The following is a 286,868-nucleotide window of genomic DNA, read 5'->3' as shown; positions in this document are numbered from 1 at the left end:
TTTGTAGCGGTGCAGTAATGCCGGTCGCCATCTTGATGACGTCATTTGCGTTCCAGCGGTGCGTTCCAGTCATCAAGATGGCGCCCGGCTCACTACACTGCTACATAGGATTAGGTAAAGTATAAGATACAGACTGCACAGGCAGTCTGTATCTTTATAAGTAGACTTTATGGAGATACAGACTGCCTTTGCAGTCTGTATCTTATACTTTACCTAATCCTGTATAGCGGTGCAGTATTCCCGGGCACCGCCATCTTCATGACGTCAGTTGCGTTCCACTGCTGGAACGCACCGCTGGAACGCAAGTGACGTCATCAAGATGGCGGCGCCCAGCAATACTTACACCGCTATACAGGATTGGGTACAGTATAAGATACAGACTGTAAATGCAGTCTGTATCTTCAGGAATAGACTTAGGGAGAGAAAAACTTTTATTATAGGGACAGTTAATTTTAGGTGATTGGTTCTCTTTAAAGACACTTTAAACATTTATATAGTGCTGCCCTAATATAGAAAATATTTGTTTACCCAGACGCCCTATAACAACACCTCTGGAGAGGACCTCCCACCGCAGGACTGAAACCTGAGAAGATAAAAGCTTGACACACCTCTCCACACCTCAGTTTAGGTTTCCTGTCCTGCAAATAGGAGCCTCTGAAGAGCCCCATCCTAGGATGAAGATTTTTTTTTTTGTGCACATAGCTGCAGGTCCGCTGTTGGCTTGGCCTAGTAGGGCTTTATGAGGGCAGAAGCCTATCTTAGGACAGCAGCCCTACGGTCTACTTGGCCCTCCTGGCTTTGCAGCTTGTTCTGCTAGACGTGGGGTCCGGAGGGGCTGTGGATAGGTATCGGCCATGTTTGGTACCTCTGGCCTGCGTGTGGGCGCTCGCGCACGTATTGCATGCATTCTGACATCTCTGGGGCCTGGTGCTTAGAACCGGGATAAGTCTGGCCTGGGCCCCCAGATTGTGTTGCTAGCTGATGGCGTGTGCTCCTCCTCCTCATCCACCACACTCCTATCTAGGCGGCCTTGCAAGGGAGGTGGACGGATCTGGGGGCTGCAAACGGAACACAAGTCTCTTGTGCGTCTACAAATTTATAGGAAAGTTTCTCACGGCTGCTGTCTGGGTCTCCACACCCATGCACAGGACCTCTGTAGGCTGCACAGCCAGACCAAACATAAAAAAATGTCCAGCACCAGAGCAAGAGTTCCAATTTGCATTTGAACTCCTGCTCTGGTGCTGGACATTCGTTTTCTTCTCTTGCGCGTGTGACGTCATGCAGGGTAGATAATGACTGGAGATCCAAGCCTGCATCCAGGAGGCACTATTACTGATATAGTACAGCAGGGCGAGATGCCTCTTGATTCCTGGTGGCTAAAACTTAACTTTTATTGTACACATAATGTAACTTATGTGTACAATAAATGTGTAACTTATGTGTACAATAAAAGTTAAGTTTTAGCCACCAGGAATCAATAGGCGTATCGGGACATCTTGCCCTTCTGTACTATGACGTCATGCAGGGGTGCATCGCATCCGGTGTGGCGTAGAGCTTGGCATCAGCCCGTCATATTTAAAAGGCCAGGGGATCCCTCGACACCTTGCCGTGTCTCCAGGCATCCGGGAAAAAGGACTCCACCAGCCTCACCTCTGTTGTGACATTACCTGCAGACTAAAGGCCCTATTACACTAAAAGATTATCGGCCGTATTCCGCTTGTGTAATCTCCTTGTGTAATAGAAGACATGATCACCCAACATGAAGAATGTCGGCTGATTGTTGCAGTCGTATTTCTTTCAACATGTTGAAAGACAATCGACTAATATAGCAGCAAAATGCTGCCCTCGCTCTGTGGAACGAGAGTGGCGACAGCAGACCACTGCTAACTGCTATGGGCTGCCTTGACGATCTAGCGATCACCAGGGCAGCTCCCCCCCCCCTCCCCCTGTACTCACCTGCTCGCTGCTGACGTGTGTAATAGCGCCAGCAGCGAGTGGGGAACGAGGAGCAAGCGAGCGCTGACAGCTGTCACCCTGTGTAAAAGGGGCTTTATGCTAAGTCTGCAGCATGTCTGAGCCTTCAGATAAAAGGGATAAAGGGATGCCGTTAAAGGTCTTCTAAGACTTTCAGAGATGACAGCCCGGTACCTTATGGGGCCTAATAGCCTTAAAAAATCCAGTTATCTTTAAGGGACCTAGGAATTTTTAGATCCCATATTATCATTAAAGGTCCGTAACCATCTGATGTTTCTGTTGCAGTGTCCCAGAAAAGAGAAAGAAATGATCTTGAGGATGGGGAAGTCGAGATAATCTCTTTATCTGATGAGGAGCATGAGAATACTGCTAGTAGTAGAACCATGTTCCCAACAGAAGACACTGACAAGCTGATAAAAGCAATCAGAGCAATATGGATGATACTAAGGTACCTTTATCAGCAGAGGATGCGATGTATGAGGGTCTGGTGACAGACGATTTCAGCAGAACCATACATTACCTGTCCAGGCCGCAGGTCTTCTTCTCCCGATCCCGCGGGGCTGTCTGAACTGACAGACCGCTAAGCCAATCACTCGGGACCGGGAGAAGACCTGCGCCCGTACAGGTAATGTATGAATCAAGGGCTGCAAGGACATCGGTAACGATGTCCCTGCAGCCCTTGTTTCACGATCATCGGGGCCGTAGAATAGGCCCAGTAAACGAGCGCCGATCTAGCAGATCGGCACTCGTTTACGTCGTTGATGGGGTCCTGCTCGTCCGGTAGAATAGGACCCTAAGTAAGAGATAAGATAAGATAATCCTTCAATAGTCCAACCATGGGGAAATTCAGTGTGTTACAGCAGTATAGATATTACACATACAAAAAGCTAAAAAGGTAAGGTAAAGGCATTACGATTAAAGTAGACAGAGAAGAGGCAAAAAGGTAAAAAAGATACAATAAAAACATTAGACTATTTTAGTTCTTTTTGTGGAGTCATCTCTGCATAGGTCGGTGTTGGTTGTACAGCCTAACCGCTGCAGGAAGGAAGGACTTCCGATATTGCTCCTTCTCGCACTTTGGGTGAACTAAAAGGTCAATGATAGTACTGTCTAGTGCTATAACGGTCTCGTGCATTGGATGGGATTCATCCATCCCAGCTCTGGAGGATATCCCACTGAAGATCCCTGGACTGGATCCAAGGACCTTATTGCCTACCTTATTGCCTACAGACTGTGGGTTAGGAATAAATCTTGCGTTCTATGTTTGACTATAAGCCGTTTCGGTTTGGAAAGAAGGGAGAGCTGGCATGTAGAGTCTAAGAGTGTCCCCAGACAGATTCATTGTCTTCAAGGCACCTGATTTGATTTCTTTGCATTTATGTTCCATCCTAGTCTCTTAATGATATCTGATACTATTTGAAGATGAAGAAGAAGACTGTCCACTGGGTGCTCTACTAGACAGAAATCGTCTAGATAGAGGACTAGAAGTACATCCTGCTTTCTAATATGACGCCATATCCAACACGATCTTGGCGAATGCTCTGGGCGCCTGGGATACCCAAAATGAAAGAGCCCTGTATTGCAGATGGACCCAGCTGTTGGAAATAAAGAATGCAACTCTTAGGAACTTTTGGTGTGAATTATGTTTTGGGATATGATATTACGTGTCTTCCGAGTGTATAGATGCTATGATGCAGTTTGGGTATAAGAGATTTATGGTAGACTTTAGAGTTTCCATGCTAAACCTCTTGTACTGCAGAAATTTGTTTACCCCATTATATTTAGAATTACTCTGAAAGACTGGTGCAAACTGCCCACAGCTCCTCTTTCATTTTACCAGAGCAAAAAGCTGAGCTGTAATTGGTTGCTGTGGGCAGTTTGCACCAGTCTAAATTTTTTTTTCATATTTTCAATAAAATTCCAACATTGATTTTTCAAGGGACCAGTTAATTTTTTTTATAGATGGGTATACGCTAGAAAGTGCCATAAATCACTCCATTTTGAAAATTGTGCTTCAAATAATTTACAGCAGGATTTAGGAGCTTTGTGAACCCTTTAGGTGGGTTACAGAAATTAAATCAAAGTGAAGGTGTAATTTAAAATGTAATTTTTCTTGCACATTTTCCATTGTAATCTGTATTTTTCTTTAACACAGCAGATCTAGCCAAAAATATTCAACTCATTTTTTTAAGGGGTATTTTGCTCAAATTAATCTTTCAATATGATGCTGCCTTCGGGGAGAACATAATAAACAGCTTATTCCACACTCCCTCATCCTCTTCCCATGTCATCTACAGGTCCTGGCTCAACTATCCTGTCCCCACTTCTTAGATGGATTTGTCTTGGGTATGACAGCCCGTGTAGCTATAGTGTCCTATTCGTGACGCCAAGAAAAATTATCATGTCCCTTTGGTGGTATTATGGGAGTATGCTGAGGGTATTGTGTTGCTGGGTGGTGTAGTGCAACCTTAGGGCTCACCTTCTGAAACCTTCCTGTCACAGTGGGGTCCGAGGGTGCTGGGGTCCTTGTCTTCTTTAGCATACACGCAGGGACATATAATTTTTAATAAAAGTCTTCACACAATAGCAGTGAAAGTATATCAAGACTTTATTTGAAGGATAACTATATACAATCCGATACAGGGGCATCTGATGATGGCAAACTGTTGGCTTGATCAGAGTCCTTTGCTTCAGGGGGAGGGTTACCTTAGTTACTATATCTTAGACTTGGTGGATAAATAGGATTTCAAAGAGACAGACCTGTTCCAGAGACTTTATAGCTTTCCGCCTTTATAAGGAATGTGTGAATAAGTACTTGAAGTTACTGAAGAGACTTGACGCTCACTATCATGTAGGAGGAAGACGCATGGACACACTGACTTGGGAGCCAGGAAGATGTGGACGGTGAATGGGGGACCCTCTATCACTTCAGCAATCCGACAGCAGGCACTTGTAAATACAGAGGATGTCCTGCTGAGACTTTGAAGACACGTATTAGTCCTTATGTCTGACTGGAAACAGGTTAGGGGGTTGAAGATGGAGTCTGACAGGATTACTGAGGTGACGTAGGGAGGTTAGATGTGACTCTGGCAATGCCAGACTACCAACTGTCACTGAGGAGACCGCACAGACCCTCTGGGTAGGAGGTGGGCAGAACTAGCTATCCCCTGGCATATCACTGGAGTGTGATAGTTTGCAGGGGAGGCGCACTGATCAAGCTCAACACTTGTATTATTAGCAATTAATATATAACAACATATTAAATAAATACATAGCAGAAAACAATACCACTACAAGAGAGCTAAGGAAGAGCAGCAAATACATAGGCCCTAAAACAGACTGTCTAAGGTTGCCAATAGCAACAATACATTTCCAGACGCCTGACAATAAATACAGTTCTGGGCCATTACATACTCCCCCTCTAAGAATGAGCCATCCGGAGGGTTACTTTAATAATAAACCACATGTTTATGCATATATGACAAAACAAAGGAATAATAATAACAACATTTAGGTATAGAACAGGTTAGATTGCCACTAAGGTAGAGTCTCTGTACTGCAACGTATCCATTGTCCATGTAAGGCTCTGGTATAGGGCAAAGGCATATATGATATATACAGTCCAAACATTGCAAAAGACACCACACTAACTAACTAGCTAAGCTTTATATATGTATGAGAGAATAAAGAACATTTACTATAAGTATTTTAATCTTGATAGCGGGCAGGTAATGTTCCTTTGTTGGAACGCTCAGAACGCCTCAGCACTTAGATATCTTCTTCTTCCGGAGCTTGGTGATGAGACGCTTGTTCTGGCATAGGAGTTGAAGTAGGAGTTAAAGCAGGAACTGAGACTGGTGCTGGTACATGTAGAGGGGATGATACTGGCATAGGTACCCACTGGTAGCATCCAGGAATAAGGAAGGATGAGTTCCTGATAGCTTCTTCTACAGAAGGTCGACTTGGAGTAGTAGGCACAGGAACAATAGTATAGACTGAAGCAGGTGGAGTTGAAGGAGGGGCTAGAACTAGGAGATCCTCCTTAGTACAAGGTTTCATCCGATTCCTGTGGACGGTTTGTGGTGCCATTCCAGGTTTCTGGTCCTCATAAAAATCTGATTCTGGATATGGAACAGCAGTTATAGTGTATGGCTCTTGCTCCCACAATACGTCAAGTTTATCCGAACGATTATGCTTTTTCAGCCAAACTTTAGTTCCGACTTCCAGTGGTGTGGCATTAGCACGTTGATTATAGTGATGTTCTTGTCTCTGGTGTGCTTCACCCATCCGACAATCAACAATTTCTTTTGCTTCTTGGATGTGTCTTTGGTGCTCAGTTACCCAGTCAGCATTAAGCAATGGATTAATGGAGTCAGGGACTTGAATTCCAAGAGCTCTATCTTGGGGCAGTTGACCTTGTCGGCCAAACATGAGATAATAAGGTGAGTAACCTGTAGAACAGTGCGTAGTATTATTATAAATCCCTACTAATTCATCCAAGAGTTGTGGCCACTCTGCTTTCTTGGAAACTGAGGCAGTACGCAACATGTTTATGAAGACTTGGTTAATCTTCTCGCATAAGCCATTACCTTGCGGGTGGTACTCAGTCATATGCAGTTTCTTGCATTTGTGATAGTTACAAAGCTTTTGAAATAGCTGGAAACAGAAACACGGCACTTCCAAAACAGGTTTTTTCTGCTCGTGAAAGAATATTTATTCAAATGAAAAATCACAATCCAACCAGATCAAGGTACAAGAGAAGTGTAAGTAGGTAACGCTACTGGCTGGCGACGTTTCGGTTGTGCATCCGACCTTCCTCAGGCCAATGTAGCCATACTGTAGGTAAGCTGTGATATGGATAGATCTGGCTGGATCCCGGCGGCACTAACAACGTGGCCTAGGTAGTTCACCTATGGCTTAAGCAAATGGCATTTAGAGGGTTTTATTTTCAAGCCATGCTCAATGAGTACTTGGAATACTTCAGCAAAGTGACAGGGATGTTCCTCATAAGTATGAGCGTACACGATGACATCATCTAAGTATAAGAGAACACTTTGGAAGTTTACATGACCCAAGCATCTCTCCATAGGCCGTTGAAATGTGGCAGGAGCGTTGCATAATCCAAATGACATGCTGGTGAACTCGTATAAACCCATGGGAGTGGTGAATGCTGTTTTTTTCTTGATCCTCTGGAGCCATGGGGACTTGCCAATAACCACTAGTGAGGTCAAGCGTAGAGAAATAGGCAGCAGAGCCAAATGCAGCAATGGACTCTTCTATGCGTGGGAGAGGGTACGCATCTTTATGGGTGATGTTATTTAATTTCCGGTAGTCTACACAGAAGCGAATATTGCCATCTTTCTTCTTTACCAGAACGATAGGTGCGGCCCAAGGACTCTGACTCTCTTGAATTACACGGGTGTCTTTCATCTCCTGGATTAACTTCTTCACCTGTTGGTAGTTGGCAGGAGGGATTGGCCGATGTTTTTCTTTGATGGGAGGATGGTCACCAGTATTGATGCGGTGTTGGATTAAACTGGTCTTGTTGAAATCCAGGGAATGTTTACTGAAGGCCTGAGAATGACGTTTGCCAAGTTTACGGACACCATTGACATGCTCAAGAGGAGTATTAGCGTCTCTGATGTTAATCGATGTTGATTGATTTCTGGTAGGCAAGGGTTTCTTTGTCCAGAATGTCTTCAGGAGCCAACCTGGTTCCTGACGTCTGTCATAACATTTTAACCGTACCTCTGTAGGTGATTGGACCTCAAACTCCTTACATAGACGGTTGAGAATCTGCTGAACACTGGATATTTCAGTGGCTGGCCAGGAATGCACTTCTTCAGCAGCTGGACCTTCAAGCTGGCCTAGAAGCAGTTGAACCTGCTGAGTAGGAGAAAGTGAGACAAGTTCAAGGGTACAAAGTATTTTCTCCCTAAAGCTAGCAAAGGTGTGAGGCTCTTCCCTATAGTTGAGAAGACTGGAGGTTCCTATGAAGAATGGTAGACCAGTAGCAGCAACTGGAGCAGGAACACCATTGGCAGCAGCAGCCTGGGATGTAGGAACACTGTTAGATGATGAGGCAGGACTGCTGGAGACAGCTTGATCAATAGCTTGAGGATCAGACATATTTGCAGCAATTGGTACACTGACCCTTTAAAAAAAATTGTGTGCCTGTCTCTTTAAGAAGTTCAAAATTATGCAGCAGAACAGTCTCTTGAAAATCCTCCCCCTCTTTATCTTGAGTAACACAGTAGAAATGAAAATGGCACTTATCTGGAAGCTGATGAGACTGGTAATATAGATTGCAGGCAGCAGATGCAAGCTGGAGTGATGTAGCAGCGGTGGATGACAGATGCAGGCTGATTGGAGAAGAATAAAGGCACCCGAAGTGAAGAGCGGAGCATCGGTGACAATGCTGAGGTCGTTATGGTAACGCTGGGGCAGCGATGTATGGCAGCTATCTATTTCTGTAGTTGGGTGCAGCAGAGAAATCCTTCCTCCTTAAAGGACAAGTGCCATGAAAAACTTTTTCCCAGTAATTGAAGCACATTACAAAGTTATATAACTCTGTAATATGCTTCAATCACCTTTCTGCCTCCCTTCCCTGTCTTTTCCCCCCTCCACCCCCCACCAGGAAGTGTCCTGACTCACACAGACCTGATTACTGTCGTCACCGTCACCAAGCAGCTCCTTCTTGTGAGGATGAGTCATCAGCAGGAGGGCTGCTCTAGGTCCTGTTACACCAGCCTCCCCCTCCCCTCCTTGTCAGGTGACTCTGCTTGCTCAGCTTATCTTCTCTAGTGACATGACTCCTTCACTGAGTCCACGGCAGCAGGAGAGAGGGTATGAGGGGCGGGGGGAGCTGCCTATGTGCTGGAGTCAGTCTGAGGGAAGATAAGCAAGTGACATGTGACAAGTGATGGCTTGCAGTTGTTCAGCCAATCGGAGGTGAGCAAGCTGAGTCACCTGACAAGGCAGGGGAGGGGGGAGGCTAGTGTAACAGGAGAAGGAGCTGAGAGAAGAGCTTGGTGACGGTGACGACCGTAATCAGGTCTGTGTGAGTCAGGACACTTCCTGGTGGGGGGTGGAGGGGGGAAAAGACAGGGAAGGGAGGCAGATAGGTGATTGAAGCATATTACAGAGTTATATAACTTTGTAATGTGCTTCAATTACTGGGAAAAAGTTTTTCATGGCACTTGTCCTTTAAAGGGGTAGTGCGGCGGTAAAAAAATATTCACAGAATAACACACATTACAAAGTTATACAACTTTGTAATGTATGTTATGTCTGTGAATGGCCCCCTTCCCCGTGTCCCACCGTGACGTCATCAGCCGCTGAGCCGTGATTGGCCGAGCACAGTTATGCTCAGCCAATCGGGGCTGAGCAGCTGATGATGCGGCCGGCACTCGGGAAGATCGAAGGTGTTCGGGCCGGCCGGCCGAAGATGACGTTTGGCACAAGATGGCGGACGCGTGTCGGCACGGATCAGGTATGTATAAAGCACTACACTTCCGGGTACACGGGTGGGGGTGGTGGGAAACGGGGAAGGGGGCCATTCACAGACATAACATACATTACAAAGTTGTATAACTTTGTAATGTGTGTTATTCTGTGAATAATTTTTTACCGCCGCACTACCCCTTTAAGCTTAGCAGCAGTGCTGGAGGTTCCAGTGGCTGTGAGGCAGTTACTAGTTACAGAAGGCACTGCAGGTGGACGGGGCTTGAGCTCCTGGTGCGCACGGGCAGAGCTACAGTTTACAATTAAATTAACTCCTTGTTGCCTGCTCCAGCAGCAGAAACACAGAGAAAATGGCACCCAAAATGTAAAAACACAAGCAGTCACAGCAGAGTCCAAGCACAGCTCAATAAACAGAACTCCCCCTCTTTCAACACAGTACTTTTTTCTCATAAAATTCACAAGCAGGCTTTGGGTTATCAATCAGCACTGGGACTTGTAGTGCAGAATAGGCACAGAGATAAAATCCTGTTCGTAGGACGCCAAGAAAAATTATAGTGTCCTATGCGTGACGGCAAGAAAAATTATCATGTCCCTTTGGTGGTATTATGGTAATATGCTGAGGGTATTGTGTTGCTGGGTGGTGTAGTGCAACCTTAGGGCTCACCTTCTGAAACCTTCCTGTCACGGTGGGGTCCGAGGGTGCTGGGGCCCTTGTCTTCTTTAGCATACACGCAGGGACATATAATTTTTAATAAAAGTCTTCACACAATAGCGGTGAAGTATATCAAGACTTTACTTGAAGGATAACTATACACAATTCGATACAGGGGCATCTGATGATGGCAAACTGTTGGCTTGATCAGAGTCCTTTGCTTCAGGGGGAGGGTTACCTTAGTTACTATAGCTTAGACTTGGTGGATAAATAGGATTTCAAAGAGACAGACCTGTTCCAGAGACTTTATAGCTTTCCGCCTTTATAAGGAACATGTGAATAGGTACTTGAAGTTACTGAAGAGACTTGACGCTGTCCACGCTCACTATCATGTAGGAGGAAGACACATGGACACACTGACTTGGGAGCCAGGAAGATGTGGACGGTGAATGGGGGACCCTCTATCACTTCACCAATCCGACAGCAGGCACTAATTAATACAGAGGATGTCCTGCTGAGACTGAAGACACGTATTAGTCCTTATGGCTGACTGGAAACAGGTTAGGGGGTTGAAGATGGAGTCTGACAGGATTACTGAGGTGACGTAGGGAGGTTAGATGTGACTCTGGCAATGCCAGACTACCAACTGTCACTAAGGAGATCGCACAGCCCCTCTGGGTCGGAGGTGGGTGGAGCTAGCTTTCCCCTGGCCAATCACTGGAGTTTGATAGGTTGCAGGGGAGGAGCACTGATCAAGCTCAACACTTGTATTATTAGCAATTAATATATAACAACATATTAAATACATAGCAGAAAACAATACCACTACAAGAGAGCTAAGTAAGAGCAGCAAATACATAGGCCCTAATGCAGACTGTCTAAGATTGCCAATAGCAACAATACATTTCCAGACGCCTGACAATAAATACCGTTTTGGGCCATTACACAGCCAATTGCTGTGACTGTGATATCGGTAATATGTTGTGTTTTTAGAATCTTTGTCCTAACCCTAACCTTGCCTACATTATGCTGATGTCACTTCCACAGCGGTTATATAGGTGGGTGTTTGGGCTATAGTTATACCCTGAACAGTTACCCAAGGAAAAAGTTGTTTTGACTTCAAAACATTTTTTTTTTTTTTTTTGGGGGGGGGGGGGGGGGGTTGTGGATTTATCAAACATGGTGTAAAGTAAAACCGGCTCAGTTGCCCATAGCAACCAATCAGATTCCACCTTTCATTTTCCAAAGAGTCTGTGAGCAATGAAAAATGGAATCTGAGGGGGCTAAACACTCATTATAGGAGATCAGTTTCATTATAGTCTAAGGAGCCTGTCACATGTAACATGACTGATGGAATGAGGTTCTAGCCCCCAGAAGAGGTCTCAGCACTGACTCCCCAACTGATCAAAACATTTCACATGTTTGCATGATATGTTAAATGCTTTTTTTTTTTTTATGACAGCTCAGGCTCTTCCACACATGTATGCCTCCATAAATGCACCATCCAGGACAGCATGCTGCCCAAGTCTATGGAGCCCCGCTGCTATCTGGGCCATATAATAGCATGAACAATTATTTGGCGGTTGTGCTGATTACAGGAAACAAGCTTCATACAATGTAGTGGAGACTGCCATCTGTAATCAGCCGGACAGAGAGGGTCTCTGCACCAAGACCCAGACCAATCTAACCCTCTATAACTTAGAGATAAGCGAACTGGTTCGGATTTTTCCAAAAATCCGAGTCCGATCGGATTCGGATTTTTGGAAATCCGCTCAGATTTTTTATTTTTTTCTTGCTTTCTAAAATGGCAGCCACCATTCTAGAAAGCAGGAAGTGTTCCGGGCAGGAAAAGCACTTTCCCATGATGCCCGGAACACATCCAATCAGCAGGGATCTTGCACTAGCCCACCCTCTGTGTCACGTCGGTATTGCTTTAAGAGGAGCCGTCACATGACCGCACCACGCAGTCTGCACAGAGAGAGGAAGGATATTGTTACTGGCTGCAGTGCACACAGCTCCTGATTATCAAAACGCTTCTGGTGCTGCTGCTGCTGCTCTTGTGTACTACAGACTACTGAGAAGATATTGTAGGAGAGGAAAGGAAAGATTAGGAAAGCGGAGAGGAGGAACATCTAGTGATTGAGAGATAAATATAGAGAGGGCGAAAGAAAGATAGATTAGGCATAGAACAGCAAAGGGTGCACTGAACAAAAACGTGCTCTACAGATATACAAGTCCTATACTTCTGATAGTGTGTGTATATCACATCCGTCTTATCCTGAGAGACAAAAATACCTGGTGCAGGTGTATAGCATAAATGTCTAACTGGCATCCAGGTTGACTACCGGTGTGTCTGCCCTTGCCTCCATGTTGGCTACTGCTGGGCCTTAACTGGCATCCAGGTTGACTACTGGTGTGCCTGCCCTTGCCTCCATGTTGACTACTGCTGCTCCTGTACTGGCCTCCGTGTTGGCTACTGCTGCTTCTTCCTGGCCTCCATGTTGCTACTGCTACTCCTGCCTGGCCTCCATGTTGGCTACTTTTGCTCCTGCCTGGCCTCCATGTTGACTACTGTTGCTCCTGCCCTTGGCTCCATGTTGGCTACTGCTGGGCCTTAACTGGCATCCATATTGACTACTGCTGTGCCTGCCCTTACCTCCTTGTTGGCTACTGCTGGGCCTTAACTGGCATCCAGGTTGACTACTGGTGTGCCTGCCCTTGCCTCTATGTTGACTACTGCTGTGCCTGCCCTTACCTCCTTGTCGGCTACTGCTGGGCCTTAACTGGCCTCCGTGTTGGCTACTTGTGTTCCTGCCTGGCCTCCATGTTTACTATTGCTGCTCCTACCTGGCCTCCATGTTGGCTACTGCTGCTCCTGCCTGACCTCCATGTTGACTACTGTTGCTCCTGCCTGGCCTCCATGTTGGCTACTGCTGCTCCTACCTCGCCTCCATGTTGGCTACTTTTGCTCCTGCCTGGCCTCCATGTTTACTACTGTTGCTCCTGCCCTTGGCTCCATGTTGGCTACTGCTGGGCCTTAACTGGCATCCATATTGACTACTGCTGTGCCTGCCCTTACCTCCTTGTTGGCTACTGCTGGGCCTTAACTGGCATCCAGGTTGACTACTGGTGTGCCTGCCCTTGCCTCTATGTTGACTACTGCTGTGCCTGCCCTTACCTCCTTGTTGGCTACTGCTGGGCCTTAACTGGCCTCCGTGTTGGCTACTTGTGTTCCTGCCTGGCCTCCATGTTTACTATTGCTGCTCCTACCTGGCCTCCATGTTGGCTACTGCTGCTCCTGCCTGACCTCCATGTTGACTACTGTTGCTCCTGCCTGGCCTCCATGTTGGCTACTGCTGCTCCTGCCTGGCCTACATGTTGACTACTGTTACTGATGCCTGTCCTCCATGTTGGCTCCTGCTGCTCCTGCTTGGCCTCCATGTTGACTACTGTTGCTGATGCCTGTCCTCCATGTTGACTACTGCTGCTCCGATACTGGCCTCAAATGACTATTGCTGGACCTTCACTGGCCTCCAATGGCTACTGCTGCTCCTTCACTGCATTTGTGACATTTTTCCTGCATAGACCCAGTAATGGTGAATTTCCTGCATAGACCCTGTAATGGTGAATATTGAAGTCTTTCCAAATACACTACCCCCCTATCATATAGATGCTTTAAACTATGAAATCCGAAGAAATCCGAAATTCGGTCAAACCGAACTTTCCGAAAAAATCTGGAAGTCCGGTTTTGAAAAGTTCGCTCATCTCTACTTACCAGTCTTCCCTTCTCTTGGGTCAAGCATTGGTGAATGCCAGGACAGGATCATCTCTGATGCCTTTGAGGACAAAATCTCTCCTGTTCCCCAGAGCCGTAAGACTTGCAAAACCTTCATACTCCTTTGCCTGAAGGTCAGTCCTTCTCAATTAAGGGGGTAGGCTCCTCTTTAGGGAGGTCTGATTCATGTACAGTATGTGGCTAATGCCTGGGATTAGGAGGTGTTGTTTTCAGGATATAATATTGAGTTTACCTCTTTTCTTCCAGCTTCATTCTTTCCACCCCAGCCTTTGAAGTCTCCTTCTCAAGCTTTGGCATTTTTCCTGTGTGACTCTGTTCCAGTTTCTCATTCCAAGTGTTTTTTTAGGGTTCCTGGGTTAAAATGTTTTCACAATACATAAGAAGGATGGCTTGATGACCCTTCCTGGACCTTTAAGAGTCTTAATCACTTTGTTTGTGTCTGGAGGTTTCAGATGGAATCCTTTTTATCAGGCTCTGGAGTAAGGGGAATTTCTTGCATATATATTCGAGACACCTATCACCACATCCCTATTGCAAGGACTGGCCAGCGTGTTCTTTGTTTCACAGTGGGTTCTCAGCATTTGTTTGTTACCATGCCCTTCTGTTTTGACCCTCCTGCTGGAGGGCCGATCGCCTGCTATATATTTCTAGATGCAGGGCTTAGGCTGGATGCTTTCATCCTATGAAGCAGTTCTTTTTGCCCACTTTCACACTTGCCCCTCCAGGGGACTATTCTGGCTAGTTCAGGGGCGTAGCTAATGTCTCCTGGGCCCTGGTGCAAGAGGTCAACTTGGGCCCCCCCCCTTTCCAAGCGATGCTATTGATAGATAGATAGATAGATAAAATCTCAAGACTGATATTACCAATACCACCAGTATATAGGAAATATTATCACCACAAATATTGACGCCATACTGTTACTGACTAGATCGCCTGACTAGATCGTTACTGATCTCCTTGCAGCCCTTGCAACATACATTACCTGTCAGGTCTTCTCCTCCGCTCTGTCTTCCTCCCCGGGTCCCGCGCACTCTAGCTTCAGAATGGCCTGTCAGCTGACAGGCCACTCAGCCAATCACAGGCCGCATCGGTCCCAGCCTGTGATTGGCTGAGCGCTCCGTCAGCTGACAGGCCATTCTGACGCTAGAGCATGCGGGACCCGGGAGGAAGACAGAGCAGAGGAGAAGCCCTGCAGGTATGTATGCTGCGCTTCTCAAATTGTCGGTCGCCTGCCGCCCACCGCTATTCCACCGTAGCGATGCGCGGTGGGGGAACAATGATTTTAGATATGGCCTTAAATGAACGATCATAGGCTGATTGTTCTCTCTAGTCCACCAAGCGATAATTATAATAATTATCGTTCCTGTGGAATAGGGCCCTAACACCACCACATACTGACTAACACCGCAGCTGCTACTGAATAAAATCCACTGTACAAAGATCACTATCACATACATTCTCATACAGTCACATAGAGGGAGACCCAGCTCTACGCAGACTGTTTACACCATATACATTACAGTGCAGATAGATTTAGTGACTCACATGGGACGTCTTCTCTGATCGGAGTTCTTCCCTGTCCTCCCAGGTAATACCCCTTATAGATGCCCCCCAGGTTATACTCCTTATAGATGGCCCCCCCAGGTAATACCCCTTATAGATGGTCCCCCCAGGTAATACCCCTTATAGATGCCCCCCCAGGTAATACCCATTATAGATGCCCCCCAGGTAATACCCGTTATAGATGGCACCCCCAGGTAATAACCCTTATAGATGGCCCCCCCAGGTAATACCCCTTTTAGATGCCCCCCAGGTAAAACCCCTTATAGATGCCCCCCAGGTAAAACCCCTTATAGATGCCCCCCAAAGTAATACCCCTTATAGATGGTCCCCCCAGGTAATACCCTTTATAGATGGCCCCCCCAGGTAATACCCCTTATAGATGGTCCCCCCAGGTAATAACCCTTATAGATGGCCCCCCCAGGTAATAACCCTTATAGATGGCCCCCCCAGGTAATACACCTTATAGATGGCCCCCCAGTAATACCCCTTATAGATGGCCCCCCAGTAATACCCTTATAGATGCCCCCCAGGTATTACCCCTTATAGATGGCCCCCAGGTAATACCCCTTATAGATTACCCCCAGGTAATACCCCTTATAGATGGCCCCCCCAGGTAATACCCCTTATAGATGCCCCCCCCCAGTAATACCCCTTATAGATGACCACAGACCCCCGGTCTGTCCCGTCCCCGGCAGCACAAGCATCAGTGAGGTCAGTGTGTGCGCTGGGGATGTTACTTCCGGCATGAGGGCGCTTGTTATAGGTGCACCCTGCGCCGGAAGTACTTCCCTGGCGCACACTGACCTCACTGATACATGTGCTGCCAGGGACGGGACAGACCGGGGGAGCCGTGCGTTAGCCGGGGGGGCCCATCCCAGCCTCCTGCTTGCGGTCACAAGAGGGAATGGGAGGGGGCAGTGCGGTGGCAAGGGGGGGGCCTCGCGGGGCCCCCCCTTGGTAGTGGCTCGTCACGGCGGCAACCGCCGCGACCACGGTAGCTACGCCACTGGGCTAGTTGAGGCAAGAAGATCTGTTTTCCCTGCATGTGTTCTTCTGGTGCTTTAGTGGTGATTGGCAATTTCCCCCACTTGAATATGCATTTGTAAAGGCACTGCAAGCAAGCGCACTGATCTCTACTTGTGTGTCTGTACAGTAAAAGTAAAATTTTTACTCTCTTAGGGTCCTATTCCACGGGCTAATGGGGGCCCGATCAATAATGAATCTTCCTTCTTAACATCTTCACTTCTCAGAATTCCTTTGTGATGCTGCCTGATCATCGGCTGATCGATGTCTCTAGTCCACGGAGCGATAATCGGCCTAATCGGGCCGATTCGGGCGATTATCACTCTGTGGAATAGGCCCCTTACTCTGTGTTTTTCTTCCCCCTCCTTAGACTTAATCTGATCCTTGAGCTATCTACAAATCATACCCTGTAAACAAAAGCTGTTGCTATGCTTTTTTTGAGGGTGTAACCCCTACATGATCTCTGTGCTGGAAAATAGACAAACAACCAGAACCATATATTAATTTAAATCATTAACGCTAAAACCAAATGAATGTAGGGGAAGATGTTACTGTATGAAAATGGGCAAAATGCAGTAAAGTGCCTGGTGCAAATAACTGGAAATTAAAAGTAACATGTGTATATCAATAAAATATATATTGTCTAATAAAGTGCCAGGTAATAAGTGCAAATATACCAAGGTAGAACACTATAAGGTATAAGCTAAGCAACCCCATTTTAAGAGTAGAGTTTAACAAAGTTGAGAGAGGGAAGCATTTTTATATGATAAAATATATTACAAAGTTTCTTATATTCACTTGTATTTTTGATCTATGCAAATTAGCTTATAATGTCTTGTTGCCAAATACCACAGGACAACAGAGGTTTTGCAGGTGTCAATGTCTCAATGAGTCTGAGCTCTTTTGGTGTCATAGGGGACCTATGGTGGTTTTAACATTTTTGCTGATCGGTATATAACCTATTAAATGTAGTCTCATGGTTTTTTTTTATTTTCAAGTGGTTATGTTTATTTTAAGATCAACATATATAAGGCAACATATATAAAAGATGAGTAATACAAACAAAATGTTACTTGGATTAAGCATATTTCTTGGAGGAACATTCTTTTCGGCAATACCTTCTGACGCAGTCTCCTAATTATGCATTGTTAGGATATGACTCAGAAATAGATTGTGTTTGGTCTACGATCAATCTTTAGTATTGACTTTTATTTTATCCAAAAGCTTTTGATGTAAAAATATAAGATGATATAGACCTCAGCTGCTAAAGAGCCTACTCTGAGGAGCACAATAGAATCTTCCTATAACTGAAACAATGTTTCCAGCACTTGAATTTAAAGTCAAGAATTAGTAGAAAAGGTAAATGTGATGTTCCTGCAGTGATGCTTTCCCACGTATGTGCTCTCTGCCTTGCAAACCCTATAAATATTGAGGGTACATGTGCTCCTGAATAAACTCAGAATGTCCAAAGAAAAGTTCGCCTCTGTTTTCCAAAGGAAGAAACCGGCAAGAGGTCTCTTTAATCCTGTAATCACGCCAGAGAACATCCCACGATTTACGATTCCTTCACTTGCTATTCTGGAGAGCAGTCGTATCTTTCCAGCCAAGAAGTCCTTTGCATGGAGGTCTCACCAGTGGCACCAAAATGACAGAAACATCAACCAGAAGTCTAGGAGGTGCTCAGATCCTGTCTACAAAAACACCCATGAATTATCTTCTACCAGGATTGATGATCTTCCAGATCCTGTCACAAGGGCAGCAATGTCTCTACCCCATCTGCCAAAGATCTCTACTCCTTATGGGTTTTTATCTCTTGGGGAAAGCCCACATATTGCAACAAAGGAGTCAATCTTCTTTCAGATAAGAACATCAATAGGGATAGAGTCAACTGAAAAGGGTCACAGTCTACAGAATGCAGAGATTTCTGGAAAGTCTGGTTATATAGACATCATTCCAGGGGTTAAGAACATAAGCCATTATCCACAATATACAGATAACGCAGAAGAGACGTCGGTTGGAACTGCCATTCAGAAGAAGCTAACCGTTTCACAAAAAGTATTGTCTAGAAGAAGTACCATTCCAGTTTTCATTGATATGAACTATAAGGAGGTAAACAAAAGTGCGCGGGAAGCACCATTTCTTACTCAGAAAAGCAATTCATTGCCAAAGATCACCATCAGGAGATCCTCTCAAAATCCTTTCCAGTTTGTCCTCAAAAAGTCATCTTAGGCATCCTAGTAGAAAAACCAATGGTGAAATACAATTAATTTTGTCTGCATAATTTCAGTCGTGTAGTCTTGTGATAAACTGCTGCGGTTGTTATTAAGAACTGGTATTGTATGTGACGGAGGGTTAATACATGTATCAAAAGAATGACTTTTTATGCTCAATAAGATTTCTGTATCAATATGTATTTTAGGGAAAAAAATGAAGTTAATCGTAGTGCAAAGTAAACCGGCTGAGGGTCCATTTACACAGAAAGATTATCTGCCAAAGATTTGTAGCCAAAGCCAGGAATGGATTTGAAAAAATCTCAGTCTTTCCTTTATGATCTGATCTCTGTTTATAGTCTGTTTCTGGCTTTGGCTTCAAATCTTTGGCAGATAATCTGTCAGATAATCTTTCTGTGTAAATGGACCCTTAGGAGACCTGTTTTATTAAACTAGAAATATAGGATTAGGCTGGGTTCACACCTGCATCTGTCTCAATCATGAATGGCTCTGTCCATATGAAATGAATGGATAATCGCAAACTTATTGTAAAATTATCAATTTTTTTTTTTTATAACGGTCCACATTTTGGCTTTAAATAACTGACTTTTGTCCATCTGTTTGCTTCAGTCACCATCCGTTTGCATATCTGTTTACTTTCCTTCCTGGTTTCTCACATTCTGCATGTGCTCAGTGAAAAAAAAACTGATGAAGACATAACTTGTAGAGCTGAACGAATCTACAGAATCTTAGTGAAGCACTTCGCTATGCTCAGCGTTTGGCTTGTCAGCTGACTGCCTCTGAACTACGCTTTGCTCTGCCCCGGCTGCCTGGCAAAGCTGGATGCAATCCTGGGAGAAGTTTCCAAGGACTGCATCCAGCTTTTCCTGGCACCCTGAGCGGAGTTCAAAGGCAGCTGGCTGACAAGCTGACAGCCAGGTGTAGTGAATCCCTAAGCTTATAATGTAAATTCGGTCATTTCTAATAACTTGCAAACGGAAATACCTTCTGTTAAGTACGTCGTCATTGACTAAATTGTAAAAAAAAAAAAAAAAAAAAAAAAATGGCCATGCACTTTCTGTCCGTGTTCCTTTTTTTTTTTTTTTTGGACAGGCAAAAATTTTATTTGATGAAAACGGAGCAAAATAAAAACCCATTGAAATTAATGGGGGAGCTAGGTAATGTGAAGATCCCCTTGCACTAACTGTATTTTATCGGCCTTCACATGAAGTCGCCTATAATTCCTATTTGTAAAGCCACCAGATACAGCTCCACTCTGATTTACTTTTTATATACTTTCCCGTATTTTATTATTGAGAACTCTTTCAGGCTATGTTCACACATTGTATTTTGGTCAGTATTTCTATCAGTATTTGAAGCAAAATCAGGAGTGGAGCTGACGAGAAAATTATAATGGGAAGATTTGCTCAGTTTCTGTTTTTTTCAACCAGCTCCTGGTTTTGATTGAAAAAATACTGACCAAAAGACTGATGAAAAAACTATGTGTGAATATAGCCTCTGATTGAATATAATCGTTATTTTGCAATGCAAAGTTCAGTTTGTAAAGGGAATGCAATCTTGGGGAGCTGGTTAATAATTTTGTGTTTCCGATTGGGATTTAAAAAAAAAAAAAACACTTAAGGGAAGATCATCAAGAACTGTGTTAGGGTATGTTCACACATCATATATAACTGCCTAATAAAATCTGCAACAAATCTGAACCCTCATTTCCTCATTGTAAGTTCTTGGGAGCAAAGCCCTCACTCATGTTTGACTTGATGGTTACATGTGTATCTCTGCAATGTTTGATTTCATCTATAGACATAACCCCAGAATTGTAAAGTGCTGCAAAATGCTTGTGCTTTATAAAACTTTTCTTTTTCCTTTAAGAAAAACTGTCTATGTTGCCCAAAGCAAAGCTTTCATATTTTCAAGGTCAGAAAACAAAATGAAAGCTGTACTTTGACTGGTTACTTTGGGCAAAAGACATGTTTTCTTTCAGAAAGATTTTTAATTTCAAGAAAGATTTCAATTTAAAAATCATTAAACAGTTAATTTTTCTATATTAAATGCAGGTTAAAGGGATACTCTGATACAACTGGTGTTATAAAATTATATAGCTTTGTAATTTACTTCTATTTAAAATCTCCAGTCTTCTAGTACTTATCAGCTGTTGTCTGTCCTGTAGTACATGGTATATTCTTTTCAGTCTGACACAGTGCTCTCTGCTGCCACCTCTGTCCATGTCAGGAACTGTCCAGAGCAAGAGAAGTTTTCTTTTTTTTTTCCAGAGAATTTTATTTATTTATTTTCTTCAAATCAACTGGATTCAGAAAGTTATAAAGATTTGTAATTAACTTCTATTTAAACATGTCCATTCTTCCTGTATTTATCAACTGCTGTATGTCCTGCAGGAAGTGGTGTATTCTTTCCAGTCTGACACAGTGCTCTCTGCTGCCACCTCTGTCCATGTCAGGAACTGTCCAAAGCAGGAGAGTTTTTTTGGTTCAATGTTTTTATTAGGTTTTTTAAGAACATATTACAAAAGAGAATCATCATACTGTACACACACAAAATAAGCAGCTCACATATGGGCTTTGAGGACATTTACATTATATTATAATATATTATTTTTCTCTCTTTACCTTGTATATTATCTTTACTGATGAACCAGTATACTTTACACTAATTTGCTCAGGAGGTGCTACACCTAATGTAATTCTACCATGCTGAACGTATGTTACCACAATTTTATATCTATATAATATACCGAATGTTATTACTGTTGTTTCTATATTCTTTGTTAACCCATATGTTAGCTTGTTGTACAAACATGTTAACTTTACTGTTGGCACTAAAGTCAGTGCAAGAGAAGTTTTCTATGGGGCTTTGCTACTGCTTTGGACAGTTCCTGACATGGACAGAGGTGGCAGCAGAGCACTGTGTCAGACTGGAAAGAATACACCCACTTCCTGCAGGACATCCAGCAGCTTATTTTGCTGACAGTTTTTAGAATAAAAGGAGACAACCCTATTTTACCAGTATGTGTACAGCTTATTTTAAAGTCAGAGGAAATGCCCCTCAATCAATGTACACAAAACATAAAAGTACTGAGCACCCTTATTTTATATGTTACTGTTTGTATTTTAATGTCACCAAAAATTCTTAAAAAATATGTTCAACATAAAAAACATTATTTAGGGTATAAACCCACACACCGTATATGCAGCATATTTACTGCTGCGATACGCAGCAAACTCGCACCAAACTCGCAGCAAAATCGCAGCAGATTAGATCTAAATAACTGAACACAGCATCAAATCTGTACCAACAAATCTGCTGCGTATTTGTTGCATATCTGCTGCATATACGGTGTGTGGGTTTATACCCTTAAACAGTAAGTCATCTTCTGATGACACATTCCATTTAAAGGTCTGTGAGGTTGGACCTTTTTTTTTTTAAATACAGTAATACCTCAGTGTTTGAACACTTCGGTGACCTCCGGAGGTGTTATGGCTGGACACTTGCCAGATGGTAGAGTGTGATGCCACTCTTGTGGTGGTTGGCCGAGATGTAGCCGGACCCTAGTGTGTTGTGTCGTTTTGCCAGTGCCGGTTGGGCACACAGGTATGTTGGCACACCTTTCATTTTAGAGGGCCGATTACACCTTGTTTCCCTGTGGTCAGTAACCTGTCAGGCTGCTACGAGGTCCCTTGGGCTGTTATTACAGTGGGCTGGAGTGGTGTAGTGACCCTCCCGGACCGTTGACACTGCCACCCCCAGAAAGGGGAAATTTCCCAAGGAGTTTGTGTATACTGTGTTGGTGCGGGGCGAAGAATCACAGAGTCTCTTTACCATAAATAATCTCTTGTTTACTCTGAAAGTACTTGTGTGCAGCAGAACATACAACTTGAGAACACACTTGATAATACACTTGATAATACAGGATCCAAATCTGTGATAGGAGTATAGCGAGGAGTACATTCGTACTGACTGGGTTGCGTGTGGAGAAGTATACAGGAGAATCAGAGGAGCAGAGAGGAGGATGTTGTGAGAGCCCAACCCAAGTAGTACTGACGGGGTCGTGACTTCCGCCAAGGACAGGGGTCACTTTAATAGTGGTCAGTCACTTGCTCCAAATCATTCAGGCAGGTGTGCGCACACTAAGAAAGACTCTGACGCAAAATTCAACTTCAATCTCAGTCCCTGCAGTGTTAGCCCTTGGGATCATCACACGGCACTGAGGTTTTTATAGAGAAAGTAATAGTTTACACACAGTACAAAGAAAGGGCATGTTTAAAGCAGATAGTAAGCATATCTATCGTGTATCCGACTGTTTTGTCCCTCGCTGTACTCTGAAATGTTCTCTTTGTGATCACAGCAGTTCCTTTGTTATGCCTCACATCTTGTTACTATTGTATCAGCTCTTCAGGCATACTTGGCAAGATACAGGCACCATCTTAAATTGCATTAGCATTGACCTTGGTCAGAATGAACCACATGTTGCCCTACCAGTGTCAGGTGACCCGTCCAAGAGGGTGACACAAGCCCTAGAGCCTGTTACCTGGGATGAGCGGAATGCTGAGGATTTCCTGCAGACAACCTCGCTGCAAGATAGAGTTCATAGGCTTCTAGCAACTTTGCTCTATCTGGATCAGTTCCTAGATTTCTTTGGCTTTGGGGATACTGTCCTGCACTGTGACTCTCCTAGTCCACGGCATGGGTTAAGATAATCTCTGATGTGTCCTCTCCTGTGAGGGGTTTAACACTGTTAGGTTTTGTCTGAAGAGAAACTGTTAGGTGAGTCCTAGCTCTGCAGCGTCTCACACAAAAGACCTCATACGAAGTCTGGGGGACCTGGCAGAGGGCCAGGGCCTAAAGGGACCACTATAGGGAGCGTTCTAGCTTGCGTCCTTCCCCTACAACATCCAACACAAAAGACCTCTACACTTCCTCTACCCATGTTACTTCCTATCTCCAGCATATCTAAAATGTGCTGTGAGTGGGTGAGGAGTGCATAAAGAAGAAGTAAAGTAAGAGATGATAGGACAGAAGAAGATGATACTCCCATAGGTTCACAGATCCATTTAAAACATAAATAAACAATAACCCTTTCCGTACTTCAGCCGAGCAGCAACTAAGTACACATACCTACAATAGCGACATCTAGTGGTGAAACTTTATCACTACTACATCATCACTTACTTACAATAAGTACAGGCTTTTGCAAAGGTTGTAACCAGGGGCATAGCTAGGCCCCATAGCAAAAATGTTTAAGGCCCCTCCTACGCACAACACAAAGCACTGCGCATATATATATATATATATATATATATATATATATATATATATATATATATATATATGCTTTACTGCTGGTGCACTGATAACCCCTGACTGGGTTAAGTGTGGAGAAGTATACAGGAGAATCAGAGGAGCAGAGAGGAGGATGTTGTGAGAGCCCAACCCAAGTAGTACTATGCTCTGCCGGGATGTTGGAGGATGAGGTTGAGAGATAAGAATACTTGAGAGAACACTTGTGCCCATGCATTGACCTTGGTCAGAATGAACCACATGTTGCCCTACCAGTGTCAGGTGACCCGTCAAAGAGGGTGACACAAGCCCCAGAGCCTGTTACCTGAGATGAGCGGAATGCTGAGGATTTCCTGCAGACAACCTAGCTGCAAGATAGAGTTCATAGGCTTCTAGCAACTTTGCTCTATCCGGATCAGTTCCTAGATTTCTTTGGCTTTGGGGATACTGTCCTGCACTGTGACTCTCCTAGTCCACGGCGTGGGTTAAGATAATCTCTGATGTGTCCTCTCCTGTGAGGGGTTTAACACTGCATAGTGCTTAGCAAGTTTGTCTGAAGAGAAACTGTTAGGTGCGTCCTAGCTCTGCAGCATCTCACACAAAAGACCTCATACGAAGTCTGGGGAACCTGGCAGAGGGCCAGGGCCCAAAGGGACCACTGTAGGGAGCGTTCTAGTTTGCGTCCTTCCCCTACAACATCCAACACAAAAGACCTCTACACTTCCTCTACCCATGTTACTTCCTATCTCCAGCATATCTAAAATGTGCTGTGAGTGGGTGAGGAATGCATAAAGAAGAAGTAAAGTAAGAGATGATAGGACAGAAGATGATACTCCCATAGGTTCACAGATCCATGTAAAACAATAACTATCCAAATAAACAATAACCCTTTCCGTACTTCAGCCGTGCAGCAACTAAGTACACATACCTACAATAGCGACATCTAGTGGTGAAACTTTATTACTACTACATCATCACTTACTTACAATAAGTACAGGCTTTTGCAAAGGGTGTAACCAGGAGCATAGCTAGGCCCCATAGCAAAAATGTTTAAGGCCCCCCTATGCACAACACAAAGCACTGTGCATATATATATATATATATATATATATATATATATATATATGCTTTACTGCTGGTGCACTGATAACCCCTGACCTCTGCACGGAGCTCTGCACATTTTTCCTTTCCTACTTGGTTGCAAAGCTGGAGAACAGAGGTTATCAGTGCAGTGAAGGAGAGATCTATGTCTTCTGCTTGTTAACCCTCTTTTTGTGTTGCAGCATGTTAGTAAACACTTACTGCGTAACTGATAAGCTTCAGGTGTGGGGTGTCGGGATGCTGGGCCATAGCTGATGAGCTTCGGGGGTGTCGCGGTGCCGGGGCCAATGTGTTGGGAGGTGGGGCCATGACTAATGCACTGAAGGGGGGTTGTGGGATGCCGAGTCACGGCTGATGCACTGACAGGGGTTTCTGGATGCCAGAGCAGCAGCTGTTGTGCTCTGGGGGGCCGGGCGTGGCTGATGCACTAAAGGGACGGGTGTCGGGATGCCGGGTGCTGCGGCTTATATGCGCCGGGGAGGGGGGTGTCGCGATGCTGGGGCTGTGGCTGTGTGCTCCGGGGATGGGGGGGTTTGTGTCGTGATGCCGGGGCCATGGATGATGCTGTCTGGGGAGGAGGGGGGCGTTTGTTGAATGCCGGTACCAGATGCGGGTACGGGGCTTTGGGAGGTGTTGGGATACTGGGAGCCAGTGGCTGTTGACGAGAAATGCTTTACAGGCGATCGGCGGTATATACTATATACCGCTGATCGCCTGTTCCCAGTGCAGGGATGCACTTTTTATCCCCTGTCACCATGAATGATTGGTGACAGGGGATAAAAAGTTTCAGTGTCCGTCCCCCAAGTCGCCCCCCCCCAGTCGCCCCCCCCCAGTCACCCCCCCCTACCCCTTATACGTTACCTGATCCTGGAGCTCCTTCCTCTTCGGTGTCCAGGCTGGTTATGAAGTGCGCATGCTCTACATAACCAGCCAACTCTGAAAATTTAAAGTGAGACCAATTTGGTCTCTGTCAGTGAACTATGATTACTGTGATAGAAAATATCACAGTAATCATAGAAATACAGTGAACATGACTGTGTAAATGTACAAAAAGTGACAAACACAAAAAAAAATAAAACACACACTTTTTATAATAGTAATAATTGCAGTTTACTCCCAAATTACCCCTAACCCCCCCAGATTACCCGTAACCACCGCAGGTTGCCCGTAACCCCCCCAGGTTGTCCGTAATCACGTCAGATTGCACGTAACCCCCCAGATTACACGTTACCACCGCACATTGCCTGTAACCACCGCACGTTGCCCATAACCACCGCACGTTGCCCATAACCACCGCACGTTGCCCGTAACCACCGCACGTTGCCCGTGACCCCCTCCAGATTGTCCGTAATCACCCCAAATTACATGTACCCACCCCAGATTACCTATAAGCACTTCAGTTTATCCATAACAATGCCAGATTGTCTGTAACCCCCCAGGTTGCCCGTAACCACCGCAGGTTGCCGTAATCATGCCAGATTACATGTAACCCCCCAGATTGCACGCAACCACCGCAGGTCGCCTCTGACCACCGCACATTGCCTCTGACCACCGCACCATGCCACTGACCACCCCAAATTGCCAATGACCCCCTCCAGATTGCCCGTAACCACGCCAGATTACAGGTACCCACCTCAGATTACCTATGAGCACTTCAGTTTATCCGTAACCACCCCAGATTGCCCGTCACCACCCCACGTTGCCTGTAACCACCTCATGTTTACCGTAACCACAGCAGGTTGCCTGTAACCACCCTAGATTGCCTGTAACCACCCCAGGTTGGCTGTAACCACAGCAGGTTGTCCGTATCCACGCCACGTTGCCTGTAACCACCCCAGGTTGCATGTAACCACCCCAGGTTGCCCGTGACCACCTCATGTTGACCGTATCCACTCCAGATTACCCGTAACCACCCCAGGTTGTCTGTAACCACAGCAGGTTGTCCGTATCCACCCCACGTTGTCCGAAACCACCCCAGGTTGCCTGTGACCACCACATGTTGACCATATCCACCCCAGATTGTCTGTAACCACCCCAGATTCTCTGTAACCACAGCAGGTTGTCTGTAACCACAGCAGGTTGTCCGTATGCACCCCAGGTTGCCTGTGACCACCCCATGTTCACCGTAACCACCCCAGTTTGTCCGTATTCACCCCAGATTACCCGTAACCACCCCATGTTCACCGTAACCACCCAAGGTTGTCCATATCCACCCCAGATTACCCGGAACCACCCCAGGCTGTCCGTAACCACCTCCAGATTACCCGGAACCACCCCAGACTGTCCGAAACCACCTTACGTTACCTGTAATCTCATTTTCTTTATTGTATTTTAGTAACTGCGCTATTCTAATAACTATTACTAGCTGCGGTTTTGCTCCAGTAAATTGGCGCTCCTTCCCTTCTGAGCCCGGCTGTGTGCCCATACAGAGGTTTATGCCCACATATGGGGTACCGTTGTACTCAGGAGAAACTGCGTTACAGATTTTGGGGTACATTTTCTCTCCTGTTCTTCGTGAAATTTTGAAATTTCAAACTAAATGAACATATTATTGGAAAAATTTGAGTTTTTCATTTTTACTGGCCAATTTTGAATACTTTCCTCCAATACCTGTTGGGTCAAAATGGTCACCACACACCAAGATGAATTCTTTGAGGGGTGCACTTTCCAAAATGGGGTGTCTTATGGGGGGGGGGGTTCACTCCGCTGGCACTACAGGGGCTCTGCAAACGCACCTGGCTCTCAGAAACTTCTTCAGAAAAATCTGCACTGAAAATGCTAATTGGCTCTCCTTCCCTTCTGAGCCCTACTGTGTGCTCATACAGTGGTTTATGCCCACATTTGGGGTACTGTTCTACTCAGGAGAACCTGCGTTACAGATTTTGGGGTGAACTTTCTCTCCTGTTCCTCGTGAAATTGAGAAATTTCAAACTAAAGGAATATATTATTGGAAAAATTCACGTTTTTTATTTTTACTGTCTACTTTTGAATACTTTCGTCTAATACCTGTGGGGTCAAAATGGTCACCACACCCCAAAATGAATTATCTGAGGGGTGCACTTTCCAAAATGGGGTGATTTATGGGGAGATTTTACTCCGCTGGCACTACAGGGGCACTGCAAACACACCTGGCGCTCAGAAACTTCTTCAGCAAAATCTGCATTGCAAAAGCTAATTGGCGCTTCCTTCCTTCTGGGCCCTGCTGTGTGCCCATACAGTGGTTTATGCCCACATTTGGGGTACTGTTCTACTCAGGAGAACCTGCGTTACAGATTTTGGGGTGAACTTTCTCTACTGTTCCTCGTGAAATTGAGAAATTTCAAACTAAACGAACATATTATTGGAAAAATTCGAGTTTTTCATTTTTACTGTCTACTTTTGAATACTTTCCTCTAATACCTGTGGGGTCAAAATGGTCACCACACCCCAAGATAAATTCTCTGAGGGGTGCACTTTCCAAAATGGGGTGACTTATGGGGAGATTTTACTCCGCTGGCACTACAGGGGCTCTGCAAACGCATCTGGCGCTCAGAAACTTCTGCAGCAAAATCTGCATTGAAAAAGCTAATTGGCGCTCCTTCCCTTCTGAGCCCTGCTGTGTGCCCATACAGTGGTTTATGCCCACATATGAGGTACCGTTCTACTCAGGAGAACCTGCGTTACAAATTTTGGGGTGCTTTTTCTCTCATGTTCCTTTTTAAAATGAGAAACTTTAATCTAAACATATATATTATTGGAAAATTTTAATTTTCTATTTTTTTACGGCCTAATGGTGAATACTTTGCTCCAGCCCCTGTAGGGTTAAAATGCTCATTATACCCCAAGATTAATTCTTTAAGGTGTGTAGTTTCCAAAATGGGGTCACTTATGGGGGTTTCCAGTATACAAGCCTCCTAAATCAACTTAAAAAAAAAACTGGTCCCTAAAAAAATCAGTTTTGGAAACTTTCACGAAAATGTGGTAATTTGCTGATAAATTTCTAAGCCCCGTAACACCCTAAAAAAGTAAAATATGTTTATGAAATGAAGCCAGAATAAAGAGGACATATCGATAATGTGACTAAGTAACTAATTTATGTGCTACGACTTTCTTTTTTTAGAAGCAGAGAATTTCAAAGTTCATAAAATGCTAATTTTTAAAATTTTTCATGATATTTTGATGTTTTTCACAAAAAACACACAAAGTAGTGACCAAATTTTGCCACTAATATAAAGTGCCATATGTGACGAAAAAACAATCTCAGAATCGCTAGCATACGTTAAAGCATCACTGAGCTATGAGCGCATAAAGTGAGACAGGTCAGATTTTGAAAAATGAGCCTGGTCATTAAGGCCCAAATAGGCTTAGTCTTGAAGGGGTTAAAAACTGTTGTATGTCATGCAGGAAGTGTTGTTTATTTACATTCAGAAGCAATGCTCTCTGCTGACATCTCTGCCCGAGTCAGGAACTGTCCTGAGCAGGAGATGTTTTCTATGGGGATTTGCTTTTGTTCTGGACAGTTCCTGACTCGACAGAGATGTCAACAGAGAGCACTGGTTCTGAATATAAATAAACAACACTTTCTGCAGGACATACAACAGTTTATAAGTATGGCAAGACTTGAAATTTTTATATAGAAGTAAATTACAAATCTATCTAACTTTCTGACACAAGTTGATTTAAGTTATTATTGTTGTGTTTTGGGAAAAATCTAGTTTGCACGTGTGGGGGGATAATACAGTGCTGTGTGAGGCTGGACCAGCCAATACGTTTATGGACTTATATATATTGTATGCTACGATTAAGATCTGTATAGATCGAAACGCGTCAGCTACTGTCAAGCTACCGTCAGTTTTTATTGTTTTTTATGGATGTCACAATAAAGAATTTGCTACGGACTTTTCTGGTGCTGGAATTCTCCTTTTTGCTATATATATTGTATAGTTATGTTATTTCAAGTTAAAATCTATTCTGTAAATTTAGCTTCACAGCTTCTAAACTACTATACATGACAATATAAACAAATATACATACATAGGATTATGTGCACTCCTCTGCTGGTTAATAAGTATTTAATGTGGTATATAGTAAAAATCACTTTACATAGAAGTAATATAAAGTATGTAATACAATCAAGTTTAAAGAAGTTATACTGTAAAAATAAGAAAAAATGCTCAATTAAACATCTGCACAAGCATGGTGGTTTTAACACTTCTTATGTTGGTTTACTTATCATTTTATCCCTCAAGCTGTGGCTAAGCTTGACGTAAGTCAGAATAAAAAAAAGATCTACCTATTGCTACTTATTTCTGTTAGAAGGTGTGAAAAAAGAGGTTAAAATAAAAAATAATAATTAAAAAACAAAAAAATATATATGTTCCGCTGATGGTCTGCCACATGACTTAAAATAAACTGAGGAGTTACATGAGAATTTGAGAATTACCTTTTGCTACCAGAAATTTTAAAGTAAAAAATTGTATTTGGTTAAAACGTATTAAAATGTCAATTATAGCAAATAAAAAAGGCATTTTTGCATTTTCTGTATACTTTATTGTCAGATGTATTCTTTAATAAGGTGGACATCAGCTGTGGGTTGCGGTGGCTGTTATATACATTGTGCTTCAGCAGCCAAGATTGGCTTTATCTCTAATCCCAGCTGTTTAAACTTCTTTATAACAGAGAGGAGGCTTCTTTTCTTTTTAGGATTATGATGTCTATGGCAGTCGGGGGGCTGATAAAAGAATCCCGGTTTGTCAAAAGCACTTGCATATCAGATACAGTGGCGTAGCTACCATAGAGGCAGGGAAGGCGGTTGCTATGGGGCCCGAGGAGGGAGGGGGCCCAGGGAAGATAAGAGCCTCCTGTGTCCTTTTGCTTAACCCCTTATTTACTGCAGTGTATAAGTGACCCAGTCTTCTCTAACATGCTGCAACACAAAAAAGGGGTTAGTACAGAAGACAATTAGCTCTCTGCCTGACTACTCTGATAACCTTTGACCTCTGTTCTCTGAGTTCCTGCAGAGGTCAGGGGTTATCAGTGCAGGAGTAGCAGAGCTAATTGTCTTCTGTATTAACCCTTTTTTGTGTTGCAGCATGTTAGAGAACACTGGGTCACTTATACACTGCAGTAAATAAGGGGTTAAGCAAAAGGACACAGGAGGCTCTTATCTTCCCTAGACCCCCTCGCTCCACGGGCCCCATAACAAGTTAACTTATAGGGGATTGCTACTTACAAAAGAATGGCAGCATGAGGGGGTGGGGATTAACGTACAGAGGATTGCATGTATGGCTGTCAGGGGGTTAACTTACAGAAGAATACCTACATGTGGGTCAGGGGCAGAGGCGGTTCAGCTGCACAGGGGCCCAGGCCAATAGAGGTTCAGTCTCTAAAGTGTCAGCACAGCATGGCACATGCCTGTAGTGGGCCCCCTAGCATCTGGGAAGTATCAGCACCTGGGAGGGATCCTGGAGGGTTATGGCTGCCAGGCTTAGGGCTATGAAGAAGAACAACAGCAGAGTGATTATTGTCAGTGTGTCTGTCAGGCTGCTGGAAGTTGTAGGATAGAGGGTGGACTGCACAGAGCCCCCCACCCTGTGATGCTGATGTTTGATTGTAAGTTTCTGCCTTTTTTTGCCAATAACTGTGCCCCCTCCCCCCTGCAGCATGGTTCTGTAATATTTCCTCTCCCCCTAAGCAGCCACATACAGTACATGTCTCCCACCTGTGCAGCCACATACAGTTCGTGTACCCCACCTGTGCCCCCCTGCAGCATGGTTTTGTATTATTTACTCTCCCCCCCCCTAAGCAGCCACATACAGTACATGTATCCCACCTGTGCAGCCACATACAGTACATGTCCCCCTAAGCAGCCACATACAGTACATGTATCCCACCGGTGCAGCCACATACAGTACATGTCTCCCCCCTAAGCAGTCTCATACAGTACATGTATCCCACCTGTGCGCCAACAGTGATTAGGGGCCCATTTGTTTTATCTCCTTTTAGTGCTGCTCTGGGATAACTTCCACACTCTGAGCTATATACTCTCATCCCCCACAAAGCATCCAGTGTATAATGCACTCAGGACCCTCCAAGTACAACAGCTACAAACACTACAACTCCCAGCATTTACAGCAGTCTGCAGCCCTCAGGATATGCTAGGATTTGAGGTACAAATGAATAGACAACTCAAGGGGTTGTCCCCCAAGAGACTACAATTCCCAGCATTCTCTAAGAGCTTCATAAGTTTAAAGCATTCTGAGAGTTGTAGTTATTGTTATTCCAGGAGTTGTGGTCACAGATACATCAGTACAGGATGGGACAAGGTCTGCATGTGGCTTCTGATGGTTTCTTTATTTAGGTGGTCCCCATGATCAGTTTTATTGGTTGGCCACAGGTACCCCAGTCCCACACTGGGGCCTGTATAGACTGCAGTACAGTCCTCTAGTGCAGTGCTTCTCAATTCCAGTCCTCAGGCCTCACCAACGGGTCATGTTTTGTGGATTTACTTAGAATTTCACAGGTGATATAATTATACTCAGTGCATCAGGTATTATTACATATGTTCTTTGTATGGGGTATCCTCAAAACATGACCTGTTGGTGAGGCCTGAGGACTGGAATTGAGAAGCACTGCTCTAGTGGGCCCTGGCATCTGTGCCCTCCCGAGAAAGCAGGACACATGTACCCGGGCATATACATACCTCCCAACTTTTGCAAAGAGCAAAGAGGGACATGTGCGCCGCGGTTCCCATAGCCATGCCCCCATAGCGTCCTTCCATAGCCACGCCCCCATAGCAACCCTCCATAGCCACTCCCCTACAGTCACCACATGCTGCTGACTGAATAGTGCCCTATACAGTATCCAATCCCCCCAAAAATGCCCTATATAGTATCCAATCCCCCATTATAGTGCCCCACATAGTATCCAATCCCCCCAATAGTGCCACACATAGTATCCAATCCCCCACATAGTGCCACACATAGTATCCAATCCCCCACATAGTGCCCCACATAGTATCCAATGCCCCATATAGTGCCCCACATAGTAGCCAATCCCCCATATAGTGCCCCCCATAGTAGCCTATGCCCCCATATAGTGCCCCACATAGTAGCCAATCCCCATATAGTGCCCCACATAGTATCCAATCCCCCATATAGTGCCCCACATAGTAGCCAATCCCCATATAGTGCCCCACATAGTAGCCAATCCCCCATAGAGTGCCCCACATAGTAGCCAATCCCAAATAGAGTGCCACACATAGTATCCAATCCCCCATATAGTGCCCACATAGTATCCAATCCCCCTAATATAGTGCCCACATAGTAGCCAATGCCCCCATATATGCCCCACACAGTATCCAATCCCCCATATAGTGCCCCACATAGTAGCCAATGCCCCCATATAGTGCCCCACATAGTAGCCAATCCCCCATATAGTGCCCACATAGTAGCCAATGCCCCCATATAGTGGCCACATAGTAGCTAATGCCCTATATAGTGCCCCACATTTAAAAGCGACTTGGGTCCCGTCCCTTTAAGAGCGACTTGGGTCCCGTCCCTTTAAGAGCGACTTGGGTCTCGTCCCTTTAAGAGCGAAATGGGTCCCGTCCCTTTAAGAGCGACATGGGTCCCGTCCCTTTAAGAGCAACTTGGGTCCCATCCCTTTTAGAGCGACTTGGGTCCCATCCCTTTAGGAGCGACTTGGGTAGTATCCCTTTAGGAGCGACTTGGGTCCCATCCCTTTAGGAGCGACTTGGGTCCCGTCCCTTTAAGAGCGACTTGGGTAGTGTCCCTTTAAGAGCGACTTGGGTCCTGTCCCGTTAAGAGGGACTTGGGTCCCTTTAAGAGTGACCTTAAAGGGACCCATTTTGCTCTTAAAAGGACCCAGATTGCTCTTAAAGGGACCCAGGTCGCTCTTAAAGGGACCCAGGTTGCTTTTAAAGGGACCCAGGTCACTTTTAAAGGGACCCAGGTCTCTCTTAAAAGGGACCCAGATCGCTTTTAAAGGGACAGAGCTCGCTCTTAAAGGGACCCATTTTGCTCTTAAAAGGACCCAGATTGCTCTTAAAGGGACCCAGGTCGCTCTTAACCCTTAGACGACCCTGGACGTAGGGTTACGTCATGGAAGTCTGTCCCCAGACGACCCATGACGTAACCTTACGTCCTGGGTGTTTCTCCCGCTATGAAGCGTGCTCCGGAGCGGAGCGCGCTTCACAGCAGGTGGGGGCCGGCTGCAATCAGCAGCCGGGACCTCACCGGCAATGACACGCTGCAGCGATCGCGCTGCCGCGTGTCATTAACCCACGCCGCGATCACGGCGCGACCGCGGCGTTTAAGTGTAAGTGACAGGGGGAGTCCCCTGTCACTTACCGATCGGGACCCCCGCAGTGTGACTGCGGGGGTCCCGATCGTTGAAACGGACTGCCGGAGGTCTCTCACCTGCCTCCGTGCGGTCCGATCGGCGATCTGCTACACTGAGCCTGCACAGGCAGGCTCAATGAGCAGATCGCCGATAACACTGATCAATGCTATGCCTATGGCATAGCATTCATCAGTGTAGAAATCTAAGTATTGTATGTACAAGTCCCCCAAAGGGACTTCAAAAGTGTAAAAAAAAAAAGTTCAAAACACTAACACACTACCCCAAAGCCCCTCCCCCAATAAAAGTCTAAATCACCCTCCTTTCCCATTATATAAATAAAACATATAAAAATGAATAAATAGATAAACATATAATATACCGTAGCATGCGGAATTGTCCGATCTATTAAAATATAACAAGCGTCATTGTGACCGGTAAACGGCGTACACGAAAAGAGGGAAAAAAGTGCGCAGATTACCGATTTTATGTTACATTATATATTAAAAAAAATCAATAAAAAGTGATCAAAACGTCCGATCTTCACAAATATGGTATTAATAAAAACTAGAGATCATGGCGGAAAAAATGACACCACATACAGCCCCGTAGGTGAAAAAATAAAACCGTTATAAGCGTCACAATAAGCCCATTTTATTAATATTTAATTGGCAAAAAAAAGGATTTCATAAAAAAAAATATATATAACATTAGAGAATCTGTGTAACCTGCATATGGTTGTGTTCGGACTGACCTATAGAATAATAGTGTCATGTCGCTGTTACCATATAGTGCATTACGTAGACACAGGAACCCCCCAAACATTACCATATTGCATTCTTTTTTACGATTTCACCTATTTATATCTTCATAAATAATATATTTGGAATTCCATCATACATGTTATGGTAAAATGAATGACGCCATTACACAGTACAACTATTCCTGTAAAAAACAAGCACTTACATGGCTTGTAGATAGAAAACTGAGAGTGCTAGAGCTCTTAGAAGGGGAGGAGGGAAAAACGAAAACACTAAGATCAAAATTTGCGCGGTCCACTGGGTCATTTTGGTCCTGGTCCTCAAAGGGTTGAAGGGACCCAGGTTGCTTTTAAAGGGACCCAGGTCACTTTTAAAGGGACCCAGGTCTCTCTTTAAAGGGACCCAGATCGCTTTTAAAGGGACAGAGCTCGCTCTTAAAGGGACCCAGGTTGCTCTTAAAGGGACAGAGCTTGCTCTTAAAGGGACAGAGGTCACTCTTAAAGGGACCCAGGTCGCTCTTAATGGGACCCAGGTCGCTCTTAAAGGGACCTAGGTCGCTCTTAAAGGAACCTTAGTCGTTCTTAAAGGGACCCAGGTCGCTCTTAAAGGGACCCAGGTCGCTCTTAAAGGGACAGAGGTCGCTCTTAAAGGGACCCAGGTCGCTGTTTAAGAGCGACGGGTCTCTTTAAGAGTGACCCAGGTCCCTTTAAGAGCGACCCGGGTCCCTCTAAGAGCGACTTGGGTCCCGTCCCTTTAAGAGCAACATGGGTCCTTTTAAGAGCGACCTGGGTCCCTTTAAGAGCGACTTGGGTCCCTTTAAGAGTGACATGGGTCCCTTTAAGAGCGACCTGGGTTCCGTCCCTTTAAGAGCAACCTGGGTCCCTTTAAGAGCGACATGAGTCCCTTTAAGATCGACTTGGGTCCCGTCCCTTTAAGGGCGACTTGGTTCACTTTAAGAGCGCCTCTGCTACTTATAATGGTAAAGATCATTACTCGGTTACCATGACAATCTTGAGACAAAATCGTTAAGGACCTTCCATATATTACATCTTCTATTGGCCCATAGTGGACATGTGACTGAGTGGATGTTGTGATACATTGCCTGACAAGACCTTAGAATTTTTATTGGCTGCTATATTTCAACTATTTGCATATGTGCTGTGATTGGCTGTCAGCGTTTAGAGTGCGGCCATTATTTCCAATAAGCCATTATTTTCTATGGGAAATTAGGGGTCTTTAAACGTAAATTTCTTAAAAACGACAATTCCAATTGAAACCAAAAATAGATAGCACACCTCACACCGCCGAGGGCTTTGAAACGCAGTTTGAACAGAGTCTGTGCGCAAAGCGGTTCGGGCTGCATTACGCGCAGAAATTTGGCTGGAAGAAGAAACGGAAACGGGAGAAAAATACGGATTACAATATAGTGCTTTTTCAAACACTATAATAATGTCCCTTCCCCCTGTAATAATGTCCTCCTGTAGCCACTAATAAAACCCACTTTCACCATAAATCCATTATTAATAATACCCCCTTATCCTAGTAAAACTATTAATCCTACCTTCCCTCAACAATAATAATAACTAGATTTGCATTTCCAGGGAAATACATAGTGCTTGAAAAGAGCGCCCCTTTACCAGTGACTTCCATTTAACTTTAATCCTGGGTGCCGTCCCTTAAAGAGCGACTTGGGTCCCATCCCTTTAAGAGCAACTTGGCTCCCGTCCCTTTAAGAGCGACATGGGTCCCTTTAGGAGCGACCTGGGTCACTTTAAGAGCGATGTGGGTCCCTTCGCTCTTGAAGGGACCCAGGTCACTCTTAACGGAACCCAGGTCGCTCTTAAAGGGACCCAGGTCGCTCTTAAAGGTACCTAGATCACTCTTAAAGGGTCCCAGGTCGCTCTTAAAGGTACCCAGGTCGCTCTTAAAGGGACCCAGGTCTCTCTTAATGGAACCCATTTCGCTCTTAAAGGGACCCAGATCACTCTTAAAGGGACCAATTTCACTCTAAAAGGGCCCCAGGTCGCTCTTAAAAAGCCCCCGTTGCACTTAAAGGGACCCAGGTCGCTCTTAAAGGGACCCATTTCGCTCTTAAAGGGACAAATTTCGCTCTTAAAGGGACCAATTTCACGCTTAAAGGGACCCATTTCACTCTTAAAGGGACCCAGTTCGCTCTTAAAAGGACCCATTTTGCTCTTAAAGGGACATATTTCACTCTAAAAGGGACATATTTCACTCTAAAAGGGACATATTTCACTCTAAAAGGGACATATTTCGCTCTTAAAGGGACCCAGGTCGCTCTTAAAGTGACCCAGGTCGCTCTTAAAGGGACCCAGGTCGCTCTTAAAGGGACATATTTCGCTCTTAAAGGGACCCAGGTCGCTCTTAAAGGGACCCAGGTCGCTCTTAAAGGGACCCAGGTCGCTCTTAAAGGGACATATTTCGCTCTTAAAGGGACCCAGGTCGCTCTTAAAGGGACCAATTTCACTCTTAAAGGGACCAATTTAACGCTTAAAGGGACCAATTTCAGTCTTAAAGGGACCCAGATCGCTCTTAAAGGGACCCATGTTGCTCTTAAAGGGACATATTTTGCTCTTAAAGGGACATATTTAGCTCTTAAAGGGACATATTTTGCTCTTAAAGGGACCCAGGTCGCTCTTAAAGGGACCCAGGTCGCTCTTAAAGGGACCCATTTTGCTCTTAAAGGGACCCATTTTGCTCTTAAAGGGACCCATTTCTCTCTTAAAGGGACCCAGTTCGCTCTTAAAGGGACCCATTTCGCTCTTAAAGGGACCCAGGTCGCTCTTAAAGGGACCCATTTTGCTCTTAAAGGGACCCAGGTCGCTCTTAAAGGGACCAATTTCGCTCTTAAAGGGACCCATGTCGCTCTTAAAGGGACCCATTTTGCTCTTAAAGGGACATATTTCGCTCTTAAAGGGACATATTTTGCTCTTAAAGGGACATATTTTGCTCTTAAAGGGACCCAGATCGCTCTTAAAGGGACCCATTTCGCTCTTAAAGGGACCCAGATCGCTCTTAAAGGGACTCAGATCGCTCTTAAAGGGACCCAGATCGCTCTTAAAGGGACCCAGGTCGCTCTTAAAGAGACCCAGGTCGCTCTTAAAGGGACCCATTTTGCTCTTAAATGGACCCATTTCACTCTTAAAGGGACCCAGGTGTCTCTTAAAAGGACCCATGTTGCTCTTAAAGCGACATATTTCGCTCTTAAAGGGACCCAGGTCGCTCTTAAAGGGACCAATTTTCCTCTTAAAGGGACCAATTTCGCTCTTAAAGGGACCAATTTCACTCTTAAAGGGACCCAGGTCGCTCTTAAAAGGACATACTTTGCTCTTAAAGGGACATATTTCGCTCTTAAAGTGACCCAGGTCGCTCTTAAAGGGACCCAGATTGCTCTTAAAGGGACCCAGGTCGCTCTTAAAGGGACCCAGGTCGCTCTTAAAGGGACCCATTTTGCTCTTAAAGGGACCCAGGTCGCTCTTAAAGGGACCAATTTCACTCTTAAAGGGACCAATTTCACGCTTAAAGGGACCAATTTCACGCTTAAAGGGACCAATTTCGCTCTTAAAGGGACCCAGGTCGCTCTTAAAGGGACCCATTTTGCTCTTAAAGGGACATATTTTGCTCTTAAAGGGACATATTTTGCTCTTAAAGGGACCCAGGTCGCTCTTAAAGGGACCCATTTCGCTCTTAAAGGGACCCATTTCGCTCTTAAAGGGACCCATTTCACTCTTAAAGGGACCCAGGTCGCTCTTAAAGGGACCAATTTCACTCTTAAAGGGACCAATTTAACGCTTAAAAGGACCAATTTCAGTCTTAAAGGGACCCAGATCGCTCTTAAAGGGACCCATGTTGCTCTTAAAGGGACATATTTTGCTCTTAAAGGGACATATTTAGCTCTTAAAGGGACATATTTTGCTCTTAAAGGGACCCAGGTCGCTCTTAAAGGGACCCAGGTCGCTCTTAAAGGGACCCATTTTGCTCTTAAAGGGACCCATTTTGCTCTTAAAGGGACCCATTTCTCTCTTAAAGGGACCCAGATCGCTCTTAAAGGGACCCATTTCGCTCTTAAAGGGACCCAGGTCGCTCTTAAAGGGACCCATTTTGCTCTTAAAGGGACCCAGGTCGCTCTTAAAGGGACCAATTTCACGCTTAAAGGGACCAATTTCGCTCTTAAAGGGACCCATGTCGCTCTTAAAGGGACCCATTTTGCTCTTAAAGGGACATATTTCGCTCTTAAAGGGACATATTTTGCTCTTAAAGGGACATATTTTGCTCTTAAAGGGACCCAGATCGCTCTTAAAGGGACCCATTTCGCTCTTAAAGGGACCCAGATCGCTCTTAAAGGGACTCAGATCGCTCTTAAAGGGACCCAGATCGCTCTTAAAGGGACCCAGGTCGCTCTTAAAGAGACCCAGGTCGCTCTTAAAGGGACCCATTTTGCTCTTAAATGGACCCATTTCACTCTTAAAGGGACCCAGGTGTCTCTTAAAAGGACCCATGTTGCTCTTAAAGCGACATATTTCGCTCTTAAAGGGATCCAGGTCGCTCTTAAAGGGACCAATTTTCCTCTTAAAGGGACCAATTTCGCTCTTAAAGGGACCAATTTCACTCTTAAAGGGACCCAGGTCGCTCTTAAAAGGACATACTTTGCTCTTAAAGGGACATATTTCGCTCTTAAAGTGACCCAGGTCGCTCTTAAAGGGACCCAGATTGCTCTTAAAGGGACCCAGGTCGCTCTTAAAGGGACCCAGGTCGCTCTTAAAGGGACCCATTTTGCTCTTAAAGGGACCCAGGTCGCTCTTAAAGGGACCAATTTCACTCTTAAAGGGACCAATTTCACGCTTAAAGGGACCAATTTCACGCTTAAAGGGACCAATTTCGCTCTTAAAGGGACCCAGGTCGCTCTTAAAGGGACCCATTTTGCTCTTAAAGGGACATATTTTGCTCTTAAAGGGACATATTTTGCTCTTAAAGGGACCCAGGTCGCTCTTAAAGGGACCCATTTCGCTCTTAAAGGGACCCATTTCGCGCTTAAAGGGACCCATTTCACTCTTAAAGGGACCCAGGTCGCTCTTAAAGGGACCCATTTTGCTCTTAAAGGGACCCAGGTCGCTCCTAAAGGGACCAATTTTGCTCTTAAAGGGACATATTTTGCTCTTAAATGGACCCAGGTCGCTCTTAAAGGGACCCATTTTGCTCTTAAAGGGACCCATTTCGCTCTTAAAGGGACCCATTTTGCTCTTAAAGGGACCCAGATCGCTCTTAAAGGGACCCATTTTGCTCTTAAAGGGACCCATTTCACTCTTAAAGGGACCCAGGTTGCTCTTAAAAGGACCCATTTTGCTCTTAAAGCGACATATTTGCTCTTAAAGGGACCCCGGTCGCTCTTAAAGGGATATATTTCGCTCTTAAAGGGACATATTTCGCTCTTAAAGGGACCCAGGTCGCTCTTGAATGGACCAATTTCACTCTTAAAGGGACCAATTTCGCTCTTAAAGGGACCAATTTCGCTCTTAAAGGGACCCAGGTCGCTCCTAAAGGAACATATTTTGCTCTTAAAGGGACCCAGGTCGCTCTTAAAGGGACATATTTTGCTCTAGAAGGGACCCAGGTTGCTCTTAAAGGGACCAATTTCGCTCTTAAAGGGACCTTGGTCGCTCTTGAAGGGACATATTTCGCTCTTAAAAGGACCCATGTCGCTCTTAAAAGGGACCCGGGCCGCTCTTAAAGGGACCCAGGTCGCTCTAGCGACATGGGTCTCTTTAAGAGCGACATGGGTCCCATACCTTTTGGAGTGTCCCGTCCGTTTAAAAGCAACTTGGGTCCCGTCCCTTTAAGAGCGACTTGGAACCCTTTAAGAGCTACATGGGACCCTTTAAGAGCGACTTGGGTCCCGTCCCTTTAAGAGCGACTTGGGTCCTGCCACTTTAAGAGCGACTTGGGTACCTTTAAGAACGACTTGGGTCCCTTTAAGAGCGACATGGCTCCCGTCCCTTTAAGAGCAACTTGGGTCCCTTTAAGAGCGACATGGCTCCCGTCCCTTTAAGAGAGACTTGGGTCCCTTTAAGAGCGACTTGCGTTCCTTTAAGGGTGACCTGGGTCCCTTTAAGAGCGATCTGAGTACTTATAATGGTAAAGATCATTGCTCGGTTACCATGACAATCTTACTCATGTCGGGGAGACAAAATCGTTAAGGACCTTCCATATATTACATCTTCTATTGGCCAATAGTGGACATGTGACTGTGGATGGTGTGATACATTGCATAACGAGACCTTAGAGTTCCTATTGGCTGCTATATTTCAGCTATTTGCATATGTGCTGTGATTGGCTGTTAGCGGTTAGAGTGTGGCCATTATTTGCAATGGCCCATTATTTTCTATGGGAAATTTGGGGTCGTTTAACGTAAATTTCTTAAAAACGACAAATCCGATCGAAACGAAAAATAGATAGCACACCACACACCGCCGAGGGCTTCGAAACGCAGTTTGAACGGAGTGTGTGCACAAAGCGGTTCGGGCTGTATTACGCGCAGAAAAATGGCTGGAAGAAGAAGAAGAAGAATACGGATTACAATATAGTGCTTTTCAAGCACTATAATTATAAAGTAGCTATAAACCTGCTGATGACGCAGCTAGTTTTGATTTTTAAAAGCTATAACGCTTTTATTATTCCATTTACATACTGATAGGGCTTGTACTTTGTATAAAATAGGGGGAAATGTTTTTTGTTATTTTTTTTTTTTGAGGCCTTTGGTTTTAACAGAGTGATTGGTAAAAACCAAACATAGGGAGAGATTTATCAAACTGGTGTAAAGGTAGCTTTACACGTACTGTATCGCAGCTGATTTTCTGCTGCAGGATCGGGGCTCTTAGCGGGCACAGTTCGATTGCCGTGCCCACTTATCAAGTTTTCAGATGCAGCTGTCAAAGTTGACAGCTGCATCTGAAAACTTACTGCAGCCTCATCCCTGGTGTCCAGTGGGGTGGATCGCCCCAACCCCCCAGCCTCCCCCCCCCAACATAGTCATGGAGAGGCGATCCTTGCTTTCGGGACCGGCCAGGGTCTGCGGCATAATGGCGCTGATCCCGGCTCAGCACTCGATTGCTTTCGGCTGCAGCAGCTGAAAGCAATCGAGCGCCTATCTCATTGATCTGTGCAGTATAACTATACTGCATAGATCTCAATGAGAGATCAATGTGCATATACTTGAAGTCCCCCAGGGGGCTTCTAGTGTAAGTGTAAAAAAAAATAAATAAAGTGTTATTATTAATATAAAAAACCCTCCCCTAATAAAAGTTTGAATCACCCCCCTTTTCCCATGTTATAAATAAAAATAAATAAACATGTTTGGTATCGCCACGTGTGTAATCGCCTGAAGTATTAATTTATCATATACTTGATCTCGCATGGTAAACGGCGTAAGCGCCAAAAATCCCAAAGTACAAAACTGCGTATTTTTGGTTGCATCTAATCCAGAAAAATTGTAATAAAAAGCGATCAAAAAGTCCCATATGCGCAATCAAGACACCAATAGAAAGAACACATCATGGCGCAAAAAAATGACACCTCACATAGCATCATAGGCCAAAGGATAAACGCGCTATAAGCATGGGAATGGAGCGATTTTAAGGAACATATATTTTTTTTCCAATTTCACCACACATTGATTTTTTTTTTTGGGTTATGCAATGTACTTGATGCAAAAATTCAGCCTCTCATTGCAAAGTACAATTAGTATTAGGTGAAAAAATGCAAGTGCTATGGCCTTTTAAGCAAAAGGAGGAAAAAAACGGAAGTGCAAAAATTCTAATTGGCCTGGTCCTCTAAGGGTTAATTGAACATATATATATATAAAGAACATGGCAATAAAAAGGTTTTAAATTTGCCAGGTTGGAGAGAATAAATTGTTTATTAATTAGAGGTGGGTGGGGATAGACACACATGTTTGATATCCCTATATGAAGCATGAGGTCCATTGGGGTTTAGGCTGGGTTCACACTACGTATATTTCAGTCCTCATATTGCAACCAAAACCAGGAGTGGATTAAAAACACAGAAAGTCTCTGTCCACTCAATGTTGAAATTGAGTTGATGGCCGCCATATAACAGTAAATAACTGCCATTATTTCAATACAACAGCCGTTGTTTTAAAATAACAGCAAATATTTGCCATTATATGGCGGCCATCCACTCAATTTCACCAATGTGTGAACAGATCCTTTCTGTGTTTTCAATCCACTCCTGGTTTTGGTTGCAATATGAGGACCACAATACTGACTAAAATATACGTAGTGTGAACCCAGCCTTAGGCTGCGTTTACACTACGTATATTTCAGTCAGTATATGTATATTTCAGTCAGTATATTTCAGTCAGTATTGCAACCAAAACCAGGAGTGGATTAAAAACACAGAAAGGATTTGTTCACACAATGTTGAAATTGAGTGGATGGCTGCCATTTAATGGCAAATATTTGCTGTTATTTTAGAACAATGGCTGTTATATTAAAATAATGGCCGTTATTTACTGTTATATGGCGGCCATCGAAATCACAGATGCACCACCTCGTATGGCCGTGCAATAATCACGGTCCAAATTCGTGTAAATTATATTTAATTTCCCAGAATCACGTATAAAATCTAACTTTTATTAGATATGCATTAAAAGTAAAAAAATTATTAAAACGTGTTCTACACATATGAAATAGGCACTTCACAACAGATCTAGGGTGTTGACCCTCTGATAGACTGGTATACTTAGGGATAGATTAGCCCAGATGTATAGAGATGAAACCAGACTTCAGAAAAAATTGCGATAAACAAGTATCTCTGTCTCAATCCAAGTCTCTACACCCATCCTGGGCATGCTGGGGGTAGTGAGTAATCCCTGTGGGGATGAGTGCACCATATCTGCACTGTGACTTTTTATCATGATGGCTGTCTTGGCAAACACTGTCAGTATAGATGATTCATGCACTTGCCAGTTTCTGTGATTGTACCTGCTGTATGAGACTTTTTTCATCTTCCAGGATTGGATGTTCCTCTAGTACTTGGCAGACATAGCTAGTATATGCATGGTTGCCATAGATGATCATAGAGGTTATGCATGTTATCATATTTGCATCTGGCTTGTGACTTCATAGGATACTGGTATCTAACCTGAACCCCAAAGGACTGTCTCTGAGGGTCATTGCTATCCCTATTGGTCATACATACAGTTTCTGATGTGTAATACTGCAGCCATAAAAGTGTACTCCTGATTGTGTGTGGTTTGTCTGTGTCTTGGGGTTATCCTGACCTGTTGCTCCAAGTGCTTATCGGAGGCCGGGCCAGGGTGAACACCCGACGCCAGGGGCGGATTAACTTTACCATAGGCCCCGGGCTGCTCACCAAGCTTGGGCCCCCCACCCCACTGTAACTATGCGTGAGACAGTGCCATGTGATCCTATGTGGCAAGGCTGGAGACTGGTGCTATGGAGATGGAGCAGAAAGTGCCATTTCCTTATGCACAGCTAACCAAAGCAAAGTAATTAAAACCAGTCTGCCCTCTAGGTCACAGAAGTAGTAGGTAAGAATTAATACTTCACACCAAAACACCATTGTAATTACTGAAAACGTATCAATGTATTAAAATGAAAAAAAAAAATACAGAAATTATTTAAACGTATTAATGTATTAAAAAAATATATATACAGAAATTAAAAACTATATATATGAAAGTACAGAATGCATTGGCAAGAGAGCAAAGATCAACCTTTAGCAGCATCGGAGGAGTACAACTCCTATCATGGAAGTTGCTGTCAGCAAATGATGGGGAAGTAGTCCAGAATTAACAGTCCGATGTGCTGTTTGTTTGTTATAAACTTCACCAAACAAACAGCACATCGACTGTTTTAATTCTGTGTGCTGATACTACTGTGCACTGTCCATACTGAATTAGCTGATTCTGGACTACTTCCCCATCATTTGCTGACAGCAACTTCCATTAAAGGAGTTGTACTCCAATGCTGCTAAAGGGTGATCTTTGCTCTCTTGTTAATTCATATATATTGTTTTTAATTTCTGTATTGTTTTGATTTCAATACAGTAATTCGTTTTCAGTAATTACAATGGTGTTAATGGTACTTTGGTTTTAAGTTCCCCTCCCGCCTGCAATTACCTGACCCCCCCCCCCCACACACACACACAGGGCCGTATTTACAGCACCTGCTGCCCTAGGCACTAAACTTGAAGACGCCCCACTTTCACTGACCTAGTTTATGAACAATTATATTGATAATTGATCAGTTTAAGTCCTTATACCCACGTTCCAGGCACTGGCCATACATATGGTGTTTAAATATTCGAGGGATTATACTGACACTGATGCTGGGAGTTCTAATAATCTGTTCCACTGCAACACCGTCCATACATTCGTCAGGTGCACGGAACGTGGGTATAAGACCACCATACCAGACCTGCCATACTGTGACTGGATAACTGTGCCATACCAGACCTGATACCACCATATTGTGACTGGATAACACTGCCATGGCAAATGTGACCAATACCACCAATATTATTAGTTTATTATTATATTTTAGTCCTAGAGGAGCTGCAGAGTCACAGGGTAACTGTACACAGACAGTGCGGGACTACAACTCCCAGTGTGTTCTGTCTGTCTATGCAGCCTTTGTCCCATTCAACTTGAGGGAAAGGGGGCACAATCAGTAGCTAGACCACGTTGGGAGTTGTAGTCCGACATTGTCACAGCTCCTGTAGAACTACACCCCCCCCCCCCCCCCCACACACACACATTTATATACTTACATAACAAGCTGTCACTGAGGTCCCGGCAGCAGAGGGTCAGAGGTCATCATTCACAGCGAGCTGGTGTGGAGAGGCCAGATAACAGAGCGGCCCCTAGCTGCAGAGATGTCATCCAAATCCAATCACTGCTGACAGTGAGAGGTGAGAGAGAGGGAGAGCGCAGGTGCTGTATTTCCCGACCTTCTCTCTAGATACTTCTGTGCTCGCGTCTGTGACGACACCCCCCCCTCCTTGAAAAGATGCCATATTGACCGGCAAGTCTGAGAGGGAAGTGGAATGGTAGGGTGAAAAAAATAAAGAGTTTATTTTTCCTCCTGGTGCCGCCCCCTCAAGCTGCCCCCCTAGGCACCGGACCACAAGTGCCTAGGGGTAAATACAGCCCTGCACACACACACACACACACACACACACACACACACCTGACCCTTATCCCCCCACAAACACACCAGACCCTCACACCCCCCCCCCCCCCAACACATACACATGTTACCTCACTTGAGCATGATAGCCCTGAGGTGATGAAGTGCGGCGGGGCTGGAGCTTGCAGGGAGACTTCCAGGATCGAGGTGGGGCTGAGCAGGAGCTCATGCGTACAAGGCACGGGTGACGTCACTGACGCTGGGCCCTCAGGTACCGCTCACTAAAGGCGGCCAATGCATGTTGTGGGTCGGGCCAGGGGTCAGAGGCTGCGGCTGCTGCCAATCCGGCGCTGGCGGGTGACGGACGCAAATTACTGACAGGGGGGGGGGAGCGCGGACTCCTGGGACAGCACGCCACAGCAGCACATCACTCAGGGGCCCACTGGGCCCCCAAAGTGATGTCCTGCTGTGTAACCTCATGCAAAGTAATAATGTGGGCGGCATGGGCCCCCCCAGGGCCTCGGGCCCCGGGCGGCCGCCCAAACCGCCCACGTTATAATCCGCCACTGCCCGACGCACACACAGAGTACACACACTATATATATCCCCACTTGTCTCCGACCCTTTTCTATATTCATCTGATTTTTCTATTTATTTAAACACAACAATTCTATATAATCTCTAAACAGTAACCACTGTGTTTTGTGAAGGTCTCCTGATGATCCCAGGGACATATCTGGGTGAAACGCGTAGAGACTTGGATTGAGACAGAGATACTTGTTTATCACAATTTTTTCTGAAGTCTGGTTTCATCTCTATACATTTGGGCTAATCTATCCCTAAGTATACCAGTCTATCAGAGGGTCAACACCCTAGATCTGTTGTGAAGTGCCTATTTCATATGTGTAGAACACTTGTTTTAATACATTTTTTACTTTTAATGCATATCTAATAAAAGTTATATGGCAGCCATCCACTCAATTTCAACATTGTGTGAACAGATCCTTTCTGTGTTTTTAATCCACTCCTGGTTTTGGTTGCAATACTGACTGAAATATACTGACTGAAATATATACGTAGTGTGAACGCAGCCTTAGGCTATGTTTACACTGCGTATATGTCCGGCCGCATATTTTCGCGGCCGGACATATACGCGGTAAACTCCGGCCGGAGATTCACGCTACTTGCGGCCGGCTACGTACGGACTGCGAACTTACGCCCGTAGTCTACTTACGCTTCCCGAGCGCCCTACGTAGCGATCTGACAGCGTTCTTTTACTTGGAAATCTTCGGCTAGCCCCGGACACCCCACAGAACCTTTTGGATCAGCACAAAAAGCTGCAAAAATGAAGAAATCACCAGTACGTACGGGACTGCATGTAACGCTACGGGCGTAAGTTACGGCATTTTCGTCCTCAAACAATGTTCTGGTTCATTTTTTACGGCGCCGCGTACGATCCGGGCGTAAGTTCGTACTTAGTGTGAACTGTGCAGCCGTACATCGTATACTTTCCATTGTACGCAAACTACGTAAGTCTCCGGCCGCTTCTTCACGGAACGCGCTACGGCCGGAAACTTACGTAGTGTGAACATAGCCTTAGGCTGGATTCACACTACGTATATTTCAGTCAGTATTGTGGTCCTCATATTGCAACCAAAACCAGGAGTGGATTAAAAACACAGAAAGAATCTGTTCACACAATGTTGAAATTGAGTGGATGGCCGCCATTTAATGGCAAATATTTGCTGTTATTTTAAAACAATGTCTGTTGTATTGAAATAATGGCAGTTATTTACTGTTATATGGCGGCCATCTACTCAATTTCAACATTGTGTGAACAGATCCTTTCTGTGTTTTTAATCCACTCCTGGTTTTTGGTTGCAATATGAGGACCTCAATACTGACTGAAATATACGTAGTGTGAACCCAGCTTTAAAGCGTAACTGTCATTTAAATGTAATTTTTCAGACATCCATACATATTATTAGTACAAGTAATTTTAAGAAACTCTGTAATGGGGGTGGGGGGTAGGGTGAATTAGCACGGAGAGGAGAAAAGGCAGACCTACAAAACACTACATCCTGCAATCTTATCTCACCAGCTTCCCAGACTAGCAGTGGCCTTTCTTACCTCTGAATCAAGCGTTTTATGTGCCCAGACAGTCTCTAAACTACTGGGCTGCTTCTCTGCTCTCCCTGCTCACTCCTCCTACTCAACCCCTTCCCACAGCTTACAATTACCTAATAAAACCTATTACAGAGTTTCTTAAAATTGCTTGCACTATTTATTTCTGCAAAAAAAATAATATTAAATGACAGTTACGTTTTAACAAGACATATGAATACAATGTCTTCCTATAGTGTTTATAAATTCATTTTCATGTTCTGTTTGTTTTGTAATTAGAAACCCTTTGTGTCTACTCATAAACAAGCAAAGAGGCGTGACACAGCCGGATGAAGTGCTAAGGCATGAAACTGCTGATAGCACTCAAGCAATCCCTCTCTGACCTGTGTTGTTTTATCTTTCGATGAAATAAAGAACTATTGATATTTGGTAACCATAGGGTGAGTGCCTTATTTTTTCTTTTATGGATGATCTATTATGATGACTACTATCAAAATAGAGCACCACGCGCTTTTTTGTACGAGCGGTTCCTACCTCAGTCCATCTTCTCTAGTGTCAGACTTACTTTCAGTTTAATTAAATATGGTGGAGTTTTGGTTAGTAACTGTATAATGGTAATATGTATGGAGATAATATTTATTTCTTGTCTAGTATTATTGTCTGGTATTACTTGGTAATGAGCGCTCTGGAATTAAGGGTGCTTTATAAATAAATAAATAGTAATAATAATAATAATAATAATAATAATAATAATTGTGTGGCTATTATATAAAGGTATACAGTACACTTTGTTGGCACTGTATTATGCTGCTGGTTTTCTCCATGCAAACCTTTGTTAATTGATATTTATGTGTGTTTGGGGGGAGACATTGGAGTTTCGGCCTCAGGAAGTAAAAAAGCTAGAATCTGGTGATGCAGTGTGGTCTGTCAGCATTATGTTATAGAGCAGGAAGAACTGAATGTGCTAATGATGGTGGTAAATTAGCCTTTTCATGGCAACAGGATCCCTTTTAATGATATGTTTTTTCCCTTTTCTACCCCGTTATTATAGAACACCTACAAAATAAAAAGCTATAATCTCTTATATGAAAAAGATAAGAAGAAAAATAAATGCATAGCTGTTAAATAAAAATCTGCATTTAAAAATTTAGCCCTGGACATTAGGTTCCCTGCCATACCATTGCCGGTTATATTCCTGTCATATCTAGTTCTTTTCCAGCAACATTTCAGGGTAACCAATGCATCATTAAAGCATTACTGTCACTAAAAAAACCCTTTTGATACCCTTTTCACACCGTTTTTTATTGAATTCCGTCTTAGTGGTTGGTGCCCCAGCAATTGCTAGACAGAGGTGGGAGAAGCACATGTAAATCTATGGAGCCTACAATTAGGGCTGATGACTTCTGCAAAGAGGCTGATGGGGCAGTGAGTGGGAAGAAAATTGTTCAGCTGTTTGCTTCTCCTGGTTATATTTAGCGATCAGTGATAAATTCTCAGATCCCAACTAGAGATGAGCGAACCTCGAGCATGCTCGAGTCCATCCAAACCCGAACTTTTGGCATTTGATTAGCAGTGGCTGCTGAAGTGGGATAAAGCCCTAAGGCTATGTGGAAAACATGGATATAGTCCTTGGCTGTATCCATGTTTTCCAGACAACCTTAGGCTACGTTCACACAGAGCAAAAGGGGCAGATTACGCGAGGAAATATTTCTGCCTGAAATCAACTGACGCTGAATTTCCGAGCAGAATATAGCAGAATGTAAGCAGAATCCCTGCGTATTCCGCTAGGAAAGTGTTAATCTCGTAATCAGCTCTTGACAAATTCAGCGCGGAATACTCGAGGAATCCACGCTGAATCCGCATGCATTCAGCGCTGAAATTCAGCGAGCATTTGGTGAGTAAACTAGACTATACCAGAATATATACTAGAATCCTCCTCCCCCCTTTTTTTCCCATTTCCGCGCTGATTCAGCGCGTAATTTCCGCTTGTATTACGCTTGTATTCCGCGCTGAATGCGCGCGTATTCCGCGCTGAAACAGAAAATCAGAGCCCCATTGATTTGTATAGGCTTCCGCTAGCGGAAGAATGAACATGTTCATTCTTCTGGCGGAAAGCGGATTAGTTCAGTGCAGAAATTCCACCGTGTGAACTGCAGAGCAGAATTTCCATTCAACACAATGGAAATTAGCTCTGCACCTATTTTAACGGCTGAAATTTCAGCGCTGATTCAGCGCAGAAATTCAGCTGCTTTTGCTCAGTGTGAACGAGCCCTTAGAGCTTTATCCAAGTTCAGCAGCTGCCACTAATCAAATGCCGATCGTTCAGGTTTGGATGGACTCGAACCCGAACCCGGTTCGCTCATGTCTAATCCCGACCAATCAAAACTTTTAACATGCCTGTGTTAAATGTCTAAAGCTTTTTAAAGTAATCATAACTGTTTAAAGGAGAAGTCCAGTGAATTGAAACTTTCCCAACAGGCAGGGGCAGGGGGGAACTTAATAAACAAGCACTACTTACCTCTTCCTGTGCCCCCAAAGCATGACTCATTTTCCCCTGAGTTCCAATGTTGTCATGAAAATACCTGACACGGCTGATGTATCAGCCGCTTATCCAATCAGCGACTGCAGTAATGTCCTGCCCCAGTCATTGACTGGCTATGCGTGCAATCCTTCAGCTTGGTTGTGACATTACTGGAGGAGGAGGTCCAGGAGCCCAGCAGGAGTCCCAGAGCAGGAGGACAATGCTGCGGAGGCACGTGGACAGGTAAGTAGCACTTATTTATTATGTTCCCCCCTGCCCATACATGCTGGAAAAGTTTAAATTTGACCAGACTTTGAAGGGAATGTGTCACAAAGGTGTGTCAGTGCCCACCTCAGCATGCCCACTGTATCTTCAGGCCAGCCCCCAATGTCAATCATTCTGGAGGAGATCGGTGGTGGGCTAAAGATACACAGGAGAGCAGGGCTGACAACTATCCTACTGTCAGCCTGGAATAAAGAAGCTTTTCACTGTAGACAACAGATCACACCGCATTGCCAAAGGCATGTACTGTATGTAATGCTCCTGTGTCTGGAAACTGGAAGCTGTCAGTTTCCCTTTAAATTCATCTTATTCTTATGAACATGGTTGGATTAATTCAAACTAAAGCACGTGGCATTTGATTACCGCTGGCTGGAGAAGTTAAATGCAGCCCTAGGGAGTCCCAGAGAACAGGAATACAGCCATAGGCCATTATGCCGTATCCATGTTTTCCAAGCAGCCTTAGGGTACTGCTACACAAATCGATTATCGCTTGTACATGGCTGATTACCGGACGATAATTGTTTTGTCGGCTGATCGTTGACTTTCTGCATGAACCAAAATACTGATAGCGACAGTCTGCTGGCTGTCGCTCTGTTTAATAGGATCGGCGGCAGCAGAACGCCGCTATCTTCTATCCCTTCCAAACAAGGAGCAAGCGATCAGTGACATGAGAGGTCAGCGCTCACTGTCTCCTAAATATTGTGCCGTGTAATGTGGCCCTTAGGGCTGCATCCAATGAACCAGAGTGTGCTTAAGGTCTGTAGTCATCAGTCATTTAATTGCATCTAATAACAAAATTCTGGTATCAGGTAACAAAATTCTGGTATCAAGTACATTGTCTACTTAAAAGTTTTGCACTTGATTCTAAGCTTGTGGGGCAAGGCAAATACATTCTGATCTTCAGACATGTTTGCTGAACAAAAAGGCAAAGTCAAATGATGAATACTCGGGAGTTCCTGAGTTATGTTGCCACAGCTGCTTCTGTGATCCAAACAACTGGGAACTGAGGTGATGTGGATGTCATATACAGATGTACCATTGAGATTGCGGTTATATAATGTGGCTGGTACCTGGTTGGAAAGATTGAAATGATTAATTGTTTCCTTGCTACAGAAATGATCTTTATAATCTGTGTGACTTTCCTTTAAGTCATTGACAGATACTGTGGAGATAAGATGCGTGCTGTAGTCAATGTTCATGCTTGGAAATGGAAAATTGATTTTAATAATTTGATCATGCGGTAAGTAAGTTGGAGAGGTTCTGTGACTGGCATGGCCATGGCTTATATATTCTGATGGGCCAATAAGCCCTAAATTAGTCTTGATGGACAATAATTCTGCTTTCAGGGTGCTGTTTTCCAGGTTTAGCTCTAGCATCCTGTTTTCTATTACACAGTCTTGTAGACGTTTCTTTTCTCTTGATCTTTTGGCGGCTAGGTTGTTCCGCCTTCTCTTTTCCCAGTAATGGGCATCTTTCATTTCCTCTGGTACAAATTCTCTTCTACGTCGAGTATTCTTACTGGTCCTGCTTTTCATTACCTTCTCTTTATATTGTTCAGGGTTAATATTGTGATTCCCAAATATGTGAGACATTGTAATTTGTTAGTTTCTGGAAGAGTTATCCTGGAAATAAGAACACAGAATGGTATATTGAAAAAAAAATGCTTTATGTAGTCAAAGACAGCTACATAATACATTAGTTGGCTATGAAAGCCTAATCATTGCAATTGCAGGGGGCAAACCAGGGAACTTTCCCCAAATTAAATCAAAATCCTTTATTCTCTACCCATAGTCAATACAATAATTTATAATTTCTTTATTGAACATACATACACAAATGAGAATGAATACCCCTAGTCTAACCCATAAAAAACGTATGTATTGTCTGTGGGCTGAGACATTTATGGAGGATATAGGGTAGATGAATGCTGGGTGCACATGCCCTGATTTTCAGGCCTTTTAGGATGGCCCTAATTTTGGTGCCAAAATATAGTTGTATTTTGGTACCAAAATGATGGTCATGCAAAAGGGCAGCCGTAAGATGGCCAAAAAAAGACATGGAAACAAAGCGAGACACAGTTAAAATCTATAAAACAGCAGAGCGCCACCAGCTCCTTGCCCATCATCCCTACATTGTGAAAGCATGGAGAGGTGGGTTTTTTGGTTTTTTTTTTTCTCATTGAGGTTAGGCCTGGTTGGCCTGAGTTCAAAGTAGGGCCAAAGAGAGGCCTTACTACAGTGTGGGTGAAAACTAGCCCTAATTACTGTGTGATTTAATAGGGATTCTAATTACTATTTGGGGGCATAAATGGAAGATCAGTATGAAGAAAGACAGCACTCTATGGTGAAGATATTCTGGTTATGATGTATAACCGTGCAAGTCATATGGTAAAATGTCACCTTGGAGGGTTGTACATAGGTGGGGCCCAAAACCTATGAACAGAACAAGATACTAGATAGCAAGGAACCACAGCCACTCCTGTGAATGCCACAGCTGGGGAAACGTAATTAGATGAACCTCCACACCACTGACACAGGTAGGAACAGGCAGAGGTCACCATAAAAACATTTATCTAAGGGTGTAAAATTTAGACTGGTGCAAACTGGCAACAGGAACCAATCACAGCTCAGCTTTCCTTTCATCAGAGCTGGAAGCTGAGCTGTAATTGGTTGCTGTGGACAGTTTGCACCAGTCTAAATTTTACACCCTTTGATAAATCTTCCCCATTGTGTAAAAAGTTTTCATTAACAAACTAAATTTATTTAATAAATGATGCGCACAAAGCACAACGCTTTTTGTGGCCGTACTGGCCTCTTCTACCGGTAGTTTAAAGAAGAGGCCAGTATGTTCTTGAAACACGCATAGTAAAATGTATTTTAGCATGATACCCAAGGACCACACAACCTCTGGCTTTCTCAAGAGATTTATTTATACTATGTACTGTAATAGTGCTTTTACACGGAACGATTATCGTTCGAAATTTGAGGCAGACAAACAACATATATGGACAAAGAGGCGCGCTAATATAGTGTAGCATAAACAATAACAGTGGGAAAATAACTTGTAGGATGACCAAACTAACCTGGTGGTGTTGTGCAAATCATAGGCACAACACTAGTAGGCGTTTTTGTTGGGTTAGTCCGCTGCCTGGCCTCTGGTTCTCTGCTCTCGGCACCCATCCTGATGCCAAAGCACGAAAATGCAGATTGGAATTGACCATTGGACCATACATACAGCCACGGTGCAGGACTCACAAAATAACTGCAAGGACCTCACAGGTGTCCATCTTGGGCGTTTATTCACACTAGGCTTAAAAATGAGCGACGCGTTTCGGTGTCGGACTGACACCTTTATCAAGCTCCTATATACAATAACATACATTACTTAATTACAAAGACAAAGATCCTCTATATAACTAAGAAACAACATAAAATGAGTACTAAAATCTATCATGCAGTACTGAACAAACCGTATGGCATAGACATAAACATTGCTAACGACTATGGCTCAAATTAGAATGACTGACACAGTTAGCCAATATCAGGTCAGTTATGTCAAAAAGGTATAAACGGCTATAGAACACTCCAAAAATTAAACCAATTGGGCAGACTCAATACACATGACTCAATTCCTGGCTGGTTACATGCATGATATATACCCTGGCACTTGTGTGCCGCTCTGCTTGATGCCCGCTATTCTCAAACAGATGTGATGGAGGAAGGAAGGAGGCCAGGGACGTCTTAGTTTGGGGACCGCTTCTGTCCAGGAAATGATCCTTGGGGCCCACCAATATAGAATCAGTGAGACACAACACGCTGACCCCGTCCTTTCCTGGATTCATCTGTATCTGTGACAAATCCCTTTTTCAGTTGAACTAAAACTCTCAGAACCCCCTCTATTTATACAGCTCTCAGGTTATGCTGGGAGTTGTAGTCTCTGAGAGGACAACCCTGTAATAAATCACTGTGTGAAGAGTCTCCTGGTGGCTGCAATCTGTGGGTGACAACCATCAGCCCTGAAGGTCCAGCAATACATCTGTCTACACTGTACTACAACCCCCAACATATGCTGAGGACTGCAGACTGTCAGTACATGCTGGGAGTTGTAGTGCCTGCAGCTGTTGTAGTTGGGTCCTAGGTGCATCATACACTGGATGCTTTGTGGCATATAAGAATACATAGATCTGTGGGGGCTCAGTGCAGGGAAGTGACCCCAGAACAGCACTAATAGGGGATAGGGGAAGATGTTGTTGTTCTATCCCCTATTAGTGATGTTCTGGGGTCACTTCCCTGCACTGACCCCCCACAGATCTATGTATTCTTATATTCCACAAGGCATCCAGTGTAAAATGCACCTAGGACCCAACTATAACAGCTGCAGGCACTACAACTCCCAGCATATCCTGAGGGCTGCAGACTGTTCTGGGAGTTGTAGTGCCTGCAGCTGTTGTAGTTGGGTCCTGGAGGCGTTGTGGGAGATCAGAATACATAGATCTGTGGGGGCTAAGTGTAGGAAAGTGACCCCAGAACATTACTAATAGGGATAGGGGTAGATGTTTTTGTTCTATCCCCTATTAGTGATGTTCTGGGGTCACTTCCTTACACTGAGCCCCCACAGAACTGTATTTTGATCTCCCACAAAGCATCCAGTGTATAGGACCCAACTACAACAGCTGCAGGCACTACAACTCCCAGCATGTACTGACAGTCTGCAGCCCTCAGCATATGCTGGGAGTTGTAGTGCCTGCAGCTGTTGTAGTTGGGTCCTAGTTTAAAAGTTTGCGCTAGTGTACTGTAGTGACCGCAGGGCTGTGTCAGTACACTACCGCAAACCATACACTGACCCAATGGTACACAGGCTCTGCACACGATAGAAGTGATTACAGTGCAGTTACTAATGACTCACAGGTGACGTCTTCTCCGATTTGGCATCGCTCACTTTTTTGCTTTCTTCTCCATCTGGCGCAGCCATCATGAAGACATCTCCGACCACAACTCACGGTGAGGGGGAGCAGCTGGGGGTGGCAGGGGCAGAGTATAGGGAGGCAGAGGGAGCAGCTAGGGTGGCTGGGGGGAGACGCTGGGGGGGTCCTGGGGGTGTAGGAGGAGAGACTGGGGGGTGCAGGAGGAGAGGCAGGGGGGGAGCTGGGGGAGAGGCTGGGGGGTGCAGAGGGAGAGGCTGGGGGGGTGCTAGGGGAGACGCCGGGGGGGGTGCTAGGGGTGCAGGAGGAGAGGCTGGGGGGTGTAGGAGAGACTGGGGGGGATGCTGGGGGAGAGGCTGGGGGGGTGCTGGGGCAGAGGCTGGGGGGGGGTGCTGGAGGAAAGGCTGGGGGGGGTGAAGAGGGAGAGGCTGGGGGTGCTAGGGGAGAGGCTGGGGGGATGCTGGGGGAGAGGCTAGGGGGCTGCTGGGGGAGAGGCTGGGGGGTGCTAGGGGAGAGGCAGGGGGGTGCAGGAGGAGAGACTGGGGGGGTGCAGAGGGAGGGGCTGGGGGGTGCTAGGGGAGACGCCGGGGGGGGGGGTGCAGGAGGAGAGGCTGGGGGGTGTAGAAGGAGAGACTGGGGGGGTGCTGGGGGAGAGGCTGGGGGGGGGTGCAGAGGGAGAGGCTGGGGGGGTGCTAGGGGAGACGCCGAGGGGGGGGGGGAGGAGGAGAGGCTGGGGGGTGTAGGAGGAGAGACTGGGGGGGGGTGCTAGGGGAGAGGCTGGGGGGGTGCAGAGGGAGAGGCTGGGGGTTGCTAGGGTAGAGGCTGGGGGGTGCTGGGGGAGAGGCTGGGGGGGTGCTGGGGGAGAGGCTGGGGGGTGCAAGATGAGAGGCTGGGGGTGCAGGGGGAGAGGCTGGGGGTGCAGGAGAGAGGCTGGGGGGTGCTGGGGGTGCAGGAGGAGAGGCAGGGGGGAGAGGCTGGGGGGTACAGAGGGAGAAGCTGAAGGGTTGCTAGGGGAGAGGCTGGGGGGGTGCTGGGCAGAGGCTGGGGGGGTGCTGGGGGTGCAGGAGGAGAGGCAGGGGGGTGTAGGAGGAGAAACTAGGGGGGGTGCAGAGGGAGAGGCTGGGGGGTGCTAGGGGAGATGCTGGGGGAGAGGCTGGGAGAGGCTGGTGGGATGCTGGGGGAGAGGCTGGGGGGATGCTGGGGGAGAGGCTGGGGGGGGATGCTGGGGGAGAGGCTGGGGGGGATGCTGGGGGAGAAGCTGGGGGGATGCTGGGGGGGTGCTGGGGGTGCAGGAGGAGTGGAGCTAAATGCATAGCTGTTAAATAAAAATCTGCATTTAAAAATTTAGCCCTGGACATTAGGTTCCCTGCCATACCATTGCCGGTTATATTCCTGTCATATCTAGTTCTTTTCCAGCAACATTTCAGGGTAACCAATGCATCATTAAAGCATTACTGTCACTAAAAAAACCCTTTTGATACCCTTTTCACACCGTTTTTTATTGAATTCCGTCTTAGTGGTTGGTGCCCCAGCAATTGCTAGACAGAGGTGGGAGAAGCACATGTAAATCTATGGAGCCTACAATTAGGGCTGATGACTTCTGCAAAGAGGCTGATGGGGCAGTGAGTGGGAAGAAAATTGTTCAGCTGTTTGCTTCTCCTGGTTATATTTAGCGATCAGTGATAAATTCTCAGATCCCAACTAGAGATGAGCGAACCTCGAGCATGCTCGAGTCCATCCAAACCCGAACTTTTGGCATTTGATTAGCAGTGGCTGCTGAAGTGGGATAAAGCCCTAAGGCTATGTGGAAAACATGGATATAGTCCTTGGCTGTATCCATGTTTTCCAGACAACCTTAGGCTACGTTCACACAGAGCAAAAGGGGCGGATTACGCGAGGAAATATTTCTGCCTGAAATCAACTGACGCTGAATTTCCGAGCAGAATATAGCAGAATGTAAGCAGAATCCCTGCGTATTCCGCTAGGAAAGTGTTAATCTCGTAATCAGCTCTTGACAAATTCAGCGCGGAATACTCGAGGAATCCACGCTGAATCCGCATGCATTCAGCGCTGAAATTCAGCGAGCATTTGGTGAGTAAACTAGACTATACCAGAATATATACTAGAATCCTCCTCCCCCCTTTTTTTCCCATTTCCGCGCTGATTCAGCGCGTAATTTCCGCTTGTATTACGCTTGTATTCCGCGCTGAATGCGCGCGTATTCCGCGCTGAAACAGAAAATCAGAGCCCCATTGATTTGTATAGGCTTCCGCTAGCGGAAGAATGAACATGTTCATTCTTCTGGCGGAAAGCGGATTAGTTCAGTGCAGAAATTCCACCGTGTGAACTGCAGAGCAGAATTTCCATTCAACACAATGGAAATTAGCTCTGCACCTATTTTAACGGCTGAAATTTCAGCGCTGATTCAGCGCAGAAATTCAGCTGCTTTTGCTCAGTGTGAACGAGCCCTTAGAGCTTTATCCAAGTTCAGCAGCTGCCACTAATCAAATGCCGATCGTTCAGGTTTGGATGGACTCGAACCCGAACCCGGTTCGCTCATGTCTAATCCCGACCAATCAAAACTTTTAACATGCCTGTGTTAAATGTCTAAAGCTTTTTAAAGTAATCATAACTGTTTAAAGGAGAAGTCCAGTGAATTGAAACTTTCCCAACAGGCAGGGGCAGGGGGGAACTTAATAAACAAGCACTACTTACCTCTTCCTGTGCCCCCAAAGCATGACTCATTTTCCCCTGAGTTCCAATGTTGTCATGAAAATACCTGACACGGCTGATGTATCAGCCGCTTATCCAATCAGCGACTGCAGTAATGTCCTGCCCCAGTCATTGACTGGCTATGCGTGCAATCCTTCAGCTTGGTTGTGACATTACTGGAGGAGGAGGTCCAGGAGCCCAGCAGGAGTCCCAGAGCAGGAGGACAATGCTGCGGAGGCACGTGGACAGGTAAGTAGCACTTATTTATTATGTTCCCCCCTGCCCATACATGCTGGAAAAGTTTAAATTTGACCAGACTTTGAAGGGAATGTGTCACAAAGGTGTGTCAGTGCCCACCTCAGCATGCCCACTGTATCTTCAGGCCAGCCCCCAATGTCAATCATTCTGGAGGAGATCGGTGGTGGGCTAAAGATACACAGGAGAGCAGGGCTGACAACTATCCTACTGTCAGCCTGGAATAAAGAAGCTTTTCACTGTAGACAACAGATCACACCGCATTGCCAAAGGCATGTACTGTATGTAATGCTCCTGTGTCTGGAAACTGGAAGCTGTCAGTTTCCCTTTAAATTCATCTTATTCTTATGAACATGGTTGGATTAATTCAAACTAAAGCACGTGGCATTTGATTACCGCTGGCTGGAGAAGTTAAATGCAGCCCTAGGGAGTCCCAGAGAACAGGAATACAGCCATAGGCCATTATGCCGTATCCATGTTTTCCAAGCAGCCTTAGGGTACTGCTACACAAATCGATTATCGCTTGTACATGGCTGATTACCGGACGATAATTGTTTTGTCGGCTGATCGTTGACTTTCTGCATGAACCAAAATACTGATAGCGACAGTCTGCTGGCTGTCGCTCTGTTTAATAGGATCGGCGGCAGCAGAACGCCGCTATCTTCTATCCCTTCCAAACAAGGAGCAAGCGATCAGTGACATGAGAGGTCAGCGCTCACTGTCTCCTAAATATTGTGCCGTGTAATGTGGCCCTTAGGGCTGCATCCAATGAACCAGAGTGTGCTTAAGGTCTGTAGTCATCAGTCATTTAATTGCATCTAATAACAAAATTCTGGTATCAGGTAACAAAATTCTGGTATCAAGTACATTGTCTACTTAAAAGTTTTGCACTTGATTCTAAGCTTGTGGGGCAAGGCAAATACATTCTGATCTTCAGACATGTTTGCTGAACAAAAAGGCAAAGTCAAATGATGAATACTCGGGAGTTCCTGAGTTATGTTGCCACAGCTGCTTCTGTGATCCAAACAACTGGGAACTGAGGTGATGTGGATGTCATATACAGATGTACCATTGAGATTGCGGTTATATAATGTGGCTGGTACCTGGTTGGAAAGATTGAAATGATTAATTGTTTCCTTGCTACAGAAATGATCTTTATAATCTGTGTGACTTTCCTTTAAGTCATTGACAGATACTGTGGAGATAAGATGCGTGCTGTAGTCAATGTTCATGCTTGGAAATGGAAAATTGATTTTAATAATTTGATCATGCGGTAAGTAAGTTGGAGAGGTTCTGTGACTGGCATGGCCATGGCTTATATATTCTGATGGGCCAATAAGCCCTAAATTAGTCTTGATGGACAATAATTCTGCTTTCAGGGTGCTGTTTTCCAGGTTTAGCTCTAGCATCCTGTTTTCTATTACACAGTCTTGTAGACGTTTCTTTTCTCTTGATCTTTTGGCGGCTAGGTTGTTCCGCCTTCTCTTTTCCCAGTAATGGGCATCTTTCATTTCCTCTGGTACAAATTCTCTTCTACGTCGAGTATTCTTACTGGTCCTGCTTTTCATTACCTTCTCTTTATATTGTTCAGGGTTAATATTGTGATTCCCAAATATGTGAGACATTGTAATTTGTTAGTTTCTGGAAGAGTTATCCTGGAAATAAGAACACAGAATGGTATATTGAAAAAAAAATGCTTTATGTAGTCAAAGACAGCTACATAATACATTAGTTGGCTATGAAAGCCTAATCATTGCAATTGCAGGGGGCAAACCAGGGAACTTTCCCCAAATTAAATCAAAATCCTTTATTCTCTACCCATAGTCAATACAATAATTTATAATTTCTTTATTGAACATACATACACAAATGAGAATGAATACCCCTAGTCTAACCCATAAAAAACGTATGTATTGTCTGTGGGCTGAGACATTTATGGAGGATATAGGGTAGATGAATGCTGGGTGCACATGCCCTGATTTTCAGGCCTTTTAGGATGGCCCTAATTTTGGTGCCAAAATATAGTTGTATTTTGGTACCAAAATGATGGTCATGCAAAAGGGCAGCCGTAAGATGGCCAAAAAAAGACATGGAAACATAGCGAGACACAGTTAAAATCTATAAAACAGCAGAGCGCCACCAGCTCCTTGCCCATCATCCCTACATTGTGAAAGCATGGAGAGGTGGGTTTTTTGGTTTCTTTTTTTTCTCATTGAGGTTAGGCCTGGTTGGCCTGAGTTTAAAGTAGGGCCAAAGAGAGGCCTTACTACAGTGTGGGTGAAAACTAGCCCTAATTACTGTGTGATTTAATAGGGATTCTAATTACTATTTGGGGGCATAAATGGAAGATCAGTATGAAGAAAGACAGCACTCTATGGTGAAGATATTCTGGTTATGATGTATAACCGTGCAAGTCATATGGTAAAATGTCACCTTGGAGGGTTGTACATAGGTGGGGCCCAAAACCTATGAACAGAACAAGATACTAGATAGCAAGGAACCACAGCCACTCCTGTGAATGCCACAGCTGGGGAAACGTAATTAGATGAACCTCCACACCACTGACACAGGTAGGAACAGGCAGAGGTCACCATAAAAACATTTATCTAAGGGTGTAAAATTTAGACTGGTGCAAACTGGCAACAGGAACCAATCACAGCTCGGCTTTCCTTTCATCAGAGCTGGAAGCTGAGCTGTAATTGGTTGCTGTGGACAGTTTGCACCAGTCTAAATTTTACACCCTTTGATAAATCTTCCCCATAGTGTAAAAAGTTTTCATTAACAAACTAAATTTATTTAATAAATGATGCGCACAAAGCACAACGCTTTTTGTGGCCGTACTGGCCTCTTCTACAGGTAGTTTAAAGAAGAGGCCAGTATGTCCTTGAAACACGCATAGTAAAATGTATTTTAGCATGATACCCAAGGACCACACAACCTCTGGCTTTCTCAAGAGATTTATTTATACTATGTACTGTAATAGTGCTTTTACACGGAACGATTATCGTTCGAAATTTGAGGCAGACAAACAACATATATGGACAAAGAGGCGCGCTAATATAGTGTAGCATAAACAATAACAGTGGGAAAATAACTTGTAGGATGACCAAACTAACCTGGTGGTGTTGTGCAAATCATAGGCACAACACTAGTAGGCGTTTTTGTTGGGTTAGTCCGCTGCCTGGCCTCTGGTTCTCTGCTCTCGGCACCCATCCTGATGCCAAAGCACGAAAATGCAGATTGGAATTGACCATTGGACCATACATACAGCCACGGTGCAGGACTCACAAAATAACTGCAAGGACCTCACAGGTGTCCATCTTGGGCGTTTATTCACACTAGGCTTAAAAATGAGCGACGCGTTTCGGTGTCGGACTGACACCTTTATCAAGCTCCTATATACAATAACATACATTACTTAATTACAAAGACAAAGATCCTCTATATAACTAAGAAACAACATAAAATGAGTACTAAAATCTATCATGCAGTACTGAACAAACCGTATGGCATAGACATAAACATTGCTAACGACTATGGCTCAAATTAGAATGACTGACACAGTTAGCCAATATCAGGTCAGTTATGTCAAAAAGGTATAAACGGCTATAGAACACTCAAAAAATGAAACCAATTGGGCAGACTCAATACACATGACTCAATTCCTGGCTGGTTACATGCATGATATATACCCTGGCACTTGTGTGCCGCTCTGCTTGATGCCCGCTATTCTCAAACAGATGTGATGGAGGAAGGAAGGAGGCCAGGGACGTCTTAGTTTGGGGACCGCTTCTGTCCAGGAAATGATCCTTGGGGCCCACCAATATAGAATCAGTGAGACACAACACGCTGACCCCGTCCTTTCCTGGATTCATCTGTATCTGTGACAAATCCCTTTTTCAGTTGAACTAAAACTCTCAGAACCCCCTCTATTTATACAGCTCTCAGGTTATGCTGGGAGTTGTAGTCTCTGAGAGGACAACCCTGTAATAAATCACTGTGTGAAGAGGCTCCTGGTGGCTGCAATCTGTGGGTGACAACCATCAGCCCTGAAGGTCCAGCAATACATCTGTCTACACTGTACTACAACCCCCAACATATGCTGAGGACTGCAGACTGTCAGTACATGCTGGGAGTTGTAGTGCCTGCAGCTGTTGTAGTTGGGTCCTAGGTGCATCATACACTGGATGCTTTGTGGCATATAAGAATACATAGATCTGTGGGGGCTCAGTGCAGGGAAGTGACCCCAGAACAGCACTAATAGGGGATAGGGGAAGATGTTGTTGTTCTATCCCCTATTAGTGATGTTCTGGGGTCACTTCCCTGCACTGACCCCCCACAGATCTATGTATTCTTATATTCCACAAGGCATCCAGTGTAAAATGCACCTAGGACCCAACTATAACAGCTGCAGGCACTACAACTCCCAGCATATCCTGAGGGCTGCAGACTGTTCTGGGAGTTGTAGTGCCTGCAGCTGTTGTAGATGGGTCCTGGAGGCGTTGTGGGAGATCAGAATACATAGATCTGTGGGGGCTAAGTGTAGGAAAGTGACCCCAGAACATTACTAATAGGGATAGGGGTAGATGTTTTTGTTCTATCCCCTATTAGTGATGTTCTGGGGTCACTTCCTTACACTGAGCCCCCACAGAACTGTATTTTGATCTCCCACAAAGCATCCAGTGTATAGGACCCAACTACAACAGCTGCAGGCACTACAACTCCCAGCATGTACTGACAGTCTTCAGCCCTCAGCATATGCTGGGAGTTGTAGTGCCTGCAGCTGTTGTAGTTGGGTCCTAGTTTAAAAGTTTGCGCTAGTGTACTGTAGTGACCGCAGGGCTGTGTCAGTACACTACCGCAAACCATACACTGACCCAATGGTACACAGGCTCTGCACACGATAGAAGTGATTACAGTGCAGTTACTAATGACTCACAGGTGACGTCTTCTCCGATTTGGCATCGCTCACTTTTTTGCTTTCTTCTCCATCTGGCGCAGCCATCATGAAGACATCTCCGACCACAACTCACGGTGAGGGGGAGCAGCTGGGGGTGGCAGGGGCAGAGTATAGGGAGGCAGAGGGAGCAGCTAGGGTGGCTGGGGGGAGACGCTGGGGGGGTCCTGGGGGTGTAGGAGGAGAGACTGGGGGGTGCAGGAGGAGAGGCAGGGGGGGAGCTGGGGGAGAGGCTGGGGGGTGCAGAGGGAGAGGCTGGGGGGGTGCGAGGGGAGACGCCGGGGGGGGGGGGGTGCTAGGGGTGCAGGAGGAGAGGCTGGGGGGTGTAGGAGAGACTGGGGGGGATGCTGGGGGAGAGGCTGGGGGGGTGCTGGGGCAGAGGCTGGGGGGGGTGCTGGGGGAAAGGCTGGGGGGGGGTGAAGAGGGAGAGGCTGGGGGTGCTAGGGGAGAGGCTGGGGGGATGCTGGGGGAGAGGCTAGGGGGCTGCTGGGGGAGAGGCTGGGGGGTGCTAGGGGAGAGGCAGGGGGGTGCAGGAGGAGAGACTGGGGGGGTGCAGAGGGAGAGGCTGGGGGGTGCTAGGGGAGACGCCGGGGGGGGGTGCAGGAGGAGAGGCTGGGGGGTGTAGGAGGAGAGACTGGGGGGGTGCTGGGGGAGAGGCTGGGGGGGGGTGCAGAGGGAGAGGCTGGGGGGGTGCTAGGGGAGACGCCGAGGGGGGGGGGCAGGAGGAGAGGCTGGGGGGTGTAGGAGGAGAGACTGGGGGGGGTGCTAGGGGAGAGGCTGGGGGGGTGCAGAGGGAGAGGCTGGGGGTTGCTAGGGTAGAGGCTGGGGGGTGCTGAGGGAGAGGCTGGGGGGGTGCTGGGGGAGAGGCTGGGGGATGCAAGATGAGAGGCTGGGGGTGCAGGGGGAGAGGCTGGGGGTGCAGGAGAGAGGCTGGGGGGTGCTGGGGGTGCAGGAGGAGAGGCAGGGGGGAGAGGCTGGGGGGTACAGAGGGAGAAGCTGAAGGGTTGCTAGGGGAGAGGCTGGGGGGGTGCTGGGCAGAGGCTGGGGGGGGGCTGGGGGTGCAGGAGGAGAGGCAGGGGGGTGTAGGAGGAGAAACTAGGGGGGGTGCAGAGGGAGAGGCTGGGGGGTGCTAGGGGAGATGCTGGGGGAGAGGCTGGGAGAGGCTGGTGGGATGCTGGGGGAGAGGCTGGTGGGGATGCTGGGGGAGAGGCTGGGGGGGATGCTGGGGGAGAGGCTGGGGGGGGATGCTGGGGGAGAGGCTGGGGGGATGCTGGGGGAGAAGCTGAGGGGATGCTGGGGGGGTGCTGGGGGTGCAGGAGGAGTGGCAGGGGGGAGAGGCTGGGGGTTACAGAGGGAGAAGCTGGGGGGTTGCTAGGGGAGAGGATGGGGGGTGCTGGGGAGAGGCTGGGGGGGTGCTGGGGGTGCAGGAGGAGAGGCAGGGGGGTGTAGGAGGAGAGACTGGGGGGGTGCAGAGGGAGAGGCTGGGGGGTGCTAGGGGAGATGCTGGGGGAGAGGCTGGTGGGATGCTGGGGGAGAGGCTGGGGGTTGATGCTGGGGGAGAGGCTGGAGGGGGATGCTGGGGGAGAGGCTGGGGGGGATGCTGGGGGAGAGGCTGGGGGGATGCTGGGGGAGAGGCGGGGGGGATGCTGGGGGAGAGGCTGGGGGAGAGGCTGGGGGGATGCTGGGGGAAGAGGCAGCGGCCGGGGAGCTGAGGCAGGTGAGGTAGTCCGGGTTCGGTGAGCTTCATGTTCGGCGCGATGACGTCACGTGCGTCGCTGCCGAGCGGAGAGAAGGACTGCGGGGCTGCAGCTGTGAGCTTCCGGCCTGTGATAGAGGCAGTGTGTGCCCGCCGGAAGCTCATCAGAAGCTGCACATCCTCCGAACAGCACCCCCCCCCACCTAGGCACCCGTGGTCCGGTGCCTACGGGCGGCAGGGGAGAAATTTATTTATTTTTTGTCATAAAAAACAATGTAGTTCCCTGCGGGTGCCGCCCCCCGCAGGGCGCCGCCCTAGGCACCGGACCGTGGGTGCCTAGTGGCAAATACGGCCCTGGTCAGGTGACGTCAGGGGAAGTGATGTCATGGGGCTGCTGCTGCTCTCAGAGCAAGCCTTGGCGTTTAGCAGTGAGTAGGTAAGTTGCTGGCACATTGCTACAAGTAGTTTACAACCAATCTAACACACAGCATTTTTGTGATTTTATTGCTATAGCCGATTTGACCTTTAGGACTTGAGTCATGTGTATTGAGTCTGCCCAATTGGTTTCATTTTTGGAGTGTTCTATAGCCGTTTATACCTTTTTGACATAACTGACCTGATATTGGCTAACTGTGTCAGTCATTCTAATTTGAGCCATAGTCGTTAGCAATGTTTATGTCTATGCCATACGGTTTGTTCAGTCCTGCATGATAGATTTTAGTACTCATTTTATGTCGTTTCTTAGTTATATAGAGGATCTTTTCTTTGTAATTAAGTAATGTATGTTATTATATATAGGAGCTTGATAAAGGTGTCAGTCCGACACCGAAACGCATTGCTCATTTTTAAGCCTAGTGTGAATAAACGCCCAAGATGGACATCTGTGAGGTCCTTGCAGTTATTTTGTGAGTCCTGCGCCGTGGCTGTATGTATAGTCCAATGGTCAATTCCAAACTGCGTTCGAAATTTGAGTAATAACAATCGCATTTGAGCGATAATCGGCTCGTGTAAGCACAGCAAACGATCAAATGACGAGCGAGAAATCGTTCATTTTGATCTTTCAACAAGTTCTCAAATCGTCGTTGTTCATTCGCAAAAAATTTGCAGATCGCTTCGTGTAAACAGTCTTTCAATGATTTACCCTATGTGTGAAATAGGCTTAAGCGATCTTAAAACTATCGCAATAACGATTTTTTTCAAACGATCTATCCGTTTAACCGCTGATCGTTATAAAAAACACATTGTTACTTCGAAATCGTTAAACGATCGATTGGGCGAATTATCGCTCCGTGTAAAAGGACCATTAGGCAGTTGCACTTTATTTGCTATATATGGGCGTGGCATTGGCAACTCAGGGGCCCTCATACCCCCATAATTCATGCTGTTTTTATGCTTTTTTTTAAGAGTGATTTACAATAAAATAGATCTATTGGCTAATGATGATTTGGACATTCTATGACTAATATACTACTGTCATGAATGGAACTTTGGCGCAGTCCTCAGTGCGTAAGGTACGACCGAGACTGCGATTTTGGCCATAATATTCCATTTATTCTGTGTTTTGTTTGCCTTTGTTTTTGCCCTGTCTGAACTGTGTCTTATTCCTTCTGGTCTGCTAATTGTTTTCCCTGCCCCACCCGTGTCTGTGCTGCAAAGTTTGCTCTGGTCATGTAACAGTTAACCTGCCTTGCTTCAGTGATTGACAGCTGGTCCCTCCAATCATCTTCTGGACTTGGTTCCTGGTCTCCTATTTAAGATTTCAGCTTCTGCCTGTGCCTTGCCGGTTATTGACTTAGTCTCTGCCTGCTTGTGGTTCTGTTTCTGTGCTTCTCCTGAATTCTGCTTAGTATCTTTTGACCTCGCTTGCTTGCCGCCTGCCCCCGACCATATTGCCTGTTATTTGACTACTCTTTTGGATCCTGATTTTGTACCTTTGCTGCCAGACTGTTGTGACCCGGATTGCTGTCCATTCTTTATTGTGTTTTGTCTGTCTGTCTTGTCTTTTTGTCCCACCAAGCCAGTGCAGGGACCGCCGCCCAGTTGCTGCCCTAGGGTTTAGCCTAGGGGGGCAAGTAGGTAGAGTCAGTGGGCGGGGCTGAGCTTAGGGCTCACTGTCTCTGTGTGTCTGGTGTCACTGGTTCCTGACAACTACATGTTGGGTTATCAGTTTGTAGGTGTTAATGGTCCTTGGATTTGGATTTCCCCCTTCATGTAGCATTGTTCATTGAGTATATTTGAATGTAGGTGTTTAATTTATATAACCAATAAATTGCCTGTCAGTGTTACTCTATCACATAAGGCTGTGTTCACACATTGGAGACAGTTATCAAGGTCTGCGTCTAGTGTGAAAATCTTATCATTCTGCGTCCTCTCGCCAAATAGGTGAAAAGAGGGTGAGGCAAACTGAGGCATGGCCTCCTTGTGTGCAGTATTTACTAGAATGTAATATACTGTAGATAATGGTCGGCACTACGGGGTACTTAGGGATGGGGTTCCCTTGGGATTTGCAGATAGTTGGGGAGACGGAGTGTGACTGAAGTTCAAGTGGTGCAAACTACTCGAAAAGGCACAGTCCATTCAAAACTTGTAATAGAAGAAAAACGAGAGTGCATTCACCATTAAAACTTACTTTTATTCAGTCCATTAAATTTGCATCCAAGCAATCCATCTGCTATGGACTGAATAAAAGCAAGTTTTAATGGTGAGTGCACTCTTGTTTTTCTTCTATTACAAATTTACTAGAATGTACAACTGCAGCCGGGCAGAAACTAAGATCCCCGAGGTGGCGTTATGGCGCACGTCTCTAGATAAATCAAAGAGAGCAGACATGGAGGAGGATTACAGATTATAGTGGCATATGGAAAGCCATTCTTGACAAATTCCTCCATAATGTGTTTGCTGTTATTTTACTGTAATTTGTGCATCTGCCGTATAGTAGCCGCAATGAAAGGCTATTAAACCTTTAACCCCTTCCCTCCAGGGCCACTTTTCATTTTTGCACTTTTGTTTCGTCCTCCTCATGTTTAAAAGGCCATAACCCTTGTATTTTTTCACCTATGGACCAACATGAACCTCATTTTTGTACTTTGCAATCACAGACTTAATCTTTCCATAAAATATGCGTGAACTTGGGGAAGAAATATTTGAGCAGTGATATTGGGAAAAAAAAAGCAATTTAATTTTTTTCATTGGGGGTGTTCCTGTTTTACGCTGTTCACCCTACGGTAAAACTGACATGTTATTTATGTTCCTTAAGTCCTTTGTCCTTATAACTCTTATTTTTCGGTCTATGGGGTCGTTTGTGCCATGATCTGTACTTTCCATCAATAGCTTGCTTGTGTATATGCCTCTTTATGATCACATTTTATTACAATTCTGTATTTGATGTGACCAAAAATGTGCAATTTGACATTTTTTGGCATTTACTCTGCAAAATCAGGGTCACCATAATTTAATAGTTTGGGCGATTCCGCAAACAGCAATGTCAAATATGCTTATTTTTTTATTTATTTATTTTAATTATAAAATCGAAAAAGGGGGTGATTTAAACTTTTTTTTATGGCATTGGAATAATAATAATAATAATAATGCTTTTATTTGTATAGCACCAACTGATCCGCAGCACTTTTTACAATTTGCCAATTTTAGTCCTATTACACAGGTCAACAGCATTTTTGGGGCCAAAGATATTTCAACGAATTTAGGGTAACTTTGGGGTGCTGATTCTGAATATGTCATCAGTTTTGCCAGATTGGCTCAAGTTTTTGAGAATTTTCGTGAAATGTGTAAAAAAAAAAAAAGACGTAATTTGCTACACGCGCATTAACTTTATTGCTATTGTCATGAATACAATAAATTTTACAAAGTAAATGTTGATTTTAGTTTATTTTAACTAGTTTTAGAAAGTAATCTTCAAAAATGAACAAGACATGAAAAAAAACTTGAGCCAATCTGGCAAAACTGATAGCATATTCAGAATCAGCACCCCAAAAATACCCCAAATTCATTAAAATATTTTGGACACCAGTAAATTTTTTTTTTTTGTTGACCTGTGTTATTTATACCTCATGGCTCATGCACAAAAGTGATAAGGATTAGCTAATAAAAATATATTTATCCCATATGGGTATGGCTTTTGAAATGCAGTAATACAATGATCACTTGTATGTAACATGTGCTTTTATTGCGCAAAAGTACAAAAACATTATATCGGGACCTTTCTTCTTACCCACAGAACACAGTAAACTTGTCATTTATAGAGTTAACATTATTTTAAGGAAGAATACAATTGCCTATCCCCCCAGAATAAAAGTGGATTAATGCATTATATGTCCCCCCAAAATAATAACAGAAAAACAATAAACGATGTTTTGTCCTTAAGGCCGTGTTCACACATGCAGTAACGCAATGAAAATGCAATGGGAATGCATCACTTCATTGCAGAAATTATTTCATTGCCGTCCAGCTCTCATTGTATTAATGCCATGAAACTTCAACATGTGTGAACATACCCTAACATATAAAATAGGATCTGACCTGTAATTGTTACAACTGCTAAATAAATAATGGCACTGACCAAATCTTCTATCTTCTAGTAAGGACAGAACGGTTTGGTTGTACCTTGTGCTCAGCCAATAGCATTTTCTCGAAAAAGACAACAGGATTAAACTAGGTTCACAAAATTTCTACTTACCTTGTCCTTTCTATCAGCAGAGAGTTACTAACAGAGTGGAGATAAGCAAGGTGAAACTACAAGTCCACCTACTGTCAGAGAACTAAGAAAAGGGAAGGAAATCAGGGATTTCAGAGTGACACATTGTGGCAGAATGTATGACACATTAGCTGTCTTTTTAACCTCTGCATTGCTGAACACTCCTGGGTCCATATAACATTAGTAGAGAATAAAAATCATCATCAAAGATTCAACTAAAAGAATTGTTTGCTAATTCTCCACAAGTAAAGTTTTTATTGATTATTTCAAAAACCATTTGCAAGAAAATCAATTTATAAAGCAACTCAATGGCTGCTGATTTGTGAAAAAGATGAGGAGCATTGGTTTAGAGGGGGAATAAAGCAAATAAAGTATATTTATTATATAGTGCAATGTAAAGTTAGACAATTTTGCAATATACTTTCTGTATATTGCTTATTTAATGATCCTTCATTACTAACAACCACTGGATTAAAATCTATTCTGGTGATGTGACAAACACACAGCGACACAGAGGTACTCAACTGATTGCAGATAAAAATGATCACCTCTGACCACCACATGACCAAACTAAAGGGCCTTTTGCATTGGCCAGGAGTGCTGCAAGAAACTCTCCTGCGACCCCATTATCACCTCATGTAAAAGTGACAGCAATCAGCTGAGAAGTGGGAAAAGCCTGATCCTCAGCTGATCCTGTCTTTTGAGCCTGCTTTAAAATGTATCGTTATCAGCCGCACATCTTCCTGTGTAAACAAGGTGATGTGTGGCCGATAACGATAAAGGCAAACTGACAGTACATATACAGTATATATACTGCATGCATAGGACATACATTTATCTGTGCTGTCAATTTCCAGATCACACAGCAGTACATACTTTCCTAGTGCACTGCTGTGTGATCCGTCCGGCATCCTCTTCTTCGGCTCTCCTGTCCAGCTACCAGCTGTGCAGAAGAAAGAAGGCAACTCTTCTTTGGTGGCTTTCACTTTGTGAATGTCTAATTACCGGATCAATACTTAATATATGAATAAACAGCATTCTTATGTACATTTTCCCTTCAGCAGTTGCCCTTCCCCAAGGACCTCTATAGGCAAATGTACCAATTCACAAAATGATTTATTTCCTGAAACTGTAATAACAATTTAAAGGAATACTCCCATGTGCAGAAGTTAGGATAGGGGATAACAAGCTAATCTTGGGGTCGAACTACTGGAAGTCCTGCCATTTCCGGAAAAGGGGACAAAACTGTCCAAAGAATAAATATGGTATGCTCCATAGTACATGTGAGCTGCCTCTATAGGGCTGCCTAGTATTGCCCTTTAATTGTTCTGTTTCCCCATAGAGCAGCACTTCTCAAACTTTCTTTTACTTGAGCTTCACCCAACAGACCAAAGTGATGTCTGGGCCTCACCAGTCTCACCAGAAGGATGCTGGGGCCTGAAAAGTTTGAAAAGCCCTGCCATCATGGGCGGATTATAATGAGGGCAATCTGGGCTACCGCCTGGGGCCTCAGGCTCTGGGGGAGGCCAGCGAGATTGCCCCCATTATAATAATAATGCTGCCGCCATACACCTCTGCCCCCCGCGCCACTCGCGAGTCGCAGCCACCAGATCCATTTCCGGCCACTTTGCCCCTTTAAAATGTTATCCACTGGCAGCAGACGTACCGCGCACACACAGGCACTTCTGTTAGAGCGTGTTATAAGTGTGCCACGCCACTTCCTGGATGGATGCCAAGGAGGAGCAGTGGCTGGGAGAGAAGACCAGCGTCGCTCCGGACCTCCAGGAAGAGAGAGACACTGCTGGGGAGCAATGTGAGAGGTGAGAATCTATATAGGGGGATGCTACAAAGAGGGGGCTATTCTATATAGGAGGAATCTAAAGAGGGGGCTAGAGGGATGCTACACAGAAGGGAATGCTACACAAAGGAGGCTACTCTATATAGGGGGATGCTACAAAAGGGGTTATTGTATATAGGGGGATGCTACACAGGGGGCTACTCTACATAGGGGGAAGCTATACAGAAGGACCATTCTATGGCTATGTGACCTATAGATGCGGTATAGAGCTTTATTGTGGTAATTTACATGGTTAATGGCCACAGAAAATCCCTGTGCACCATTTATAGTTTACATAGCCTGATGACATGTTATATAGCCCCCTCAGCCAGGTTAATTGGTTAGTGGGCAGGGTAACTTGAGATGTGGTTAGTGGGGTGGGGGCAGGGCTAGAGGGGGCATTGTTAACAGGGGGCCCATAATTTCTGAACAGCCTGGGGCTCATGGTATCCTTAATCTGCTCCTGCCTGCCATAGAGAAGTGGCAGTGCACATGCTGGGTGCTACATTAATTCCTGGGATATCCCCGTCCTTGGTGGTCAGACCTTACAGATCAGCTTGTTATCATCTATTTGCTCAATGGGCATACTCCTTTAATACTACATGTATGACTATTTACATCAGTTAGTTAAATTCATAGATCACAGTATTATTTCCCATCTCTTTCTATTTGTTAGGGTTATTAGTAACAATCACAGCATCTTTTTAATGGTATTTCAGCTCCAATTACATATTGTTAATAAAAATCAAAAGAAAGGGCCGGCTCCCAAAATGGCATTTATGATATTTAAATACAATAAAATCAAATAATTTCCAGTAGTTATTTCCTTTCAACAGTTCAGCTCTCATGTGTTTTAGAGAAAAGTACATCCAGGATCACATCTTATCTGCCTTCTTTTCTTTGGCTTCAGCTGTATCTGCGGCTTCAGTCTTGTTCGCAACACTGTAATAATATATTCTCATACGAGATTCCACATTCTCAAAATTTGGTCGGTCCTCCATCCTGTGGGGAGAAGGTTTTTCTTTTTAATTTAATTTAACACTTGGGCATTTATAGCACTGTATACTGTATATAAAATGTCAATGTTAGTAATTATGAAATCTAATCTTTCTAATTGTCTATTTATGGAGGGAATCATTTCAAATCAGTCACTCAACAAAAATTCTCAATGCTTTGTTAAAACTGCATTCTGCACGAAATTTCCCTTGAGTATATGTGTAGAAGTGTGTGAACCTAATGATAGAGGAGTGTTGTATACATGAACAGCCATAACATTAACTGCTTCTGGACCCCTCCTCGGGTTTAAAAGGCCATGGCGCTTGCACTTTTTCACCTACAGACCCACATGAGCCCTTATTTTCTGCGCCACTAATTGTACTTTGTAATGGCAGGCTTGGGGGGAGGGGGGCAAGAGGAAACCAGGGAAGGGGAAAAGCAGCATTTTAAATGCAGCTGTCAACCACGCTAATTGCCGTGGTCCCAGACTGCAGATAGCACCCAGGATCGCGGCGGTTAACAGCGACCCCTCTCTGAACGCCCCCACTCACATGAGGACGTACAGTTACACTCTCATGCGGGAAGGGGTTAAGACTAATAATAAACTAAACATTAACAATAATGCCTAATATTGTCTAGGTCTATTTTGTGCCAAAACAGCTCCAACCTGTTGAGTCATTGACTTCACAAGTTCTCCCAAGGCATTTGTTTTATGGTGTTGTACAAGATTAGAAAAATTTGGCTGCTATAGACTGTATCCACATTTTCCTGACAGTCATAGGGTGGCATCCAACTTAAATCAAATGCCAGGACTAGATAAGCATCTCCCCTAGTCCTCCCTAGCCCTTACTCCTCTAAGCCTGACTCTCTTCCGCTCCTGCTTCCTGTAGCTGTCATTCTGAGGTGGATTAAAAGGACAGTACATCCCTAATTGGTTATGTGAACTAAACAGCTCAATATAAATTCCAGTGCTGCCCTGTCCCTTATGTTGGAGTCTGTAGCGAAAATAGGTGGGGGCAAAGGGGGCGGCCGCACGCACAGCTAAAGGACGGCACGCTGGGACAGAGACCCATTCTTCCTGTGCAGGCAGCCTGTATGTCAGTCTGCCTGCACCGGAAACTAGAAGAGGACAAGCTGAGGACTGGCCAGGAGAAGAGCTTCTGGGAGCGGAGGAGAGGTGAGTAGGGGGCACTGCACAGAGGAGAGGGGGGATCTTGCACAGCACATACTGGTCAGGGGGGGCCTACAGGGGCGGGGGGAGGGGGGAGATAGGCTGTGTGCATAGTTGCAAACAGTCGTTCTTTCCAGATTCTCTGTTTTAAAGGGGCCGTATAATGTGTCGATAAGCCACGCCCCATTTTCACAAGACCCGCCCCAAAGGCGGCCTGCTGGTGTGCTATTAACCCTGTTACTTCCAGATTGTACAGGGCAAGAGGAGAGAGGGGATCTATAGCAAGTGGGATATTAAGAGGTCACCCTGCTTTCCAGTATCTTATAGTGTGGTCCTCCAGCGTCCCAGTATCTTATAGCGTGGTCCTCCAGTGTCCCAGTATCTTATAGTGTGGTCCTTCAGCGTCCCAGTGTCTTATAATGTGGTTTTCCAGTGTTCCAGTATCTTATACTTAGTATAGTGTGGTCCTCCAGTATCTTATACTCAGTATAGTGTGGTCCTCCAGTGTTTCAGTATCTTATACTCAGTATAGTGTGGTCCTCCAGTGTTCCAGTATCTTATACTCAGTATAGTGTGGTCCTCCAGTGTTCCAGTATCTTATACTCAGTATAGTGTGGTCCTCCAGTGTTCCAGTATCTTATACTCAGTATAGTGTGGTCCTCCAGTGTTCCAGTATCTTATACTCAGTATAGTGTGGTCCTCCAGTGTTCCAGTATCTTATACTCAGTATAGTGTGGTCCTCCAGTGTTCCAGTATCTTATACTCAGTATAGTGTGGTCCTCCAGTGTTCCAGTATCTTATACTCAGTATAGTGTGGTCCTCCAGTGTTCCAGTATCTTATACTCAGTATAGTGTGGTCCTCCAGTGTTCCAGTATCTTATACTCAGTATAGTGTGGTCCTCCAGTATCTTATACTCAGTATAGTGTAGTCTTCCAGTGTTCCAGTATCTTATACTCAGTATAGTGTGGTCCTCCAGTATCTTATACTCTTATATATGTGGTTCTATATATCAGATGTAGAGAGTATTTTTTCTGCTCTCAGTCCTTATTCACTATGAATAATGTAGCATAATATTCCTTTTATTATTTGAAAAGCAGTGTTGTCTGATGAGGTTCCCTATGGGAAACCTAATCGGTTGGGGGCCCACTGAGACTCACTCGCCCCCCCTAGGCTGAACCCCTAGCTACGCCCCTGGTTGGAGTCTCTGGTCCCAGCTCTCTCGTAGTTCCTGCTATCTGTGCTACTGCACCGTGGTTGCTGCTCGTGGTACCAGCCTGCTTCCACCTCGCCTGCCTCCACTAGCAAGCCAAGCCAGGGGTAGAGACCTTAGGGTCACCTGCTGCAGCAAGCCCAATCCATCTTAGGCTGCACTCCCTGGTGCGACTTTGACATAGCTAGAGGTTGAACAGTGGATCCATGACCCCTGTCATCTATCTATCTTCTATCCATCCATCCATCCATCTATCAGCACAACCACTAAATGAATTAAAGATACCTGGTGCAGGCAGGTAACAAAGCCTTAATCAGGGACCCAGGTCCGACTTAGATAGCAAAAAGAAGTCCACCACAAAACTCACAGATGTAAACAAGCAAAAGAAGATGCTTTTATTATCTGACTTTAAAATGATTTTGTGAGAGAGCCGAAAAGTTGCATTTTTGTACACACTTGATGAAACGAAAGAACTTTTTTGCTTGTTTACATCTCCGAATGCTGCGGTGGACGTCTTTTAGCTTTCTATACTGTATGTTTTGGAGATAGCATGTCTATAAGATAAGAGATGAGGGAGGCCCAAGCTGAGCTTTTGCACGTGGCCCATTAATCTTTAGCTATGTGCTGTGCACACACACAGAAAAAAAAAGAAAAAAAAATCTTTCAGTGACCCTAATAGCTAACTAGTTAGGGGTCAGGTATCAGAATAAGGTGAATATATTGTCTTAAACTTACTTTAAGGGTATACTCACACGGACGGGCTCGCAGCGAGATTCTCTCTGCGAGCCCAGCAGGTCCTGGAAGTTCCCATACACTACATACTTGCTGCGGTCGAGTATGTAATTATACCGCCCTTAACCCCTTCTGCTCCCCGGCTGTGTATATACTTTACCTGTCCTCGCTGCACGGGTCCGGCGTCCTGCTCTCCCGCCCGGCCAATCAGTGGCTGCGGCTGGGCAACACACTGATTGGCCGGACAGGAGAGCAGGACGCCGGACCCGTGCAGCGAGGACAGGTAAAGTATATACACAGCGGGGGAGCAGAAGGGGTTAAGGGCGGTATAATTACATACTCGCTGCAGTCGTTTAGACCGCAGCAAGTATGTAGTGTATGGGAACTTCCAGGACCTGCCGGGCTCGCAGCGAGAATCTCGCTGCGAGCCCGCCCGTGTGAATATACCCTAAAATGATGTTTGACTCTTAACATGTCCTAATATAGACACTGAACAGTTATTCCTTTATTTGCCTAAGATGTTGTAGACCTGGTTAGGTTTTGTAAACTTTAGTCGTCGTATTGTGTTCATATGTTATCTAAGTAAGTTGCCATATTTAGATTGTTTGCAGGGTCTGCTATGGGGGGACCATGTGGCAACACCCATGACTCTTGGTGAGTGATGCTTGAAGCAACACATTAACTGTGTAGGAATGTGTCTGTGGTAATAACCCAGAAAACTACAGGTTGCAGCCCAGGTGAAACACTAGTGTGTTAAACGGATACCTGTGGGCTGTCTGGCAATTGTGGTGCCACATCCAATTACAATCATGAGTTTGAAGGGTCTCTACAGACTTCCCTTCTTTTGGTGGGCTAAAGCAAGACCACAAAGAGAGTGAGAATGGTAGTCCTGGCAGTAAAGTGTGGAATAAACGGCCTAGGCTGAAATAAAGACAGTTACTTCTCCTTTACTAGGAGAACAATAGGGAATGATGCAATTGGTAGGCACTACTTTATGTTGGTATGGGTAGTATTGTAGGAGTCCTGCCCTTCTCCTGCTCAGTCTGGAATCCTTCTTTACCATAGGGGGTTATATTGATTCTACTCAAATTAAATTTTTGATATGTAGCGATATGAACCGCAGCACTACAGCAGAGCGTTGCACTGAAGTCTCAGTCTGTCTCCATACAAGAGACCAGGTGATTGAGATTGCTCAGTAGTACGGCCCTTTTGTCTTTGTCTCATAACTTTTGATATGTTCCTGGGGAGACTAACAATTCATTCCAATCTTGTTATTATCTATTCAGGCTACTTCCCCCAGTTCTCAGCCGCTCCTTTCTGCTTAAAACAGAAAAATCTGTGTGTGTGAGCTTTTCTCTCTTTCTTCCCCTCTTCCCCCTCTCTTCTGAGACAGCTGATGTAAACAAGTCCCTCACTGGCTTTATCTGCAACACTGTAGCTTCTTTGTATTGCTAGGAGGGTTGATCTAAGGTCAAGTTGCTAATCTAAGGTCAAGTTGCAGATAAAACCAGCCTTGCTTACATCAGCTGTCTCAGAAGGGAGGAGGGGGAGACAGTGAGAGTCTCACACACAGATTTTTGTGTTATCAGCAGAAAGGAGCAGCTGAGAACTGGGGGAAGGAGACAGAATAGATAATAACAAGTATGGAATGAATTGTTAGTCTCACCATGGGCAGCAACATATCAAAAGTTATGTTTTAGTCGAATGCCCCTTTAAAGCAACTCTCTACCCACAATCTGTCCCCCCGAAACCACATGTACCTTCGGATAGCTGCTTTTAATCCAAGATCTGTCCTGGGGTCCATTCGGCAGGTGATGCAGTTATTGTCCTAAAAATCAACTTTTAAACTTGCAGCCCTGTGCCAAACGACCGTGGCCTACATTATCTGTGCCCTAACTTTGCACCACCCCTCCGTCTCTTCTCCCCACCCTCCTTATCATTAGGAATGCCACTGGCAGAATTTTTCCTATTCCTCTGTAGGGAACACCACACAGGTGCCTTAATGATGCAGCCCATGTGCAGTGCTGACACAGGTGATAAATAGGAGACAATCTGCCTGGAGCATTCCTAATGATGAGGAGGACGGGGAGGAGGGATGGAGAGGTTGTGCTAGCCTAATGCATAGTCACTCTAGTTTACAGACGTTTCGCACAGGGCTGCAAGTTTAAAAGTTGTATTTTTAGGACAATAACTGCATCACCTGCCGAACGGACCCCAGGACAGATCTTGGATTAAAAGCAGTTATCTGAAGGTACAAGCGGTTTGGGGTGGGCAGATTGTTGGTACAGAGTCGCTTTAACTAGAAGGTGCAAGCAACTGTGGAGTAGCCTTCTTAGCTACTCTGATGATTAAAGGGGTACTCCACTTGAGAGAGAATTAGCTATGCTTGTCTAAGCTTATGTGTGATAGGATTGGTCCGTTTGTCTGCAGCACATCCTGGCTCACTCACTGAAACTACAGAATATCCTTACTGCTTGCTTCACTCTGTCTCCACTCCTCTCTCCTCCCCCCTCCCTTTTGAGACCAACATCACATGATCTCTGTCTCTTCTGTTGCCAGACAAGCTGTTACATCTCATCTGTAACCCCACCCACCGGTGACATCACACCAATCAGTGAATACAGGGAAACAGAGGAAACAACAGAACAGTGACAGCAGTTTAGGGGAAAGGAGACACATTATACGGTTTTCTTTTCACATAGGAACAGTGCAGCAGGTTATACAAACATGTAGCAATGTTTCTAAATCCATAAGGATATTTTTAAGTTTGTCTGGTTGTAACATAATTAGGGTCCTATGGTTCTGTTTGACATGCACTGAGGAAGTTTCCCAGGCAAACTGGTCAATAACACGCAGGAATAATAAACCTTTTTCTATGTAACATATGCATTTTCTTACTTGATGATCCAGCAATCCAACATTAGTTGATACATTTCTTTGGGACAATCTGTAGGGCATGGCAAGCGCTCATTTCTCTCAATGAAGCTCAGCACTTCTGTACCCTTGAGTTTCTATAAAGTGAAAATAGAAGTTTTAGGAATTGTTTTTTATGCCTAAAAAGAAAAGAAAAAAGAGAGATATAGCCAGCATACCTCTTGGGTAAACAAAGCCAGTTATAAAGCATTGTTAGATCTTTGTACATATAATGCATTAAAAGACCGAACCTACAGCCATCGCCATATTTACAGCTTGTGCTACCCTAGAAATTCCATTGGGATGATTCCATACATGGCAGCATTTTTAATGAAGATCTCTCATAAATATGCAAACCTGCATGTATTACATGTAGATTTTGTTTCAGATGCACTGTGGATTTTACCCCTGTATAGAGAAAGTAATTAAATCAATCATGAATCCACAACATTATGAGCAGCTGCAAATATGGCTAGTTATGCACGCCAGTAGTTTATATGTGTGTGATGATAATATTGGAGCGCTGCTGTATCTTTAGCGACAGGGTGATGGCATGGTCACGATTCATAGATGATATATTCATCTTATGGGAAGGTACTAGATCTGACTTCACTCGCTTCCTGGAACTGCTCAATGACAATGAGAGAGGGCTCGCATTCACACATGAGATAGACGACATGACATTGACATTTCTTGATGTCAAGATAACAAAGACGTTAAGGGGATATCTAGAGACAACGATCTACAGGAAGAAAACTGCCACTAATAGTCTCTTGAGGTGGGAAAGTTGTCACCCTCTTCCGCTAAAGAGGGGTATACCTAAGGGGCAGTACCTCCGGATCAGGAGGAACTGCTCCAACGATGAAGACTTTGACAAACAGGCTAGGGATCTGAGAAATAGGTTTAGAGAGAGGGGTTACCCAGATTATACATTGAGGGAATCATACAACTCCGCTAAAACAAGACAGAGGGATGACCTACTTAATCCCAGACAGAGAGAGGACACTGAGGGATTTATGCGCACCATAGGGACTTTTGACACCGAGGCCGGGCAGGTCAGGGATATTCTGAAGAAACACTGGAATATCCTTAGACTGGACCCAGACCTCAGGGATGTGGTCAGTGAGCACCCTCTGATCACCTACAGAAAGGGGAGGAGTATAAAGGATAGAGTGACGCAGAGTCACCTGCCACCTGCTGCGGTGCAAAAAACTTGGCTTCATACACAGCAGGCCACTGGCTCTTACTGCTGCGGACACTGCGGACACATGTGCATCAGTACAGAAAGCCAAATCATTCACATGCTCACAGACCATGCAAACCTACGAGATTAGATCATTCATTAATTGTAGCACTAAAGCGGTAATATACCTGGCTACTTGTGAATGCTCTAAACAATACGTGGGTAAAACGATTAGGGAGTGGCGCAAACGCATACTTGAGCATAGGGGAGATGTTAGAAACAAAAGAGACACACCTCTGGCAACACATGTACATGAACATCATGGGGGAAACCCTGACGTTATTAAATTCACTGCAATAGAGAGCCTCAAGCCTTCCCCGCGGGGGGGGGGGGGGGGGGGGGGGGGGGGGGGGGGTGACATTGATAGAATATTGCTCCAGAAAGAGACCAGATGGATTTACACCTTACAAACCACTGCACCGGGAGGCCTTAACGAGTCTCTAAACTTTGCCTGCTACATATGAGTACGTACAATTCATGATTAACAGATGCAGATGCTCTAAGAATACCCCTCCCCCCTCCCTTCTGGAATAGGCACCATTGTCACCCTTTACCTTTACTGTTTAGAATGCTGGCTCAACGAGTTAGCTAGGGAAGGTCCTAGTGGACCTACTAACAGTTAGTGAGCCGGTTAAGTTAACAGGGATACCTAGGGACCTGATAGCCCTAGGTTGCAGAGTGGGACCGTCCTTTTTAGGACGGCCACCCCACATAGGCATAGGGATATAGGATAGGGTATACTAGGGTATCATAGGCCCATCCGCCACCGTTTATCCTAGTTCCTAACCATATCATGTCACCTATGCTTTCCTAGGATCCTAACCATATCATGTCATCAATGCTACACTGTAGATACTACATACTTACGAGTGTATATATAACTTACCACGGTATTTTCCATACACACACATTCTGCTTTATTATACACTAACACGCTAGATATGCATCATCCTCATGTATATATAGTTGGTTATCAGCATATCTGTAAAATAACTGTCACTGATAATGTCTAGAGGCGGTTTCAGAATTACCCAGTATTCTTAATCACATTACCCGTTTATTCACGCGGTGACATAATTGTCATCGCACACTTGTGCAGCACCTTGGAGAGCGCAACACTGTCAGAACGTCGGATCCTTTGTTTATCTACTGGGACCGTTCACTCCCACCGGGCGTGCAGGGGGGAGTGACCTAGTTCTGGCGCGCTACTTCGTGTGCTGTGACGTCAGACGCGCAACTGTCAATGCAGCGGCTATTTCTTCTAGCCGCCGCGTGCATTCCCGAGACTCCGCAGAAACAGGAGGACGGGAGTATGTCTCCTTAGGAAGCGCTGGCTGTAAGTAGCACTAAAATCCTATTGTTATGACGGCTGTAAGTGGCAGGCATTATATTGCACTGCACACATTATTACGGTAATACCAATGTATACGTATCCACTTACAGGTTTACTGGTCCTAGATGTGAGTCTGTACCCAGGTTGACTCTTGAGCATGACAGAGTAAGTACTATATGATAAAAATGAATACATATCAGTACATATTACACTGGTCATACTGACACAACTTTTTTACATTATGCAGTACCCGCAATCAGTCACGTACGGTGGGATAAATATCTGTTGGTTACCTGGACGTTGGTACAGTGAGTACAGGACACAGCAGCGCTCCAATATTATCATCACACACATATAAACTACTGGCGTGCATAACTAGCCATGAATCATGTGTTAATGTGATGTCCTATTTATCTTGTCAAATCTATGACGTATATGACGCTATGACCGTTTAGCCCCTGATGACGTATCTGACATTTGATACTGAAACGCGTTGGGCATGTTGGCCGGTCTGTTCGCCTTGGGACAGTTCTAAACTAGATGATCATGGTTTGGTAACTGTCCGGTGGTAGCTTGATCACCTCTACTATTGGTTCAATTAATTGGTCAGGAGATATTGTCGGCACTGTCTGTGAATGAGACTGGACGTGGCATTGTTATCTGTGGACATATACAGAATTCCCTCCAGCAAGAACATGACAGCCCTACCAACCTCCCACTGACAACGGACCTATTTTTGGAGACTTTTGTAAATATTTATATCTTTTTCATGTTATGTTATATATCTTAATGATTAGAAATAAAATATATATTTTTTACACGTATCCTTCTTGGAGTTAATTGTATTTAAGCGTAAGGATAAAACCATTGTGGGGCTGGTGTACCCGATATCACACCATTGTTTAAATTAAACAGCTGCAAATATGCAAGTACATTTTTCAGCATTTCTGTTCCAACTAAAGGGCGGAAAAAATCTATTTTACCCCTTTAATTGGGTCAGAACTGCTGAAAAATAGGCCACAACATGGTGGCAGCAGCTACGTCGTTAAAAGTGTTTCTCTTTTTTCCCCTTCATGAAAAATATATCTGTCATCCATAACTGTTCATCCAAATCTGTGCTTTGTCAATGAAAAAAAAAAAAAAAAGAAAAACGTAAATTTTAATTCCTGGAGTCTGTAGGTTGCACAACACGTGAGGTCAAAACTCCATAGATATAATCAAACAGACATAGGTTAATTAGCAATAAATCATTTAAGCACTTAATTATCCACCCTATGAAAGGGCCAGTGTAATTGAAGGACAAGTAATGAAGGGTGGGAAGCTTGTACTATCTATGGACCAGGGCTGTGAAGTCGGTAAGCTGCAGCTCTGACTCCAACTCCTGAAATTTATTAGGGACCTGACACTCTTGACTCCGACTCCAGCTCCTTCATAAATGGCCAATCAGACACCAGGTGAGTTATTTATCACACTTTTGTAAAGTAGACCTGGCTCAGCAACTTCTTCCTAATTTCCCACATGATCCTGGGGGGGACGTCTAAATGAATAAGGCAAATATATAAAGCAGATTTTCCTGTGTGTGCAGTGGATGCACCCAGTTTCCAGCCACAAATGTGGTGCCTCACCACGGGTGTTGCTATTGGTTACACCCTTCGTAAAAGCCTGTACTTTTAAGTGTAAGTGGTTATGTAGCAGTACCAGAGTTTTGCCACAAGATGTCATTGTTATAACTATGTGTATTGAGATATTGCACAGCTTTAGTACCTAAAGGGTTATTGTTTTGTTTATGTACCACATGGGTCTGTACACCAATGAGAGTTCTATCTTCTCACAGCACAGTTTACACCTGCTGTAGGACGGAAGTCACATGGGTAGAGGAAGTATAGGGTCTTTTGCCTTAAAGGGAACCAATCACTGGAAAAAAGCATATAGAGCTTTTGAAATGTGCTGTTAGAGCACACAGCACACTTGCCACACGTGTTTCCATAGCCTCCGTGCCTTCCCTGTGTAAGCCGCAAAGTAACTTTATAAAACTGGCGCCCTGTATGCTAATTACCTGAGGTAGTCACCTGGGCGGTGTTCGGCTAGCAGGTAGTCACGGTCCCCTGGGCGTTCTTCCGCTGTAATCACGCCCCTCTGGGCGTGATTCAAATGGCAGAGTGGCTGTGGCGTCACTCGGGAGCGCGCCGTGCCCAACGTCGGCGCGCTTACGTACTGATGCCGGGCGCCGCCGCACATGCACAGTGCAGCTGCTTCCATTCCGGTTGCACTGCGCCTGTGCAGAATAGCCTCGAACTCCGGCTAACAGGCTATTCGAGGCTATTCTGCACAGGCGCAGTACTGCCGGAATGGAAGCGGCTGCACTGCGCATGTGCGGCGGCGTCCGGCATCAGAATGTCACAGCTACACGGCCATTTGAATCACGCCCAGAGGGGCGTGATTACAGCGGAAGAACGCCCAGGAGACCGTGACTACCTGCTAGCCGAACACCGCCCAGGTGACTACCTCAGGTAATTAGCATACAGGGCGCCAGTTTTATAAAGTTACTTTGCGGCTTACACGGGGAAGGCACGGAGGCTATGGAAACACGTGTGGCAAGTGTGCTGTGTGCTCTAACAGCACATTTCAAAAGCTCTATATGCGTTTTTCCGGTGATTGGTTCCCTTTAAGACTCTGTAGAGGTAGGACGCTCCTTACAGTTTCTCTTCAAGTAACCTTACTCCACACTATGCAGTGTTAAGCTACTAGTAGAGAGGACAAGTCAGGGATCATCCTAACCCACGCAGTGGACCAGAGGAACACAGTGCAGGACAGTATCCACACAGAAGTAAAGGAACTGATCCGGATAGAGCAAAGTTGCTAGAAGCCTATGAACTCTGTCTCGCAGCGTGGGTGTAATCAGAGAACTCTGACCACTCTGCTTATCCCAGGTAAGAATGTCTGGGGCTTGTGTCACCCTCTAGGACGGGTCACCCGACACTGGTGGGCAATAGGTGGTGCAAAGACCAAAGAGTCAAAACACAGGCACAAGTATTCTGTCTACTCAAGTATTCTTCTTATTCTACCTCTGAAGTTCCGGCAGAGCACAGTACTACTTGGGTTGGGACTCTCTCAACATCTTCCTCTCTACTCTTCTGATCCTTTATTCTACCTCTAATAACGCAACTCAGTAAGCACTGCTGTATCACTCCTTCTACTCTCAGTACAGATCTGGACTCTAAAGTATAGTAAATTATTAAGTAACTCATCAAGTGTAAAGTATTGTATCAAGGCAAAGCTGTATTATCTGCTGCCTACCTCAAGTATCATCAGAGTAAACAAGATTATATTTATGCTAAAGAGACTGTGATTTTTCGCTTAGCACTGACACAGCAAATACATCTTCCTTGGCTTATCTCCCCTTTCTGTGGGTGGCAGTACCAATAGTCCGGGTGGGTCACTACTCCACTCCGGACCACAGTGATAATTGCCCAAGGGGCCCCACAACAGCCCGACAGGTCACTGTCCACAGGGGAAACAAGGTATAGCAAGCCCACTAAAATAAAAGCAGGTGTGCCACCATACCTTTGTGCCCAACCGGCACTGGCATCACAACAAACTACCACCGGGCAGAGCTATATCTCGGCCAACCACTACATCAGTGGAGTCCCGCTGTGCCGGCGGGGCAGTCACTACACAATGTTCTGAAGAACTCTGAATGACATGGATGAACCAGGTGGTCTTTTCCTGTTGATAATCTTCTATGTTTCTAACTAAAGGAGAACTGCTAGCAATGCCAGATAACTGTGATATAGAGGTCAGCCATAGTGATATACAGGTCAGACATAGGCCCAGATTTATCAGCTCTCTGTTATCATCTGAGCTCCTGGATTATCCTGGTTCCACAGGAACTACCCGCTCAGCCAGTCAGTGACTACAGCTGTGTCCTGCCTCACTGATTGGCTGAGTGGGCATTTCTGAGTGGGGCTGTGACATCACAGGATCAGGAGCCCAGCAGGAAACCATGGGCATAGCATAGATCAGTACTATCGGTGATCTGTACATAGAGTCTGCATGAGAGCAGACTATCTACAGAACGCTGATGCGACAGGATGGAGGTAAGTGTCTTACCCTCGCCTGTTGGCAGGGCTGTATTTATCACTAGGCAGCCATATTCCAGTGCCATGGGCAGCACCTTGCAGGGGGGCAGCACTAGAGAGCAGAAGGAAGAAAACAACTTTTTTTTTTTAATTATTTTTTTTAGTCTCCCACATCCCATTCAGACTTATTCAGTAAATCAGGTGTCTTTTTGAAGGGGTTATCCAGTTACAGTAGGGTGGAATTGGTTAAGTCTGGTATAGTGGTATTGGCCAGGTATGATGGGGCGGTGTTATCCAGTCACAGTGTGGTGGTATTGGTCAGGTCTGGTGTGTTAGTGTTAAATTTGACGCCTGGAGCTATTACCTACCAATCTACCAATCCTGTGGTGAGAATTCGTTCAGACAATATGCAGACTGCTCTAATCATTCATTCAATGTGGAAAAAAACATGAAACCATGAAAAATGTGGTTCAAACAATGTTTCTACATGTAGAGAAATACTTGTGGCTGAAATCACGCTCCCATTTCTTCCCCAGTAGTCATGTGCTGTTACCAGGATTATTGGCCATACGCCTATTGGTTACCGCATGAGGGTCTGGTTTTGGCTGTATGTGGTGACGTACAGTACACGTGGGAACGCGGCCTGATCAGACTGATCAGATATCAATATGATGATAAGAAACTAGAAAATCATGATGCTAATGGGTGAGTGAAGATGGGGCATTTCAGGTTTATTGCCTAGAGCAGCAGGAGCTGTTAATACGGCCCTGCCCGTCGGTACAAGCACCTGTCACTGACTGCGGGGGTCTCGATCAGTGAGTGACAGGTGCTTTTCCTGCCACTGACTTCTCTATAGTGGTAGCGGTGTTTAAGGGGTTAATGACAGGCAGGTGCAGGATCACAGCTGCCTGTCATCATCCTCGGATCTGCACACACTGCAGCGGTGCTGCAAACATCTAAAGCCTCTCACAGTCAGGAATGTATGTACAGGTTGTAGAAAGGGATTTGACATCACTGATACACGGAATCGCTAGAGGTTTGCAACCGAAACATAATCTTACATTCAAGGAGCGTTCAGCTCTCAAAGAGTTGCGATCTTACAGCGACATAGTGATCAGGATGTCGGATAAGGGGGGCTTGGTCACTGTAATGAATAAAACTGATTACATTCAACAAATAGAGAATTTATTAAGTGACACTACGACATATATGCCCCTCACCTTTAATCCCACCAAACAATTTTGTGATGAGCTTCAGAAAATTGTTGCTAATGGTTTGGAACAAGGCATACTCAGTAAGAGGGAATCTGAATATCTCATTGTAGATCATCCTATGGTACCCATTATGTATGCCTTGCCCAAAACACATAAGGGGTTACACCGCCATCTATGCTTCCCATAGTATCTAGCACGGGGTCACTATTGGAACGGCTATCTGAATGGCTTGACTGCTTATTGCAACCTTTAGTTAAGCGTGTACCAGGCTATCTGCAGGACTCCAGAGATGTTCTTACTGCATTGAGTGACGTCACGTGGCAACCAGAGTGACACTGGCTGACATGTGACGTCACTTCACTTTATACTAGCATTCCTTGGCATGGGGCATTGCAGGCATTGGAGTTTCATTTGAACAAATATGGGAATTATACTAATAAGTTAAATATTTTCATTTTGGAAATCACTTAGTTTTTGTTAAGTCACAATTTTTTTTATGTTTGATCGAAATTTTTTTTTTGCAAAAGAGTGGTGTTTCCATGGGAGCCAGACACTCCCCTTCACTAGCAAATTTAGCTATGTCATTTTGGGAGGAACAGTTCATATTCTCTTATTCTAATCCTTTTTTTTGCCATCTGCAATGGTACGGGAGATTCATCGATGATGTCATCATTATTTGTTGTATTGTTTTTTGTACTATTTAAATTCTAACAATTTTAATTTGAGATTCACTCATAATTTACAGAGGGTAACAATAGAATTTTTGGATTTACAGTTGCTAGGTACACCCTCATTTAAAATCAACTTTTCCACATATCGTAAACCCATTTCGGGAAATACGGTGTTGAGGGCTGACAGCAACCATCCTCCTCACACTATTCGTGCTATCCCCATTGGAGAGCTTACACGCCTCAAGAGAAACTGCACAGATGGTGATAAATTCAAACAAGAATCAGAGGCATTAGCGGCTAGGATGAAAGTAAGGGGTTATGCCAATCACCATCTAACTAGGGCTAAATATGTGGTTTCCAAGAAGAGTCGTGATAGGTTAACTTTACCTAAACAGAATTCATCCAATAATCAGGTAAATAATAATTAAAAAAATAGTGACTAAGCGTGTCTTATCCATGGTGTACACTCCATTTTTTGAAAAATTAAGTATATCATTAGAAATCACATACACATCTTAAAAAAGGATGACAGACTATCGGAAATTCTGGCGCAGGGTTTTGCAATTGTTCCCAAGCGTGCTAAAACCTTGGATGACATGCTCTCCCCGAGTCCTATTGTTTCTGAGAAAAGGACTCCGACATGGCTACAAAAATTTGGGTTTTTCAAATGCGGGGGATACCCGTGCCGTACCTACACATATGCCAAGGTTTGCACCACTTTTTCCAACAATTCTAATACTAAGCAGTATAGCATTAAAGAGAGAATAGATTGTAATTCTACAAATGTTGTATATGTCATTGAGTGTTTACAGTGCAATATGAAATATATAGGATGCACTAGTAGAAAAATGACCACCACCACAATAAGAAGTGTACCAACTTTATGATCTACGGCATAGAAAGAATTACCCTGAAGATTAGAGGAGGTGATACGAAAAACATCTTAGAAACCGAGAAGCATATTGGCAGCATGCCTTGGGCACTAGAGCTCCAGATGGCATGAATGTACGTCGGGAGTTTATGTATCATTTTTAATACATTTTTCAATATGTTTTTTGGTTTAATATCTTTTGCCTTGCGTACACTCATGCCATCATAGCTCATTCACTGTTTATACATTATCTGTTTGATTGCAAACTTTACATCACCAGGCATTATTTTGGCTGTTTTCCCATTGATTACATATGAGCCCGTTCACATTGGAAGTATATTGCTTTCACTCCGTATATGCGTTTTTTGCTGCATATATATATTTTTTTGATAGTATCTTGGGTCTATTTAGAGTTTAATTCTTTGACCCATAATACTTAAGTGTGGTACACCAGATCCATGTTTATATACATCTTTTGTCAATTGATATTTACATGATTATTATCGTTCACTTACACAGATATAAACACATTCATACAGAAATGAGATCCATATCTAATGAATTTAGGCATTTATATGCATGGATTTTTCATGTGAAATTTTTTTTTCATGTAATTCTCATTTGTGGATGGTAAATAGAGATGAGCGAACCGGGTTCGGGTTCGGGTTCGAGTCAATCCGAACCCGAACGTTCGGCATTTGATTAGCGGTGGCTGCTGAACTTGGATAAAGCTCTAAGGTTGTCTGGAAAACATGGATACAGCCAATGACTATATCCATGTTTTCCATATAGCCTTAGGGCTTTATCCAAGTTTAGCAGCCACTGCTAATTAAATGCCGAAAGTTCGGGTTCGGATCGACTCGAGCATGCTCGAGGATCCCTCAGCTCTAATGGTAAACACATAGGGAATAATACAATATTGTATTTCGCATTCTGGATGTATAGCCATCTTATTATGTGTGTTTTGAGCTTATTTGTACTTATTTTTTTACTTATTTGTTTTTGCAATCGCAACATCAAAAAATGTTCTTTTATTCAATTCTTTTGTGCACCTGTTTATACACCTGGCTGGTTGATTATTTAAGGAAGTTGTACACAGGGGAATGATGGGTGACCAAGAGCGCGCATGCGCTTGAAACGCGTCCTGTGGGGTCACTGCACTTAGGTGTTTGTTGGATCTTATTTTGTGCAATTGGAAAATAAAATTCATTCTTCTGCATCGTTTCTTCTCCAATACATTCCTGCTGCATGGGGCATCTGCAGCAGGAACACATGTATAGGTATTGCTAACGTGAAGGTGTTAAATAATATATGGTAAAAAAGGGGGCCGCTGAAAAATACAACTTGTCACGTATCAATAAAGATATATTGATTGAAAAATAAAAGGGTGTCTTTTAGAAGGATAAAAATTAAAAGTGTGTCATAAACTTCTGCAGTGGGAATTGTTAATGGTTGAAATTTGATTCATGTAATTGATGGACACATTGAGCTGGCCGGGATTGTGTTGAGTCTCTTTTTTTTTAACCAGCACAAGACTAAAAAGCTTCAGAAGACCTGGAGTATAGTATAGCTGTTATACTGTATATCTGTCTTCAAAAGACCTGACCTGGATACAAGTAAGTATAGCTTTGTTATATAGCTGCCTTAAGGAGACTGGAACTGAATACAAGTAAGTATAGCTGTTATATAGCTGCCTTCAGGAGACTGGAACTGGATACAGTATGTTTAGCTGTTATATAGCATGAACAATGTTGGCTGATCGTTGCAGTCATTTGTCCTTTAACATGTTTAAAGACAAACATAGGAGCGGCGGCAGCAGACCACCGCTATCCTCTAGCGATCACCCGGGCAGCCCCCGGCTCCTCCCCACGGCCTCCCCTGTACTCACCCAGTCGCTGCCGCGTGTAACAGCAGTGGCTGCGAGTGGGGAACAAGGGGCAAACGAGCTCTGACAGCGCTTGTTTGCTTCTCAAGTCGCCCTGTATAATAGGGAGCTTAAGTTTTAGCCCACGCGGTGAGAATAAAAACTGCAATATTTTGGTATTATTTTTTTAATATAGACAGAGAAATGGAAAATTAGAAAACTCTAAAAAAAAAAAAAAAGAAATTCTTAAAAAATATGTTTAACATAAAAACATTATTTAAAAAATAAGTAATTTTCTGATGGAACATTCTCTTTAAGAATTCTTGTATCATTTAAGGTCATGTTCACACACTATATGAGCATCGACTGCTGTTTAACACGGCTGCTTTTTGCAGTGTTAAACAACGGCCAATGCCTAAGGCCTTATTCACACATACAGTAAAGTTGTCCGTAATTACGAAACCATAATCACGGTTCAATTTAGAGCACGTTGATGTATATTAGGCTAATTATACAGTCCGTTTTAATTTTGATTCGTAATTAGAGATGATATCCAAAAAAGAATACCCAAAACAATTCAGTCCAGAACGGGTGTTCTTTTTGGTCGCATGTCCGCGGTTGCGGTCATGTGACCAGAGCCCATTGGTACTATCTTTGTTTGTATGTGACGCACTGTGTCACATGATCGGCGTCTGTGGGTCAGGTGGGTTCTTTGGTCACGTGTCCGCGTTTGCGATCATGTGACCTGAGTCTGCCGGAGCCGCTTCCGGTTGTGTGTGACGCTCTGCATCACATGACTAGTACATATTTCCGGTTCTCTCTGCCATACTCCCGTCTCAGACCTTATTGCCACCATCTGGGTGAGTTATTCCACCTGTGCTGAGGTGTCCTGATTGGTTATACCCAATATAAAAGAATGAGGTTTTCCCCTCTTTACTCATATCCCTTGACAAAGCGAGTCACGCGAAACATGCGTAGGGTAAGTAGGTGTGTGGGACTTGGTGCAGTGTATACATCCTCTTATTTGGTATGTACATTTATAATCATTTGTTGGTGATTTCACCTTAGTGTATTGATTATTCAGCTACTGGAGCTCTAGACAGGTTGTTTACCGTGTGCACTTTATTTTATGCTGCTAATTAACACTGTTTACATTACTTCTATTCAATAGAGGATGCCTACACTGCCATAGTTATCTTAGTCTCTTGCATGTGCAATATATGATTTCATAAAACATTTTTCTATGTCCCCTCACCAATTTATGTATTTGGTTTGTTTCATTCCCCCAATTTCTTTGTTTTTTATCTTTTTTTCATCTATTTTTGTATGTATTTTAATTAAAATTTATCTTAATAAAGAGATACAATTATATTTATTTGTGAGTGTCCTGCACTTTTTTTGATCCCTTGCGGATTTTTGTTTTGGTATAGTAATTAGAGATGAGAGAACCTCGAGCATGCTCAAGTCCATCCGAACCCGAACTTTCGGTATTTGATTAGCGGTGGCTGTTGAAGTTGGATAAAGCCCTAAGGCTATGCGGAAATCATGGATATAGTCATTGGCTGTATCCATGTTTTTCAGACAACCTTAGAGCTTTATCCAAGTTCAGCAGCCCCCGCTAATCAAATGCCGATCGTTTTGGGGGTGTGCTCCCCACTGTGCAGGGATACAATTGTCCCGATCAGGCTACCAGATGGTGCTAATTCATAGTAATGCAGATAGAGACATAATGGGACAGGACAGGAATGAGAGCTGGACAGGGCAGAAACTACCCTCCTCAAAAGCCCCATACAACCTGAGAGTCACCAGATCCGGTAGGACAGTGGAGTGGAGAAACTCCACACGTATCACTGCCCCCACGTAGCTTTGTCATGTGGAAGAATTAGCTGGTTTATTTTAGTCAACAAATTTAACCTAACAACCTATTTTCCAATATCCATACCTTGTAAGGCTTCTGCCCATAACTGAATGCTTCCCACATGGTAACACCATAGCTCCATACATCACTGCGGCTGGAAAACTTGCGAAAATTTATGCATTCTGGGGCATACCATTTCAAAGGCCACTTCCCACCTTGTCGAGCCTAGAAATACATGGAAGAAAAGTGATCAGCATATAGTAGCACCTCAAATCACCCTATGTATTATACGTTGGAATATCTGTAGAGTGAATTCTACTATACACCAAACTTAACTTTGGTTTTAAGTACAAATTTAGCCATAAATTGCCAGTTTTGGTTGCAGCAAGATCTAGACTATGGGCATGTTACCAAACAGTATTTTGAGTCATTTTACACCTTTAGGTCATGTTCACACTCACAGAATGGCCGGTGTTTGAGAAGATCGGCCGACGATCTTCATTTCTGATGAATTGGGATGCAGGCGCATCCGTGAGCGCCCACATCCCAATTCACCGCTGCACACAATGTGTGCACTGACATTGTGTGCACTGACATGTCTTCTGTGGCCGCTATTCAATGAATAGAGGTTGCAGAAAACTGACATGTCAGTTTTTTGTGCGACCGCTAGCGTTTCCGGATGGGGTGTATACACACGGCTGGGGTTCCCTCTAGCTGCAGCAAAATGTAAGTTAAGTATTAATCACGGCTGTTGTTGCAAATCAGCAACAACGACCGTGATTAATCCGTAACTTAAGTTGTGGGAACATGGCCTTAGGCTATGTTCCCACTTCGGGAACATAACAGGAAAGGCAGCTGTCTCGTAATATAGATGGCATCCTGTGAATCATTTGCTTTAACTGCACTGTAGTCACTTTTATGATGCATAGAGTGTGTGCAGAGCTTATATCTACTGCTATATGGCAGGGCAGTTTCTAGGCCAATTTGGCAACAGGGCGACTCTGAAATATAGTGCCCCCCCCCTGGGTATATCTTGTATATTATTGTGTGACCCTCTGTGAGGCTGTATATACTGTTGTGTGACCCTCTGTGAGGCGGTATATACTATTGTGTGACCCTCTGTGAGGCGGTATATATTATTGTGTGACCCTCTGTGAGGCGGTATATACTGTTGTGTGACCCTCTGTGAGGTGGTATATACTGTTGTGTGACCCTCTGTGAGGCTGTATATACTGTTGTGTGACCCTCTATGAGGCGGTATATACTATTGTGTGACCCTCTGTGAGGCGGTATATATTACTATATGACCCTCTGGGAGGCGGTATATATTACTGTGTGACCCTCTGTGAGGTGGTATATATTATTGTGTGACCCTCTGTGAGGCGGTATATACTATTGTGTGACCATCTGTGAGGTGGTATATATTACTGTGTGACCCTCTGGGAGGCAGTATATATTATTGTGTGACCCTCTGTGAGGCGGTATATATTATTGTGTGACCCTCTGGGAGGCGGTATATATTATTGTGTGACCCTCTGTGAGGCGGTATATATTATTGTGTGACCCTCTGTGAGGCGGTATATATTATTGTGTGACCCTCTGTGAGGCGGTATATATTATTGTGTGACCCTATGGGAGGCGGTATATATTACTGTGTGACCCTTTGTGAGGCGGTATATATTATTGTGTGACCCTCTGGGAGGCGGTATATACTATTGTGTGACCATCTGTGAGGTGGTATATATTACTGTGTGACCCTCTGGGAGGCAGTATATATTATTGTGTGACCCTCTGTGAGGCGGTATATATTATTGTGTGACCCTCTGTGAGGCGGTATATATTATTGTGTGACCCTCTGTGAGGCGGTATATATTACTATATGACCCTCTGGGAGGCGGTATATATTACTGTGTGACCCTCTGTGAGGCGGTATATATTACTGTGTGACCCTCTGTGAGGCGGTATATACTATTGTGTGACCATCTGTGAGGTGGTATATATTACTGTGTGACCCTCTGGGAGGCAGTATATATTATTGTGTGACCCTCTGTGAGGCGGTATATATTATTGTGTGACCCTCTGGGAGGCGGTATATATTATTGTGTGACCCTCTGTGAGGCGGTATATATTATTGTGTGACCCTCTGTGAGGCGGTATATATTATTGTGTGACCCTCTGTGAGGCGGTATATATTATTGTGTGACCCTATGGGAGGCGGTATATATTACTGTGTGACCCTTTGTGAGGCGGTATATATTATTGTGTGACCCTCTGGGAGGCGGTATATATTACTGTGTGACCCTTTGTGAGGCGGTATATATTACTGTGTGACCCTCTGTGAGGCGGTATATATTATTGTGTGACCCTCTGTGAGGCGGTATATATTATTGTGTGACCCTCTGTGAGGCGGTATATATTATTGTGTGACCCTATGGGAGGCGGTATATATTACTGTGTGACCCTTTGTGAGGCGGTATATATTATTGTGTGACCCTCTGGGAGGCGGTATATACTATTGTGTGACCATCTGTGAGGTGGTATATATTACTGTGTGACCCTCTGGGAGGCAGTATATATTATTGTGTGACCCTCTGTGAGGCGGTATATATTATTGTGTGACCCTCTGTGAGGCGGTATATATTATTGTGTGACCCTCTGTGAGGCGGTATATATTACTATATGACCCTCTGGGAGGCGGTATATATTACTGTGTGACCCTCTGTGAGGCGGTATATATTACTGTGTGACCCTCTGTGAGGCGGTATATACTATTGTGTGACCATCTGTGAGGTGGTATATATTACTGTGTGACCCTCTGGGAGGCAGTATATATTATTGTGTGACCCTCTGTGAGGCGGTATATATTATTGTGTGACCCTCTGGGAGGCGGTATATATTATTGTGTGACCCTCTGTGAGGCGGTATATATTATTGTGTGACCCTCTGTGAGGCGGTATATATTATTGTGTGACCCTCTGTGAGGCGGTATATATTATTGTGTGACCCTATGGGAGGCGGTATATATTACTGTGTGACCCTTTGTGAGGCGGTATATATTATTGTGTGACCCTCTGGGAGGCGGTATATATTACTGTGTGACCCTTTGTGAGGCGGTATATATTACTGTGTGACCCTCTGTGAGGTGGTATATATTACTGTATGACCCTCTATGAGGTGGTATATATTACTGTATGACCCTCTGTGAGGCGGTATATATTACAGTGTGACCCTCTGGGAGGCGGTATATATTACTGTATGACCCTCTGGGAGGCGGTATATATTACTGTGTGACCCTCTGTGAGGCGGTATATATTACTGTATGACCCTCTGTGAGGCGGTATATATTACTGTGTGACCCTCTGTGAGGCGGTATATATTACTATATGACCCTCTGGGAGGCGGTATATATTACTGTGTGACCCTTTGTGAGGCGGTATATATTATTCTGTGACCCTCTGGGAGGCGGTATATATTACTGTGTGACCCTTTGTGAGGCGGTATATATTACTGTATGACCCTCTGGGAGGCGGTATATATTACTGTATGACCCTCTGTGAGGCGGTATATAATATTGTGTGACCCTCTGTGAGGCGGTATATATTATTGTGTGACCCTCTGGGAGGCAGTATATAGAGCATAGCAGCACACTATACATAACATAGGATATCACACATACATACAGCATACACAGCACACTATACATACCACAGGATATCACACATATATAGAACATACACAGCACACTATACATACCATAGGATAGCACACATACATAGAACATACACAGCACACTATACATAACATAGTATATCACACATACATAGAACATACACAGCACACTATACATAACATAGGATATCACACATACATAGAAGATACACAGCACACTATACATAACATAGGATATCACACATACACACAGCATACACAGCACACTATACATAACATAGGATATCACACATACACAGCACACTATACATAACAGATCATAACACATACACAGCACATTATACATAACATAGATCATCACACATACACAGCACATTATACATAACAGATCATAACACATACACAGCACACTATACATACCATAGCTCATCACACATACACAGCACACTATACATACCATAGCTCATCACACATACACAGCACACTATACATACCATAGCTCATCACACATACACAGCACACTATACATACCATAGCTCATCACACATACACAGCACACTATACATACCATAGCTCATCACACATACACATCACACTATACATACCATAGCTCATCACACATACCTTTGCACAGTGGACTCTTTACACCCAAATATAGTGGAGTAACTTTTTGTAGCAGGGTGCAGTCTAGGAAGGGTTAAATCACCAGGCAGAGGTCCTATGCTAATAACCCTCCCCCACCTCCTGACTGAAGCTGCAGAGCCTTGTCAGCTAAGGGGAAAGGAAGTTAGAAGGAAGATAGATAAAGTAGAGACTGTGGGGTATGAAGCTGCCCATCACCCTGCTCCCCCCCCCCCAATCACATACACCCCACCACTGTACTGCTGATCCCCCACAGTGACCCCCCCTCCTTCCAGACAGCAGCAGCACTTACAGGAAGCTTCTCTTCATCTGTGTCCAGGCCGGGTCGGGGGAGGAGACGCTGTCACACAGGAGCTGCTGCCTGTGCTGCATGCTCTGTAGAGCCGCAGGGAGGAACGTGGAGGAGTCCCTGCTGCCTCCTCTATCCTCTTCCCTTTAGTCACAGGCCACAAAGGAGCCCCCAGGAGCCAGGTGCTGTGTGTGGGGGCGCTCTGAAGTCCGGGCCTGATGCCCTATGCAGAATGTAACTGCTGCTGAGTGAGGAGGGGGAGGGCGCCCCCTAGCTGTCAGCGCCCCGTGCAGTGGCCCGGCCTGCACGGTGCTAGAAACGGCCCTGCTATATGGTCACTGTATGAAGTGATATTGGTTTTTGTACAGTGGATTTTATTCACTAGCAGTAGTGGCATTAGTCAGTGGTAATCAGTCTTGGTATAAGATTTGGTCAGTAACAGTGTGACAGTGATATTTATTGTAATAATTTTTGCTTCTTATATACTGGTGTTATAATACTCCCTCCTCCATTACAGCAAACAGTGTGGCTGCAGTGCTGTCCCATCTCGGTCCCTGATTGGCTGACTGGGCTGTCATTGCAGGGATGGGCTGCGGTGGCTGCAGCCAGTGAGGGACCCGGAGAAATGCATGGAAGACATCAGGAGGAGCGTTGACAGGTAAGCATAACATCTTGATTATTTTCTATACACTAATGCATGAGTACCCTTTTGATCAGCCATGCATCACTTATCACATGGAGCAATGTGCGGCTGATGATTTTTAAACTTGTTAAATGACAACCAGTGGCGTAGCGACTGCGGTCACAGCGGTCTTCGCCGCGACCGGGCCGCTACCAAGGGGGGCCCGCGAGGCCCCCCCCCCCTTGCCACTGCACTGCCCCTCTTCGACTCCCTCTTGTGACTGCAAGCAGTGTTTTGTTTGCGATCACAAGAGGCTGACGTGCGGCTTCCTGGCTCTGTCCCATCCCTGGCAATACACACTGAGCTCAGTGTGTGCTGCCGGGGATGGGACAGAGGCGGGAGACGCGCGTCAGGCGGGGGCCAGACCGGACTGCAGAAGAGAAGAGCCATGACGGGGGAGTAAGTTGTCACGTGAGTTGTGTGTTGTTGTTGTTTTTTTTCCTATCTGCTTTGCAACATAAGGGGGCTTACATGGGGGACAACATAAGGGGGATAACATGGGGGGTCAACATAAGGGGGATAACATGGGGGGCATCTATAAGGGGGAAAACAGGGGGGCATCTATAAGGGGGACAACACAGGGGGGCCATCTATAAGGGGGACAACACAGGGGGGCCATCTATAAAGGGGACAACACAGGCGGGCCATCTATAAGGGGGACAACACATTAGGGGCCATCTATAAGGGGCACTACACGGGGAGGGGGATAAAATAGGGCATGCACCAAGGGATACATGTACTATAGTTGACTACACAGAGGGGGGCATATACTATAAGGGGTCACATAGTGTTAGGGCTACCCACTAAGTGAGGGTGTAAAGGGGCCAATACAGATGTGCAGACCGGACTGCAGAAGAGAAGAGCCACGATGGGGGAGTGAGTTGTCAGGTGAGTTGTGTGTTGTTTTTTTTTTCCTATCTGCTTTGCAACATAAGGGGGCTTACATGGGGGACAACAAAAGGGGGCTAACATAGGGGTCAACATCAGAGGGCTAACATGGGGGGGTCAACATAAGGGGGATACCATGGGGGCCATCTATAAGGGGGACAACACAGGGGGGCCATCTATAAGGGGGACAACACATTGGAGGCCATCCATAAGGGGCACTACACGGGGGGGGGGGATAAAATAGGGCATGCACCAAGGGATGCATGTACTATAGTACACAGAGGGGGGCATATACTATAAGGGGGTCACATAGTGTCAGGGCTACCCACTTAGTGAGGGTGTAAAGGGGCCAATACAGATGTGCAGTTTGTAGAGAAATGAGGATGATGCCAGAGTGAGGAGCCTAATATGTTTGTCTGGCAGATTCTGTGGATTCGTGGCTCGGAGAAGTTCTCATAATGGCCCAGGACAGATGGAGAAGAAGATGAAAAGGGAAGAACTCTGATAAGAGAAGACGTCCCCTGTGAGTCACCTGATATTACTCCACTGTAATGTATATGGTGTACAGAGTGGGGCTGCGAGTGTATAAGGAAATCTCACAGTTTCAAGAGGATGTTACATTTAAAACCAAGTGGAAACAATTGCATATGAATCATTCCCTAAATCTTACTAAATTGGTGCTGAAAAGGACTGAAATGGAATATTCCATGATCACAGGTGAATTACAAAAAGCTAAGGCTGAATTAAAATCTCGCTTAACTGAATTACAATATTCCAACATGTTGAAACGGATTGATAAACGTGTTGTCCCTGTGCAGGTGGAATTAAAAGAACGTAAGCGGGATAAAGCTCTGCGGGATAAGCAGGACTATGATAGTGGAAAAGTGTTCAGTTGGAATGCTAAACCTCAGAGACGTGCTAGAAGATACCACAAACAAAATAAGCAATCTGAATACTGGACAACGGATTCCGGGTCTGACTCTAGTGCCGTTAATCCAACCACTACCCCTACAATAAGTACCCCTAACCAAACCCCTTCGGGAAACGGACAAGGAGGGGTGGCAAGATGGCAAGAGGTGGAAAAGATATAAGGAGAGGCTCCAAGAGAAAACATGTGTCGTGGCGCCACTAAGAGACTGTCATGAAAATGAAGGTACTGCCTGTTTGACAACTGATGGACATTTAACTGTAGTGAACTTGACTGATATTGAAATTTCTAATCATTGTTTATCGTTATTGTCAAAAGGTTTAAATTTCTGTATGAGTTCTAGGTTTGACCCGGTACAATTTACATTTGATTTACATAAAAGCATAAGGAAGTTAAATTTGCGAAAGTTTTTTGCTAACCGACAGGGTTGTAACAGTAATACAACAGCAGTTGGTGAACAACCGTGTACAGTTAGCCCCCTGGGTTTCAGCATGAGTCCACAGTTTGATGAGGTAGACCGTGAGATATTGATATCGTTAATGGAATTGCAGGGAAACTTCCCTCCAGCCCCCCCGGAGGTTTCAAGTGTTTTTCGTGGTGGTGTACCTTCCACCTTTAACCCTCCCTTGTCTGCTGGTTCATCCCTGGATTTGTTTGAACAAAAAGTGACTCAGGAGGTAAAATCATTAATTTATCCTGAGCCACATAAAAACTTAACTAAAGGTGAATATAAAGCGTTACAATGGCTTAAGTCCAGGGATGATGTCATTGTGAAACCAGCAGACAAGGGAAGCAACATTGTCCTCCTTAAAAGGGAATACTATATATGGGAAGCTGAACGTCAGCTTAAAGATACAGATACCTATGTAAAGTTACAAAAGGACCCATCAATTAAGTATCTAGCAAAGGTTAAATCACTATTACGGAGAGGTGTTGAGGAGGGTCTGATGTCTAGACGGTTTGCGGAGAAACTCATTGTTGAGAACCCTTGCAGACCGTACTGGTATTGGATTCCGAAGTTACTTAAAGGAGAAGTCCGGCCAAAATTAATTTTTGATATGTTGTTACTTATGAAAAGTTATACAAATTTCTAATGTACATTAATTATGGGAAATGCACATATAGAGCTATTTCCCTTAATTTAGTAGATCAGGAAGTGTTAGAAATATCTCTGAAGAAGTGACGTCACGACCCAGGGTGTAATTCCTATGGAGTGTCCAGCAGGGGGCGCTCTCTATATAGAAGTCTATGGGACTTTATTGTTTCTATGGGTTTCTATGTAATGTAATGTAATGTAGTGTACAGTGTGCTTTATTGAATGAATACATCTATGGAATACTTTGTGGAGCAAGTGTCCTTGCTCCCCAAAGTATTGCATAAATGTATTCATTCAATACATTCAATACACAGTAAGCCCGCCGATCCGCCGAATTTCCGCCGCATTCCCGCCGATCCGGACCATATACATTGAACTACAGCTCCCATCATCTGCTTCTAGTATGAACAGGTGATGGGAGCTGTAGTTGGGTAAGGGATATCACATGCCGCCGGGCGCAGGGGGAGCCGCTCAGTACACAGGAGCTCTCCCCCCTCCTCCTCCTCCTTCCGGGATAACTTCCGCCTATACCAATGCTGAGTCCCTGCCTGGCCGCCGCTCTCCGCTCTCCCCCCATACATACCGGCTCCCGATGCATCCTGGTGTCCGCGCTGATGCCGGGAGCCGGTATATGTGAGCGGAGAGCGGCGGCCAGGCAGGGAGTCAGCATTGGTATAGGCGGAAGTTATCACGGAAGGAGGAGGAGGAGGGGGGAGCGCTCCTGTGTACTGAGCGGCTCCCCCCTGCGCCCGGCGGCATGTCATATCCCTTACCCAACTACAGCTCCCATCACCTGTTCATACCAGAAGCAGATGATGGGAGCTGTAGTTCAATGTATATGGTCCGGATCGGCGGGAATGCGGCGGATCAGCGTGTGGCGGATCGGCGGATCGGCGGGCTTACTGTGTATTGAATGTATTGAATGAATACATTTATGCAATACTTTGGGGAGCAAGGACACTTGCTCCCCAAAGTATTCCATAGATGTATTCATTCAATAAAGCACACTGTACACTACATTACATTACATTACATAGAAACCCATAGAAACAATAAAGTCCCATAGACTTCTATATAGAGAGCGCCCCCTGCTGGACACTCCATAGGAATTACACCCTGGGTCGTGACGTCACTTCTTCAGAGATATTTCTAACACTTCCTGATCTACTAAATTAAGGGAAATAGCAGTATATGTGCATTTCCCATAATTAATGTGCATTAGAAATTTGTATAACTTTTCATAAGTAACAACATATCAAAAATTAATTTTGGCCGGACTTCTCCTTTAAGGATATGGTTCATCCTCCCGAACGCCCCATAGTGGCGGGTACGGGCTCTGTGACTGAGCCGATATCCAAATATCTGGATTGGGTCCTTAGACCACTACTGCAACCGGTACTGTCGTATCTACGTGATACAAAAGAGCTTCTATTAATTTTGGAGGATTTTGCTTGGGGGGAGGGTTGGTCACTGGCCAGCATCGACGTCGACAGCCTGTACACTCGCATCCCCCAGGATGCGGGTGTACAGGCTATCCGGCGTCGATTGCTGAGGATGGGAACCATAGAGGAAAATTTTGTTTCATTCTTGTGTGAACTGCTGGGTTTTGTTCTCCACCACAACGCCTTCCAGTTCGCTGGTCAGTGGTACTGCCAGCGGGCTGGAACGGTGATGGGGACTCCGGTCGCCCCAACTTTCGCCAATTTATTCTTGGCAGAATTGGAGGAGGAATTAATTTTTTCAATTAAAAATATTTTTATATCTAAAATAATGACGTACTTATAGTTTGGTCCGGGACGAAAGAGGAATTCCAGCAGTTCATTACATATATGAATGTGAACAATTACAACATGAGGTTCACCTCTCACTTTGGTGGAGATCAGTTAGATTTTTTAGATGTCCACCTGCAGAGGGTAGATGGCAGTATCCAGACAAGCGGTTATCGTAAACCGACGGCCACTAACATGCTATTAAACTATACAAGCGACCATCCAGCACATGTCAAACGAGCAGTGCCGTATGGACAATTCGTGCAGCTACGTCGCATCAACAATTCAGTTGAGTTATTTGAACAACAATCTCGTGAACTGTGTGATCGCTTGTATAAGAGGGGCTATCCACGAAGGGAAGTTAGAGAAGCTATGGAGAGGGCACGTAACTTAGATCGGAATGAGCTGATCCGGAGATCTAGTGGACGTAAGAAATCCAATAGGTTTGTGTTCACATTTGGTCATGGACCTATGGATAATGTGATTAAGGCAGCAATCATCAAACACTGGCATGTTCTTGAGGGTGACCCAACTTTGAAAGAGTTAACTGACAGACGTCCCATAGTTGCTTTCCGGAGCTGTAAAAATCTCTGAGATGAAATTGTTAGAGGAAGATTAGAGGAAAAAGCGGTGTATTGTATATTACAAACGGCAAGAATGAAGTAATCTCTCTAATTGTAAATATATGTAATGTTTTTATGGTAATGGACACATGTTTGACGTGTATATAAAGGGGAGGTATACGTGATGACGTTGTGGCTGTGACAAAGCACGCTGTGCCGTGCGAAACAGCTGTTGCCTGTTACCTGTCTGCATCCGATGACCAGCTAGCCGGCTGAATGAATCACTGTTGGTTGCAGCAAGAAGAGTGCTCCTATCTTTGTTTCTTTGTTTATACTTCACTTGAATCATCTCGTCTCTATACTGTGAGCACCTTCAGCAACCAGGATCAAGATACGGTGAGTCCGAGTGCCGTGGTTCGTCTATGGCCTGAGTAGTGCGGGGAATTCGTTCTTAGTGAGCTCAATATGGTGTACAGAACCTGTGTAGAGCTTGGTCCACCTCTATATGACTGGATGAGGTGATAGTGATCTGTTAAAGTGGATTATTTAGTAGCAGCAATGGGTTAGTCAGTATGCGGTGACATTATTCAGTATGTGGTGGTCTTAGTCAGTATGTGGTGGTATTAGTCAGTATATGGTGGTATTAGAAGCAGCGGTGGTTTTAGTCAGTATGTGGTGGTATTAGTATGTGGTGGTGTTAGTCAGTATGTGGCGGCGTTAGTCAGTATGTGGTGGTTACTTGTAATCTGGTACAGTGTTTTATTGCATTTAGTATACTGGATTTGGCCAGTAGCAATACGATGGTTATGGTAGTGCTTGCGGTGGTAATATTTGGCAATATCTCAGTATACAGGATATGGTTAGTAACAGTATGCCAGTAATATGTATGGTGATAATATTTCCTATATACTGGTATTATTGGTAATATCGGTCTTGAGATACCAATAGCATCGCTTGGTATTGGAAGGGGGGGCCCCCAAGTTGACCTCTTGCATCAGGGCCCAGGAGACATTAGCTACGCCCCTGATGACAACGTTCAGCCTACAAGAGAATGATTGCTCGCACCTTGGCTGATTGTTTTCTTGTCTATCTGACAGATTTACCTCATTTGGCAGATAATTGCTACATGTAATAGGGCCTTTAGGATGCATCATCTTCTTTGCCTGAAACACTGCACCTAAAATGTCACCAATACTACTAAAACTCATTCGTTAATCCAGCTTTGAAGACACAAGTCATTTTGTGTGTAGATCCTGAAGTATACAGTGTGCAACATGCAGATGTTCTACTGAAACAAAGGGTGTGAACTCACAAAGCAAGATCACAAACAAAAACACTGTAGAGCGGAGGTGTAGAGGCTAATACAATATATAAAGTGTGAACCACTGAACTGCATGTGGGACTTTTAGTGACCAAGAATAATTTCATTTTTGCTTTTTCTTTTCAATTATTCATTTATTTAGCCCTTGGGGACTATTATATGCAATCATTTCATTACTTACACATCAATGCATTACTACCATATTGCATTGATCTGTCATCTCTGTCATCAACTAGCAGGAGGCTTTCAGAAGGCCTCTAGCATCCATGGTTACTGTTCAGCACTCGAAGGGGTAAAGAATGGGACCCTGACAGGTGTGGTACTGCCGAAATCAGTATTGACCATGGCATGTAAGGAATTAAGGCTACAGCCAAATCCTGGCAGTTACAGATGAATGATGGCTGAGACTATGCCATATGCAGTGACCACCCAAGCACTTTAAAAAGGCATAAGGGTGGTCACTAAGGGGATAAAGAGGCATAGTGTCTTGTTGTAGAGACATTTTATAAAATATATATTAAGAGGAAAATAGAGAAACACTAAAAAAGGCATCCTGAATTTGGAAAAAATATCACTTACCATTAAAATTATATAAATACCACCTTTTAATATTTAAAGTGAGTGTTGCACATGAATGACAGAGCATCGGCCCAGGCTGAAGCACTGGAGGCGGGCCAGCCTGCCCAAAGTGCGAGGAAACCTTTGCCCCTCTATGACATGGCTCCATTGATTCTAATGTACCTGATGGTACTGTCGCTTTAAATTTGGGGAAAGTACCACCTAAAGCGGTACTCTGACAAAAAATGTTTCCTTCAAATCAACTGGTTTCAGAAAGTTATATAGATTTGTAATTTCCTGGCTTTGGTTTCAAGAATCTGTCAGATAATGTGTCTGTAATAGGGCCTTAAATACAGTTAAAGTGACTGTACCACCAGGCCCAGGCTAAAGCACTGGAGGCGGGCCGACCCACCCTCAGTGGAAAGAAACCCCAGCCCCTCCATGACGTGACTCCATTAGAATCAATGGAACCCTATCATAGAGGGGCCAGGGTTTCCTCCCACTAAAGGTGGGTCGGCTTCAGCCTGGGCCTGGTGGTACAGTCACTTTAAGTTTCTGTTTATGTAATCTAAGGGAATCAAGCAATAACATTAACAGGAAAGTCCCAACATTGACAGCATCCTGTAAAATGTTACATCTGATAAGATATGATACAGCCGACCAGTAAGATAATTGGGCATATTTGCACAGCTTTATAAACTGCCTAAAAAATGGAACACACCCTTACTTCCTTTACCTAGCTATCCTGGCACACAGTAAGGCTATGTTCACACACACACACACACACACACAGAGTCTTTTTTGCTAAAATAACAGCTGTTGTTTTCAATCTTCTATGGTTCCCATTGAAGTCAAACAACCAACGACTGTCATTGCAATGACGGCCGCCAAAGTATGTTAAACAATGACTGTTTTTGAGTCTAAAATAAAAAGCGCTGAGTGAACATGGCTTAATTAACTAATTAATTAACAAATAAGAGCACTTACACAGATGTCTCAAAGCAACATAGCAAAACTTGGGCAACATTCAAATTAAGTTTGTGAACTACATTTGGAGTATGAGCTGGGAAAACATTGGTATCCATTGGGCCCTATGCACCTGGCATATTTCAATTGAGAAAACAGTGGATATCAATATAATTCTTGACTTTATGCAGACCCTCTGTTACCATCAATCTGTGTCTTGGGAACTGCAGGGCTGCACAAGCCCATTTACATATCACTGCTGCATGCAGTGTTAGCAAAACTGAGCCTCCCATTATATCTATTGTAATGCATATTGTCATTAGAATAGATGTTAGACACGGAAAAGCTGCCTGATTCAGCAACACTGCAACTGCTGCACCATGGCTTGCACTGCTACACTGTGCTGTGGCTGCATCGCTAATGTCTATGCTAATGCTAACTTGCATTAGAAAAGATATTTGGGGGACTAAGTATCCCTGTATGTGATTGTGCCAGGACAAAGCTTATGATTCCCCGCAGTTCCTGACATTGCAATTGGTAGCAGGGGCTGTGTCACCCCTTACTGCTGTCACTCAATGTAAAAAGGCTGTAATAGGCCGTAAGAGAATACAGTACTAACAAGGACATTTGTGATCATGTGAGGATTCATACCTCGCTGCTCCCTTTTTTTTGTGATTTTTGTGTGTGGCGCATTTTTGTGCGTTTTTTGCTACAGTACACTGTTCCCGACAAAAGTATTGGAGCTTTGAAAAAGCTCGCCAAAACGGGTCTGTCTAATTGCGAAAAGCGTTATTGCCCATCACACCTGTGTGCTGGACTAGCACTGGTGTCATGACAATTAACATCACTGGCTGAGCTTACAACAGAACACCTGTAAATGGCCGAGCAATCGTCACGCAGTGCCTTAAGAAGGCATGATCAGTCGTGTTGCTGTGATCGTTCATGTGGCCATTTACGTATATTGCTGTCAGCCACAAATCCCGTTTACACAGGTAGTGGTCTGGCAGATATCAATATATTTTAGCACAGCACAAAACATGCGATGTTTCCCATTCCTTGGCTAGTCACTAACATTTTTACATAGGCCGATTATTAGTCGAAGGAGGGTTTCTAGCAATACTCCTTACTGAATCGTCCTGTGTAAGAGGGCCTTTATCCTGTAAAGCAGGGGTTGGCAATTAATTTTCCCATGGGGCCACATGAGAAACTGAAATGGCTTTTGAGGGCCAGACTGGTATGTGGGGACGGCAGTGAGGCAGGTGTGTACAAAAAGTGGAAGCACCCAAATAAAAGTACGCTCACCGACCAGAGAAAAATAAATAGTAAGGAACAGTAGCGTAATTTGGTGGGGGCAGCTGCTCCCGGGCCCACACAAGCAGGGGGCCCACTGAAGATTTTGCTAGTTAATGCTGTTTGCAAAAGCTATGCTTTTGCAGACAAACTTAAATTTCTATCGGCTGTAAGTGGCCCCTAGCCAGCAACCAGTGCTCTTGTTGTGTCTGACCCTTTAGCTGTATGTGCTTGTATGCGAGGAAACCATACAGTTGAATGCAGCAGGGTGATTGACAAGGCGAGGAGAGCATTGGCTCTCCACCCTGCCAATCACTGTTTGGCTACAAGAGGCCATTCCCTCCCTTAGAGCTGCAGAACCTGAGTGATGTCACTCGTGCGTTCACAGAGCAGGGAGAAAGACTACAGTACTGCAACAGCACACCAGGTAAGTATGGCTTTTCCCCCTTAGTTATAGAGGAGGAGACCTATGTGGGTGGATTGGGCTAACTCCTGGGAAGGATGTTATCTATGGGGGTTGGGGTATGGGATGTGCTGGCTAACTGAAAAGGGGGTACCTAATTTGGAGTCTACTCACAGTGGTGGTGGTGGTGGTGTCTAAACACCAGGAGGATTACCAGGGAGATTACTGCTGGGGAAGGGGGTCGCTGCATGGGGAATGTATATACCAGGGAGATTACCTACATGTGATGGTGCTGGAGGGGATGCCTACATGGAGGATACCACCATTTTTTTTTTGAGGGGGGGGGGGGGATTGCCTGCACAGAGATGCCTAAATACTATATAGATGCATAGAGGGGAGTCTACTTTCAATATGAGGGCATAGAGTGCCCTAACTACCACTACATGGAAACAGAGCGAAATAATAACTATATTGGGACACAGAAGGCCTAACTACCATATGGATGCAGAGAGAAGTTGAACTTCAATATGAAGATACAGAGGGCCTGACTTCTATATGGGGCTGCACAGGGAGGGTCTATCTTCCATATGGAGGAACAAGGGGGGGTAGTCTACTATATGTTCGGCACCCGCAGGGAACACAAGGATTGATCGCCGGGGCCGGGTCTGGGGTGCAGTTGCTGGGCCGGGTCCGGAGTGCAGCTGCTTCCGGCACAGACACAGGCCGCCGAGCAGGGAGGAAGTCCGGGACCGCGGTGCTGCAACTGTGAGCTTCCGGGCGGTATCGGCCTGTGTCTGTGCCGGAAGCAGCTGCACCCCGGCCCCGAAGCTGCATTTTGAGGGAAGGGGGGCGGGGGAAACCTGCCCAGCCTGCCTCTGCTCCCCCTGCCTCTGCTCCAGCTGCCTCTGCTCCCCCTGCCTCTGCTCCCCCTGCCTCTGCTCCCCCTGCCTCTGCTCCAGCTGCCTCTGCTCCCCCTGCCACTGCTCTAGCTGCCTCTGCTTCCCCTGCCTCTGCTTCCCCTGCCTCTGCTCCAGCTGCCCCTCCGGCTGCCCTCGGCCGCTCCGTTTTCCCTTCCTTCCCCCAGCCTCTCTTCCTGCGCCCCCCCCAGCCTCTCTTCTTGCGCCCCCCCCAGCCTCTCTTCCTGCGCCCCCAAGCTGCTCCCCTGCCCCCCAGCTTCTCCCCTGCCCCCCAGCTACACCCCTGCCCCCTACTTCCCCCAAGATGCTTCCCTGCCCCCTTGCTGCTCCCCCTGCACCCCCCAGCTTCTCCCCGGCACCCCCCAGCTCCTCCCCTTGCCCCCCTACTGCTCCCCCTGCCCCCACTCTCTCCCTCTGACCCCCAGCTTCTCCCCTGACCCCCTGCTGCTCCCCCTGCACCCCCAGCTTCTCCCCTGCCCCCCAGCTTCTCCCCCCTGCCCCCGCCTCTCCCCCTGCACCCCCAGCCTCTTCCCCTGCACCCCCAGCTTCTCCTTTGCCCCCCAGCTTCTCCCCTGTCACTCCAGCTGCTCCCCCCTGTCATCCCAGCTGCCCCCATCTTTTCCCCCTGTCACCTTATCTGCCCCCCTGCCCCCTATCTGCTCCCCCTGCCTGTCACCCCATCACCCCAGATGCCCCATCTTCTCCCCTGCCACCCTAGCTGCCCCTCCCTGCGGCTCCCCTGCCCCCCATGTGCTCCCCCTGCCTGTCACCCCACCTGCCCCCATCTTATTCCCTGCCACCCCAGCTGCTCTTCCTGTCCTCCCATCTACTCCCCCTGCCCACCCAGCTGCTCCCCCTGCCCCCCCATCTTCTCCCTCTGCCCCACAGCTGCTCCGCCTGCCCCCATTTTCTCCCCCTGCCATCCCAGCTGCTCCCACTGCCCCTGTGACCCAAGCTGGCCCCCCTGTCCCTGTCACCCCAGCTGCTCCCCCTGCAACCCCCAGCTGCCTCCCTTTCCGAGTCACCCCTCTGCAGACGAGTTGTGGTCGGAGAAGTCTTCATGATGGCTGCGCCAGATGGAGAAGAAAGCAAAAAGTGAGCGACAATTGGAGAAGACGTCACTTGTGAGTCATTAGTAACTAAACTGTAATCACTTCTATAGTGTGCAGAGCCTGTGTACCATTGGGGTCTAAATGGGTCAGTGTATGGTTTGCGGTAGTGTACTGACACAGCCCCGCGGTCACTACAGTACACTAGTGCAAACTTTTAAACTAGGACCCAACTACAACAACTGCAGGCACTACAACTCACAGCATATGCTGAGGGCTGCAGACTGTCAGCACATGCTGGGGGTTGTAGTGCCTGCAGCTGTTGTAGTTGGGTCCTAGGTGCATTATACACTGAATGCTTTGTGGCATATAAGAATACATAGATCTGTGGGGGCTCAGTGTAAGGAAGTGACCCCAGAACATCACTAATAGGGGACAGAACAAAAACATCTCCCCCTATCCCCTATTAGTGATGTTCTGGGGTCACTTCCCTACACTGAGCCCCCACAGATCTATGTATTCTTATATGCCAGAAAGCATCCAGTGTATAATGCACCTAGGACCCAACTACAACAACTGCAGGCACTACAACTCCCAGCATGTACTGACAGTCTGCAGTCCTCAGGATTAGAGATGAGCGAACCAGACGGATTTCTGGTTCGTATGAATCAGAAATCTCGGCGGCTGACTCCCGCTGTCTGCCGGCTCCGTGCAGCGGGTGGATACATCGTAAGGAAAGCCTGGAAAACTGGGATACAGCCATTGGCATTGGCTGTATTCCACGATGTATCCACCCGTTCCACGGAGCCAGCAGACAGCGGGACTCAGCAGCCGAGATTTCTGATTCATACGAACCAGAAATCTGGCTGGTTCGCTTATCTCTACTCAGGATATGCTGGGAGTTGTAGTACAGCAGTACAATCCTCTGATAACTGCCGCTGTATACAGATGTATTGCCGGATCTTCAGGGCTGATGGTTGTCACCCACAGATTGCAGCCACCAGGAGACTCTGCACACAATGATTTATTACAAGTGTTGTCCTCTCAGAGACTACAACTCCCAGCACACCCTGAGAGCTTTATAAATGGAGGGTATTCTGAGAGTTTTAGTTCGACTGAAAATGTTATTCACATGGGTTTGTCACAGATAGATGAATCCAGGAAAGGAGCAGGTCAGCATGTCGTGTCTCACTGGTTCTATATTGGTGGGCCACAAGGATCATTTCCTCTGTTGGGCCCCAGGTGCCCAAGTTCGACACTGGACTGAAGCGGTCCCCAAACTAAGACATCCCCGGCCTCCTTCCTTCCTCCATCACGTGTGTTTGATGAGAAGAGCAGGCATCAAGTAGAGCGGCACACATGTGCCAGGGTATATATCATGCATGTAACCAGCCGGTGTGGGGGGGGGGGGGGGGGGGGCGCCTCAGCATGCAAAGTGCCTAGGGCAGCATAAACTCTAAGTACAGGCCTGGATGGTGGCCTTTTTACTATATGAGAGCATAGAGGGACCCTGTAAACTATATGAGGGCTAAAATTGGGTCTAAATACTACATGGAGGCATAAATTGTCTTCTCTCATATACCCTGTACACCATGATTATTGGTGCTGATTTTTCCTACATTTTAATGTATTGTCATGTATTGTTTCTATGGATTAATAAAGTAATTTGTACCATACATTTACTCTATTGGTACTACAGGTATACCTTTCAGGTGTTGATAATTTGGTCATTGACCATGAGCAATGGTGTAGTCCTCATGATATTAGGACACTATAAAAATTATGAGCATGAATATCCACACAAAAAAAAAAAATCGATTTTATCAGTAAAATGCAACTAATAAGGAGAAGAATGGTTTTCCTAAAATACAACAAAACAGGACAGTCACAAACCAGGGGTGACAATCATAACCGTATACTGCCAGAGTCTTAAAACCACTGAATATCTTAATGCCACAGATACTAAAATAAAAACATAAAGGAGGTATTTACTATAATTGGCTTGGTTATTCAATACAAGTCACTTCTATCCATACCAAATGCTCACATTATCCAGTATCTGCCTATCCCACTTCACGGTCTATATGTCTCAAATAAGTGAAAAAACAAACTCACTCATTACTTTGTAACCGTCCTGGTGCCAATCCTGACGTACATTTTGCCGATATAGCTTTATGAAGGGGCATCCAATAGATATTAGACAGATAGATATGAGATAAAGAGATAGAAGAATGCATAGCTAAAATGAAAACAACAGCGCCATAGCTTCCTCTATGTTGTTTGTGGTATTACAACTTGGTTCCACTACAACATTCAAGCTGTTTTTTCAAAGCTGGGTAGCCCCTTTAATTTTTACATGGTTATATATGTGAAATGTAGAAAGTCTCTATGAATAATGTAGTAGAAAATACCCTTTATTATTCGGAAAGCATTGTCATCTACTGAGGTTCGCCCCCCCTAGGCTGGATCCCCTGATAATTTTATTGCACAAAGGACAATGCGTTTCAGGTGTTTAAATTACTTCAGAAGTGCTCATGATCACCCGCTACTCCATTCAATCTCTTGTGAATTTTGAACACACCAGAGAGAATAGTGTGGACGATCAAGTGTGCTGTTTGCTTGGGGGGAAAAGATATCTCCATTCTTGTGATCACTTGACTTTCAGTGGTGAACCCCCTCAGATCAAATACTTATCACTAGAGAAGAGCACAACTGAAACATGCTCGAGTCTGGGATTTGAATACTGGTGGCTGGCCCTGTAAATGTGAGCTACAATAAATGTGAAAAAAAAATCATCAGATGCTATCTAATGTTAATAATAAAGTATTGCCACATGTACTTACAACAATATGGTGCTACCACATATTATCAGATGTCTAGTAGTGTAGCATTGGGGCACTGTACAAGGTATTTTAAAAAATAGGAAAGGCATCATAAAGTGTTGGGTTCTTAGTAATATGTGTATAATTCTCAAACAAAAGGTTAGGAAGGGCAGCGGCTGAAAGCATGTGGTCAGAAAATAAGCCAGATCAACACCAAAATATAGAGCACTGGCAAGCATCAGCACATTAGAGGAACCTATAGAACACTAATGCTCTGGAACATTCACTCTCTTCTTCATGTCCACTGAGTTTAGATAGATAGGCCTAACGTTGCTAGGCCTATCCAGCCCATGGCAATGTCCCAGAAAACTTCTAAAACTTACATCTCGGGGCTATGTTCACACTAAGTAAAACTACGGGCGTAGTTCTCACCGCAGAACTACGGCCATAGTTTTGAGGAGTTGAACATAGCCTTATGTGCAATGGGATCCCAGCTGGAGCATACACACACCGTATGCGCTCCGGCCAGGATCCCATGCAGCGTCAGAAAAAAATGACATGTCAGTTTTATGCGGCCGGAATTCAGTGAATTCCGGCCGCAGAAAGCCCTGAAACCCTGTTCCGGCCGCTTGCTTCACTGTGGGCTATGGGAGGCTCTGATGCGGGCGCGCACTGATGCGCCCGCATCAGAGCTCTGCGGCCGGCCGGATCATCTGGGCGATGATCCGGGCACAGACCGGCCGTTCCGTGACCCGGCCAGGGTCACGGAACGGCCGGTCTGTTACGTAGTGTGAACATAGCCTGGGACCGGAGGGACAGACTGAAATAAAAAGGATATTCCCTGTTTTGGGGTCAGAAGCCTGATTTTACACTGCCTTTATTTAGTCACGGAAAGCTCCTCAAAGGTCCACTTTAAATTTTTAAAATTCACAATGAACACAAGAACGAAAATAAAATAGGAACAAAGATTCTCCTGATCACATGACCAAGAATACACTAACATAATAAAGGCAGTAATATAACTAAAATACCACCATACAGTGGTCAGACACCAGGAGTAGGGGAGGAGATGTCAGTGACTAAATGCCTCAGACAGACTAGCCTAAAAGGAAGAAAAAACGAGAAAAAAGGCACCAGTGCCTCGTGTGATATCAGGGGGTGAGAGTGATGGAGGGGTGATGGAGGTAGTGCGCTCACCTTGTAGCCACTTGGGCTTGAAGCATATAACCCTAATAAGGGTACTGGATAAGTCGCGCTGTCCAGCTGGAGATAGTGGTGAAGAGCAGTCAGCGACTGCTAAAGCTAGATGTACCAATGGACGGGGGCCGTAATGGAAGCGATGCTGATAGAAAAAAAAGTTTAGGGTACACGATTCCAGCGCTGCCACTTCATGCAAAGAGATTCCACCAAGGTAGTAAAAAGCAATAGGGTACTTTATTTAGAGTAAGCACGAGGTTGACATGTTTTGGGAGATAATCTTCCTTCCTCAGAACAAGTATGCACACTTATTCTGAGGAAGGAAGACTGTCTCCCGAAACATGTCAACCTCGTGCTTACTCTAAATAAAGTACCCTATTGCTTTTTACTACCTTGATAGAATCCCTTTGCATGAAGTGGCAGCGCTGAAATCGTGTACCCTAAACGTTTTTTTTCTATCAGCATCAGACAGACTAGGAAAGCAACCCAAGGAAGAAAACTAAGTGTGAGGAGCAATGGGATGTACCAAAGAAGAACAATGCACGGTAAGTGCATTGTCCCACTATATGGGGTTACAGTGTTGACAGACATGTAACTCCAACACAACGGCACTTTAAAGGATAATGTACCTTCTTCATGCTTGTTGTTGCACTTTTTATTTGTTATTTGTATCTGTGTATATACAGTACATAATAATGTACAATGTATTTCATGTACTTTGGTGACAAGTACTGTTAAAAATATGGATACCCATATATGGTTAGGAAAGTTCCAGAAAGGGTGATGTTCCTACTTAGCCACCAATGACCTCCTCTCTATTAAGGAGTTTAGACAATTTAGTAGCCTGCATCTAGCAGAATAGTTCAGTGCTGTCCACAATCTAGTGAGAGAGTCTACAGTGTGCATAAGAAGTCGGAGCCTGCACCAAGTCTTGGACTACAGGGGCCTAGATAATAGAGTCATATACCCAAGTTTCTAGTTCTTTCTAAAGATGTTTCCACAAAGTTTTTTAGGAACAACCTGAAATTGTTCACCATAACAGACAGAACAATAGTAGCTAGTTACAAACATTACTACAACCGTCACTAAGATTGTTTACTCTGATTCTGATACAGACGATGCGTACATCCATGGAAGATCAACGAATATTTAGCAAACAATTAACAATGGTTTTATGGTCACCTGAAGGCTATGTTCACACTACGTAAAACTACGGCTGTAGTTTTCGCCGCAGAACTACGACCGTAGTTTTGCGGTGTGGAACATAATTTATCTTCAATGGGATCCCGGCCCGAGCGTACACACTTCGTATACGCTCCGGCCAGGATCTGTGCGGCGCTGGAAAAAAATGACAGGTCAGTTTTCTGCGGCCGGAATTCAGTGAATTCCGGCTGCAAAAAGACCTGTCAGTTCACACAGTGAAGCGAGCGGCTCCGGCCGTTTGCTTCACTGTGGGCTATGGGACTTAAGTACCGGCCAAGATGATCCGGCCAGAGACCGGCCGTTCCGTGAGCCGGCCGTGGTCACGGAACGGCCGGTCTCTTACGTAGTGTGAACATAGCCTAAAAGATGCAATCAACAGCAATATAACAATTTTTCGATAGTTGCCTGCGTACACACAAAACAATAATTATTTAAATTTGAACAATATAACGATTTTTCGAGGATGCAATTGCCCCACAGTGAAGCATTCTGCAGCCTCAGAGAATGAATAGAGTGTAGGCGTGATTGTGTCCTGGTGCTTGGGAAAGGGCTTAACCCAATGGGATCATAATGCGGGTCGAACAGAGTACCGACCTTGTGTGGTCGTATGCATGGATACCAAAACTTCCTGCCGCAGAGTGGATTTCAAACTAATTGGTTCAGCATGCTCTGTGACAGGCACACTTTAATACAATTGAGAATCTGTGGTCAGACTTGAAGATCGCTGTGCACCAGTGGGAACCATCTAACCAGAAGGAGCCGGAGCAGTTTTGCCTTGAGGAATGGGCAAACATCCCAGTGGCATAAAGTGGCAGTTCATAGAAACTTATCTGAAATCTTATATGAAATGATGCAAACCTGCAAAAAATATATTTTAATTCCAGGTTGTGAGGTAGAAAAACACAAAAAAATGCCAAGGGGGGTGAATACTTTTGCAAGCCGCTGTATATATTCACTTTCCCCCTGAAAACCCTCTTAATGCTTGTATGTAGATATTTAACAAACACCATGGCATGAATTTTGAATGATGTACTTGGTAAAGATTTTTTTTAGCATTATTACCGTATAATAACTGTCATCGGCACCAAGAGCCTTAGAGAGCCCAAAGTCGCTGATCTTTGCATAATGCTGGTTCACCAGAAGGACATTCCGGGCAGCCAAATCACGGTGTACAAAGTTGTGTTCTTCAAGATACTTCATTCCCAGGGACACTTGGTGCATTAGTTCTACAATGTTATTGATCGGCACCTCGTCCCTACAAGAGGCGTATAATACAATGTTAATTACCAATCAATAAGTGACATTTAGCATTGAACAGATATACATTCAAATTATACATTATAAGGCTATGTTCACACTACGTATGAGACCGGCGGTTCCGTGTCTCTGCCCGGATCATCCTGGCTGCAGGGTTCTAATGCGGGTGCATCAGCACGCGCCCGCATCAGAACCTCCCACAGCACACAATGAAGCAAGCGGCCGGAGCCGCTCACTTCATTGTGTGAACTGACAGGGTTTCCTACGGCCGCAATTCATTGATGGCAACAACGGCCGTACTTTTACGTAGTGTGAACATACTTCAACTTTATCTTTTTGGCATGCTAGAAAAGCAGTGTGATGGCCATTTGAAAGCTGACCTTTCTAAAAAATAATCGGCACGCATTCTTGCCTCAAACCACAATTATCATCCCTCTCACCATCTTTATTTATGTAATAATAACCAGTTAACCAGGTTACTATCTTGACCACCATGAATAACAGATAATAACAACTACTTAATCACAAGTAACATGCAGGTCCAGTCATCCACAAAGCCACATGTGACATCCTAATTACCTTTACCAAGGGGACTACTATTCACTGCTGCCCTGACTACTTCACCTATCAGCTGCATCTAAGTGGTTAAACAGCTGGCAATGGGCAATTGCTCCATGACGGGTATAAGCGGCGGCTCCCAGCTGATGATAGCAGCTAGGAGACACCAAGCTAGGATACACCAATGTATACAGTGAGCTAGAGTCCCAAGCCTGCTCCATACACCCTTAACAACCTTATACACATACATAGTTGAAAGAATCACAGTGTGCACACAATGTCACGACCTGAACGGCGGGAAAGGAGCACAGAGAGGAAATGCAGGGGCATATGGGGGCATGAGGTGAGGCTATAATGATATGGTGGCAATATGTGGTCCCAGTGCAGTGTGGCAGTATTATTTAGGAAGGGGGGGGCATGGAGTCTGAGAGGGCCCCCGACCAATTAGCATACCCATAGGGAACCTCAGCAGACGACAATGTTTTCTGAATAATAAAGAGAATTGTCAGGACAGGGGAGGCAGGGATAAGACACGACAGTGAGCCCTGATGCTGCACCCACCAACTGTCCCTACCTACTTGCCTCAAACGACACTTGGCAGCCGTGGACAACCACGAAGATGTTCCCTGTACTAGATACGTGCACACAGAACAAGACAGACAAAACATACACAATAGCGGATAGACAAACAAGCAAGGTCAGAACCAAACTGGCAGCGCCGAACAAAATCAGGAAACAATCGGATAGTCAAAAAGTCAAGCAAGAGGTCAGTTTACAGAGTCGAGCAAGCAGAGGGTGTAGGTACGGGGATTGCAGGAGTAGACAGGGGGAGCTGGGATCAGGGTATGGACCAAAATAGCCAGCGCTGGGACTTTGTTTTATGATGACCAAGAGCCGTGGATCCCTATTGGACCGTACCTCTGATCTTCCAGGTACAGACAGGCATAGAAACCCTTCAGTCACAGAAACAACATAGGTGTAAAATCAAGTCCAGAAGCTTATCAGCTTAACTCCTGCATTGCTGGAAGCTGAGAAGCAATCAGGTGTGGCAAACAAAAGCAAACACCAGGCCCAGTTCACACCAGGCTACTGCACATTTCTGACAAGAACATTCTGCTACATTACTAACATTAATAAGGTTTGAAAACAGTGTAAAAGGCAGATATATAGCCGTGTAAAAATTAACGGGGTTATCCAAGATTAAAAAAACATGGCTGCCTTCTTCCAGAAACAGCACCACGCTGCTCCTCAGTTTGTGTCTGGTATTGCTTCTAGATATCTATTTCCAACTGGATCTATTTACTTCATATTTCTATATCTATCTATCTATCTATCTATCTATCTATCTATCTATCTATCTTCATAATCTATGGTGATCTGAGAACTGTCAGCAAGAATATATGCGTATCTGTGCTGTCAGTTTCCCTTTGCTATCAGCCACACATCTCCTGTTCACAGATGTGCAGCCGATTGTGATAAATTTTACTGCAAATGAAAAGATGCACTCAACCAATAAACAGACCGTGTAAAAGGCCCTTAAGCCCCTGGCTGCAATGGATGTCTATATTGTTAGCATTAATTGATTAGGATTGGGGTGATTTTGGATCTGGGCTGTGACAGTAAGATGGTTGGCGGTAAAAGACTGCAGGCTTTGGGGGAAAGGGATGGGGCGGGTGGAAAGATGAACACATATGAAGTGGCACAGATAGGACACATTTACTGTATGTGGCTGTTAGGGAGTAGATGAAAGAAAAAAACAACCATGTTGGAGAAGAGAAGCATCCTGTGACTGAGTGGGCCCTCCAGGAGCAGGGTGCTCACTGTTGCCAGGTGCTGATGCCATTTGGGGGTCCACTACAGACATGTGCCAAGGCTGTCTGCAAAACAAATAGCTTCTAGAGACAGCATTATCCAGCTGAGACTTCAGTGGGTCCCCTGCCAGTGTGGGCCCAAGAGTGCCCCCCCTCACCCCTCTAATTTTGCTACTGACACACATCTAACACTTATATGTATAAAAAAACACCTGTCAACGCATTCAATCAGTATTACCAGGGACAAAATTGTAACCAGCATATGATGGGGATTGTAGTTATACAAACTTACTGCACAATTTTCATAACCTGCTATAATCACATACTGATTATAAGGCATGATGATGGCGGTAGTAGTAGTAGTTTTATTTCTTCAAAATGGAATTCCTCTACTAGTTCATGAGTTGTAATATTTCTAGTAGTAGAATTCCATCTTGAAGAAATACGACTATTACTACCACAATGATCACGCCTTATAATCAGGATGTTATAGGGGTTGCAGTTATGAAAATTGCACAATAAGTTTGCATAACTACACCCCCCATCATATGCGATTTATAAGGCGTGATGATGGTGGTGGTAGTTATATTTCTTCAAGATGGAATTCCACTACTAGCAAAACTACAACTCCCAGCCGACTAAGATGCTTTTATCACTAGTAGTGGAATTTCAGCTTGAAGAAATACTTCTAGTACGGCCCCGTTCCCACTGAGCAAAGCTAGCGGAATTCCGCGACGGAATTGTCCGCCGCGGAATGCCGTTAGCCTCCCGCTCATAATAGGAGTCTATGGGAGGCGCGCGCTGCTGCTCTGTACGCGCTGAAGAATGAACATGTTCATTCTTCAGCGCGGACAGGGCAGGAGCGCGCGCCTCCCATAGACTCCCATTATGAGCGGGAGGCTAACGGCATTCCGCGGCGGACAATTCCGTCGCGGAATTCTGCTACCTTTGCTCAGTGGGAACGGGGCCTAACTCAGCAAACAGTCAGGAAAGGGTCAATTACAGTGCAGGCTGCACACAAGATGGGGGAGGGCCACAGATCCAGGGAGGTAGGGAGGTAATCCCAACTAGGGAGAGAGGGCGGAGAGTGGGCGGTGACTGAGGTGGGAGGGAGACAGACAGTGCAGTGAGGCATGCTGGGAGCTGTAGGCACTGACAAGAATTCAGACAGAATGTAGAAGCAGGAATCAGCTAGAAGATATCAGGATGCAGGGGGCATAGGTTTTATTTTTCAGGGGGGTGGGTGGAATTTAACTATTTGTAGGTCACTAGTGGGGTTATTAACTGTTTGTGGGGCACTAGTGGGGGGATTTACTATTTGTAAGGCACTATTGAAGGTATTAACTACTATATGGGAACTATTATGGGAATACCTACTACTTTTACAATACCAGGAACACTGCACATCACTCTGACAGTGACAGCAATGCCAAATGTACAGAAAAGGGGTAAGGAGGGGAGAGGGAGCTACCAAAGGAAGAGGAGGTTAAGAGTAGAATTAAGCGAGCGTGTGTGTATAAGCTGCCATGTGGGTTATGGAGAAAAAAATCCTGCACTGTGGGGCTGGTATACAGGTAGAGCAGTATGTGGTAATGGTTTACTGCAGGTAGAGCAGTATGTATTTTCTGCACTGTGCTGGTGGTTTACTAAAGTTGAAGCAACATTTATTTCTGCACTTTGCTGTTGTTTTGACACTGCTCTGGGATATTATGTGCACTACATGGCGGTATCTGGCGCTTCATAGTTGTATAAGTTTGTTGGTGAGGCCCGAGCATCAACATGGATTGCTGGGTGAGGCACGAGAATAGAAAGTTTGAGAAGCACTGATCTAGAGAAGATGTGTATGGAGGAGTAGGACACAGTCCCTGCTGGAGTGTCTGCAAACCTGGTTAAGAACTCCAGGAAACGTCCAACCTCTGTAACTGCAAACAAAGGTTTCTATGCCAAATATTGCCTTCAGTTTTTTTATTGTATCAAATTCTTATTTCATGCAATAAAATGGTAAATATTTTTTTCTTATAAATCATACAATGATTGTACAATCATACAATCTTATCTGGAGTGTTTTATAGATTCTGTTTGTCACAGGTGTGCGTAACAACCGTAAATATTACAAACCTCTCCATTTTTCGTCAGTGGGAAAACTTCCAAAATTCGCCAGAATATCACATACTTATTTTCCTCACTGTACACCCTACTGGTGCAATTGTGTGCAAGGACTTACAGTAGCATTCGTATTGTTGCTCATGACAACCAATCGGAGATCAGCTTTCATTTTTCATTGTGCTCTGGTAAAGGAAAGCTGAAGTGTGATTGGTCGCTATAGGCAACACACACATCTTTCAGACTGCATTAGTTGAAAACTCACTTTTTTGCTAAAAGGAATTTGTTCAAGGGTCCAGCAGATGCCATTTCCATGACCAGCATGAGGCACTCGGCTTGGCACAATCCAATCATCCTGACAATGTATGGATTGTCCAGCTGATGCATGATCTCTGCTTCCTTCATCATCTCATCCTTCACAGATTTATCATTGTCATTCTGCATCTTCAAGATCTTAATGGCTACATCTATTTGACGTCTGTAAGATATTACAAAGGTAAAGTTATAATATATTGGGTAAATGAACACTTATACAACAAAGAAGTGATGAAGTAATAGACTTTGCAGATTAACTTTGGTTGATTGAGAGATTGTATCATTTATACAACAATATAAAAGCAAACAATGAGGGGATAAATAAAACTGTGCTCATAGCAACCAATCACAGCATAGCTTTCATTTTACCTAGGCAGTTTGAAAAATAAAAGCTGTGTTCCAATTGTTTGTCACTAAAGGTGTGCAGTGATTGGCTGCCATGTTTTGGTGTTATGCAGCCTCTGCATCGTGGGTTTTTACCATAAGGGCCCAGACTGAACAGATCAATATCAGCCTGTAAAACAGCAATACCTGCTAAAAAGGCACTGGTCTCACATCAACCTGAGTAATCTTACATCAACCTGTGCCAATGACTGATAGAAGGAAAAGGCTGCAAGACTAATTATGCCCTTTGAAGGCTCTAAAAACTAGCACTGATCACAGAGTGATCCTTTGTTTACCAAGAGGATGACAAGTGCCTTTTACACAGGCCGATTATCGTCCAGGAGGGTTGTGAGAAATGCTCCTGCTGCCAATAATTGGGCCATGTAAAAGTGCCAGTGATCAGCTGAGGATGGGGAAAACAGCCCTAAGCTGATTGTGTCTTTAGAGCCGGCTATAAAATATATTGCGGCTGCACATCTTCCTGTGGAAACAGGGGATCTAAGGCCAATAACATTAAAGCACACCACCTATAAATGAATAATGCTGGACAGTGTTCTACATATATCAAAGAGATACTTTATTTATTACATACAACAACAAAAATTTATATTGTTTAAAAACATATATTAAAAAGGGAGCAGAAACCCATACAATACATGCATCAGATGGTATACAGGGCAGAAAAAAAGATAATAAATAGTATACTCGCTATATATTAAATCATTGATGGTATATCAATTGACCCACAGAGGTAGGAAAGAGCAAAAAAAGGAAATGTATAAATGATAAATACAAATGATCCAACCAAAATAAATAGGAAACAATTAAGTAAATCTACATAACTGAAACTGCAAGTGCAGTCTAAAGTGCAACCAAGTGCAATACCATGTGTAGTATCTAAACCATACAAGTGTATGATCCAACCTCTGAGTATATAGTATATATACCTGCCCAGTACCACCACTCACCCAACGCCGCGTTTCGCTATGCAAGCTTTATCAAGGGTCAGGACATAGAACTATTGGTAGTTCAAATCTGTCGGTTAATTTATTACAATAACATTAAAGGCAAACTGGGTATGTATTTAGGATATACATATATCTGTGCTGTCAGTTACCAGATCTCACAGCAGTACATACTTACCTACTGCACTGCTGTGATCCAGTGTTCTGTTCTCTCCTGTCCTGCCACTGTATCTTCATGCTCCACCTCCTCCATACATTATTTACAGACAGAGAAGGCGGGATGGGAGAGCTGGAGTACAGGATGCTGGATCACATAGCAGTGCTAGGTAAGTATGTACTGCTGTGCAATCTGGAAACTAACAGCACAGAAGTATACATATGTGTGCTGTTAGTTTCCATGACTGCACGAATGATACATGGATGGTTTTTTCAGCCTGGCCGCTCATTTTCTTGTGCCATGTAAAGGTGCTGCAAACTTGTGTCAATGTTGCTGATTGGCTAATGAAATTGGCTAATGTAAAAGGACCTTAATTCAGCAACAAACCAAAATAGGCCTCAGTGCAATCTGACCTCAGACCATTGAAGTGTGGAGCCAAGCGCACCTTTCTTATTTATCATACATGCAAAAAGGCCAAGCTGGCCAAACTATTGCACATCTGGGAGGGATAATCTCTGTCTGCATGACAGCCCTGATACACGAGCACACTAGACAGAGATGCCACATAGCAGCCACATCACAGAGATGATTCATGGTAATTACACAGCACTTGGACGTTGAGACCAGCCTAAATACCCACAAGATTGGTGAGATTACTCGTTTTTATTTTTTTCATTGTCAGCACTATTTGTGGGCATCTCCACTACCATGTGTATCTATGATGGACTGAAATGTATTGACTCTGCTCAGTCTGTATGATGAACACTACTACTCAATGTGCAGAGACAAGTTTTGAGAATCTGTCTGTATTATGTTAATTATTTAGAGCACCCCTCTAATTCCTATATAGTGATCAGACTTATAATACATGCACATATTTTTTTTATAGGGAAATTATATGCGTTTTATTAGGGGTTTTGTCATAACTCATTTGCCTGGTCAGTTTTTAGCCAGCAAGGAGCAATGCTCTATGGCTGTAAATTCTCCACGTGTTTGTGACCTTATCCAGGGAGATATTCTTCTGAAAGCTCCTGGAGTGAAAGGCATACAGCCAAACTGGGGAGGGGGTGTGTCATAGAAACTAATAGAAAGCCACACATATCAGCTTTGGGTGTGGCATCCCAACACTCCATTTATCTTCCCCCATAATGTAAGCTTGTTTGTAATTGGTTTTGTCTGCAGCACATTCTGACTCACATCCTGAAGCTGCTGCAAATTATTACCGCATAGTCCACTTTGTCTCCACTCCTCTGTCCTCCCCCTTCCCTTGACAAAAGTCACATGATCTCTGTCTCTTCTGTTGTTATGCAGGCTGTAATACGTCATCTGTAACCCCGCCCACCACTGACAGTGACAGCCTCATGAGAAGTATAGGGGAAAGGAAATACAGTTGTTTCATCTCTCTCTTTCTAATCTATGTAGATGAAGAGAGTGATACATAGATCGGAAGATAGATAGATATATACTGTGTTTACAGTGTAAAGCAGAAGCTGATTGAGCCAGCGATAGGCAGAAACTACAAGATGAGCTGAACACTTGGCAGTTGGCTCTGAAGTGCAATGCATGTTGGGAAAAGTAGTTTCCCAGCCGGCACTAGCTCTTGGGTGGAATACTCAATAAATCTCCTTCGGTTATTCAGCTGTACCTGTGAGTTTTTGGTTATGCCTTGCTACTCTAGTGTTTCTTGTGAACTAACTATATCTCCTATGTTTTCCCTGAACTTTTGCTTGTTCCCTGACTTTAGCTTTGTTCTGTGTTTTTGCACTGACTGTGTTCCTTACTTTGGCTTGGCTTAGGGTAATCCAATTTCTTTCTGATTCGGTACTGCATTGCTATCTCAGTATTGACCCCTGACTTGTTTACTGGTTATTCTCCTGAACTCTTGATTTGTGGCCTGACACAGTTTCCGTACTGTGTTTTGACCCGGAAAGCAGTGTAGGGAGCGTTGCCTAGTTGTCACGCAAGACCATCAAGTAGAGGATGTGGGTAAGGTCAGGGCTCACTCATATCCCAGGTTTATGGTTTATAGTGTGGACCTATGCTAGTCTGGCCAATTAGCTAGGATCTATTGTATACTTTACATTTTATTAACTATCCTTTTACTATATATTTTCCCCTTGGCTTGGCTTTGAGGGCAGAGCACTTTAACCCCTTTCTGTCAGTAACATGTGTATATATATGTTCCTGCACTAAGAGCAGTCCTGCACTCATCAGTGTGTCCAGGGCCAGAGGTAATAAGAGGCAATTCCGCAGCTGCTTGTCATTAACCCATTTAACACTGCGAACTATAGCGATCACGGCGTTTAAGGAACTCAGGCAGGGATAAGCTCCTTACCTCCATCCTGTCGGATCGGCGTTCCATGTATAGAGTCTGCTCTCAGGCAGGCTCTATACATAGATCGCCGATAACACTGATCTATGCTATGCTATGGCATAGCATAGATCAGTACACGCAATCTATTGATTGCATGTTTTACAGTAATAAAAAGTGTAAAAAAAAAAAAAAAAAAAATTGTAGTAAAAGTGTAGTAAAAAAGGTTTTATAAAAGTATTAAAAAACCCTTATAAACCCAATAAACCCCTCCCAATAAAAGTTTAAATTACCCCCTTGCCCATTTTAAAAATAAAAATATTAAAAAATAAATAAACATATTACATATTAAAATATAAAATTAATGTTCCTGCACGGTGAATGGCGTAAATGGAAAAAAAAAGACACCAGGATTGCTGATTATAAGAAATTTTACATCAGAAATTTTTTTATAAAAAGCGATCAAATTTTTTCTGTTACACCAGTATGATACTAATAAAATCTAGAGATCATGGCGCAAAAAATGACATCCCAACCAGCCCTGTAGGTGAAAAAATAAAAGCCCTATGGCTCTTAGAAGGCGGGGAGGAACATTGCATTTATCTGACCCGGACTTTTGTGCATCAAAAGGTCTTGAAGGTGTTAATATTGCTCTTATTGTTTCTAGTCCTGCAGGATACGCTAGTACACTAGTATATGGCACATTTTTACCTTGACCCCAGACTTCCACTTTATTTATCTATTTACCTTTATTGATGAAGCTAAAAATATGTATTATTTTCTTTTTCTTTGAAATATGCACACTGGTGAAAACGTGTCTGAGTTTAAAAGAATGATGGCTGTAAACATGCATTTTTCTATAATGTAGTGTTTGTTAATCTATGTCAAAAGAATAAATAAAGGGGTATTTCCTTTTTACAGCTTGGACTCCCTCTTTACTGGTCCTATTCTACAACCTGATAATCGTTTAGTGAGGGCGGCAGGGACACTGATGTCCAAGGATTGGCTGAGCGGTCTGTCAGCTCAGACAGGCCGCTCCAAAGCTGCTGCTGCGAGCGGGACCAGGAGAAAGAGTGCAGTAGAAGACCTGCAGTGTGGATAGGTAAAGTATGATGTTTTTAAATTGTCGGTTGCCCACTGCGCATCGCTATTCCAGGTAGCGATGCGCGAGTGGCGACCGATGATTTTAGATTTGAACCTAAATGAGCTGAGCTGAGCTGAACCTAAATGAGCTAAATCAGCTGATGACATGATCATCGGCTGATCGTTCTCTCTATTCCACCGAGCGATAATCGGCCGATTATCACGCTGTGGAATAGGCCCCTAACTCCCATTGAAGGCACTGAGGTGTAAGGAAATTGTGTCAGATTGGGTGGTGTAAAACAAAATCCTTGGCCAGGTTTGGCTTTTTGACCATAGCCAGCAGCTGTAAGTGGACTGGAGGAGTCTGGAGAGCCCAAGGTACATGAAAACAACCCTTTAGATTATACAGAAATTGCTGGCAGTTAAAGGGTTAACAGTATTACAGAAACATTTACCTTTTCATCTTGTAAACCCCTTTTTTAACACAGCCGAAATTTCCTGAACCCAGTTCTACTTCATCTATCAGAAGAAGTTCTCTTTTTAAGAAAACTTTGCGTTCCTTCAGTTCTTCGGGGTCACTGTAGGGACTGTCATACACACTCGTGTCCATAGGCAAAACCCGAGGTTTGGCACCAGCTGTAAATATTAGTAGATTACAAGATATGACACAGCAAGTCAAGTGTATTTTTGCTGAGAATTAATTAAAAGGATTGAAAACAAAAGTCACAAATTAAATATATGTATTCATACAATAGTTATGGTAACTCTTAGTGATAACCTAAAATCATTTACAGCTACCATTTGTAACAGCTGATTTATAGAGCCGAATCTTATAGCTTATTACTGATATATTGGATGCTAAGTAATAATGCATGAGGTTCTAAAATAGATTAAGAATAGATTAATAGATTAATAAAATCCTGAAATACTAGCCTTCAAAGGTGACAGCCAGTAATGTTTGAATTGTAGTACAGTGGTACCTCTGTGCTTGAACGCTCTCAAGTTCAAACTGTTCAGTATGTGAACAAAAATTTACCCGGAAGTTACGTTTGGATTTAAACTTTGCTCCATATCCGAACGTGCTAGTGATAGCAAACTTGCTGAACGTTCAGGCAGGTTCATCAATAGTGTTGTGCATTTTAGCGTGCTGCTTAAATTTATAGGCATGATGTTTTCGGCTGCACATGTCCTGAACCATATTCCTGAACTAGTGGGCGGTAACAGCATCTCTAGAAGCTCACTGACGTGTGCGAAACAGCTGTCACGCTGCCACATGCTGCTGGCGTCTTTGCCGTCTGCTTAAGCGTGAATGGATTTTTAACCTATCTACAATAAAGTTTGAAGAATTTATGGTGAGTGCCTTTCAACTTCCTTTTTGTTTCCTATGATGTGGTGAAGATTTATACAAGTTTTGTCAAGAAGAGAACACCCCGTTTGTATAAGCATAAACTGAAATAGTTTATCTACCGGTTATATCTACACAAACTCTAGTGCTAATTGTTATTTGTCTTGATTGAACTCTCATATTCTGGCCTAGTCTATTTTACACCCCCCAGGTATATAATATATCCCCTGGGGTATATTGTGGCCTGGGACAGAAGTAAAAAAAACATGTGACATGATAACTTGGAAGAATATAGTCTGGCCTAGACTGTTTTACACCCTTAAATATAGAGTTTATCCCCAGGGATATACTGTGGCCTGGGCTAGACTATACCCAGGTTTATAGTCTAGCCTATGCTATTTTACACCTCTGGGTATGAAAATATATCCCCTGGGGTATACTGTAGTCTGAAATGACAATATTATGGCCTGGAGAGGGTATAGAGGTATAGAGTTTAACGCTGGGGTATACTGTGGCCTGGTTAGACATTAGATAAATATAGGCTGCAATAGAGGATGAGGTAAGTGTGAGTTCAACTGCTAGTGGCTTGCCGAGGTTAACCTATGGAGTGTCTGTACCCTACAGACTAAAGTATAAATAAGAAGTAAAAGAAGGTATAGGTCCTCAAGACAAGTCAGGGAATGATTGGAAATAATGTGGTATGGTAATTGTAATAGTAATTGGTAAAAAAGAGATGGTCCAAGGGGAAAATGAAGTAAAAAAACAACACTTTACTTGATAAGTAGAAAATAATGAGTTAAAAATTATGGTACCATAACCGTTCAGTTTAGATAATCAAACAATCAAATATAAAATAATATATAAAAAACATATATAAGAAAACAAGTCTAATGCTCCAAAATAAAAATTGACAGATGTTACCAGTATGAAATAACAAAAATATATACAGATATAAAATGTAAGTAAAATTGGGTAATAATATGCAAATCCGAGCAAGAAATGAACACTAATATACAGTAATAATAAGTAATAATGAGCAATAATGAGCAAACGAGCAATGTACAAAGTCTGAGTAAATCATAGATAAACGGCTCATCCGTAGCTGCTATGTATTGGTTAGATCGGCAATTATATATCAAAGTTCATCAATATGTAGAAATGAGGTATATTATCGGACTGTATACACTGCAGCTGCCTGTATAAATTGTGTCATGGCCAGATGGCTTAGACGTAGCTGCGGTGTATTTGTTCAAATAGCAAAGTTCATCCATAAAAAGATTTTTGGATATCGATGATCCGTGCTACTGTGGCTAGCTGTGAGAATTAGCCGACAATATGTATAATTCTTTGCGGCAAGTAGACAGGATCGGGATTTAGCAGTTTAGCTCTCACGCTTGTAAAGTTAGCGTGCATGCAAATGATAGTGTGGTATAAGTTTGTATGGTGTATGGATTTTTGGTACTTTCAAAACTGAGATAGACAGATTTAGCGCCAATTCTGACACGAGGTCCCGCGGGCAACATCAACCATTGCGCATGACCAGAGTCCCGATCTGCATTTGAACCAGGGCTGAGCGCGGCACATGCTTCCAGTGGCAGGAGCATCATACCGCACAAGGGACCACCGCTCCGAGAATCCCCAGCTTGCAGGACGGGTGAGAGGTGTAAGATACACCATACAAACTTATACCACACTATCATTTGCATGCACGCTAACTTTACAAGCGTGAGAGCTAAACTGCTAAATCCCGATCCTGTCTACTTGCCGCAAAGAATTATACATATTGTCGGCTAATTCTCACAGCTAGCCACAGTAGCACGGATCATCGATATCCAAAAATCTTTTTATGGATGAACTTTGCTAATTGAACAAATACACCGCAGCTACGTCTAAGCCATCTGGCCATGACACAATTTATACAGGCAGCTGCAGTGTATACAGTCCGATAATATACCTCATTTCTACATATTGATGAACTTTGATATATAATTGCCGATCTAACCAATACATAGCAGCTACGGATGAGCCGTTTATCTATGATTTACTCAGACTTTGTACATTGCTCGTTTGCTCATTATTGCTCATTATTACTTATTATTACTGTATATTAGTGTTCATTTCTTGCTCGGATTTGCATATTATTACCCAATTTTACTTACATTTTATATCTGTATATATTTTTGTTATTTCATACTGGTAACATCTGTCAATTTTTATTTTGGAGCATTAGACTTGTTTTCTTATATATGTTTTTTATATATTATTTTATATTTGATTGTTTGATTATCTCAACTGATCGGTTATGGTACCATAATTTTTAACTCATTATTTTCTACTTATCAAGTAAAGTGTTGTTTTTTTACTTCATTTTCCCCTTGGACCATCTCTTGTTTACCAATTACTATTACAATTACCATACCACATTATTTCCAATCATTCCCTGACTTGTCTTGAGGACCTATACCTTCTTTTACTTCTTATTAGATAAATATATTCTGGTTTGGATTGGTATAGTTTGGCCTAGGCTATTTTACACCACGGGGTATAGTTTGGCCTTGGCTATTTTACACAACAGGGTATAAATTGGCCTAGGCTATTTTACACACCTGGGTATAGTTTGGCCTAGGCTATTTTATACCCCAGGGTATACTTTGTCCTAGGCTATTTTATACCCTGGGGTATAAAATGAACTAGGCCAAACTATACCCTGGAATAATCTGGGTGGGGGTTAACCTGGCATGCTACACCAGCATGGATGCCCAATAAAACCCTATGGGGGTATCCAGAATTCCAGACATTTCTGGATGCACATTCGGAATCTGTCTAGAATTCTGGAAGCATCGCGGGGTGTAAAGTTTTCACTCAGGTTAACAAGTGGGAGATGTAGTCCCCCACTAAGTGTCACTACTGTTTTTATGTTTTCTATGTACAGCTGTAGAGTCAAAGGGTTAACTGTTCTATGCTATGCTGACCAGTCACAGGTGCTCTTCCTTCCTATCTTTCCTTTTTCACACACAAACACACACACTCAGCCCCACCACTCACAGGAGGATTTGGATTTAACCCTGTAGGAGGAATTAACCAGGTGGAAGAAGTGAGTCAGTCTCTAGTTAGTTAGTAGTCGGAGTTTCAAGAGGATAGACTTGTGAGAAGCTGGCTCTTAGAGAGACTTTCCCTATGCAAGCAACTACCACAGTTATGCAGTGCTAAGTTTACCTTAGGGGAGAGAAGCCACCTAGCATAAACCACGCCAGGAACCCTTCTAAAATGTGCAGGTCGGTCTCCCGAAACAAGAGGACCTGACCCCAGTAGGACAAAGCTACCAAGAATAGGTCTACGTATTCTACTGCGCAGCTCAGGATGACTGGGTAATCTCGAAAGTCTGCTACACCCAGATAACCGATGACTGGGGCTCGTGCTACCCACCTTGAATGGGTTCTATGCAACTAGGTGTCAGAAGGCGGTCAGACTATTTTATACATGAGTACGAGTATAACTTATCTCTTCTTATCTACACTCCTGTTCCGGCAGAGTACATATTCCACATTGGGCAGGGCTCCTCTGGTAACTCCTCTTCCTTCTCTGTGCAAAGCACCTTCCTCTACAAAGTACTGGTTCTTCTTTACTGCCAGCAACTACGTTTTGTCAAGATTTGCACTACCTGTATTAGGGGAACTGTTTATCTTCAACGTTGATCAGTAAAGTGTTCTATTTTTATACTAAGCACCTGCACCCACCATTTTTTGTGGGTGGTGGTACCGACATCCCTGGTGGGTCTACTACCACTCCAGGTTGCCGTGACTCCCGGAGGTTACCAACCTTTTGGGGACAACAAACCGGCCAACACAGGTACCAACATCCCACCTGTACAATGCTACAGAATTGGCGTCACGAGTAACATCACAGTAACTGGCCGAGTACCACAATCACATAGCAGCCCAGGCTAGGGCCAGCATCCAGGCAACTGCTGCCAGGTGCAAACACTGACTCTTGAACTGTGATGCGCTTCTAATCAGGAGCACATACAGTTAAGAGCAGCGCTGTGACTGATCGATCACTTTAGTCAATCACTCTTGTTGCTGGAGCAGCACTATTCCTCTGGCAACAAGAGTCCTCTACCACCTCCCAGCGTTGCGATGCACAAGTGACATCACTCGTGTGATTTTTACTTCTCCATTTTCACAGCCAGGAAACACTGATGTTTTCCTGAGGCCTCCTGAAAGGGAGGCCTAAGTCAATTCTGCCAGAGCAGGAGCCTCTCAGAACCCTATTACACAGGGTGGTTCACCGGAAAATCCTGGTGTTAACCTGTACAGCAAATGAATGATGGAAATAAAGAACCACACAAACAATCCAGTGGTCATTTGTGAATCCTGAATTAATGCACTCTACCCAGCCCTAAATATACTATGATACATTTTATAGTAACATATGCCGCATACACATAAATGGCCCAATTCCCATATGGTCTTACCAAGGATAGGTTCAGGGGTGTATCCATCAAAATTAGCTGATCGCTGCCTCTAGATAAAATCAGAATACACCACATGTTAATTTTTGTCAAAACTTCTGCTTGTTATTGCCCTATGTTGAATTTCAGACACATTTAGGGTGCCTTCACACCTACCGGATCCACAGCGGATCTCACTTCTGCGGATTCGAAGCGAGAACCACTGCGGATCCGGTATCAATTCACTTCTATGATAGCACATATTCGCAGCGGGATTAACATCCCGCTGTGAATATGTGCTTTAACTCCCTGGTGCCCGCATCCCCGCCGTCGCATCCCCCATCCCCGGCGGCGGCACATCCCCCCCATCCTGGCCACATCCCCCCATCAGCCCATCTCCGGCCTGCCGCCGCAAGCATACATTACCTGCTCGGCGGCGCGGCTGCAGTAAGGCTCTCGGCTCCGGTCCCGCTCAGCTGATCTGGGGGTGGGCTGATGGGGGGATGGGGGGATGCATCGGGGATGCGACGGCGGGGCTGCGGGCACCAGGGAGTTAAAGCACATATTCACAGCGGTATGTTAATCCCACTGCGAATATGTGCTATCATAGGGGTGAATTGATACCGGATCCGCAGCGGTTCTCGCTTCGAATCCGCAGAAGTGAGATCCGCTTTGGATCCGGTAGGTGTGAAGGCACCCTTAAAGAGAATACATCTAGTGCTTTGTTTTTTTGAAATTGCTTCCATTGAGATCCCAACACATGAAATCCACATTACATTGATTTAAATAACAAATTTTAAATCTGCATTAAGAATTGACATATTCTCCTATTGATGTCCATGGGATTTGGAAAATCTGCACAAAAAAAATCTTCAATAACTGCCAGGATAGACACTTGGCTAATAGTTCCACTTTTTGGCTGTCTGCTATCTCCATCTAACTGCAGAAAAAGGTCTCCATAGACTTACAATAGAGACTTCTGCAGAGAGATCGAAAAGGAAGCAAAAGAAGAAGTGAAAAGTTAAAGTGAGGATGTGAACATCCAGTTCAGTGTAACAGCAAGAGGCTGTGTCCATTACCCCCTACCTACTCAGGTTTACACTGCGTTGTGATCATCTTCCTTTTCTTTTAGCATGCTTCTGCTGTGAGAGCCTTCTTGCTTTGAGCTGATCTCCTGCTGGTTTGGGCTCCCTCTAGTGGCAGCCATACGCCTTTTCTCCTGTATTTATAGCTCAGCCTACAGGCTCTGGAGACTTCTGGCACGTTCTCCTGAGGGTATATATGGTCTCCACCTCCATCCTTCTTTGCTCATTAGTCGGTGTTGACTCTCAGCAAACACGTCTGTGCTACCTGGCTTCCAGACACTTCCATGCGATCTTCAGTTATCTAGATCTCCATTCCTTTCCAGCTCCAACCCAGTCCTGTCTAAACTATCTCCTAATGTGCATCCTGCACTTCAACCAGAGGAAGAGCATCTATTACTGGACTCCAGCATTTCTGCAGCTCTTTAGTCTGTGGTCACCGAGGTTCTTCTCTGAGGGTAGTGACCTGGGAGTCTCCAACACAAAGGTCAAACTGGCCTTGCAGTGAGCACTGGTGAAAAGTGGGAACTCCTTAAACTCTGCTCCTTGGAGAAGGGAGGTCAGCACTTCTCAGTGATTCACCTATTCGTGCTTGTCTGTTCATTACAACCAGAAACAAAAAAAAACTTTTGAAGATTATCTAGCCATGAAATGAAAATCATGTGCCCCTTGGCCACCACTGGTGTGGTTTCACCTGCATGCAGTGGCTGCAATGTGCCATTTACCCTTGTATGGACTGAATTCCCACATACGAATGTAACTGCAATTTAGCGTTTATAACCATTGTTTAATATAAAATATCCATTTTTTGAGCACTGATAGAGTGAAAACTTCACATAACACTATATTTACATTGATCTTCTAGCTAAACAAAGTAATTGAAAGTAGTTAAGAAAACAATGTTGCCTATTATTTTTGGTTGGTAGCAGGGAAGAATTTAAACATAGTATTCTTTATTAATTCCATGTAAATTCCATAAAAACAGTCCAAGAATGGACACACAAATCCGATTTTTGTTTGATTTATGCATCCATCTACAAGAAAGAAATACTTAGAGTACGTCAGAGAGAAGGCAAAGATTCTTGCCGTCTCCCTAGCATATGCCAGCCATAACCCCATCTTGTCTGAAGTAAGGGCAGGCGGTGCGGCAAGGCCAGGTGGAGGTGTGACCTTCTCCCGAGAATAACTTATCAAGGTTTACACCTGAAAAGAGGCGTAAACCAGGCAATATCTACACCTGCTCCAGAGAAGGTGTAAATTTCGGCTCCATGCCTGCGCTGGGTGCCGGGCTGTCCAGCTTTAGGGTACGTGCACACTATAGAATGTTGAGTCCATGACTCAAAAGAGAATTTACTCTTACTGTAGCTTGGGTACATACTGCGCCGTTTGCTAAAAGCGGATGCAGTTTTATGCCATTTTCTATTGACTTTATAAACAAAAAAGGTTTTTTTAGTCTACACAAAATGCGGGCACCACTTTTTTTCTGTACATTTAAAGTAAACATTTTAAAATGGACCTGTTAAACGGACAGCAATATCACAGTGTGAACCCAGCCTTATAGTCATGGACCGCAAATCTACAAAACTTTGCATCAAAATCTGCATGCGTTACATATGTTTTGCCTTAACCTTCACCTTTTTCCTGGAAAAAGGGATAATACATGGCAGGAATGTGCAAAGTATATACATGGTGCAGATCTTACACACCTAAAATCCATAAAGAGGTTTTTTTTTTTTACCACAGTAATTGTTACCACGGTTCTATAAAGATTGCAGAGTCGTCACCGAAAGGCTATGTTGGACTCAAAATGACATCCATTCAACGTCCAAAATAAGACCTAGTGAGAACATAGCCAAAATCTGTAATATCTCTCTGAACATACCCTATGAAAAATTATATAGACATAAAATAAGTGTCACTATGTACTTACGTCTATAGGATGTGGTGGAGGAACGGCAGACAATCCTGTAAAGATATAAGTACGAAATCCATGTAAAGTAGCGGGTAAAAATGTTCAAAGAAAACCAAATATTGCCATACAGTATAATTTTTTGGACAGCTGTATGCTAGTGTTCATTTCAAAAGGAAAGTAACTCAGCTTAAAGAACTTCTTAGTGCTTATTATTTCTATCATATTTTCTTCTCCCTCTCTCTCTCTTACCCACACTCAGCGCGACCACTCACGGAAGGGTTCAGATATTACCCCTGTAGTAGGAGTTAAACTGGTAGAGGAAGTGAGACAGTCTAAGACAAGGCAGTCCTTGGCCAGGACCCCTGACAGGGACCAAAGACAGATGCTACTCAGAGATTTCTCTATACAAGCAACCACTATTTCTAAAACTTCTCTAAAAAGTGCAGGGCAGACTCCTGAACCAAGAGGAGCTGACCCCAGTAGGACAAAGCTACCAGAGTAAAAAAAGGTCTACGTATCCTACTGTACAGTGCAGGTTGACTGGGAAGACTCGAGTACCTGCTACACCCATATAACCGACGACTGGAGCTCTTACTACCCACCTGGGATGGGTTCTATGATACTAGGGGGCCGAAGGTGATCAGACATTGTCTAAATGTGAGTACGAGTATCACTTTTCTACTGATATCTACACTACAGTTCCGGCAGAGTACAGGATCTACATTGGGCAAGGGCTCCTCTGGCAAGTCCCCTACTCTTCACTCTACCTCTACCAAGCACTACTACTTTTACCAAAGCTCTTACTCCGATGGGCCCCTCTCCCACTCCCACTGACCGTCCAGCAGCTGGGGCCTCCAGACAGCCATAGAATGATGCTGCCTGTCCTCAATGACGCTGCGGCAGCTGTCAGGCCCTCATGTCGAAACCATGTCTCGGGTATATAGTGGGAAGTTCCGCCCCTGCCGCGGGCGCGAGTAATCTAACTCATACAGAGCAGAAAGAGCAGTTGCTGGGGGACTAGAGGAGCCATACAGGGGAGGTAAGTATAGCTTTTTTTGTTTTAAACACAGATGAAAGGGCAGGAGAAGTGGGTAGTAGTATGGTGATGAGGGTAAAAAGGATGAGAGGGGTACTACTATGATGATGGAAGGGCAGGAGGATGAAGGGGGTAGTAGTATGATGGGGTAGGAGGAGGATGGAGGGGCAGTAATATGATGATGAAGGGGTAATAGTATGATCTTGGAGGTGCAGGAAGATAAAGGAGGTAGTAGTAGTATTATGAAGGGGTAGTATGATCTTGGGGATGCAGGAGGATGAAGGAAGTAGTAGTATGATGATGGAGGTGCAGGAGGATGAAGGGGTAGTAGTATGATGGTGGAGGAGCAGGAGGATGACTGGGTAGTAGTATGATGATGGAGGGGCAGAAGAATTAAGGGGGTAGTATGATGATGGTGGGGCAGGAGAATGAAGGGGTAGTAGTATGATGATGGAGGGGCAGGAGAATGAAGGGGTAGTAGTATGATGATGGAGAGGCAGGAGAATGAAGGGGGTAGTATGATGATGGGGGGCAGGAGAATGAAGGGGTATGATCATGGAGGGACAGAAGGATGAAGGGGGTAATAAAATGATTATATGGGGTGCAGCTGCATCATATGGGCACAAACTACCAGTATGTACAGTCAGTCAGTAGAGTGCAATCTCTGAGCCACAGCCTGCTCTGAGTGGGGTGTGTAATATACTGGGGACCTGACACTGGGGTGTGTAATATACTGAGGACCTGACACTGTGGTGTGTAATGTTTGTTTTGTTATGACTGTAAAATGTAACTGGAAAATGTTGAATCCACACCCACGATAGGCCACACCCTGTCAAGACCACACCCACAACAAGCCACACCCCTTGTCAATGCTAAAGTGTCCCTGGGAAAAAGTTTCAAATGTTGGCAACTATGTAAGTATCATATTTTTTGGTTAACCACTGGGGATACCTACTACATGGGGGATTACATATAGGGGGCTATCAGGGGAGTTACCTTCAGGGGCATATCTACCACATGAGGGATAGTATCTATTGGGGGGACTACCAGGAGGAATTACATGGGGATACCTAAGATGGGGGAGATGGTGCCTAAACACTATTGATGCACAGGAGAGGAGCACCTAACTACAGAATACTACCTGCTGGGAGTACTACCTACTTAGGGATGCCTACATGGGGAATACTACCAGTTTAGAGATGTCTAACCAGTATATGGATGCCCAGAAGGGTGTCTAACTTCAATATGGATGCTAAGAAGAGTGCCTTGCTACTATATGGATGCTCAGAAGGGTGCCTAACTTCTATATGGATGCACAGCTGGGCAACTAACTACTATATGGATGCATTGAGTGGGTCCATCATATGGGGAACAGGGGGGACTAACTTTTATATGGGGACACAGAAGACTCCTAAATTGTATGAGTGAGAGGCCTGAAATGTTTGTCTGGCAGATTCAGCGGGTTAAATTGTGTCCAGGAAAAGTCTTCATGATGGCCGGGCAAGATGGAGACGAAAGCGAATAGGCTGCAATCAGAGGACACATCACCTGTAAGTCACTGGATGTGACTGCATTGTAATCAATTTTATGGTGTGCAGAGCCTGTGTACAGCTAATATTTACTTCTATGTGGGTTAGTGTATGGGAATGATAGTGGTATTTATACTGTGGATGTTATTTAGTAATGGTATGGGGTTGGTAATGTTGGGGTCCTTTCCACACACTGAGCCCCCATATAACTATGTATTCTGATCTCCCACAAAGCATCTAGTGTACAATGTACCTAAGACCTTTCAACTACAACAGCTGCAGGCACTACAACTCCCAGTGTTTACGGATAGTCTACATCCCTCAAGATATGCTTGGAGTTGTAGTACATATGAGCTTCCACTGTAGAAAAATATAGTGCTGGACCTTTTGATGGTGATGGTTATAACAGATTACAGCCACCAGAAGCTTCTGCACAACAATCAATTATTAAAGGTTTGTTCTCTCTGAAACTACAACTTCCAACTACAATACTCCCAAGGGTATCTTCATTAACCCCTTAACCAGGGCCGATTCTAGGATTTCTGCTGCCTGAGGCAAGAAATGAAATGGTCCCCCCCCCCCCAAATTAACAATTAGCAGTTAAGAAATCTAGGTATCCAACTGCATAAACAGATATATACATACGTAGATATATACTAGCAGCAATATACAGCACATATATACCAATAGTGAAGATATTGCACAATTATATTATTTTTATGGCGTTCACCATGCAGAAAAAGTAGTGTAGTTTTTGTTTAGTTTACAAATTTCTATAGATATATATAGTTTCTATAGTCTCAGAGTTTGTTCACACGATGGAATACACTCAAAAATTTCAAGTTTAGGCCGTGTGTCGGACTCTGCTTGAAGTTCCATCTGTCCCATTGACTCAATGATATTCTCAAGCTCAATCTGTCGTCCCAAAAGAATTGAGCTGGAGAATATTGTTGAGTCAATGGGACCAGGTGAAACTTCAAGTGGAGTCTGCCGCATGTCTCCGCGTGAAATTTCCGAACGTATTCTATAGTGTGAACATACCCTCATAGTTATATATATATCCTTGTTTACATTTTTTTATTAGAAAAATAGGGAAAAGTAGTGATTTTCATTTTTTATACAGCGGATTCATTTTTTTTTAACATCTTTTTACAGTACATTGCACTAATAATGTAAGTAGTGTATACTAATTCTTATGCAGGGCCGATTCAAGGGTTTCTGCCGCCTGAGGCAAACCTCAGGCGGCCGCCCCGAGTGATAGCCGGCATCCCCCCGGAAAAGCCCTAACCCCCCCCCCAACCCCCCCGTCCCCCCCCCCCCGCGCCGCCGCCACCGCCGCAGCAGCAGCAGCCATCTACTCACCTGTCCCACGCCGCAGCCGGCCCGCGATCTCTGCTGTCTCCACATCCCGTCAGGTCCCGCGATGTCACCCTGCAGCTGTCACGGACCTCCAGGCTGTGGTGAGTGAGTGGGGTGATCGGGTCGCGCGGGGCGGTCCCGCGCGACCCGATCACCCCAGCGCGTCCCCCACCGACCCCGGGCACTCACCACAGCCTGGAGGTCCGTGACAGCTGCAGGGTGACATCGCGGGACCTGACGGGATGTGGAGAGCGCGGGCGACGGGACAGGTGAGCGGCCGCTGTCATTTTTGTTAAGTGATACTTAACAAAAATGACAGCGGGGGGGACATAATGCCGCCCCCTGCCGGACCGCAAATTCTGCCGCCTGAGGCGGAAGGCTCATTCCGCCTCATGGCAGAAGCGGGCCTGTTCTTATGGTATTATTACAGTACACTGCAGTAATAATGTAAGTAGTGTATACTAATCCTTATGGTATTATTACAGTGTGCGGGTATAACTATGGCATCTAGGGATTTTCTATTGCTTCCCAGCAAGGTGAATATGTGTACATGCTGTGGGGTCGCTAATAAAAAAAACACAACAGAATGCCAGTCACTGGTGACAGACAGCAGCGGGCAACCCTGGGTATAGACTGCGCTTAGCAACTAACATCCCTCCATACTTATACAGGGAACATGTGCTGTACATACAGGGCAGATTAGATACACACACACACATACACACACACACACACCTATATATATATATATATATATATATATATACATATACACGCATATATATATATATATATATATATATATATATATATATATATATATATATATACAGTAACCCTGCTGTGTCTGTCTCCTCTCTAACAGATGTCACGTCCCAGGCCAGCAGTGAAAGGGTCAGGAGATGAGGCTGTATGGGAGGGGACAGGGCACACACAGCTTCCAGTCATACCTGCTGTGTGGGCTCTGCTGTGGTGCTGGGCCTGCCTCCCCCTTCTCTCTGCTCACACAGACAGCAGCTAGGAGACAGCTGCCCCCAGTGACAAGGCTGTTGGTCATGGAGCTATGAAGAGGGGGCCTGAGGAGGAGGCAGAGGGGCCTGAGGAGGCAGGGGTGCCTGGTGATGTGCCTGCAGTGAAAGTGAAAGTAAGGCATTGTGCCGCCCCCTAGTGGAGCAAAGAATCTGCCGCCTGAGGCAGAAAGCTCACTCTGCCTCATGGCAGAAACGGCCCTGCCCTTAACGACCGCGGGCGTAAATGCCCGTGCCTTAACGCAAGCGGGCGTACATTTACGCCCGCGGTTTCCCTAATCGATGTGTGTACACACGCAGCGATTGGGGAAGATGGCCTGATACAATGTATAGCAGGCCATCCCTGCTTGTCGGCACGGGGGGGGTGATTAACACCCCCCCGTGCTGACGATCGGCGCTATTGGCTGATCAATTCAGATCAGCCAATGGCGGCGTTCTGCAGCTTTCCGGGTCATCGGTGACCCGATGGCCCGGATAGCAATGGCGGTCGGTGCTGTCCGAGAACGGCACCGACCGCCATTACTGTTAAAAGTAATGGTGGCCACGGTGCCACGTCCCGATCACGGCAATATAAGTACACCAAGAAAGGGTTAAATACCTTCTGTGGACACCTCAGCTAGGTAGCTGAGGTGTCCACAGCAGGTATTGACCCATACTCACCTGATCCAGCATCCCGATTGCGTCTTCCGGGTCCCGATCGCGTCCTCATCTTCTTCGGCAATCATCGGCTACAGCCTCGTCAAACTTCGCCCTTTTCCGGAATTTGCATTCTACTGCCCCCTAGCGGCTGATAAGTGTATATAATACACATATCAGTAGCTATAAGGTTGAAGAAAGTTTTGTGTTTTTTTCCCAATTTTTTATTATATTTTATTTTCCGCACCCTATCGCTGCTGAGTGCTGATCAGCATCGCACATAACTCCTCCTTTTTGGCGTAGGGTGTTTTTTTCCTATATCCTACAGCCACGGTCTGCTGATAAGTGCTGCACATAAGTGCAGCATTTATCGGCAACTCCTTTCTTGGCGTAGTTTTTATTTTTATACTTAATGTTAAAAAAACATGTAAAAAACATCATTACACTACATGGAATAAAGTTTTACACTACACCAATACACATTTACATACCCCATATACCAATCCCCATATAAAAATGGCCCCCAGGGTGTTTTCGGCGTCGGACGCATACGTTATTATTGCCTCCGACACCGAAACAGCCAGTGAGGATGAATGGGGGGGATCCTTTTTTCCTCCATTTATCCTCATCATCCTCATCATCCTCATCATCCAGTGACGTGTCTGGGGGTAGCGTAGCGTATGCTGCCCCCCAGACACGTCTTTTCCGCCAGTACCGTCCCAAGAGATCACGGTATGGCGTGAAATTCTACAAACTCTGTGAGCGTACCTCAGGGTACGCTTACAGATTTAGGGTACGTGCACACTGCGGAATGGCGAAGGATAACCCTTTGTGCATTCCGCAGCTGGCACTCACCGGCGGACTGATGCGGGCGCGCACGTCTCTGCTCGTGTCACACTCCATTCTATGCACGGGCGGATTCCATCGTCCATCCAAAGAATGAACACGTTCATTCTTTGGACAGAGGGCGAAATCCGCCTGTGCATAGATTGGAGTGTGACACAAGCAGAGATGCACCCCTGCATTAGTCCGCCGGCGGGTGCCACCTACAGAATGCATATGTGTTATAGAATGCACAAAGGGTTATCCTTCGCCATTCCACAGTGTGCACGTACCCTTAAAGGCTGCGTTCACGCTACGTATATTTCAGTCAGTATATGTATATTTCAGTCAGTATATTTCAGTCAGTATTGCAACCAAAACCAGGAGTGGATTAAAAACACAGAAAGGATCTGTTCACACAATGTTGAAATTGAGTGGATGGCCGCCATTTAATGGCAAATATTTGCTGTTATTTTAGAACAACGGCTGTTATATTGAAATAATGGCCGTTATTTACTGTTATATGGCGGCCATCCACTCAATTTCACCATTGTGTGAACAGATCCTTTCTGTGTTTTTTATCCACTCCTGGTTTTGGTTGCAATACTGACTGAAATATACTGACTGAAATATACGTAGTGTGAACCCAGCCTTAGAGTGTATGAAGGAAGGGACACCCGAATCCAGCCCCCAGATGCCCCCCCCCCCCATCCTCCGAGTTAGTGGGAAGATCGTTTCGGACCTGATCACTGCTGGATAAAGGTTACCACCCGTACGGGGATAACTTTTATACCAGCACCCCCTCTTCCGGTCCCTCGCTGCCCATGCCCATATCAGAAGCAGTAATAGAGCCCTAATATTTAGCAGCCATGGAGCGGACCCAGCACTTCTGGATATGAAGGACCCCGTATCGCACCAGGGAAACATTTTCCAGGTGAGGTCCCCCACACTGGAAAACAGGAGACCCCAGAAGAAGTGCAGAGTGTGGTGTAACAGGGGGATCAGGAAGGACACCATTTTCCAGCGTGACACCTGTCCTGATCACCCCGGCCTCTGCATACTGGATCACTTCAAGGCGTACCACACGTCTAAATTTTCTAAATTCTTCCCCTTATTCCTATTTCAGGGGTCACGTTGGTCCAGGGATTATTCTGATCGCCATTATGGAGTCAGGAAGGAATTTTTCCCCTGTGATGAAGCTATTGTCATCTGCCTTACGAGGGTTTTTTGCCTTCCTCTGGATCAACACAGGTTGAATTTGTTGGACACCTGTCATTTTCAACCTTATAAACTAATAATTGGCCTAATACCCCCAAATAAATTAGAATTGTCCCTTTTTTCCAGCTAAATAGGTATGGCCGCCATTCCCATTAGAGACTTGCCATAATGCAATTACAAAGCTCCTGTGCTGCCAGGACAGTAAAACCCCCCACAAGTGACCCCATTCTGGAAACTTCACCCTGTAAGGAATCTAACAAGGGGGGCAGCCAGGATAACCCTGGTGACAGACACATTTGTGTCGTGAAAATGCAAAAAATGGGATTTTTTATTTTCACACCACATGTTCTACATATGTGCCAGTCAGCAGTGGGGTCCATGTGCTGACTGCACCCCTTTTTAGATTCCTTGTGGGGTGTAGTTTCCAGAATGGGGTCACGTGGGGGGTTTCTACTGTCCTGGCAGCACAGGAGCTCTGTAATTGCGACATGGCCTCCATCCTCCATTCCAGCCTCTAAATGGCGCTCTGTCCCTTTGGTGGCTTGCCCTGTGCCCATATGGCACATTATGTCCACATGTGGGCTATTTTCGTACTTGGGAAATTACCCTACACGTTTTGCGTTCATTTCCTTTTTTAACCCCTTGTGGAAATGGAAAAAATCAAGGCTAGACCAACATTTAGAGTAAAAAAAAAATAAATTTTTATACTAAATCATTGATCTTGTCTTGATTCTTTCATTTTAACAAGGGGTTAAAAGATAAAAAAAAAAAACGCAAAATGTGTAGAGCAATTTCCCCTGAGTAAGGAAATACCCCACATGTGGACTTAAGGCGACATGCGGGTGCAGGGTAAGCCTCCAAAGGGAAGGAGCGCCATTTGGCTTTTGGAGGCTGGAAACTACACCCCTCAAGGAATCCAACAAGGGATGCAATGAGGATATGGACCCCTTGATAACGGGCACATTTGTGCCGTGAAAGTGAAAAAATTAAAATTTTTCCTTTCACGTCACATTGTTCCACATTTGTGCCCGTCACCAGTGGGGTCCATTTGCTCACTGCACCCCTTGTTAGATTCCTTGAGGGGTGTAGTTTCCAGAATGGGGTGACTTGTGGGGGGTTTCCAGTGTTTTGGCAGCACGATCGCTTTGTAAATGCGACATGACCCTTGAAATCCATTCCAGTAAAATCCAGCTTGCAAAGGCCAATTGGCGCTCCTTCCCTTTGGAGGCTTGTCCTGCGCCCGCTTGGCACTTGGCACTTGGCACTGCGCTACACGGTTTTTGGGTTTTTATTCCTTTTATCCCTTTGTGAAAATGAAAAATGAAGGCTAGAACAACGTTTTAGTGTAAAAAATACATTTTTCTTTTTTCACACCACATTGTTCTGAAAATCTGTGAAGCACCTGTGGGGTCCACATGCTCACCACACGCCTTGTTACATTCCTCGAGGGGTGTAGTTTTCTAAATGGTGTCCCTTTAGGGGTATTTTTTATGTTTTGGCACCCCAGAGCCTCTGCCAACCTGAAGTGGTACAGTCAAAAATGACCAAATATAACGGAGGCATTGAAATTCACTAGGCGCTCCTTTGTATGTGAGGCTTGTGGTTGCGTCAAATAGTGCAATAGGGCCACATATGGGGTATTTCTATAAACTGCAGAAACGGGGCAATCAATATTAGGGTGCATTTCTCTGGTAATAGGTTTATCATTTTACAAAGATATTGGATTACATTAAAATCTCTGCACAGAAAATTAAAATTTTCACATTTCTTACACACTTAGCTTTCATTTCTGTGACTCCCCTAAAGGGTTGAAACACTTTCTGGATGTGCTTTTGCAGAGTGTGGGGGGTGCAGTTTCTGAAATGGGGTGCTTTGTGGGGCTTTCTAACATACAGTCCCTTCAAATACACTTTAAGGCTAGGTTCACACTATGTAACTGTGCGGTGTATTTTTTATGCGGCTGTAAATGTGCAGATGAAACTACGGCCGTGGGAAAAAATAGACATGCGGCTGAAAACATACGGTCATTTACTTGGAAATCTGGTTCAACTAAAAATAACAAATAAAATCTTAAGAAAGTGATGCAAACACCTCTGGATGCATCTGGGAAAGCAGGGAAACAGTTTACATGAATCGCTATTACCAGGGTTTGCGATCCTCTGCAGTATGCCGATGCTGATGCCTCTCATGTTTAATATATTGAATTAATAAAACACATTTTCGTTGTAATAAAGTCCCTTTCATTGTTCAATAATTAAATTTAAACGATTCCATCATTTTGCAATTAAATATACTGTTAAAATAAATATATATATAAATAAATGTATATTTATATATATATTTTTTTTTTGACAGTATATTTAATTGCACAATGATGGATTCGTTAGAATTAAATTATTGAACAAAGAAACTGTATTTATTTCAAGGAAAATGTGTTTTATTAATTAAATATTAATTAGTACAGGAAGCTCCATAAGCCGTTAATTCATATTCCCGGCAATAGAGCATTCTGTACTAATCATCACTTTACTTTAATTAAAACATCAAATGTTTCTTCTAATTATGTTATCACAATAGCATTATTAGAAGAAACATTTTGAATTATATGTGCGCTTAGCTGATTGGCTGATCGGCTCAGCGCACGTATAATTAGCGGGTCCGCAGCACAGTGACTCCATTGTGCTGCGGACCAGCGAAGAGACAACATCGGGGTGAGTATAGAGCTCTCCCCACCCCCTCCCCAGCACTGCACCCCTCCCAGCAAGGAAGGGGGGTCACTTAACCCCTTCCTTGCTGGGATGGGTGCAGTCTGACATCAGTCTGGCCCCCAAGAGGTTAAGGGGGATACAATACATCCTCCCTTAACCCCTTGGGGGCCAGACTGTAAGCAGCGATCTGTAAAGATGCTGCATACTGTAAGGAGCACAACACCGCTCACAATGATGGGTGTTGTGCTCCTGTTTGTGTGTTTTTTGTGTGTTTCTCCCTTTTTGTTTTTCAGATATCGGTATCCTGGAGATTACGTCGGATTCCGTGGACTACGTCGATGACCAGCGGTTGTTTTTTTTTTTTTTTTAATAAAATGGTCAATGAGGAGTGTAGGGGTGTTTTTATTTGAATAAAAAAAATTTTTAACTTGTGTCTTGTCTTTATTTCTTTACTTTATAGACTTAGTAGTGGAAGCCGTCAAATAGACGGAATCCATAACTAAGTTGGGGCCTAGTGTTAGCCGGTATAAAATGGCTAACACTAACCCCCTATTATTACCCCAGTACCCAATGCCACCAGGGGTACTGGGAAGAGCGGGGTGCCAGTGGTCCCGGAGCGTCAAAATTGGCGCTCCTGGACCGGGCAGCAGCAGGCTGGTAAGATTTAGGCTGGGGAGGGCCTAAACCAATGGCTCTTCCCACCCTGGTGTTACCAGGCTGCTGTCGTTTGGTTTTTAACCCGGCTGGTTATAAAAATAGGGGGGACCCTATGCGGGTTTTTTTTAACTAAATAAATAGTTTAAAAAAACGCATAGGGTCCCCCCTATTTTTATAACCAGCCGGGTTAAAAACCAAACGACAGCAGCCTGGTAACACCAGGGTGGGAAGAGCCATTGGTTTAGGCCCTCCCCAGCCTAAATCTTACCAGCCTGCTGCCGCCCGGTCCAGGAGCGCCAATTTTGACGCTCCGGGACCACTGGCACCCGGCTCTTCCCAGTACCCCTGGTGGCATTGGGTACTGGGGTAATAATAGGGGGTTAGTGTTAGCCATTTTATACCGGCTAACACTAGGCCCCAACTTAGTAATGGATTCCGTCTATTAGATGGCTTCCACTACTAAGTCTATAAAGTAAAGAAATAAAGACAAGACACAAGTTAAAAAATTTTTTTATTCAAAGAAAAACACCCCCACACCCCTCATTGACCATTTTATTAAAAAACAACAACAAACAAGCGCTGGTCATCGACGTAGTCCACGGAATCCGACGTAATCCCCAGGATACCGATATCTGAAAAACAAAAAGGGAGAAACACACAAAAAACACACAAACAGGAGCACAACACCCATCATTGTGAGCGTTGTTGTGCTCCTTACAGTATGCAGCATCTTTACAGATCGCTGCTTACAGTCTGGCCCCCAAGGGGTTAAGGGAGGAAGTATTATATCCCCCTTAACCCCTTGGGGGCCAGACTGATGTCAGACTGCACCCATCCCAGCAAGGAAGGGGTTAAGTGACCCCCCTTCCTTGCTGGGAGGGGTGCAGTGCTGGGGAGGGGGTGGGGAGAGCTCTATACTCACCCCGATGTGTCCTCTTCGCTGGTCCGCAGCACAATTAAGTCACTGTGCTGCGGACCCGCTAATTATATGTGCGCTCAGCCGATCAGCCAATCAGCACATATAATTCAAAATGTTTCTTCTAATAATGCTATTGTGATAACATAATTAGAAGAAACATTTGATGTTTTAATTAAAGTAAAGTGATGATTAGTACAGAAAGCTCTATTGCCGGCAATATGAATTAACGGCTTACTGGAGCTTCCTGTACTAATTAATATTTAATTAATAAAACACATTTTCGTTTAAATAAAATCAGTTTCGTTGTTCAATAATTTAATTCTAACGAATCCATTATTGTGCAATTAAATATACTGTCAAAAACTAAATATATATATAAATATACATTTATTTATATATATATTTATTTTAACAGTATATTTAATTGCACAATGATAGATTCGTTAGAATTAAATTATTGAACAACGAAAGGGACTTTATTACAAAGAAAATGTGTTTTATTAATTTAATATATTAACTATTAGAGGCATCGGCATTCGGCATCATTGCCGGCTATTTTTGAAGTACTCCAAACGGACCGCCTGTCAATCCACGGCCGCATTTCCAGCCGCAAACAATGGTCTTGTTCATTTTTTACGGGTCCGTTTACGATAGGGCCGTAGATTCATACATAGTGTGCACTGTGCAGCCGTATATCGTATACTTTCCAGCGTACGCATGAACCACCAAAAATACCGCCGCACAATTACAGCCGCAAATACAGCCGCACAGTTACATAGTGTGAACCTAGCCTAAGGCTATGTTCACACTATGTATCTGTGCGGCTGTATTTTTTATGCGGCTGTAAATGTGCGGCTGAAACTACGGCCGTGGGAAAAAATAGTAATGTGGCTGAAAACATACGGTCATTTACTTGGAAATCTCGTTCAACTAAAAGTAACAAATAAAATCTTTAGAAAGTGATGCAAACACCTCTGAAATGCATCTGGGAAAGCAGGGAAACAATTTACAGGAATCGCTATTACCGGGGTTTGCGATCCTCTGCAGTATTGCCGATGCCTCTCATGGTTAATATATTTAATTAATACAACACATTTTCGTTGTTATAAAGTCCCTTTCGTTGTTCAATAATTAAATTTAAACGAATCCATCATTTTGCAATTAAATATGCTGTTAAAATAAAGATATATATATAAATAAATGTATATTTATATATATATTTATTTTTGACAGTATATTTAATTGCACAATGATGGATTCGTTTAAATTAAATTATTGAACAACGAAACTGATTTTATTACAACGAAAATGTGTTTTATTAATTAAATATTAATTAGTACAGGAAGCTCCATTAAGCCGTTAATTCATATTCCCGGTAATAGAGCATTCTGTACTAATCATCACTTTACTTTAATGAAAACATCAAATGTTTCTTCTAATTATGTTATTACAATAGCATTATTAGAAGAAACATTTTAAATTATATGTGCGTTCAGCTGATTGGCTGATCGGCTGAGCGCACATATAAAGAGCTGGTCCGCAGTACAGTGACTTCATTGTGCTGCGGACCAGCGAAGAGGACACATCGGGGTGAGTTTAAAGCTCTTACCCACCCCCTCCCCAGCACTGCACCCATCCCAGTAAGGAAGGGGGGTCACTTAACCCCTTCCTTGCTGGGATGGATGCAGTCTGACATCAGTCTGGCCCCCAAGGGGTTAAGGGGGATGCTATACATTCTCCCTTAACCCCTTGGGGGCCAGACTGTAAGCAGCGACCTGTAAAGATGCTGCATACTGTAAGGAGCACAACACCACTTACAATGATGGGTGTTGTGCTCCTGTTTGTGTGTTTTTTCCTTTTTGTTTTTCAGATATCGGTATCCTGTGGATTACGTCGGATTCAGTGGACTACGTCGATGACCAGCGGTTGTTTGGTGTTTTTTTAAATAAAATGGTTAATGAGGGATGTGGGGTGTTTTAATTTGAATAAAAAAATTTTTCACTTGTGTGTTGTCTTTATTTCTTTACTTTATAGACTTAGTAGTGGAAGCCGTCTAATAGACGGAATCCATTACTAAGTTGGGGCCTAGTGTTAGCCGGTATAAAATGGCTAACACTAACCCCCCATTATTACCCCAGTACCCAATGCCACCAGGGGTACTGGGAAGAGCCGGGTGCCAGTGGTCCCGGAGCATCAAAATTGGCGCTCCTGGACTAAGGCGGCAGCAGGCTGGTAAGATTTAGGCTGGGGAGGGGTTAAACCAATGGCTCTTCCCACCCTGGTGTTACCAGGCTGCTGTTGCTTGGTTTTTAACCCGGCTGGTTATAAAATTAGGGGGGACCCTATGCGTGTTTATTTTTAAATAAATATTTTTTTAAAAAAACGCATAGGGTCCCCCCTATTTGTATAACCAGCCGGGTTAAAAACCAAGCGACAGCAGCTTGGTAACACCAGGGTGGGAAGAGCCATTGGTTTAGGCCCTCCCCAGCCTAAATCTTACCAGCCTGCTGCCGCCCAGTCCAGGAGCGCCAATTTTGACGCTCCGGGACCACTGGCACCCGGCTCTTCCCAGTACCCCTGGTGTAGCAATTAAATATACTGTCAAAAAATAAATATTTATATAAATATACATTTATTTATATATATATATTTATTTTAACAGTATATTTAATTGCACAATGATGAATTCGTTAGAATTAAATTATTGAACAACGAAAGGGACTTTATTACAAAGAAAATGTGTTTTATATATTTAATATATTAACTATTAGAGGCATCGGCATTCGGCATTATTGCCGGCTATTTTTGAAGTACTCCGTACGGACCGCCTGTCAATCCACGGCCGTAAATTTGCACAGTTCCAGCCGCAAACAATGGTCTACGTCATTTTTTACGGGTCCGGTTACCATCGGGCCGTAGGCTCATACATAGTGTGCACTGTGCAGCCGTATATTATACTTTCCAGCGTACGCATGAACCGGAAAAATACGGCCTATGATTAACCGCCCGCAATACAGCTGCACAGATACATAGTGTGAACCTAGCCTTAACCTGAACAGGTCCCTAAAAATATCTGATTTTGAAATTTTACAGAAAATTTGGGAATTTGCTGCTAATGTTTTAAGCTTTCTATTGTCTAAAAAAGTGAAAGTCTAAAATAGTGAAATATATAATTTATGTGACATAACCATTTTCTGTATAAGCAGAAAAGTTTCAAAGTTGGAAAAATGCAATTTTTCAAAATTTTTTGTTATTTAGTTTTTTTTCCCCATAAAGATTCATTATAAGTATTGACTCCAATTTACCAGAAATGTATTGTACAATATGTCACGAGAAAACAATCTCAGAATCAGCCGGATAGGTAAAAGCATTCCCAAGTTATTAATGAATAAAGTGACACAGGTTATATTCATAAAATTTGCCTGGGTCCTTAAGGGGTTAAAGCTTCATAAGTGTAAGGTATCCCAGTCCGACACTGAACGCACGGGACTCTGTCTTCCTCTGTTTGCACCTTCACCCGTACACACACCACTGTCCACCTTGGGATACTTTTCCCCTTCTCTGTGGGTGGTGGTACCGACATCCAAGGTGGGTCTACTACCACTCTTCGTTGGTGTGACAAGTGCCCAAGCCTGGAGGTTACCGACCATTTGGAGACCACAAACCGGCCATACAAAGCAGGTATCAACATCACACCTGCGTACTGCTACAGTGCTGGTGTCACGTATTACCATCTACATGGGTAAACATAAGAGTAGTCCTCCACAACTGTTTTTCTCCCTTCTGGCCCAGGCCACAGTATACTCCAGGGGATATATTCTATACCGTGTGTGTGTGTGTGTGTGTGTGTGTGTGTAAAATAGCTTAGGCCAATATATATTCCTCCAGGTTATAATGTTATCACTTCACTAGTTTTCTCACACTGTCTTTAATTTGGTGAAAAGTGTGTAGATTTTTTTTTTTTTATCATATTTTATCATACTACATGCAAACAGAAAAACAAATTAAAAGGAACGGATCAAACGCATCTTTTTTTTAGCATACACAAAAACATGGTCAACCACGTTTTTTATGTACGCTAAAAAAAACCCGATGTGTTTTGATGTTTTTTGCAAACTGGACTGCAAAAGCAGTGTGAACCCAGCCTACAACAGTTTGGCTAAAAAGCTATGCTAGAGTAGGATTTTGTGCAAAAACTGAAAATTTGCACATAATAGTAGCTAATAGAAAACCCCATCCCCTCCCAGTGTAAACAGTGAGAAAAGACGCAGGCAGTGGAAACTGATGGAAAATAGCGGAAAACCCTAAATAAATCTTGCACAATTTTTTATGAAGTGAACAAAATCTTTTAGACACACACAAAAAAAAACAAGTGCAAACACATTGATAAATGCCCCCTATGTGTTTAGGCTTAGCAGACAAAGCTGAATCCCCAATAAAATGTTGAAAAATTAAGTAATTCTTGTGTGTATCACTCAATGCTATTGATTTCATGGCGGGTGTGTGTGTGTGTGTGGGTATAATCTGGCCTGAGGGGATATGAATTGGCATAGGTCAAAATATACCACGGGATATAATCTAGCCTAGACCATTTTCTGTACTGGGGTATACTCTGACCTGTTACACGGTCTCCTCCTAGTCAGTGTGAACGCCAAACCCCGCAGGGCCAGAGCCTAATCTAGCCAAGGTCATAGTCTGTACTTGGGTATACTCTGGTCTGTTACACCGTCTCCTCCTAGTCAGTGTGAACACCAAACCCCGCAGAGCCAGAGCCTGAGCCTGAGCTTGAGCCTAATCTAGCCTAGGCCATAGTCTGTACTGGGGTATACTCTGGCCTGTTACACCGTCTCCTCCTAGTCAGTGTGAATACCAAACCCCCCAGAGCCAGAGCCTAATCTCACTAAAAAGTGATCAAAAAGACGCATGTATTCCAGTATGGTACCAATAAAAAGAACATATCAGGTGTAAAACACATTGGCTTGAGTTTAACTTCTTATTGAGCAAATGTAACACACAGGGCCTGTGCCTCAGATGTTTTAATACCCTAGCAATGCCCCTGGTCCTCACAGGGAGGAGCAGGAGTCACATGACTCACAGGCTGCTGCAGCTATACACTGTTAGCAGCAAACAATAAGGATATGTTGCAGTGACATGACAGAAACAGGAATTTGATTACTAAGGGATTTGATCAAATCCGGGGAAATGATGAAATGGCCAAGCCCTTCCATCATTTCCCTGAAGAAACTCAGTGATTTGATGGAAATGATGGAATTCTATGATTTCCCCCGCAACATGCCTCCTACTCCCAGCTTGCTGTATGATGCTGCCCTTTGCTCCCGGCTCTGCTCCCCTGTCCGCCTCCGGTCTTGTGTGCTGTGTGATTCTGCCTCCTGCTCCCGGCTCTGCTCCCCTGTCCGCCTCCGGTCCTGTATGCTGTAAGATGCTACCTCCTGCTTCTGGCTCTGCTCCCCTGTCCGCCTCCGGTCCTGTGTGCTGTGTGATGCTGCTTCCTGCTCCCGACTCTGCTCCCCTGTCCGCCTCCGGTCACTAGTGCTGTGTGATGCTGCCTCCTGCTCCCGGCTCTGCTCCCCTGTCCGCCTCCGGTCACTAGTGCTGTGTGATGCTGCCTCCTGCTCCCGGCTCTGCTTCCCTGTCCGCCTCCGGTCCTGTGTGCTGTTTGATGCTGCCTCCTGCACCCGGGTCTGCTCCCCTGTCCGCCTCCGGTCCTGTGTGCATTATGATGCTACCTCCTGCTCCTGGCTCTGCTTCCCTATCCGCCTCCGGTCACTAGTGCTGTGTGATGCTGCCTCCTGCTCCCGGCTCTGCTCCCCTGTCCGCCTCCGGTCACTAGTGCTGTGTGATGCTGCCTCCTGCACCCGGGTCTGCTCCCCTGTCCGCCTGCAGTCCTGTGTGCAGTGTGATGCTACCTCCTGCTCCTGGCTCTGCTTCCCTGTCCGCCTCCGGTCCTGTGTGCTGTGTGATGCTGCCTCCTGCTTCTGGCTCTGCTCCCCTGTCCGCCTTGGGTCACTAGTGCTGTGTGATGCTGCCTCCTGCTTCCGGCTCTGCTCCCCTGTCCGACTCCGGTCCTGTGTGCTGTTTGATGCTGCCTCCTGCACCCGGGTCTGCTCCCCTGTCCGCCTCCGGTCCTGTGTGCTGTGTGATGATGCTTCCTGCTCCCGGCACTGCTCCCCTGTCCGCCTCCGGTCCTGTGTGCTGTGTGATGATGCCTCCTGCTCCCGGCTCTGCTCCCCTGTCCACCTCCGATCCTGTGTGCTGTGTGATGATGCCTCCTGCTCCCGGCTCTGCTCCCCTGTCCGCCTCCGGTCCTGTGTGCTGTGTGATGTTACCTCCTGCTCCCGGCTCTGCTCACCTGTCCGCCTCCAGTCATGTGTGCTGTTTGATGATGCCTCCTGCTCCCAGCTCTGCTCCCCTGTCCGCCTCCGATCCTGTGTGCTCTGTGATGATGCTTCCTGCTCCCGGCTCTGCTCCCCTGTCCGCCTCCAGTCCTGTATGCTGTGTGATGCTGCCTCCTGCTCCCGGTTCTGCTCCCCTGTCCGCCTCCGGTCCTTTGTGCTGTGTGATGCTGCCTCCTGCCCCTGGCTCTGCTCCCCTGTCCGCCTCCGGTCCTGTGTGCTGTGTGATGCTGCCTCCTGCTCCCGGCTCTGCTCCCCTGTCCGCCTCCGGTCCTGTGTGCTGTGTGATGATGCTTCCTGCTCCTGGCTCTGCTCCCCTGTCCGCCTCCGGTCCTGTGTGCTGTGTGATGATGCCTCCTGCTCCCAGCTCTGCTCCCCTGTCCACCTCCGATCCTGTGTGCTGTGTGATGATGCCTCCTGCTCCCGGCTCTGCTCCCCTGTCCGCCTCCGGTCCTGTGTGCTGTGTGATGTTACCTCCTGTTCCCGGCTCTGCTCACCTGTCCGCCTCCAGTCCTGTGTGCTGTTTAATGATGCCTCCTGCTCCCGGCTCTGCTCCCCTGTCCGCCTCCGGTCCTGTGTGCTGTTTGATGCTGCCTCCTGCTCCCGGCTCTGCTCCCCTGTCTACCTCCGGTCCTGTGTGCTGTGTGATGATGCTTCCTGCTTCCGGCTCTGCTCCCCTGTCCGCCTCCGGTCCTGTGTGCTGTGTGATGATGCCTCCTGCTCCCGGCTCTGCTCCCCTGTCCACCTCCGATCCTGTGTGCTGTTTGATGCTGCCTCCTGCTCCCGGCTCTGCTCCCCTGTCTACCTCCGGTCCTGTGTGCTGTGTGATGATGCTTCCTGCTTCCGGCTCTGCTCCCCTGTCCGCCTCCGGTCCTGTGTGCTGTGTGATGATGCCTCCTGCTCCCGGCTCTGCTCCCCTGTCCACCTCCGATCCTGTGTGCTGTGTGATGATGCCTCCTGCTCCCGCCTCTGCTCCCCTGTTCGCCTCCGGTCCTGTGTGCTGTGTGATGTTACCTCCTGCTCCCGGCTCTGCTCACCTGTCCGCCTCCAGTCCTATGTGCTGTTTGATGATGCCTCCTGCTCCCGGCTCTGCTCCCCTGTCCGCCTCCGATCCTGTGTGCTGTGTGATGATGCTTCCTGCTCCCGGCTCTGCTCCCCTGTCCGCCTCCAGTCCTGTGTGCTGTTTGATGATGCCTCCTGCTCCCTAAAAATTATCAGCTTAGCTACCTGTTTCCTTTGTAAATTAGTTTCGAATAAATATTTTCGTATCAATGAAAATTGACGGGCGACTCCTGACTCGTTCATTCCATCATTTCCCTGAAAGGGGTCTGTGATTTGATCAAATCACTGACTTTCTTCAGGAAAATGATAGAAGAGCTTGGCCATTTCACTATTTCCTGGGATTTGATCAAATCCCTGAATTCTATCATTTCACTGCAACAGATACACAGCACTCAGTGTGAGGTAGTGCATCTGGTACTGTTTGTTTCTACAGCAAATGCTGCTTCCATGTTCCAGCTGGTTTCTAGTGCCTTCCCTTTAATCTGGACCTGGTAATTCTGCCATATTTTACATTTATACCATGGGCACACACCCACATACCCACAAGAAAGAAATTCTAAAGGGGCATTCCACTAAAGAGCCCCCTGAGTAATTTCAGTCAAGTTACATCTTTCTAGCTGCCGCTGTTCCTGAGCTACAAGTTTTTCTAAAAGCCAGTCTATATCCAAGATGGCACTGGCCAGGAAACTACATTTCCCAGCATAGATTGCACCCAGCATAGATTGCGCCAGTGGCGTATCTAGGATTCTCCGGGCCCCATAGCAAAATTTTTAAGGTGGGGGCCCTCCCCTACACACAACACAAAGCACTGCGCATGTATGTGATGTGGCCAAAAAATAAAATCTCTTGTGGCCAGAGGCAGAATCCATGCTGCAGCCACAAAAGTGACATAGCAAGCAGCCATTGGCTCTCTGCTCTGCCAGACAGTCCACTGTTTTTACCTATAAGGGCCATCAGGAGCCCTTATGGTTAAAAACATAAATACATAGGTGCAGGAGCAGACTACCTTCTGCTTAACCCCGTATGTACTGCAGTATGTAAGTAACCCAAAGTTTCCTTTCCTTTTTGCACATTTTCCTACTTGATTGCGCAGCTGGCAGGAGAGATCAGAGGTTATCAGTGCAGTGAAGTGGAGATCTTTGTTTTCTGCTCGCTAACCCTTTTTTTGTGTTGCTGCATGTAAGTAAACATTGGGTCACTTACACACTGCAGTACATAAGAGGTTAAGCAGAAGGACACATGCTCTTACCTTCTCCCCTAGGCCCCCCTTCTGCATGGGCCCCATGGCAACTGCCTACCCTGCCTCTATGCCACTGCTCAGAGCCTACTGCCAAGTACCTGCCTATCACTGGCTCAATCTACCTCTGTTTTAGGCCAGGTTCAGACGCTGTAACTGTGCGGCTGTATTTGCGGCTGTAATTGTGCGGCGGTATTTTTGGTGGTTCATGCGAACGCTGGAAAGTATACGATATACGGCTGCACAGTGCACACTATGTCTGAATCTACGGCCCGATCGTAAACGGACCCGTAAAAAATGAACAAGACCATTGTTTGCGGCTGGACATGCGGCCGAGGAGTACTTCAAAAATAGCCGGCAATGATGCCGAATGCCGATGCCTCTAATAGTTAATATATTAAATTACTAAAACACATTTTCTTTGTAATAAAGACACTTTCGTTGTTCAATAATTTATTTCTAACGAATCCATCATTTTGCAATTAAATATACTGTTAAAATAAATAGATATATAAATAAATGTATATTTATCTATATATTTATTTTTTGACAGTATATTTAATTGCACAATGATGGATTCGTTAGAATTAAATTATTGAACACCGAAACTGAATTTATTTCCACGAAAATGTGTTTTATTAATTAAATATTAATTAGTACAGGAAGCTCCATAAGCCGTTAATTCATATTCCCGGCAACAGAGCATTCTGTACTAATCATCACTTAACTTTCATTAAAACATCAAATGTTTCTTCTAATTATGTTATGACAATAGCATTATTAGAAGAAACATTTAGAATTATATGTGCGCTCAGCTGATTGGCTGTTCGGCTGAGCGCACATATAATGAGCCGGTCCGCAGTACAGTCACTTCATTGTGCTGCGGACCAGCGAAGAGGACACATCGGGGTGAGTATAGAGCTCTCCCCACCCCCTCCCCAGCACTGCACCCCTCCCAGCAAGGAAGGGGGGTCACTTAACCCCTTCCTTGCTGGGATGGGTGCAGTCTGGCATCAGTCTGGCCCCCAAGGGGTTAAGGGGGATGCAATACATCCTCCCTTAACCCCTTGGGGGCCAGACTGTAAGCAGCGATCTGTAAAGATGCTGCATACTGTAAGGTGCACAACACCGCTCACAATGATGGGTGTTGTGCTCCTGTTTGTGTGTTTTTTGTGTGTTTCTCCCTTTTTGTTTTTCAGATATCGGTATCCTGTGGATTACGTCAGATTCCGTGGACTACGTCGATGACCAGCGGTTGTTGTTTTAATTTTTTTAATAAAATGGTCAAAGAGGGGTGTGGGGGTGTTTTTATTTGAATAAAAAATTTTTTTAACTTGTGTCTTGTCTTTATTTCTTTACTTTATAGACTTAGTAGTGGAAGCCGTCTAATAGACGGAATCCATTACTAAGTTGGGGCCTAGTGTTAGCCGGTATAAAATGGCTAACACTAACCCCCTATTATTACCCCAGTACCCAATGCCACCAGGGGTACTGGGAAGAGCCGGGCGCCAGTGGTCCCAGAGCGTCAAAATTGGCGCTCCTGGATCGGGCGGCAGCAGGCTGGTAAGATTTAGGCTGGGGAGGGCCTAAACCAATGGCTCTTCCCACCCTGGTGTTACCAGGCTGCTGTTGTTTGGTTTTTAACCCGGCTGGTTATAAAAATAGGGGGGACCCTATGCGTTTTTTTTTTTTAAATAAATAAATAATTAAAAAAAAACGCATAGGGTCCCCCCTATTTTTATAACCAGCCGGGTTAAAAACCAAACGACAGCAGCCTGGTAACACCAGGGTGGGAAGAGCCATTGGTTTAGGCCCTCCCCAGCCTAAATCTTACCAGCCTGCTGCCGCCCGGTCCAGGAGCGCCAATTTTGACGCTCCGGGACCACTGGCACACGGCTCTTCCCAGTACCCCTGGTGGCATTGGGTACTGGGGTAATAATAGGGGGTTAGTGTTAGCCATTTTATACCGCCTAACACTAGGCCCCAACTTAGTAATGGATTCCGTCTATTAGACGGCTTCTACTACTAAGTCTATAAAGTAAAGAAATAAAGACAAGACACAAGTTAAAAATTTTTTTTATTCAAATAAAAACACCCCCACACCCCTCATTGACCATTTTATTAAAAAAATTAAAACAACAACCGCTGGTCATCGACGTAGTCCATGGAATCCAACGTAATCCCCAGGATACCGATATCTGAAAAACAAAAAGGGAGAAACACACAAAAAACACACAAACAGGAGCACAACACCCATCATTGTGAGCGGTGTTGTGCACCTTACAGTATGCAGCATCTTTACAGATCGCTGCTTACAGTCTGGCCCCCAAGGGGTTAAGGGAAGATGTATTGCATCCCCCTTAACCCCTTGGGGGCCAGACTGATGCCAGACTGCACCCATCCCAGCAAGGAAGGGGTTAAGTGACCCCCCTTCCTTGCTGGGAGGGGTGCAGTGCTGGGGAGGGGGTGGGGAGAGCTCTATACTCACCCCGATGTGTCCTCTTCGCTGGTCCGCAGCACAATGAAGTGACTGTACTGCGGACCGGCTCATTATATGTGCGCTCAGCCGAACAGCCAATCAGCTGAGCGCACATATAATTCTAAATGTTTCTTCTAATAATGCTATTGTCATAACATAATTAGAAGAAACATTTGATGTTTTAATTAAAGTTAAGTGATGATTAGTACAGAATGCTCTATTGCCAGGAATATGAATTAACGGCTTATGGAGCTTCCTGTACTAATTAATATTTAATTAATAAAACACATTTTCGTTGAAATAAATACAGTTTCTTTGTTCAATAATTTAATTCTAACGAATCCATCATTGTGCAATTAAATATACTGTCAAAAAATATATATATATATATAAATATACATTTATTTATATATATATTTATTTTAACAGTATATTTAATTGCAAAATGATGGAATCGTTTACATTTAATTATTGAACAATAAAAGGGACTTTATTACAAAGAAAATGTGTTTTATTAATTCAATATATTAACCATGAAAGGCATCGGCATACTGCAGAGGATCGCAAACCCCGGTAATAGCGATTCATGTAAACTGTTTCCCTGCTTTCCCAGATGCATCCAGAGGTGTTTGCATCACTTTCTTAAGATTTTATTTGTTATTTTTAGTTGAACCAGATTTCCAAGTAAATGACCGTATGTTTTGAGCCGCATGTCTATTTTTTCCCACGGCCGCAGTTTCACCCGCACATTTACAGCCGCATAAAAAATACAGCCGCACAGTTACATCGTGTGAACCTAGCCCCCCACTGTAAACAAAATACTATATCTATCAAGGTATCTGTTATCCACAGCCACTCTTATGGTATAACAGTGTGGGGTAGTGTGAGTTCTTGGAGATTCTTAGGGAATTGGGGGGGGGGAGGGGTCCCTTGGGTCTGGTCCCTTAAACGTATGTTCTCTATAGCACACCTCATGAAGTTAAACAAACACCATTGTAGTGCAGTTTAACAGAAAGTACTCAGGTATATACAGTACAGTACACTCCAACAGAAAGAAACATTCAATGGTGACGATGAGGAAATGCTTCCTATCACCCACGCAGGGGAGGATACTTACAGGTGTGGTGTCCCACCATGAGTGTTGTTGTGTATGCAGCCAAGTAAGTCGTGCACTCAGGTTAAAGTGGGAGATGGAGTACCTTAGTTTCTCCTCTAGGTGCCACTACTGTTTGTAAGTAATTCTTATGCACAGCTGAAGTTAATGGGTTAAAGTGTCACTGTCGTTTAATTTTTTTTTTTTTTCCCGCAGAAATCAATAGTACAGGCGATTTTAAGAAACTTTGTAATTGGGTTTATTAGCTGAAAAATGCATTTTTAGCACAAAAAAAGCAATTTGAAGCTCTCCCCTGTCTTCATCATTGTGCATGGAGAGGGGAGGGGTGGAGGGAGATGAGGCACCAAAACAGGACGACAAAGAGTTAATTTACAGCTACATCACCAGCCATCTCCTCTGACAGTCAGCACTGACCTCTCTGACCTCTTAATAGCGCTTTCATGCTGGTTGTGTAATCCTTTGTTCTCTGCTCTCTGCTGCCGACTCATCTCCCTCCTTCCTACTCCCCCCTCTCTATAGATCAGACAGGGTTGTGTCTGATGTAACAAACCACAATTTCCTGATATTTTGCAGTGAATGGAAAAGAGGAGGGAGGGGGGTTGACCTAGGAAAAGTCTTTTTGAATGCAGACAATGGCATATTTGCCTAATAAACCCAATTACAAAGTTCCTCAAAATTGCCTGTACTAAAATGTACTAAAAAAAAAATGACAGTGACTCTTTAACTGTTTAACTGTTTTATGTCATGTGTTTGGGGGCTGACCACTCACAGGTGCTCTTTCTCTTTGTCCTATTCTGTCTGTCCTCTCTTACACACACTCAACCCTGTAGGAGGCGTTAGCTCTGCTTGGGAGGAAGTTTAGGGAGTTAGTTATTGGAGGTCCAAGGGGACAGTACCGACATCCTGGGTAAGTCTACTAACACTACCGACCATTTTGGGATATAAACCGGCCACCAAGAAGTACCAACATCACCCCTGTGCACTATTACAGTGCTGGCATCACGACAAACAACATCATCACTGCTGGCTGAGTACCACACAGGTATCTGAGTTTCATTAGTCCTATCCTGTAATTCATCTGCTTCCCACTGGGCTGAATTTTTTTCCCCTTGTGGCAAATCCAGCTCCCGTGTTCACATAAATCCGGCTTTCTCTATCACAAATGTTTCTATCTCACAACACACAGGTGTGCTTCATTTTACCTCACAGAACACTTACTGCACTCCCTTCAAGATTGCTGTTAACTCTCTCATTACAACTAGGCAAGCTTATCCTGGGCCACATATCCATCTACATGGATAAATTAGAAATAGAAAGAGAGATGAAAAACCTGTTACATTTCGGCTATACTGCTCTGGAGGCTGTCACTGTTCTGTTTCCCTCCCACCCCCGTCCCCCTTCTTAGCCGCTTCCAAGGCACTGTAGCATAGAGATCTTCCATTCACCTCCCTAGTGCTGTTTTTTCTTCTGATGATGATGATGTCCCATTCCCCGACTCTGCTCTGTGATTGGCTGAGTGTGAAGCGGAATATAATTGGAAGAAGGAGGAATGGCACAAGAGCAGTGATTGCAGGGGTTTTCTAGTGTTAGAAAAACATGGCCACTTTCTTCCAGAAACAGCACCACTATTGTCTCCAGTTTGGCTGGAGTTTTGTAACTTTTGTTTCTTTTAAGTGAAAGGAGCTTAATTGCAAACCACACCTAAACTGGAGACAAGAGTGGTGCTGTCTCTGGAAGAAAGTGGCCATGTTTTTGTAGCGCTGGATTACCCCTTTAAAGGGGTTATCCAGCGCTCCAAAAACATGGCCAATTTCCCCCTACTGTTGTCTCCAGTTTGGGTGGGGTTTTGAAACTCAGTTTCATTGAAGTAAATGGAGCTTAATTGCAAACCACACCTGAACTGGAGACAACAGTAGGGGGAAAAGTGGCCATGTTTTTGTAGCGCTGGATAACCCCTTTAAGAACTGGTACTGTCCAGCAAAGCTTAGTAGCTTAGTGTGTTGAGCTGTACAAGAATTTTTGGGAGTAAAGTGTATCTGTCATGTCAAAAAAGTTTTGGTCGGTCCAGATCTGCAGCGAGTCTTCTCCTCACTCTGTGTTAGAAAAAACAGTTGGGCTTGAGTGATGGTGTTCTTGTGGATGTGCTGCAGCACGGTCCTTCCCCAGCTCATTCTCCCGCACGGTAGGGGTCTGAACACTCAGCCCTGACCGACCAAAACTTTTGACGTCTCTATAACATGTCAAAAGTTTTTTAAAACTACAATGAAACTTTAAGGTCAAACATCTCAAGGTTGAAGGTGGGATGATGATAATAAATTCTATATTCTATACATACATATTTATGTTATTGTGCTGTAAGCACTTGTCTCTCTTGTAGTAAAGCCTCCACTCTTTTTGCTGTAACTAGATCCTGGGGTAAAGTCTTGTCTCCTCCGGAGATTGAACCCCCCCCCCCCCCCCCACTCACACACACACTTGTCTTTTGAGGGGCTTTTACCTAGAACATTTTTTCACCGTATTTATGGGCCAGTCACTTACTTAAATAAGTTGACTAGATCTCATATTTTTTATATATCTCACCTTAACCCCTTAAGGACAGAGCCTGAAATGGCCTTAATGACAGAGACAAATTTTATGAATATGACCAGTGTCACTTTATTCATTAATAACTTCGGGATGCTTTTACCTATCCGGCTGATTCTGAGATTGTTTTCTCGTGACATATTGTACTTTACATTTCTGGTAAATTGGAGTCGATAATCATAACAAATCTTTATGAAAAAAAACCAAATAATGTGAAAAAATGTGAAAAACTGCATTTTTCCAACTTTGAAACTTCTTTGCGTATACAGAAAGTGGTTATACCACATAAATTATATATTAAATAGCATTAGCAACATGTCTACTTTATGTTGGCAGCATTTATTAAACGATCTTTAATTTTTTTTAGACAATAGGAAGCTTAAAACATTAGCAGCAAATTTCCAAATTTTCAGTAAAATTTCAAAATCAGATATTTTTAGGGACCTGTTCAGGTGTAGGCTGGGTTCACACGCTGTAACTGTGCGGCTGTATTTTTTATGCGGCTGTAAATGTGCGGGTGAAACTCCGGCCGTGGGAAAAAATAGACATGCGGCTCAAAACATTAAAGTGTATTTGAGGGGCCTGTATGTTAGAAAGCACCACAAAGCACCCCATTTCAGAAACTGCACCCCCCACACTCTGCAAAAGCATATCCAGAAAGTGTTTTAACCCTTTAGGGGAGTCACAGAAATAAAAGCTAAGTGTGTAAGAAATTTGAAAATTTTAATTTTCTGTGCAGAGATTTTATTGTAATCCAATATTTTTCATAATTATAAACCTATTACCAGAGAAATGCACCCCAATAATTATTGCCCCGTTTCTGCAGTTTATAGAAATACCCCATATGTGGCCCTATTGCGCTATTTGACGCAACCACAAGCCTCAGATAAAAAGGAGCGCCTAGTGAATTTCAACGCCTCCGTTATATTTGGTCATTTCTGACTGTACCACTTCAGGTTGGCAGAGGCTCTGGGGTGCCAAAACCTAAAAAACACCCCTAAAGGGACACCATTTAGAAAACTACACCCCTCAAGGAATGTAACAAGGGGTGCGGTGAGCATTTGGACCCCACAGGTGCTTCACAGATTTTCCGAACAATATGGCGTGAAAAAAGAAAAATTTATTTTTTACACTAAAACGTTGTTCTAGCCTTCAATTTTTCATTTTCTTAAAGGGATAAGAGGAAAAAAAAGACACAAAATGTGTAGCGCAGTTTCTCCTGAGTACAGAAATACCACACATGTGGCGATAAAGTGCCAAGCGGGCGCAGGACGAGCCTCCAAAGGGAAGGAGCGCCAATTGGCTTTTGGAAGCTGAATTTCACTGGAAAGGATTTCAAGGGCCATGTCGCATTTACAGAGCCCTCGTGCTGCCAAGACACTGGAAACCCCCCACAAGTGACCCCATTCTGGAAACTACACCCCTCAAGGAATCTAACAAGGGGCACAGTGAGCATATGGACCCCACTGGTGACGGGCACAAATGTGGAACAATGTGACGTAAAAGTAAAAAATTTCATTTTTTTCACTTTCATGGCACAAATGTGCCCGTCATCAAGGGGTCCATATCCTCACTGCACCCCTTGTTAGATTCCTTGAGGGGTGCAGTTTCCAGAATGGGGTCACTTGTGGGGGGTTTCCAGTGTTTTGGCAGCACGAGGGCTCTGTAAATGCGACATGGCGTTCATCATCCATTCTAGCCAAATCCAACCTCCAAAATCCAAATGGCGCTCCTTCCCTTCGGAGGCTTGCCCTGCGCCCACATGGCGCTTTATGTCCACATGTGGGGTATTTACGGACTCGGGGGAAATTGCTCTACACATATTGTGTGTTTTTTTTCTCTTTTAACCCCTTGTGAAAATGATAAATTCAAGGCTAAACCAACATTATAGTGTAAAAAATGTAATATTTCATTTTCACGCCACATTGTTCCACATTTGTGCCCGTCACCAGTGGGGTCCATATGCTCACTACACCCCTTGTTACATTCCTTGAGGGGTGTAGTTTCCATAATGGGGTCACTTGTGGGGGGTTTCAACTGTCTTGGCAACACAGGGGCCTTTTGAATGCAACATGGCCCCTTAAAATCCATTCCATCCAAATGGATGCTAAATATTAGGGCACTATTACTGCTTCTGATATGTTCGGATCGTGCCGCAAGCTACAGTAGCTCGGGCAGCGAGGGACCGGAAGAGGGGGTGCTGGTATAAAAGTTATCCCCTTACAGGTGGTGGTAACCTTTATCCAGCAGTGGGAAGATCAGTTCCCGGACGATCTTCCCACTTGTTCCGAGGATGGGGGGGGAGGGGGCACCTGGGGGCATCTGGGGCTGGATTCTGGTGTCCCTTCCTACATACACTCTTAAGGGTACGTGCACACTGCGGAATCGCGACAGATAACCCTTCGTGCATTCCGCAGTTGGCACCCGCCGGCGGACTGATGCAGGCACACGTCTCCGTCCGTGTCATAGACTCCATTCTATGCACGGGCGGATTCCGCTCTCCGTCCAACGTGTTAATTCTTTGGACGGACGACGGATTCCGCCCGTGCATAGAATGGAGTCTATGACACGGGTGGAGACATGCGCCCGCATCAGTCTGCCGGCGGGTGCCAGCTGCGGAATACACAAAGGGTTATCCTTCGCCATTCCGCAGTGTGCATGTACCCTAAATCTGTAAGTGTACCCTGAGGTACGCTCACAGAGTTTGTAGAATTTCACGCCATACCGTGATCTCTTATTGGGACGGTACTGGCGGAAAAGACGTGTCTGGGGGGCAGCGTACGCTATGCTACCCCCAGACATGTCACTGGATGATGAGGATGATGAGGATGAATGGAGGAAAGAAGGATCCCCCCATTCATCCTCACTGGCTGTTTCGGGGTCGGGGGCAATAATAACGTATCCCTCTGACACCGAAAACACCCTGGGGGCCATCTTTATACGGGGACTAGTATATGGGGTATGTAGTGGTGTAGTGTCAAACTTTATTCAATGTAGTGTGGTGTAATGTAGTGTTTTTTACGTGTTTTTTTACAGTAAGTATAAAAAAAAAACCTACGCCAACAAAGGAGTTGCTGATAAATGCCGCACTTATGTGCGGCACTTATCAGCAGACCGTGGCAGTAGAATATAGAAAAAAAACACCCTACGCCAAAAAGGAGGAGTTGCTGATTAGCAGCGCACTTTCGTGCGATGCTGATCAACACTCAGCGGCGATAGGGTGCGGAAAATAGAAGAAAAAAAAATTTGGAAAAATAAAAAAAACTTTTTCTATATTCTGAATATCCCTGTAGCTGCTGATAAGTGTATTACACATATCAGCCGCTAGGGGGCAGCAGAGCGCAAAATCCGGAAAATGACGAGGCTGGAGCCGAAAATAGCCGAAAGAAGACGACGGGGAACGGCGGAAAGACCCGAAGACCGAACGGAATGACGGAGGATGCCGCGAACCCGGAAGACGCCGATCAGGAGCCCGGGACAGGTGAGTATTTTACAAATACCTGCTCTGGACCCCTCCGCTACCTAGCTGAGGGGTCCAGGGCAGGTATTTATTATTTTGCTGGACTCTGATTGCCGTGCCACCGGCCCGATCGCCGTGAACGGCCAGTCGGCCGTTCACGGCGATCGGGCCGGTGGCACGGTGACCACCATTACTTTTTACAGTAATGGCGGTCGGTGCCGTCCTCGGACAGCACCGACCTCCATTTTTTTCCGGGTCATCGGGTCACCGATGACCCGGAAAGGTTCCGATCGCCGCTATTGGCTGATCTGAATTGATCAGCCTATAGCGGCGATCGTAAGCACGGGGGGTGTTAACCACCCCCCGTGCCGAGAAGCTATGATGGCCTGCTATGATTTATAGCAGGCCATCTTCCCCGACCGCTGTGTGTGAACAAGCAGCGATCGGGGAAACATCGGGCGTAAATTTACGCCCTGATGCGCTAAGTACCAGGGCGCGAGGGCGTAAGTTTACGCCCGATGTCGTTAAGGGGTTAAAGGGACACTGTCACCCCCTTTTTGCATCATGACTTCCCTACACAGGTGTAAAGGGTAGATTTTGCAGTTTTCATACCTATTTTATATCATACGTCAAGGTGCTTGTAGCAGTAAAAAGTGATCTTTTATCGTCTGCAGATTGTGCCACCTGGATGAGGCTTCTCGTCTGAAGCGCCACTTAGCCCCGCCCACACTGGTGCCATAGACCCTGTCCCTGTGTGATGTCATAGCTGTCTATGACATCACACATCTCATACCTCAACTCTCGTCAGCCTATGTGCCAATGATGTCACGGAGGGGCGGAGCCTGCAGTGACAATGCGGGCATGGCTAAGTGGCGCCCCGGCTGTGAAACCCTGTCCAGGTAGCACCATCCGCAGATGATAAAAGATCACTTTTAACTGGAACAATTACCATGACATATGATATAAAATAAGGTATGAAAACTGCAAAATTTACCCTTTACACCTGTGTAGAAAAGTAATAATGCAAAAAGGGGGGGTGACAGTGTCACTTTAACTGTTTCTTTTAAAGACTAAACAAATGTAATTCTTTTATTCTATGCTCATAATTAAGATGCTTTATTCCCCTGGGCTCACAAATTGACAGAATACTCCAGATGAGGTCACAGTAGCTCTGCTTTCTTTTGATCCCTAGTGTTAGAATCCCCATCTCCGTTATTTAGGTGTTCTACATGCTCTGATCTTTTGTCCATTTATATAGTTAGGGTATGTTCACATGTACAGGATGCGCAGCAGATCTACAGCAGATTTGATGGTGCACATTTAAAGCTGTGTTCAGTTATTTAGATCAAATCTGCTGCGGATCCGCACCATCAAATCTGCTGCGGTACGTGTGAAACAACTGCCTTTCATTGTGTATTTTTGCTACTTTTATTACCACTTTACAGACTTTATTGAGCGCTTTTAATGTAATTTAAAGGCTACAGCTGACCCCTCTAATTTGTATTTTAAATGCCATTTTTGTCATGTATAGACATTTTATCATTAGTTGCAAGCAATGTGGTGTTTGATTTTTTAAAGGGGAATATCAGCTGCTGTCTTTCCTGCAGGAAGTGGTGTTTTCATTTCGTCCTACGGCAGCACAGTGAACAATAGGGTTAACTCCAATATCTCCTACTGCCAGGCAGAAGAAACAAACATAATTAATTAATTAGAGTAATTAGACTGATTGAAACCAGGCTGTATAAAAGGACTCCAAAGACCAAGAGACACTTTGTTTTTGTTTCTTCTGCAGGCAGAAGGATGTGTGGAGCTCCAGCTCCTGTAAAGTGTTAAAAGGATTATATTAACCGCGGCGTGCTAGATTCTCAGAAATTCTGACAATCAGCACTTGGCCCCTATGCTCCTGCTTCTGTGGTTGAGCAGTCTGGTTGGTGTTTTCCCATCCAGCTACGGGAGGCCCCAATGGCTCTAACTATGGGGGTCTGCAGTTTTCCATTGTTATGCACCTGGAGGCTCTATATTTGGTGCTGGGCTGCCGCTATCCCCGTTACCTGATGGATACTGCTGCCTCTACGATCATGCTGCAGTAGGATCAGAAGAGGGGACTCCCGATCACAGCATTTCTACGGTCCAGGTGAGTGCCACAGTTACCTGGGGATCCGGTGGGGTGTTCCCTCCTGTCATCCTGTTTACCGCCGGCTGTGATTCGGGACGCCGCGTGAGAAGGTACTTCCGGTTTGTCTCCTGGCGGCCTTCTGACGTCAGCGGAAGTGACGCGGAGTCACGTGGTGACCACTTCCGGTTTCGGCGTCCGGCAGAGGATTCTGCGCATGCGCCGGGGTTTTTTCCTGTCACCGCTGATGGCATTACAGGGCTGTAAGTTATTTAAAGAAGCTGCCTAGGCAATGCGGTGTTGCACTCTGCCAGGCAGCACATACTGTTGGACATGTGGGTATGTGGCTATATGTTACTGTGGCTATTGGCCCTGTGGCTCCCTATGATGTTCTAGGTCCCCTGTATTGTGCGGCTCTCCACCTTTGTTTCTTTTCAGATGGCTAGCCACCGAACTGGAGGTAAAAAGAGAAGCAAGTCTAAGCACAGGATGTGCAAAAGATGCAATCAACCCCTACCTGATCATGCTCGTAGTGATTTATGCAATGAATGCACTTCTCTGTCACCAGCAGGAGAGTCTGGACAACATTCAGAAGTTAATGAATTTCTGGGCTGGTTTAAGACTAAAATGGCTCGGATGTTCGAGCAAGCGGGTGTTAGTAGTCCATCAAAAAAGCGGAGAACAGAACAGTACAGTCCTTCCTGTTCTCCCTCTCACGAGGACATGACATCTCGTTCAGAGGGTGAGTGTTCCCGGTCTTCTGACTCTGATACTGGTGCCCCAGAGGACTATTACATGTTTAAAAAAGAACATGCACGCGCTTTGATCAAGACCGTTAAAAACACTATTGAAATGGAACCTTCTACAAGCAAACCCTCTAAAAGAGAGTCCCTTTTTTATTTTCCGAAAACGGATCATACGGTTCTGCCTCACCACAAAAGCCTTGCCCAATTTATGCAGACTGATTGGGCTAAACCAGATAAGAAACCGGATCCTAGCTCTCGCTTTAGGTCGGTCTATAAGTTAGACCCCAAAGCTTATGAACTGTGGGAGAATCCTCCTAAAGTGGACCAAGCGGTAGCCCGCCTTTCAAAGAAATCGGTGTTTCCAGATGAGGAAGCTGCCCTATTAAAGGACCCTCTTGATCGAAGGGTAGATTCATCTCTGAAGCGCTTGTATTCAAACGCATCTCTCAATGCTAAGGCTGCTACAGCTACTGTGCCAGTGGCTAAGTGTCTCAGACTCTGGCTTAGCCAACTTACCAAAGACATATCGGAAGGGGTCAGCAGGGAAAAGCTTCTCAAGGACATTCCAGATATTAAGAATGCGGCTGATTATCTTGCTGATTTCTCACTAGATTCTTTGCGTTTGAATTCCAAAATGTTGGCTATGTCTACCACAGCCAGACGAGCTCTATGGATCAAGGAGTGGATAGGAGATCAAGCCTCTAGGATCCATTTTTGTTCTCTCCCTTTTCAGGCAGAATCCCTTTTTCGGTCCTCAATTGGAAAAGATTCTGGAGTCTTTGAGCAAGGATAAAGGAGTGGATTTCCCGCGGACAGTAAAACCAAAGAAGCCCTTTCGGCCCTTTCGTAAACCAGGGCGCAGATCACCAGTGGGTAGGCGCCCCAGACAGCAGTACACGCAAAGAAGCTACAAGCCCCAAAACCAAAATAACCCATCCTCCTATAAAAAGAAGGAGGATAAGGATCAAAAAGCATGACGCCAGGCCCGCCCTGGGCGTGGGAGCCAGACTAAGGCATTTTGCTCCCGCATGGATAAACACCTCCTCAGATTCCTGGGTGAGATCAGTAATTACAAAAGGTTACATGTTGGAGTTTGCAAGCCCTCCTCCAAATGTCTTCTTCAGGAACCCAGAAAAACCCCTCCTTTCAAGACTTCTTCACGAATTCGTTCAAAAAGGTGCATTGGAAGAAGTTCCTTTTCATCAACAAGGTAGGGGTGTATACTCTAGAATTTTTGCTGTTCCCAAAAAGGAGGGGGATTGGCGGCTTGTCATTGACTTCTCCTTTTTAAACAAATTTATTACTTGCAAGCATTTCAAAATGGAGACAATAAGATCTGTGGTCTCTATCCTCCAGAAAGATGATTTCTCGGCTACATTAGATCTGAAGGATGCGTACCTTCACATCCCTATTGCTAGGTGTCATAGAAAATTCCTGAGAATCGCTATGATTCAAGGGAAACGTACGGTTCATTTTCAATTCACATGTCTTCCTTTTGGTCTTTCCACAGCTCCAAGAGTTTTCACCAACACCATTGTTGTTTTAGCAGCAGCTCTGAGGACTCAAGGAGTGTTCGTCATTCCCTACCTCGACGATTGGTTCATCAAGGCATCATCGAGGGAAGAATTACTTCTTCACCTAAAGTGGACAATAGACATCCTGGAGAAGCACGGCTTCATCATCAATCATCAGAAGTCCAACATGTGCCCATCAAAAGCTTGCAAATTCCTGGGGTTTGTTGTGGACTCAGCAGCAATGATACTGTATTTGACGGAAGACAGAGTGGTGAAGTTGACCTCAGAGATCAAGGACCTCCTCCGCAGTGGCCAGGTGTCGGTGAGGAAAGCAATGAGAGTCTTGGGGCTGATGACTGCATCACTGGAGGCTGTCCCTTGGGCTCGGGCACATCTTCGGCCTCTCCAGGTCAACATTCTCTCGCAGTGGAACCGCCTCCAGAAGGGTCTAGACAATCCCATTCACCTACTGGTTTCCACAAGGAGAAGTCTCGCGTGGTGGTTAGATCCGGACAAGGTACGATGCGGGAGAGATCTATCCAGTGCTCCCCAATTAGTTCTAACCACCGATGCATCCAGGTCAGGCTGGGGTGCACATGTGGAAGACCAGTGGGTTCAGAGCACATGGTCGATACAGGAGGGTCAGAGTTCTTCAAATCTGCGGGAGATGAGGGCAGTCCGTCTAGCCTTAAGACATTTCGGTCAACTGGTTCTTCATCGCAAAGTACTCGTTCAATCCAACAACCTGTTGGCACGAGATCACCGCACGAGATCACCGCATCTCATGAAAGAGTGCGAACTGCTGATGTCCTGGGCAGAGTCTCATCTTTTGGATCTGAAGGCAGTACACATTCCGGGCAAATTGAATACCAAAGCGGACTGGCTGAGCAGACACCATCTTGCTCCTGCAGAGTGGAGCCTTCATCCAGAATCCTTTGCTTGGATCGTGAGCAAATTCGGTCAGCCAGACATCGACATCATGGCAACCAGGGAGAACAAGAAATTGCCCAGATTCTGCTCGATATGCAGATGGGACAACCCAGAAGCGATAGACGGCCTATCACTACCATGGACAGCGTTTCATCCATACATCTTTCCCCCGTTGCCTCTCATTCCACGGGTCCTCAGGAAGATCCAGGAGGAACAAGCGACAGCGATTGTGGTATTACCATATTGGCCTCAAAGGGCTTGGTTCCCTCTCGTATTAAGACTTTCGAAGGGTTGCTACGAGCAAATTCCAGTCCGCCCGGACCTACTGAGCCAGAAGGGCTTATACCATCCCTACCCGGAAATATTTCATCTCACAGCCTGGAAGCTAACAGGCAAGGCCTGAGAGAGGCAGGTTTTTCTGAAGAGGTGGTTGACATTCTAGAAGCTTCCAGAAGGCCGGCTACTACCAAGGTCTGAAATAGAGTAGCCCGCGTATTCAACTCATGGTGTACTGCTCGTGAAGTTTCTATTCCAGCACTTTCTGATGTACTAAAATTTCTCCAGGAAGGTTTTGCAAAAGGGCTTAAGCTGAATACGCTTAAGGTACATTTTTCCGCCATAAATTATGTTTTTGACGGACGATTTTCCAATCAGCCTCTGATCAAAAGATTTTTTAAGGCAATAAAGAATCTTCGTCCTCCTGTTAAGTCTACAATAGCTTCTTGAGACTTACCTTTAGTTCTAGAGGCATTATCTTCCTCTCCGTTTGAGCCTTTAGAGGAATCCTCTATCAGATTCATATCCTGGAAAACTTTGTTTCTAGTGGCCATTGTATCGGCCAAAAGAGTAGGAGAGTTACAAGCCCTCTCTTGTAGAGAACCCTATTTATCATGCAATCAAGAAGGTCTCACATTAAGAATGATGCCCAGTTTTCTCCCTAAGGTCGCATCCTCAGATAATATCAATCAGGAAATTATATTACCCACCCTTTGCGAACATCCCCAAGGGGAAGAGGAAAAGAAATGGCATTTATTGGACGTTAAACGGTCTGTTCTGGCGTACATAGATAAAACCGAGTCCTTTAGATCCTCGGATTCATTATTCATACAATTTCAAGGACCAAATCGAGAAAAAGCAGCTTCTAAAGCTTCATTATCCAGATGGATTAAGGACACAATTGCTGAGTGTTATCGCATTAAAGGGTTTGAGCCTCCTTCAGGCATCAGGGCACATTCTACCCGTTCTACGGCGACTTCATGGGCTGAATTGGCACAAGTTTCGTTGGATCAAATACGTAGAGTGGCAACATGGTCGTCACCTTCTACATTTTTGAAGCACTACAAGATGGATGTCATCTCCAACAGTAGGGTGGCCTTTGGCAGACGAGTGCTTCAAGTGGCGTCCTCCAGATGATTCCCTCCCTATAAGTTTCTTTGCTTTGCTATCCCTATTGTTCACTGTGCTGCCGTAGGACGAAATGAAAAGTTAAAATTTACTCACCGAAATTTGTTCTTTTCATGAGTCCGTAGGCAGCACAGCACCCCACCCTAATTAAAATATTTTTGCTGCATACTAACACAGTGTCTTTTGGTCTTTGGAGTCCTTTTATACAGCCTGGTTTCAATCAGTCTAATTACTCTAATTAATTAATTATGTTTGTTTCTTCTGCCTGGCAGTAGTAGATATTGGAGTTAACCCTATTGTTCACTGTGCTGCCTACGGACTCATGAAAAGAACAAATTTCGGTGAGTACATTTTAACTATTGTTTTCAGTCTGACACAGTGCTCTCTGCTGCCACATCTGTCCATGTCAGGAACTGTCCAGAGCAGGAGAGCAGTTCCTGCCATGGACAGAGGGAGCAGCACTGTCCATGGCACGGGACAGCTAATAAGTAATGGAAAAGTGGGGATTTTTAAACAGAAGTACATTACTAGTCTGTGTGGTTTTCTGATGCTAGCTGATTTGAAGAAAAAAAAACAAATTCTTTGGAGTACCCCTTTAATTGTTTATGTTTGTTTCCTGTACTTTATTTAGACATCTGAAACTACAGTAAAGAGGCTGCCAAGATATGACAATGAGATGACTCTGGTGACCCTATCCCTGTCTGTACAGCTAAACTGGAGAGGGTCCTATTACACCAACAGATTATCTGACAGATTTTTTTAAGCCAAAACCAGAAATGGATTTTAAAAGAGGAGAAATCTCAGTCTTTCCTTTATTGCCTTTTTTCTGTTTATAGTCCATTACTGGCTTTAGCTCAAAAAAATCTGTCAGATAATCTGTTGGTGTAATAGTTTGTCTGATTTTGCAAGTGTGAATACTGTAAAAGACACCAAGTTGAAAAATACTTATTTGGAGAACCAAAATGATGTAAATAATATGCATTTTAGCCAAAACTTTTAGTTTTTCTGACTTACCAGCCATTGTGTTGCCATTCGGACAACTCTCCTTCAGAACTGTAATGACGCCGTCTGATTTGAGTTTTAGGTACTCCACAAGCTTAACAAATGACAGAAAGAAACTTAAATTATTGTTGGTGAAGCCACACTTTTCTTATATAATGTACATGTATATCTGATGCACTACGCTCACATGTACTGTAGGTGCCATGCACACATTGAACTCAGGTGACACAGGCTAAACAGTGGAACACAATGCAGCTCCTTACTATGGAACCACAACATTTTTTATCCAGGCCTGGATTGATAATCTGGTGGACTGGTAATCTGCAGCACAGTGGGACCTATATTATGTAGGGACTGAAGCACAGAGGGGCCTATATTGGAGGCACAAACTGGGCCTGACTGCTTATATGGCTTAGAGGAAGCACGGTTACTATGTGAAGCAATACACTAGGGAAAAGTTTATCTACAGTTGTGCTCAAAAGTTTACATACCCCTGTATGCTTTCTTGTCCTTTTTTTTAGAGAATATGAATGATAACACAAAAACTTTTTTCCCACTCATGGTTAGTAATTGGGTGAAGAAATGTATTATCAATCTACTGTGTTTTCTCTTTTTAAATCATAATGACAGCCAAAAACATCCAAATGGCCCTGATCAAAAGTTCACACACTCCAGTTCTTAATACCGTGTATTGCCTCCTCTAACATCAATGACAGCTTAAAGACTTTTGTGGTAGTTGGGGATGAGGCTCTTTATTTTCTCATTGTTAAAGGAGAAGTCCGGTCAAAATTATTTTTTTATATGTTATTACTTATGGAAAGTTATACAATTTTCTAATGTACATTAATTATGGGAAATGCTTATATACTGCTATTTCCCTTAATTTAGTGTATCAGGAAGTGTTAGAATTCTCTCAGAACCATTGACGTCAAGACGAAGGGTGTAATTCCTATGGAGTGTCCAGCAGGGGGCACTCTCTATATAGAAGTCAATGAGTACCATTGACTTCTATATATAGTGCGCCCCTGCTGGACACTCCATAGGAATTACAGTGTATGTAATGTAATGTTATGCACTGTACTTTTGTGACTTCATGAATACATTTATGGAATACTTTGGGGAGTAAGTGTCCTTGCTCCCCAAAGTATCCCATAAATGTATTCAATGAATACATTTGCTGGGCACCGAGCAGGGAGGGAGAGAGGTGCTATCTACCTCCCCCCTCCCTCCCTGCTTGGTGCTGGGAACATATACAAAGTACTACTCCCCCATTATCTGCAGATAATGGGGGAATAGTACCTTTTGCTATCCCTATCACCGGCCGCGCCGCCACCACCGCCGCTCACACAGGGGCTGCTTTTCATGCCCCCGCTGCTCCCCCTCGTCCTCCCGGCTTCAAACTTACTATCGCGCCGCTGATTCCCCGTCGTCCGCGCCGCTCCTCACTATCCGGCCGGCCCCTGACTCCCGCCCGTCCGTTCGCCCCGTTACTCACACTATCTGGCCGCTGCTGTCTGCTCTTGCATGCCCGCCCCCACCCCGGCCGGGAGCACGGCACTTCCTGGTGTCCCCGGCCGGGGTAGGGGCGGGCCGGCCGGATAGTGAGGAGTGGCGTGGGCAGCAGGGAATCAGCGGCGCGATAGTAAGTTTGAAGCCGGGAGGAGGAGGGGGAGCGGCGGGGGGCATGAAAAGCAGCCCCTGTGTGACCGGCGGTGGCGGCGGCGCGGGCGGTGATAGGGATAGCAAAAGGTACTACTCTCCCATTATCTGCAGATAATGGGGGAGTAGTACTTTGTATATGTTCCCAGCACCGAGCAGGGAGGGAGGGGGGAGGTAGATAGCACCTCTCTCCCTCCCTGCTCGGTGCCCAGCAAATGTATTCATTGAATACATTTATGGGATACTTTGGGGAGCAAGGACACTTACTCCCCAAAGTATTCCATAAATGTATTCATGAAGTCACAAAAGTACAGTGCATAACATTACATTACATACACTGTAATTCCTATGGAGTGTCCAGAAGGGGCGCACTATATATAGAAGTCAATGGTACTCATTGACTTCTATATAGAGAGCGACCCCTGCTGGACATTCCATAGGAATTACACTCTTCGTTGTGACGTCACTGGTTCTGAGAGAATTCTAACACTTCCTGATACACTAAATTAAGGGAAATAGCAGTATATGAGCATTTCCTATAATTAATGTACATTAGAAAATTGTATAACTTTCCATAAGTAATAACATATATAAAAAAAAATTTTTGGCCGGACTTCTCCTTTAAAGCTTCCCTTTCTTCTTGGCAAAAAGCCTCCAGTTCCTGTAAATTCCTGGGTTGTTTTGCAGGAACTGTGTGCTTGAGACCTACCCAGAGTGGCTCAATGATAGTGAGGTCAGGAAGTTGAGATGGCCACTGCAGAACCTTCACTTTGTTCTGCTGTAGCTCATTAGCTACATTAGCAGGTCGACTTGGGCTTGTATTTTGGATCATTGTCATGCTGGTGTCATGAATGTGCCTGGGATGAACTCTGTGCGCCCCTCAGATCGTGCTGTGTGGCTGAGATGGCGCTGATATTCAGTGGTTTTTTTTAATGTCTTGTGCAGTAACCTGAACCCTGTCTGAACAGTGGCCTATTTCTAGCATTATGTTCAGCCCCACCCGTCTGCTGTGTGCACTGGCTTTGAAGGAGTTACACTGTTGCCAGTTCTGATCCACAGGTGATTTTGTTTGGAACCAGGAGCCTTGTCCAATAGGGGGCTGGAACTGTCTCCTGGTTCCCTATAAGTATTTGGCTGAGGCTCATTCTAGTGCCGGATATTGAGCTTGAGCTTGTGTTCTGATTTATTCTGTCTTTACTCTGACCCTTCTGCCTTGTGCTCTGACCATCATTGCCAGCCGCCTGTCCCTGACTATATTGCTTGTTTTTTGTTTTATACTGGCTTATAGGATTGTGATTTTGTACTTGTGCTGCCCGATTGTTGTGACCTGGATTGTCGACTTTTCCTTATTTTGTTGTTTGCATTGTCTTGTTTTGTGTTCCACCTATCCAGGCCAGGGATCGCCGCCCAGTTGCTGCCCTAGGGTTTAGCCTAGGGGGGGCAAGCAGGTAGGGACAGTGGGCGGGGCTTAGCTTAGGGTCCACTGCCTCTGACCGCCATCTTGTCTATCTTAGCGACTAGTCCTGACAGCTGGGACATTAAAGTACGTCCCATGTGCAGCTTATGGGCTGATTAGTGCAAATGTGCCTCCAGTATTTGCTGATAAATGGCTGCATTCATCTTTCCTTCAACTTTGACCAAGTTTTCTGTGCCTTTGTAGCTCACACATCCCTAAAACATCAGCTATCCGCCTCCGTGCTTTACAGTAGAAATGATGTTGCTTTGTTCCTTTCATCATAGGTCTTGCTGACACCTCTACAAATGAAATATTTATGGTTATGGCCAAAAAGTTTGATTTTGCTCTCATCACTCCAAATGACCTTCTTCCAGAAGTTTTGGGGCTTTTCTCTGTGCTGTTTGGCATATTGCAGTTATGGCCAAAATTTTTGTCAGTTTGCGTCAATTTCTGTGCATGTTATCAGGCCAAAATCACCAGGGAATGTGATCAGGGTCATTTGGATGTTTTTGGTTGTCATGATCGACCTGATTGGCTACAGCAGAACAAAGTGAAGGTTCTGGAGTGACACACACATGTAGGAACGTAGGTCCGGCACTATTTAGTGACACACTTGCATTTGTGGTTATAGTAAACTTATATTAGACACACTTAAAAAATAACTAGTTGTGGTGCTCAATTGTGAAAGTCCATCAATCAATAAAGGTGAAAAGTAGAGAAAAGATTAGGCACTTACCAACTTGCAGTCTTTTCAATGCGCTTTATTCAGTGATTCATTGAGAGGACGCTAAAAACGTTAGCATAGAAGGTTCTGGAGTGGCCATCTCAGTCTCCTGACCTCAATATCATTAAAGTGGCTCTGTACCCACAATCTGTCCCCCCTAAAACACTTGTACCTTCGGATAGCTGCTTTTAATCCAAAATCTGTCCTGGGGTCCGTTCGGCAGGTGATGCAGTTATTGTCTTAAAAAACAACTTTTAAACTTGCAGCCCTCTGTCAAACTGCAGTGGCCTAGAGTATTTGTGCCCTAACTTTGCACCACCCCTCCGTCCCTCCTCCCCACCCTCTTCATCATTAGGAATGCCACTGGCAGGATTTTTCCAATTCCTCTGCAGTGAACACGGCACAGGCGCCTTAACGATCCAGCCCATGTGCAGTGTTCACACAGCTGATGAATAGCAGAATTCCTGCCTGGGGTATTCCTAATGATGAAGAGGGTGGGGGGAGGGACAGAGAGGTTGTGCCAGCCTAATGTACAGACACTGTAGGCCACGCTAGTTTGACACAGGGCTGCAAGTTTAAAAGTTGTTTTTTAGGACAAAAACTGCATCACATGCTAAGGGACCCTGGGACAGATCTTGGACTAAAAGCAGCTATTTGAAGGTACAAGCGGTTTGGGGTGGGCAGATTGTGGGTACAGAGTCACTTTAAGTCACTCTGAGGAAATCTCAAGCACGCTGTTCATACAAGACAGCCCAGGAATTTACAGGAACTGGAGGCTTTTTGCCAAGAAGAATGGGCAGCTTTACCATCTGAAAAAATAATAGAGCCTCAGCCACAACTACCACAAAAGACTTCAAGCTGTCATTGATATTAGAGGAGGCAATACACGGTATTAAGAACAGGGGTATGTAAACTTTTGATTAGGTTCATGTGAATGTTTTTGGCTGTCATTATGATTTAAAAAGAGAACACAGTAGTTTGATAATAAATTTCTTCACCCAATTACTGACCATGAGTGTTAAAAAAGTTTTTGTGTTATCATTCATATTCTCTGAAAAAAAGACAAGAAAGCAAAAATTCTGCAGGAGTATGTAGACTTTTGAGCACAGCTGCACATGTGGATGATACTGGAGTGAGAAGCCTAAAATGTTTGTGTGGAAGATCTTATGGAGACAAGTCATGGCTGAAGAAAATTTCACAATGGCTGGGCCAGATGGAGAAGCAAAGGAAAAGTCAACAACTACAGAAAAAACATCACTTGCAATACATGCAAAGAAGATGCCTCATGTGAGTCATTGGGTTTAACTGCACTATAATCACGGCATGGTCTACAGTACCTTTATACAGCTAGTAGCTACTAATATATGATCATTGCTTAGGAAGAATATTGATCTTTACATTGTGATTTTATTCAGTAACAGTACTGTGTACAGTATTATGCAGTCATTGTATGGAGATGATGGTAGCGATCATGCTACATGACGGCATTACTTATCCTGTATATACTGCAGTATATACAGTTTCAGTATGTTGGTATAAGTCATGGTAATGTGTGATGGTAATAGTAATGGCCATGATGTGGAGGTATGATTTGTTACTTGTATTACTGGTATTATTGGTAATATTGTTTTTTTGTTTACTGGTTATGCTTAGTAACAGTGTGGTGGTAACTTGTATGGTGATAATACTTCCTTCTTGTATACTGGTATTATTGGTAGTATTAGTTTCTGTATACTAGGTTTGGGTGGTAACAGTTTAGGTGTAACGTGTTATGATATTTACTTACTTTTTACTGGTGTTATTTGGTAGCTATCACTGTTATTTAGAAATATACAGTTTAGGGCTATGTTTACACAATGTATTTCTTCGTATTTCTATAGCCGTTGTTGCCGATTGCAACAACGGCCTTAGTTAATACGAAAAAATACGTTGGCTTGCTGTCTAAGGGGTCCCGGCCGGAGCGTATACACATAGGGGGACATGTATCAAGTATAAAAATAGTTTTTTTCAGCAGAAAGGGGCCATTTGCGAATAAATTTATCCGCAAATGGCCGTTTTGCGAATACAATATTTGCAAATGGCCACTTTTCGCCCGGTACGCCAGGGAGGGGAGGGGGTTTGGAGGGAGCGGAAAGGGGGGGGGGGGTGCGGACTCAGAGTCCGCGCGGTTCATTGTTTTCTTTGTCGTAAAAATAAGCAGGAAACCTACTTCAGCTATGAGCTGGCGTAGGTTTCCTGCTGTGCGCACTGGCACACACTGGATTTATGTAGAGGCAGTACGCCTCTACATAAATCTCTGTAGTGCCAGAGCTGCGGGGACATTTTTATGTCTGGCGCAGAAAATGGCGGACTTAATTAATGTCCCTTATAGTATACGCTCCGGCCGGGACTTCTAGCCGCGCCGCAAGCAACTGACATGTCAGTTTTTTTGCGGCCGCTATTGATTGAATAGCGGCCGCAGAAAGCTCAGTCAGTTCACACTATGAAGCGAGCGGCTCTGTGGTGAATTCTGATGAGGGAGCGCGCTGATGCGCCCGCATCAGAAAACTGCGGGCCGAAAGATCATCCGGCCACTACTTCTGTACTGGCCGGGATGATCTTTTCAGAGACTGGCCGCTCCGTGACCGGTGGCCGATCTCTTACTCCATGTGGACATAGCCTTAACGTGCAGAGAAAATTGTGTTACCTATGTAAACATTATATATGTATTTGTTTGGTTTTTGTACATCCTAAAATTTGCCCTGGGGCCATACACCTCTGATCACTGCTGTAGCCACCTGGATAGATAGATTTGAGAGATATATTAGAGATAGATAGTTATGCGACAGATAGATAGGAGATAGATCCAGTATGAAAGAGATATCTGGCAGCTCATCGCATATCTTGGATTGTACATACATGTATGATCCCAACATGACAACACAAAAAATAGCGCCTGCCCTTAGATTGTGTGTGGTATAACCAGGGCCGGATTAAAGGGAGGGCGCAAGGTGCACGTGCCCAGGGGCCTCCACCACTAGGGGGCCTCCACCAGCCCAAACCCGGAAGTGGTGTCTGGGAGCCAGTCCCATGCGCAAAAAGCATGTGGAAACCCTACCTGGACACAGTACTGGCCACACTGCATGCTGTCCAGGGAGGGAGGTGTAGGGTTAATCCTGTGTAAGCATCTCCCTGCCAGCAGGCTCAGACTCCCCCTGGTGGGTCTTTGAATGGATTCTTCCTGTCAAGCTTCCGGATGCCTGTCTCCTGCCATCCTCACTCCCCCCTTGCCCCTCCCCCTCACTGAGGAGAGGACAGTGTGGGACCTTGGCAAGGAAACCTGATCTCTCCAGCAGGGATGTAACATCATGGAGCATGCTGGAGCATCTGTCACAGTGGCTGACAGGCTGAAGGAACAGAGAAGAGCCAGAAGAGAGAAGACCTGTCATCTGCCCAGATCAGGTGAGTATGAGATTTTGTTTTGTATTGGCACATCAGAGCAGGGATATATACTGTAGGGGCATATATCAGAGCAGGGGTATATACTATAGGAGCATATATCAGAGCAGGGGGCATATACTATGGGGGCATTTATCAGAGCCGAGGGCATATACTATGGGGGCATATATCAGAGCAGGGGGCATATACTATGGGGGCATTTATCAGCGCCGAGGGCATATACTATGGGGGCATATATCAGAGCAGAGGTATATACTGTGTGTATATATATTGTGGACATGTCACTGGTAAAGTGCTCGAGGGGATGTACATCTCACCCAGGTTGATACATAGTGTGAGATGGTGAGTCCAGGAGGCATCTGTGCTCAGCAGTGTTATGCTGCTGAGCTATTATTTATTATTGCCGGGCCTGGACTTACATGGAATGGCAGGTAGGTTTTGGTAGTGGGACTTGCCATTCCCTCCCCCTCGATCCAGTGTGGGTTTTGGGATCAGGTGAGCTCTGATCCCAATCAGCCTGAGAAGGCAAAAGGTGGGCTCAGTGTACAGGTCCTAGCTCTCAGCCAGGAGGAAACAGCCTGCATGCTGTTTGGTGAGAGCTAGGAAGACAGCCGCTGCTGGGGCCTGTTCACACCCCGCAATACTGCCGACTGAAGTGTCAGAGAGGTAACCTGCTTTGTTTAGTTAGCGCCCAGACGGGCAAGACCTTTTTGTTTTGTTCTTAAAACACAGTGTTGCTATATTTCTGTTATGGACTGTTTATGCTGCAAATAAACGCCAAGCTGTTATTTTACAAGTCCAAGTCTGCTATGAACTGTGTCCAAACACACCATCCCCCGGGAAGATCCCTACAATTGGTGGAGGATGCGGGCATCGATCCCGCTACCTCTCGCACTTCCTGCTGATCTGCAACGCTTGGTGGGACAAGGCGACCCTAAGAGTGCCGACGAACTTGTTAGCCTTGTGGAGAGGTTCCAGGCGACCGAGGACTACCTCCGTGATGTTCCTGCAGCACCGTCACCTCCCCAGAGTGCCAGACCTGTGCCGTCAGCTGGTAAGAGACTTCCATCTATTGGGGGAGTGTGGAGGGGTGCTGATAGAGGGAAGAGCGCTCAGGAGGCGTCTCAGGGGCAAAAGACTGGTGGTGGTCCCCGGTGGCTAAGTGGCCCTAAAAAGGACTCCCTGCCAAGGAGACCAGGCCCTATCCAGTGCTGGAGATGCCATGAGACGGGACATATGTCTGCCCATTGCCCTCTTACCACTGAGCCCATGGAGTGTGACGCTAGCCGGCGTCAGTCGCTATTTGCGGAACCGTCTTTTGTTGCAGTCACTGGACTAGAGACTGAACCACAAGTCTGCAACATTACTGTAAATGACTTTCCTGTTAAGGCGTTGCTGGACTCAGGAAGCCTTGTCACCCTGGTGCATGCCAGCCTGGTGACTGGGGACTTTGTGCCAGCAAGACATATGAGTGTGGTATGCATACATGGTGATACAAAGGTTTACCCTATAGTACTGGCTAATGTCGGGACTGAACTAGGCGCTGTACAATATGAAGTGGGTGTGGTTAAAAATCTTATGCATAATGTGATATTGGGGCGTGATTTTCCATTGTTCTGGGCTCTATGGGGAAAACAACAATCCCCTGAAAGGAGTGAGGAGACCCCTAAGTCTATTGCATTACCCACGGTAAATGATAAAAATGTACAGGATGAAAATGATGCTTTTCCTTTGCAGGTCCTGGCTGGTGAGGAAGAGGCTCCTCCCACTGCGCAAAATGTTCCAGACTTAGAGGTGTCTAGGGATAATTTTGGTACTGCACAATTACAGGACCCCACTCTCAAAAATGCGAGAGAGCAGGTCACTGTTATGAATGGGGTACCTCAGGAACCAGAAGCTGAGAAAAAATTTCCACATTTTTCTATGACTAATGATCTCTTCTATAGAGTTACTAAGATTAATGATGAGGTGGTGGAACAGCTTCTGGTGCCTAAGTCGTACCGGCGTCAGGTACTCGACATGGCCCATAATCATGTCCTTGGGGGCCACTTGGGGACAGATAAAACACAGGAGAGAGTCCTCCAGAGGTTTTATTGGCCTGCGATTTATGCTGACATAAAAAAATACTGTGAGTCGTGCCCCACATGTCAGCTTAGCGCTCCAGTGTCGCATTTTCGCAGTCCTTTGGTCCCACTCCCCATCATAGAGGTACCTTTTGACCGGGTCGCAATGGACTTGGTGGGTCCCATTGTAAAGTCGGCTAGGGGACACCAGTACATTCTAGTGGTGTTGGACTACGCGACCCGCTATCCTGAGGCTGTACCCCTAAGAAACACTGCCTCTAAAACAATTGCACGGGAATTGTTTTATATGTTTTCCAGGGTGGGGATCCCCAAGGAAATCTTGACCGACCAAGGTACCCCATTTGTGTCAAAGGTAATGAAAGAGCTATGCAAACTGTTTAAAATCTCACACCTACGTACCTCTGTATATCACCCACAGACAGACGGGTTAGTGGAGAGGTTTAATAAAACCCTGAAACATATGTTAAAAAAAGTGGTGGAAAAGGATGGTCGTGATTGGGATCACTTACTACCTTACCTGATGTTTTCTATTAGGGAAGTACCCCAAGCGTCCACAGGGTTCTCTCCCTTCGAATTAGTCTATGGTCGTCACCCTAGGGGTTTGTTGGATATAGCGAAAGAGACATGGGAAAGTGAGTCCACCCCATACAAGAGTGTTATAGAGCATGTAGCACAAATGCAGGACCGTATAGCCACTGTAATGCCCCTAGTAAGGGAACACCTCCAGAGGGCGCAAGAGGACCAAAGCAGAATTTACAATCGTTCTGCAAGAATCAGGACATTTAGCCCAGGTGACCGGGTACTCATACTTGTTCCCACGGTAGAAAGCAAATTCTTAGCAAAATGGCAGGGTCCCTATGAAATTGTAGAGAAGATCAGTGAGGTCAACTACAAGGTACACCAACCAGGTAGAAGGAAGCCTTTCCAAGTTTATCACATAAACTTGATCAAGCCCTGGAAAGACAGGGAATCCTTGGTGGCGACAAAGCCTGTTGGTCATCTGTCACCACCAATCCCTCCAGTCAGGATTGGTGACACCCTATCAGTATCCCAGAAGCAGGAAGCTAAGGAGTTCCTGCAGAGAAATAAAGACAAGTTTTCTGACCTACCAGGGCGTACGCATCTCATTAGTCATCATATTGAAACTGAGCCTAGAAGCAGAGTAAACCTGAAGCCCTATAGGATACCAGAAGCACGGAGGGAGGTGGTATCATCCGAGGTAAAACGTATGCTTGACCTAGGAGTCATTGAGGTGTCCCAGAGCGAGTGGTCCAGCCCGATTGTGTTAATCCCAAAGCCCAATGGAACTTGGAGGTTCTGTAATGACTTTAGAAAGTTAAATGAGATCTCCAAGTTCGATGCCTACCCCATGCCCAGGGTAGATGAGTTGATAGAAAGGATGGGTAATGCCAGGTACATAACTACCCTCGATCTCACTAAGGGCTACTGGCAGATCCCACTCACTCCTAAGGCTAGAGAGAAGACTGCATTCTCCACCCCTGATGGGCTCTTCCAATACGTAGTGATGCCATTCGGGTTACATGGAGCCCCTGCCACTTTTCAGAGGTTGATGGACTTGATTCTGCGACCACATCGTGATTACTCCGCTGCCTACCTCGATGATGTGGTCATTTTTAGCCTGGATTGGGAAAGTCACCTCTGTAAGGTCCAGGCGGTGTTAGATGCCATAAGTGATGCAGGGTTAACCATCAATGCAGAGAAGTGTGCACTAGCCTTAGAGGAGGCCAAATACTTGGGCTACATTATTGGGAGGGGGTTAGTGAAACCACAACTAAATAAAATTGAGGCAATACAGAATTGGCCTCAACCCCTCACAAAGAAACAGGTCAGAGCTTTCCTGGGTATTACGGGCTATTACCGAAGGTTTGTGCCGAATTTTGCTTCAGTTGCAGCCCCACTAACTGACCTGACAAAGGGTGCGAAGTCCGCAATGGTGACATGGACTCCAGAGGCTGAGAAGGCTTTTCAAAGCCTTAAGTCTGCCTTGTGCCAACAGCCTGTGCTAGTTACCCCTGACTTTAGGCGAGAGTTTCTAGTACAGACAGATGCCTCTAACACAGGGTTAGGTGCCGTCCTCTCACAGGTCGTGAATGGCGAGGAGCACCCGGTGATGTACTTAAGCAAGAAGCTATCCCCGGCCGAGAAAAACTACGCCATAGTTGAGCGAGAATGTCTGGCAGTGAAGTGGGCCCTAGAATCCCTGAAGTATTACTTACTAGGCAGGAGGTTTAAGTTAGTGACAGACCATGCCCCCCTAACATGGATGAAATTAAACAAGGAGAAAAATGCAAGGGTGACTAGGTGGTTTCTTTCCCTCCAAAACTTTAATTTCACTGTGGAACACAGGCCGGGGAAATTACAGGCAAATGCTGACGCCCTATCTAGGGTACACTGCCTGTGGGGACAATACGCTCAGCCCTCCGGTCTGAAGAAGAGGGGGGGGATATGTGGACATGTCACTGGTAAAGTGCTCGAGGGGATGTACATCTCACCCAGGTTGATACATAGTGTGAGATGGTGAGTCCAGGAGGCATCTGTGCTCAGCAGTGTTATGCTGCTGAGCTATTATTTATTATTGCCGGGCCTGGACTTACATGGAATGGCAGGTAGGTTTTGGTAGTGGGACTTGCCATTCCCTCCCCCTCGATCCAGTGTGGGTTTTGGGATCAGGTGAGCTCTGATCCCAATCAGCCTGAGAAGGCAAAAGGTGGGCTCAGTGTACAGGTCCTAGCTCTCAGCCAGGAGGAAACAGCCTGCATGCTGTTTGGTGAGAGCTAGGAAGACAGCCGCTGCTGGGGCCTGTTCACACCCCGCAATACTGCCAACTGAAGTGTCAGAGAGGTAACCTGCTTTGTTTAGTTAGCGCCCAGACGGGCAAGACCTTTTTGTTTTGTTCTTAAAACACAGTGTTGCTATATTTCTGTTATGGACTGTTTATGCTGCAAATAAACGCCAAGCTGTTATTTTACAAGTCCAAGTCTGCTATGAACTGTGTCCAAACACACCATCCCCCGGGAAGATCCCTACAATATATATATATATATATATATATATATATATATATATATATATATATATATATATATATATCATAAAAATCAAAGTCTGTCTGTCTGTCCTTCTGTCTGTCCTCTATAGACTTCCAAACGCCTGAACCGTTTGACCCCAAATTTGGCACACAGATACATTGGGTGCCCGGGAAGGTTATTGTGAAGGTCCCGTCCCCACCAGATGTACAGGAGGGGAGGGGGAGGGGAAAGAGAGGCGCCCCATAGAGATGAATGGGAAAATCTCCTCACTGCAAACACAGGTGATATAATTAGCTGCAGCAGACACGGCAGTTGGAGCCTTAGCAACCAATAGGATTACTGCTTTCATTTTCACAAGGAGCAATGGTTGCTAGGGAAGCTGCCTCACAACATTCACAGTAATAACTGGTAGATCCCCTACTCCATCTATACAGTACATGTATACAGGACCCCCTACTCCATCTATATAGTACATGTATATACAGGACCCCCTACTCCATCTATACAGTACATGTATACAGGACCCCCTACTCCATCTATATAGTACATGTATATACAGGACCCCCTACTCCATCTATACAGTACATGTATACAGGACCCCCTACTCCATCTATACAGTACATGTATATACAGGGCCCCCTACTCCATCTATACAGTACATGTATATACAGGACCTCCTACTCCATCTGTACAGTACATGTATACAGGACCCCCTACTCCATCTATACAGTACATGTATACAGGACCCCCTACTCCATCTATACAGTACATGTATATACAGGGCACACCAGGTATACCAAACTGTGACTGGGTAACACTGCTACACCAGACCTGACCAATACTGCCATACTGTGCTGGATAACACTGTCATACCAGACCTGACCAATACCGCCATACTGTGACTGGATAACACTGCCAGACCTGACCAATACCGCCATACTGTGGCTGGATAACACCTCCATACCAGACCTGACCAATACCGCCATACTGTGACTGGATAACACCTCCATACCAGACCTGACCAATACCGCCATACTGTGACTGGATAACACCTCCATACCAGACCTGACCAATACCGCCATACTGTGACTGGGTAACACCGCCACACCAGACCTGACCAATACCGCTATACTGTGCTGGATAACACTGTCATACCAGACCTGACCAATACCGCCATACTGTGACTGGATAACACTGCCACACCAGACCTGACCAATACCGCTATACTGTGCTGGATAACACTGTCATACCAGACCTGACCAATACCGCCATACTGTGACTGGATAACACTGCCATACCAGACCTGACCAATACCGCCATACTGTGCTGGATAACACTGTCATACCAGACCTGACCAATACCGCCATACTGTGACTGGATAACACCGCTACACCAGTCCTGACCAATACCACCATACTGTGACTGGATAACACCATCATATCAGACCTGACCAATACTGCCATACTGTGACTGGATAACACCGCTATACCAGACCTGACCAATACCACCATACCGTGACTGGATAACACCGCCACACCAGACCTGACCAATACCGCCATACTGTGACTGGATAACACCCCCATACCAGACATGACCAATACCGACACACTGTGACTGAATAACACTGCCATACGGGTAAATACAACCCTGCAGGTATACAGGACACTACAGGTATACAGGACCCCAAAACTATACACTACAAGTGCACGGGACCTCCACAAAACTATATTCTACAGGTATACAGGACCCCAAACTTTACACTACAGGTATACAGGACCCCAAAACTATATACTACAGGTATACAGGACCTCCACCAACTATATACTTCAGGTATACAGGACCTCCACCAACTATATACTACAGGTATACAGGACCCCAAACTATACACTACAGGTATACAGGACCCCAAAACTATACACTACAGGTATACAGGAACTCTACCAACTATATACTACAGGTATATAGGACCCCAAACTATACACTACAGGTATACAGGACCTCAAAACCATACACTACAGGTATACAGGACCTACACCAACTCTATAATACAGGTATACAGCACCTTCACCAACTCTATACTACAAGTATACAGGACCCCAAATATACTACAGGTATACAGGAACTCCACCAGCTATATACTACAGGTATATAGGACCCCAAACTATACACTACAGGTATACAGGACCTCCACCAACTCTATACTATAGTTATACAGGACCCTCAAACTATTTACTACAGGTATACAGGACCCCCGAACTATATACTACAGGTATACAAGACCTCCACCAATTATACACTACAGGTATCCAGGATCCTCAAACTATAAACTACAGGTATACAAGACCTCCACCAACTATACATTACAGGTATACAGCACCAACTATATACTACAGGTATACAGGACCCCCAAACTATACAGTACAGGTATACAGGACCTTCACCAACTGTACACTGCAGGTATACAGGACCTCCCTCAACTATACACTATAGGTATACAGCCCCCCCAACTATGCACTACAGATATGCGAGACCCCTAAAAACTATACATTGTGGGTATACAGAACCCCTCCAACTATGCACTACAGGTATACACTAATTCCACTGATTAACTCAGATGAAACAATACCTTTAGCTTGGCCTCCTGGGCACCTTAGAACAAATCGAATTAACACACTGATACTTTATACCCGGGCAGCGCCGGGTACATTTTCTAGTATATATATATATATATATATATATATATATATATAGCCTGTGTGCAACATATGACATGTAGCCTGTGTGCAGTGTATGATATATATAGCCTGTGTGCAGCCTATGATATATAGCCTGTGTGCAGTGTATGGTATATAGTCTGTGTGCAGTGTATGATACATAGCCTGTGTGCAGTGTATGGTATATAGCCTGTGTGCAGCCTATAATATATTGCCTGTGTGCAGTGTATGGTATAAAGCCTGTGTGCAGCCTATAATATATAGCCTGTGTGCAGTGTATGGTATATAGCCTGTGTGCAGTGTATGGTATATAGCCTGTGTGCAGTGTATGGTATATAGCCTGTGTGCAGTGTATGGTATATAGCCTGTGTGCAGTGTATGGTATACAGCCTGTGTGCAGTGTATGGTATATAGTCTGTGTGCAGCATATGACATGTAGCCTGTGTGCAGCTATATATGCCATGATCCTTAGGGTATATTCACATGTAGCATATCCACTATAGATTATACACAGCCTTTAAGTACTTTCTGGGTGCTTTTTACTGCTTCAGGTAGTTTATATGGTTGGGAACTGAAGATGGGACCTAGACTTGTAAGTCCAGGTTCTGCCTGCGATTCACATCTGCATATGCTGCTGTGGTGGCTAACACAGTGGGAAAGAGAGCACAGAAAGTGCTAACGTGCTGTGTTTTCGCATTGAATTAAGTGGAAACACCGCGATGCTCACCCCTCCCCATCCTGTCTCTAGGGCCTGGCATCTTCCTCTGGACTGCAGCCTCTAGGGACCATCATATGCAGAACAGAGGAGGATGCTGAGCCATACAGTCTGCAGTGAGGAGGGGTAGGTGCTAAGTCCCCTTCAGTAAGCAACCACTTGTATAGATTGCTGTATGGTTTATTTGTGGGGGAAGAAAATGGGGGGGCTTCCAACAAAATTGTTGCCCAGGGCCTCCACCAACCTTAATCCGGCCCTGGGTATAACAATTTGGCTCCATTCACTTCAATGGAACTGAGCTGCAGTACCACACACAAACTGAGGAAGAGAGCAGTGCTGTTTCTGGAAGAAAGCAGCCATGTTTTTCCCCGTTTAAAGGGAATCTATGAGGTCTGTACCAGGTATGGAGTTGTAGGTCAAATGTGAGGATATGCAGGATGTAACAATACGATTGCACTTACCTGCCACAATGTATCAAACTTTGTGCCTTCAGGTATTGAATATTTCCCAGATTTGTCAAGATCAATCCTATAATGATAAACTGTCTTTCCATAAACTATTGACAAGGCAAAGGTTCCAGGCTCTTTCCTTTCTCTTATCCTTTAATAATCAAAAAAATTGTGGTCATTGGCAAAAATAAATGAGTAATAATTAAATTAGTAATAAAGTTAAAAGTGTAAGGGTTCATTAACACAGCCTGACATGGCGCTGTACAAGGACACAAACGAGTGCCAATCACTGAGATCAGCGCTAGTTTGCAGTGCAGTCACAAATTATTGAGTGGCCAGATCGCACAAATGATCCTTGTATTGTTCCTGTGGCCATGGAAACTGACAGCACAGATATGTATCTATCCATACTGTTAGTTTCCAGATCCCACATACAGTACATACTTACCTTCTGTGCTGCTGTGTGATCTAGAACTATAAGTTCTTGTTCTGCCACTGCTGCAATTACAGGCCGCCACCACGCCTCCTCCAGAATGATTGACCACCGGAGGAGGCAGGGGTGAGGGCTTGATGACACATCGGCGGTCGGGAGCTCACAGTGCTGGATCACACAGCAGCGCTGATTATAAATATGCACTGCTTGTGTGATCTGGAAACTGACGGCTGTTGATGGCTTTTCCTTAAAGTGCAACTGTCATTTCAAGCAAGTTTGCAGAAATCAATAGTACAAGTGATTATAAGAAACTGTAATAGCTTTTATTAGGCAAAAGAGTTTCCTTCTGTATTGAAAAGACTATTCTCCAGCCTCACCCCCCCCCCCCACACACACACATTTCTTATCTGTACATTATCAAGTTGTCTACGATACAGAGAAGCAAAGTGAAGACAGGATTTCTGTGTCCATTATAACCCATGGAGGGGAAAGGACCAAGGGGGATGAGTAGGCAGGAAGAGGAGAGAACAAGCACTGCAGTTTGAAGACTGTCTGGGCACAGAGAGTGCAGGATTAACAGGTCAGACTGCTATGTGCTGGTCTGGGAATTTGGTCAGGTAAGACTGCAAGATGTTGTGCTGTGCTGGCTCAATACTGGAAACTGCACAGGTTGGTTCTCTCCTCTCTCTGCTCACTCATCCCCCTCAGCCCTTCCATAGGTTATAATGGACACAAAAAAAAATATCTTCACTTTGTGCCTCGAATGGGAGGAGGGGGGGGATTATCATGCAATAAATCTTTAAATCGTTCAAATTTGAGCATTGATCTTCTGGTGTAGACGTCTATCTTTTAAAGGATAAAATAAGTACAGAAGGAAGCTTTTTTTTTCCACTAAAACCTATGACAGAGTTTCTTAAATTCGCTTTTACTAAATGACAGTGAAATGACAGTTACACTTTTTTTTTTAAATAAATAAATCAATCAATTACTACAATCACTTTTATTTCTGGTGTTTGTTATGTGAATGCTAAGATATATGTATGTTTTCAGATGCAGACCCATATACCTTTTTTTTTTTTAAATCCACTTTGTCTGTTTTATATATTTTTATTGACCCCTAGATGAATTCTCAGATGCACATAGTTTCCAAAATGGGATCACTTATGGGAGTTTTCACTACTACCACGGTGGGGGGGGGGACAGCATATGTGCATGGTGGCCAAATGTAGTTCAAGCTAAATCTGTGCTCTGTGCAAAATGACACCCCTACTGTTCTAAACCCTGTTCAGCAGTTTTTGACTACAGGTGGGGTACTGTCATGCTCAGTAGAAATTGTATTTGAGGGGCTTATGCCCCTGTGTTCCTTGTGTAAATGGGAAATTTTGAGCCAAAAATTTATTTTTACTGGAACGGAAAAAAAAATGAAAATTTTTAATATTATGGACCAATGCTAAAACATTTTACAAACACCTGTGGGGTCCAGGTGCCAAATACACCCCTTTGAGGAGTGTAGTTTCCAAAACAGAACCACTTCTGGGGGAGGGGAATCACTCTCCTTGTATTATAGGGGACACTGCAAATGTGTATGGTTCCTGTCATATTCCCAAATAATAGTTTATGGCACCATATGAGGTACTTGGTAAAGACACCCATTGCTCTTGCAAATACACAGTTACAACACAATTTTATTTCTGTCCTTTAGAGTGGTTATTATGATGTATAACGGTTTGTACCATGGCCAACTTTATGTCATTGCCCATTAGATTATGAAGCAATATACTTACAGAAACTTGCCATCTGGCTGCGCTCCTGAGTATAATTTTCGTTCCGCTTCTTCTCGGCTTATGTTCCCATGGTACCATGTCATCTTCTCATGAGCTGTTGTAGCAATGAGTTTCTCTACCTGTGGAGCTTGGCTTATGATTGCTTGTTCCAAAGCATCTCCCTGCAGAGATGATGTGTAAAAAAAAAAAAAAAAAAAAAAACCAAGAAGCTCAAATGGTTGATTTTGTGGTGTTTTCAAATTATACCACAATGTCCAGAATACGTATATATATATGTACATATATATATATATATATATATATATATATATATATATATAGTACAGACCAAAAGTTTGGACACGCCTTCTCATTCAAAGAGTTTTCTGCATTTTCATATAAAAATTGCTATAAAAATTGTAGATTCACACTGATGGCATCAGAACTACTTAACAAAAAAATGTGAAACAACTGAAAATGTCTTATATTGTAGGTTCTTCAAAGTAGCCACCTTTTGCTTTGATTGCTGCTTTGCACACTCTTGGCATTCTCTTGATGAGCTTCAAGAAGTAGTCACTGGAAATGGTTGTCACTTCACAGATATGCCCTGTCAGGTGTAATAAGTGGGATTTCTTGCCTTATAAATGGATTTGGGACCATCAGTTGTGTTGTGCAGAAGTCAGGTGGATACACAGCTGATAGTCCGACTGAATAGACTGTTGGGGGCTCGGTTCAGACGTTGTAACTGTGCGGCTGTAATTGTGCGGCGGTATTTTTGGTGGTTCGTGTGTATGCTTGGAAGTATAGGATATGCGGCTGCACAGTGCACACTATGTCTGAATCTACGGCCCTATCGTAAACGGACCCGTAAAAAATGAACAAGACCATTGTGTTTGCGGCTGGACATGCGGCCGAGGATTGACAGGCGGTCCGTACGGAGTACTTCAAAAATAGCCGGCAATGATGCCGAATGCCGAAGCCTCTAATAGTTAATATATTAAATTACTAAAACACATTTTCTTTGTAATCAAGACACTTTTGTTGTTCAATAATTTATTTCTAACGAATCCATCATTTTGCAATTAAATATACTGTTAAAATAAATAGATATATAAATAAATGTATATCTATATATTTATTTTTTGACAGTATATTTAATGATGGATTCGTTAGAATTAAATTATTGAACAAAGAAACTGAATTTATTTCCACGAAAATGTGTTTTATTAATTAAATATTAATTAGTACAGGAAGCTCCATAAGCCATTAATTCATATTCCCGGCAATAGAGCATTCTGTACTAATCATCACTTTACTTTAATTAAAACATCAAATGTTTCTTCTAATTATGTTATGACAATAGCATTATTAGAAGAAACATTTAGAATTATATGTGCGCTCAGCTGATTGGCTGTTCGGCTGAGCGCACATATAATGAGCCGGTCCGCAGTACAGTGACTTCATTGTGCTGCGGACCAGCGAAGAGGACACATCGGGACATCGGATGGTGAGTATAGAGCTCTCCCCACCCCCTCCCCTCCCCTGCACTGCACCCCTCCCAGCAAGGAAGGGGGGTCACTTAACCCCTTCCTTGCTGGGATGGGTGCAGTCTGACATCAGTCTGGCCCCCAGGGGGTTAAGGGGGATGCAATACATCCTCCCTTAACCCCTTGGGGGTCAGACTGTAAGCAGCGATCTGTAAAGATGCTGCATACTGTAAGGTGCACAACACCGCTCACAATGATGGGTGTTGTGCTCCTGTTTGTGTGTTTTTTGTGTGTTTCTCCCTTTTTGTTTTTCAGATATCGGTATCCTAGGGATTACGTCGGATTCCATGGACTACGTCGATGACCAGCGGTTGTTGTTTTAATTTTTTTAATAAAATGGTCAATGAGGGGTGTGGGGGTGTTTTTATTTGAATAAAAAATTTTTTAAACTTGAGTCTTGTCTTTATTTCTTTACTTTATAGACTTAGTAGTGGAAGCTGTCTAATAGACGGAATCCATTACTAAGTTGGGGCCTAGTGTTAGCCGGTATAAAATGGCTAACACTAACCCCCTATTATTACCCCAGTACCCAATGCCACCAGGGGTACTGGGAAGAGCCGGGTGCCAGTGGTCCCGGAGCGTCAAAATTGGCGCTCCTGGAACGGGCGGCAGCAGGCTGGTAAGATTTAGGCTGGGGAGGGCCTAAACCAATGGCTCTTCCCACCCTGGTGTTACCAGGCTGCTGTCGTTTGGTTTTTAACCCGGCTGGTTATAAAAATAGTGGGGACCCTATGCGTTTTTTTTTTTTAAATAAATAAATAATTTAAAAAACACGCATATGGTCCCCCCTATTTTTATAACCAGCCGGGTTAAAAACCAAACGACAGCAGCCTGGTAACACCAGGGTGGGAAGAGCCATTGGTTTAGGCCCTCCCCAGCCTAAATCTTACCAGCCTGCTGCCGCCCGGTCCAGGAGCGCCAATATTGACGCTCCGGGACCACTGGCACCCGGCTCTTCCCAGTACCCCTGGTGGCATTGGGTACTGGGGTAATAATAGGGGGTTAGTGTTAGCCATTTTATACTGGCTAACACTAGGCCCCAACTTAGTAATGGATTCCGTCTATTAGACGACTTCCACTACTAAGTCTATAAAGTAAAGAAATAAAGACAAGACACAAGTTTAAAAATTTTTTTATTCAAATAAAAACACCCCCACACCCCTCATTGACCATTTTATTAAAAAAATTAAAACAACAACCGCTGGTCATCGACGTAGTCCATGGAATCCGACGTAATCCCCAGGATACCGATATCTGAAAAACAAAAAGGGAGAAACACACAAAAAAACACACAAACAGGAGCACAACACCCATCATTGTAAGCGGTGTTGTGCACCTTACAGTATGCAGCATCTTTACAGATCGCTGCTTACAGTCTGACCCCCAAGGGGTTAAGGGAGGATGTATTGCATCCCCCTTAACCCCCTGGGGGCCAGACTGATGTCAGACTGCACCCATCCCAGCAAGGAAGGGGTTAAGTGACCCCCCTTCCTTGCTGGGAGGGGTGCAGTGCAGGGGAGGGGGTGGGGAGAGCTCTATACTCACCATCCGATGTCCCGATGTGTCCTCTTCGCTGGTCCGCAGCACAATGAAGTCACTGTACTGCGGACCGGCTCATTATATGTGCGCTCAGCCGAACAGCCAATCAGCTGAGCGCACATATAATTCTAAATGTTTCTTCTAATAATGCTATTGTCATAACATAATTAGAAGAAACATTTGATGTTTTAATTAAAGTAAAGTGATGATTAGTACAGAAAGCTCTATTGCCTGGAATATGAATTAACGGCTTATGGAGCTTCCTGTACTAATTAATATTTAATTAATAAAACACATTTTCGTTGAAATAAATACAGTTTCTTTGTTTAATAATTTAATTCTAACGAATCCATCATTGTGCAATTAAATATACATTTATTTATATATATATATTTATTTTAACAGTATATTTAATTGCAAAATGATGGAATCGTTTACATTTAATTATTGAACAATAAAAGGGACTTTATTAGAAAGAAAATGTGTTTTATTAATTCAATAGATTAACCATGAGAGACATCGGCTATAGTGCAGAGGATCGCAAACTCCGGTAATAGCGATTCATGTACACTGTGTTCCCTGCTTTCCCAGATGCATCCAGAGGTGTTTGCATCACTTTCTTAACATTTTATTTGTTATTTTTATTTGAACCAGATTTCCAAGTAAATGACCGTATGTTTTGAGCCGCATCTCTATTTTTTCCCACGGCCGGAGTTTCACCCGCACATTTACAGCCGCATAAAAAATACAGCCGCACAGTTACATCGTGTGAACCTAGCCTCAATTTGTATTATGGCAAGAAAAAAGCAGCTAAGTAAAGAAAAAGAAGTGGCCATCAATACTTTAAGAAATTATGGTGAGTCAGTCTGAAAAAGTTGCAAAAACCATCAAACGATACAAAGAAACTGGCTCACATAAGGAGCGCCCCAGGAAAGGAAGACCAAGAGTCACCTCTGCTGCGGAGGAGAAGTTCATCCGAGTCACCAGCCTCAGATATCACAGGTTGCCAGCAGCTCAGATTAGAGACCAGGTCAATGGCACACATTGCAGCAGACATATCTCTACAACAACTGGTAAGAGGAGACTTTGTGCAGCAGCCTTCATGGTAAAATAGCTGCTAGGAAACCACTGCTAAGGACAGGCAACAAGCAGGAGAGACTTGTTTGGGCTAAAGAAAACAAGGAATAGACATTAGACCAGTGGAAATCTGCGCTTTGGTCTGATGAGTCCAAATCTGAGATCTTTGGTTCCAACCACTGTGTCTTTGTGCGAAGCAGAAAAGGTGAACAGATGGACTCTACATGCCTGGTTCCCACTGTGAAGCATGGAGTAGGAGGTATGATGGTGTGGGGGTGCTATTCTGGTGACACTGTTGGGGATTTATTCAATATTGAAGGCATACTGAACCAGCATGGCTACCACAGCATCTTGCGGCAGCATGCTATTCCATCCAGTTTGCGTTTAGTTGGACCATCATTTATTTTTCAACAGGACAATGACCCCAAACACACCTCCAGGCTGTGTAAGGGCTATTTGACCAAGAAGGGGAATGGTGGGGTGCTAAGAGATGGTTTAGGGTGAGCTGGACCGCAGAGTGAAGGTAAAAGGGCCAACAAGTGCTAACCATCTCTGGGAACTGCTTCAAGACTATTGAAAACCTAGTTCCGGTGACTACCTCATGAAGCTCATCAAGAGAATGCCAAAAGCGTAGAACCTAGAATATAAGACATATTTTCAGTTATTTTATACTTAATTGTTAAGTATATAATTCCACATGTGTTAATTCATAGTTTTGATGCCTTCAGTGTGAATCTACAATTTTCATAGTCATGAAAATACAGAAAACTCTTTGAATGAGAAGGTGTGTCCAAACTTTGGGTCTGTACTGTATGTATGTCTTGCAGAAATTAACACTGTTATGATATTTTATTTAGCTATCAGAAATTCATTGCCTTAAAGGGGTATACCACTCAAGTAAAGTACACTTTAAATCGCCCCCCCTCCTGGAGACTAATAATTCATTCCATTAATTTCTCAGCCTCCTTTGTCCGGTTCTGAACTGCTGCTTTCTGCTGAAGACACAAACTGTGTGTGAGCTGTTCACTCCGTCTCCCTTCATAGTGCATAGACAGTTGGCCAGGGAAACTATTTACAGTGAGCCATTTAGGAAAGGGAGGAGGGGAAACAGAGTGAGCAGCTCACACACAGAAAACTCGTCTTCAGCAGAAAGCGGCAGCTCAAAACCGGGGGAAGGAGGCCGAGTATGGAATAAATTGTTAGTTTCCAAGAGTTGGAATGATACAATATGTATTTTACTTGAGTGGAATACCCCTTGAGTGGAATTTTACTTGAGTGAAATAAAGGGAACTTGTCATCAGTTTCATGCTGCCCAAATTAGGAGCAGCATGAAACAGGGACAATGCATCTCGTTCTCGTGAATCATAGATGGTTTTATTAAAGGGGTTATCCAGCGAAAATCTTTTTCTTTCAAATCAACTGGTTTAAGAAAGTTATGTAGATTTGTAATTTACTTCTGTTTGGAAATCTCAAGTCTTCCCATACTTATCAGCTGCTGTATGTCCTGAATGTTGTTTTCTTTTTAGTTGACACAGTGCTCTATGCTAACACCTCTGTCCCAGACAGGAACTGTCCAGAACAGGAGAGGATTTCTATGAAAATTTGCTGCTGCTCTAGAAAGAGATGTCAGCAGAGAGCCCTGTATCAGAAAACATTTCCTACAGGACATACAGCAGCTGATAAGTATGGGAAGGCTTGGGATTTTTAAATAGAAGTAAATTAAAAATCTGCATAACTTTATGAAACCAGTTGATTTGAAAGAAAAAGATTTTCGCTGGATAACCCCTGTAGGAGAGCATGTTTTCCTATGCCCATGGTTTCGTCAGCATGAAACTCATGATGAGTTCCTTATAAATGAGTGCGCACATTAAGGCTATGTTCACGTATGTAAAAGTATGGCCGTTGTTGCCGTCGGCAACAACGGCCGTACTTTATGCACCTGTGAACATTGCCCTATCTGGTATGGGATCCCGGCCGGAGCGTATACACATCATAAACGCTCCGGCCAGGATCCCATGCGGACCCACAAATAACTGATATGTCAGTTTTCTGCGGCCGCAATTCAGTGAATTGCGGCCGCAGAAAGCTCTATCAGTTCACACAATGATGCACCCGCATCAGAACACTACGGCCATAAAGATCATCTGGCCGGTACTGCAGTACCGGCCGGGATGATCTGTGCAGAGACCGACCGTTCCGTGACCCGGCCGGGGTCACGGAACAGCCGGTCTCTTACAGAGTGTGAACATAGCCTAATATTCTACTATTTGGCAGTGTCATTGTTGGTGGTCTGTCATTGTGGTCTGCCACTGATCAGCAGAACTGAGGTGCTGAGGCACTTTTCAGGCACTGCGGCGCCTCTTTACAAACATCAGCAGTCATCATCAATGAAAAAGAATTAACTTAAACAATTACATTTATAATAGTTTACTGTTTAAAGAGTGTAATAAAAATATATTTTGACGTCAAAAGTCATTGATCGAATCTTTAATGACAGGTACTCTTTAATGCTACTATACTGTAGTTCTGCTGCTTAAAGCAAACAGACTTAGATCAAGTTCACAGGAAGAAGGTGAGGAAGGAAGAAAACCACACTCTATAGCACGTACATAACCTCAGCAAAAATGCATGACAATTTGGTTGCACCGAAAGGGTACAGTTCTAGGAAATGATTGTCAAACTATTTCCCTACCACACCACACCTGCTGAACCTTGTGAGAAAAAGCTTTTCCTTGTAGTTTTTATACCACATTTTTCTCTCATTTTTTCATTGGCATTCTATGTAGAAACTCCCTATAATATCATCACGGCATAGCTATTCAAGATCCCCTAACTGAATCGTGAATACTTGTTTACCAGGGGGTTAAAGTCCAAAATTACAGAGGATCTTTAAAGTCCTGACATTTTCTGACATAAATCCTCTATAGACATGTGTCTATAGGATTAGATTATGTGTTGTCCCACTGTGGGTGTTGCTATTCTTTACACCCCTCGTAAAAGTCTGTACTTGTCTGTGAACTCACTACAGCTGTTGTATTATTAAAGATGACCACTAGATGTCGCTATAGTGTGTAACTAAGGTCTAAAAGCTGCACAGCTGAAGTATACTAAAGGGTTATTGTTTGTGTATGTACCAGATTCTGTTGTCCAGTAGGATTTCTCCTTTCTTCTGCCCGATCCTCTCTTTTCTATCCTGTTTCTCTATTGCACTCTTTCCACCCAACCACAACACAGCACACAAGCTGGTTAGGAAGTTAGTCCCTTGGGTGAAGGAGGAGTCTTAGCTGAGCTTTGGAGGAGAAAGGACGCAGCTCAGATAGCTCTTCTCAGTGGTTCTACCTGGGCCCTGGCCCTCTGCCAGGTCCCCTCTTCAAGTAAGTTCTTAGTCAGTACCCCACATGGGTAGGACACAGAACAGTCAGCTCTCATAACTCTCTTTCTTAAAGCACCAAACACGCTGTATAATGCGCTGCTAAGCCCTTCAGGAGAAGACTAGCCTACAGATAACCTCAACCCACGCCAAAGAATAGGAGTCAGTACAGAGCAGGATAGTCTCCGCAGAAAAGCCAAAGAGCCCTGTTGGTGGCGGGTTCTTCCACTATTCGGGAGGGCTACTATACCACTCTGACCACCTGTGACATAATCCCAAGGGACCCTGCAGCAACCCGACAGGACACCAACCACAGGGGAGAAGGGTACAACCGGCCTTGTCTTCTAAAAGCAGGTGTGCCATCAAACCTGTGTGCACACAAGGCACTGGCGTCGCGTGACAAAACCCTAAAGGTCCGGCTGTATATCGGCCATCCACCTCAAGAAGTGATGTCACACTTCCACCCAGCAAGTGACCAGCCGTCTCACCACTACAACGTCATCTAGGGGCTCACCACAATTAGACTTACAGAGGCCAAATAAAGCGATCTTTTGGGGCTAAGATTTATCAGTATACCACAAAAAATAGGTATAGAATAGCGTAGTGTGGTACTCGTCCAGTAGGTAACCTGTCGGGTTGCAGTGGGTCCCTTGGGCTCTTGTCACGGTAGTCCTGAGTGGCAACTGACCCATCCGGACTATCGTGACTGCCACCCATATGGCGCAGTTGGTGCCTCCTAGATTTGCGCAAGCTTTGAGCACGCTGGGGTTTATCTGAATCCGTGCTTGTGGCATTTGATTACCAGTGGCTGCTAAAGTTACCCTAGGGAGTCCTGGTGGATACGGCCATAGGTCAAAAACTGTATCCAGGTTTTCTAGGATTCCCTAGTGCTGCATCCAACTTTAGCAGTTCCTAGTAATCAAATGCTGCACGCTCAGGTTTGCTCGACTCTAGCGACTACTAAAACTGATTCAAGGAAGGACAACTGTACTGCCCCAGTACAGGTGTGCCACTATGTCTTGTCTATTACCTTTCCAAAGCTAACCTTGTCAGGTGTTACACTCTGGCATAATAAGCGCCTTTCCGCACTGTCATCAATTGGTGTCTCACTCTTCCCTAGTCTGTGCACAGCTGAAAGGGTAAGGGTTAAAGGGGTATTCCCCCCCACCAAATTATTTTTGCATTAATACATTGCCCACCCATAGCTTTCCATCTTTTGAATATCAATGTATTATGGATTCTGCACAGTTTTGCTGTTATCTAGGTACATTCACCCCCACCAAACACATAAAACCATCAAATCTCAGTCCAAACCTTCACCACTCCCTGCTCCTGGCCCCCACCCTGGGTAATCGCTTCTAACCTGGCTCACTGAAGTGAGGGAGGACACTGACAGGGGTGGCTGCTGATAGAGAGGGAGACAGTGATCAGTGCAGCTGTCACTGTCTCTCTCTCTAACAGCAGCCCCCCCCATCACTTGCACTATGTGCCCCCCCAGCCCCAGAGCACTGTTCCCCACTGACTGTGAATTGCTATTCCAGTGCCTCAACTCTGCTATTCTGCTGCCTCAACTCTGCTACCCCGCTGCCTCAGCTATGCTACTCCACTGCCTCAACTCTGCTGCCTCATCTCTGCTACCCCCCTGCTTAAACTCTGCTACTCTGCTGCCTCAACTCTGCTACTCCGCTGCCTCAAATCTGCTACCTCAACTCTGCTATTCCGCTGCCTCAACTCTGCTACCTCAACTCTGTTATTCCGCTGCCTCAACCCTGCTATTACGCTGCCTCAACCCTGCTATTCTGCTACCTCAACTCTGCTATTCCGCTGCCTCAACTCTGCTACTCCGCTGCCTCAACTTTGCTGCCTCAACTTTGTTACCTCAACTCTGCTTATCCGCTGCCTCAACTCTGCTCCTCCGCTGCCTCAACTCTGCTCCTCCGCTGCCTCAACTCTGCTATTCCGCTGCCTCAACTCAACTCTTCTATATCTTGTGGATATCAGCTCTGCTACATCATGGACCAACCAGGCATAAGCATTGCATGATGGGAGATGTAGTTTTCTGGCCAGCGCCAAGTTGGATATAGATTGGCTATTTTAAAAACTTGGAACGTAACTATGGAACAGAAGACTGCTAGAAAGACTGGAGATGACTAAAAAATACTCTGCTACTCCGCTGCCTCAACTTTGCTACCTCAACTCTGCTGCTCTGCTGCCTCAACTCTGCTATTCAGCTGCCTCAACTCTGCTATTCCGCTGCCTGAACTCTGCTATTCCGCTGCCTCAACTCTGCTGCCTCAACTCTGCTACCCCGCTGCCTCAACTCTGCTACCTCAACTTTGCTATTCTACTGCCTCAACTTTGCTATTCTACTGCCTCAACTCTGCTATTCTACTGCCTCAACTCTGCTATTCCGCTGCCTCAATCCTGCTATTCCGCTGCCTCACCTCAACTCTGCTATATCTTGTGGATATCAGCTCTGCTACATCACGGACCAATCAGGCATAAGCATTGCATGATGGGAGATGTAGTTTTCTGGCCAGCGCCACGTTGGATATAGATTGGCTATTTTAAAAACTTGTAACTATGGAACGGAAGCAGCTAGAAAGACTGGAGATGGCTCAAAATACTCAGAGGGACTTGGTGAGTAAGACCAGCTAGGTCTGGGAGCATTTTAATTTATTTTTTTTTAGCTCTTGGAGGGAATACCCCTTTAACTTTGCTCTGATGTATGTTTACTGTTGTCTAATCACTAGTGCAGGTACTACACACACACACACACACACACACACTTACAACCTATCACAGTCTTTCATTCTTTCCCTCTCGTATGTTTCCCAACCAATAGGTGTTTATACCCGGTTACCCCTATATGAGTGAGTTAGTTTCTAGAGGAAGGGTCTTTTGTCAGTTAGGCTAGGTTCACACTGCGTTTTTGCAATCCGTTTTTTTCATCCATTTTTTTTTTTTGCAAAAAACGGATGCATTTGTGTGCATCCGTTTTGATCCGTTTTTTTCCATTGACTTCCATTATAAAAAAAATGGATCAAAGCAGATCCGTTTTTTTTAACGGACACAAAAATAGTGTCCGCTACGTTTTTGTGTCCGTCAAAAAAACGGATCCGTTTTGATCCATTTTTTTTTACAATGGACGTCAATGGAAAAAAGGATCAAAACTGATGCACACTACAGCATTTGTTTTTTTTCATCCGTTTTTTTGCAAAAAACGGATGAAAAAAACAGATTGCAAAAACGCAGTGTGAACCCAGCCTTAGCTGCAGTGAGGAGACAGAGAGAGAGAGAGTCGCTGCTGCAGTCTACAGCCAGGCCTAGCTTAGCTCAGGGCCCTGGTATGGTCTTCTTCTGTAGTGGAGTTGGTGAGAGACAGAGAGACACAGTTGTTTGGGACAGAGAGAAAAAAACTATGCACTACTAAGCCCAAAGGTGGGTTAAAGGAGAAGTCCGGAATTTTAATTAAAGTATTGTATTGCCCCCCAAAAGTTATACAAATCACCAATATGCTCTTATTATGGAAAATGAACATAAAGTGCTTTTTCCCTGCACTTACTACTGCATCAAGGCTTTACTTCCTGGATAAAATGGTGATATCACGACCCGACTCCCAGAGCTGTGTGGGCTGTGACTGCTGGAGAGGATGATTTGATGATTTGTAATTTGTATAACTTTTGGGGGGAAATACAATACTTTAATAAAACTTTTCGCCAGACTTCTCTTTTAACTGTCACCTTGGTTCAACCTTGCCTACGACTGGAAACCTTCTAACAAGTAAGGGCAATCCATACAGTCACAAATTGATCCGCAGTGGAACAAAAAGCTTAAAGGCCCTATTACATACACATACACAGACCGAACAGCTGCTATGGGGCCCCTGAAGGAGGGGGGCCTGGGGGAGAAGTTGAGATCCGTCCTTTTGCTTAACCCTTATGTACTTCACTGTGTAAGTGACCCAATGTTTACTTACATGCTGCATCTTAATAAAGGGCTTAACAAGCAGAAGACAAAGAGATCTCTTCTTCACTGCTCTGATAACCCCTGACCTCTGTTCTCTGGTTGCACAATCAATGTGAAGAGCTTCGTGCAGAGGTCAGGGGTTATCAGTGCACAAGCAGTAAAGCAGATATCTCCTTGTCTTCTGAACATTGGGTCACTTACACACTGTAGTACATAAGGGGTTAAGCTTCTGCACCTATGTATTTACCCATAAGGGCTCCTTATGGGCCCTTTTAATTAAATACAGTAGACTGACAAAGCAAGCAGACATTGGCTCTCTGCTCTGCCAGTCACTCTTGTGGCTGCAGGCAGGATTCTGCCTCTGACCACAAGAGATTTTATTTTTTGGCCACATCACATATATGCGCAGTGCTTTGTGTTGTGCGTAGGGGAGGGGCTACAATTTTCTGCTATGAATCCTAGTTGCGCCCCTGGTGACAGAGTAAAGCGCTTAAACAAGAGTTGAGTCTTTAAGGCCAGTTCACAATTCGCTGGAATCCGCCGTGGAATTCCACCTGCCTCAGTGTCAAATGACATTTCTATGGGAGGGCTCGCGCACCTCTGCTCTCTGCTCAAAGAATTAACTCGTCAATTCTTTAAGCAGGGAGGCACAGAGAGCGGAGGCATGCAAGCTCTTCCTTTCAAACTGATGGAAAGCAGAATTTGGACTTTGGGGGAGATTTATCAAAGGGTGTAAAATTTAGACTGGTGCAAACTGCCCACAGCAACCAATCACAGCTCAGCTTTCCTTTCAGCACTGCCTAAAGCTGAGCTGTGATTGGTTGCTGTGGGTAGTTTGCACCAGTCTAAATTTTACACCCTTTGATAAATCTCCCCCAAAGTCTACCTCAAGTGTTAACTTACTTTGCACTGCGTCCTCTCAATGTCCTGCTAAGCATGTGTTGGAGTTAATAAAGGTGAATTTATGGTGAAGTGCCGCTGAGATCTTCTCCTCTTTTGCATTACTTTGCACTGCACCTAGTGAGCAATTCTGTTATGTATTTTTTTGCATTGCACTGAAGTTATTATAGTGCTTGAAAAAGCACTATATTGTAATCCGTATTCTTCTTCTTCTTTTTCTTCCAGCTATTTTTTTGTGCGTAATACAGCCCGAACCGCTTTGCACACAGACTCTGTTCAAACTGCGTTTCGAAGCCCTCGGTGGTGTGAGGTGTGCTATCTATTTTTCGTTTCGATTGGATTTGAAGTTTTTAAGAAATTTACGTTTAAAGACTCCTAATTTCTCATAGAAAATAATGGCCCATTGGAAATAATGACCACACTGTAAATGCCAACAGCCAATCACAGCACATATGCAAATAGCTGAAATATAGCAGCCAATAGAAATTCTAAGGTCTTGTCAGGCAATGTATCACAACATTCACACAGTCACATGTCCATTATTGGCCAATAGAAGATGTAGAAGATGGAAGGTCCTAAACAATTTTGCTTCCCTGACATGAGTAAGATTGTCATGGTAACCGAGCAATGATCTTTACCATTATAAGTAGCAGAGTTCAGTCAGTAAAATAGCAGATTTGAGGCCGTGTAGCAGGGACGGTACCCAAACCGCTTTTAAAGGGACAGTACCCAAGCCGCTCTTAAAGGGATGGTACCCAAGCCGCTCTTAAAAGGACCCAAGTCGCTCTTAAAGGGACGGGACCCAAGCCACTCTTAAAAGGACCCATATCGCTCTTAAAGGGACGGGACCCAAGTCGCTCTTAAAGGGACCCAGGTCACTCCTAAAGGGACGGGACGCATGTTGCTCTTAAAGGGACCCAAGTCACTCCAAAAGGTATGGGACCCATGTTGCTCTTAAAGGGACCCAAGTTTCTCTTAAAGGGACGGGACCCAAGTCACTCTTAAAGGGACAGCAACCAGGGTTAAAGTCTCTCTTAAAAGGACAACATGACCCTGATTGGCTGAGCTTGCTGGAAGCCATGGGATGCGCTCCAGCCAATGAAAAGGCTGACGGTGTGCAAGTGCACTGGCAGCCTTTTCTCTCCCATGGACCTGGAAGCGAGGGAGTTCCGAAGACTGCGGCCGGAGGTGACGGAGACGCGGACAATTCAAGTGGCAATCGTCACTGGAGGGATGGTGAGTATGGTGTGTATGTGTCTGTGTTTTTTTTTTTTTTTTCAGGTCCGGTGGGAGTTGTCCTTTTAAGACTTGAAAGAAGAAATCTTCATATCCACATACATGATTAAGGGCTGAGAGCCAGAAGCGCCTTTGTGTGTTTTTTCTTGGATCTGTAACATGGATTTTAAAGTATTGCAATAAAAGAAAAGTTTTTAACTCGTGGAAGTGCCGACCAACGTCTTTCTTTATTATTCATTGCTGCTGAGGTTGGATTCCTTCAGGTCTTTGCACCCACCAGGTGAGCTGGATGAACCTTTACTGCTTATCCCAGCAGAGTACTATATTAATTAGGCAAGGTCCCCAGGACAGCCCCTAAACCTGTACCGAGTCAAGCAACACTTCTACTGCCTACTACCACTACTACTACTATCAGTTACTACCTCAAGCACTACAAATGCGGCAACTCGGCAGTGGCGTGGTTGCCTGTAACTGTTGGTCGGGGTATCTTTAGTGGTTATGTGGCTGCTAGGTGGGTGTGGGTCACTTGGGCACTTGTCATGGTAGCCTGGAGCGGTGTTGGTACCCACATCCGGTCAGACAGGTGCTGCCTCCACAGGTTTGGGTGACCCATGTGTAACCTGGTGTGTAGGTGCAAAATGACTGACAGAGTCCAGTAGCTTAACCAAAATAACGTCCGAGATACTTTTTCCAGTGCAAATACAAAGTAAGACTTCCGTTACTGTAGGTGAGAGGTAGAAGTAGCTGGAACAACCAAATTGAGAGTAGAGGAGCGTCTTAAGGCCCTGTCCAATTTAGCTTTGTAGTCTGCTGGGATAGTGTAGTTAAGAGAAGAAGAAAACGTGTACTCACATACTTTACCGCCTGATGCCCTACAGTGTCAGGTTACCCATCCTATAAGGGTAGTATGAGGCCCCAGGTCCCTGCGCTGGGTGAAGCAGACTTCCGGAAACTTTACAGGAGAGCCATATGTTACGCAGTAGAATACGTAGGCTAGTTACAGCTTTATTTTACTGGGGTCAGGGCCTAACTCACTGTGTGAGAGTATCCCTGGCATGGACAAGGTGATCCTCATAGGATGCCCTTTCCTCTTGAAGAGTCTAGCAATACTACTTACATAAGAAATAGTCGGTTTGAGCCTCTTGGTCCCTAACAAGGGTCCTGGCCTAAGCTAGGCCCTGGCTTCACTGCAGCAGGAACTGTGTCTTTTGTGTGGCTCCTTCTAACGAACTGACTACAGAACTCCTCCCACCAGGAACTAACCTCCTTTTATAGGGTTCCCTTAACCTCTGACTGGTGCGTCTGTGTGTACAGAAGAGTGGAGTGGGAGGATAGGACAGAAAGAAGGAAAACAGACCTGCACCTGTAATAGGAGGGAAACAATCATGTGACATACAACAGTTTAACCCAGAGTTTCCTTCAGCTGTGCATAAAACAAGGTATACAAAAACCACAGTAGTGACACCTAGGGGGGAAAACACAGAACACCTCTGACCATATCCCACTGTTAGAACCTGAACCGATTTACTTTACCCAGGTGCAATTAGTTAGTGGCTCACCTGTACTGGGACACTACACCAACACCTGTACCTGCACCTACAAAGCTGTTTAACCTGTATTGTACTGAAGTTCTAATGCTGCATTTACACAGAGCGATAATTCGCCCGATCGTACGATTAACGATTTTTTTTAATAACAATCAGCGTTTAGACAGAACGATATATCGTATGGAAAAATCGTTTTGCCATCGTTTTGCGATCGCTTAAGCCTATCTCGCACATAGGTTAAATCGGTGAACGACTGTTAACACGGAACGATCTGCGAATTTTTTTGCGAACGACGATTTAAGAACATGTTGTAAGATCAAAATGAACGATTTCTCGCTTGTCGTTTGATCGTTCGCTACGTTTACACGTACGATTATCGTTCGAATTCGATCGTTATTGTGTAAATTCGAAAATTAATCATTACGTTTAAACGCAGCATAAAGTAATTATCTTCTGTTTAAGTGCTGGACTGCACCCACACTTGTGCTACCCTTTACAAAGCCCAGTGTTAATGTGTCTGTGGATTGATACCACCACTGGCCACCGTGACAAATACCCCAGGGAAAACACAAGAAGCCCACTTGCTTTAGCCATCTAGCACCCCGGGCCACATCACAACCAGTAAACTACTGATGTATGTGGGAAACACATACCAATTCATTTTGATTCCACAGTAGAATTACTGTTTAGTAAACACAGACCAGTTACAGTACCCATACTGGCCCATGCCGACTGACAGAAGCCAGAGGAATTTTTTTTGGATAATATAGATGGCCAGATCAATATGTCATTTAACTGGGGAAGATGGCACTAAGATGCACTATTGGAAGTAGGTCACCTGGTAAATGCTGTGTTATGCTGTGCACATGCCTCTTAGGGAATCTGGCAGGGTAATTGGGGGCAGGGCCTAATTTAAGACCAGCATACAAGTACACCCGTTTTCATAAATGTCCCCCTTACACTCTATTTACAATCATGTCAATGGTATTTAATAATGGCTGAGGAACCTAATAAAGCGATAAAGGTGTTGCCAATGGTTTTATTGATATGGTTGTCAGGCTCACACAACGTTTCTACTGCATTTGAATTAGTTGAATGTATGACTTTAATGAGATTAATCTGACTTTTTAAGCCAAAGCCAGGTGCAGACTACACACAGAGTACAGGTCATAAAGGAAAGACTGAGATTTCTCTTTACATTTCATTTCTGGCTTTGGCTTAAAAAATCTGTCAGATAAATCTCTCTGTGTAAACACATCAATAGACTAAGTAATTACTTACTATACTGTTATATACAGTCTGTCTGTCTGTCAGTCTGTCCTCTATAGACTTCCAAACGCCTGAAGCATTTGACCCCAAATTTGGCAGGCAGATACATTGGGTGCCTGGGAAGGTTAAAGCGAAGGTCCCGTCCTTGCCAGATGTACAGGAGGGGAGGGGGAGGGGTAAGAGATGAATGGAGAAAATCTTAACACTGCACACGCAGGTGATATAATTAGTGCTGCAGCTGAAATGGCAGTTGGTAGCCTTAGCAACCAATAATATTACTACTTTCATTTTTTAACAGGGAGCTGGAATCTGATTGGTTGCTAGGGCCAGCTGCCTCACAACAGATCCACAGAAATAAATACAGTAAGGGTGCCTTCACATGCACCAGATCCACAGCGGATTTCACGGGGAGGGATAATGGGTGCCTCTGTCAGTATAAGCTACGCTCTGGCCACCAAGGGGGTTAATTTACATACTCGCAGGGGGATGTCAATCCCGCTGCGAGTATGAAGTGTCATAGGGTTGAATGACACTGGATCCACAGCGGATTTCGCAGAGAATTCACAGCGTGAAATCCGCTGCGGATCCGGTAGGAGTGAAGGCACCCTAACAGTGTACAGTGTATATACAGGGTATACAGTAAAGGGCTTACCTGCCGGGTGGTGGTGTTGGGGAATGTATACAGTAAGGGGGTGTTAGGGAATGTATACAGCATGCAGGCTACCTGGGGGGGGGGGGGTGTATACAGCATGGGGGGCTACCTGAAGGGGGGAGTGTATGCAGCATGGTGGCTACCTGCAGAGGGTAGTTTGTACAGCATGGGGGCTACCTGAAGGGGGGAGTGTATACAGTATGGGGGATACCTGCAGGGGGGAGTGTATACAATATGGGGGCTACCTTCAAGGGGGGGAGTGTATACAGTATAGGGGCTACCTGCGGGGGGTGGAATGTATACAGTATACGGATTACCTGCAAGGGGGGTATAGAGAATGGGGGCTACCTGAGGGGGGAGTGTATACAATATGGGGGCTACCTGCAGGGAGGGAATGTATACAGTATAGGAGTACCTGCAAGGGGGAGGGGAGTGTATACAGTACGGGGGCTACCTGCAGGAGGGGGAGTATATACAGTATTAGAAACTTTGAAACCTCTTCTCTGTCCTCCCCAAGAATAAAAAGGTAGTGCCTAAGAGGGCTAGATTATGATGTTGCAGGATTGTGTATGCACTTATTTCTATAAGCTGCAGGTTTTCTGCACACACACCTTACTTATGGTCTGCAGTCGTTGGGGGGACCCCCAAACTACACACTTCAGGTATATAGGACCCCAGAACTATACACTACAGGTATACAGGACCTCCACTAACACTGTCAATGTTGTATATAACCAAGCTAAGCATAACACTTTCAATGTTGTACAAAACCAGGCTGTATATAACACTGCTATTGTTGTATATAACCAGGCTGTATATAACACTGCCAATGTTGCATATAACCAGGCTCAGTATAACACTGTTAATGTTGTATACCAGGCTGTATACTGTATAACACTGCCAATGTTGTATATAACCAGGCTCAGCATAACACTACCAGTGTTGTACATAACCAGGCTGTGTACTGTATAACACTGCCAATGTTGCATATAACCAGGCTGTATATTACACTGCTAATGTTGCATATAACCAGGCTGTATATAACACTGACAATCTTTGTATATAACCAGGCTGTATATAAAACTGCCAATGTTGTATATAACCAGGCTCTGTATACAGTCTGATCACATGACATCTCAGTTTGGCTATTAGGTATTTAGGATGTTTAAAGTTTTTAGTTTATTTCTAATGTGATTAAGCTACAATTTACATAGTGCAGTCGGGGTATATAGTGTATAAAGGGATATATAGGGCTCCTGGCAATTTCCACTTTGCCTCCTGGGCGACATTGGAACAAATCTAATTAACACACTGACACTTTAGACCCAGGCAGCGCTGGGTACATTATCTAGTGACTCCTATTAATGGGATTGTCAGACAAAAACAGTGTTTGTCCATACTAGGGTTGGGCTAAAAATTACCAGAAGCCTTTACTTTAACTGCCCCGATCCTCCATCATGTCCATCCCACAGAGGCAAGTCCAACCAAGTAACGTTCACTCAGGGCCGGGACAAAAGGTAGGCAATGGCCTAGGGCGCCATCTTCTTCTAAATTACAGGGGGTGCAATGTATGCTCAAGTAAAAATCCCCCCACACGACCTCACCCACTCAGCATCCCTTCCCGACTTTGCCCCACAGCTGCTGAAGGCTCCAGCCCTGCACCGGCAGGACCTGCTCTCCTCCTCTCTTCTGCTTGGCTCTGGAGCTGAAGAAAAGCTTCTGACTAATCTCACATGACATCTGGAGCCAATCAGGAGAGGGTAGAAGTGCAGAGACAAGCCCTGCCCACCCTCCCGACAGAGTCTGATCCTCAGCTGACAGTGTCATCCTCCACTTCTAATGCTGTGTGGGTGAGTATATGTATGTATCTGTGTGTGTTTGATAGTGGAATGTGTGTGCTAATGGAGTGTGTGTGTGTGTGTATGTGTGTTAGTGCTCATGTGTGGCTGAGGTAATACCACAGCTCCCAGCATGCTCCTGTGTGGCAGAGGTAGAACTACAGCTTCCAGGATGCTCCTGTGTGGCTCAGGTAGAACAACTCCCAGCATGCTCCTGTATGGCAGAGATAGAACTACAGCTCCCAGTATGCTCCTGTGTGGCTGAGGTGGAACTACAACTCCCAGCATGCACATGTGTGGCTGAGGTAGCACAACAATTTCCAGCATGATCCTGTGTGGCTGTGGTAGAACTACAGCTCTCAGCATGCTACTGTGTGGCTGTGGTAGAACAACAACAACTCCCAGCATGAACCTGTGCGGCTGTGGTAGAACTACAACTCTCAGCATGCTCCTGTGTGGCTGTGGTAAAACTACAACTCCCAGCATGCTCCTGTGTGGCTGTGGTAGAACTACAATTCCACCATCGTAAGCCATCCGCAATGCTCCTCTCCCAGACCAGAGACAGATGAGACAGATTCTCCACCTCCTCCTCATGGGCAGATACAGTGTCATCCTCCAGCGGCAACAGCTCCCTGCGGACCAGATATAGCAGCAGTATATAGTCTGGCCCACCACCGCTCTGAAGGACAGTGAACTGACCCCGTGTTCAAAAAGTTTAGGGACCCCTTCTATACACTATGTGGGGACAGCCAGGAGGCTATTTTTTATGTGGGGGCTATACACTGGGGGGTGGGGGGTGGCATTTGACTTCTCTGCCTAGGGCACCAAAACTTCTTCTCCCGGCCCTGCGTTCACTGCTTGTGGTTAGGAAGGAAGGGTCGCTGTTTGGCTGAGTGGGTGCTTCCTGTTTGTCGAAAAGAAAACAGGTACAAAAGTGCTTCCCATCCAGAGCTAGTCACTGTGGGGTGAATGCAACAGGAATCAGGGCAGATAAGCCAAAGTTTCCCTCAATATTAGCCTAGCACAAGCCTGGACACACAATCTATTTGTCCCTGCACATTATTTCTTTCTCTGGGCCTTTATCTGTATACATACGTACAGTGACTGATTCCCTCTATACAGATTACTAGGGCCATCTAGTGGCAGGTTATACTTCTCTAGCCACTCTATCTAGGCATAATGTATAGACAGCAGATAAATGTAATCGTGTATACACAAAATGCATATAATGTAAATGTAAGTTGAATATCAAAAATGCTCACTAACCACAGTAGGCTGTGACCACATGTGAATACTTTATTTAGTAAAGAAGGATATGCTAAAGAACAACTGAAGTTCCAGTTGGTGTCTTCATTTTCATTTCACTTCCTGGTTTCCCATGATGCACTTTGTCTCCTGTGATGTCTGATGTAGAACTGTTAGATGGCTTACAGCTTGCTCAGCCAATCAGAGCTGAGCAACCTGAGTCATCTGACAAAGGGAGGCTGGCCTAACAGGGCTTAGACCAGTTTCCCTCTTGATGATGTAATTGTCACAAAATGGCTGCCACAGAAAAGCCTGGGGTCAACAGTCATTAGGTAAGAATGAGTTTACTTCACTTCCTGGTGGGTTGAGGGGGGAAGAGATAGGGAAGGGGGGCAGATAGGCGATTGAAGCATATTACAAAGTTATATAACTTTGTAGTGTGTTTCAATTACTGGGAAAAGGATTTTGCCAGAGTATCCCTTTAAAGGGAAACTGACAGCAGAGATATGCATAAATGCATGCTGCCAGTTTAAGTTGCCCATCACATCAGCAGGGCATACAGTACATACCTTTACCTTTATACATAATGTTGCAGTGATCCAGCGTGTTGTTAAAAAACATTCTTTATTCTAGGCTGATAAGGGGTCAGATAGGTGGTCAGTAACACTGTTAGCTCCCTCCCCGCTTTCCAGCCACTGCTGTGTCAGACCACCACCTGCCTCACCACCTTAAAATGCAACAGAAGCCTGAGAGCGGGGTGGGAGCTTACAGTGTCATAGACACCGGGATAAAGAATATTTTTTAGCAACAATCTGGATCACATAGCAGTGGTATAGGTATGTATGCTGGAACTGGAGAGTGCAGTCGGCACTGCCAGTAACGCTAGCAATTAAAGGACGTATAATAGAGCGGACCAGCCTGAGGTGCTTGTACTAGTGGTGCTCCCAGACAAAGACAAACAGAAGTATGCTATGCAATGGCGAGAGGAAATAGAGACTGGGGCACTCACCGATACTTCCAAGCTGCTAACTTTAATACCGATGTTTACAAGTCCATGATGGAGGGAGGACAGATGGAGTAGCGGGCGCCTATACCCCGGGGTATAGGCGCCCGCTACTCCATCTGTCCTCCCTCCATCATGGACTTGTAAACATCGGTATTAAAGTTAGCAGCTTGGAAGTATCGGTGAGTGCCCCAGTCTCTATTTCCTCTCGCCATTGCATAGGTATGTATGCACTGCTGATGTGATCAGCAACAGGAAACTGGAAGCACAAATGTATATCTTTGCTGTCAGTTTCCCTTTAAAGGTTAGCCTCTTTCAATATATTGCTGCTGGTGCATATAAAACTATTAACATGTTATCCTTACCTGCCTGTGTTCCATCAGTGTCCAACTCTGATGTCACCGCCGGTGTTTCCTGTTGACCACACAGCCTCTACATCTGAGAAAAACTTGTCTCGGGACTGACAGCCTCGCAGCCAAACACTGGCAGCGGGGCTGTCCCATCTCAGTCAGTGATGGGCTAAGCAAGCTGTCACTGACAGGAAGAGTTTGCGTCAGAAGTGGAGGCTCTGTGATCATCAGGGGCCACTAACCACAGAGGATGACACCGAGGGAGCACGGACAGGTAAGGATAACATGTATAACATGTATATTGTTTTATATGCACCAGCAGCAATACCGTTCAAAGGTTTGGGGTCACATTGAAATGTCTTTATTTTTGAAGGAAAAGCACTGTACTTTTTAATGAAGATAACTTTAAACTAGTCCTAACTTTAAACAAATACACTCTATACATTGCTAATGTGGTAAATGACTATTCTAGCTGCAAATGTCTGGTTTTTGGTGCAAAATCTACATAGGTGTATAGAGGCCCATTTCCAGCAACTATAACTCCAGTGTTCTAATGGTACCATGTGTTCAGAAGGCTAATTGATGATTAGAAAACCCATGTGCAATCATGTTCACACATCTGAAAACAGTCTAGCTCGTTACAGAAGCTACAAAACTGACCTTACTTTGAGCAGATTGTGTTTCTGGAGCATCACATTTGTGGGGTCAATTAAAAGCTCAAAATGGCCAGAAAAAGAGAACTTTCATCTGAAACTCTACAGTCTATTCTTGTTCTTAGAAATGAAGGCTATTCCATGCGAGAAATTGCTAAGAAATTGAAGATTTCCTACAACGGTGTGTACTACTCCCTTCAGAGGACAGCACAAACAGGCTCTAACCAGAGTAGAAAAAGAAGTGGGAGGCCGCGTTGCACAACGAAGCAAGAAGATAAGCACATTAGAGTCTCTAGTTTGAGAAACAGACGCCTCACAGGTCCCCAACTGGCATCTTCATTAAATAGTACCCGCAAAACACCAGTGTCAACAACTACAGTGAAGAGGCGGCTGCGGGATTTTGGGCTTCAGGGCAGAGTGGCAAAGAAAAAGCCATATCTGAGACTGGCAAATAAAAAAAAAGATTAAGATGGGCAAAAAAACACAGACATTGGACAGACGAAGCCTGGAAAAAAGTGTTGTGGACGGATGAATCCAAGTTTGAGGTGTTTGGATCACAAAGAAGAACGTTTGTGAGACGCAGAACAAATGAAAAGATGCTGGAAGAATGCCTGACGCCATCTGTTAAGCATGGTGGAGGTAATGTGATGGTCTGGGGTTGCTTTGGTGCTGGGAAGGTGGGAGATTTGTACAGGGTAAAAGGGATTCTGAATAGGGAAGGCTATCACTCAATTTTGCAACGCCATGCCATCACCAGTCACCAGATCTGAACCCCATTGAGCAGCTTGACCATATGGTACGCCAGAAGTGCCCACCCAACCAATCCAACTTGTTGGAGCTGCTTCTAGAAGCGTGGGGGCAATTTCTCCAGCTTACCTCAACAGATAAATAGCTAGAATGCCAAAGGTGTGCAATGCTGTAATTGCTGTAAAAGGTGGATTCTTTGACCAAAGCAAAGTTTGATGTAAAAACAATGTTATTTTAAATACAAATCATTATTTCTAACCTTGTCAATGTCTTGACTCTATTTTCTATTCATTTCACAACGTATGGTGGTCAATAAGTGTGACTTTTCATGGAAAACACAAAATTGTTTATGTGACCCCAAACTTTTGAATGGTAGTGTATTGCCGCTGGGCAACCCCTTTCAGTTCTCTGGTGTCACCTTTTAGAGGTAGCTTCCACTTAAAGCACCAGAGAGCTGTTTTACATATCCCAAAATTTTCAGTAAAGTCTTAAAGGCCCATAAGTCTCTACACCTTTTATGGTACTCTCTTCAAGGAGGAACATTACCCCTTCTGCCCATGGATTTAGTAAAAGATTCACTAGCACTAAATAGATTCTAAACAACTTATTATACTGTAAAATAGCAGTTTGTCGATCAAGAATTACATAGACATCTGCCGAAAATGTAAAATCATTCCACAGTTAAGCAAAAGAGAAGATGCTCACCTCTAGTTTCCAGGTCTGCCTGACATATTCCCTCATCATATTATCTCTGATATGGTCAAATACTCCAGGTTGGCATTCCACTCCACTAGGCCGATTGCAAGGTCGACGGAGAACGCTGCATAATCCATCTGCATCTTTAGAGTAATACTCACAAAGTTCTGCTGGGCCACAGTGAGGCTTTCCTCCAAATACAGCATATGTGCCATTCAGCTGCCGTTCTACAGGGTAGTGGTAAAACTGAAGGTTGTATACCATGGAGAGAACATAACCACCAAGTGTTCGCAGACACTGCCTGAGCAAGAAAAGGCCATCCATCATCCCAGCCAGCTTGAGAAACTCTTCAGCTTCAGCACGAGAAATGCTGCCATAGTAGAAAGGCAAGTGACCTGCATCATCTGGCATGTTTAATAGGGTTTAAAAGGCAGCTGTAAAAACAAGGATAAAGTTATGATTTTTAAACAACAAAGTAAACAGTAGACTTCATTTTAATGAATAAGAAACTAGAGATGAGCAAACTTCAAGTATATTCACGTCCGTCCAAACCCAAACTCTCGGCATTTGATTTGGTGGCTGAAGAAGTTGGATGCCACCCTATGGAGTCCGGAAAAATATGGATACAGCCATAGTCTATGTTCACACACTGTATCAGACCGGTCGTTCCGTGACTCCGGCCGGATGATCTTTACGGCCGAGGAGCTCTGATGCGGGCTCATCAGTGTGCGCCCGCATCAGAGCTTCCCATAGCCCACAGTGAAGCGAGCGGCCGGAGCAGCTCGCTTCACTGTGTGAACTGACAGGTATTTCTGCGGCCGGAATTCAGTGACATGTCAGTTTTGTTCCGGCGCCGCATGGGCTCCCGGCCGGAGCGCATACGATGTGTGTACGCTCCGGCCGGGATCCCATTCAACATAAAGCTATGTCACACACCGCAAAACTACGGCCGTAGTTCTGCGGCGAGAACTACGGCCATAGTTTAACGTAGTCCAAAGAACAGGATAAAAAGCTATGCCAAAAATAGGGGGTGGCACATCCACAGGTAATTAAGGAAATTTTTATTAATGTACAAAAAAGCAGGTGCAAGACATACAAATTTAAATCATTTAAAATACACAAAGCACAAACATGGAACTGTGCAAAATAAGCACAGACCCAACAGGTACCCCGACATAATGGCTCATATGATATTACAAGCTACAGTACAAAAACCTAACATAAGGTGTCTATAAGTATGTACAGTATATAAGCCTGTAATCAGTAAATACAAGACAAGAAGTAGCAGTGAATAAATGTGGCCAAATAAGGCCCAAATATCAAGAATAGATATCACCATAGAGGGGAGTGCATGTCGGGGTACATTAATAAAAATTTCTAAATTATCTATATTTTGGACCATAGTCCATTATTTCATCCTTATCATTTAATTACCTGTGGATGTGCCACCCCCTATTTTTGGCATAGCTTTTTTTTTTCCTGTTCTTTGGGTTACGTTTATTGTTTATGCTTGGGTAGAGCACCCCTTATTATTATTCATTGATTTGAGTAGTGCCTTGTTCTTTTTCTTTGACTTATGTAGTTTAACGTAGTGTGAACATAGCCATAAGCTGTATCCACCAGTACTTCCTAGGGCGGCATCCAACTCCTTTACCAACCTACCTAATCAAATGCTCAGAGTTCGGGTTTGAACAAATCTGAAGGATCTCGAAGTTTCTCTATAAGAAACATAACAGTCTTTTCTCTCAAAATATATGACTATATTTATTAAACTATTCACAAATAATGATCATAGCATGTCCAGCTATCAGCCATACACAGGCTATATGGTGGCTATTCTACTAATAAAACATCTTTATTACTGATAGGCAAAGTAAAGCCTTTTACAGTACAGTACTATATAAACCCAGAGGAAGTGCTCCTGAGGATAGTGAGACTCTCCCGTACAGTGTCCAAAGGGTTATTCAGGACTTAAAAACGTTATATGTTGCTGCCCTTGTATAAAACATAATAAACATTGTATCCTTACCTCTCCACGCTCCCCTAGTGTCCTCCTGCAGCGTCTCTGGGTCCCCCACTGGCCACAGCCACCCCTACTTTCGAGACAAACTCGTCTCAGCAGTGACAGTCAGCTAAGCCAATCACTGACTGAGTTGGGACAGTGCTGCGGCCAATGATTGGCTGAGCAGGCCGTCACTGCCAAGAGGAGTTTGTCTTGAAAGGAGCAGCAGCTGTAGTCAGTGCGGGACCTAGAGACACCACAGGAGGACACAGGGGAGCGTGGAAAGGTAAGGATAAGATGTTTGTTATGTTTTACATAAGGGCAGCAACATACATAAAAAAAAGTGTATGTGCCGGATAACCCCTTTAACAGAAGGTTATTCTCCAATTTAAATAAAACTATGACTCCAAAATAAGTAACTTACTATTCTAGTTCTATCTCATATTGGGCTGGCTTCAGCATATTTTTCTTGATTCACTCAAGACAGGAAGCCGTGTAAGGTTCCTATTACACAGGTTGATTATCTGCCCAATCAGGCAGAACTGGGCAGTTATTATAGAATTGATTGCCAGCAACATCCCACTCCCATCAGGGACACCTTCTAGAAGGTTCCAACCTATGGGACATCGAGTTGTCTCACCTATCCTCCATTAATGGTGGACTAGTTCTAACCCCCAGTATAAAACTCCTAGTCAGTTTCTGGTTGGTGGTGTAGCTGGGGTGTTAGTGTTGAGGGGTGTGTGCTTCGAGTCTTTCCTCACAAGTATCTACAACAGTATAATGGCCTGTTAAAATACCTACCACCAAAAGGAACCTATCCTGTCTAACCAGTGTGTTAGAAAAGTGCTTATTAGCGCTCTGGAATTAAGGGCACTCTATAAATAAATTAACAATAACAATAATAATAATAATATTATTAACCCCTTCCCCCAATATGACTTCCAGGGATGTCATGAAAAGCAGTGGCAGAACGCATCATGACGTCCCTGGAAGTCATGCCTTCTCTGCCTCCCCCCGCTGTCCTTATCTGAAATCGGGCAGCAGGAGGAGGCTGTGCCCCCTGCTGGCCCAATCCACAGCTCCCCCGTCCCCCTCTGGCCCGATCCAGCTCCCCCACCACCCCAATCCAGCTCCCCCGTGTTCCTCCCTTGCCCGGTCCCTTGCCCCCCCCCCCCAATCCAGCTCCCCTGTGTTCCTCCCTTGCCCGGTCCCTTGCCCCCCCCCCAATCCAGCTCCCCCGTGTTCCTCCCTTGCCCGGTCCCCTGCGCCCCCCCCCCCCCCGGATTTGGCTCCCCTCCCTGTGCTATACGATCAGGTCCCTGCACTGATCGTTTGAATCAGCTGCAGGGACCTGATCGTTTGAATGAGTGTCAGTGTGTGTACACACACTGACACTCATTCACTATATAATGCATTACAGCACAGCTTATGTGCTGTAATGCATTATATATGTACTTGCAAAAGTAAAAAAAAAAAAAAAAACACACACACAAATATATAATTAATTAAAACAAATTAATTAATTAAATGAATGAATAAATAATAGAAATAAATATTCACATTCCCCATCCACCTTTATAAATGATCCCCTATGAATAAGATACACATATTTGGTATCGCGGCGTCCGTAATGACCACTTCTATTAACCTGTTACATTAATTATACCGCCTGATTAACGCCATTCAAAAAATAAATAAAAAACTAACCAAAATGACATTTTTTGTTAATCCTGCCCCCTAAAAAATATAAATAAAAGCTATCAAAACGTCCCATGAACCCAAAAGGTGTACCACTAAAAACGTCAGCTTATGCCGCAAAAAAAAGCCCTTACATAACTCCATTGGCGAAAAAATACAAATATTACTGCTCTTACAATATGCAAGACACAAACAGTTTTTATAGTATAAATGCCATAAACTATAACAAAAGCTATATAACATGGATATCACTGTAATCGTACTGACCTGACGAAAAACAATAACTTGTCATATGTGACGTATAGTAAACGGCGTACAAAAAAAATAAAATAAAATTTGAAAAAATCGCTGCAAAATTTCAAAGCCCTCTAACATCCTAACAAGTAAAAGACGTTAACCAAATGACGTCACCATAAAGCAGACATGTTGTAGATGTTGCAGTAATAATAAGTTTACCTGACATAACTATTTTTCTCAGAAAAAGAGAATTTTGAATATAAAGGATTGTAAAATTTTCAAATTTTTGTGCAAATGTTGTGTTTTTTTTACAAAAAACTACTGAGTGTATCAACCAAAGTATACCACAAACATAAAGAGGAATATGTCACGAAAAAACCATCGCAGAATAACCGCAGAATAACTGCTGTGAGTGTTCTTTTTTTTTTTTAACAAAAGTCACTAAGGCACCAGACTTACAGAGTTCTGCACTACTAGACAGGCTCCACACTTTGCAAGTGTCTATGCCATGACCCAGGCTTCTGGAACTGGTGTTGGGCCTGCTGGTGGGTTCTGGTGTTTTTGGGGGCTACTTGTCATGACGGTGGCCAGGAGTGGTAACACCCACCCCTAAACATATGGCAACCAGGCCTTGGTTAGGACTACCGTGTAGTGTGGAGTGTAGAAGAAGGTGTGGCAGCAGAGATGAGTCCCACTTTAAACAAAGTTCAACTTTACAGTCAATTTCTATGTACGTCAAACTCGTCTCTAGTGATTTGCATAACGCGCGCACAGCTTCGGGCGGCGATTCCTGGGGTCGGGATCGGCTCCAGGAGTGGGACTTGCAGGAAGGGGTAAGGGGACCGCCCGCAACACCACAGTTGATACCGCCCCCCCCATGACGTCATCGACACAAAGGCCTAGCCCCCTGACGGCCACTGGAACAGGCCCCACCCCCTCTAGATCAGCCTATACCAATGGCCCGCTAGCTTGGTCTGTGCCCCTGCTCTGTGCCCATCCTTTAGTGCAATAACAGTGCTTAGGAAAAAAATCAACGGCAGGAATAAGAACAGACAAAAAGATAAGTTGATTGAATAAACAGAGGAAGGTGTCAGGGACCGGATAGGAGGACCCCATGCCTAATTAAGTCAGTATTCTGCCGGGATGTGGTGAAGTGTCTATTCAGAGTGTTCTGAAGTAATCATCGTACTAACGTATATGCAGTGTCCCAGAACAGCCCTCTTATGCTCACACTTGTATTATGACCAGTTCTGTTCTGGAAAGCTATGGTTCACTGCAAACTGCGTGTATTGTGTCACCCTTCTCAGTATTCAGGTCTGCTATTCCATTCATTTCTTGTGTTTATATTCAGGTATCAGTGCCTAAGGGTTTTATGTCGCCCCCAGTGTTCAAGTATGGTACTTCTCATGTATATTTCTCTGTATATACCTAATGGTGTGATGATGCAAAGGCTGGTGTATCACACGACTGTGCCCTGTTGCCATGGTACCCCCAATGGTCATTGAGCTTTGGCTGGGGTTACCATGTGACTTCCTGTTCTACCTCAGTCTTGTCCTCCACCTTCAGGGAGACAAGTGTGCCTGTCCTCTCTCCCTGCTAAGAGAGAGACCTGCGTGTGCTCTGCTGCTCCAGTCCACTGGCTGTGTTCCTGTCTCAAGTCTCAAGATTCTCATCTGGGTGTCGATTCTTCAGTCATTCCTCTCATCATCATCTTCTCTAATCATCAACAGCAAGTATCTCATTCAAGTCTCATTCCACCCAGCATCTCATCTTCAGTTTCACTACTACTCCCATCATTCAGCACGCTATCAGCACAGCCTATTGCAGCATCACCCATTACTCTGCTTTATTCAAGTTTGCCTTATTCCTGGTTGCATCCGGAGAGACTGTTGCTACTAGTTACCACCGTTACAATAAATATACAACTACCATGTTTCTGAACCTTGGCATTGGTGTGATAATTGGTGCCCTGACTAAGAACAACGAGGAATCGCATGCCCAGTATCCCCGCATGGTCAGGAGCCCAGTTTCCAGCTATATCACCCTCATGCCTACACCGTGACAACCCTATGCCCTACAGCTGCCCCGGTTCCTGCCTGTTAGCACCATCTACACTGCGGAGTGGTCCCTAGGGGCCCGGGCATCGCATATATATATATGATCTCTGCATATATGACTGCCTTCTGTTCCTCAGTGTCGGGTTTCCGACCTAATGGGGTAGTAAGAGTCCCAGGTCTCCTTTTACTGTGTGGAGCTAGCTAGTAGTATCCTTCCTACTGAAGCCTGGCACTAACTAACTAAAACAAAGAAAGTGCCTACTATACAGGGAAGGATGTGTGTAGCTAAACCTGTGGTAACTGTAGCTGTGCTGTTAAGGATTGACACCTAGTGGTTGGAGTAAGGTACAGCAGCTTATCGTCCTAACTGTGACACTGCAGAGAAACACTTTTGCCTAGGTGTAAGAAAAGAAACACGTAGTGGGACACTACATCTATATCCCAAGCACAACCTACCTAGCAACTATCACCAGCAGTGGCGTAGCTATAGGGGTCGCAACGGTCGCCATGGCGATCGGGCCCCTACACTAGGGGGGCCCGCCGGCCCCCCTCGCCACTTCCTCCTGTGGGCCCCCAGCCCACGCACATAACTGATGGCACTTGTTGTCATCTGACTGGATCTCTTACCTAGTCAGATGACAGCAAGTACCAGCGTCATCTCCTCCTGCCTCCTCCGTGCAGGCGGCTCTTCCTCTGAGAGGATCGCGCTGCTGCAATCCTCCTCTCATCTCCTCATCACTGTGAGCGGCTCCTGCAGGGTGGAGGCCCCTCCCCCAGACCAGGTCACAACGCTGTGCAGCAGGAAAGGAAAGCATCAGTGAGTATGGGGTCGTGACCTTGCCTGGGGGAGGGGCCTCCACCCTGCAGGAGCTTACAGTGATGAGGAGATGAGAGGAGGATTGCAGCAGCGCAATCCACTCAAGTTCCTCTGAGGTGAGGTGGTGACTGTAGGGACGGTGTGATCCTCCTCTCCTCAGTGGTGTAAACAGGGGGACATGGAGGGATACTGATCTGCTATATACAGGGGGGCACATGGAGGGATACTGGTCTGCTATACACAGGGGGACCTGGAGGGATACTGGTCTGCTATATACAGGGGGACATAGAGGGATACTGGTCTGCTATACACAGGGGGACATGGAGGGATACTGGTCTGCTATATACAGGGGCACAGAGAGGGATACTGGTCGCTGTATACAGGGGGACATGGAGGGATACTGGTCTGCTATACACAGGGGAACATGGAGGGATACTGGTTTGCTATATACAGGGAACATGGAGGGATACTGGTCTGCTATATAGAGGGGGACATGGAGGGATACTGGTCTGCTATATACAGGGGGCACAGGGAGGGATACTGGTCTGCTATACACAGGGGGACATGGAGGGATACTGGTCTGCTATACACAGGGGGACATGGAGGGATACTGGTCTGCTATATACAGGGGGGCAGAGGGAGGAGTACTGGTCTGCTATATACAAGGGGACACAGGGAGGAGTACTGGTCTGCTATATACAGGGGGACACAGGGAGGAGTACTGGTCTTCTATATACAGGGGGACATGGAGGAGTACTGGTCTGCTATATACTGGGGGTACATGGAGGAGTACTGGTCTGCTATATACAGGGGGACATGGAGGGTTACTGATCTGCTATATACAGGGGGGCACATGGAGGGATACTGGTCTGCTATATACAGGGGGACATGGAGGAGTATTGGTCTGCTATATACAGGGGGACATGGAGGAGTACTGGTCTGCTATATACAGGGGGACATGGAGTGATACTGGTCTGCTATACACAGGGGGAACAGGGAGGAGTACTGGTCTGCTGTATACAGGGGGACATGGATGGATACTGGTCTGCTATATACCGGGGGACACAGTGAGGAGTACTGGTCTGCTATATACAGGGGCACAGGGAGGGATACTGGTCTGCTATATACAGGGGGACATGGAGGGATACTGGTCTGCTATATACAGGGGGCACATGGAGGGATACTGGTCTGCTATATACAGGGGGCACAGGGAGGAGTACTGGTCTTCTATATACAGGGGGACATGGAGGGATACTGGTCTGCTATATACAGGGGGACATGGAGGAGTACTTGTCTTCAATATACAGGGGGACATGGAGGAATACTGGTCTTCTATATACAGGGGTACATGGAGGAGTACTAGTCTGCTATATACAGGGGGACATGGAGGGATACTGGTCTGCTATATACAGGGGGGCACATGGAGGAGTACTGGTCTGCTATATACAGGGGGACATGGAGGGATACTGGTCTGCTATATACAGGGGGGCACATGGAGGAGTACTGGTCTGCTATATACAGGGGTACATGGAGGGATACTGGTCTGCTATATACGGGGGAACATGGAGGAGTACTGGTCTGCTATATACAGTGGGACATGAAGGGATACTGGTCTGCTATATACAGGGGGACATGGAGGGATACTGGTCTGCTATATACAGGGGGACATGGAGGGATACTGGTCTGCTATATACAGGGGGACATGAAGGGATACTGGTCTGCTATATACAGGGGGACATGGAGGGATACTGGTCTGCTATATACAGGGGGACATGGAGGGATACTGGTCTGCTATATACAGGGGGACATGGAGGGATACTGGTCTGCTATATACACTGGGACATGGAGGGATACTGGTCTGCTATATACAGGGGGGCACAGGGATGAGTACTGGTCTGCTATATACAGGGGGACATGGAGGGATACTGGTCTGCTATATACAGGGGGGCACATAGAGGAGTACTGGTCTGCTATATACAGGGGGCACATGGAGGGAATACTGATCTGCTATATACAGGGGGCACATGGAGGAGTACTGGTCTGCTATATACAGGGGGACATGGAGGGATACTGGTCTGCTATATACGGGGGCACATGGAGGGATACTGGTCTGCTATACACAGGGGGACATGGAGGGATACTGGTCTGCTATATACAGGGGGACATGGAGGGATACTGATCTGCTATATACGGGGGAACATGGAGGAGTACTGGTCTGCTATATACAGGGGGACATGGAGGGATACTGGTCTGCTATATACGGGGGCACATGGAGGGATACTGGTCTGCTATATACAGGGGGACATGGAGGGATACAGCTGTTGAGTCAAAGGTTAGAAAACAATTAGAGAATGACACAGTACAGTCCATTAATAATTGGGGGCAGTAGTACAGTACATGAGGGGACACAGTGCCACATTAGGGGGCGTCACCTTGGAGTGACTATATGGGGGGGGGCCCAAACTAAAATTTTGCACAGGGCCCATCAGCCCTTAGCTACGCCCCTGATCACCAGTATCCCAAACAACATCTGGCAATCAATCTCCTGTGAAAAACGCATTGTTTGATCTTGTCTGAGTATTATACTGTACTGCCTCTTTACTCAAATTATTACTCATTCATCTCTAGTTATAACACCACACCTGAGTCCACTTATAACAGCTATTTGCTGTAGAATTCTGACTCTTGTGTTTGTAAATGTTACACCCTATTGTATAAATATGTGGCGCATTTAATGGGGGTTTTCTGCCTTAATAAAAAAAAAACTGGGCAGCAGAAAAGGTCAAGACAAGAACAAAAACATACTTACCCTACTCGCTCCCAGTTCCATCCCACTGTAGCTCCAGGACAGGAGTGACATTACCATACAGGATGCTGCAGCCAGTTACTGACCACATTGGTCACATTAAAGAGCAAATGCATGTGACCGCTAAGACCAGTGGCTGGCTGAAGTGTTCCATGCACAGTTTATGATAATGTCACTAGAGCGGCAGTGCAGTACCAAGGGTGACGGAAGACACAAGTATGTTGTTGTTGTATTTTTTTTGTCTTTTATTTTTTTGTGCTGCTCTTCCCTGCTATCTGTTGGTTTTATAAAAATGTCCAGCTTCTTTGATTAAAAGTCTCAATGTAAGAATAGCTTTTATGCAGATTACAGAAGTTTAACATTTCCCAGCTCTCATCGTTGTCTTACTTTTAACAAAAGAGCTTAATCTGCCAAAAAATAGAAAAATAACTTTCCTTTTTGTGTTTTTGAATCATAGGTTGTACATAATGATGGAAAGGCAAGGTTGGAAAATGGCAGAAACACATGAAACAGCATGAGTAATTTTGAATGTTACCGCAGGCCTACTACTTCTGCTGACATTTAAATCCTGTTTGAAGCCTCTATATTTATCTTTACTTAAATGGTTTTCCCCTGCATACCCACAGCCTATCTATAGCCACAATAAATTGACATGTGCCGATATTGAGGAGCAAAGGAGCAAGCGCTATTAAACACATCGGTAGCAAGCGAGTGTGAGCCAGAGGGGCAGCGGGGACCTGAGGGGGGGGGGGGGGGGGCTGCCCAAGTCATTGCTAGATAGTCCGGGTAGCCAATAGAAGATAGCATCGGCAGCAGATCATCGCTATCCTGGTCGTTTGTCTTTCAACATGTTGAAAGACAAATGACAGTAACGATCAGCTGACATCGTTCATGTCGGCTGATAGTTGTCTTTTAGTCCACCAGATGATTATCTGCCCTAACGTAAAGGAGTGTGACAACCCATTGATAAGCTGGCAATGTAAATGTAATTGTGAACTATACGACAGTCCAATATAAACGCAAAGACTTGCAGAGCAGAGGAATGCATAGAAGCATGTGCTCGACAGCGAAAATTTTCTGGTTTAATTACCCAAGTATCATACATTGGTTCGGCTTGCAGAGTCCATTTTAACCAGTTTTGCTTTGAGGCAGAAGACAAGCACCAGTTATATTCCCATCCTTCTTGGGTTACCGCTTCTCTGTCAGAGGAAACTACTGACAGACCTACTGACCTTTCTAGATTATTGAGCATATTGTACTGATGGCATAGTTGAACATTTTAGATTTTTAGCTTCTTTAGCAGCTTAGGTAGTACATATGAGATGTGAACAGATTAACTGAGATTGAGTAGATAAGTGTGCCACGCAATACAAGTATTGAAATTTCATATATGTCATGCAGTCCAACAGCTGGAAATGACATTTTCCAAATTTCTGTATAGTTCTACCCTTCCTGTGGCAAATATGAATCATAATGCAAAATGAAAGCCAAATATAGCAAGGAGCTCATACTCTAACCCACTCATTAATTTCTTTTTCATTGATTTTACTAAAAGTATTACCTTGGTGTCCCAATAACCTGCACACTGGTTACATAGGCTAGACGTTAGAAAATGCAATATGTGAACCAATGCATTAAATGACCAGATACATAGAATACCAAGCTGGGATCAGCATCATTCCGACGCTGAGGCCGAGCCGGGTAAGGAGAAGGGATCCCCCCTCCACGATCATATTGCGGAGGGGGGATCCCCCCACTAGAACACCACGGATAGGCGCCGCAGGGCATTTAAATGCATCTGTCATGTCTGAAAGCTGCAATTAAACGAGAAGTCCGGCAAAACTTTTTATTAAAGTATTGTATTGCCCCCAAAAATTATACAACTCACCAATATAAATTTATTACAGGAAATACTGATAAAGTGCTTTTTTTCCCTGCACTTACTACTGCATCACTTCATTCACTTCCTGGATAAAATGGTGATGTCACGACCCGACTCCCAGAGCTGTGCGGGCTGTGGCTGCTGGAGAGGATGATGGCAGAGGAACACTGAGGGACACAGGGCACTGTAGCATCCCATTACAATAATCCTCTCTAGCAGCCACAGCCCGCACAGCTCTGGGAGTTGGGTCCCATGACACCAAGGTCCCTGACACCAAGGTCATTACCTCCTGCATGGATGACTAAGACATCAGGACCATGGTCTAGTTTAGCAAAATGTTGTATTTTAGGGAGAACCCTGCTCCAGACCATACCTCTGAAGCCCAGCCACTACACTACTGCTACTTCTCTGGCCAACCCAAGCCACCTACCATCCTGACGCACATCTGCCCGCTGGGCCCCCTTGCTACATGGGAATGGCCAAGTATCCACACCAAACAGGGGGCACTACCTGCAATAGAGGAACCACAAACAATACAACCAGTCATTACAAACAAAAGTACAACTATACCCCTTTGCAGCCTAAGGCTCCCTCCTCTTACCTATGAAATTCCTTTAACCTAAATTTCACAACCAGAAGGGGACGAACATATAATCTGAACCTATTGGACTCCCACCTTCCAATTTGTCTCACAATATCAGCTTCCAATCCCCATCCTGACGCTTCTATTGCTGCCCCTATTCTAATGGAGTGAGGTGCAAAATGAGAACTCTCTAACCTCATTGCCTCTAGACAACTGTGAAACACCATGGTGAACTGGTACATCAGTACAAAAAGGTCCCATCCGCATGAAACAAAAAAGGGGGATCACGGGTTTTAAGTGTAGGAGTGACAGGGGCAGTCCCCTGTTACTTACCGATCGGGTCCAAATCGCTGTATTGGATCGCTGGAGGTCTCTTACCTTCCTCTGTGCGGTCCGATCGGTGATCTGCTCATTGAGTCTGCCACAGGCAGGCTCAATGAGCAGAACGCCTATAACACTGATCAATGTTATGCCTATGGCATATCATTGTACAGTGTCTGCAATCTAATGATTGCAGGTAAAAGTCCCCCAGGGGGACTTAAAAATGTGTAAAAAAAAAGTAAAAAGGTTTTCATAAATACCCCAAAGCCCCTCCCCCAATAAAAGTTACAATCACCCCCTTTCCCATTATATAAATAAAACATATAAAAATAAATAAATAAACATATTATATACCGTAGCCTGCGTAATCATCCGATCTATTAAAATATAACAATTGCCATTCTCGAATGGTGAATGGCGTAAACGAAAAGAGGGAAAAAAGCACCAGGATTACAGATTTTTTGCTACATTACATATATAAAAAAATTATTAAGTGATCAAAATGTTCGAGCTACACAAATATGGTATTAATGAAAACTAGAGATCAAGGCGCAAAAAATGCTACTCCATACAGCCCGGTAGGTGAAAAACTAAAAATGCTATAAGCATCACACTATGACAATTTTAATAATAATTAATTGCAAAAAAAAGAGGATTTCATAAAAAAATATATAACATAAGAGAATCTGTGTAAACCTGCATATGGTTGTGTTCAGGCTGACCTATAGAATAATGGTGTCATGTCGCTTTTACCATATAGTGCATTACGTAGACACAGGAAACCCCTCAAAATTTACATATTGCATTCTATTTTTCCGATTACACCAATTTATATCTTCATCTATATCATAAAAATGAAAGTCTGTCTGCCTGTCTGTCCTTATAGACTTCCAAACGCCTGAACCGTTTGACTCCAAATTTGGTCCACAGATACATAGGGTGCCTGGGAAGGTTAGAGCAAATGTCTCGTCCTTGCCAGATATACAGGAGGGGAGGGGGAGGGGGAAGAGCGCCCCATAGAAAGGACTGGGATAATCTCCACACTGCTCACACAGGTGACATAATTAGTGCAGCTCTGCCCAGCAGAAATAGCAGTTGGATGCCTAAGCAACCAATAGGATTACTACTTTCATTTTCAAAGGGAGCTGGAATCTGATTGGTTGCTAGGGCGAGCTGCTTCACAACAGATCCACAGAAATAAATACAGTAACAGTGTACAGGTGGTGGTGTTGGGGAATGAATACATTAAGGGGGTGTTAGGGAATGTATACAGCATGGGGGCTACCTGGGGGTGTTTACAGCATGGGGGCTACTTGAAGGGAGGAGTGTATACAGCATGGGGGCTACTTGAAGGGGAGAGTGTATACAGCATGGGGGCTACCTGCATGGGGGAGTGTATACAGCATGGGGGCTACATGCAGAGGGGACTTTGTACAGCATGGGGGCTACCTAAAGGGGGGAGTGTATACAGTATGGGGCTACCTGCAGGGGGGAGTGTATACAGTATGGGGGCAACCTGCAGGGGTGAAGTGTATACAGTATGGAGGCTTCCTGTGGGGGTGGAGTGTATACAGTATGGGGGCAACCTGCAAGAAGGGGGGTGTATTCAGTATGAAGGCTACCTGCAATAAGGGGGGGGGGAGTGTATACAGTATGGGGGCTACCTGCAAGTGGGGGACCCAAACTATACACTACAGGTATACAGGACCTCCACCAACTCTGTACTAAAGGTATACAGGACCCCAAAACTATACACTACAGGTATACTGGACCTTCACCCACTATATACTACAGGTATACAGGACCTCCACTAAAACTGTCAATGTTGTACATAACCAGGCTGTATATAATACTGCCAATGCTGTATATAACCAGGCTGTATATAACACTGCCAATGTTGTATATAACCAGGCTTAGTATAACACTGTTAATGTTGTATATAACCATGCTGTATACTGTATAACACTGCCAATGTTGCATATAACCAAGCTGTATATTACACTGCCAATGTTGCATATAACCAGGCTGTATATAACACGGACAATGTTGTATATAACCAGGCTCTGTATATAAAACTGCCAATGTTGTACATACCTCCCAACTTTTGCAAAGAGCAAAGAGGGACATGTGCGCCACGGTCCCCATAGCCACGCCCCCATAGCGACCCTCCATAGCCACACCTCTATAGCGACCCTCCATAGCCATGCCCCCATAGCAACCCTCCATAGCCACTCCCCTACAGTCACCACATGCTGCTGACTAAATAGTGCCCTATACAGTATCCAATCCCCCCCAAAATGCCCTATATAGTATCCAATCCCCCCAATAGTGCCACACATAGTATCCAATCCCCCACATAGTGCCCCACATAGTATCCAATGCCCCCATATAGTGCCTCACATAGTATCCAATGCCCCATATAGTGCCCCACATAGTAGCCAATGCCCCCATATAGTGCCCCACATAGTAGCCAATCCCCATATAGTGCCCCACATAGTAGCCAATCCCCCCATATAGTGCCCCACATAGTAGCCAATCCCCCCATATAGTGCCCCACATAGTAGCCAATCCCCATATAGTGCCCCACATAGTAGCCAATCCCCATATAGTGCCCAACATAGTAGCCAATCCCTCCATATAGTGCCCCACATAGTAGCCAATCCCCCATAGAGTGCCCACATAGTAGCCAATGCCCCATATAGTGCCCACATAGTAGCCAATGCCCCCATATATGCCCCACATAGTAGCCAATCCCCCTAAATAGTGCCCCACATAGTAGCCAATGCCCCCATATAGTGCCCCACATAGTAGCCAATGCCCCAAAATAGTGCCCCACATAGTAGCCAATCCCCCATATTGTGCCCCACATAGTAGCCAATGCCCCATATAGTGCCCCACATAGTAGCCAATGCCCCCATATAGTGCCCACATAGTAGCCAATCCGCCCATATATTGCCCCACATAGTAGCCAATGCCCCCATATAGTGCCCCACGTAGTAGCCAATCCCCCATATTGTGCCCCACATAGTAGCCAATGCCCCATATAGTGCCCACATAGTAGTCAATCCCCCCATATTGTAGCCAATCCCCCCACATAGTAGCCAATCCCCCATATAGCGCTCCACATTGTAGCCAATCCCCCTATTTGTGTGGCCCGACCAGAAAAACAATAAACCAGTAACTCACCTGTCCGCCAGTCCCAGCAGCTCCCCTCCCGGCAGAACGCGCACTCCCGTCATCCTCCGGGGCGGGCAGTGGGGTATACAGACACTGACTGTGCAGGAAGTAATTCATAATAGAGCCTGCAGGTCACTTCCGGCACAGTCAGTGTCTGTATACCCCGCTGCCCGCCGGGAGAGGAGCTGCTGGGACCGGCGGACAGGTGAGTTACTGGTTTATTTTTTTTCCCGGTGGGGCCACATATAATGTGGGACACTGGGTGCCGTTCCGGGACCGCGGGACAGCAGCCCGAAAACGGGACTGTCCCGCGGAATCCGGGACAGATGGGAGCTGTGATGTTAAACAGTATATAACCAGTAGGGATGAGCAAACTTTTGAAAAGTTCGGTTCGGTTCGATCCGGCGAACTTTCGTGAAGTTCGGATTGGTCTGAACCGAACCGAAAACGAACCTTGCTATAACGGCTGAATAATTGCAGCTACAATAGTGGGAGTGTGATAGGGTATAGTTTCGTTTGGTTGCAGTTGATATTACAATGAAAAAAATGGGAAAAAAATGGGAAAAAATAATGAGAAAAAAAAATAATTATAGAAATAATAATAAAATACAGTAAATAAAAGTGCCAAAATAGTGACAAAAAATATATAAAAAAAAATTTTACAAGGAGGATGCGGCAGCACTTGATTGCACCCAGGCCAGTATTGTTGAAAAGAGACAAGTTGAGCAGCAGGAGGAGGCAGCGGTTGATTGCTCGCCTCTCAGGCCAGTATTGTTGAGAAGAGACAGGTCGAGGAACAGGAGGAGACAGCAGTAGATTGCTCGCCTCTCAGGCCAGTATTGTTGAGAAGAGACAAGTTGATCAGCAGGAGGAGGCAGAAGTTGATTGATTCCAGTCCAGTATTATTGAGGAGAGGCTACTTGAGGAAGAGGAGGCAGCAGTTGATCGATTCCAGGCCAGTATTATTGAGGAGAGGCTACTTGAGGAGGAGGCAGCAGTTGATTTATTCCAGGCCAGTATAATTAAGAACAGACTACTTGAGCAGCAGTAGGAGGAGGCAGCAGTTGATTGATTCCAGGCCAGTATAATTAAAAACAGACTACTTGAAGAGCAGGAGGAGGCAGCAGTTGATCGATTCAAGGCCAGTATTATCGAGGAGAGGCTAATTGAGGAGGATGAGGCAGCAGTTGATTGATTCAAGGCCAGTATTATCGAGGAAAGGCTACTTGAGGAGGAGGCAGCAGTTGATCGATTCAAGGCCAGTATTATGGAGGAGAGGCTACTTGAGGAGGCAGCAGCAGTTTATCGATTCCAGGCCAGTATTATTGAGGAGAGGCTACTTGAGGAGGAGGCAGCAGTTGATCAATTTCAGGCCAGTATTATTGAGGAGAGGCTACTTGAGGAGGAGGCAGCAGTTGATCTATTCAAGGCCAGTATTATCGAGGAGAGGCTACTTGAGGAGGATGAGGCAGCAGTTGATTGATTCAAGGCTTGTATATTTGAGGAGAGGCTACTTGAGGAGAATGAGGCAGCAGTTGATTGATTCAAGGCCAGTATTATCGAGGAGAGGCTACTTGAGGAGGAGGAGGAGGCAGCAGCAGATTATCGATTCCAGGCCAATATTATTGAGGAGAGGCTACTTGAGGAGGTGGCAGCAGTTGATCGATTCAAGGCCAGTATTATGGAGGAGAGGCTACTTGAGGATGAGGCAGCAGTTGATTGATTCAAGGCCAGTATTATCGAGGAAAGGCTACTTGAGGAGAATGAGGCAGCAGTTGATTGATTCAAGGCCAGTATTATCGAGGAAAGGCTACTTGAAGAGGAGGCAGCAGTTGATCAATTCAAGGCCAGTATTATGGAGGAGAGGCTACTTGAGGAGGAGGCAGCAGTTGATCCATTCAAGGCCAGTATTATGGAGGAGAGGCTACTTGAGGAGGAGGCAGCAGTTGATTGATTCCAGGCCAGTATAATTAAAAACAGACTACTTGAGCAGCAGTAGGAGGAGGCAGCAGTAGATTGATTCCAGGCCAGTATAATTAAAAACAGACTACTTGAAGAGCAGGAGGAGGAAGCAGTTGATCGATTCCAGGCCAGTATTATCGAGGAGAGGCTAATTGAGGAGAAGGCAGCAGTTGATCGATTCAAGGCCAGTATTATTGCAGCTATACGGGGTTGACAACCCAACAAAGCAGCAATGTACAGGTTATCACAAACAAACAAACAACCAACCTTTTTAAAAAAAAGTTTTTTGGTTTTTTTTAACAACTTTGTGGGTTGCAGCTATAAGGGGTTGACAACACCCAACAAAGCAGCAATGTACAGGTTATCACAAACGAACAAACAACCAACCTTTTTTTTTAAGTTTTTTAGGTTTTTTTTTTAACAACTTTGTGGGTTGCAGCTATGCGGGGTTGACAGCACCAAAAAGCAGCAATGTACAGGTTATCACAAATGAACAAACAACCAACTTTTTTTTTAAAGTTTTTTAGGTTTTTTTTAACAACTTTGTGGGTTGCAGCTATAAGGGGTTGACAGCACCCAACAAAGCAGCAATGTACAGGGTATCACAAACAAACAAACTTTTTTTTTTTTTTATTTATTTATTATTTTTTTATGAAGTTTTTTGGTTGCAGCTATACGGGGGTTGACGGCACCTACCACAGCAGCAACAACTAGCGTCTCTTCTCAGTCACAGAACAGTAGCTGGTTATGACTCTTCTCACTTTTCTCTGTCTTTTTTTTTATATCCCTATCTCTGCCTTGATATCACAAGTTTTTTACTTCCTATCTCTGCCTATCTCTCCCTCTCTCTACCTCCCTGTAGCTATCTACTTGTTTGCCTATCTATGTATGTGCTTTCCCTCCCTAACTAGCACAGAGCTCCTCTTTCTCTGCAGTCTAGACACACAATGAGAAAGAGCATGGATGCTCAGGCACTTCCTGTTCCTGTAGTGACGTCACACACCTTGATATTCACATAAAAACAGGATAAAAGGGATTATAGGAGTAATAATTCCTTATATCCTCTTCCATTCTGTGAAAACAATACAGTTTTGCGACGCAGTTGCGGTTTTAACGAACTTCGTAACAAACTCTTTGAAAGTTCGGTTCGGTACCGAACCGAACTTTTTGCAAAGTTCGTAACAAATCTGGTTCGGAACGGTTCGGTTCGCTCATCCCTAATAACCAGGCTCTGTATACAGTCTGATCACATGACATCGCAGTTTGGCTATTAGGTATTTAGGATGTTTAAAGTTTTTAGTTTATTTCTAATGTGCATTAGCTACAATTTGCATAAACAGTACAGAACTGTCGGGGTATATAGTGTATAAAGGGGTATATAGGGCTCCTATATAGGGCATAGATTTGCCTTCTGAGCGACCTTGGAACAAATCTAATTAACACAACACTTTCTAACCGGTCAGCACAGGGTACATTTTCTAGTAAATAATATTTTGGGGTTCCAACATACATGTTATGGTAGAATGAAAGACGCCTTTACAAAGTACAACTACTCCTGTAAAAAACAAGCACTGTTAATAGAAAAATAAAAGTGCTAGAGCTCTTAGAAGGGGAGGAGGAAAAAACAAAAACACAAAAATGAAAATTTGCGCGGTCCACTGGGTCATTTTGGGCTTGGTCCTCAAAGGGTTAAAAATGCATCATTATAAAAAAAAAGTAAAAATGTTGGCTTTTTTTTGTACATGCCAGAGATGCCTAAAGCTGGTGTCACCTTTAGGGTACGTTCACACGTACTGGCCCCGCTGCGGATCCTGTACTGTGAAGCTGAATGAGTCCCATACACGCAGCGGATCCGCTGCGTGTATAGGACCCATTCAGCTGCACAGTACTGGAACCGCAGCGGGTCTCGCTGCGAATTCGCAGCAAGAAATCCGCTGCGGATCTGGTACGTGTGGACATATTCATAGGGGGATTTATAAATTGCGGTAAATGTACCCGTTGACCTTATCTATGTAAGTTTTTGTGTAGTTTCACTATAGTTGACAAAAAATGTGGCATGATAAATTTTCACAATGCTTAGAGCGTGTGCAGATTTTCGCAAAAATTTATGCAAAAAGTATGTTTCTTGTAGTATTTTTTAGGCCAGTGACAGTTTTTTTTTGCAGAATGCCCTAGAATGCAGAATGCCCTACAACTGGCTTTTTTCAGGTAATTTGTAATTACTCTTTTTAAATCAGCTGGTGTCAGAAGGTTATACAGATCGGTAAATTACTTCTTTTTAAAAAAAAAAAACAACTCAACTTTTCCAGTACTTATCAGCTGTTGCATGTCCTGCAGAAAGTGGTGTATAAGGGGGCATTATTATTATATATAAGCACAGCAGGGAACATTATTCTTTTATGGGGGGAATAGCAAGAGATCCTACATACAGGAGGCAACCCATATACCTACTGACTTTAGTGCACTAAACAGCGAAAGTCCTACAGTTTGGGAACCTATGGGTGGGAAAAGGGGGATGGAAGTTGCTGGAAAAGTGCAGAGCCTACGATATTTGTCTGGCAGGTTCTGAAGAGACAAATTGTAGCTGCAAGTAATCATCCTGGAGGTCTGGGCCAGATGGAGAGAAAAAGGAAATTAAAGCCTCAGATAAAAGGAGACTTCACCTGTGAGTCACTGAATGATGTTTTTGTATTCGGTAGAACATTATTTGGTAGGGGTGCGTCACCGCAACTATGCCATAATACACACACTGCTTCTTCTTAGCAACCCAAATTTTGATTTGGGGGGGGGGGAGGGCTTTTGTTGAGAATCGCCCTGTTGCCAAAATTACCTAAAAACTTCACTGCATCCATTGCAGAGGCATAGGCCAGTCTTGATAATTGTCTTCCCATATGCATAAAAACAGAAATGTGTGAATAAAACCATTTAATAGAATTTACTTTTTTTTTTTTTTAAAGAATTGTCTGGCCCATAGCGATCATAAAAGATTGTTGTCAGAAAAAGACCATTGGGTCCATTTAATCTGCCCATAGTAATTCCTTTCTTATTACTTTAGGATAGATGTACACTACCGTTCAAAAGTTTGGGGTCACCCAAACAAGTTTGTGTTTTCCTTGAAAAGTCACACTTCTTCACCACCATACGTTGTGAAATGAATAGAAAATAGAGTCAAGACATTGACAAGGTTAGAAATAATGATTTGTATTTGAAATAACATTGTTTTTACATCAAACTTTGCTTTCGTCAAAGAATCCTCCTTTTGCAGCAATTACAGCATTGTACACCTTTGGCATTCTAGCTATTAATCTGTTGAGGTAAGCTGGAGAAATTGCACCCCACACTTCTAGAAGCAGCTCCCACACATTGTATTGGTTGGATGGGCACTTCTGGCGTACCATACGGTCAAGCTGCTCCCTCAACAGCTCAATGGGGTTCAGATCTGGTGACTGCGCTGGCCACTCCATTACCGATAGAATACCAGCTGCCTGCCTCTGCTGTAAATAGTTCTTGCACAATTTGGAGGTGTGTTTAGGGTCATTGTCCTGTTGTAGGATGAAATTGGCTCCAATCAAGCGCAGTCCACTGGGTATGGCATGGCGTTGCAAAATTGAGTGATAGCCTTCCTTATTCAGAATCCATTTTACCCTGTACAAATCTCCCACCTTACCAGCACCAAAGCAACCCCAGACCATCACATTACCTCCACCATGCTTAACAGATGGCGTCAGGCATTCTTCCAGCATCTTTTCATTTGTTCTGCGTCTCACAAACGTTCTTCTTTGTGATCCAAACACCTCAAACTTGGATTCATCCATCCACAACACTTTTTTCCAGTCTTCCTCTGTCCAATGTCTGTGTTCTTTTGCCCATCTTAATCTTTTTCTTTTATTGGCCAGTCTCAGATATGGCTTTTTCTTTGCCACTCTGCCCTGAAGCCCAAAATCCCACAGCCCTCTCTTCACTGTATATGTTGACACTGGTGTTTTGCGGGTACTATTTAAAGGAGAAGTCTGGCCAAAAATTTTTTTTTTATATGTTATTACTTATGGAAAGTTATACAATTTTCTAATGTACATTAATTATGGGAAATGCTCATATACTGCTATTTCCCTTAATTTAGTGTATCAGGAAGTGTTAGAATTCTCTCAAAAGCAGTGACGTCACGATGAATGGTGTAATTCCTATGGAGTGTCCAGCAGGGGGCGCTCTATATATATAGAAGTCAATGAGTACCATTGACTTCTATATATAGTGCGCCCCTGCTGGACACTCCATTGGAATTACAATGGATGTGTGTATGTAATGTTATGTACTGTACTTTGCGATTGAATACATTTATGAAATACTTTGGGGAGCAAGTGCAGCTGACTCCCCGCCGCCCGTGCCGCTCCTCACACTATCCGTCCGTCCACCGCTCTCTGCTCCTGCATGCCGGCTGCGTCAGCCCTCACCCACCCCGGCCTGGGACACCAGGAAGCACCGGGAGCGCCGTGCTCCCGGCTGGGGTGGGTGAGGGCTGACGCGGCCGGCATGCAGGAGCAGAGAGCGGAGGCCGGCCGGATAGTGTGAGGAGCGGCAAGGGCGGCGGGGAGTCAGCGGCGCGGGCGGGCGGCAGGGAGTCAGATAATGGGGGAGTAGTACTTTGTATATGTGCCCAGCACCGAGCAGGGAGGGAGGGGGGAGGGTGATGGCACTTCTCTCCCTCCCTGCTCGGTGCCCTGCAAATGTATTTATTGAATACATTTATGGAATACTTTGGGGAGCAAGGACACTTGCTCCCCAAAGTATTCCATAAATGTATTCAATCGCAAAGTACAGTACATAACATTACATTACATACACACATTCATTGTAATTCCAATGGAGTGTCCAGCAGGGGCGCACTATATATAGAAGTCAATGGTACTCTATTTATTTCTATATATATAGAGAGCCCCCTGCTGGACACTCCATAGGAATTACACCATTCGTTGTGACGTCACTGCTTTTGAGAGAATTCTAACACTTCCTGATACACTAAATTATGAGCATTCCCCAATATTAATGTACATTAGAAAATTGTATAACTTTCAATAAGTAATAACATATAAAAAATTAATTTTGGCCAGACTTCTCCTTTAACCCTTTGAGGACCAGGCCCAAAATGACCCAGTGGACCGCACAAATTTTGATCTTAGTGTTTCCGTTTTTCCCTCCTCCCCTTCTAAGAGCTCCAGCACTTTCAGTTTTTTATCTACAGGCCATGTAAGGGCTTATTTGTTACAGAAATAGTTGTACTTTGTAATGGTTTCTTTCATTTTACCATAACATGTATGATGGAATTCCAAATATATTATTTATGAAGAAATAAATTGGTGAAATCGCAAAAAAGAATGCAATATGGTAACGTTTGGGGGGTTCCTGTGTCTACGTAATGCACTATATGGTAAAAGCGACATGATACCATTACTCTATAGGTCAGTACGAACACAACCATATGCAGGTTTACGCAGATTCTCTAATGTTATATATTTTTTTTAAATGAAATCCTTTTTTTTGGCAATTAATTATAAATAAAATGGGACTATTGTGACGCTTATAACGGTTTTATTTTTTCACCTACGGGGCTGTATGGGGTGTCATTTTTTCTCTTCATGATCTCTAGTTTTTATTAATACCATATTTGTGAAGATCGGACATTTTGATCACTTTTTATAAATTTTTTTATATATATAATGTAACATAAAATCGGTAATCCGCGCACTTTTTTCCCTCTTTTCATGTACGCCGTTTACCGTTCGCAATGACGCTTGTTATATTTTAATAGACCGGACAATTACGCACGCTACGGTATATTATATGTTTATCTATTTATTTATTTTTATATGTTTTATTTATATAATGGGAAAGGGGGGTGATTTAGACTTTTATTGGGGGAGGGGTTTTGGGGTAGTGTGTTAGTGTTTTTAACTTTTTTTTTTTTACACATTTGAAGTCCCTTTGGGGGACTTTTACATTCACTACTTGGATTTTTACACTGATGAATGCTATGCCATAGGCATAGCATTGATCAGTGTTATCGGCGATCTGCTCATTGAGCCTGCCTGTGCAGGCTCAGTGACCAGAGCGCCGATCGGACCGCACGGAGGCAGGTGAGAGACCTCCGGCGGCCCGTTTTACCGATCGGGACCCCTGCAGTCACACTGCGGGGGTCCCGATCGGTAAGTGACAGGGGACTCCCCCTGTCACTTACACTTAAACGCCGCGGTCGCGCCGCGATCGCGGCGTTTAAGGAGTTAATGACACGCGGCAGCGCGATCGCTGCAGCGTGTCATTGCCGGTGAGGTCCCGGCTGCTGATTGCAGCCGGCCCCCACCTGCTATGAAGCGCGCTCCGCTCCGGAGCACGCTTCATAGCGTGAGAAACACCCAGGGCGTACAGTTACGCCCTAGGTCGTCTGGGGACAGACTTCCATGGCGTAACTATACGCCCTGGGTCGTCTAGGGGTTAATAAAGATGCCAGTTGAGGACCTGTGAGGCGTCTGTTTCTTAAAGTAGAGACTCTAATGCGCTTATCTTCTTGCTTAGTTGTGCAACGCGGCCTCCCACTTCTTTTTCTACTCTGATTAGAGCCTGTTTGTGCTGTCCACTGAAGGGAGTAGTATACACCGTTGTAGGAAATCTTCAATTTCTTAGCAATTTCTCGCATGGAATAGCCTTCATTTCTAAGAACAAGAATAGACTGTCGAGTTTCAGATGAAAGTTCTCTTTTTCTGCCCATTTTGAGCGTTTAATTGACCCCACAAATGTGATGCTCCAGAAACACAATCTGCCCAAAGGAAGGTCAGTTTTGTAGCTTCTGTAACTAGCTAGACTGTTTTCAGATGTGTGAACATGATTACTTAAGGGTTTTCTAATCATCAATTAGCCTTCTAAGCCAATGAGCAAACACATTGTACCATTAGAACACTGGAGTGATAGTTGCTGGAAATGGGCCTCTATACACCTATGTAGATATTGCACCAAAAACCAGACATTTGCAGCTAGAATAGTCATTTACCACATGTATAGAGTGTATTTGTTTAAAGTTAGGACTAGTTTAAAGTTATCTTCATTGAAAAGTACAGTGCTTTTCCTTTAAAAATAAGGACATTTCAATGTGACCCCAAACTTTTGAACGGTAGTGTATGTTTATCTCAGGCATGTACATGTATAAATTCAGTTACTTTAAAATTTACCAACCACATCTACTTGAAGTTTGTTCCAAGCACCTACTACTCTTTTTGTAGAGTAATATTTTCTCACGTTGCTTCTGATCTTTCACCCAACTAACCTATCACAATGTCCATTTATGCTTGTGTTACCTAACCTTGCTACAGGCATGGGGGCCACTTACCCCCTCCCTAGGCATAATGCTTATAGGCGTCTTGGCCAGACAACCTCTTTAGCACAGATTTGTATCATTGAAGGGTGAAGATTTATTAGAAAAAAGAATTTGGTAAACTATACAGTATAAAAAGAATGTTTAATCTTTGTATCATTTGGCGATATTTCCATGTTACAACATCACATTTAAAAATAGTGTAAACTATATTAATTACAGCAGAGCTAGTACTGACATAGATCTGATCACGATAGAGCAAGAAGTTTCAGACGCACAGGAAACGGGCAGGAAATGCACACTGCACCGAGGTGTCAGAAAAACAGTATTTTGCAGAAAGTGTCTAGTGATAAACCCTATTACCTTCCTCACTGCAAGTAAATGATTGAAATAAAGTTAATATTCAGCTCTATGGAGCTATATATATATAGCTAGCATAATACAAATCCATTGCATTTTACAATATCACACTCCTTTTTTGAATATTTTAACAGTTTGGAGCACAAGTAAAAAGTGATACGTTTTTTTATTTCTCAAAGGAAAGCAAATATTGATATTTATTCTAAAAAGGGTCGGCGGATTGAGCTTAAGAATTTCAGTCAATGGGACAGGCGAAACTTCAAGAACAGTCTGCCGCACGACCTCTGCTTGAAATTTCCACCTGTATTCTGTATTGATAACATACCCTTAAAATGACAGGAGATTTTTTTTTATGCTGCACATGGCTAGTGAATATGGGGAAACAAGAGACCTGTGAAAGACTGGTAACCCCCTCCCCCCCCCAAAAAAAAAAATGTAATGAGAGAAACATGTCGGTAATAAATATTGGTTGATACCTTTAGGGATTATCTGTGAAAAACTCAAAAATGTATTTTTTTTTAGTCTGAAATTTTTAGTTTTCCAGAAAGATAGTAATGGGACATAAATGAGCTAATAACTGACATTTACAATATGTTTCCTTCTTGTAGACATGATTTTGTAAATGTCAATTTACTTTTTCAGAACTTAAGAGGGTAAAGAGGATCAGCAGCAAATTAGCAAATTTTCATGACAATTTCCGAAATCGATTTTCTAAGGGTCTAAATAATTTCTAAAGTGAATTTAAGAGGCCTGTTTGTTAGAACCCCCCATAAAGCACTAATTTTATCAGACTACAGGAACTTTGTTAACCCTTGGGTAACTCCCAGGAATGAAAACAAAATGGAGGTGAAATATTTTTCAAATGATGCATATTTTCAATAATAATAACAACTGTGATTGCATATGTAACACAGAATTTGCTGGAACAGTTTTTGGGGACTATGTGAATTTCCAGTGCCCACTATAGTACGAGTACAGTGGAATCCCTCCAGGAGTGGAAACATTTATTCTTCTAGGGGTGTAATGAGCATTTAGACCCAGGTTATAGCATTCATATGCAATAGAAGGAATAAAGGTTGCACTCACCCAAGGTGTCTTCACATACTTTTATTTCTTTACATCAAAAAGTCATAAATGGACATAGTGCACACTGTGGACAATGGCAGACGCTAACCAAACAAGCCGGTGACAGACTGCTTTGCGTGCAGGCGCGCTTCTACTGACCTCCACATTCCTGCAAGTCATTGTACTACTCAAAATAACAATCTATTTAATGACATGCAACACATGTGAAACAAAAAATAAAAACATACAATAAAAACAATACAAATAAAAACAATACAAATAAAAACATACAATAAAAACAATATAAAAGGTGAGTATCAGATCCAAAAGTTTCGATCAACCCTCTCATTTAACCCTCCCGGGCCATCAGCAGCCGTGGGGATAATCCAACAAAGTTCTGCTTTCAACAATGCCCTATGTGTATCCTGGCCTCTCTTATTATACACTCTTTCGATGCTGGTATATCTTAAGACTGAGGCATCTCCCCCATGGGCATCTCTCACATGCTCAATTAAGCGGGTAGCCCCGATCCCCGTTCCTATAGAATAGAAGTGTTCTCTTACTCGGGTACATAGAGATCTTTTTGTTTGCCCAATATAAAAATGTCCACAAGGGCAAAAAACAGAATAAACTACAGAGCATGTCTTACAACAAATAAAGTCCTTAATGCCTATATTCAACCCATTCAGTGTGAGGGAAGGACCTTTAAAGATAGAGATGAGCAAATAGTGAAATATTTGATTCGATTGGATTCAATTCGAATAGCTCCCAATATTCGACTATTCAAACGAATATGGAATCCCATTATGGTCTATGGGAGAAAAATCCTTGGGACCTGTAAATCAAGATTCGACCACTAGGAGGTCACCAAGTGCACTTTAAAACCTCAGGAAATGCCAACACCTCTGGAATGCATATAGGACAGCAGGGGAAGCATGTGTGCCAGGCTTTGAATTGGCATCACTTCGCTGCTCCCACCAAAAGGATCGCTCAATATTTCCTCCTCCCCTTCCCTGTCTGCCTCCTCTTCCCCCCATCCTTGCTGGACCAATGGGACGCACCCAACTGCACAGTTAGCCTCGCCGACATTGTGGCCAACAGCCTCCTCCTCCTCTTCTTCCTCCAGGAATCGACGCTGAGAAGCTGACAGGAGTGTAGTCTGACTGTCTAGTTCCGTCACGTCTCCTTCTATTCCGGCCTCCTCTGCGTGCAAGGCATTCTCCCTGATGGCGATGAGGGATTCTTTAACATTGCATAGGAGTGGGATGCATAGGAGTCACTATGTCATCGTCGCAGCTGACCCTCTTGGTGGACTCCTCAAATATCCTTAAAACTTTGCATACGTCTGCCATCCATGGCCACTCATGGTTGGCAAACTGAGGGAACTGAGTTCGAGGCAACAGTGGGTTTTGGAGCTGGTATTCCATGAGAGCTTTCTGCTGCTCACACACCCTGGAAAACATATGATTTGTAGAATTCCAGCGAGTGGTGACATCGCACAACAGCCGGTGTTCGGGCAAACGCAGGTGTTTTTTGTAGCTAGCAGCCGCCACAGTGGACTTCCGAAAGTGGGTGCACAGGCGCCGCACTTTCACCAGTAGCTCCAGCAGGTCTGGGTAGGTCTTTAAAAAGCGTTGCACCAGCAAATTAAAAACGTGGGCAAGGCATGGAATGTGTTGGAGTTCTCCAAGCTCCAAAGCTACCACCAGGTTATGGCTATTACCACACATGACCATGCCTGGTCCCACTTGCAGTGGCGACAGCCAAATCAGTACTAGCAAGATAAGAGCTATTATCCCACACTCACAGTATACAGCCGTATATCGGATATCAAATTGATTTTGAAAATAATCGAATTAAAGGGCTGGTCAACACCTTCACAGGATGCATGGCCATAGTGGTCAAGTTGCTCTTCTCTGAGCCTCTACTTAGTTTGGAGTGACATAGTGTGCACACCACACTCAGCTTGTCAACTGCACAAACATGAAAAATCCTCCACACCAAAGAACTGCGTGACCTCAAGGGGGGAGCTTTGCGCGACTGACTGCTTCAGAGAAAAGCTTTGACCCTGGTGACTCTGGCCTGCCTTCGCTGACTCGTCTGTCCTCTGGACATCCCTCTGCCTCTTTGCACCTTTTTTGGTGCTGCGCGCACGCCTCCACGCCTCCACTACTTTCCCCACTGGACATCACCCCTTGCCAGGTTGGGTCGTTCACATCATTGTCCAGCCCCTCCTCTTCCATCTCCTCACTCTGCTGCTCCTCCTGCACACTGGACAAGTATTGTTTTGATTAACGGCAATTGGGTCTCCTCATCATCAGTCATCATGACTTCAGGTTGCCGGTCCGCAACACCAAAATCAACTGGACATGGCAAATGCTCCAGATTTTGTGCACCACTACAGATAAAATCCTCAGGTAGTTCCTGGGATTCATCAAGTATTTGAACACTTTCCAATTGGGGAAAAGGACCTGAAAAGAGCTCCTCAGAGTGGGCAAGGGTGGGATGACTATGATGGACTAATTGTGCAGGTTTCGGAACATGAGTGTCAGACTCTTGGCTAGCCTCGAGACTGGAGTGAGTGGATAAATGACTGGAAGCACTCCCTGCCATCCATCGTAACTGTTAGCGTAGGGACAGGGAAACACAGGGTGAGCTCTGAAGCTGGCACCCGCCCCGCTGCCCCTACCTGCTTGCCTCAGAAGCTCTAATAGCAACGGACAACTGGACGGCAGTCCTTGATCTCACTGAGTGGAACACAGAACAAAACAATACACAACACAATAAAGGGAAGGTCAGGAGTCCAAGTCAAAACCAACCGAGCAGCAAAGTACAAAAATCGTGTCCAGAGGGAAAGTCAAAGGGTTAATAGCCGAAGTCAGGTAACCAGAGAATAAATGCAGGAAACGCTAGGTCAAGTAAACTAGGAGCTAGATACTATCACCGGCGCTGAATCTGGGCAGAATGGAAATACTTATAGGACCTGGAGTCCCAGCCCAGCCCAGATACTGACAGCTAACTGGAAGAGCCAGCTGTCAGTCCAATCACCATGATAACAAACACCAGTGCTGATTCAGCCAGGGAGAGCACACTTGCCACTGCTACAACATGGAGCAGCAGAGCTGAGTATAGCAAAAAAACTCAAAGTGTTCAAGTTGCTATGGACGCCGAGCCGAGCGCATTGCCCGAGTCCTAACAGTAACACTTGGTCGCACTGATCGTGTCTTGACAGTTGTGTACCCCGCCCCCTGTACAACTGTCCTATAAAGCCAGGGATGGTGGATGCGTGCGATACTGGATATCCCTCTGAAACACGCGCTGTATCCCCAATCACTTGACTGTGGCTAGAAACCCCAGCATTTCCATGACCCTGTCCTCTTCACTTTGCCCTACGCATTGTAGTAGCCGTTTAACTTTTTTCAATACAATTTAGCTGTACCAGATAGTTTTTAATTTGTCCCACACATGCAGTATACAGCCGTATACCGGATATATAATTGTTTTTAAAACAATAGAAATAAAGGGCTAGTCAAAGCCTTCCCTGGACGCAAACTGCACAAATCTGTAGTAGCAAGATAACAGCTAATATTCCACACACACTGTACACAGCCGTATACTGGATATAGAACTGTTTTTACAACAATAGAAATAAAGGGCTGGTCAACGTCTTCCCTGAACGCACACTGCGCAAATCTGTAGTAGCAAAATAACTATTATCACTCATACACTGTATATAGCTGTAAACACACTGCCTATGTCACAACAGCTTGTAAATCTCAGTTTTTTTTTTTATAGTTTTAGCCCTAACAAGGGCTTTTGGGGGTCCCTTCCTACCTAACTTCACCTGAAAAACGCCTTCACTAAAAACAGACTGCGCAAATCTGTAGTAGCAAGATAACAGTTAATATCCCACACACACTGTATACAGCTGTATACACATCAGTAGGTATACACACTGGGGGAAATTATCAAACTGGTGTAAAGTAGAATTGTTGATTGAAACTTTTTGATCTGATACTCACCTTTTATATTGTTTTTATTGTATGTTTGTAACTGCTGTCATTTTTTGTTTCACATGTGTTGCATGTCATTAAATAGATTGTTATTTTGTGTAGTACAATGAATTGTAGGAAGGGGGAGGTCCGTAGAAGCGCGCCTGCACGCAAAACAGTCTGTCACCGCCTTGTTTGATTAGCGTCTGCCGTCTGTCATTAATTAGATATTTTGTTATTTTGTTGTATTTAGTTATTTTGAGTAGTACAATGACGTACAGGAAGGGGGAGGTCCGTAAAGGCGTGCCTGTCTGTCACCGCCTTGTTTGGTTAGCGTCTGCTGTTGTCCACAGTGTGCACTATGTCCATTTATAACTTTTTGATGTGAAGAAATAAAAGTATGTGACGACACCTTGGGTGAGTGCAACCTTTATTCCTTCAATTGCATGCGTGTTCACATTGGACTTAATATTTGGGTTAGCACCACCTGTAGTCTCTACTCGACAGTAACTGGCTCTTAAAGGGGTACTCCCCCCAAGAGCTAAAAAAAATGAAATGCTCCCAAACCTAGCTGGTCTTACTCACCAAGCCCCCCTGAGTATTTTGAGCCATCTCCCATCTTTCTAGCTGCTGCCGTTCCTGAGTTATAAGTTTTTCTAAAAGCCAATCTATATCCAAGATAGGAAACTACATTTCCCATCATGCAATGCTTCTGCCTGATGATGGTGAAGTAGCAGAGCTGAGACAATGAAGGAGATGATGACGTGTAGCAGAGCTGAGATGGCGGTGTCGGTGTAGCAGAGCTGAGTTGGAAGTGACGTTGTAGCAGAGCTGAGTTGGCGGTGACGGCGTACGCAGCTGAGTTGGCGCTGGCGGCGTAGCAGAGCTGAGTTGGCGCTGACGGCGTAGCAGAGCTGAGTTGGCGGTGACGGCGTAGCAGAGCTAAGTTGGCGGTGGCGGCGCAGCGGAGCTGAGTTGGTGGTGACGGCGTAGCAGAGCTAAGTTGGCGGTGACGGCGCAGCAGAGCTGAGTTGGTGGTGACGGCGTAGCAGAGCTGAGTTGGCGGTGACGGCGTAGCAAAGCTGAGTTGGCGGTGACGGCGTAGCAGAGCTGAGTTGGGGGTGACGGCGTAGCAGAGCTGAGTTGGCGGTGACGGCGTAGCAGAGCTGAGTTATCGGTGACGGCGTAGCAGAGCTGAGTTGGCCGGAACGGCGTAGCAGAGCTGAGTTGGGGATGACGGCGTAGCAGAGCCGCGGACGATTGGGGGGGCGGAGCTTGCTGCGGGCATTGGGAGGCGGAGCTTGCCGTGGGCGATCGCGGGGGGGGCGGAGCTTGCCGCGGGCGATCGCGGGGGCAGAGCTTGCCGTGGGCGATCACGGGGGGGGGGCGGAGCTTGCCACGGGCGATCGCGGGGGCGGAGCTTGCCGCGGGGGGGGGGGGGTGCCGCGGGTGAGTGCTGCGGCTATGCCTCCGGTGAGTGAGGAATGCCACGGGTGATGGGGGGGGAGGGGTTCGTTGTGGGCCAGGGGGCTGTGTGCTGCGGGTGAGTGCTGCCGGTAGGCTCTGGACACAGGGGGTGAGCTCTGGGTTGGGGGTGTCCGGGTGGCTGCTGTTAGAGAGGGAGACAGTCACAGCTGCGCTGATCACTGTCTCACTCTGTAACAGCAGCCACCACATCAGTGTTCTCAGTCACTTCACTGTGCTGGGACTGAGGACACGTGATGCCGTCTCGGAGGGTGGGGGCCAGGAGCAGGGAGCGTGTCGGGTTGGACTGAGGTCTGATGATTCTATGCAATCTGTGGAGGTGAATGCAGCTGGATAACAGCAAAACTGTGCAGAATCCCTACTAACTTTATATTGGAAAGATGGAAAGCTACGGGTGGGCAACGTATTAATGCAAAAATAATTTTGGGGGGAATACCCCTTTAAATTGCCTTGTTCTAGCATTGTACTATGAAACATTTAATTTAAATTAAAGGGGTACTCCAGAGGGATTTTTTTTTACCTTCAAATTAACTGATGTCAGAAAGTTAAATAGAGTTGATCATTTCTTACATTTAAAACTCTCCAGTTTTCCAGTACTTATCATTTGCTGTATGTCTTAAAGGAAGAAGTGTATTCTGTATAATCTGTATAACTTTCTGGCCCCAGTTAGTTAAAAAAAAGTTTTTCCCCTTTAAAATTATACACAGGGGTATGAATACCCCTGTATTTGTTACCCAGTTTCAACTTGGTCAACTTGGGCCCCCCCCTTGACCAGTGACGCCATACCATTCCAAACCTACATATCCCCCCAACCACCTCACTCTACGCTGCCATTGCATAATACTACTGTACTGTTACTGCATTAAAATCTACTATATAAAGGCCAATATTCTCCCTCAGCAGTAACAGCTGTATTCTGCAGACTTTTTAAGTGATACATCCAGTAACTCACAGGGGACGTCTTCTTTTCTTGTGACCTTTTTGCTTTTTGTCACCTTCACTCTTCCTTTTCTTCTCCATCTGGCCCGGCCATCATGGAAACGTCTTCAGACATGACTCGTCTCCACAGGATCTGGCAGAAAAACATTTTAGGCTCCTCACCCCAACATTGTCCTCATCTCTACACAAACTCCCCATGTATATTGCTTCACACAGTATCAGTGCCCCTCTGAGCCCCCATATAAGCAATTGTGCTCAAGATGTCCCTCCAAATAGTAGACAAACCCCCTCTGTGCTTTCACGTAGTATTAGGCCCCTCTGTGCTTACATATAGCACAAGTCTTCTCTGTTAGGCTATGTTCACATGTTGTAAGACACCAGTCGTTCCATGACCCGGCCGGTGTCAGATAAGATCATCCCGGACAGTACTGCAGTACCGGCCGGATGATCTTTAGCACTGTTGAATTTGGATACAGGCACATCCCTGCGCGCCCGCATCCAAATTCCCTGCCGGAGCCGCTCGCTCCATGGTGAGCACTGACAGGGTTTTCTGCGCCCGCTGTTGACTGAACAGCAGAAATAAGTAGAAGATGGCACTTCCATGGCGGTGGTGCTCGAGGTGAGAAAAATGTTCAGATATTAGGAAGAGCCCGGCACTCACCAAGTAGATTTTGCTTCTTTATACATATGGTACAAGGACGCGTTTCGGCCAAGCATGGCCTTCATCAGCTTACACCCCTAAGCTCATGAAGGCTATGCTTGGCCGAAACGCGTCCTTGTACCATATGTTTGCTACACTACAATAAAGAAGCATAATCTACTTGTTGACTGAACAGCGACCACAGAAAACTGACATGTCAGTTTCTTGCGGCGCCTCTAGGGATCCTGGCTGGAGTATATACTATGTGTATACACTCTCGCCGGAATTCCATTGAAGGCAGCACTACGCAAGCTATGTAGTAATCACAGCCGTTGTTGCAAATCGGCAACAACGGCTGTGATTATTACATAGCTTACGTAGTGTGAACATAGCCTTAACCTATATACCCCTCTATACTCCCATATAGTAGTTACATCCCCTCTGTGCATCCATACAGCAAACCTATTACAAAATAAATTTACAAAAGGAAAACAATAAAAACAAAAAAAAACATACTCACCTGGCTCTGCAGTCCTCAGGCATATCTTCTTTCTCCCTAGTGAGCTGAAGGTGTGCCGCACGTGGCATCGGTAGGTGGACCATGAACTAAGGGGGTGGACAAGGCAGAAGATGGCACTAGCACACAAACAGATGGCCCACCACACACACAGGACACAAGCACTGTCCCACCACACACACAGGACACAAGCACACCACACACACAGGACACAAGCACACCACACACACAGGACAAAAGCACACCACACAACACCACACACATAGGACACAAGCACACCACACACACAGGACACAAGCACACCACACAACACCACACACATAGGACACAAGCACACCACACACACAGGACACAAGCACACCACACAACACCACACACACAGGACACAAGCACACCACACACACAGGACACAAGCACACCACACAACACCACACACACACAGGACACAAGCACACCACACACACAGGACACAAGCACACCACACCACACACACAGGACACAAGGACACAAGCACACCACACACACAGGACACAAGCACAGACCCACCACACACACAGGACACAAACACAGGCCCACCACACACACAGGACACAAGCACACCACACCACACACACAGGACACAAGCACACCACACCACACACACAGGACACAAGCACACCACACACACAGGACACAAGCACCGGCCCACCTCACACACAGGACACAAGCACACCACACACACACAGGACACAAGCACACCCCACCACACAGACAGGACACAAGCACACCACACAACACCACACACACAGGACACAAGCACACCACACACCACAGGACACAAGAACACCACACCACACAAGACACAAGCACACCACACACAGACACAGCACTATACACACAACACACAGGCACCAACCCAACACTGGGGCCTCACCGGTGACCAGCCAGGACGGGCAGGGCTTGAGCAGTGACCAGGGAGAACGGGTGGGACACAGGCAGCCCCCACTTGGCTCGAACGACGTGTTGACTGTACATGACAAGTGGGGTGTGGGCGGGACCTAAGCGATGGGCGGAGCCTCAGCAGTGATCGGGGAGAACAGGTGGGGCACAGGCAGGCCCCCACTCAGCTCCAATGATGCGGTGACTAGACGGTCGGGATGGGGGTGGGGCCTCAGCGATGAGCGGAGCTTCAGCAGTGACCGGGGAGAACGGGTGGGACACAGGCAGGCTCCCACTCAGCTCCAATGATGCAGTGACCAGACGGGACGGGCGGGACCTCAGCGATGACTGGTGAGAATGGGCAGGAAGCCGGCGCACAGAACGGGTGGGACCCTGGCAGTTTAGCAACTGCGTGCATCCATGGGTCTTTGCGACCCATAGATGCAAGCAGCTTATTAAAGTGAGGGACACAGTGAGATAGCAGGGGGGGCCGGCCGGGCCCCCCTGGCTTGCAGGCCGGGTCGCGCCTGTGACCGTTGTGACCCCTGTAGCTATGCCACTGGTCCTGAGTGCCCTTGTATGAGTGCCACTGCCATTTCATTCAAGCTCTAAGGCCTCATTCACATGTCCGTATTTTTCATCAGTATTTGCTGATCAGCAAATACTGAATCCTTTTCAACCCATTCATTTTTATGCTGCTATTCATACATCCTGTAAATTTGCAGATCCGCAATTTACTAACAAACAAAAAAATAGGACAGTTGTAATGTGGTCCGCAATAGTGGTACGGACACTCCCATAGAAATCTATGGGAGCCTCCACATTTTGTGGAGAACACCTAAGCACTGTAAAACCATCCGCAATTGTGTTCCGCAATTGCATTGTCAGGAGCCGTCTGTCACGCCGGAGCCTACAGCCGGTTGCAAGGAGTGCGCTGACGGTGACCCTAGCTACCGGCCGACTTAGCTGCTAGGGGAGCGGACCCTCCTTCCGTTGTTGCCGCGGCCGGGTATTCACCGCCCCATGTTGTACTGACTGGTAGCCAGCACCATCAGTCAGCTTTGTTAAATGGTTGGAGTTAGAGTCTCAGCCCCAACATGGCCTGGGGCTGGGACTTCAGTCTCTTTAAGTATGAAGTTCCTGATTGTCCCTTGACTTAGCTTTTATTCTAATTGTGTTCCTGCTTCCTTCATTCTGACATTTGACTTTACTTTTGACCTACGTTTTTGTACTGCGCTGACCGATAGTTGCCAACCTTGCTTCCTGACCACGAGTTATTGTGTTTGTACGTCTTGTCTGCATTTTGTGTTACAACTGTGCAGGCCAGGGACGGTCGTCCAGTTATCCACTGCCACTTTCGGGCATTTGCGGTAAGCAGACAGGGTCAGCGGGGCGGGTGTCAGTGCTAGGGCACACACACACACACACACACACACGCAGCTTGCTTCAGCCATGGTAAACACACACAGCCTTTTGAAGCCATGGTGCGCATGCAGACACACACACACAGTCAGCCTTCTGCAGCCATAGCATACGGAAGAAAAACACTGAGGACAGAGTTTACTGCTTCACTACTTATGGCCGGTCTCAGAAAAGATCATCCCAGTACCGTCCGAATGATCTTTAGCGTCGTTGAGTTCTGATGTGGGCGCATCTGTGCGCGCCTGCATCAGAACTCCTGACTGCACACTATGGAGCATGCAGCCGGATCATATGAATGAGCTGTCAGAGCTCATAAATAGCTGTCAGAGTACATAAATAAATATAAATAAATATACACATTCTCCATTCCTCTTTATAAATGATCCCCTATAAGGCTATGTTCCCACGTTGTATCGGACTGGCCGTTACGTAACCCGTGTCACGGAACGGCCGCTCTCTGCCAAGATCATCCTGGCCGGTACTGCAGTGGCCGTAGCCATCTTTATAGCCGTAGTGTTCTGATGCGGGCGCATCAGCGCACGCCTGCATCAGAACTCCCCATAGGAGTTCCCCGCAGCCGCTCGCTTCATTGTGTGAACTGACAGGGTTTCCTACGGCCCCAATTCACTGAATTGCGGCCGCAGAAAACAGACATGTCACTTCTTTGCGGCCCGGCATGGGATCCCGGCTGGAGCGTATACGATGTTTATACGCTCCAGCCGGGATCCCATAGAACAAGAGGCAATGTTCCACTCATAGGCCCTCACATAACTCCCTTGGCGAAAATTTTTTAATATTACTGCTCTTACAATATGCAACACACAAACAGTTTTTATAGTATAAATGCCATAAACTATAACAAAAGCTATATAAAATGGATATCACTGTAATCTTATCATATGTATCGTATAGTAACCAGCATCCAAAAATTAGGTGAAAAACAGCTGCTAAATTGAGTTTTTATTCATACCACCTCATAAAAAATGTAATAAAAAATGATTAGGGTGTCACATGTCTTCCAGAATGGTACAGATGGAAATGTCAACTTGCAAATATGGAAATGTCTTGCACAAATATTTTGGTACCACAATGCCTCTGTGACATGGTATAATGGCTAAAAACACAGCATCAAATCCGCACTTACAAATCTGCTGCGGATCCGCAGCGGATTTGACAGTGCGTATTTAATGCTGTGTTCATTCACTTAGTTAAATCTGCTGCGGATCTGCTGCGGATCCGCAGCGGATTTTCTGCTGCGATACGGTAGGTGTGAAGGCACCCTTAAATAGAATATCTGCCAAAAAAATTACATTTTTAAATTTCCCCTCCAACTTGCTTAAATTTCTGTGAAACACCTAAAGGGTTAATAAACTTATGAAATGTTACTTTGAATACTTTGAGGGGTGCAGTTTTTACAGTGGAGGGAATTAAACTAACATACAGGCCCCACAAATCCACTTCAGAGCTGAACTGGTCCCTAATAAAATCAGAATTGAAACTTTCATGAAAATTTTAGAAATCACTGCAAAATTTCAAAGTCCTCTAACATCCTAAAAAGTAAAAGGAAGTTCACCAAATGATGTCACCATAAAGCAGACATGTAGACATGATCACTTTGAGCACAGCCTGCTGTTGCTTCCCCCTGGCTTTGCTGAATTTGGTAGTGCATAGGCTACCCTGGCCAGATAAGAGGGTGGCAGAGGTGAAAGCAGAGTAGGAGGAAGGGGTAACCCGGGGGGTGAGGGGTCATCAAGCAATCCTAGGTGGTGGTAGGACATCTGCTAAGACTAGGGAGGGAGATGTAACATCCCTGACCGTGCTTGCTGGTCCATGTATCAATGGTAATGGAAACCTTGGCACTGATGGCTTTGCCCATACCTTATATATACTTGAATTGCCTAACTCCGGAAACTCCTATATGCGGCAATATTTGTATGTATTAGCTGTACTAATAATCCAAATAAAGAACATGCTCATTATTTACAACAAGTGTGTCCCAATGAACACTTTAAATGGACTATCTATTAACTATCAGAAGTGCCCAGACATGGTCTTGATACTAGTTCCCCCTCCCCTTCCTCCCTTTTACCCCCCCCCCCCTCCGCCCTCCCTCCACAACCCCCCCCCCCCCCCGGGTGCAGAGACATAAAAAATAAATAAATAAATAATAATAATATATTATATATATAATAAAAAGAAAAGAGTGGACTCCTCAGCCCCCTCATTCTCTTAAACCAACAACCAATTCCATCCTCTCTTGTTGGTCCATTCCATGCAACCACGGCTCTCAAATCTTACAAAAATTCTCCCTCTTCCCTCTTTTAACCATTAAACAGAACTCAAAATTAATCATCCTTCTAACTTCTAACAAAAACTCTCTAAGGGTGAGGCTATCTCTAGACATCCATTTTCTGGCCTCCATCAGCCTCATTACCATCAGGAGCTTCCTTACTAGAATATTCTTATTTTTGGGCAGACATCCCTCCATACCCCCAACAACCACCTCTTTGCCGGTTCCCAACCTTCTAATTGGAGTCGCTCTTTAATAACCTCAAAAATTGCTTGCCAACTTCTTTCCGTTTTCCTACATTCATAAAATAAATGAAAGAAACCAACCCTTGGCATATTACAGTGAGGACAAACTACTTCTTTATTAGAGGCCATTTTAGATAACTTACTTGGTGTATAATATAACCTATAATTAATAAAGAATTGTGTAATCTTGTGCGACACATTAAGTGATATATTCTTTCCCATACCCCATATCTCTTCCCACTCTTCTTGTGTAATTTCTCCTATATCTGCTTGCTACTTAGCTCTACTTACATGAGTGACTAACTCCTTTTTTCGCTACTTTACCAACTTAACTATCCTAGCCATCACCCTTCTTTTGGAAACATCACCTATTATATAATCAATCCACTGTGACTCTTCTTCTAATAGATTATCCGTATCATCTATTTCCATACTAACTTGTCTCAGTTGCAAATAATAAAAGTAACGATTCCCTTCAATCTCATATTCACCCTTTAATTCTTCTAATGAGCGCAATCGCCTCTCTTTAAAGAACTGTGTTACCTCAAATTATATTTTTCCCAATACCTCCATTCATAATTTATTCCCAATGCTTTAAACCTAAAATTATTAAACATTGGGGTGCAACTAAATACTCCCTCCTTTCTCTTGGTACCTTGCATGCATATATGCAACGCTGAGCCCTGGGTGGGTGAGATCTAAACCTCTAAACACCAGAGACGGGAATATAATACATTTAAATGCAGCTGTATAAACCTGGAAAAACGGCAGCAGTTTGTAGATACAGGATGGGACTGCAGATCCTCATAATTAAGTAGCGTAGTACAACAGGCTAGAATAGAGAAGCAGGGCTGCTGTCAGAGGTCTGTGTGGTCACATGACAGCAATGGGGGAGGGGGGTGTTCAGCATGTACCAATCAGGAATGAGAATAACAGAGCTGTGCAGGAGGACAGTGAAAGAAACGTTATATACAGCAGTGTGACTGTCTGAGTGCTGCCACATTATAGCAGCAGTGTGTATAGCTGGGTGTGAGTGCAGGCACATTGTAGCTGTGGTGTGTATAGCTGAGTGTAAGTGCAGGCACATTATAGAAGGAATGGAGAGGATGGAATACACACGGTCTGACAGAGACTGCAGGGAGCATGAAGGAATGAGCAGGGTGTATGTGGGCACTGTATAGCAGAACTCTCTGTCTTGGGAGCGTGGGGTTACAGCTATGATGAGATTACCTCTGCAGTTCTGTCCCCTGATGCAAGCCCCATTCTGAAGTGGATCTCCTGTGATTTGGAAGGTGAAGGAGACTTCCTAGGTTAGAGTAAAGTGCTGTAGACCCCGCTATTCAGACCATGCCCCTCCCCCACTCCCCGTCCCACCCAGTGCAGGGAGCTCTTAAACCAAAGCAATGCTCTTAAACCAAGTTACAATTTTGAAAAACTGTGAGATCTTCTTGCAAACCACTCTTATTCTAAGTTACTCTTAAACCAAGGTACCACTGTGTGTATATCTATATCATAAAAATCAAAGTCTGTCTGTCTGTCCTTCTGTCTGTCTGTCTGTCCTCTATAGACTTCCAAATGCCTGAACCGTTTGACCCCAAATTTGGCACACAGATACATTGGGTGCCCAGGAAGGTTATTGCGAAGGTCCCGTCCCTGCCAGATGTACAGGAGGGGCGGGGAAAGAGAGGCGCCCCATAGAGATGAATGGGAAAATCTCCTCACTGCAAACACAGGTGATATAATTAGCTGCAGCAGACACGGCAGTTGGAGCCTTAGCAACCAATAGGATTACTGCTTTCATTTTCACAGGGAGCAATGGTTGCTAGGGAAGCTGCCTCACAACATCCACAGTAATAACTGGTAGACCCCCTACTCCATCTATACAGTACATGTATATACAGGGCCCCCTACTCCATCCATACAGTACATGTATATACAGGACCCCCTACTCCATCCATACAGTACATGTATATACAGGGCACAACAGGTATACCAAACTGTGACTGGGTAACACTGCTACACCAGACCTGACCAATACCGCCATACTGTGCTGGATAACACTGTCATACCAGAGCTGACCAATACCGCCATACTGTGACTGGATAACACTGCCAGACCTGACCAATACCGCCATACTGTGACTGGATAACACCTCCATACCAGACCTGACCAATACCGCCATACTGTGACTGGATAACACCTCCATACCAGACCTGACCAATACTGCCATACTGTGACTGGGTAACACCGCCACACCAGACCTGACCAATACCGCCATACTGTGACTGGATAACACTGCCACACCAGACCTGACCAATACCGCCATACTGTGACTGGATAACACTGCCACACCAGACCTGACCAATACCGCCATACTGTGCTGGATAACACTGACACACCAGACCTGACCATTACCGCCATACTGTGACTGGATAACACTGCCATACCAGACCTGACCAATACCGCCATACTGTGCTGGATAACACTGTCGTACCAGACCTGACCAATACCGCCATACTGTGACTGGATAACACCGCCATACCAGACCTGACCAATACCGGCAAACTGTGACTGGGTAACACCGCCACACCAGTCCTGACCAATACCGCCATACTGTGACTGGATAACACCATCATATCAGACCTGACCAATACTGCCATACTGTGACTGGATAACACCGCTATACCAGACCTGACCAATACCACCATACCGTGACTGGATAACACCGCCACGCCAGACCTGACCAATACCGCCATACTGTGACTGGATAACACCCCCATACCAGACATGACCAATACCGACACACTGTGACTGAATAACACTGCCATACGGGTAAATACAACCCTGCAGGTATACAGGACACTACAGGTATACAGGACCCCAAAACTATACACAAGTGCACGGGACCTCCACAAAACTATATACTACAGGTATACAGGACCCCAAACTTTACACTACAGGTATACAGGACCCCAAAACTATATACTACAGGTATACAGGACCTCCACCAACTATATACTTCAGGTATACAGGACCTCCACCAACTATATACTACAGGTATACAGGACCCCAAACTATACACTACAGGTATACAGGACCCCAAAACTATACACTACAGGTATACAGGAACTCCACCAACTATATACTACAGGTACATAGGACCCCAAACTATACACTACAGGTATACAGGACCTCAAAACCATACACAAAAAGATATACAGGACCTACACCAACTCTATAATACAGGTATACAGCACCTTCACTAACTCTATACTACAAGTATACAGGACCCCAAATATACTACAGGTATACAGGAACTCCACCAGCTATATACTACAGGTATATAGGACCCCAAACTATACACTACAGGTATACAGGACCTCCACCAACTCTATACTATAGTTATACAGGACCCTCAAACTATTTACTACAGGTATACAGGACCCCCGAACTATATACTACAGGTATACAAGACCTCCACCAATTATACACTACAGGTATCCAGGACCCTCAAACTATAAACTACAGGTATACAAGACCTCCACCAACTATACATTACAGGTATACAGCACCAACTATATACTACAGGTATACAGGACCCCCAAACTATACAGTACAGGTATACAGGACCTTCACCAACTGTACACTGCAGGTATACAGGACCTCCCTCAACTATACACTATAGGTATACAGCCCCCCCAACTATGCACTACAGATATGCGAGACCCCTAAAAACTATACATTGTGGGTATACAGAACCCCTCCAACTATGCACTACAGGTATACACTAATTCCACTGATTAACTCAGATGAAACAATACCTTTAGCTTGGCCTCCTGGGCACCTTAGAACAAATCTAATTAACACACTGACACTTTATACCCGGGCAGCGCCGGGTACATATTCTAGTATATATATATATATACACAGCTCTTGCTGCAGGATTATCGAGCCATGTATGGGTTTAGTAACCGAGTGCTGATCTAGCAGATTGGCACTCGCTTTCATAAAGTCATCAGCAGGGGCAGATTAACTTTACCATAGGCCCCGGGCTGTTCACCAAGCCTGGGCCCCCCCACCCCACTGTAACTATGGCAACACTAGCCTGTTCATAGTACAGGACAGATAATGTCATGATGTCCTGATTTGTGCAAAATTGCCATAAAAAAACTGTGATTTTTGCAAATCATGGCGGAAGTGTAGCGAGGAGACAGTACATCACTGAATGTATAAGTCTTTTTGGGTGGTCATGGGCCCCCCAGGAGCTCAGGGCCCAGGGCTGCCACCCGAAACACCCCTATTATAATCCACTACTGGTCATCAGGCAGTGTAATACTGCCCTCCTCCTGGTGTTTCTGTCTCTTAACAAAGCATAGAGTTTTGACTTACATTACATAATTCCCTAAGTTTGCCCCACTGTATAGACTTGCTATTCATTTGTAATATATGACAATATTTATTGAATAGCGTCCACAAATTGCTTACTAAAACATGCACAAATGCCTTGCAGCTAGCTATAATAGACTAAAAAAAGAATACAATTGCTTCCTAGAAGCAATCAACACATTTTCTGAACATTAAGGTTATGTTCACACACACGAAAATAAAAGCAAAATATCACAGTAAAATAGGTATAAAACGCGGCAGTATTTTGAATCTAATAATGTCTACATTAAGATCTAGACATTTTCCCATAAACTTTAATGTTGCATATTCCAAATATGACTTTTACTGTTTGAAAACATAGCCTCAATCTGCCTTTTCTAAAAGTTTCTGGATTGCCTTACACCATTGGATAATAAGATTTCATAAGTGGTGATAAACTGGAGTAGAGGCTGATTAATAAAAAAAATAATTTCACAATAAAGGAAAAGAAGCTGTAGAAATAGAAAATGTGTCTGATACAATATTTCAATTTTTCTTATAGTTTGATGAAATTCCATGGCAAAAAAAGAACTGAGAATATTGTTAATAAAGGTATTTATTAAAGAAAGACTATTGTGTGAGAAGTGTGAGAATTTTTGCACCTATCAGTTATGTATTTATTGTATGTAATTAGTAGTTATACTGATTTTACCTGTAGCTTTTCATCCTTTATTAAGCAAATAGTGCTATGTAACAGTACAAAAGAGCAGTAGATCAATTCATGTAAACTTATTAAAACACAGCAGCAAGTTCGGCACCACATAACAGACTTGAAAACTGCACATGTGCAAACTGCACAGCTTATAGCTAAAGTAGGTCATGCTTCCTTCTCAACGTCTTTTGTGTTAAAAATATTTTTTATAGCAAACATTAAGTTCATCTGCTACAGACCTCTCATAGTGACAAAATGTAAAGTTATAAAAGTATTTTATGTGCAACGCTTCATATACAGGCTAATAGTGCTAATAGATTTTCTGCTCTTTATATACAATATTTACATTTTCTATGATACCATGCATACACCTTTAATATTGTCTCCACTCCTTTCATAGACAAAAATAATACAAATCCTATATTATCAACTAGTCAGACTCTGGCTATGTAAATGTAAGAGCAAATACTGTCCGTTATTAATGCTCATGACCATCTGTTATTTGCTCTTACATTGTGGTAACATAGCCTAAACAAATGCCAAATAATGGGGTTCACCTAACGTTATACATGCACATATTAAACTTTTCATTATCTGGTAAGATTTTTTTAGCAGTGTGTGTGTGTATATATATATATATATATATATATATATATATATATGTATGTATATATATGAAACATTTTACAGCAGCAAATTTTAAAAAACAGGGAATTTATAAAAGCAATAATGTTCTAGATAATTTTAGCAGGTGCACGCAGTACTTGCATAAGGGATATAAATACTGCTAGGTCATGTATTCAGGTTTCCTTTGTAGCTCATATACATCTATATAGATATGTCTAAAAGTTCTTTCCTCAGTGCTGACCATTGGTCAGTAATGTGCAGATGTAGCTGTTGCCTCCACAGGATCTTTGTGACTTCATTTCTATGATTGGCTAAAAAATAGCATGGTAAGCCTGGCCTCTTATTTCACCATTAACTTCCTCTTACTACTTGATTATCTCACTTTTGTTGATCTTGACCAATCTTTTTGGCAAATGATAACTTTTTTCTTTGCTATAGACTGCTCCTAAAGTTTACAGCATTTCTGACACAGAGGTTAAGAGCATGAGTAAAGTACCTGATTCCTGCAGTGAACTCCCCAAGGTGTGTGGTTGTTCAGGCATTAAATGAACAGAATCTTCTAACAACTCATTTTGATGAATATATGTCATTTCAAAGAAGGGGAAGAGAAGGAGGAGCGACGTGAACATCAGAACACAGAGAACATGGTATAATCTTGATGACTTTATAGGATACAGAAATGCTTACACCTGCAAAACTTTACCCTGACATGTTATAGTTCTTCACAATCCATTTACTTGTAAAGACCAATTGTTGTGTTTTCAATAACATTATCTGGAGTACTACAAGTCCCAGCTAGTTCAACATGTGCCCTATTAGTGTCTACTGCAATGGAACATACACACCCTGCTTCTCTCTGTATAAAGCATGTGTGTTTCCAATAGCACAGCCCACTAGAATGGTTGGTGCTCATTGTTGTGCTATGTGAAATGTACTGATGCCATATTAGTATCTGAGCAAATGTGCACAAACATGGGGCCCAGGAATTTATACACAGAGAAGTTGAATGTTCCCAAATGACTTCACAGTCTCTATACAAAAAAATTTCAATTATGACTTACCGATAATTAATAGTGATGAGCAAGCATGCTCGTCCGATCTTGGTACTTGTTCGAGCATTAGGGTACTCGATGGTAATCATTACTCGGATGAGCATCTTGCGATACTCGAGAAAATCTCATCCATTTCCTGTTTGGGCGCTATTTCTCAGCCAATAAACATGCAGGAGACTCTTTGGTACATCCTGCGATCACGTGTGACCCATACATGTCGACAGCAGCGATTGGTTGGCCAGATCAGATGACTCTGCCATATAAAAATCGCGTCCGGCAGTGCTTGCTTCAGATGTATGCTGGAAGAGATTAGGGACAGAGCTGCTGCTTGTCAGGGAGAGCATTAGGGAGGGAATTAGCATTCCAGTAGGCAGGGAATACTAGCGAAACAACCAAACAGCCCTTGAAAGGGCTTTAAATAGTTTTTAAATTGTATTACTACAGACTGCTGGCTGGGGCTTGCATTGCAGCATTGCATTGCATTGCATTCAGCAGCCCACTGTGGTGTTTGGCTGCTGGCAGAAAGGGGATGTTAGGTGTTGCATACAGACCCCTAAGAAGTGCTCAGTACTATTTTATAAGGACCTCTCGTATATTTTCTGATTTCTGTATTTTTTTGCTCAAGGGATATCTAAGTTCACTACTGCTTGCACAGTGTAAAGGGGGTGTCACAGAGTGTATAGGTGCAGCCACCAACAGATTGTATCCCACAGCCCCCCAAAAACTAGTAAGACCACTAGTATATTTTCCGATTCCTGTATTTCTTACGCACGGTACATCTAAGCTCCATACTGTGCAGTGTCCATAAAATGGTGAACCCCAGGGGTAAGGGTCGAGGACGAGGGCGTGGGCGTTGGGTTCCAAGTAGGGATGAGCGAACCGAACCGTTACAAACCAGATTCGTTACGAACTTTGCACCAAACCGAACTTTCAAAAAGTTTGTTACGAAATTCGTTAAAATCGCAACGGCGTCACAAATCTGTATTGTTTTCACAGAATGGAAGAGGATACAAGGAATTATTGTTCCTATAATCCCTTTTATCCTGTTTTTATGTGAATATGAAGGTGTGTGACGTCACTACAGGAACAGGAAGTGCCTGAGTGTCCCTGCTCTTTCTCATTGTGTGTCTAGACATCAGAGAGAGAGGAGCTCCGTGCTAGTTAGGGAGGGAAAGCACATAGATAGATAGATAGATAGATAGATAGATAGATAGATAGATAGGCAAACAAGTAGATAGCTACAGGCAGGTAGAGAGAGGGAGAGATAGGCAGAGATAGTAGGTAAAAAACTTGTGATATCTAGGGAGAGATAGGGAGATAAAAAAAAGACAGAGAAAAGTGAGAAGAGTCAGAACCAGCTACCGAGAGGAGACACTAATTGTTGCTGCTGTGGTGGGTGCCGTCAACCCCGTATAGCTGCAACCAAAAAAAGTTCATTAAAAAAAAAAACTAAAAAAGTAAAAAAAAAAAAAAAAAGGTTGTTTGTGATAACCTGTACATTGCTGCTTTGCTGGGTGCCGTCAACCCCGTATAGCTGCAACCCAAAAAGTTGTTAAAAAAAACCCTAAAAAAGTTTTAAAAAAAGGTTGTTTGTTCGTTTGTGATAACCTGTACATTGCTGCTTTGCTGGGTGCTGTCAACCCTGTATAGCTGCCTGCAACCACAAAAGTTCTTAAAAAAGTTCATAAAAAAAAAAAAGAATAAAAAAAGTACAAAAAAAAAGTTTTTTTGTGTTTACCTGTACATTGCTACTTTGCTGGGTGCCGCCAACCCACAAGATTGTCACTGAAAGTTTGTGCCTTGCGGCCAAAAGCTTCTTTCATTTTCCCCCAACAAAAGAACCATGTCCAAGCATCCTACATCCAGCACTTCACAGACAAGGACTGCAACAGGCGGTGACGCTAGGAGAAGTGGCAGCACCAGGCCCGGTGGCAGCCGGGGCAACAGGCGTGGCAGCAGGGTGCAGCTACCCCAGACACCCAGTGGTTCTGCAAGAACCACACAGCCAGCGGTTCTAGATTGGCTTGCCCAATCCTCCACTTCCACCGCCCAAAGCTCCCAAATGAGGTCGGCTGGATCATCCGACACCACCCTTACATGGGACGGTCAGCGAGAGTCCTCTACCCCGTCCCCTGTTATTACTATGCCACTTAGCGTTAAGGCACCTTCTGCCAGGGACCTGTTGGCAAATCTTGATCTGCCTTTGGATTCTCTACCATTTTTTACTGATGAGGAGGAGGTAGTAGTCTCCCAGAGTCAGCAGGTGGAATGTGCTGAGACTGCAGAGGAGGTGTTGGCTGTAAGCCAGGGAGGGGCATCCAGTGCCACACCTGAGATCCTGTCCCATCCACTGGAGGACAGTAGCAGTGGTGGTGATGATGATGTAGCTGATCGGACGTGGCGTCCCCAAGCACCCTTATCCTCAGCGTCATCAGGGGAGGAAATTGAGGTGCTACCGAGACAGCCACATCCCACTGGTGCAAGGAAGCGAGGCACAAGAGGGAGGGGTAGAAGACAACCTACCAGTCCATTACCTCCAAGCCTTGGTCCTGAAAGGGGACCCTCAGGCAGCAGTGGCAGTGAACAACCAGCAAGACCCCCCGTGGCTAGCAGCAAACCACAGTCCTCTGTCGTCTGGCAGTTCTTTCGGCTGGGGACAGATAAGCACATCGCTCTGTGCCTGCTGTGCAATGAGAGGGTCAGTCGTGGCAGGGGTGATAATCTTGGGACAACATCCATGAGGAAGCACATGGAAAGGCAACACCAACAGGCCTGGAAAAACTGTGACCCCAATACCACCTCCTGTCAGGATGCACCATACACTGCAGATCCCATCATGCAGCATCCTCTCACTGGAACTCAGGGCTCGTCAGCCTCAGTTGCCAGCAGCAGCACAGTATCACTGCCATGTACACCCCTAATGAGGCAGCAATCCCTGACTGAGTCCGTGGCCAAACGTCAGGTGTACTCCAGCAGCCATCCCATGGCACAGAAACTGACCGGACACCTGGTTAAGCTGCTGGTGCTTCAGTCCCTGCCTTTTAATGTTGTGGACTCCCAGCCTTTCAGGAATTTTGTGGCGTGTGCGCACCCCAGATAGTGAGTCCCCAACCGCCACTACTTCTCAGGAAAAGCTGTTCCATCACTGCACAGTTATGTGAAGAGAAAGGTTGGCGACTCATTGGGACTCTTGGTGTCCAAGACAGTGCACCTGAGTGCTCATGTCTGGTCCTCTAATTATGGGCAAGGGCAGTACATGTCCATTACTGCCCATTGGGTCAACATCCTCCCAGGAGACCATCAGGAAGTCGGCCCATTCTTGCCACTATCACCTTCCCGGTGCTTTAGGGGGCCAGCAGCAGGTAGCACAAGTTCTGACTCCACCCACCCCAGTGTCTTACCACCAATGTCAGGCCCGGTGCTCTGAGGCTGTCCTCCATTTGGTTAGCCTGGGTGAACAAAGCCACAGTGGGCAGGAGCTCCTCCGGACCATCAGGGAGGAGATAGCTGAATGGCTGACCCCACGTCGACTAACGGTGGGAAGTGTTGTAGCGGACAATGGGAGGAACATTGTCTCTGCAGATCAGCGGGGAGGGCTGACTCATACACCCTGTATGGCACATGTGATCAACCTCATAGTGCAGAGGTTTCTCCGATCATTTCATGCACTACATGACCTTCTGAGGATGTCACGTAAAGTGTGCAAACAATTCAGCCACTTCTACGCTGCAAGGAAGACCCTGCTCAGAATCCAGAGACAGTGCGGTATGCCCCAACATTGGCTAATCTGCGACGTGCCAACTAGCTGGAATTCTGCCCTCCATATGCTCGACCGCCTGTACAAGCAAAGGTCAGCCGTAACAGACTACCTCATGGGGCAATCAGGCAGCTTCACGCCACACTGCGACTTCCAAGTAACACACTGGCAGTTAATGCGGGAAGTCTGCCAATTGTTGATCCCTTTTGAGGACGCGACTCTCTTTGTGAGCAGGCAGGACTATGGGATCAACGACATCATCCCATGTTCTGGAAAGTGCGCTGACCAACATCATCAGTGAGGATTCCCAGGCCACAACTCCAAGGCTGAACATCGCCTTGAGCCCAGAGCTGGATGAAGTGCAGATGGAGGTTGAGGAGGAGGAAGATGTCTGGCTGGCCACCCTGTTGGACCCTCGCTTCCGCCGCAAAATGGCAGAATTCTTCCCACCATCACAGAGGGAGGCTAAACTGGTGTACTACAGGGACATGCTCACCAGTCAGTTGGTCTCAACTTACCTGCGAGACCACTAGCCAGGTTCCCAGACAACATCCTCTGGGGGGGAACCAGCGCACTCCACTCCTACCACCACTAGTGGAGGCGTCAGAAGTCGCTACAGCCTGCAAGCCCTCATGAGCGATTTCATGCAGGCAGCTGGTGAAGAAAGGACACAGCACCGGACTCATGGCGTGGACCAGCATGAGCTCAGCCACCAGGTCACTGCCTACCTTGATTCTACCCTGCCCCAAAGTGTCACCGACCCTGTGCAGTACTGGGCAGAAAAACTGGAGATTTGGCCTCAACTGACAGAGTTTGCCTTGGCTCTGCTGTCCTGCCCAGCCAGTAGTGTGGCGTCAGAGAGGGTATTTAGTGCATCGTAACACCGCAAAGAATGAGGCTCTCTTGCCACAGTGTGGAGATGCTCACTTTTGTAAAGATGAATCGTGCCTGGATTACATCGGATTATACCACCCCCCTGCCTGATGTGAATGACTTAGTCATCAGTCACCCGTCATGCATGGCAATCCGTGTGTCCAGGAAATTGACCTTAATATCCTAAATATGTGCCCAACTTAAAAATCAGTAATTTAACTTAAGTAATGTTCCCCACTTAGACTTCAATTTTTTTTTTTTAAAAATCACCTTAAAAATTCCCTACTTAATTCGGATACATTTGAAAAAACAGATCCCCATTTCCAAATTTGATGCCCATGGTGTGTTGGCCATTTAACATCTCCACACCAGATTAATGCCTCACACCAGTGCACCATTAATACCATACCCCAAGAACAGTAGCAACTTTAAAATAATCCCCACGACTATGCTTCAAAAAGTGTGGATTTCACCTTTTGTGAACTATAGCCGTGGGGTTCTATCCCTGGCACCCGTGTCAAGGAACACTACTCACTGTTTTGTGAGCGGGTACTAACTGTTCTTGAGGTATTTTGTGGATATCATGAGAGTAGTGAAATCTTGCACCGCAAATCCCTAGGGGAGACACAGACAGTGTGGTCCCTGATGCTGAATCTGCCCCAGCTGTCCCTACCTGCTTGCCACACTCTGCCCTAGGTGGCAGCGGTCAACTGGGCGGCGTTCCCTATACTGCAGCAAGTGGTAACACACAACGAGACAAGACAATACACACACAATAAAAGGGGGTCAGCGTCGGCAACTTACAGGAAACAAAGGTACAAAATCAATATCCAGAAGAGAAGTCGAGGTCACAAAAGTCAAAGGTCAAAATACACAGAATAGTCAGGTCACAAAAAGCTAGATCAAGGAGGCACTAGGAAACTAGGCTCTTTCACAGGCAAAGAACTAGAGACAAGTGAAACAACTTATAGGACTAGAAGGCCCAGCCCAGCCCAGATACCAACAGCTAACTGGGTGAGTCAGTTGTCAGTCAAATCACTGTGATAAGAAACACCTAGTGCTGATCAGCAGAGGGAGAGCAACACTGGACTCTGCTACATCCAGGAATAGCAGAGCAGAGAAAAACATCAAAGCAGTCTAACTGCTATGGACGGCGAGCTGAACGCACGGCTCGAGCCCTAACAGAACCCCCCCCCCCCTTGAGGAGGGGCCTCCGGACCCTCATGAGGACCTCCAGGCTTGGTAGGGAATGTTGAATGAAATTTCCTAAGCAAGTCTGGGGCATGGAAATCTTGTGCAGTTACCCAAGTAAGCTCCTCAGGGCCATAACCCCTCCAGTGGACAAGATATTGGACAGAGTTGGGCATCCTCCTAGAGTCTAGGATGCGCTCAATCTCGAACTCTATTTCTCCTTGGACCACCACTGGAGGGGGAGGAGAGCAAGCAACCGCTGGAGGAGTGTATTTTTTCAACAGACTTATGAAAGACAGGATGTGCTCTCAGCGAGAGCGCGGCAACTGTAACTTGTATGAGACCGGATTGAGGATCTCAATAATGGGAAAGGGTCCAATAAACCTGGGGCACGTGACAGGCTGGACACGGGAACAGGTGGAGTGACAGGGGAACAGGAACCAGGAACAGGGACTTGGGACCAGGTAACGGACAGGACTCAGGAACAGGGACTTGGGACCAGGTAACGGACAGGACACAGGAACAACAGGGAGCTGGGCCAAACGCTATGGGAAGCATGTAGAGGCTCCACACAGGGGACAGGGCATGCTGGGATTTATAGGGGAGTGATTAGGTGCAACTACCAATTAGGAGCGCACTGCCCCTTTAAATCTGAGACAGCGCGCGCGCGCCCTAGGAGGCGGGGACGCGCGCGCCGGCCGGCACAGCGGGAGACAGGAGCGTGGAGAGGTGAGGCGCCCCCCGGGGCCGAGGTGATAGCAGCGCCGGGTCCCGACTATGGACACCGGCTGCTGCATGGGCAGGAAGCGGTCGCGGCGGCGGCCCGGAACGCGGGACGCCGCCGCGGCTGTGACAGGGGCAAATTTAGTAGACGGTACACGGAGATGCAGATTTTTGGTTGATACCCACACCTTCTCCCCCACAACGTATTCAGGTCCAGGACAGCGCTTACGGTTGGCAAACAATATATGTTGTTTTTGTGAAGGAGTCAGAGTTGCCAGACTCTCTGCCCACACTGTGCACAGTTTTTGTGTCAGGTCTTTGACGGACAGATATGGTATTTCGGGGTTTGGTAGTGCAGAGTATCTAGGGTGGAATGCGTAGTTACAGAAGAACGGCGTCTGTTGGGTTGAGGCATTCACATGGTTGTTCAAAGCGAACTCTGCCATGGGCAGGTATTCAGACCACTTGTACTGATTGTCAGATACATAGCATCTCAAATACTGAATTACAGATTGGTTTATGCGTTCCGTTTGACCATTAGTCTCCGGATGGAACGACGACGAATATGACAATGAAATACCCAGAAGACCACAGAACGCCCTCCAAAACCTAGATACAAACTGTACACCACGGTCACAAACTATGTTCATTGGTATTCCATGCAATCTAAGGATATGACGTGTAAACAGTTTAGCTAGAGTTTTAGCGTTAGGCAACTTCAAGCCACCAAAAGGCACATTTTACTAAAACGGTCCACAACAACCCAGAGTACGGTCTTCCCCTGTGACAGAGGGAAATCAGTAACAAAATCCATCGAAAGATGGGACCACGGACGAGCAGGCAAGGGCATGGGTTGCAACAACCCTTCTGGTAGAGACCTTGGGGTTTTAGCCCGAGCACATATTTCACAAGATTTGACATACTCTTTAACATCTTTCTGCCAAGAAGGCCACCAACACGAGCGTGACAGTAGGTAACCTGTGCCAGCAATACCAGGATGAGCTGCTAGACTGGATGCATGTACCTCTCTCAGAATTGCTAACCTTAGATTCAATGGCACAAACAACTTGTCAGTGGGGACACCTGGTGGCGCGTCCCCCTGGGAGTTCAGGTTAGCATTGGTAAGATCAACAGTCATACTAGCAAGAACAGTGCCAGGGAGTAGGATAGTTTCTAGCCTTTCTTTGATGATTTTAAAGTTCCCTTTAATATTTTTAGCACCGGGACGGTAAGTAACTACGAAGTTAAAACAGGTGAAAAATAAGGCCCAGTGTGCTTGTCTGGGATTAAGCCTTTTAGCTTTGTCCAGGTACAGTAAATTTTTGTGGTCCATAAGGACTGTAATTTGGTGTCTGGCCCCCTCCACTCCTCCAAAGCCCACTTAATGGCTAGCAATTCCCGGTTGCCAACATCATAACTGATTTCAGAAGTGGAAAATTTCCTGGAGAAGTAAGCTACAGGTCGCAGGTTAGTAAATGGTTCCCTACCCTGGGACAAAACCGCACCCACACCAGACTCGGACGCATCAACCTCCACCACAAATGGCTGTTCTGAGTCAGGATGCACCAATACAGGGGCAGAGGAAAAACTGTGCTTTAACTATTCAAATGCAGCTTGGCCTCTGGGTGCCAGGAGATTGGGTTTGGACCTTTCTTAGTGAGGTCAGTCAGTGGTTTAACAATGAGTGAGAAGTTTCTAATAAACTTTCTATAAAAGTTTGCAAACCCGAGGAACCTTTGAAGTTCCTTTAAGGTATTGGGTCTAGCCCATTCCAAGACTGCTGACACCTTTTTGGGGTCCATTTGGACTGACTCAGGAGTAATGACGTACCCCAGGAACCCAATCTCCTGCACCCCAAACAAACATTTTGACATCTTAGCACAAAGGGTATTCTTACGAAGTCTGGACAAGACCTCGCGAACATGTTTAACATGTAACTCACAATCTGGAGAATAGATAAGGATATCATCCAGATATACCACCATGTACCGACCAAACAGATCACGGAAAATATCGTTAACAAATCTCTGGAAGACTGCAGGGGCATTACTCAACCCGAAGGGCATGAATAAGTACTCAAAGTGCACTTCGGGAGTGTTGAAAGCCGTCTTCCATTCGTCACCCTCTCTGATCCGGATCAGGTTGTAGGCGCCCCGAAGGTCAATTTTCAAGAACCAACGGGCACCTACCACCTGGTTGAGCAGGTCTGGGATCAGAGGAAGTGGATGCAGGTCTTTGATGGTTATTTCATTAAGCTCCCTGTAGTCAATGCAGGGGCGTAGTCCTCCGTCTTTTTTTCCACACAAAAAAATCCTGCACCCATAGGTGACACTGAAGGCCTAATGTGACCCTTCCTCAGACTCTCCTGAATGTACTCACGGATCGTCTCTCGCTATGGGGGAGAAAGGTTAAAAATACGGCCTTTAGGAAACCTAGCCCCAGACACAAGATCGATGGCGCAGTCGTATGGACGGTGAAGAGGTAAGGCATCAGCGATGGCTTCATTAAAGACATCAGCATAATCAGAAATAAATTCAGGAATATCATGCATATTTCTGACTGAACATACAGCAGGAAGCACCTGAGCCAAATGGGAATCACAAGAACTTCCCCACTTTACCAGCTCGGTGGTTCTCCAGTTAAACACCAGATTGTGCTGACGCAACCATGGTAAGCCTAAAATAATGTCAGCAGCTAGCTTTTCCAAAACAAAAAATGAAATCTCCTCCTGGTGAAGGCACCCAACCTGCATGGTAACCTCAGGAGTGCGATAGTTCACTGCTCCGCCCCTCAAGGGTTTGGAATCAGCACCAGCCACAGTGAATGGGTAACATAAAGACACCAATTCTAAGCCTAGTCATTCAGCTACTGACCCTCGGACGAAGCTCAGGGCGGCACCTGAATCAACCATAGCTGTACAGGGAAGAGTAATACCATTAAAAAGCAGGGTAACCGGCAACAGGAATTTGTCAAAATTTTTTGGAGGTACCTGGATGCCTGAGTGACCCTCTGGACCATCACTCAGGCACTGGCGTTTCCCGATTTCTGGGATGGCTTCGACGGACACGTCCTCAGGAAGTGACCCAATTTTCCGCAGTACAGGCAGAGGGAATTCTCCATCCGATATTTTCTCCTGGCAGAGGCATTGCCCAGGATCATGGGCTCTTCTGGGACCTCGGGAGAGAAGGATGGCTCGGGCACTTTGGGAAGCAGCTTGGAGGACTGACCTGAACTTGACTGACCTGAAGTCACCCCCAACTTCTCCCGTTTTCTTTCCCTCAACCTACGATCTATGGTCACGGCAAGTGTCATGTAGTCATTGAGGGAGTAAGGAGTGGGGTGACTGACCATTATGTCTTTAATGGCGTGGGATAGTCCCTGACAAAATAGGGTTTTTAGTGGAGAGTCCGGCCATCCAGTCAGGGTGCACTCTTCCGCGGTGCGACGGCCCTGCTGGATGGAGAGAAGATGGGACTCCGCCACCGCAACCCGGTTAGGATCATCATAAATCTGTCCCAATGAGGTGAAGAAGGTTTCCACCGAGTTCCACTCGGGAGCCTCAGCAGGAAGGGATAGGGCGGAGAACCTTGTAAAAGAGAAACAATCAGGGCAACCCTCTCACCGTCAGACACAAACTGGTTGAATCTGAAATAAAGATAACAGGATTCCCTGAAAGTTCTGTATTTGCTAGTGTCACCCTGGAATCTGTCCGGCAATGGCATTTTAGTTTTGTGTTTTACCACCTGTACAGGCAGCGTCGGACTGGGCCACCGGGGAGCCGGGGGATCCCCCGGTGGGCCCCACCCCCTCCTCCCTCTTGCAGGGCCCTTCTCCTAAGCCAGGGCCTCCCGTTTGGAAGCTGCCTAGTGTCGGGAGCTCAAGGGGCCCCCTGCTGGCTCCCACACTGCTGGGGTGAGTTCAGCACCGCATCAGGGCCTGTTCTTTGTATAATCATTGGCCCTCCCCTCCCCCTGCTCACCTGACTCCCTTACATCAGCTCTGGGCCTCAGCGCTGCCCTCTTCCTGCCTGTCAGGAGAGCGGCAGCAGCAGCAGGGCCTCCTCCATCCCCCTCCCCTCTGCAATCATGTGACTGTCTCCTGTTGCTGTGTGCAGTCACAAGAACTTCCCCACTTTACCAGCTCGGTGGTTCTCCAGTTAAACACCAGATTGTGCTGACGCAACCATGGTAAGCCTAAAATAATGTCAGCAGCTAGCTTTTCCAAAACAAAAATGAAATCTCCTCCTGGTGAAGGCACCCAACCTGCATGGTAACCTCAGGAGTGCGATAGTTCACTGCTCCGCCCCTCAAGGGTTTGGAATCAGCACCAGCCACAGTGAATGGGTAACATAAAGACACCAATTCTAAGCCTAGTCATTCAGCTACTGACCCTCGGACGAAGCTCAGGGCGGCACCTGAATCAACCATAGCTGTACAGGGAAGAGTAATACCATTAAAAAGCAGGGTAACCGGCAACAGGAATTTGTCAAAATTTTTTGGAGGTACCTGGATGCCTGAGTGACCCTCTGGACCATCACTCAGGCACTGGCGTTTCCCGATTTCTGGGATGGCTTCGACGGACACGTCCTCAGGAAGTGACCCAATTTTCCGCAGTACAGGCAGAGGGAATTCTCCATCCGATATTTTCTCCTGGCAGAGGCATTGCCCAGGATCATGGGCTCTTCTGGGACCATAAAGCTGTCCCAATGAGTGAAGAAAGGTTTCCACCGAGTTCCACTCGGGAGCCTCAGCAGGAAGGGATAGGGCGGAGAACCTTGTAAAAGAGAAACAATCAGGGCAACCCTCTCACCGCAGACACAAACTGGTTGAATCTGAAATAAAGATAACAGGATTCCCTGAAAGTTCTGTATTTGCTAGTGTCACCCTGGAATCTGTCCGGCAATGGCATTTTAGTTTTGTGTTTTACCACCTGTACAGGCAGCGTCGGACTGGGCCACCGGGGAGCCGGGGGATCCCCCGGTGGGCCCCACCCCCTCCTCCCTCTTGCAGGGCCCTTCTCCTAAGCCAGGGCCTCCCGTTTGGAAGCTGCCTAGTGTCGGGAGCTCAAGGGGCCCCCTGCTGGCTCCCACACTGCTGGGGTGAGTTCAGCACCGCATCAGGGCCTGTTCTTTGTATAATCATTGGCCCTCCCCTCCCCCCTGCTCACCTGACTCCCTTACATCAGCTCTGGGCCTCAGCGCTGCCCTCTTCCTGCCTGTCAGGAGAGCGGCAGCAGCAGCAGGGCCTCCTCCATCCCCCTCCCCTCTGCAATCATGTGACTGTCTCCTGTTGCTGTGTGCAGTCGGTGCACAGGAGATGGGGAGAGGCTGCAGGCTTCCGGGCCTGGCTGGGAGAAGAGAAGATGGAGACAAGAAGACTGAAGCCTCCTGCCCTGCTGAACATGTGAGTGTGTGTGTATATTCTTGTCTATCTGTCATCCGTGTGTGTCTGTACATGTGTCATGTGTTTATGCATGTGAGTAATATATATGTGTGTTTTCTATCATGTATATAGTGTATATTATGTAATGTAGTTCTATAGATGGTTTATATGTGTAATCTGCATGCTTTTGTATCTGTGTATCTATGTTGGTGAGTCTGTGTGTGTGTTAGTATAATTAGATGTATATATGTAAGGTGTGTTGTGTCTGCATGTTTGTGTATGTCTGCAGTATGTCTATTTGTGTATATATGTATACTGTATGTATGGCTGCAGTATGTCTGTGTATATATGTATACAGTATGTATGTCTGCAGTATGTCTATTTGTGTATATATGTATACAGTGTGTATGTCTGCAGTATGTCTATTTGCGTATATATGTATACTGTATGTATGTCTGCAGTATGTCTATTTGTGTATATATGTATACAGTGTGTATGTCTGCAGTATGTCTATTTGTGTATATATGTATACAGTATGTATGTCTGCAGTATGTCTATTTGTGTATATATGTATACAGTGTGTATGCCTGCAGTATGTCTATTTGTGTATATATGTATACAGTTTGTATGTCTGCAGTATGTCTATTTGTGTATATATGTATACAGTGTGTATGTCTGCAGTATGTCTATTTGTGTATATATGTATACCGTGTGTATGTCTGCAGTATGTCTATTTGTGTATATATGTATACCGTGTGTATGTCTGCAGTATGTCTATTTGTGTATATATGTATACTGTATGTATGTGATGAGAAGTTCACACTTTGGAGGTCCAGTTGTGCCGGAGATCCGTGAGGCTTGGGCTCCGATCAGTCTAGGATTCTCACATCAAAGATGATAGGTGTTGTAGTTGATATAACAGTAAGACTTTAATCAATGGATGACGTGTTTCATCAGATGAGATCATCAGGTCTATTGAGGATTCCCTTAGAAACGCCTCATCCATTGATTTAAATCTTACTCCTACGTCTAATACGATACCTATCATCTTTAATGTAAGAATCCTGAATCAGCTGATCAGCGCCCAAGCCTCACGGATCTCCTGCACAACTGGGACCTCCAGAGTGTGAACTTCTGTTCAACTATTGTACCGACTCAAAAATAAAGATATAAGCAGCAGACACAGACACAAGTGGGATAATGCCCCCCTCACCAGACTGCACCCCCTCTGGAGCAGCAGTATCAGTGATAGGTAGGATTATGTCCCCCTCACCAGACTGCACCCCCTCTGGAGCAGCAGTATCAGTGATAAGTAGGATTATGTCCCCCTCACCAGACTGCACCCCCTCTGGAGCAGCAGTATCAGTGATAGGTAGGATTATGCCCCCCTCATCTGACTGCACCCCCTCTGGAGCAGCAGTATCAGTGATAGGTAGGATTATGTCCCCCTCACCAGACTGCACCCCCTCTGGAGCAGCAGTATCAGTGATAGGTAGGATTATGCCCCCCTCATCTGACTGCACCCCCTCTGGAGCAGCAGCAGTATCAGTGATAGGTAGGATTATACCCCCTCCTCATCGGCCTTCACCCCCTCCGGAGCAGCAGCAGTATCAGTGATAGGTAGGATTATGCCCCCTCCTCATCTGCCTGCACCCCCTCCGGAGCAGCAGTATCAGTGATAGGTAGGATTATGCCCCCCCTCACCAGACTGCACCCCCTCCAGAGCAGCAGTATCAGTGATAGGTAGGATTATGCACCCCTCATCTGACTGCACCCCCTCCGGAGCAGTAGTATCAGTGATAGGTAGGATTATGTACCCCTCATCTGACTGCACCCCCTCCGGAGCAGTAGTATCAGTGATAGGTAGGATTATGCCCCCCCTCACCAGACTGCACCCCCTCCGGAGCAGCAGTATCAGTGATAGGTAGGATTATGCACCCCTCATCTGACTGCACCCCCTCTGGAGCAGCAGCAGCAGAATCAGTGATAGGTAGGATTATGCACCCCTCATCTGACTGCACCCCCTCTGGAGCAGCAGCAACAGTATCAGTGATAGGTAGGATTATGCCCCCCCTCACCAGACTGCACCCCCTCCGGAGCAGCAGCAGAGGCAGCACTAAAGTAGTAAAAATTCTTCGTTTTAGCTCTGAGAAAGGCAAAACATTGCACAAGAGGGAGTTAATAAAGTCACAAGATTTTTTACTACTTTGGTGCTATCTTCGCTGCTAAATTATTGTACCAAGTCTCCTGGTTCCGTTGAAAGGGCTGCAAGCGGCATCAAGGTGTGCAAACCACCGCTAAAGTGACTGGCGGTGTTGGGCTTGTAGCATGACCGCCCAAGGTGAGCAGCAAGTTTAGCCACTTACACACATTTGTTCTGCAGTAATACGCTATGAGCGCCGCATGGTGTTCTCTCTCTTCTACTAGTAGATGTATAAAATGGCAGATTACATCTTAAAGCCATGTTCACACAACATATGTTTTGCATAAATCTTAGCTGTTGTTGCAATTTGCAATAACAGCCGCGATTTATGCAAAACATACGTTGTATTGGAATGAATGGAATCCCAGACGGGGCGTATACACATAGTATACGCTCCAGCCGCACGAAAAACATGTCATTTTTCTGCGGCCGTACAGACATGGCAGTTCACACAATGGAGTGTGCGGCTCCGGCCACACGCTCCATTGTGTGCAGTGGTGAATTCGAATGCGGGTGCACACTGGTGCACCTTCATCCGAATTCAGCAGAAATGAAGATCGTCCGGCCAGTACTGCAGTACTATCCGGGATGATCTCCAGTAACACCGGCTGCTCTGTGACCTGGCTGCGTCACAAAACAGCCGGTGTTATATGTGGTGTGAACCCAGCTTAAATCTAGGTTCACACACAGTATTTTTGCTCAGTATTTTGCAACCAAAGTGGTTAGTGGATGGCCGCCATTTAATGGCAAATAATTGGCGTTATTTTAAATTTCAACAGTGTGTGAACAGAGCCTTTCTGTGTTTCAAATCCACTCCCGGTTTTGGTTACAAAAAAAATGACCAAAATACTGTGTGAACCTAGCTGTGTGACACCATGCTTACCGCTTTCTTTTCACTGGTGCACTCCTGCTGCTTCTACTGGTCCTGACTCGCTGACAACCCGCTCAGCCAATCACTGCAATGACCTGCTGCAGCCATTGATTGTGAATATTTGCAGTCTTTAAAGTGTTAACTGTTATTTGAATGAACTTTTGACATATGAGAGGTTTAGCTTGGTCGGGGTCTCTCTGATAGTAACAGCCAGGTGAAGCATCACACCCAGACCTTGTGCGCAGTCCGGCTGATTACAGGTCACTATCTCCACTATATTATATAAAGTTTGTTTCCTGTAATCAGCAGAACCCCTAAGAAATACATGTTATTAAATGGCCCAGATTGCACCCGGGCTGCATAGACTTGGGCAGCGTGCGGTTATGAACGGTGCATTTATGGAGGCATACACGGATGTGTGCAAGAGCCTGGACTGTCATTATAAAAACTTTTGACATCATACAGATGTGTGAAATGTTTCAATCAGTCGGGGTGTCAGTGCTGAGACCTCATCTGGGGGCTAGATCATCACTCCATCAGTCATGTTACACATGACGGGCCCATAGACTATAATGAAACCCATCTCCTATAGTGAGTGCTCAGCCCCTCACTTGCATTATGATGGACTGAGTGACATTCTGGCCATTGTTGGGTGTCTCACCCCTGAGACAGATTAAACTTTTAATCACGTCTGTCTGACATTTTGTATTGACCTTAAAGGGGTACTCCGGTGAAAAATATTTTTTTAAACTAACTGGTGTGAGGAAGTTATACGAATTTGTTTATTCTAATTAAAAATCTTCAGTCTTCCCGTACTTATCAGCTGCTGTATGTCTTGCAGGAAGTGGTGTATTGTTTCCAGTCTGACACAGTGCTTTCTGCTGCCACCTCTCTCCATGTCAGGAACTGTCCAGAGCAGGAGAGGTTTTCTATGGGGATTTGCTGCTGCTCTGGAATGTTCCTGACATGGACAGAGGTGGCAGCAGAGAGCACTGTGTCAGATTAATAAGAATACACCACTTCCTGCAGGACATACAGCAGCTGATAAGTTCTGAAAGACTGAAGATTTTTAATTAGAAGTAATTTACTAATCTGTAACTTCTGACATCAGATTTAAAAAAAAATATATATATTTTTTTTTTTACCAGAGTACCCCTTTAACGCTTTAATGACCACTGATGTGCTTTTCATGATGGTCCTTTAAAGTCTTATGCCAGCCCAACAGCTTGTGGTGAGGCTAGAATAAACCGTCATGGGTCTCCTCTGCTGGGGATTGTAATAGAGGAGCAGACTAGATGATCATTTTTTCCTTCATCTTCTGAGGCTGTGTTCACACATTACATTTTTGATGTGTTTTTACAGCAATATTGTTGGAATTTCATTAAAGTTTCTACATAAATGGTGCAGTTTTACCACAACTGCATAAATCAGTAACAACTGTATAAGTGACTGGCAGTGCACTAGCGTTGCTGGTCACATACACAGCTCTATGCAAAGTCGCTGTACTAACGTGAAAGGTTTGGCGCTGATTATGTCTTTATATGTTGGGTGGGCCCCAAGAATCAATTTCCCTGGTGGACCAAGGTACCCCAGTCCGACACTGTGTACAGGTGTTGTTGCCGAGGATTGGGTTTCCAATGGCGCGGGGGGGAAGGGGGGGGGTAGTGAGTGCTAGACTGTCCACTGTCTAGTGAGTGCTAGACAATTGTGCCACCAGCCCCGCGACGCCCTCTAGCTGGGTTGTCAATGCTTCAAGGCGATCGGCGACCGAGTTGTCGGTACTCATGCCTTTCGTCTGGGTTGACTACAGTATCGGCCCGTGAAAATGTCAGGACTGACTAGGGGAGACACAGACAGTGTGGTCCCTGATGCTGAACCCGCCCCAGCTGTCCCTACCTGCTTGCCACACTTTGCCCTAGGTGGCAGCGGGCAACTGGGCGGCGTTCCCTATACTGCAGCAAGTGGTAACACACAACGAGACAAGACAATACACACACAATAAAAGGGGGTCAGCGGTCCAAGTCGGCAACTTACAGGAAGCAAAGGTACAAAATCAATATCCAGAAGAGAAGTCGAGGTCACAAAAGCCAAAGGTCAAAATACACAGAATAGTCAGGTCACAAAAAGCTAGATCTAGGAAACTAGGCTCTTTCACAGGCAAAGAACTAGAGACAAGTGAAACAACTTATAGGTCTAGAAGGCCCAGCCCAGCCCAGATACCAACAGCTAACTGGGTGAGTCAGTTGTCAGTCAAATCACTGTGATAAGAAACACCTAGTGCTGATCAGCAGAGGGAGAGCAACACTGGACTCTGCTACATCCAGGAATAGCAGAGCAGAGAAAAACATAAAAGCAGTCTGACTGCTATGGAAGGCGAGCTGAACGCACGGCTCGAGCCCTAACACTTATCCTTTAAGCCAGCTGGTGACAGCACTTAAAAAACACAAAAGCATACATCCATTGGATTGGACGCTACACTCGGTTAGGACATCAAACTGGTGTTAAAAAAAAAAAATATATATATATATATATATGTGTGTATCGCCAACAGCCATAGGCCCAGATTCAACAGGTTTGACACCAGAGTAGTTGCGTCAATTTGTAAAGCAAGTGCCAGTGAGGTGTCAATTTCATGAAAATTGGACACATATTTTTGGATAATGGAACTGGGGTAGGAATGGTCCGATACGAGTTGGTAATGATTCCCGCTGTCTGCCCGCTCTGTGGAGCGGGTGGATCCAGCAGGAGGACCGCCTGGAAAACTGGGATACAGCCATAGCCATAGGCTGTATCCCAGTTTTCCAGGCGTTACTCCTGCTGGATCCGCCCGCTCCAAGGAGCATGCAGACAGCGTGAATCTGCAGCCGAGCGTTCGGGTTCATACGAACCCGAACCTCGGCAGGTTCGGACCATCCCTAAACTGGGGTAAAGCCTTCTTGAATCTGTGCCTTTTTAAATGTCCTTTCTTCACCTCATGGATTCTGTGGGTGAGGTTCTCTGTCTATTTTACCGTATCTGTTAGAGAGGTTTTTTTTTAACGTTGACTGTCCTGTGCTGAACTCTACATCAACATGTTGTCATGTTTAAAGAATGATTTTTACAAACGTGCATATCCTTAGCTTCAAACTTTAGTTGTCTGTACTAGGTCCTTCTGGGTCAAAAAGAATACTACTCCTAATAATGCCCCCACCGTCAATTGTCTATTTGGAAACATACTGGGTGGAATCAAGAGCTGCAGAGGCTGCCTTCTCAACTTGTCTGTTTTTAAAAATACTGGCCTGAGAGCCATCAACTGCTGCCTCCTCCTGCTCCTCAACTGGTCTGTTTTTAATAATATTGACATGGAATCAATCAACTGCTGCCTCCTCCTTCTCCTCAAGTAGCCTCTCCTCAATAATACTGGCCTGGAATCGATCAACTGCTGCCTCATCCTCCTCCTCAAGAAGAATCTCCTCAATAATACTGGCCTGGAATCGATCAACTGCTTCCTTCCCCTGCTCCTCAAGTAGTCTGTTTTTAATTATACTGGCCTGGAATCAATCAACTGCTGCCTCCTCCTCCTCCTCAAGAAGAATCTCCTCAATAATACTGGCCTGGAATCGATCAACTGCTTCCTTCTCCTGCTCCTCAAGTAGTCTGTTTTTAATTATACTGGCCTGGAATCGATCAAATGCTGACTTATCCTCCTCAAGTAGCCTCTCCTCGATAATACTGGCCTTGAATCAATCAACTGCTGCCTCCTCCTGCTCTTCAAGTGGTCTGTTTTTAATTATACTGGCCTGCAATCAATCAACTGCTGCCTCCTCCTGCTGCTCAAGTAGTCTGTTTTTAATTATACTGGCCTGGAATCGATCAACTGCTGCCTCCTCCTCCTCAAGTAGCCTCTCCTTGATAATACTGGCCTGGAGTCGATCAACTGCTGCCTCCTTCTGCTGCTCAAGTAGTCTGTTTTTAATTATACTGGCCTGGAATAAATCAACTGCTGCCTCCTGCTCCTTCGCAAGTAGCCTCTCCTCAATAATACTGGTCTGGAATCGATCAACTGCTGCCTCCTGCTCCTGAAGTAGTCTGTTTTTAATAATACTGGCCTGGAATCAATCAACTGCTGCCTCCTCCTCAAGTAGCCTCTCCTCAATAATAATGGCTTGAAATCGATCAACTGCTGCCTCCTCCTGCTCCTCAAGTAGTCTGTTATAAATTATACTGGCCTGGAATCGATCAACTGCTGCCTCATCCTCCTCAAGTAGCCTCTCTTCTATAATACTGGCCTTGAATCAATCAACTGCTGCCTCCTCCTCCTCAAGTAGCCTCTTCTCGATAATACTGGCCTGGAATCAATGAACTGCTGCCTCCTCCTGCTCTTCAAGTATTCCTTTTTTAATTATACTGGCCTGGAATCCATTAACTGCTGCCTCCTCCTGCTGCTCAGGTAGTCTGTTTTTAATTATACTGGCCTGGAATCAATCAACTGCTACCTCATCCTCCTCAAGTAGCCTCTCCTCAATAATACTGGCCTGGAATCAATCATCTGCTGCCTCCTCCTCAAGTAGCCTCTCCTCAATAATACTGGCCTGGAATCGATCAACTGCTTCCTCCTGCTCCTGAAGTAGTCTGTTTTTAATAATACTGGCCTGGAATCAATCATCTGCTGCCTCCTCCTCAAGTAGCCTCTCCTCAATAATACTGGCCTGGAATTGATCAACTGCTGCCTTCTCCTGCTCCTCAACTTGTCTGTTTTTAATAATACTGGCCTGGAATCGATCAACTGCTTCCTCCTGCTCCTGAAGTAGTCTGTTTTTAATAATACTGGCCTGGAATCAATCAACTGCTGCCTCCTCCTCAAGTAGCCTCTCCTCATTAATAATGGCTTGAAATCGATCAACTGCTGCCTCCTCCTGCTCCTCAAGTAGTCTGTTATAAATTATACTGGCCTGGAATCGATCAACTGCTGCCTCATCCTCCTCAAGTAGCCTCTCTTCTATAATACTGGCCTTGAATCAATCAACTGCTGCCTCCTCCTCCTCAAGTAGCCTCTTCTCGATAATACTGGCCTGGAATCAATGAACTGCTGCCTCCTCCTGCTCTTCAAGTATTCCTTTTTTAATTATACTGGCCTGGAATCCATTAACTGCTGCCTCCTCCTGCTGCTCAGGTAGTCTGTTTTTAATTATACTGGCCTGGAATCAATCAACTGCTACCTCATCCTCCTCAAGTAGCCTCTCCTCAATAATACTGGCCTGGAATCGATAAACTGCTGCCTCCTTCTCCTCCTCCTCAAGTAGCCTCTCCTCAATAATACTGGCCTGGAATCGATCAACTGCTGCCTCCTGCTCCTGAAGTAGTCTGTTTTTAATAATACTGGCCTGGAATCAATCATCTGCTGCCTCCTCCTCAAGTAGCCTCTCCTCAATAAAACTGGCCTGGAATTGATCAACTGCTGCCTTCTCCTGCTCCTCAACTTGTCTGTTTTTAATAATACTGGCCTGGAATCGATCAACTGCTTCCTCCTGCTCCTGAAGTAGTCTGTTTTTAATAATACTGGCCTGGAATCAATCATCTGCTGCCTCCTCCTCAAGTAGCCTCTCCTCAATAATACAGGCCTGGAATTGATCAACTGCTGCCTTCTCCTGCTCCTCAACTTGTCTGTTTTTAATAATACTGGCCTGGAATTGATCAACTGCTTCCTCCTGCTCCTGAAGTAGTCTGTTTTTAATAATACTGGCCTGGAATCAATCATCTGCTGCTTCCTCCTCAAGTAGCCTCTCCTCAATAATACTGGCCTGGAATTGATCAACTGCTGCCTTCTGCTCCTCAAGTAGTCTGTTTTTAATTATACTGGCCTGGAATCGATCAACTTCTGCCTCATCCTCCTCAAGTAGCCTCTCCTCCATAATACTGGCCTGGAATCGATCAACTGCTGCCTCCTCCTCCTCAAGTAGACTCTCCTCGATAATACTGGCCTGGAATCGATCAACTGCTGCCTCCTCCTCCTCAAGTAGCCTCTCCTCGATAATACTGGCTTGGAATCAATCAACTGCTGCCTCTTCCTGCTGCTCAATTAGTCTGTTTTTAATTATACTGGCCCAGAATCAATCAACTGCTGCCTCCTCCTTCTCCTCAAGTAGCCTCTCCTCAATAATACTGGCCTGGAATCGATAAACTGCTGCCTCCTCCTCAAGTAGCCTCTCCTCAATAATACTGGCCTTGAATCGATCAACTGCTGCCTCCTGCTCCTGAAGTAGTCTGTTTTTAATAATACTGGCCTGGAATCAATCAACTGCTGCCTCCTCCTCAAGTAGCCTCTCCTCAATAATACTGGCTTGAAATCGATCAACTGCTGCCTCCTCCTGCTCCTCAACTTGTCTGTTTTTAATAATACTGGCCTGGAATCGATCAACTGCTGCCTCCTCCTCAAGTACCCTCTCCTCAATAATACTGTACTGGAATCAATCAACTGCTGCCTCCTCCTGCTGCTCAACTTGTCTCTTCTCAACAATACTGGCCTGAGAGGCGAGCAATCTACTGCTGCTTCCTCTTGTTCCTCGACTTGTCTCTTCTCAACAATACTGGCCTTAGAGGCAAGCAATCAACTTCTGCCTCCTCCTGCTGCTCAACTTGTCTCTTCTCAACAATACTGGCCCGAGAGCCGAGCAATCTACCGCTGCCTCCTCCTGTTCCTCGACTTGTCTCTTCTCAACAATACTGGCCTGAGAGGCGAGCAATCAACTGCTGCCTCCTCCTGCTGCTCAACTTGTCTCTTCTCAGCAATACTGGCCTGAGAGGCGAGCAATCTACTGCTGCCTCCTCCTGTTTCTCGACTTGTCTCTTCTCAACAATACTGGCCTGAGAGGCGAGCAATCTACTGCTGCCTCCTCCTGTTTCTCGACTTGTCTCTTCTCAACAATACTGGCCTGAGAGGCGAGCAATCAACTGCTGCCTCCTCCTGCTGCTCAACTTGTCTCTTCTCAACAATACTGGCCTGGGTGCAATCAAGTGCTGCCGCAACCTCCTTTTAAACTTTTTTTTCAATATTTTTTGTCACTATTTTGGCACTTTTATTCACTATATTTTATTATTAATATTCCTATTATTATCATTTATTTTTTTCTCATTATTTTTGCACTTTTTCCCCCCACTTTTTTCATTGTAATATCAACTGCAACTAAACGAAACTATACCCTATCAAACTCCCACTATTGTAGCTGCAATTATTCAGCCGTTAGAGCAAGGTTCGTTTTCGGTTCGGTTCGGACCAATCCGAACTTCACGAAAGTTCACTGGATCGAACGGAACCGAACTTTTCAAAAGTTTGCTCATCCCTAGTTCCAAGCGATGCAGTTGGCAGAGGCCGTGGTTCAGGGCAGGGTGACACAGCAGCACCCGTTGAGGAGGGAGCAGTGGCACACTGCAGACGTTCATTTCCTAGCTTCTTCGCCCAAAATACGGGGTCTCATGGTAGACCGATATTGAAACCGCAGCAGTGTGAACAGGTGATGACGTGGATAGTGGATAATATGTCCAGTAACTTATCCACCGCCCAGTCTTCCACGCAGTCCACCCACGCTACCCAAGGCAGTAGAACCCTTTCTCCATTAGCTCAGCCTCCTTCCCCACAGCCTGGGGAAAGAAGGGATTCAGATCCACCACCACTACCATGCTCCCAGGAACTCTTTTCTGGACCCTTCCCTGAGTCTGAGCACATTTATTACAAATTTATTACAAATTTATTACAAAATCGTAACAAAGACTGCACAGTGTTTTGCTCATTCTGGAAAGCTGAAGCTCAGTGATACACAACTCTGAAAATTGTCCAAAGGTTGCGGCAATATCTTTCTCCTTAAGAGTGGATTATTGGTTTTGTCTGCCCATTCCCTGCCACAGAGGCCTGCAGATCCTTGCAGTGCAAGGAGATACATACTCCTCTGGCTGTGAAGGGGCAGAACATGGCAGAAAATTGCCTTTCAAAAACAGGGGAAATAAAATGAAGAAAGCTGACCTTACCCCTCTTTCCAAATGAAATACGAGAAGGATCTTCACATAAAAATGCACAAACATGTGTTTCATTTATTACCAAATAGTGCTACAATGAACAATGTAAACTTTGCTGTCTAATTCTGTGTATGTCTCTCTCTCACTCTTTTTTTTGTACAATTTGGAAACCGAGTGGTAAACTTTGTCAGTATTCTGTTCTTAAGTGTATGTCTGTATACAGACCTGTGTGTGTCTGTATACAGACCTGTGTCTGCTGGCATAAAATGATAACAAAACAAAACAAAAGAGGAAAAAGGAAAAAAAAAATCAGACCCTGCTCAAACTAAAGAAACAAATAACAATTCTAGTTGTTGGGCAGCACATAATTAGTAAGGCAGGACCTCAAGTGATGATCCCTTTGCATGAGACAATTGCCAGATCCTCAAGGAATTAAAACCAGGAGTAACATCAGTTCTGCAGTTATGTTGAGTATTGTGCTGAGACAGCCATACCCCATGAACATCACATGATGCAGGGAATGTTACTCAAACTGCACGCCCCCTGAGGAAGACACGAAAAGTGTGTTGGGGTTCCTTGCAGTTACAATATGGGTAAGGTGCAATACGGAGCATATTTCATATATATGTATATATGTAAATTTATAGTCACTGTTGAGTGGGGTTGGAATAGGCATAGACATAGGACTTGGTAATATAACTGAGATTGTAATGTTATTGATGTCTTTTCCACTATTGTGTTAGATATACCCCCCCTCTCTGCTGACATATTGAGAATTGTTTACATGATGCTCTGTAAGTGAATTTATTTACAATGTGGATATACAGTATGTGAATACAATTTGATACCCATAATGAAAGTTATATGATCTAGTGCTGGAGTATTTTCCTGTTCTGTTTTTTAGTATTCTGATGTCTAAATAAAAGTGAGTTTTTGTATTGGCTATGATCTGGTAATTTATTGGGGTACTAATCTTGGATAGATCGCCTCATATATATGGTGTAACGGTGGACTACACACAGTTATAATAGTGTTATACTTACTAGTCACAATTCAAGGTGTCCACCGGAACTGTTGTATATAAAGTTTTTGGGTGATTCATCATATGCTACCTCTGTTTTAATGGTTCCCTGTGTTCTCACTGCCATGCTGTGTCAGGCTAAATTTTGGGGTGGTTCATATGCTACCTCTGTTTTAATCCTTCACTGTGTGATCACTGCCATACTGTTGCCCATAATTTGCCGTTATAGTGCAATTAGGCAGCCTCAGAGGCATCCATGCATGCTGCCCCTGCTGTTTCCTGTCCATTTCCATGGTGTTTCCATCATTTTCTGAGGTTGACAGGTTTTCACACGACCTTCCCTCTACCCAGCTTGGGTCCCCTGCAAAAATGCTTGAGTTTCCCATTGACTTCAATGGGGTTCGTTACTCGAAATGAGCACCCGAGTATCGGGAAATATTCGTCTCGAGTAACAAGCACTTTTAGTAACTAACATTTTAGTACTCGCTCATCACTAAATTACAGGTAATGTGTGGTGGTTACGGACAGTCTGGGGTGGTCATGGGCAACCTGAGGTGGTTACAGGTAATCTGGGGTGGTTACGGACAACATGGGGTGGTCACGGGCAACCTGCTGTGGTTACGGCAACCTGGGGTGGTTACAGGCAATGTTGGGTGGTTACGGGCAACATGTGGTGGTTATGGGCAACGTGTGGTGGTTACGGGAAACCTGCAGTGCTTACAGACAATGTGGGGTGGTTACGGGCAACGTGGGGTGGTTACGGGCAATGTGGGGTGGTTACGGATAAACTGAAGTGCTTATAGGTAATCTCGGATGGGTACCTGTAATCTGGCATGGTTACCGCAATCTGGTCAGAGGCAACATGTGGTGGTCAGAAGCAACCTGCGGTGGTCAGAGGCGCCGTGGCGTGGTCAGAGGCGACGTGGCGTGGTCAGAGGCGATGTGTGGTGGTCAGAGGCGACGTGCAGTGGTCAGAGGCGACGTGCGGTGGTCACGGGCAACCTGCTGTGGTTACGGCAACCTGGGGTGGTTACAGGCAACGTGGGGTGGTTACGGGCAATGTGGGGTGGTTACGGGCAACCTGCTGTGCTTACAGACAATCTGGGGTGGTTACGGGCAACGTGGGGTGGTTACGGGCAACCTGCAGTGCTTACAGACAATCTGGGGTGGTTACGGGCAACGTGAGGTGGTTACGGGCAACCTGCAGTGCTTACAGACAATCTGGGGTGGATATGGGCAACTTGGGGTGGTTACGGGCAACCTGCCGTGCTTACAGACAATCTGGGGTGGTTACGGGCAACGTGGGGTGGTTACGGGCAATGTGGGGTGGTTACGGATAAACTGAAGTACTTATAGGCAATCTGGGGTGGGTACCTGTAATCTGCCATGGGCACCGCAATCTGGAGGGGGTCATTGGCAATTTGGGGTGGTCAGAGGCAACGCGGCGTAGTCAGAGGCGACGTGGCGTGGTCAGAGGCGACGTGTGGTGGTCAGAGGCAACGTGTGGTGGTCAGAGGCAAGGTGCGGTGGTCAGAGGCATCGTGGCGTGGTCAGAGGCAACGTGCGGTGGTTACGTGCAATCTGGGGGGTTACATGTAATCTGGCGTGATTACGGGCAACCTGGGGGGGTTATGTGCAACCTGGAAGGGTTACAGGCAATCTGGGATTGTTACTAATAAACTGAAGTGCTTTTAGGTAATCTGGGGTGGGTACATGTAATTTGGGGTGGTTACGGGCAATCTGGAGGGGGTCACTGGCAATTTGGGGTGGTTACGGGCAATGTGCGGTGGTTACGGGCAAGGTGCGGTGATAACGGGCAACGTGCGGTGGTTACGGGCAACGTGCGGTGGTTACGGGCAACGTGCGGTGGTTACGGGCAACGTGCAGTTGTTATGGGCAATGTGCAGTGGTTACGGGTAATCTGGGGGGGTTAGGGGTAATTTGGGAGTAAACTGCAATTATTACTATAATACAAAGTGTGTGTTTTATTTATTTGTACGTTTGTCACTTTTTGTACTTTATACATTCATTTTCACTTTATTACTATGATTACTGTGATATTTTCTATCACAGTAATCATAGTTCAGTGACAGAGACCAAATTGGTCTCTGTCACTTAAAATTTTCAGAGTTGGCTGGTTATGGAGCGCATGCGCACTTCATAACCAGCCAGAACGCAGAGGAGGAAGGAGCTCCAGGATCAGGTAACGTATATGGGGAAGGGGGGGTGACTGGGGGACAGGGGGTGACTGGGGACGGGGGGTGACTGGGGGGACAGGACACATCACTTTTTATCACCTGTCACCAATCATTCATGGTGACAGGGGATAAAAAGTGCCGGGATGCACGTGGCACAAGCTATCAGCGGTATATAGTATATACCGCTGATCGCTTGTACCGGGACCCCACAGGGGGGTCCCCAATCACTGCCCCATGCTCTGCGCTACCTCCGGTGGCGGAGAGCATGGGGCTTTCATTCATTTTAACTATTCCATCGCTGTGAACAGACATTAGTCTGGTCACAGCGATGGCGGCGGCCATCTTGTAAATGATGGCCGCCAGGGGAGGGGGGTTAGTGATCTCCCTACTAGGGGGGGCTGATCTGAGGTCTGGGGGACACTTATTTCATCTCCCCCCGCCGTAGATTCACTGCGGGGGGAGATGAAAGGCGGCGGCGGCCCCGGTAATCCCCTTT

General features: G+C 45.1%; 1 protein-coding gene across 4 annotated transcripts; it reads right to left on the bottom strand.

Annotated features, from left to right (window-relative positions):
• Positions 1–60,015: 60,015 nt before the first annotated feature.
• Positions 60,016–259,643, bottom strand: ZAP70 (zeta chain of T cell receptor associated protein kinase 70). Of its 4 annotated transcripts, XR_011363954.1 has the most exons (14): positions 259,610–259,643; positions 214,644–215,068; positions 191,018–191,178; positions 188,813–188,951; positions 172,524–172,605; positions 134,561–134,595; positions 131,573–131,621; positions 126,209–126,389; positions 120,804–121,016; positions 115,872–116,064; positions 92,642–92,782; positions 79,410–79,522; positions 70,547–73,403; positions 60,016–60,855 (listed from the first exon to the last, which is right to left on the bottom strand). XR_011363954.1 is itself a non-coding variant. In XM_069977926.1 (13 exons), the coding sequence occupies exons 2-13, from the start codon at positions 215,043–215,045 to the stop codon at positions 73,277–73,279; spliced, it is 1,836 nt and encodes a 611-aa protein (XP_069834027.1). In that variant the 5' UTR covers positions 215,046–215,068; positions 259,610–259,643; the 3' UTR covers positions 70,076–73,276. The 4 variants fall into 4 exon arrangements, 3 of the variants coding, with proteins under 3 accessions (XP_069834027.1, XP_069834028.1, XP_069834029.1); XM_069977926.1 differs by lacking the exon at positions 60,016–60,855 and having other exon boundaries at positions 70,076–73,403; XM_069977927.1 differs by lacking the exon at positions 60,016–60,855 and having other exon boundaries at positions 70,076–73,403; positions 131,573–131,615.
• Positions 259,644–286,868: the final 27,225 nt, after the last annotated feature.

The sequence above is a fragment of the Dendropsophus ebraccatus genome, chromosome 7 (assembly GCF_027789765.1).
Source record: "Dendropsophus ebraccatus isolate aDenEbr1 chromosome 7, aDenEbr1.pat, whole genome shotgun sequence".
Classification (NCBI taxonomy): Eukaryota; Metazoa; Chordata; class Amphibia; order Anura; family Hylidae; genus Dendropsophus; species Dendropsophus ebraccatus.
This window is presented reverse-complemented; position numbering and strand designations above follow the sequence as displayed.

Coding starts and splice junctions, on each gene's coding strand:
- ZAP70 (XM_069977926.1), bottom strand. CDS start 215,045: ATGCCAGATGATGCAGGTCACTTGCCTTTCTACTATGGCAGCATTTCT. Junction 188,952..191,017: donor CAGCCAGATGGCAAGTTTCT/GTAAGTATATTG, acceptor TGATTATTAAAG/GATAAGAGAAAGGAAAGAGC. Junction 134,596..172,523: donor GAATGGCAACACAATGGCTG/GTAAGTCAGAAA, acceptor ATATCTTTACAG/GATTGTCTGCCGTTCCTCCA.